General features: G+C 38.0%; 4 protein-coding genes and 1 long non-coding RNA gene across 16 annotated transcripts in view; 3 read left to right on the top strand and 2 right to left on the bottom strand.

Moving 5' to 3' along the window:
* Positions 1 to 6,880: 6,880 nt before the first annotated feature.
* SPR (Sex peptide receptor) lies at positions 6,881 to 203,627 on the bottom strand. Of its 3 annotated transcripts, XM_069507218.1 has the most exons (7): positions 203,361 to 203,627; positions 167,471 to 167,509; positions 39,263 to 39,607; positions 37,385 to 37,622; positions 30,344 to 30,444; positions 10,968 to 11,106; positions 6,881 to 9,870 (listed from the first exon to the last, which is right to left on the bottom strand). In XM_069507218.1, the coding sequence occupies exons 3-7, from the start codon at positions 39,490 to 39,492 to the stop codon at positions 9,325 to 9,327; spliced, it is 1,254 nt and encodes a 417-aa protein (XP_069363319.1). In that variant the 5' UTR covers positions 39,493 to 39,607; positions 167,471 to 167,509; positions 203,361 to 203,627; the 3' UTR covers positions 6,881 to 9,324. The 3 variants fall into 3 exon arrangements, with proteins under 3 accessions (XP_069363319.1, XP_034837504.1, XP_069363320.1); XM_034981613.2 differs by lacking the exon at positions 167,471 to 167,509; XM_069507219.1 differs by lacking the exons at positions 167,471 to 167,509; positions 203,361 to 203,627 and adding an exon at positions 167,192 to 167,270.
* On the top strand, positions 100,129 to 101,238 carry LOC117993993 (uncharacterized). Its single transcript, XM_034981870.1, has one exon. The coding sequence runs from the start codon at positions 100,129 to 100,131 to the stop codon at positions 101,236 to 101,238; it is 1,110 nt and encodes a 369-aa protein (XP_034837761.1).
* Positions 171,577 to 173,016, top strand: LOC138404100 (uncharacterized). Of its 2 annotated transcripts, XR_011238204.1 has the most exons (5): positions 171,577 to 171,728; positions 171,860 to 172,064; positions 172,189 to 172,309; positions 172,562 to 172,640; positions 172,728 to 173,016. It is a non-coding gene; the product is annotated as an uncharacterized lncRNA (long non-coding RNA). The 2 variants fall into 2 exon arrangements; XR_011238203.1 differs by lacking the exon at positions 171,577 to 171,728 and having other exon boundaries at positions 171,739 to 172,064.
* Positions 203,628 to 216,135: 12,508 nt separating the features above from the next.
* Positions 216,136 to 220,062, bottom strand: LOC117993762 (60S ribosome subunit biogenesis protein NIP7 homolog). Its single transcript, XM_069507315.1, has 5 exons — positions 219,909 to 220,062; positions 218,742 to 218,924; positions 218,195 to 218,304; positions 217,448 to 217,755; positions 216,136 to 217,323 (listed from the first exon to the last, which is right to left on the bottom strand). Exons 1-4 carry the CDS (start codon positions 219,962 to 219,964, stop codon positions 217,562 to 217,564), a joined length of 543 nt encoding a protein of 180 aa, XP_069363416.1. The 5' UTR covers positions 219,965 to 220,062; the 3' UTR covers positions 216,136 to 217,323; positions 217,448 to 217,561.
* A 770-nt stretch (positions 220,063 to 220,832) lies between these two features.
* CalpA (calpain A) overlaps positions 220,833 to 248,523 on the top strand; it is a 38,972-nt gene continuing 11,281 nt past the window's right edge. For 2 of the 9 annotated variants that reach the window (XM_034981585.2, XM_034981580.2), the window contains exons 1-11: positions 220,833 to 220,853; positions 225,518 to 225,888; positions 240,081 to 240,257; positions 241,085 to 241,203; positions 243,485 to 243,553; positions 244,055 to 244,189; positions 245,232 to 245,400; positions 245,884 to 246,065; positions 246,683 to 246,796; positions 247,730 to 247,836; positions 248,415 to 248,518. In XM_034981585.2, the coding sequence (XP_034837476.1) occupies positions 225,601 to 225,888; positions 240,081 to 240,257; positions 241,085 to 241,203; positions 243,485 to 243,553; positions 244,055 to 244,189; positions 245,232 to 245,400; positions 245,884 to 246,065; positions 246,683 to 246,796; positions 247,730 to 247,836; positions 248,415 to 248,518 (1,464 nt within the window). In that variant the 5' untranslated portion in view covers positions 220,833 to 220,853; positions 225,518 to 225,600. Of the gene's footprint in view, positions 220,854 to 225,517; positions 225,889 to 228,887; positions 229,140 to 230,839; positions 230,862 to 231,545; positions 231,826 to 240,080; positions 240,258 to 241,084; positions 241,204 to 243,484; positions 243,554 to 244,054; positions 244,190 to 245,231; positions 245,401 to 245,883; positions 246,066 to 246,682; positions 246,797 to 247,729; positions 247,837 to 248,414; positions 248,519 to 248,523 lie in introns of those variants that run through there. The other 7 variants (XM_034981586.2, XM_034981582.2, XM_034981581.2 and 4 more) reach the window with 6 other exon arrangements.

Genomic DNA, 248,523 nt, shown 5'->3' with positions numbered 1-248,523 from the left:
TAAAACATAAACAATAATACAATTTAAAATTAATGGAATTGAACATTAGTAACTTTACATGTTTTTGAATAATCGGTAGGTAATGAATAGAAGAAAATATTCCCCCCCTCCGTTTCATTACCTTTTATTCAAAACACCTATAAAGTTACTACTTATTATTAAAAAGAACGTCTATTAAAATATATACTACACTATAAAAATAATTCTATTAAATATATAGTACTTCTATATTCTATTTAAATACTTCTATTAAAATTATATATACTATTTGGGCTATAGGTACTTTCAATATACAAGATAAACATGATTATGTAATTAAATGATGTCATATTCAGAGTACAATGATTATTTACAAAATATAGCAGTAAACGTAGGTATGTACTTACATTTTAATTTTGCACAGGAAAAACTTCTGAACTGCTTGACTTGAGGAGTTCTGCACGATGAGACTGGTAGCGAGGGAATAAGATGATCCTCATGTGTTATGAAAACTTAAATAGTTCTGGAGACATGTAAATGTGTGAATAAAAAAAAGCATCACAAGCATTTTCCCTAAGGTGAAAAATGCTAATCAAATTTAACACTTAAGGTGAAAGAAATAACGAAGTTAGAGTTAAGATATGAATAATTTTTAAATTTAGACTATGATTTGCCTCTGGTTTTCTTTTCTGCCGCATTGGTAAAGTTTGTATGGTAAAATGTTCAACTAACAAAAATAAATACCAATTTATTAACATAACAATATTTCCATGTATCTTATGTTTTTCAGCCGGGTTTGGTTGTCATAATTAAAAGTTTCTTCCTTCAAATTAGTTTGAAAAATATTCAATAAACGGATATACACTTACATTAAAGTTACTCATAAAGGAATTCCTCTAACCCATTGGCGAAATCTTCGCGTCAGCGTAAAATTCAGTAAAGCCATACAACATCTCGCCTCTGGTTCTTCTTTCAAACATACCACTTAAGGTTTGTATGATCAGATATTCAATGAACAGACATATGCAATAATTATTATCCATAACAATTCTATTTGATATTATATTATTGTTTGCAGCCGGGTTTCCTCGTCATATTTTTAGTATGGTTAGCTTTGTTTAACAATAACACAATCATCATCATCATCATCATCATCATCATCATCAGTATGATGGGTTGATTTTCAAAAAATCCTTTCTTAACGGATGGCTACGTCATAATAGCTATCTGCATGCCAAATTTCAGCCCGATCCGACTAGTAGTTTGAGCTGTGCATTGATAGATCAGTCAGTCAGTCAGTCAGTCAGTCAGTCAGTCAGTCAGTCAGTCAGCCAGTCAGTCACCTTTTCTTTTTATATATTAAGAGGCTAAAATGTCAGCTGAATCATAATAACGAATCGCCTGTCAGCACATTATTCAAATCAGCTCCATAGTTTAGGCGCTACGCTGGAACATACATTAATACAAATACATACAAACATACATACACTGCTGAAAGCATAACCCTTCCTTTGCCTTAATCGGTTAAAAATATTCAATGGGCGGACAAATTATTTTATATAGTTAGTAAAACGGATACGTACAAGAACAATGGGGTGTCGAAATCATCGCGTTGGGTGGCATTGCATTGTGTTAATAAAAGCAAGCTTTCACAGCAATATATCTCGAATAAAAAATGTTATTCAAATTTAACACTTAAAATTAAAGAAATAAGTTCAATTATAGAATATTAATACGATTGACTACTGCACCTACCTACACCGTCGGCTCACTACCGAGCACGGGTCTCCTTTCAGAGTGATAAGGTTTTGACCTCTACTAAAGAAGTCTACCACGCTGGTCAAACCTAACTTTCATAATATCGTCATCATGATCAACCCACCGTCGGCTCACTACCGAGCACGGGTCTCCTTTCAGAGTGATAAGGTTTTGACCTCTACTAAAGAAGTCTACCACGCTGGTCAAACCTAACTTTCATAATATCGTCATCATGATCAACCCACCGTCGGCTCACTACCGAGCACGGGTCTCCTTTCAGAGTGATAAGGTTTTGACCTCTACTAAAGAAGTCTACCACGCTGGTCAAACATAACTTCTCATAATATCATCATCATCATCATCATCATCATCATCATGGTCAACCCACCCGCGTCGGCTCACTAGCGAGCACTGGTCTCCTTTCAGAGTGATAAGGTTTTGACTTCTACTAAAGAAGTCTACCACGCTGGTCAAACCTAACTTTTCATAATATCATCATCATGATCAACCCACCGTCGGCTCACTACCGAGCACGGGTGTCCTTTCGGAGTGATAAGGTTTTGACCTCTATTAAAGAAGTCTACCACGCTGGTCAAACCTAACTTCTCATAATATCATCATCATCATCGTGATCAACCCACCGTCGACTCACTACCGAGCACGGGTGTCCTTTCAGAGAGATAAGGTTTTGACCTCTATTAAAGAAGTCTACCACGCTGGTCAAACCTAACTTCTCATAATATCATCATCGTGATCAACCCACCGTCGACTCACTACCGAGCACGGGTGTCCTTTCAGAGAGATAAGGTTTTGACCTCTATTAAAGAAGTCTACCACGCTGGTCAAACCTAACTTCTCATAATATCATCATCGTGATCAACCCACCGTCGACTCACTACCGAGCACGGGTGTCCTTTCAGAGAGATAAGGTTTTGACCTCTACTAAAGAAGTCTACCACGCTGGTTAAACCTAACTTCTCATAATATCATCATCATCATCATCATCATCATCATCATCACTGTCGGCTCACTACCGAGTACGGGTGTCCTTTCAGAGAGACAAGGTTTTGACCTCTACTAAAGAAGTCTACCACGCTGGTTAAACCTAACTTCTCATAATATCATCATCATCATCATCATCATCATCACTGTCGGCTCACTACCGAGTACGGGTGTCCTTTCAGAGTGATAAGGTTTTGACCTCCATTAAAGAAGTCTACCACGCTGGTCAAACCTAACTACTCATAATATCATCATCATCATCATCATCATCATCATCATCATCATCATGATCAACCCATCGTTGGGTCACTACAGAGCACGGGTCTCTTTCGGAGTGAGATGGTTTGGCCTCTACTAAAGAAGTCCACCACGCTGGTCAAGCGCGGATTGATAATATTATTATAATTGTTGTAATTATTTATCAATATTTTTAAGATAGGTATGTATTTGTAAATCAAGTCAAGCTTTGCAGCCGGGTTTCGTTAATAAAATATTCATTAATTAAATCAGTTCGTAAAACGTTCAATAAACGGACATGTAGATACATGCCCATTACTCATGAACATTACTAGGAATGAAATTTCGAAATATCAAACAATGATCGTTTAGGATGTCACATGAGTAGGTACCTGAAGCTCTCTACGGTGATACATGTTTTTCCAATAATTCGATTTTTTAAATCTTATTTAAACATTTACTACTTCTTCAATATTCGCTTTCATCACAACGGACGTGTCACGATGTCCTCAGTAAGTAAAATAATAAATTTTAACATTAAGTATAAGTTTTTTAATTTTCTTTCTATTTTTATCTATGAAACCTAATAAATACTAACAAACTGAAATCCTCTAAGAAGTTTAGAAGACTATGTTTTATAATACTCCTACTATTTAGATAATAGATTTCGATTGTAATGGATTTTAAACTCAAGTACTTTTCTAGGATAATGAGGGCCTCTTCAACTTCGTGGAAAGAGTGCAGTCTGAGCCATCAAGCAGGAAAAGAAGAAATAACGATGATCACCTCTATACATATATCAAAGTCCCTGTGCGAGGAACTAAAATTGTGAAAATAGAGATATTTGATGTAAACAATAAAGACATCTGTACTGACCTAGAAGTTTCAGTGCAACACGTAGTCACATGTGGACTTTTTGACGATCTTTATATTAAAATCAAAGAAATAATAGCACAAATTCAACAAAATATAGGTAAAAATATCTCATAAAAACAAATTTACAATATTAAATTTAAATTTAAATTTGGATTACTTGTGTTTTATTCTACCTATTTAAATAAGTGAATTGTAATAAATAAATAACTAAACTCCATCTTTTAGTGTTTTATTATTCTAATAGATAATGGAATTACTTGAAATTTAAACAGATAAGTGATATATCATTTCAAACTTTATATTTTAATAAATGAACTCAAATTTATATTATTTTGTTTTAGTCTTACGTTTCACCTACCTACCTATCCTTTCAAATTCATCCATCCTAATTAAGCGGGTTAACAAATAGATACATTTTGATCAATGTGAATAGGTAAATTTCGTCTATTCAATTTCATTTATATTATACTTATTCATTTACATCTATTTGAATAGATAAATTGGATCTATTCCTAATTGATTTTAAAATACGGTTTGTTCAATGTGAATAGGTAAATTTCATCTATTCAATTTCATATATTTATACCTATCCACTTACATCTATTTGAATAGATGAATTGGATCTATTCCAATGGATGAGAAGCGTCGTATTCTATTAAAACTTATGTTTAAGAAATACATTTTGCTCTATTTGAATAGATAAAATTTCATCTATTCAATTTCACCTATTCATTTACGTCGATTCAAATAGATGATGTTTATCTATTCTAATAGATTGTGGCATCTATTCTAATAGATTGTGGCATCTATTCTAATAGATTGGGGCATATGGATCTCCTATGATCCAGATGCCCCAATAATACCTACTACTATTATAGTACGCGACAAGTCAAGATAGCAATCTGTACCCGTAGTATAAGATTTTACGTCACACCAAACGTTGCTAGAATTCGAGAATCGAAACACTTCTGCGTTATAGTAAACTGGATCTTAAATGCCTTGTTTTAAAGCTCAAGCTTGTCTACACATCTACAGCCAACGCTCCAAGCGGAAACGTTGCGAAATTAAAATCAGTGGCATTGAATTTTTGACTTCAATTCAAGGCTCTTTAGGTCCATTTTACTTTGATGTTATTGTGTTTCGATTCTCGAATTCTAGCAACGTTTGGTGTGACGTAAAATCTACGGGTACAGGGTACACTCGCACAGCCGCCGCGCTAACCCTGGGCGGGCGAGCGCAAGTGTCATACGGGTATACGGGGCGTGCGGCGCCCCGCTTCATAGTTCATACCCTGCTTGTCAACTCGACCTGTCGCGTACTTATATGTAGGTATATGTATATTTAAAGTATTCAAAACATCTCATTAGCGCCTTTCCCTTCGAAGGTTCTTACACTGTTTTATGTAAACCCAAATTCTTTTCAGCTCTTTTAGAGCGTAGCTACCGGTAATAATTCAAGTCCAAACTGTTCTTGGCATACGGTTGATGAGGGTACTGGCTTTCAGGCAGATTTTCGTGAATTTTAGAAATATCTACCTATATGGTTATTTTTTACTAGATTGATGTCCGCTGTTTTATCCGTGTGGATATAGTTTTTATTAAAAAAAAAATGTTCATTTTTTTTATTTTTTTTATTCAGATACAAGTTAGCCCTTGACTGCAATCTCACCTGGTAGTAAGTGATGATGCAATCTAAGATGGAAGCGGGCTAACATATGGAAGGGGTATGGCAGTTTTTATTAAACCCGTACCCCTTTGGTTGGCACGGCTTTGCCGGTAGGGTGGTAACTAGCCACGGCCGAAACCTCTACCAGACCGGACCAGAAATTAAGAAATTATAAAATTCGGAACCCCTGTCAGGAATCGAACCCGGGACCTCCCACTAACAAGACCACAGTGCTTACCGCTGCGTCAGGGAGGTTCATAAACAAATATTGCTATTTTCGACTTTCAAAGTAAGATTGCTATACCAAGTGGGGTATCACAATACGAAAGGGCTTTACCTGTACATTCCTAAACAGATTTTTATTTATTTTTAGGCATAATAGTTTTTGATTTATCGTGCAAAATGTCGATAAAATAGTATTGTAGTACGGTTCCCTCGGTGCGCGGGAACCGTACGTGCGCTTGCACTTGGCCGGTTTTTCGTCTAGGGTGGCTGTTATAGAGTTGAGAAACATAATAAGCCGACGATAAATGGAAATAGGTAAATAATAATAAAACTAAAAAGTACTATTTTACATTTTTTATTATAGTAATAAAGTATTTATTAACTATACCATAGGTTTTAATTCACCATGGTTTTACAAAATATAAAATTTTCGTGTTTATTTCATATTATTTCGACTATCTTCCTGTCTAGATATATATATTATGCAAAAGATTCTTTCTGGAAATGATGAAACGTAAATTCACAGATTAGAGAAGTAAAGGCGTATATTAAAGACGTGACGCGCGATTTTATTTAAGTTTAAAAAAATCGGGGAACCTTAAGCTTTTTTTTATACAGATACAAGTTAGCCCTTGACTGCAATCTCACCTGGTGGTAAGTGACGATGCAGTCTAAGATGGAAGCGGGCTAACTTGGAAGGGGTATGGCAGTATTTAATAAACCCATGCCCCTTTGGTTTCTACACGGCATCGTACTGGAACGCTAAATCGCTTGGCGGCACGACTTTGTCGGTAGGGTAGTAGGTAACTAGCCACGGCCGAAGCCTCCCACCAGATCAGACCAGAAATCTAGAAATTATATAATTCCAAATCCCTGCCAGGAGTCGAACCCGGGACCTCCCACTAATAAGACCACAGCGCTTACAGCTGCGCCAGGGAGGCCTTCAAACTTAAGCTTTTTAAGTATTATAAAGTATTTTTTAATAGTATATAATATTTTTTTATATTTTGACCAAAAAAAATACTTTAAAATCTCAATACTGTAAATTTTTAATGATACTTTTTGCAGTGTTCGTACACAAATACGCTTTTTTATTTCCTATACGACAGAAATAAAACTAAATTTTTCCATTTAATAATAATTTATTTAGTTTACCTAAAATTATGCCATAAGTTATACAATATTTAGATCTTCATAAAAGTTTTGTTGTACAAGTTTATTTACAACGACTAGGTCTTAAAGTTTAATTTACAAATAGGTATCTAAGTTACAAAAAAATCATGCCATAGACTAAAAAATATTATTTACACAGAGAGATACTTTTCCTAAATGGGGGCTCACCATTTAAGGGCTGTGTAGTTAGCTCATCAATATATATATATAAGTACAACATTAAAATACACAGACAACAAATATGTATATCTATTATTTAAATACTAAAAAGTTATCAAATCTTTTCCCTTTGATATAAGGTAACTGCACAGTCGCGAAAAAGTATCTTTTCTTACAATAAATCATACAACAGTTCATAAAAACTACCTACAGATATCTTATAATATAGTGTATTATACACATGTAACAAAGAAAGCAAAAAAACATATAGTCCGTACCAAATTCTTTAAAAAAAAAAAAAAAAAAGCCTCCTCACGCGCTATTCTACTCGTAACTCTATGGGTCAACTGTCATGTCTACAGAAATAAGGACTAAAATCGTACAGTTTTTCACATGAAGTTCGACACATAAAGTTAAAATGACGCGTGAGAAGTTAAATTTTATGCGTTATATAAGTACAGAAAATATAAAATGATGATGATGATGATGATGATGTCTATGTTTGATAATAGACAAACAATAAAGTAGGTACTAAACACTTCACGTTCTATATACAACATGGGTCGAGTCGAGCGCATTTTTGACACTATACTTCATCCCACCCCACCCTACGCCACGCTACGCCACCCCACCAGACGCCACGCCACGAAGGTAAATACGGTATTTGACTATGTCAAAAATAAATTATTTCTCAGTGATTATTAAGTCAATAGAGCGTCTACCAAAATACGTAAATTCCACATCCTTTGTTAGTTTTATGTGTGACATACATTTTAAATTATCGATTAAACTAAAAAAAGCACGTCAAATAATTATAACGTCACATACCGGCATTTCCATGGCATTTCCATGGCATTTCATAGAATTGTGACGTTTGATAAAAAGGTTACTAATTTGATTAGTTGTCAAATACCGGATTATAAACACCCGACGCGATCGAAATAGGCAAACTAGATATCGTAATAGGCTCGCGATTCCAACACTATGCCTCAAAAGGTCGGAAATTCGGAAAGTTGTTTGTGAAAATGAGTGTAAGAGTTACACAAGTTTAAAATTCTGGTAAAAGTATGCGCATAAAAATCCATACAATCGTCATTGTATCTACACTAATATTATAAAGAGGAAAACTTTGTTTGTTTGTTTGTACAGAATAGGCTCAAAAACTACTGGACCGATTTTAAAAATTCTTTCACCATTCGAAAGCTACATTATCCACGAGTAACATAGGCTATATTTTATTTTGGAAAAAAATAGGGTTCCGTAAGATATTTGGGTTTTTCGGACACAAGGTGTAAAAAATCAACCAGAAAAGTTACTTATTTTGCGTACGCTGCCTAAACTATAAAAGATAGAACCATAAAATGTTCTAATTAATTGTAGATCTTATAAATATCTACAAAAAAGTCCGCGACACACTATACCCATCTATGTCGAGTGAGGCACAGCAACCATTTTTTTATTTAAAAATCTTGATTTTTTTTTGGACTACATTTAAACGCGTTTATTTTACTCATGCTATTAATCCTTATCAAAATAAATGATTTCATCACTAAGAACAGTTTATGGAGATAATATTTGGTCTTTGAATGATTAAAATTGGACGTTTGGTTTTGAAGTTATGGCGAAATTAAAATATTACGATTTCTGCTGCACGGCCCGTTGTATTATATAAAGAGGTAATGTCGTTAAGTTTGTTTGTAGGGGGTAATCTTTAGAACTACTGAACCGATTTTAAAAATTCTTTCACCAGTAGAAAGCTACATTATTCCTGAGTGACATAGGCTATACGGGATCTTTAAAAACCTAAATCTACGCGGGCGAAGCCGCGGGGATCAGCTAGTAAAAGATAAAAAAGCGTGAATTTGACATGAGCAATGCGCGGGGACTGCCATCACTTATAAAACGTTAAAAATTTACATTAAAAAAATATATAGCTGCCGAGATTCTTGCTGGTTGTATTCGGTAGGAAATGGCATTCAGTTGTAGATTCTTTTGACGATTCAAAAGCACTTGTATAAGTTTATTTGAATTAAAAAAAATATTTCGATGTTCGATATTTTAAATACTATTTCTAGACAGTAAAACTGTAGATTGTTTGTGGATTTATTTTTATTTCTATTTCGATATTTTGGATATTTGTAGACTGTAGAATCGTAGATTGTTTTTGGATATATAATACGATTTTACATGTTACATTTACGTGGCGTGAATGGGGTGGCGGGTAACAGTGTGTTTCCACAATTAAAAAATTTAAAGTACAGTTTCGTTAGTACAGGTTCTAGGGCCATTGACGAGGGAGTACCTACTCGACCCCCCATTCCGACTTGTCACGGCACCTCTTATGAAAAGCTCCTTAAAAGTCTCCCTAAATTGTCTCGACATCCCACAGTATATAGCGAAATTTATAGGATACGACACGATTATGAAAAAATTGGTTATTAAAATAAGTATATTAGCGATGTGGTAGTCTAAAATTTCTACTAGGGTACTAGAAATTATGTGTAGTATCGTTACGACTGCTACGGGGATTTCTACCATTAGAAATACGGTTACAACCACAATAAGCATCAAGGTTGTGCAGTTCGAATCTCTAAGGCGTTTGCATTCAGATTTTCGGTTTTCCTTGAATAACTTCTGTCGGTTTATTTGAGCGGTTCTCATTGCTCGGAAGAGCAGGACGTTTAGGACTACTAAAGAGGTACACGGGATTAAATGGACGAATAGGACGCGGAATGCGAAATAGGTTATAAAGTAGGCGTCCAGAGTTACTGCATGCACCCAAGACGCCATTTCGACCTGTAAAAAAAGAAAAGATTTTTTAAAGGAGATGAGACCCAGTGCTGAACAAAGTTCAAATATGCCTTATTTTGAAGGTTTAAACATTTATTACTTATGTCCAAAAATCATATTTTTGTAGGAGCTGGGGTTTTGTTTTTATTCCACGAAATCACACGACAAAACATAGCCACAATACCAAATGCAGGGGAATGAGAAGTGACCTTGGAAGTGATAAGTTGTTTTTTTTTTTGTTTTTTTTTACGGCCCTGGATATCAGCCCTTTAAGGCCTGTGACAAGTTGAAGCTATAAGTTACCACAGACAATGAGTTTTGAAACATTTTAAAACGTTCCGTTTTTCCCATAAAAAAAGCATTGGTCTTCGTTTTTCATTAAAAAAAATGTTTTTTATGATTGTCCCATATATTACAGAAACAAAAACCATTCAATTATGCATAGAATTTATCATTTTATGACCTACATATTTTGTATAACTGTTACGAACGATTTCAGGCACCCAATTTCGCACATCTCCTTTAAGTCAATAATTTATTACTTACCTAACTATTTTTCTCTCTACATACTACATCCGATCCGAGTCCGAGAAATGTAATCCGAACAAGTTTACGACTATAAAATGAAATTGAGATCTAATGAGCAACTGCTTTATACAAATGGTACTACTACAATTTATAGTAGTAGTAATATTTCGATATGGAATGCTCAAACTCAAATCGATAATAATTAGATATCTAATATCCGTGTCTTTGCCGTGTCGTTACCTTGTTGTTGCCGTGTCGTCGCCTTTTTGTTGCCGTGTTGTCGCCTAGTCATTTCCGTGTCGTTGCCGGGTGGTCGCCTTGTCATTGCCATGTCATTGCCGTGTGGTCGCCTAGTCGTTACCGTATCGTCGCTTGTCGTTGCCGTGTCGTTGTCTTGTCGTTGCCTTATCGTTGTCGTATCGTTGCCTTGTCGTTGTCATGTCGTCGCCTTGTCGTTGTTGTGTCGTCACCGTGTCGTTGCCTAGTCGTTTTTCACTCAGTTTCATCATGTGACGACATAAGTTTCACTATAAATTATTCTGGAGAAGATATAAGATTCTAAAGAAGATATTTACCCTGCAGACTTCCTCAAAGTGTCCACGCCACACGGTGACATGAGGCACGTACTTGAGGTCGAAGAACCTGGGCAGCTGGTGCAGGAACGCCGCTATGCCGATGTAGATCAGACATTTCTTCACTCTTGGCATTGTGCACCTGTGGACAAGGTTGAAAATGTGTATAACCAGTTTTCTTAATTCGCCCGACTGCGGCGAAGTACAGACAACGAAGTGATCCTATAAGGGTTCCGTTTTTCCTTTTGAGGTGCGGAACCCTAAAAAATCAAAATGGCGAAAAAAAAATTTTTGCTGAGCTGGCTCTCTCTCTATTTCTTTATGCCATTATACAAGTCATGTCTAAAATGAAAGCGGGCTAACTTAAAACTGCCACCACAGTTTTATTAAACCCATAAGTATCCCTAATCGAATTCTACACGGCATCGTACCGAAACACTTAAATTTATCTTTGCTACTATTTGAATTAGAAAAGTAGTTTCATGATTTCCCTAACGCCCTGCGAAAGAAAGTTATATTCACTTTAAAACCCGTTACCCCAAAGTATAAATGAAACTTTTTTAAGCATGTGCCAAGTTTTAGGGGAAAGTTTTTATGGTACTTACGCCTTTTTACTCTCCGGGGATATAATAATATATGAGCCTTTCATTTCACGATGTCCCAAGATTGTGTTTTTTGCGTCTAGTGTTACTTACTTTCCTGTTAAACATTTACTTTTGCCCTTATGGAATAGGAATAGATAGGTTTTTTTGTATAAGTACCCTAATCGGATTCTACACGGCATCGTATCGCACGACTTTGTACTAAGTATTTGAATTAGAAATTTAGTTACATGATTTCCCTAACGCCCTGCGAAAGAAAGTTATATTCATTTTCAAACCCGTTACCCCAAAGTTAAATGTAATTTCAGTATGAATGAAACTTTTTCAAGTATGTGCCAAGTTTTAGGGGAAAGTTTTTATGGTACTTACGCTTTTTTACTCCCCGGGGATATAATATTATATGATCCTTTCATTTTACGATGTCCCAAGATTGTGTTTTTTGCGTCTAGACTCTAGCGTTACTTTCCTGTGCCCTTTTGTAATAGGAATAGAAAGGTTTTTTGTTCAAACAAACTTTTACTACTTAGTAGGTAGTAGGTAGTAGGACGTAGGTAGTAGGTAGTAGGTAGTAGGTAGTAGGTAGTAGGTAGTAGGTAGTAGGTAGTAGGTAGTAGGTAGTAGGTAGTAGGTAGTAGGTAGTAGGTAGTAGGTAGTAGGTAGTAGGTAGTAGGTAGTAGGTAGTAGGTACTTTTGAATCGTCAAAAGCAACTATACACCACTGGTTCAGAAAACCCTTCCTGCTAAGAAGAACCAGTAAGAAACTCGGCGGTTGCTCGTGTCAAAGATTCAATTTTTTGACCAACTAAGTGTAAAATTGTAGCCAGGTTCCTCGATGAAATAATAGACATACATAATCCATAACGTATTTTATTATTTATTTTATTTATTTTCCACACAAAAAGAAAAAACGCTTACAAAATTGGTTTCTTCATGCTCGTAAGCGCTTGGCGGCTTGTCTGAGCACTGCACATTCCTCTGTAGTTAATACTTAGTCTAATATTCTAGGTAGGTATGTGTAACTATTATGAACAAATGTAGGTAGGTAGTTTTGAAATAAAATATGTCCGCGTATACAAGCATTTCGAGCATCCATCCATCCATCCATTTCTCTCGAGCACTATTAGTTATTTGTCGTGACTTTATTTCGTTTAATTCTTTAGCTATCATTGATTATTCACTTTATTAGATAGTTCGTTTTACGGCCATGGACCGATATTTTAAATGCGTCAACACTCACAGAGCAAGAATGGTGGTCAATACCGCCAAGAAGTTCTTATTTATAGACGTTATGATTTTAGTATCACGACATGTAAAAATATTTCTACTGAATTTATTCAAATCAAGACTTATATATTTTTTACATTTAAATTTGAGTCAAATGACGACTTTATATTTTCTTTATTTTAGTCAAATCAGCCTCAAATATTAATTTATGAAATAATAAGCTAACATAGATAGTTCATGCCAAAATGAATCTTTTCAAATTTATACCCATTGTTATATCTGCAATTATGTATTTTGACGATACTCCGAAAACCCAAATCTGTTCAGGCATTAATAATTTATGGTGGAATAAATAAACTCACATGCATACATGAACCCCGATAACATGACACTCCTTTTTTTGGGTAGTCGAGTAAAAAAACTACACAGATTAAATGAAACATCACTTTGATCGTCCCATTACCGTTTAAAATTGAATCTTTTTAACGACTGACACTTAAACTTAAGACAACAAGATACTTTTAGCGACAGTTAAAGTTTAGAGCTCGTAAAGTGTCCCCTAAAAGTGTCATTAAAGGTATAAGGCACTTGTCCCACCGCCAACGAAGCTATCGACTATTTTATTGCTCAAGAAAGTTTTAACATACATCGAAAGTTTCAAGTTTCAATGTATGATTCCGTGTCAATAAAAGAAATAGCTAGCTGATGCCCGCGACTTCGTCCGCGTGGAATTAGGTTTTTAAAAATCCCGTAGAACTCTTTGATTTTCCGGGATAAAAAGTCACCTATGTCACTCTCCAGGTATTCATCTATACCCATGCAAAAAACCACTTCAATTTGTTGCACCGTTGCGACGTGATTGAAGGACAAACCAGCAAACAAACACACTTTTGCATTTATAATAAGGGTACTGATAACACTGGAATCCATGGTCAAGACAACAAAAGTGGGAAATTCAGTGTTAGTTGCTGACTTTACTCACTGTAGCTTTAGTTATAAGTATATGTACTTAATTAGCTATCACCATTGTAACCTTTACATCATTAACTTACAAATAGAACAATTGATAATCAAAAAGTGTTCAATGGGACCCTTTTTGAATAAGTAAATGCTTTTAGTGTGAGTTTTGAGATTGAACTGTCGGTGAGAACTCTCTTCAACTAATCGCTCTTCCATTTTATCGCAGCGACATAGCTATTAAAGAAAAAAAAAATCGCTCAGCAACGCTCTCTTGGCGGCAGTTTGCGAAGGGATTACTTAATGTATGTCTCAGCCGCCCGAGTGAGTAAACTCGCTCATAGCCCAGTGACAAAACTATCACAAATACACACTCATTTAACTCATGAATGTGCCAGCCAACTCTTTTCTAGTTTTTAGCTCAACTAGTTTCTCGCTAATCCTCGGGGGTGGGACAAGTGCCTAAAAGTTAATTACCACATTTGGTCGGATCAAATATTTCATTTTGGAGTTAGAACTTTCGTATACTTATTTGTTTCAGAATACTGCGACACGGATTTTTGAAATGAAGCTTCTAGCGGTTTTGATAGGGAGCTGATTTGGAAAAATTTAAACGAACGAGGCCATGAATGAAGAAACCCTTGTCATTTTGGGAGGAGACCTGTGATCAGTACAGAACCAGCGGCGATGAGTTGAGGTGATGATGTAGATGAATAGTAAATAATATTATCTAATAATCAGTACCTCAGTACCCTTATTATAAATGCGAAAGTGTGTTTGTTTGTTGGTTTGTTGGTTAGTTGGTTTGTTGGTTTGTTGGTTTATTGGTTTATTGGTTTGTCCTTCAATCACGTCGCAACAAAGCAACGGATCGACGTATTATTATATTGCATGGGGTATAGTTTAAGACCTGGAGAGTGACATAAGCTAGGTACTTTTTATCCCGGAAAATCAAAGAGGTCCCACGAGATTTTTAAAAACCTAAATCCACGCGTACGAAGTCGCGGGCATTAGCTAGTCTGTATATATAAACGGAAAAGCTGACTGACTGACTGACTGATCTATCAACGCACCGCTCAAACTACTGGACGAATCGGGCTGAAATTTGGCATGCAGATAGCTATTGGGATATTCTCTGGTACACAATCTCTAAACCTAACTAAAATCACACGTCTAAATCTATTGCTATCCCTTTCATAATGTTGCTTGCAGAGAAGGATAGCACTAGATTTAGACATGTCAATTTCGTTTATTTTAGAGATTGTGTACAAGAGAATTGGCCCCAATTATGACATAAACATCCGCTAAGAAAGGATTTTTGAAAATTCAATCTCTAAATCGCGAGCATAAGCTAGTTTGTGAAACAAACAAAAAACATTCTATTTATCCTAGCAAAATGTAAAAGTCTTTCTTTAAAATATTAAATTCACACTTGAGCTTCTTGAAAAACGTTTGCAAGCTGAAACGGAGTTTAGCGCGCACTCTACAATATTTTCCTTTTCCAACGAAAGCCGGGACAAAAGACGGGCATTGTGGTATTTAGTTAATACACAGTCCCATTGTGGTTGAAACACATAAACAAGACCCAAAGGTCCCATTTTAAGTAGGTATTATGTATATGGCCGCCTCATACCCCGATTGCAATCTCAATCTGTCGCGTACTAAACCTAGGTAGGTACTACGTGCCTACTTACCTACCTAGTAAAATATTAAGTTCACGTAAAAGAGGAAAACTGTTTTGTCTGGTGGGAGACTCCGACCGTGGCTAGTTACCATGTTACCACCCTACGGAAAAGCCGTACCGTCAAGCGATTTAGCGTTTCAGTACGTTACCGTATAAACACCAGTAACGTGACGGGTTAGCTTAGGTTTAATAAAAAACCATACCCCTTCCAAGTTAGCCCGCTTCCATCTTAAACTGCATCATACGTAGGTAGGCTACTTACCATCAGGTGAGATCGCAGTGAGGGTTAACTTGTAATCGATAAAAAACCTTTTTCCATGCGTTTCAAATCAGAAGGCGATAGGCAAAGTAAGTAGGTACCTACCAACCAACTTCGTCTGATCTAAGCTAGCAACATTTACAATATAAAACCTACCTACCTAAACAAAAATTATAAGGCTCAGTGTAGCTATTATGAACCGCAAATACCTATTGTAATGCTGAGTTTGGTATAGATTTACTTAATAGATTTTTCGTGCATATTAGCAAAAAAAAATATTATACATTGTATAATATTTTTATACAATGTAAAAAAATATTAAACATTGTATAATATTTTTTTTTTGCTAAAATAATTTCTAGTAGGTATATAGTGTGTATAGTTTAAACGCGGTCTAAGTAGTTAGTATAGGGGCGGTCTTTTTGACGACGCGCGACGTATAATTTTAAGTTGGTAAGGTTTATTTAAGTTTGTATGTTTTAATTTAATATTTTTTAAGTACTTTTGATAATGGAGGTACCATTATCACAGCTTTGAAATATAGGTATACGTATTAACACTCTTCGTCCCTTTTTGTACCGTTCGTGTTAAAGTAAAATATTTTAAAGACCGAACAAAATCCATGTTCCAAGTCCAAAGTGTTTAAAGCACTTAGGTGTATTCTAGTATGAATTCAGTATTTCAAGCAGCATTTCACTTTGTCTGATGGTAAAAGAGGGTTTACATCCAATTCAAAATAGGACCAGATAAATGCAAAAACACTTACGAAGTCTCCCTCGCAAGCGCTTTCCACACAAACGTAGTTTGGATCTCATTTGAATTTTCATGCATAATCTCTATATATAAAAATGAATCGCTGAATGTGTTGCTGATCGCAAATCTCGAGATCAACTGAACCGATTTCGCTATTTTTTTTTTCTAATATTCCTCGAAGTACGAGGATGGTTCTTACGGAGAGAAAAATTAAAAAAATAAATTGAATCGGCTGTTAGGCCACAGGTTAGGCGGAACGAAGTTCGCCAGGGCAGCTAGTCTAAATCTAAATATATAAAAGGAAAAGGTAACTGATTGACTGACTGACTGACTGATCTATCAACGCACAGCGCAAACTACTGGACGGATCGAGCTGATATTTAACATGCATATGGCTATTATGACGTAGGCATCCGCTAAGAAAAGGCCTTTGAAAATTGAACCCCTAAGGTTGTCATCATCATCATCATCATCATCAGCCTGTGGACGTCCACTGTTGGACATAGGCCTTCCCTAAAGAGCGCCACCACACCCGGTATTCAGCCTTCCTCATCCAGCCACTTAAATAGCTAATAAGGGAGTCTATCTAAGGGGGTGAAATAGGTGAAATAAATTTGTCTCTATAGTTGTTTGTATAGGATGCCAGCTATTGATTCATAAAGGTGTTATGCGTGGCCGCTATTTAAAAAAAAAGGCGAACATGTATGTAGGCCAGGCACCATACTAAAATATACAAACCCCTTTGTAGATTACGTTCTAATCTGTCTCTATGGTTTTCCAGACCTCTGGGTCGAGTTTCTTGCTGGTTCTTCTCGGTAGGAACGGCATTCCGAACCAGTGGTAAATTAAACTAGTTAACGATGCAAAAGAACTTGTAATAAGTCTACTTGAATAAATAAATTCTATTCTATTCTATTCTGTACAAATGAAACGTCAAACGGGTTCAAAGGGGTTTTTTTGAACTTGTGGAACTTTTTTAATCTCAGAAAAGTGTGGTGCTCTCTGGACGCATTTGGTGGTTGTTGTACCTCTATATACAAACAAATGCCCTTTGTAAACTTCATTCAAAGACACATAAAACAGACCCAAAACTTTCTCACTTACACCCAGGTAATGCGACCAAAATGTACAGTAACACACTGTCAAATAGTTCGCGTATATTATATTCGGGTGCATTTTTATTACTGTCCTGTCCTAAACGATTTTTACTTTCAAACACTATTTAGGTTTTCTAAATATGTAAAAGGAAAAGGTGACTGACTGACTGACTGTCTGACTGATCGCATCAACGCACAGCTCAGCCTATTGGACGGATAGTGCTCAAATTTGGCATGCAATTAGCTAATAATATGGCATCCGCTATGAAGGGATTTTTGAAAATTCAATCCCTAAGGGGGTGAAATAGAGGTTTGAAATTTGTGTAGTCCGTAGTCTTAATTGGTGGGAGGTCCCGGGTCCGAATCCCGGCAATCCCGAGTTTGGAATTTTATAATTTCTAAATTTCTGGTCTGGTCTGGTAGGAGGCTGTGTGGAAACCAATGGGATACCTATGAGTTTAATATAAACTGCCATACTCCTTCCAGGTTAGCTTCCATCTTAGATTGCATCATCACATATCACCAGCTGGGATTGCAGTCAAGTGTATCTGAAATCTGAATCAGTACCTACCCTTTACCTACCCTTAATATAAATGCGAAAGTGTGTTTGTTTGTTGGTTTGTTGGTTTGTCCTTCAATCACGCCGCAACAGATTGACGTGATTTTTAGGGTTCCGTAGGTACCTCAAAAGGAAAAACGGAACCCTTATAGGATCACTTTGTTGTCTGTCTGTCTGTCTGTCTGTCTGTCTGTCTGTCTGTCTGTCCGTCTGTCTGTCAAGAAACCTACAGGGTACTTCCCGTTGACCTAGAATCATGAAATTTGGCAGGTAGGTAGGTCTTATACCAGGCATTAGGGGAAAAATCTGAAAACCGTGAATTTGTGGTTATATTACACAAAAAAAATTAAATTGTGGTCATAAACTAATAATTAGTATTTTCAATTTTCGAAGTAAGATAACTATATCAAATGGGGTATCATATGAAAGGTCTTCATTTGTGCATTCTAAAACAGATTTTTATTTATTTTTATGCATCATAGTTTTTGAATTATCGTGCAAAATATCGAAATAATACGACTGTTGTACGGAACCCTCGTTGTGCGAGCCTGACTCGCATTTGGCTGGTTATTTGCATGGGTAATGGGTATAGATAAAGACCTGGAGAGTGACATAGGCTTCTTTTTATCCCGGACAATCAAAGAGTTCCCACGGGATTTTAAAAAAACCTAATTTCACGCGGACGAAGTCGCGGGCATCAGCTAGTAAAAAATAAAAAAACATCGTAAAGTACTAGACCTGCCAAATGGGTCATGTATATTATTCGACCACATTTTTATTACGGTCCTAAACGATTTCTACTTTCAAACACGCAACTATTTGGGTTCTTTTTATTGCCTAGACCTGGTATCAGGTTTGTGTGATAAACTTGTACCTAATGAGTATCGAGTAACAACTTCATTAGGCCTAAAATATCATTAAAATACCTAGTAAACTATCGTGAGGGATATTCATGATTATCTGTACCCGTAGTACAAGATTTTACGTCTCACCAAACCAAACCAAATTCGAGAGTCGAAATACTTCCGCGTTACAGTAAACTGGATCTTAAATGCCTTGTTTTAAAGCTCAAGTTTGTCTACACTTCTACAGCCAGCGCTCCAAGCGGAAACATTGCGAAATTAAAATCAGTGGCATTGAATATTTGACTTCAATTCAAGGCTATTTAGGTCCATTTTACTGTAACGCGGAAGTATTTCGACTCTCGAATTTGGTTTCGTTTGGTGAGACGTAAAATCTTGTACTACGGGTACTGTATATCTGTAATAGCTGCCCCGGCGAACTTCGTACCGCCCAACAGTCGATTCAAGTAAGAACCATCCTCGTACTTCAAGGAATATTATAAAAAAAGAATTAGCAAAATCGGTTCCGCTGTTCTCGAGATTTGCGATCAGCAACACATTTAGCGATTCATTTTTATATATAGAGAGATGTATATATTAAAGGCAGGGTTACGCAGGAATATTACACAAAAACGAGGATTCTAAATAAGACAAACTTTATTTTCGACTTCACTTGAACACGGTTTGACATGGAAGGGCATAGACAAAAACATACTCTTTTATCATAGGGATGTGACATAGACCACAGATAAAATTTACATTCCAATACTCCCACTTAAATTTTATAAGGTAGACATCCCTATGCTTGCCTAAAGATACAATACAATAACAAGATTGACAACCCTATGAAAAGATACAAAGTTGACAACCCTATGTTCAAAAATATACTTAATAACTTGACAACCCTATGCTTAAACAAACCTAACAATTAATTATGAATTACTCGAAACAACTTAACACTTGGTCTCTGTTTTTGGCAAATTTATTTACTGGTAATGCTTTAGTAAGAAAATCTGCTATTTGATTCACTGTACTTACATAATTAACAGATATAATACCAGCTTCAACTTTTTCTCTTATAAACATAAATTTTACATCTATATGTTTCGATCTCTTGTGGTACACAGGGTTGTGTATTAATTTTATCGTACTCTGATTATCAATACAAAGAGATATTAATTTTTGTGGCACTCTTATATCAATAAAAAGTTGTCTAAGCCACAACAATTCCTTTGCAGCTTCAGCTGCTGCCATAAACTCGGACTCAGTAGTGGACAAAGCCACTGTGGTTTGTTTTCTACTAGCCCATGTTACAGGGCCACCATTCATCATGAAAATATATCCCGAATTTGACTTCCTTGAGTCCAGGTCTGAGGCAAAGTCGGCATCAGAAAATCCAACTATTTGGCTTATACAATTATATTCTATACACAGATTCTTAGTACTAATTAAATATCTAATAATTCTTTTTATAGCATTTACATGACTTTGATTGGGGTTATTTACATATCTACTAACAATATTCACTGCAAATGCTATATCAGGTCTAGACACTGATGCCAAAAACAACAAAGCTCCTACTGCCTCTCTATATGGAAAATTAATCTCACAATCACTTAAATTTTTAGTCAAAACCACATTATTATCAGCAGGCGTGCTACATGGACTTGCATTTGACATATTAAATCTTTTTATTAACTGTTCAGTATATTGTTTTTGATGTATTATGATTGCATCACTAGACTTTATAATTTCCATCCCAACAAATGAGTTTAAACTTAATACTTTATCTTAAAACTCAACATAAGATCTTTTATAATTACTGACAAAATTTCTTTACTTTTTGAAAATAATAAGGCATCATCTACATACAGCAAAAGTATAACTTGAAAATTATCAAAACAGCCAACAAATATACAATTATCAGACTGACATGCTTTAAAACCATATGTAAACAAAAATGACGTAAACTTTTTATTCCAGCATCGAGATGCCTGTTTCAGGCCATATAAAGATTTATTTAACTTACATATCATGCCTGGGTCAGCTTGGACTCCTTCAGGTAGTTCCATATAAATGTCCTCTACAAGCTCGCCATATAAGAAAGCAGTTTTAACATCAAACTGCTGTATCTCAAACTTCTCTTTAGCTGAAACACTTAACAAAATCCTAATGGAATCATACCTTACAGTAGGTGAAAAGGTTTCCTCATAATCAATCCCCTTTATCTGTGTAAATCCCCGGGCACAAAGCCGGGCCTTGTACCGGTCAATCTCACCGTTACTCTTTCTCTTGATAGAAAATACCCATTTACATGAAATTGTTTTGTTATTCTTTCTCTCAACTATTTCCCAGGTCTTATTCTCTGAATGTGACTGCAATTCCTCTGATATGGCTTCCTTCCACTTTTGACTATCTTTTCTTTGAATAGCTTCTTTAAAAGTTGCTGGTATATTAAACTCTGTGATATTTACTTCATGCTCATTTCTACGGCGAGGCCTCAATGTTATATTTCTGATCTCATCTTCTTCGCTATCTACAATTTGAGATGGTTGATATGACTCATCATCACTCTTAGAGCTTTTGGGGCTCTCATAGCTAGTATCATAGTCTAGGTCTGTCCGTCTTCCTGAGGATGCACTCGTACCAGACTCACAAGCACTCTCATTTTCTTCCAAATTTATATTAATTTTAGTGATATTCTTCCTTATTGAAGGCACATTATTCTCATTAAAGACCACATTCCTAGAAATTGTTATCTTATTTGTCTGAGGATCATACATCTTGTAGTTCTGGTTGTCATAGCCCACTAACAACATACACTTACTCTTCTTATCTAGCTTCTTTCGTTTCTCGTCGGGTATGTGTACATAACCTTCTGAGCCAAACACCCGTACATGTTTTAAACATGGTTTGTTCCCTGTCCATAATTCATATGGAGTTACATCTTTCGTTTGACTGGACGAGCTTCTATTCAATAAGTAAACAGCACAATTCACTGCTTCTGCCCACAACTTTAAAGGAGTATCACGAGCATACAACATAGACCTCGCACTCTCCATAATGGTTCGTATTTCTCTCTCTGCTCGTCCGTTCTGTTCTGGTGTATACGGGGCTGTGCACTCATGAATGATACCCTCTGCGTCAAGATAAGCTCTAAACTCCTGGTTTACATACTCGCGACCATTGTCTGTGTGTAATATTTTAACACTTCGTTGAAAGTTATTCTTAACGATTTCATTATACTTTTTAAAGCAGCTTAGGACATCACTTTTATGCTTAATTATATATACATGTCTATAGCTAGTTGCACCATCCTTAAACAATACAAAGTACCTTGCTCCTGACACTGAAGCTCGCTCTATGGGTCCACACACATCACTGTACACTATGTCACCGGGTTCACTTTGACCTCTGTTTGATTTTTGAAAAGGCAAGCGACTTTGTTTACCATATTGACATGCTTCACAGACAAAGTTTTTGTCTTCTTCGGTTAATTTAACCGGTAGAGCACCATTTTTACACATATTTTGCACTTCTTTAATATTTAAATGTCCTAAGCGTTCATGCCATACTTTTAAACTTGTCTGCGCTAAGTTACAGTTTTCTTGCACTATTCCTTTAATATTTAGTTCATATAGATTGTTGTCTTTTAATGTGGCAGACATCACAACAGTGTCATCCTTTAATATCATAGCCCGACAGTCCCTCTTAACAATAACATAGCCTTTCCTAGTAGCTGCTCCCTCGGAGAATAGGTTTCTACGTAACTCAGGTACATACAATACATCAGTCAGAACACTTTGCTCCCACTGTCCGTTGACACACCTATTTATCAACACTTTGCCCTGGCCACGTACCTCTAACTCCTTCTTGTCTCCCAACTTTACTCTTCTATCGTTGCCACAGCTGTTCTCATCATATTCTTGTAACTCACAGAAGAGGTCTCGTCTGTACGACATATGTACAGAGGCTCCGCTGTCAAGAATCCAGATGTCTGCATCTATGTTCGACTGTAAACATTCAGCATTAAATGCTAGCATACTTTGCTCTTGGGATGTTTTTTTTATAGACTTCTTAGGGGCCGTACAAAATCGGGCAAAATGTCCCCGCCTTCTACAATTGTAGCAAATAACTTTGGTTTTTGAATTACTAGCAGGATTTGATGATTCTTTCTGTGTCTTTGTTTTGTTAGAATACCTTCTGTCAGCTACTAAGGCTGTATCGAGTTCATCTTCTTTTGTTAAACTAGCTTCCTCATCTAGTAACCGTGCTGTTAGGTTATGTATAGTTTGTAGCTTGGGATCTAGAGATAACCACGCCTGACGAAGTGATCGGTATTTCGCAGGCAAATTACTTAATATTTTTGTCATAACAGCATTTTCACTTATGTTTTCTCCCCCTTCTCTTAACTGCTTTGCTAAATTTTCCACTTTTGAAATATGCTGCGCCATAGTGTCACCTGGTGACATTTTGTACTGGTAAAAACGTTCATGACACATCATTTTATTTATTTCACTTTTTTGTTCGAAAATAGCTTCCAACTTCTGCATAATCTCTAACGCAGTTTCGCAGTTTTCTATTAGAGTTATCTGATTCAACTCCATCGAGGAGGTTATAATGTACATCGCCATGCCATCATTTTTAAGCCACTGGCTCTGACTTTCGGCAGAAGCCCCTGCCCCTGCGGGCATTTTCTTGGTTATGTCAATTCCTTTTGCCTTCAATGCGCACTTTATTTGGAATTTCCATTGGCGGAAATTTTCGCCGTTGAACTTTTCAACTGTCATCGTCTTATCGTTCATCGTGATTACGATATATTATAAAATTGACCAAATAAACTTGAATTGACAAGCGCCGGCCGCCTGCGTGCCACCGTGCCACGTGCTAGTTGCGACTTTGTTGCGACACACACAACGTTAAAACACTTCACAACTGTACTGTTCTTCGTTTTTAATCGCGATCCTGGGCCCCATAACCTATTAAAGGCAGGGTTACGCAGGAATATTACACAAAAACGAGGATTCTAAATAAGACAAACTTTATTTTCGACTTCACTTGAACACGGTTTGACATGGAAGGGCATAGACAAAAACATACTCTTTTATCATAGGGATGTGACATAGACCACAGATAAAATTTACATTCCAATAGTATATAAAATTCAAAGTCCTGACTGACTGACTGTCTTATACATATTATATCAACGCACAGCCTAAACCGCTGGTTCTAGGAGCCTCCGATTAGAAGCCGGACGTCCTAACCACTAGGCTATCACGGCTGTATATTTTATGTACATCGTACAAAGATTTGCCAAACAGCCCCAAAACTTTGACACTTACCCTCAGGTTTATATTACGACCAAAATGTATCACTCGTAAAATGTAGCAGGAAAAGGGATGTGAATATTTTATTTAACAGCATTTTTATTGTGGCCCTTAAGAGAACTTTTCCTGACGTGCTCCCCATACAAACGTAGTTTGGTTAATTCAAATTCAAAATACATTTATTTCGGGATTCACCCATAATGTACATTAATCATGTCAATTTAAAATTACATACTTGAATTAAGTACATGTAATTAAAATATATGTAGTCGAATAGTACTCTACGACTTTAGTACTGCAACTTTGGCCGGAGATAAAGAAATGTAGAAACGTTCTAGAAACTCCCCGACGACTCCGTTGACGACCACCCTGGCGCAGTGGTAAGCGCTGTGGTCTTATTAGTGGGAGGTCCCGGGTTCGATTCCTGGCTTGGATTTGGAATTTTATAATTTCTAAATTTCTGGTCTGGTCTGGTGGGAGGCCTCGGCCGTGGCCAGTTACCACCCTACTGGCAAAGCCGTGCCGCCAAGCGTTAATAAAAAAGGGTTTAATAAAAACCCAGGTTAGCCCGCTCCCACCTTAGACTGCATCGTCACTTACCATCAGGAGAGATTGCAGTCAAGGGCTAACTTGTATCTGAATAAAAAAAAAACAAAACTAATATCTGTGCTTATACATAGGTTGGCAGATTTTTGTAAAAATACCAAGTTTTACAGTTACAAGAGCTCAAAGAATTTTTTAACGCTGGGAAATGCGTTTACGAATTCCCCCCTCCTGGAAGCCAGCCAGCTAACCAGCCAGCCAACCAACTGGAGGGAAGGTATGTGGGGCTCACCGGCCGAGAAGCAACCGGAATACCCACTAAAACCCTTCACCGGGGACCCACTCAAGTCCGCCACCACATGCCCGAGGCGCACCAACTATGTGATATTTGTTTCTAGAGCATGTCAACAAAATTTCATAGAGTTTGTTTGGTTTATATTCAAACGAGATGATGCCCGCGATTTCGTCTGCGTGGAATTAGGTTTTTTAAAAATCCCGTGGGAACTCTTTTGTTTTCCGGGATAAATAGCCTATGTCACTCTGCAGGTCTTTATCTATACCCATGCAAAAAATCACGTCAATCCGTTGCACCTTTGTGACGTGATTGAAGGACAAACCAACAAACCATTAAACCAACAAACAAATACACTTTCGCATTTATGATAAGGGTACTGATGACGTCCGCCTTCTGATCGGAGGTCGGGGTTCGATCCCGGGCACGCACCTCTAACTTTTCGGAGTTATGTGTTATATGTTAAGGAAAACATCGTGAGGAAACCTGGATGCCTGAGAGTTCTCCATACTTAATGTTCTCAAAGGTGTGTGAAGTCTACCAATCCGCACATGGCCAGCGTGGTAGACTATGGCCAAAACCCTTCTCACTATGAGAGGAGACCCGTGCTCTGTAGTGAGCCGGTGATGGGTTGATCATGATGATGATATTCAAATGCTATCAGAATCAGACTACCTACGTTTGTATGGAAAGCTCTGGTGGCTGGGGTGCACGCTAGGGCAACTTCTCTTAATATTTTATTACGGCCCTTAATAATTTCAACGTTAACACGCGACTAGTATTTATGTCTTATTACCGACGCTTTGCATGCTAATCTCAGTGTATATTTATTATAATGGCGCAAGCAATTTGTGTGAACGGAAAAGAGTTAATGGATATAAAAAAAGGAACACGCGAATTGAACTCTGAAAAAGAAAAAAAACTAAATGTAAAATCAATAGCTACCGAAATGAAAACCTTAGTTTGTACTCATTTGAAAACGAATCTGCCAGATTTTAGAAAATATCTCCTTAGTTTTTTTTTAATAACTACCAGCGCCAGCCAGCGAGGCGCTTGGCTGCAATCAAACCAGCAGGGTGATTCGCTAACTCAGTTTCTAACACTGAATGATAGGCACGGCGCTCATTTTTTAATCCGTTGAAGGTTTTCTACGGAAAAATATTTTAATATCACCCAGTGAAGCAGCAATGTAGAACTAAACAACCTCGGTGGCTATCATTTAGTGTTAGACACTGAGTTAGAGAATCACCTAGCTGGTGGCAAGTGATGATGTAGCCTACGATGGAGCGCGCTTGCCTAGAAGATGCCTATTCACTCTTGACTTGAAGGTACGTGGGCATCAGATAGTCTAAATAGGTATATAAAAGGATTGACTGACTGACTGATCTATCAACGCACAGCTCAAACTACTGGACGGATCAGGCTGAAATTTGGCATGATAGCTCTGGGCTGGTTTCCGCACTTAAACGTTTCCGTCTGTTGTGCGTTGGCATGATAGCTATTATGACGTAGGCATCCGTTAGGAAAGGATTTTTGAAAATTCGACCCCTAAGGGAACGAAGTTGCGAGCATAATAAGCTAGTCTCTACATAGTATAAAATAAAGTCGCTTCCCGCTGTCTGTATGTATGAACGCGTAGATCTTTTAAACTACGCAACAGATTTTAATGCAGTTTTCACCAATAGATAGAGTGATTCAAGAGGAAGGTTTATAGCTATAGTTTATTTCTCAAAAAATTAGAGATCCCTAGAGAAATTGAAATAATGTGAATTAGGTCGGAAAAAATTCTTCTCATTTTTTTCCGAGGCAATGACACCTCAATGACACCACATTAGTATCTACATTGCACCCATGCGAAGCCGGGGCGGGTTGCTAGTATTTTATAAAGGACACTTCTATGGCTTGCAAAAACATAATTGTTGTTATTGGGTTAACTTTTTTCTTACTTATTTATGGCAGTACCTATAATTTTTTTTTTGGGCAATAAATAAAGAGTTAGGGGAGAATGAAAAGCTTATTTTGTCGTAATGGAGGCAGGATTATAATCGGAACATGGGTGCGTAATAAAACGTGAATTACGGCGTGACTGTTCGTGTTCCAAATAGGCATAGCTACCTAAAATATTGCTGTTTAGCTGTTATTTAACAGAGGACCTCCCTGACGCAGTGGTAAGCGCTGTGGCATTGTTTACAACAGTTGTGGCATGTGTCAAAATAATGTTAGTACATTTGACGCTACAGTCCTATGCTACAGTCCGTTCACTATAACTTTTCCCCTGCCGTCATGTTGGCACCATTGCTTTGTTTGCTTTATTTCTTAGAGCTTAGGGTTTATTATTGTCATGAGCCTCAATAGCTCAACCGGTATAGGAGTGGACTGAAAACCGAAAGGTCGACGGTTCAAACCCCGCCCGTTGCACTATTGTCGTACCTACTCCTAGCACAAGCCTGACGCTTAGTTGGAGAGGAAAGGGGAATATTAGTCATTTAACATGTCTAATATTCTTTAAAAAAAAAAAAAAAATTGTGTGATTTGCAATGGTAACGTCAGGGGAAAAGTTATAGCGAACGGACTGTAGGTAGCCCTACGGCCTACGGTATACCTATATTTTTTTTCACATCACCATAGCTTAATATTTTTGACATAATATTATCGTCGATTCATGATCAAACCGAGAGTTCCCTTAATTCTAGTTCACTCTTGCTGTGCACTGTGGTCTTATAAGTGAGAGGTATCGGGCTCGATTCCTGGCAGGGCTAATTTAGGAATTTATATTTTCTAAAGTATCTACGGTCTGGTTTGGTGGGATGCTTCGGTCGTGCTAGTTACGAGTTACGACCCTACTAGCAAAGCCGTGCCAAGCGATTCAGCGTTCCGGTACGATACCATGTAGGAACGATCGATGGGCATTTTCCATATTTCATTTATAATGGTGTTCCGAACATTTCTACAAATTTTCAGCTTCATGCGAATTATTGTAACCTTGAATATTTAATTTAACTAGGCTATTGGCTATACTAGGCTATATATATTGATATATATTGTTTTAAAAGATGTGCGTGTTTTAAAAGGATCGTTGTCTACACTATATTATTATCTAAATATATAAAAGGAAAAGGTGACTGACTGACTGACTGATCTATCAACGCACAGCGCAGACTGCTGGACCGATCGGACTGAAATTTAGCATGCAGATAGCTATTATGACGTAAGCATCTGCTAATAAAGGATTTCTGAAAATTCAACCCCTAAGCAGTGGCGTGCAGGTCATAGAGGCATAAATGCACTGCTTACCCCAGTTGTATATATTTTTCATTATGACCTGCCAGTAAACAGGTTCCTACCTAACTAATGCCTACCCTGGCTACAAATCCTGTGTACGCCACTGCCCCTAAGGGGGTGAAATAGGGGTTTCAAGTTTGTGTAGTCCGCGCGTACGAAGTCGCGAGCAGACGCTGGTATATTATATGCACGTTGTATAGACTGCAATGTAAGTTTTTTGTTCTGGGCTCTTCTCAGACCCGTCTGGACAGCGTTTGGAACTCTCGTAAGTTCGCGTAAAAGTTATCACCACTATCCATCTTACAAATGCAACAACGGACTCTCAAAAACTGTAATTTATTACCTATTTTGAATAAACCATTTGATTTGATTTGATTAGACACATGTACCTATCTATATTTATCTACAGACTAGGTAAGCCTACCCGGGCGAAGCCTAAACCATAATATTGTTTTCAACGTTACATAAAGGCATCCCGGCATCTAATGGTTATTATATTAATTGTATGCTCTCAATCAATATTACCTACACCAGATATGTCAGGAATGTGTACGCTAATTCCATATTATATTGCACGATCTAGCTAGGATAGCCAGTTCTTGATCTTGTACCATTTCGCCGTCCCCGGCGAATAAAATGATAACCGCTATTACCATAGTTTTAGTGTTATGCGATTTTTGAGGTCTACGGCGCCAAATACATCTACCTAATTTTTTTGGTAATTTTTCTGCCGTTATTTAAAAAGTTATTCAAAAATACAACATTATTCCTATTTTTTTCTAGTACATTGTGTTAATTGCAAGACAGTGTTAGTAAAATTTTTCTATACTTATCACATGGCAAACGCTTTTACAATTATATTCTCGTTCAACGAGTTGACAAAATAATTTCTAAAAGCAGTTATCATTTTGTTCTCGTAAAGAAAATGACGACTAATATTTCTTTAGTAAAATCGTTTCATTAGTACTGAGCAGCAAAATATATTGCCATACTTTTCCGTCATACAGACTGGATTAACGATAGATAGTGATAGCGGGATAATTTTTAATATTGTATATGCTTATGTCAACAAGCACGCAAATTTATTCAAGATCAAATCCATGTATGTGTGTAGCTAGATGATTGAAAAATAAACATTTTATTTATTTATTTTATTGATATTGTTTGTATATATTGCAATATTGTACACGGGGCTAGGACATTTAGTATCTAAGTACTAATAAATAAAATAAAAATAAAAAAGCCTTTTATTTCTTCACTTATTTTGCAATAGTTATGGGATTATTAAATAAAACTTGAAATACTAGACATTAAAATAAAATAATAATTTAAATTTAGTACGATTACTTATTTTTATGAAGAACCCTTTTCAGGTCAAAGCCTCCTCCAGAGAAACCCACTTTACCCTGTCTTTGGCTTTGAGCATCCAGTTTGGTAATGGTAATTGGTATCTAAGTACTAATAAAAATTTACTAAAATAATGAAACTAAAACTAAAACCTTAAAAAATATCTCTACATAGTATAAAATAAAGTCGCTTCCCGCGTCTGTATGTATGTATGAACGCGTAGATCTTTTGAACTACGCAACGGATTTTAATGCGGTTTTCACCAATAGATAGAGTAATTCAAGAGGAAGGTTTATAGCTATGGTTTAGTTCTCAAAAAATTAGTGATCCCTAGAGAAATTTAAATACTGTGAATTAAGTTGGAAAAAAATCCTCTCATTTGAGAGTTTCCGAGGCAATGACACCACATTAGTAACTACATTGCACCCATGCGAAAACGGGGCGGGTCGCTAGTTATATTATAACTCACACAGATGTCACTCTCCGTTGCACCGTTGCGACGTGATTGAAGGACAAACCAACAAATCAACATACCAACAAACAAACACACTTTCGCATTTATAATAATGGTACTGATATCTATAGATAAAGAATTATTTATTTATACTCACCATGTCCTAGCGACCGGCGCGTGGCACACGTAGATATACCTCTGCACGGCCAACGCCAACGTCAACCAGATGCTGGCCGTGTGGAACATCGCGGGAATCACCTGTCAAACAAATACTTCATTTAACAAGATAAAGTTTAAAACTAAAACCTGACTACGATCCAAGCGCGGAGCCACCGTTGTGAGCATGATGGGCATGCCCACAACCATAGGCGCCGTCCTATTATCATCGCTCGTGCGATGATGCACCTTATAGACAGTGGCGTAACAATAGTGCTCGTTTTATCAACGTGCGAATACCTAGATTTGATTTCGGGGGTTGCCAAACAGGCAAAAATTGTAAAAAATTGTATTGTAAAAAACTTCACGCTCGTTTCGCTCGCACTTTATCAATTTCTGAGTTTTTTATTCCGAGACGTAATAGCCGAGAAGTTTCGATAAGTTAGCCCTTAACTGCGATTTATTAAACCCATAAATAAAGTCTGGGGAGCGCCAAAATGGAATCTCTCACCGCAGGTAAAATTGACTCGGGCCGGCTCTGATTATTATTATTTACTTGTTTAACTATTAAAGTTGACCCTGTGAGTTGACCCCGAGACCCCCCAAAACTTGGGGGCCTTGGGCTAAATAAAAAACCGACACGCACATGGCCAATTTTCGGGTGGCTGTGCCCACAACCTTTTTTGAGAGCTGGATCCGCGTCTGCTACGATCCTCTTAATAAACGCTGAAATATAGTAAAATTGGGTTTCTCTTGTTTGTTACATTTTTGATAGTATACTATATTCGTATTTATGATTCCGCCACGAAAACATATGTAATAAGTTCACTTATAATATCATTTCTTTAATTTTAAGTCCTTTTAGCGACATTTACGCGGTGTCCTGCGTGACGAATACTACGCGACGCGACGCTGCGAACGCGACCAACGCGATCAACTCAACGGCATACCGTGCTTGCGGAATTGTGGAATGGTAATAATTTATTATATAAACTTAAAACTAAAGCTATGAGGGTCCCAAACGCGCCCTGGTCGGAGAAGAAACCCATAACAACATCAACAACAAATATCATTATTATTAAGGCTAGAGATTCCAGAATTTAATGATTCTTCATTTGAAATACCTATAATCAAATTGGAAATCAAAATACCTAATAACTTTAATTAAGTAGGCATTCAGAAGCTCTTTTGATCCATCAAAGTCTGTGTATAGCTAATTAAGGGCGGACTCGCCTTCACTCTCTCCCATACAAACGTTGTTGGCCCCTCATTTGAATATTAACCAATCAAAATTGAAATATTATAGACTAGCTGTCAGCTGACCTGCCCCGGCTTCGCTCAGGCGGAATTTAGAAAATCGAGGTGGGGGTTGAATTTCCAAAAATCCTGAAACACGTATATTTCTTTATTTGTGCCCGAAAACCCAAATACCAATTTTCATGCAAATAACTTGAAAAATAACAGACTTTTGTACAAACATTCATTGGTTTTCAAAAACTTTTCAAAAATCCGTCCAAGTCCGTCATTTTTCAAGTTATTTGCATGAAAATTAGTATTTGGGTTTTCGGTCACAAATGAAGAAATACGTGTTTCAGCATTTTGGAAATTCAAACCCCCCTTCCCCTCGATTTTCTAAATTCCACCCGAACGAATCCGGGGTGGGTCAAATAGTCTATAATATTTCATTAAGTTTGATTGGTTAGTATTCAAATCAGAGCCAAACTACGATTGTATGGAGCGAGTGACGGACAGACCCCTCATAATACCAGTTCGGAATATCTATCCTTTTAAGACACCGACAAGACACTCAATATTACCTCTTTTGTATGATATCCCTAATACGAAGGATTTCTGAAACAAATCGCTAATGAGAAATGAGACTGCTTCATTGTACTCCTTAATAGATTTTTGCTAGCCTTAATTAGATATGTCTATACAGGGTGTAACTAGATCGCTAGCAAAAATGAAGACAGGTGATAGTACTAATGATTACTGATATGATACCACAAAAAATGCGAAAAAAATATAAAAAATCCTATAATTTTGTACAAGTTTATGATATATTGCAAATAAAACATCTGACTGACGCTAGAGGTCATTGGTGACCCCGACGAGATCTGAACACGTAGCCGCATTATTGGTCACCACCAACAAACGTACGTTGCGTAAGTAGGCCACTCGGAGTCAATGCCGCGTCGTAGGTGAGGCATTGCCCTAGTTTTGCACGCTATACATGGCGTATTTGAAACACACTAAATCACTAAAACTACAAAATGAGGCAAATGGTTATTGGTATTGGATGGTGTTTAGGTAGTATAGCAAGTTAGTTAGTTAGTTTTTGCTAGCATTCTGGTTACAGTCTGTATATCCTTACTTAATATTTTAAATGCGAACGTGTGTCTGTATGTTCTACTTGACAATATGCAATAACATCTCATTTAGAAAAACGTTTCTACAAATAAAGAATCTTGAATATTGAATCTTATTACCTTTTCACGGCCCCTATCTGTTAACGTCCCCCCGCCTCATACCCCGATTGCCATCTCAACCTGTCGCGGACTATAGCTATGGAAATAATTATATTGTAAAACTATTTTTCCGACCGCAATTTTATAAACGTTTTACTTTTTGCTCCAGCTTTTAACTCTTGACTCATCATAAGTGTCACATGCGGTCCTACATGAAATAAATTCATTTCAAACGTCGCCTCGGCTGTCGAGTGTGAAGTACCTAGACTTCATTATGTCGAGGTGGCTCGCCGAGAGTGTAGCCACTCCATCGTCTCATGTGTTAGTCTGTAATTTCCCGCGGAAACTTGGTTTCTAGCGTGCCGGAAATAGTTCTAAGGAAATGGTAAAATTTTTACTAAGAACTTCGACTAGTTTCAGAGTTAATGTACCTCTGGCTATAATGTTGGTAAAACTGAATAATATGTTTGCATATTGGTATGTTTTGAAGTCCCGTCACCATAAGCAAATAAGCGGGATAGCCTAGTGGTTAAGACGTCAGCCTCCTATTCGGGGGGCCCGGGGTTCGATCCCGGGCACCCACCTTTAACTTTTGCGGCAAATAACTTTTAAGCAATTAAATATCACTTGCTTTTACGTGCATGCCTGAAAGTTCTCTAAAGCGAGTCGTCGCCGGCAGTGTGAACAGTCAGAGAGCAACTTTTGATATATTATGCTCTTTCGTTTACACGGAATTTATTGTGCGTTTCTTGAGAGAGAAAATCGCCGATAGTTAGTCGTTTTCTCGCCGGCGCGGCGCGGCGGTCGGACCACTGCCTAAGGGGTTAAATTTTCAAAAAACGCCAATTTTCTAAATTCCACCCGAGCGAAGCCGGGACGGGTCAGCTAGTTAATATTATATTTTGTTTAATATATTTTGCTATGAATTCTGATTACGTAACCATTGTGCCAAGAGGACCAAATAGAAACTTAATATTACATTCAAGTACTTCTACGGAAAAGCTGTATTGATAACAAGATTATTTGATTTTGAACTGTATTCCGTTCAAATAAGACAAAATTTGTTATACAGCGAAAATAATCACTCAGAAATATTTGCAACATTTTACCATTTAAAACTAGCTTTCTGATTCGAAATCTTTCTAGGTACTATATTTTGAATTGATTTTGAACTTTATTCTTATCATGAGAAGATACTAAAATCTGTAACAGTTACTAAGTTAAGAAGAGACTGAATATAAGTAGGTAGTAAGTCTGGAAAAATATCGTTTTATCATTTTATAAGGACTTTTCTGTTTCTGAAATCTACTAAAATCTCATGTCCCTGATTTAACGAGGAAACCAATTTTCGCCTTTCAAAAGTGTCAATGAAAAATATTGCATCTCATATTTCAAAGCGAAAAATATCATACATTTTAAATTTTAAAATTTAGCTAAGAAATTTACCTATAGGTAAGAGGCATGTCATACAGAAAAAAGACTATGTATTATCTAAATACATAAAAGGAAAAGGTGACTGACTGACTGCGCACAGCTCAAACTACTGGACAGACCGGGCTTGGCATTCGCTAAGAAATGTTTTCTTTTTTAAATTCAACCCCTAAGGGCGTAAAATAGAGGTTTAAAATTTGTGTAGTCCACGCGGACGAAGTCGCAGGTACAAGCTAATACATGTATAAGGAGTTTGGATGTATCCAGTGAGGCAAAAATATGACATGGGTTACACAGTTATGTCAGTGAGGGAAAATACTGGCATTGTTATAGTTTCCGATCTAGTTACTTATTCGACGTTTTGTATTGAGGAAAACAATGTTGCCGTTACATAATACAGACAAACCTGTTTTTTCTAAATATATAAAAGGAAAAGGTGACTGACTGAATGACTGACTGGCTGATCTATTAACGCACAGTTCAAACTACTGGACGGATCGGGCTGTTTGGCATGCAGATTATTATGACGTAGGCATCCGCTAAGGAAGGATTTTTGAAAATTCAACCCCTAAGGGGGTGAAATAGGGGTTTGACATTTGTGTAGTCCACGCAGACGAAGTTGCGAGCATAAGCCAGTTTTTTAGAATAGAATAGAATAATGGGAACACCGCCTCTTATAAATCTCAATGAAAATTGTATTTTATCCTGTGGTGTTTGTAGTTTTTAGGGTTCCGTAACTCAAATGGACAAAAAGGAACCCTTATAGAATCACTTTGTTGTCTGTCTGTCCCTCGTGTCTATCGAAAAAACCTATAGGTTACTTCTTGTCGACCTTTTTTTTTTGAAGGCGGAAATCTTCGTAAGATACCCATGAAATGAAGATAATCATCCAATTTTCGAAATTTATCAATTAACTTGGCTAATATTCTTTAAAAAAAATTAAAACAAAAAAAAAATTGGTAAGTAGGTAAGTCTTATAAAGCTCAAATAAAGAAATAAATCCGAAAACGGTGAATTTGTCGTTACATCACAAAAAAAAAATTAAAATGTGTTTTGCAAAAATAAAAAAATCTGATCGTGAGTAGGTATACTTATTTAATATTTTCTTTTTTAAAAGATTATTTAATCGACTTAATAAAATGGGTTCTTACTTTTTCATTTGTACACAGATTTTTCCGAGATTTCTCGACGGCTTTACGTAATTCTTTATATTTTATTCAGAAAAGGATGCCTCCCGAAACGGTCCCACAAAAATTTCATTAAGTTCAGTTGAGTGGTCTTTTGACCACCAAGCCTTCTTTGAAGGCTTATTTTATTTCCCTAAAAAATATCTCTAATAATATTATAGGTACGTAATAAATTCGGCCGCATTTTACCATTTTTCAGATCTAAACCTATCTTGTCCGATATACATTTTTAGGATTCCACAGTAAAACAAGTAAATTCGATTGGGAGGACGTTATTTAGATAGAATAGATAAGCCCACGCGTCCGAAACCGGGACCAGTTAACTTCTAAATACATATTATATAAAAGGAAAAGGTGACAGACTGACTGATTTATCAACGCACAGCTCAAACTACTGGACGGATCGGGCTAAAATTTGGCATGCAGATAGCTATTATGACGTAGGCATCCGCTAAGAAAGGATTTTTGAAAATTCAACTCCTAAGGGGGTGAAATAGGGTTTTGAAATTTTGTAGTCCACGCGAACGAAGTCGCGAGCATAAGCTAGTATTATAATGAACTCGGCCGCATTTTACCTTAACTAAACCTATCTTGTCCGACCTATATTAAGATATACATTTTTAGGATTCCACAGTAAAACAAGGAAATTCGATCGGGAGGCATAAATAGAATAGCTGAGCCCACCCGTGCGAAACCGGGACCAGTCAACTAGTTTATAGAATATAACCCGGTAAAGTGCGAGTCGGACTTGCACATGAAGGGTTCCGTAGGTACCATCGTACAAGATAAAATATATACTTTTTAAATTTCCATGGCGCCGTTCGCCGAAAATTCACTATCTAGGTTTTTTATTACGTACCTACTAGCTTATGCTCGCAACTTTATCCGCGTGGACTACACAAATTTCAAACCCCTGTTTCACCCCCTTAGGGGTTAAATTTTCAAAAATCCTTTCATAGCGGATGCCTACGTCATAATAGCTATCTGCATGCCAAATTTCAGCCCGATCCGTCCAGTAGTTTGAGCTGTGCGTTGAGAGATCAGCCAGTCAGTCACCTTTTCCTTTTATTATCTTTTACTAGTTAACTTTTTAAATAAGTTGTATTAAAAATACTTTTGTAATTTTAGCGATATTTTATTCCTCCTTGAATAATAAATTCAAGAAGTCAAGACGCGACGGTTGTTATTTGTTTGTATTTCACAAAGGAGTTTTATCCGAGCTCTTACCCGGGTATATCAGATATCATTAGACAGTCTGTTTCGTAACCATTTCCGAGCAAATAAAATAATGTTGTATAGAAGCAGGCGTTACTTTGCGGAAGTCCATGATATACAATGAACCAAAAGCTGAATTTGCTATAATCCGCTGAAACAGGTCGAATCTGTATGGTGCAACATGCAGCATGCGAAATACACGCCCGCCCTCCCACTGCTAAACATGCAGGAAGAAGCAGCCACCAGGCAAGTAATACGCACCACCACCACGCAGCACCACACAAATCCCAAACGCACTCGACGCACGTTTCGCCCCGACACCGGAGCATCCTCAGGAGATGTAGACCTTACAATGCACAATTGCAAAGTACACTTTGCAATTGCACTTTTAAGCTTTTGGTTCATTGCAAATAAAATAAGATAAGTAATTGAATTGTAGAGTTCAGCGCTATAAATACTTTATCATCATGATCAACCCATTGCCGACTCATTACTGAGCACGGGTCTCCACCGAGAATGAGAAAGGTTCGGCCATAGTCCACCACGCTGGCCATGGACATAGTGACACGGGGAGTATCATGATGATTATGTTAACATTGAGTCTGACTGTGTCAGATTTAGTGTGACAGAGCCATGTAGGGTCTAATTGGTTCTAGTTGGGTTTCTTTGGTTTAGGTTAGGTCCAATTTGCGCACGTTGGTTCTGATTAAGTTGGGTTAGGATGCAATAGCAAAAGCTTACCTCATTCATATAGTGCCACGCCTCGCACGCTCTCACTGGACTCAGGGGCTTGTAATGATTCCCGAAGGTGTACATGTAGAAGAGCCAGGGTGCGGGGAACAGCATAGTGAACATATCACATAGTGCCATGGCCATTAACACCACGTTGGTGGGTGTCCTCATATGGCGCCGGGACAACACTACCACGATCAACGTGTTCGCGACCGTTGTTGTTGCGAGCAGGAACGGGGCGATGTATCTGTGGAGCAAATGTTACGTTAAAAATGTGGGGTAACTGTGGTACTTTTGTTTGGAGTATACAGTAATATTTTCAGTGTGGCACTGTATTCAGTTAGTTGATTGCCTCAGCTTGCCAGGTCTAACTGAACTTTTGACAGTTCTATTTCTGTTAAATAGATTGATGCGTGACCTATGTCAATCTCAAAAGGTAAAGTGCTCTCGCAAAATTCCCGCGAGAAAAAGCCTTTGTCTATCTATTCTTGTAAAGTAAGCCTGATCGGGATAATATAGACTGAGTGATTGTGATTACTTTTTGTTATGATTTTCGGACATAGGCTTATCTTAATATGCGCGCCACTACACCATCATCCAGCCAACCATCTTCTATTTAAGTTATGAACACCTAGAATATTTTACCAATTAGAAGAAAGTAGTGTTGGCTGGTAGATAAGCTGTGATAGCCTAGTGGTTAGGACATCCGCCTTCTAATCGGAGGTCGGGGGTTCGATCCCAGGCACGCACCTCTAACATTTCGGAGTTATGTGCGTTTTAATTAATTCAATTTCACTTGCTTTAACAGTGAAAGAAAACATCGTGAGGAAACCTGCATGCCTGAGAGTTCTCCATAATGTTCTCAAAGGTGTGTGAAGTCTACCAATCCGCACAGGGCCAGCGGGGTAGACTATGGCCAAAAAGCCTTCTTACTCTGAGAGGAGACCCGCGCTCTGTAGTGAGCCGGTGATGGGTTGATCATGATGATGATGATGAGTGTTAGACATTGTCTCTTAATGCATGGACTTCCTCACGCCACGGTCTTGCGTCGCCTGAACCCATAATTAACAAGGCTAATATACTTTTTTTTTTAAAGTTTGACAGCTTTCATCATCGTCGTCAACCGATAGACGTCCACTGTTGGACATTGGTGTCTAGTAGGGACTTCCACACGCCATGGTCTTGCGTCGCCTGAATCCAGCGGCTCTCTGCAACTCATTGGATATCGTCTGCCTACCTATTAGCTAATGGGCAGATTACACCTACCGAGTACAGTGGCGAGTCAGTGTCCTCGGCCGAGTACTCGGTTGGTATAAACACTTAACGAGAGCAATTTCGCCGCAATTTCTCAGCCACAGCACTGTCTCGGCCGAGTGACATTTTACTGTCTCGCTTCACTACTCGGTAGGTGTAATCTGCCCATTACTTAAAGCTATCTACAGTACAGTTACCGTCGCAGGCTGCTGCTTTCACGAAATTGGGCTAGGAAAATGAACCTTGTAGTAGTAGATACAAGGGTTACTTACGCATACATAGGTTCCGCATAATTGATTGGGAACTCGCACGTGACGTTCAAGTACACATGCGAGTGATTGAGCGAGCAATAGTCGTCCGACGTGAAGTTCGAATAGCCGAGCTTTCTGTTATTATTATCATCGCCAGCCGATATATGTCCACTGTTGAAGATAGGTATCTCGTAGAGACTTCCGCATACCACGATCTTACGTCGCCTAAATCCAGCGGCTAACTGCAACTCGTTTGATATCACCTGTCTACCTAATGATGTAGTTATAGGTATAGTTTAATTTATCTAGAGTTACCGTTGCGCCGCTACCATTACGAAATCATGCTAAAAAGAATCAAGTAGTAATTACAAGGGTTACTTACCCATACATAGGTTCCGCATAATTGATTGGGAACTCGCACGTGACGTTCAAGTAAACATGCGAGTGATTGGACGAGCAGTAATCGTCCGACGTGAAATTAGAATAGCCGAGCTCTGGTATTTCGTCAGCAAAGCTGTAGTTTCTATCTGTCACTTCTGGAAACTTCTCTATGGGTAAATATCTTGATTTGTTGGTCAGGGAGTTGTCTAGCCAGTCGTCTTGAAACTCCATTTTGTTTTTCGTTGGTTATCTCCCGATTAATGTTGACATGTTGGTACCTATTATTTTGTATAAGGTATTTTTTTGTTGATGTGCAAGTTTTTCGTTGATGTTAGATTTCCATTATCTGTGGACAAGAGAAAACAGAGTTTAATATCTTCGTCTATACATTATATAAAAACCGGAGATTATGTGCGTTTCAATCAATTAAATATCACTTGTTTTAACGGTGAAGGAAACATCATGAGAAAACCTGCATGCTTGAAAGGTCTCCATAATGTTCCCAAAGATGTATGAAGTCTACCAATCCACACTTGGCCAGCATGGCGGACTATGACCTAAACTCTTCTAATTATGAGAGGAGATAATAATATGTGCTCAGTAGTGGGCTGGCTGGTGGCGATAATATATGTAGTTTCAGATAAATAGGTACTACTTTGGGTTTTCGTCATGCTTTTTTGAAATGTGTACAAAAAAAAAACCAAGCCGTAAAAGCCTTTGCGTGAGCCTCATTTTTTATGACGGGATAAAGTGTATGAATATGTAAAAATTCGCAGCATTCCATGAGATAAGGTAAACTTAGTGAATTTCGCCTTCTTTTTGCCATTTTCCTTCAATATTTTAACAATTCCTTTCCTTTTTCTTTTTACATTATTTTTCCCACAACTTTTCGCACATCATAGATGTAATACGCGTACATAATATTTTTCTTTACGTCATGCTTTTAGGGTATATTAAAAAGGACGTGTTATTTAGTTGGAAAATATGCATCACTAGCTGATGCCCGCGACTTCGTACGAGTGGATTTAGGTTTTAAAAATCCCATGGGAACTTTTTGATTTTCCGGGATAAAATATAGCCCATGTCACTCTCCAGGTCTTAAAAAAATCTATACCAGTCCGTTGCTCCGTTGCGACGTGATTGAAGGACAAACCAACAAATCAATAAACCAATAAACAAACACATTTTCGCATTTATAATAGATATTCTAGAACTATAATGATCCGAATTTGACGAAATTAATTGCTCCTGAGCGCCTAACTGTGTCACTGGGAGGTCGTAATTTTATTCATCATCATCATCATTATCAATCGGAAGACGTCCACTACTGGACATAGGTCTCTTGTAGGGTCTTCCAAACGTCACGGTCTTACGCCGCTGACGTACGTTGGGGGGTCTTCCATTCCAACGCTACGCTTTCCGGTGCGAGGTCGCCATTCCAGCATCTTTGGACCCCAATGTCTACTTATTGGTTTCTCGAACTACGAGTATGTGCCCTGCCCATTGCCACTTCAAATTCGCCACCCGCTGAGCTATGTCGGTTACTCTAGTTCTCCTACGGATCTCCTCATTTCTGATTTGATCACGTAGAGAAACTCCAAGTTCTCTCCATCGCCCGCTGAGTGACTCTGAGCTTTCTGAGGCTTCAAATTACAATACACGCAACATAATATATTAACTGAACGATCACAGTGAAATTCTTCATGATCATTCTATAGTTCGTACAAAATGACGTTTTACCGAAAAGGCAAGGACCGTAAACTGTTATCATCATCATCATGATCAACCCATCACCGGCTCACTATACAGATCGCGGGTCTCCTCTCAGAGTGAGAAGGGTTTTGGCCATAGTCTACCACGCTGGCCATGTGCGGATTGGTAGACTTCACACACCTTTGAGAACATTATGGAAAACTCTCAGGCATGCAGGTTTCCTTACGATGTTTTCCTTCACCGTTAAAGCAAATGATATTTAATTAATTAAAACGCACATAACTCCGAAAAGTTAGAGGTGCGTGCCCGGGATCGAACCCCCGACCTCCGATTAGAAGGCGGACGTCCTAACCACTAGGCTATCACAGCTTATATCACAGCTTATATATTAAACTGTTATACAGTAATTTAATTTCGACAAATATTAGTGTGTCACAAAGCTTGATTCCAAGGTTGGTATTAATGTAAGGTTAGTTTTACGCATTATATCCTCAACAATTTAGTATTCAGAGTCACATAATTAAATTACAACGGAAAATTTAATTGACACTTCCTGTTCTGCAGTTAAGTACCTACCTAGGCTATTATTCAAAGGACAAAGTTGCAGTGCCGTTGGGGTAATTTAATTTGTTGACAGTACCCGTCGTAGTACAAGATTTTACGTCTCACCAAACCAAACCAAATTCGAGAGTCGAAATACTTCCGCGTTACAGTAAACTGGATCTTAATTGCCTTGTTTTAAAGCTTAAGTTTGTCTACACTTCTACAGCCAGCGCTCCAAGTGGAAACATTGCGAAATTAAAATCAGTGGCATTGAATATTTGACTTCAATTCAAAACGCGGAAGTATTTCGACTCTCGAATTTGGTTTGGTTTGGTGAGACGTAAAATCTTGTACTACGGGTACAGTTCAATTTAGGAGTCACGTAGCTTTTCATTTTCAGGGTTCCGTACCCGAAGGGTGCCGACGGGACCCTGTTACTAAGCTTCCGCTATCCGTCCGTCCGTGTGTCTGTCAGCGGGCTGTCTCTCGTGAACGTGAGACTGACTTGCACTTAAGGTAGGTTGATAGATCCAGCCGCGAAAATTCAAATTTTAGTTAGTGTTTCGAAAATAGTAGACTAATCATACATCGAAGGCTTATGGTAATGAGTTTTGCGGGCATATCATTTATGCATCTACATGTTTTTCCATAAAAACTTTAGTCAAAAATACTCATTTAAATCATATTTGTGCAAATCTGGGAAACTTCAGAAAATTATCTTTCAGGAACAAATATCAAGTAAATGAATATTTTTGACCAAAGTTTTTATGTTGTATGTTAAAGTATTTTTGGTCAAAATATAACCCGTACTAAAAACAATTGCAATCGATTCTGTTACTGATTCTGAACAAACTACTTTCAGGTTTTGCGTACACTAAAACTAACGTAGTATAACTAAATTACCGATCAAAGGCACAACATTTCCACGAGGACTAATTATATCCTAACGTCCTTTACACAGAGCTTCCGTTTCAGGGTAATTTGATTCTGGGACAGTTCTCTAAGGGGTGACGTCAGAAGGTAATTGTAAAGGGTACCTATATTTAGCCCAGTATCTTTATTTATTACTAGCTGATCCCAGCGGCTTCGCCCGCGTAGATTTTTAAAGATCCCGTATAGCCTATGTCGCTCAGGAATAATGTAGCTTTCTACTGGTGAAAGAATTTTTAAAATCGGTTCATTAGTTCCAAAGATTACCCCCTACAAACAAACTTAACGACATTGCCTCTTTATATAATAGTATAGAGTATAGATATAGATATAAATATAGACTAGCTCATCCCCGACTTCATCCGCGTGGATCGCCGATTAATTTTGACGGCATATCTTCTTGTTCCTTACTTTATCCCACGCTACTTAGGGTCGGCACAACGCGTCTTCCACTACGCACTTATGTCATCCGTCAACGCCCTTACCAACCTAACCTTGAACCTAGATTGAAACTTAATTCCACGCGGACGAAGTCGCGGGAATCAGCTAGTTCAATAAACTAAGCGATGTAAAGTTGATTAGGTACCTACCAGCTGTGGACTTCATTTCAGAGTCAAGATAACATTATGTAACTAGGTAAATTAATATTGAGCTTTCGGTCCGTTTATTTGGGGACAATCCTGATTCAATTCAGTTGCGGCTTTGCTGAGTTTACCTTATCAGTTTGGAATTCTTGTTATGAAATACCTAACTGCAACTATAGAAATGGAATACTGAAGCGAACATTTATCTCCCTATTGATTTGCATTTAATGATAACTAGCTGATGCCCGCGGCTTCGTACGCGTGGAATTAGGTTTTTTAAAAATTCCGCGGGAACTCTTTGATTTTCCGGGATAAAAAGTAGCCTATGTCACTCTCCAGGTCTTTATCTATTATATACTCATGCAAAAAATCACGTCAATCCGTTGCACCGTTGCGACGTGATTGAAGGACAGACCAACAAACCAACAAACCAATAAACCAACAAACAAACACATACTTTCGCATTTAAAATAAGGGTACTGTTCAATAAACTAAGCGAGGTAAAAAGTTGATTACCAGTAGACTTCATTTCAGAGTCAAGATTATGCAACTAGGTAAATTAATATAGAGCCTTCGGTCCGTTCATTTGGAGACAATCCCGATTCAACTCAGTTGCGGCTTGGCTGCCTTATCAGTTAGGAATTCTTGTTATGAAATACCTTCCTACTGCAACTAGCAATGGAATCCTCAAGCGAACATTTATCTCTCTCTTGCTTTTACATTATGATTTACATTTTATTTTATTTTATTGAGATACAAGTTAACCCTTGACTGCTATCTCGCCGAGTGGTAAGTGATGATTAAGTCTAAGATGGAAGCGGCCTAACGGAAGGGGTATGGGCGGTAAGGCAGTTTTTAATAAACCTATGCCCAATGGCGTGCACAGAGTTCGAAGCCAGGGTAAGCATTAGTAAGATAGGCCTTAGATACACCTTATATAGACCTACTGAATGGCAGGTCATAAAGAAAAATGGGCACTGGTAATTTCTACTAGGGTAAGCAGAACTTCCATGCCTCTATGAATCTCACGCCACTGCCTATGCCCCTTTGGTTTCTACACGACATCGTACCGGGACGCTAAATCGCTTGGCGGCACGGCTTTGCGGGTAGGGTGGTAACTAGCTACGGCCAAGGCTTCCCATCAGACCAAAATACCCTTCTCATTCTGAGACCCGTGCTCGAAAAATTCGAAAAAAATGAATGAATTTGTGGTTACATAATAAAAAATATTAAAATGTGTTCACGAATAAATAATTAGTATTTTGAACTTTCAAAGTTTTTATTTGTTTTTATGCATAATAGTTTTTGATTTATCGAGCAAAATGTCGAAAAAAATAAGACTGTATTGTACCTACGGAACCCGCGGTGCGGGACTCTGACTCGCACTTGGCCGGTTTTTTTTAATAAATATAGCGAGCAAACGAGCGAGTCACATGTTAGGTAAGTGATTCGCGCCTTGGGGAACTGGGGTCTCCTGTTAGCTATATGAAAATTTTCACCGTGAAGAAAAGATAGAAGAGAATTCACGATCGAAATAACAAATCAAAGTTTTATTTCTTGAAATAAAACTTTCTCGAAATAAAACTTTCTGTCCCATACCTTCTAGGAAAAGTACGAGAAAATCATTCTTTAAAGTATGGTTTATACGAAGCCAGTTCGCTGCCGCCAGTCCTACTGGCTCAAAAATTAGACGATCGCTCTATTCTCGCCAGCGCTGACTTGGCTTGAAAAACTGTTTATACAAGGCCAATACCAAGCTAGTGCTGAATGCCAGTGAGACTAGCAACCAGCGATTGGCTTCGTATCATCATCATGATCAACCCATCGCCGGCTCATTACAGAGCACGGGTCTCCTACAGAGTGAGAAGGGTTTTGGCCATAGTCTACCACGCTGGCCATGTGCGGATTGGTAGACTTCACACACGTTTGAGAACATTATGGAGAACTCTCAGGCATGCAGGTTTCCTCACGATGTTTTTCACCGTTAAAGCGAGTGATATTTAATTTCTTAAAACGCACATAACTCCGAAAAGTTAAAGGTGCATGCCCGGGATCGAACCGCCGACCTCCGACGAGAAGGCGGACGCCCTTACCACTAGGCTACCACAGCTTATAGCTTATTGGCTTCATATAAACAATGCTTAATAAAACAACTTTGGTTTTCGGAAAACGTTCAAAGAAGTTTTCTTTTGTTTTTGACATCTTTGTACCCATTTTGTACCTTTGAAGTTTTGATAGAGACGACTGAAAACGAGTTTCGGAGAGATTAACTTTAACTAATTTCAAAGCCGACATAGCTCGAAGGCTTGTAAAGCTGAAGTGGCAATGGAGGTAAGTACATAGTTCGAAAAACTGATAAAAGTTGAGGTCCCAAGGTGCTAGATTGGCGACCGCTTAAATTTTACGTCATCACGACGTCATGAAGTCTTACTGATTTTAAACTGACGGCACCTGTCCGTCACTGACGTCAGTCTGCTACCTGGGAAGCGAAGCACTGGCACACTCCCCACAGGTGGGCAGACGACTCAAAAGAATTCAGCGGGAACCGCTGGATTCAGGCGAAGCAAGACCGTGGAAAACTGTGGTGGCGTGTAGAAAACCTTAATCCCCACACGAAAACTATGTCCAGCAGTGGACGTCTATCGGTTAACAATGATGTTTTTTTTATTACTAGATGATGCCTGCGACTTCGTCCGCGTGGATTTAGATTTTTGAAAATCCCATGAATACTCTTTGATTTTCCGGAATAAAAAGTAGCCTATATCCTTCCCCGGTATGCAAGCTATCTCTGTACCAAGCTTGATCAAAATCGGTTGAACGGATGGGCCGTGAAAGGCAAGCAGACAGACAGACAGACAGACAGACATGCGCAGCTCGTGAGTTGTTACAGAGTTATCTTACATCCCGGGGAAGGACATAGCCTACTTTTTATGCCGGAAAATCAAAGAGAGACCACGGAATTTTTTAAAAACCTGAATCTACGCGGATGAAGTCGCGGGCATCAGCTAGCACTTAATAAGAATGTATACCAGACTTTGTATTACACCAATAAATTGTGTCATCAAAAGATTTCTTCCAAATAATAACCCTCCTTTGGGTTTCACCGCACCGCGTAAAAAGTAAGTAAATAAAAACTGGCCAAGTGTGAGTCAGGCTCGCGCAACGAGGGTTCCGTGATACAGTCGTATTTTTTCAACATTTTGCACGATAATTCTTTTATATGATACTCCACTTGATATAGTTATCTTACTTCGAAAATGGAAAATACTAATTATTAGTTTATGACCACAATTTAATTTTTTTTGCGTGATGTAACCACAAATTCACGGTTTTCAGATTTTTTCCCAAATGTCCGCTATAAGATCCTACCATAATACATAACATAAATTTCATGATGGTCAACGGGAAGTACCCTGTAGGTTTCTTGACAGACCGACAGACAGACAGACAGACAACAAAGTGATCCTGTAAGGGTTCCGTTTTTCCTTTTGAGGTACAGAACCCTAAAAATCAATCAGTTTTGTGTAGTAGGTACGTATTTTAATATAGTAGAACAGCAACAGTTATAAATTAAACTCCTTTGTTTGTCAGCAAAACAAGTAATAAATTGCAAACTGTAGTTCTAACAAGGTTCTAAGTCTAACTTAGTCCATAAATTCAACTTGAAATAGACAAAATATAATAAATGTTTTTGTACGTCGTTGTTTCGGTACAAATAATTTTTTGGAAGTGAACAATTACATCTTAAAATATTAGGTAGGTAAATACCCTATTACAAAAAATACCCAGTTATAAAATATTATATAACACCCGGCTGAGTTTGTTGTGGGCTCTTCTCAGACCTGGGCGCGTTTGGAACCCTCGTAGCTTTAGTTTTAAGTTCGCGTAAAAATTATCACCACTATAACTTCTTACAAATGCAACAACCGACCATCACAAAGTGTAATTTATTAGATTACCTATTTTTTATCTGGAGATACGGAATACTAAAGGCAGATATTTAGGAACATTATTCATCTTAATAATAATATCTACTTATAATTAAAGATGGGCGTTATTGGCTATTTCTGGCCACGGTTATTAAACCGCTATTTAGTTACAATAGCGCTATTGATAACAGTTGCCTAGTATCGGTATCAAAGCTGTGTTTCAACTAATTTAATATGCGCACCATTTTTGTTTGTAGTAAGTAGTAACTTAGTTAGCTGCCGTATCGAATCCGTCTGTAGGTATGGCTAAAGTTTCAAGTCGTGTAAGTGCATTAGAATAATATTGACGATTTCCCTTCATGCTTTTCTAGGCTTAGGACTAGCACAATTTTCAAAAACGTTTAATCAAAGTTTTGTACAACACTAATTATATCACTTAAGTACCTAAAACTATTAAAACTTTATTTTTTTTCTTAACACCTTTTTACAATTTTATACACCTACTAAGTTATTTACAAATTATAGTCAATCGTCAATATCACCCACACTACAGGCAAAAGCTACCTAAATAAAACAAAGCAATATCTCAAGACAAAACTTTAGTATTTACTGAATACAAACACCGCTCAAACTATCTAATTAGGTATTAAAACTTTCATCAAAAGTCAAAACAAACAAACGCGCCGTAACACCACCTGATCTGCGCGCGCATATTTCACTAAAATAAAACCAATTTTACTTTCATGAAAATCGTGAAGTAATCACAACCTTAAGTTCATATCAGCAAAGTTTAATTATCATGATCATTGAGGTCAAACTATATTGGACGCTTGCACGGATAGTTTGCCACAGTCAAGTTAACCAACAACATTTCACAAAGATTGATAAACGAAAAACGACCTTATTTTTATTAGTCTAAGGCTTAACTGTAATAAGCTTGATAGATCAAACCTTAATGGACAAGTACTTGAACAGTTAACCAAACAAATTAGCGCCTTAGTGTAATAGACATAAGGTCGTTTTTGGTTTATCAATTTTCGTGAAATGTTCTTAGTTAAGTTACTAAGCCGGTAGCCATTAGCCAATAGCCATTAGCCAATAACCGCTCCTTCTCAGCTTTCAGTGAAAGAAAGAAAGAGAAGGCATAATTATTGCGTTTCTAGTTACCAAAAAACCAAACAATGCATTGTCAGTTGCCAGTTGGCAGCGTTGCGTTGTCAGGTGGTTCGTCATAGATGATATCTGTTAACCGTTGCTAGCTACGACAATAACGCTATGGTACGCTAAAGGCATGGCAGCGGTTTTCAGTTAAGTTAAGCTATAGCGGACACATGTCTACTTATAATCTGTTTTACTTAAAATAATATACCAGCGAAAGGGAATTTGAGTTGAAATAACATTATTCTCGAGGGCCTCCTTTCTGTCTGTCGAGATAATGTTCGTCGTTTTAATAATTTGTGACTTTATGCCTTTCTAAGTGCAGAATAAAATCTTTGACACGCTTTCTAATTTTCGCCCTTTGATTTATAATGCCGGTGTCAAAATGTATACCCTTCTGGTAGCAACTGAGATATCATTATCATCATGATTAACCCATCATCGGCCCACTACTGAGAACGGGTCTCCTCTCAGAGTGAGAAGGGATTTAGGCCATACTCTGCCACGCTGGCCCAGTGCGGATTGGCAGACTTCACCTACCTTTAAGAACATTATTGAGAATTCTCAGGCAATTGAGACATACACAATATAAAGTTCAGTAATCCTACTAATATTATAAACTAGCTGCCCCGGCGACCTTCGTACCGCCTAATAGTCGATTCTTTTTCAGGATTTTTTTTTAATTTTTCTCTCCGTAAAAACCATCCATGCCCGTACTTCAAGGAATATTATGAAAAAAGAATTATCAAAATCGGTTCAGCTGCTCTCGAAATTTGCGATCAGCAGAACATTCAGCGATTCATTTTTATATTATATAGAGATGTGAAAGTGTGAATGTTTGGATTTTTGGATGTTTGGATGTTTGTTACTCAATCACGCAAAAACGGCTGGACGGATGTGGATGAAATTTGGAATGGAGATAGATTATACCCTGGATTAACACATAGGCTACTTTTTATCCCGGAAAATCAAAGGGTTCCCTTGTAAATCCAGGCGGACGAAGTCGCGGGCATCAGCTAGTACCAAGATAAAATTCAAAAGTAAAATTTGTATTTTTTGCTATGTTTTTTAGATTATTTTAGATTTTATTTTATTAATTTAGATTTTAGAGTAGATTCTGGAGGACGCCGCAATGTGATCGGTGTGGATTTAGGTTTTTCATAAATCCCGTGAGATGGAAAGATATTTCACTATAAGAATTCTCAGAGTCATATTAAGTCCCGCAAATGGTTAATGGCCGTGGCCGCCATTTTAGTGACCTCAGCACTAGACTGAAGTTTCGAGTTGATAGTATATTTTTATTTCGGCTGAAATCAAATGACATCATTTCGATGTTAATGAGACATGGTTCCAGCGCAATAGCAATTGCGGGACTCATAGTTTTCATAGTCGTACCAGTATGAAGTTATTAACTATGAAACAATCAATATAAAAATATGAAATAAAGAAACCGCAGAAACAAACTCGGGAATTTCCAAAGAAAAGCGGCGATATATATCAACAAAGTTTCCCTCTTCAACTCTACGCTAAACACGTAGCACAGGTTTCCCATATTTTCCTGAAATCCTGGGACAATTTGGCGAAGGAAAAGTTTTCACTACCCATATTATAAATGCGAAAGTGTGTTTATTTGTTAGTTTATTGGTATGTTGGTTTGTCCTTCAATCACGTCGCAAAGGAGCCACGGATTGACCTGATTTTTTGCATGGGTATAGTTAAAGACCTGGAGAGTGACATAGAGTAATTTTAGCCCGGAAAACCAAAGAGTTCCCACGGGATTTTAAAAACCTTAATCCAGACGGACGAAGTCGCGGGCATTAGCTAGTAGGTGAAATAAAACAAAACTGATGGACAATTTTGTGAATGTAATTATTTAATATTATAAATGCGAAAGTGTGTCTGCCTGTCTGTCTGTCTGTCTGTCTGCTTGCTTTTCACGGCTCAACCGTTCAACCGATTTTAACGAAATTTGATACAGAGGTAGCTTGCAACCCGGGGAAGGACATAGGCTTTTTATCCCGGAAAATTTGAAAGTTTCCACAGGATTTTTAAAACCTCGCGTACGAAGTCGCGGCATCAGCTAGTTGTGTTATGAGTAGCGGTAAGTGTATTATCATCATCATCTAAATATAGAAAAGGCAAAGGTGACTGACTGACTGACTGACTGATTGACTGACTGACTGATCTATCAACGCACAGCTCAAACTACTGGACGGATCGGGCTGAAATTTGGCATGCAGATACCTATTACGACGTAGGCATCCGCTAAGAAAGCAGTCCGCGTAGAAGGAATGTTGACGACATGTCTCTACATAGTGTAAAATAAAGTCGCTTCCCGCTGTCTGTATGTATGACATGTATGTATGAACGCGTAGATATTTTTAACTACGCAACGGATTTTAATGCGGTTTTCACCAACAGATAGAGTGATTCAAGAGAAAGGTTTATAACTATAGTTTATTTCTCAAAAAATTAGAGATCCCTAGAGAAATTGAAATAATGTGAATTAGGTCGGAAAAAAATCCTCTCATTTGAGAGTTTCCGAGGCAATTGACACCTCAATGACACCACATTAGTATCTACATTGCACCCATGCGAAGCCGGGGCGGGTCGCTAGTTTTGGATAAAGGTGTCATGTCCCAAAGTATCGGGACGAATGGTAACCCTAACATAGCATCAACTTATTCATCTCTGCACGTACGAACGTAAAACTTTAATATTACGATGAAAAGGCTGTCTAAAACTTTGATGGTTTTGATCATAGAGCAGAAACAAAGAGGAGATGTTGTATTAAGATTTCCCTATGAAATATCGAGTGACATTTTGCGGGGTGAGGGGTTGTGGAACGCCGCCCACTTCTCAATTTTCCATCTGCGGGTTAGTAGCAAAACTACTCGCTTAGCGACCTAACATCGATATATTGATGTCACTACATAGTTCAGCTATCTCACACTAGATGTCAATAATCTAGAACTATTTTAATAATTACGTATAAAATTACTTACAAATGAAATGTGATACCATTCATAGCATCAGAACGTCTATCTGAATAACTTTGACACGATAAAACACAACACTTCATCCTTTTGTTCTTAAAAACGCGAAAACACACCGATAATACGAGTCTCAATATATGTGAACCTGACGAACGCAGACAGCATACTAACTAAGGCCCCGCCCACAGTGATGACGTCAGGACCTAGTTGAAAATCACAGTGCACAGTTGCTTAGGCCAACTCCTCTTTGTTTCTGCTCTATGATTTTGATTCATACCCATACTTTCATATCGTCTGATGATTGTATGTTTGTTTCCATTGCTCGTTTTGAGAGTGCTGCTTCTCTCCATGGTCGCTCCAAGTTCAGCGTGAGCGCATGCTGTTCCAATCAACATTTATTTTTATTTTTTTTTTACCAAGATAATAGTTATTTATGCAACTGTTGTATAAATAGGGGCATTAAAACACGAAAGTCGGTTTTTTTTTTTTTTTTTTTTTTTTTATTTGAAAGTAATCAACAGCGTAAATACATAATTATTATTTAAATTTAAATCTAGGTATAACAGAAGGCCAAAAGAGATTACTTAAAATTATAATTAAACTATTTTAACAGAATAGAGTTAGAATAAATGTAGGTATATACAATAATAAATTTATCACACGAGGCGAAGCCGAGTGCGATAATAGTATGTCTTGAGTGTTTTAATACCTAATTATCAACAGTTGCATACAAGACTTTATCTACACCCATAATATTATGAATCCTCTATAAAAGATTCTGAAACAGTTAGCTTATTGCCAACATTAAAACACCCAATATCTTAATAACTATTAAAGCATCCAAACGAGTGTTATTGTTGTACTGAATTTCATTATAACACTCCTGTGAAAAAGAGACCGTGCTATACTGCTGGCATAACGAGACAGATTTTTGAAAGTTTTTACATTTATTGTTGCGTTGATATTCCCTTGTGAGTCAGGACAAATCTTTTTTTCTATCCCAGATAAGGATCGATTCTCTAAATCTTCCAAGCAAACATTTTGTCTATCTATTTCTTAAAAGAAAACCTACAAATCTATCCGCTCTTTCTAAAGTCTAAAGTAAAGGATATAAATTGCTAGTTTTATCTAACCAATCTGTTGTCATGATAAATTCCATAAATCTAACCAAGCTTCTATGCCCGATCTGTTAGGCCCTTCATACATTACGATACACGCAAGAGACAGAGTAGAATACATGTTCGCTACTCGAGTTTCGTACATTATGCTACTAAAAACAAAGAGTTCTTCTTGAACTGTAGTGTCAAACTGCTGATCCGCCGCCATTTTGCCGAGATTCGTAGGAGACACGACGGGCGGGCGACGACAAGGTGGGTATCGCGAGACTAGTAGCAGACGCGTAGGATACCGGTAGCAAAGTGTGCGAATCACCATACAAATGTATGTGAGATAATCCTCAGCGACTCATCTTAGAGACTCGCGTAGGATACTATAGTCGTCTGTAAGTATCGTAATGTAAGAAGGGCCTTACAATAATTTATCTGCGGCACTAAATCATCTAAAAGTGTTTATAATGTTGTTTGATCGCTGTTAGTGTCTTATGACGTAAACCGTATTTATTATAGCTCTCTATCTTTTAAATATATTAAAAAAAACCGGCCAAGTGCGAGTCAGGCTCGCGCAACGAGGGTTCCGTACTCCAGTCGTATTTTTTCGAAATTTTGCAGTATAACTCCAAAACTATGATGCATAAAAATAAATAAAAATCTGTTTTAGAATGCACAGGTAAAGCCATTTCATATGATACCCCATTTGATATAGTTATCTTACTTCGAAAATTGAAAATACTAATTATTAGTTCATGATCACAATTTAATTTTTTTGTCTGATGTAACCCCAAATTCAGGGTTTTCAGATTTTTTCCTTGTGTCCTTAACTCCTTACTCGTCTGGAACCAATAATGTCCCATATTAACCAACCAATTTTATCAAAATCTAATTACAAAATATTTCCCAAGCAACTTTGAACTTTATTTCAAGAGATACTAAATTGAAAATGAATGTCTCCAGTTTGTTAATAAGCAAGCAATTAAATCTGTGCGTGTTCGAGCCTAATTGCTGTAGATTTCATTTGGGCTTAATTTCGAGACGGGCGGCGGTTTTGTTTATATTCAGCTTTTAATTGGATTTCATTTGATTGTAGCACACGACTTCCATCTTTTGAATTAATCCTTTTTATTTACTTACGTTCTTTTTAGGGTTCCGTAGTAAACAAGGAACCCTTATAGTTTCGCCATGTTCGTCCGTCTGTCTGTCCGTCCGTCCGTCCGTCCGTCTTCGGTTAATCTCAGAGACTATTAGTGCTACAACTGCTAGAAATCTGTAATTTGGCATGGGTAGGTATAAACATTGTGATAGATATTTTTTTTAGGGTAGCTCCCCTACATGTAATGGGTATGGAAACATCATTTTTCGATTTCTAGATCCGTTTCTAAAATATGATGTTTTAAAGTGCTAGTTTTTATTAGAGTCAAGTGCTAAATTTTAGTGCACGCTACAAATTTAAACAGTAGGCTCGCGAGTGTGCGCTAAAATCACGGGTTTTACCATCTAAAAATTAAATTTAAAACTGTTTAACTGCGTCCTGTCCTTTTCATATTACATTAGTAAGAAGAGGATGCGAATACTCTAAAATTACTTAAGTTGTGCTCAGAATCAGTACCGTATGGTTAATAGTCACAGTAACGGACATAAAGCGGACGCCATTACTGAAACTCTCACGCTGTGAAGCAGTGTATTATCTGGCATTAGCCTGTATGAGCGACATATTGCGAATTATTAAGCCAGAGCAAAGTGGTTACACAATATCTAGTTGGTTAGCCAGACAGCAATTATGAATTAAAATAGCTATCCATTTGCTCGTCTAAACATAATACCTATTATAAACTCTGTATACGGAAAGTTTTCGTATTAATTTTTAAAAGTACCTATAGTTATTTTTAGGGTTCCGTAACTCAAAAGGAAAAACGGAACCCTTATAGTATCACTTTGTTGTCTGTCTGTCTGTCTGTCAAGAAACCTTCAGGGTACTTCCCGTTGACCTAGAATCATGAAATTTGGCAGGTAGGTAGATCTTATGGCTGACATTTGGGGAAAAATCTGAAAACCGTGAATTTGTGGTTACATCACATAAAAAAAAATTAAATTGTGGCCATAAACTAAAAATTGGTATTTTCAATTTTCGAAGTAAGATAACTATATCAAATGGGGTATAGTATAATAATTAGTATTTTCAATTTTCTAAGTAAGATAACTATATCAAGTGGTTTATCGTAATGAAAGGGCTTCACCTGTGCATTCTAAAACAGATTTTTATTTCTTTTTATGCATCATAGTTTTTTAATTATCGTGTAAAATGTCGAAAAAATACAACTGTATTACGGAACCCTCGTTGCGCGAGCCTGACTCGCACTTGGCCGGTTTTTCAAAATAATTATCATAGTACCTAGTCTAGTATGTTTGGTGAATATAATGATTTGGTTATATTTAATTCTTCATAATATAAAAAAAAATTATATATTTCACGTCAACACTAATTGAAAGTCAAAAGAGTATTTGTGTGGTTTTTAGAAATTTATGTGCACAAAAAAACAAACTCACTTCCTTACTTACATGCCTAAAACAAATATTTAGAAATTTCTCTGAAGTGTAGGTAAAACACTTTCATTAAAATAATTAAATGGATTTATACCTATACTGTTCGAAAGATGAAATACTCGTAATTTAGAAATCTCTTCCATAACGCCAAAGGGGTTACACAAATAATAATGTCTATGAATATTGTAATTCCAAAGTCAATTAAAAGTCGAGCTCGACGAATACTTGAAATCCAATTAATACCCCGAAATTAACTTCCAAGTTAAAGGTTTATTATAAAGTAGGAATAAAACCTGTATTCATGATGCTTATTGCTTTTAAAATACAGAATTACTTAACTTTGATTGTATTTCTTGTTATTAACCGTCGAAATTTAAATAAATGAAGCAGTAGATTTGGTATAAAAGCCACTGAAAACATAAAACTGGGTTTTCGCTACAAAAAGTAATTTGTTAAAAATATATGTACAGTCAAGGGAATGAAGGGGCCTCAGTACGCTTATTATAAATGTGAAAATGTGTTTGTTTGTTGGTTTGTTGGTTTATTGGTTTGTTGGTTTGTCATTCAATCACGTCGCAACGGAGCAACGGATCGACATGATTTTTTGCATGGGTATGATAAAAATCATGTCGATCCGTTGCTCCCTTGCGACGTGATTGAAGGACAAACCAACAAACAAACACACTTTCGCATTTATTTTATTTTATTCAGATACAAGTTAGCCCTTAACTGCAATCTCACCTGATGGTAAGTGATGATGCAGTCTAAGATGATAGCGGGCTAACCTGGAAGGGATATGGCAGTTTTTATTAAACCCGTACCCCTTTGGTTTCTACACGGCATCGTACCGGCACGCTAAATCGCTTGACGGCACGGCTTTGCCGGTAGGGTGGTAACTAGCCACGGCCGAAGCCTCCCACCAGACCAGACCAGAAATCTAGAAATTATAAAATTCCAAACCCCTGCCAGGAATCGAACCCGGGACCTCCCACTAGTAAGACCACAGCGCTCACGACTGCGCCGTCGTCAATTTTATAATATGGTTAGGTAGGTCTACTGATGATGTTCATGTGATTGATGGAAAGGAACACAACCTTCAGGAATAGATTTACGGCGCAGAGCTAAAGAGACCATTATAATAACGAAGTGGTCGCCATTTAGGTTTCAATATAATGTTTATTTAGTCTAGCTCTCAAGTCTCAAGTCTCAAGGCTTCAATGAAACTGTCTAACTCAGTATCTCTATGGACGGAGTTGTGATGAATGGCAGAAGTTATCCAATATTGTACTTAGCAAATACTTAATGAATACTTGAATCGGTGATTTATGAAACCCCACATGTTGGTCGCTGACTAAGTATGGACCTCATCAGAAAGTTTAGTCACACAGCGGTCGATGTAGAGTTAAGTGTGGAGTTTCTCTACGAGATCAAATTAGAAACGAAGATATCTGTAGGAGAACCAGAGTAACCGATATAGCTCAACAGGGTGCAAAGCTGAAGTGGCAATGGGTAGTAGGGCACATATTATGATACTAAGGTATCATCATCATCATCATGATCAACCCATCACCGGCTCACTACAGAGCACGGGTCTCCTCTCAGAGTGAGAAGGGTTTTGGCCATAGTCTACCACGCTGGCCATGTGCGGATTGGTAGACTTCACACACCTTTGAGAACATTATGGAGAACTCTCAGGCATGCAGGTTTCCTCACGATGTTTTCCTTCACCGTTAAAGCAAATGATATTTAGTTAATTAAAACGCACATAACTCCGAAAAGTTAGAGGTTCGTGCCCGGGATCGAACCCCCGACCTCCGATTAGAAGGCGGACGTCCTAACCACTAGGCCATCACAGCTTACTTCCACTACCATTCACACTAAGGATGAGATCTATAGAGCGCACTCTGACTTAGCTTAGACTTAAGACAGAGTTAAAATGAGACAGAGCTATATCTCTTACATAAATCTGTCTCGTTTTAACTCAAACTTAAGTCTGAGCAAAGTCAAAGTGCGCTCTATAAATTTCAGCCTAAGACGTATACGTAAAATTAAATTTTTCGCCCTAGTAGGTTTTCCATCTCCTTTATTTGACTAGTACTTGCTTATTACTCTGAATGCACATGCGTCATTTAGTTCTTCACAAATGAATAATATGTTTAAACGAAGTTTCCAGTGCTATGGTAGTTTTTTCAAATGATACACCAACGATACACTGTATAAATATTAAAAATATTACATCATAATAGATTGTTTAGTCCGAGTACAGTTATCATTACAGGAATACACAGCATTCTAGTTTGTCTGGTTAAAAATTGAATGGTACTATATTAATGTCAAAGAGATAATTATGGCAATAAGTGAGAGCTATAATAATAATATAAGTATACAGAATTATACATGCACATTTTTTTTTCTTAAAACTAATAAAGTGTCGTGAATATGAACCGATCAAACTTATTGAAATTATTTATTATATTATTATTATATTATACTAGCTTATGCTCGCGACTTCGTCCGCGTGGACTACACAAATTTCAAACCCCTATTTCACCCCCTTAAGGGTTGAATTTTCAAAAATCCTTTCTTAGCGGATGCCTACGTCATAATAGCTATCTGCATGCCAAAATTCAGCCCGATCCGTCTAGTAGTTTAAGCTGTGCGTTGATAGATCAGTCAGTCAGTCATTCAGTCAGTCAGTCAGTCAGTCAGTCAGTCACCTTTTCCTTTTATATATTTAGATTGAATAAATAAATATATTATTATATTATAATTATGACAGACACGTTCTAAATACTCATAATATCTGTGGTTTGCCAGATTTGCGTAATAAGTGTGTCCGGGTAGTTTCAAAGTTACAATAATGAAAGCCTAACTACGTTAGTTTGGAGTGCGCTGCGAAAAAATTCGTCTTAATTCAACCGCCAAGTCTAGTACACTTTTCAAGACATACGGTCATAAATGGAGCCAATACGACCACGAGAGCACGGAGCGGTATAATTCACAATTTATATGCTCAGTCGAGGTCGTAAAATCGTCTAGACCAGCAATTAATCGAACGCGAGGGACGAATGTTTGTTTCGTTAATTATTACCGTAAGCAGAAAGTGTTTTATACCCATTTCTCGCTCTTTATTTTTCGAATCGTATCGTTACTTCTCATCCATCGATATAAATGACAAGATATAGTCAAGCGAACAAAATTTTTCACGGTTTAGAAACCAAATAAATCAGCGCCACCTCTTAGACTAGCCATACACGGAGAGCTTGAAGCAGTCAGGATGGACTGCTTCAAGCTGCGACTGCGTGTTGAACTACAGACTTCTACGTACGTACATACACGAACCGCTCAAGCAGTTGCAACTGCTTCGAGCGGTTGGGCGGTCAAGCAGTCGCCAGGCAAACACTGACTGCTCGAGCTGTCGACCGCTCTCGCGCAGTTATCTCCGCCCGCGCTCTTCATTCTACGTCGCGCACGCTTCCCGCCCGCATTAAAATTGCTTGGCAGCTTGAAGCTGCCATCGAGCAGTTAAGCTAACTGCTCGATGGCAGCTTCAAGCTGTTGACTCTGACTGCAAGAGCGGTCCGTCTATGGCGGGTCTTAGATACCTACTTAATGAACGACCCGTTTGAAATCCAGACGTCACTCAGGTTGCATTGATGCTATAGCACCAATGAGTCGGTGCCATTTTGTTTGTTGAATAACCCTGTCCATACGAAGTAATCGGTACCTACCCTTATTATAAATGCGAAAGTTTGTTTGTTTGTTGTTTGCAACGGTGCAACGGATTGACGTGATTTTTTGCATGGGTATAGTTAAAGACCTGAAGAGTGACATAGGCTACATTTTATCCCGGAAAATCAAAAATTTCCCACGGGATTTTAAACACCTAAATCCACGCAACCGACCGACGATATAAAGAGGCTGGCGGGAAGTGGCTGGATGAGGAAGGCTGAGGACCGGGTGTGGTGGCGCTCTTTAGGGAAGGCCTATGTCCAACAGTGGACGTCCACAGGCTGATGATGATGATGATGATGTTGAAATCCACGCAAACGAAGTCGCGGACAGCAGCTAGTGGTTTCATAAAGTAATGTAATAACGTAATGTACACGTACTAGAAAGAAAATAAATGATGTCTACAACTGGTTGGAAGAGATAGGGTGGGAATGAATGGTCGAGAGAAATCGCCGACTTTGATTGGTTATACTAATACATATCAGTCGACTTACTCTACTGGAAGTCTGGAGTTAAGGATGGCTACAGACGTACAGTCATCATCATCATCATCATCAACCAATAGACGTCCACTGCTGGACATAGGTCTCTTGTAGGGACTTCCACACGCCACGGTCTTGCGCCGCCTGGATCCAGCGGCTCCCTGCGACTCGTCTGATGTCGTCCGTCCACCTAGTGGGGGTCTTCCAACGCTGCGTCTTCCGGTGCGAGGTCGCCATTCCAGCACCTTGGGACCCCAACGTCTATCGGTTGTACGAACTATGTGCCCTGCCCATTGCCACTTCAGCTTCGCAACCCGTTGAGCTATGTCGGTTACTCTAGTTCTCCGACGGATCTCCTCATTTCTGATTTGATCACGTAACGAAACTCCAAGCATAGCTCTCTCCATCGCCCGCTGAGTGACTCTGAGCTTTCTTATGAGGCCCATAGGCGACCATGTCTCGGATCCATATGTCATCACACACGCACTGTTCGAAGACTTTGGTCTTCAAGCACTGAGGAATTTTTGTCGTCTGTGGTCTTCTTGACCAAAATCCCTCAGACGTACAGTACGCGGCAGAAAATAATGTACATTGACCTTTAGAAAGAGATATCGGATTTGTAGAGCATTATCTTTGTCTTTGAGACTGGCAGAACGTCATATAGCTGACAGAGTGAGTGACATAATATGAATGACAGAGATAATGCTCTACAAAGCCGAAATGTCATTCTAAAGGCCGATGTACATTATTTGCTGCCGCGTACTGTAGCTCTTTTAAACACGGCATAATAATAACTAGATGATGCCCGCGACTTCGTCCGCGTGGATTTAGGTTTTTAAATTCCCGTGGGAACTCTGATTTTCGGGGATAAAAAGTATGTCTATGTCCTTCCTCTGGATGCAAGCTATCTCTGTACTAAATTTCGTCAAAATCGGTTGAAGGGTTGAGCCGTAAAAAGCTAGCAGACAGACAGACACACTTTCGCATTTATAATATTAGTATGGATAAGGCATGAGTACTATATGAGTACACTTTTTTCTATTCACTACTAGATGAAGCACGCGATTTCAGCCGCGTGGAATAAGTTTATGAAAAATCCCTTGGGATTTTTCATTTTCCGGAATACAACATACTCTATCTGTTAATCCAGGGTATAGTCTATCTCCATTCCAAATTTCAGCAAAATTAGTCCAGTAGTTTTTTGCGTGAAATAGTAACAAGCATAGGCACACATAAATAACTAAGATAACAACGACAAATGTAAATATAGTCTTAAATTAACATTGTTAGTATAATTATTTAGTATTGTAGAATTATTGTTAGTAGCTGATAGTTTATGATTCCGTGGCGTCACCCGGTTCAGGGTACCAGCTGAAAATCAGCGCTGTATGTTCTTGTGCAACAAGGCATACAGCATAATGCTGAGCTGGGATCCTTTTTCGGGTTGTGCCATACATGACAGTTTGTTCCGGGGCTTTTTCTGCTTAAAGCGCGATTGGCTTATGCTCAGGTGGAAGAAGCGCCGGAATAACCAAATAATAATCTTCTTCTTCTTATGTTATCTTATCTTATTCTTATATTCTTATCTTATAAATATATAATATATATAAATATATAAAAGGAAAAGGTGACTGACTGACTGACTGACTGACTGACTGACTGATCTATCAACGCACAGCTCAAACTACTGGACGGATAGGGCTGAAATTTGGCATGCAGATAGCTATTATGACATAGGCATCCGCTAAGAAAGGATTTTTGAAAATTCAACCCCTAAGGGGTTGAATTTTTAAAAATCATAATAGGGGTTTGAAATTTGTGTAGTCCACGTGGACGAAGTCGCGAGGATAAGCTAGTCTAAATATATAAAACGAAAAGGTGACTGACTGACTGACTGACCTATCAACGCACAGCTCAAACTACTGGACGGATCGGGCTGAAATTTGGCATGCAGATAGCTATTATGACGTAGACATCCGCTAAGATTTAAAGGTTTTTTTTTGATAATTCAACCCCTGAACAGGTAAAATAGGGGTTCGAAATTTGTGTAGTCCACGCGGACGAAGGCGCGGGCATAAGCTAGTTAGTTATAAGAAGTGATGTTTGGCACAGTTTTGGTAAATAAACGTCTTTTCTTTCTTTCTTTCTTTCCTTTCTTTCTTTTCTTTCTTTCATTCCGTATGAAGCCGCCCTTATTCAGGTGAGCAAGGTAAAGTTAACACTTGATTTATCGCCGGAGCTAATATTGGCCATCGAGAAAAGTGGCCACGGCCCTGATTTAATGGAACCAATATAGCTTTTATTATATAAAATCTAACTACCCGCAACCCATCCAAGGGTCCTCTCTTTCTTTATTATATTATTGATCAGTACCTACCCTTATTATAAATGCGAAAGTGTGTTTGTTTGTAGGTTTGTTGGTTTATTGGTTTGTTGGTGTGTCCTTCAATCGCGTCGCAACAGTGCAACGGATTGACGTGATTTTTTAAACCTATAGATAAAAACCTGGAGAGTGACATAGGCTACTTTTTATCCCGGAAAATCAAAGAGTTCCCACGGGATTTTTAAATAACCTAATTCCACGCGGACGAATTCGCGGGCATCAGCTAGTCTATTTATACATAGCAGATTTGCTAGTGAGTTTGTCTCTTTAACACTATCTCTACCATATATATGTACATTGTACACTGTATAGATATAAAAGATTTGTCCTGACCGACGTACTGATTGATCTATCAACGCACAACATTAAATAAGGCAAATAACTGATTGTTGTGATTGGCTGAATGTATGGTATTCTTGTTGCAACAATGCATTGTAGCCAATAGTGTGCGAGTGTCGGTCGAACAGTGATAGCGATCGTCACGCTGCCGCTGTAATCGAGCCCCTGGCCAGTGGTTTACGTAACTAACTGTAGTTTACCTAACTAGCTGGCGAGCAGTAACTGAATTAACCATAAACTAACTAACCGATGCAACCACAGACTGCGGTTGGGCTCATCTGAATGTCTGTTTGTCATCTGAAGTTCTAGCCGCATGCCTTGCTTGAGCAATTTATTTGTGGTTAGTTAACGAACCGAAAAGAGAATAAACTCAGTCAGAAAATCTCGTGAAAACTAAAACATTAAAATGTTTTTTTTTTAAATAGAGATAGCGAGCAAACGAGCAGGCGGCTCACCTGATGTTAAGTGATTACCACCGCCTATGAACATTTGCAGCACCAGAGGAAACGCCGATGCGTTGCCGGCCTTTTAGGAATTTGTTGGTCTGCCCCTTGAATAACCCCGTGCGAGATTCCAAAAAATACCGGTAGGTATGTGACGTAACAATCGTTTGACGTCCTTTTTTTTACTTTAATCAATAATTTAAAATGGTTATCACAAGGTTGAAGGCTATCACACATAAAATTAATAAAGGACGTGGATCTTACGTATTTTGGAAGACCCTTTATTTAATAATCACTGAGAAATTATATATCTTATGTAATTATGTATATACCCTACTCCATCTCTCTCACAAATACATAATAATACAGGGTGTAACCAGAACGCTGGCAAAAACGAAGACAGTTGATAGTACTGTACTGATGGGTACTGATTATGATAGCATAAAAAACCGCTAAAAAATAAATAAAAAATCCTAATATTTTGTAAAAGTTTACGATAAAACATCTGACTGACGCCAGATGTCAACGAAAGTTACGTTAGTAGGTCACTCGGAGTCAATGCCGCGTCCTAGGTGGGGTATTGACCCGAGTTTTGCACGCTATACATTGCGGGTTCGAAAAATACTAAATCATTAAAACTACAAAATGAGGTAAATGCTTATATTGGTATTGGATTCTGTTTAGGTGGAATAACAATAACGCTAAGTTTTTGCTAGCGTTCTAGTTACAGCCTGCATAGTGCATTTTTGAAATTGGACTCGCTCAACAAGAACTAAGTGGACCTTAGATAAATAGCTCTCATAACATGCAACGTAAAAAATCTTGTCTAGACAAGGTAGCCAAAGGGATTTTGTTTATTAATATAAATAAAGAGAAATTTTCTCCAAAATTCCCCAAAGGTAAAAAGCAGATTAACGAAAAATGCTTCTAGTCTAAGGGTCCTCTGAGCAAACTTAACTACAAGAAAACTTTCATCTTACTTCTTACTTAATCTTAAGAGACTAACAGCCGTACCCAGAGTCGCTTAATCGTTACTTAAGTTTAGTTAAAGCGAGACAGAGCTATATCTATCACATAACTGTCTCGTTTTAACTCAATCTTAAGGAACAATTAGCGACTCTGAGTGCGGCTGTAAGAGTGCTCTCCATGGTCGAGCGTCAGAGCATGCTATTGCACGAAGTCGCTGGCATCATCTAGTCTAGTTTTGAATAAATTATTTGACTTTTGACTTTTTGAATCTGTTGGTTAGCTCCTACACTATAATATTCCCATTCTAATCAAACTTTGACGACAGCAGGTTTCCAAGCAACTATTTTCACAAAGAAAATACGTAGAATTTACATAACGATTGAATAAAAGTGGCACCGCATTTTAGATTTTACGAGTTAACTAGACTCCAGGTTTCAAATTTTAGTGCCTCTAGGGCGCCATTTTGTTTTATGACGTAATAAATCAAAATGGCCGAACGTTAAATTTTATACGGTTGAATGAAGACTGCATCACGACCGAGACGAAGTAAGAGTGTTTGCTTACTAGTAGGTACACGTATAGAGGCGTGCAGCTCATAGAGGCATACAAGCGCTGCTTACCCTGGAAATAGTTACCATAGTTAAAATATTTCAATGATCGTTATTATTTAGCCAATAAATAGGTAGGTAACCTTACTAATGCCTACCCTGGCTCTCAGAGGCGTCCCTAGCCCTTGTGGCGCCCGTGTGCAACCAGTACCCTGGCGCCCTCTAGTCTAATAGGAGCAGGGTCAAAATGGAATACTAACAGTTATATTTTCAAACGGAAATTCGGATGCAAATGGTGCAATTTTAAATGATGATTTTAAATGATGACGGCGTCGGCCATAACACGAGCGCAGGGTCTTTGAGAGCGCCGGCATCGACGCATCTTTTGAGGTGCCTTAGACCCGGCGCGCCGTGTGCGCCGCACACCATGCACCATAGGTAAAGACGCCTCTGCTGGCTCTAAACCGTGTGCACGTCACTTGATGTACCTATAGGTACATCAAGGATTTTTACTCTTATATCCATACTAATCCATACTAATATTATAAATGCGAAAATGTGCCTGTCTGTCTGCTAGCCTTTCACGGCCCATCCGTTCAACCGATTTTGACGAAATTTGGTACAGATATAGCTTGCATCCCGGGGAAGGACACATAGGCTAGGTACTTTTTATCCAGGAAAATCAAAAAGTTCCCAAGGGATTTTTGAAACCTAAATCCACGCGAACGAAATCGCGGGCACCATCTAGTAATACTATAAATGCGAAAGTGTGTCTGTCTGTCTGCTAGCTTTTCACGGCCCAACCGTTCAACCGATTTTGATGAAATTTGGTACAGAGTTAGCTTATATCCCGGGGAAGGACATAGGCTACTTTTTATCCCGGAAAATTAAAGAGTTCCTACGGGATTTTAAAAAACCTAAATCCACGCGTACGAAGTCGCGGGCATCAGCTAGTATTATATAAGTAGGTAAAGGTATATTTTATCGGATTTTTTACAGCTTCTTAGTAAGAAAAATATTTTACGATTTTCTGGTTTTGATTGTATAGTTCGGGACAGGTCGACATGGCAATCGGGGTGGGGACGCCTCGCACACCCGCACTACCCCCGCGCTTATCCGATGCGGGCGAGCGCGGATGTGCGGGGCATCCCTCCGCCTCATACCCCGATTTCCACCTGCACCTGTCGGGAACTATACTTTTAAAAATAAATAAAAACCCATTTTAGAATATATGCTTTTATAAATGACTAGCGACCCGCACCAGCTTCGCATGGGTGCAATGTAGATACTAATGTGGATTCATTGAGGTGTCATTGCGTCGTAAACTCTCAAATGAGAGGATTTTTTTCTGACTTAATTCACATTATTTCAATTTCTCTAGGGATCTCTATTTTTTTGAGAATTAAACTAAAGCTATAAACCTTGCTCTTGAATCCCTCTATCTGTTGTTGAAAACCGCATTAAAATCCGTTGCGTAGTTTAAAAGATCTACGCGTTCATACATACATACAGACGCGGGAAGCGACTTTATTTTATACTATGTAGAGAAGATACCCTACTTGGTATAGCAATCTTACTTTGAAAGTTGAAAATACTAATTATTAATTGTTGATGAACACAATACATTGATTTTTTTGTGTGTGATGTAACTACAAATCCACAGTTTTTGGATTTTTCCCTTGATGTTTGTTATAAAGATCAACCTACCTGCCCATAGTTTTAGGTCAACGGGAAGTGCCCTGTAGGTTTCTTGACTGACATTACAGACAGACAGACCGACAACAAAGTGATCCTATAAGGGTTCCTTTTTCCTTTTAAGGTACGGAACCCTAAAAAAGGTTTCACTTAGGCCATAGTCCACCACGCTGGCCAAGTGCGGATTGGCAGACTACACACACTTTTGAGAACAATATTATGGAGAACTCTCTGGTGTTCAGGCTCCCACGATTTTTCTTTCACCGTTAAAGCACATGATATTTACCTGTTTATAGCACCCATAACTTCGAGCAGTTAGAGGTGCGTGCCTGGAATCGAATTACAATCGAATTCCCTCAGAATGGGAAGCAGACATCTTAACCACTAGGCTATCACCACTCTAAGCCTCGTTCAAATCAGTAAATGTAAAAAAAATTATCAAATCCTCCGAAACAGTTTAACACAAATCGGATAAAGAAATCATTCCAAGAGTTTACATTTCTCCGAACGAAATTATGTCTCCATTTCCTAGAGATAATATCTCGATCTACTCTCGCGACACATTTCAATCGCTACAAAGAACCTTAATTTACTTAATGCATCGTGCGGAGATGCTGGGGTATGGAGGAACTTGTTTTCAGCTTTTACGGGCTAAGGCTAAAAGCCGAATTGCGGTTTCATCTTGTTTTAACCGGCTACAACCAGGTGCGACTAGTAGGAATTGGTTAAACTTAGGTGTTACTAGATTATGCTCGCGACTTCGTCCCCGTGGACTACACAATTTTCAAACCCCTATTTCATCCCCTTAGGGGTTGAATTTTCAAAAATCCTCTCTTAGCGGATGCCTACGCCATAATAGCTACCTGCACGCCAGATTTTAGCCCGATCCGTCCAGTAGTTTGAGCTGTACTTTGATAGATTAGTCAGTCAGTCAGTCAGTCACCTTTTCCTTTTATATATTAAGATTCACGGCTAACGCTGCTTTTCTACCAGAGATGCTACGCTATGTTTCTATGAATGTGTGCCATATCGACCAATTATTTTCATTGCTTCACATAGCTTAGCATTGGTGGAAATGGTTTCAAAGAAGCCAAGAAACCTCGAAAAAATACATAAAAAACGGGCCGAATTGAGAACAAAGTCAATTAAGTTAATTAAGTAGTTATTGAGTTTTGGAAGTCGGTTAAAAAGCTTTGACTTCTCAATATTTACAGCGAGATGCAACATAGAAAGTCAAGATCGTTAAGCCACTTAACTCCACTATCTAGTCTTTCGATAAAGAGCTAGGCAAGTAGTGACGCTAAGTTGATTAAGTTTGAAACGATCTAGGTATTTATAGAGAGAGAGCCAGTGCGTGCCAGACCTTCGTTATTTTATAAAAGCTGAAAGTGTTCCCAACACATGGAGGAACGATCAGCGAAGAGATAACAGATAATAAAGGTGCAGAAAATCTTACGTCAAAGGATAATGTCTAATTTTTTTATATTTTCTTTGGAATAGTAAGTATAAGAAAACACGTCATGTCATGCATTGCCACACACAGTGTTGTGTTAACCCCCTGCCAGGCGCCCTTAAAGTTTATAAAGGCTTACGGCAAGGGGTTGCTTCCTTTCCGTTTTGTTGTGTTGTTTCGTTTGCGTTGCTGTTTATTCTAGTGTTGAGGACAATACGTAGATAAACTTTCAGCTTTTATAAAATAACGGAGGTCTGGCAAGCGCTGGCTCTTAGTACATTACCTACTATAGATTTATACTTGACGAGACTTCGGAGCTATAAGAAATCCTTTCGAATTCTCTTGCAGACGAGGGTTATTGAAAACTTTGTAATATCTGCGGGTTAAAATATAAGTTTTTAGGGATAATTTTAGAACAGCTTGGAATATCTCTACATGATTAAATCATAATTGAAGAAAAACCAGAGTGATTAACATGGGTCAACGGGTTGGGAAGCTGCAGTGCAGTGTTATCTCGCACCGGAATGATGATTGATGAATGATGGTAGAAAAAACGAGCCGAATTGAGAACCACCTCCTTTTATGAAGTCGGTTAACAAGGAAGCCCTAAAGTTAAAATGTAGCACCGTTGTAGAGATCTGTTACCGCTACATAGGGACATATTATTAAAATATTGAAAGAAAAAAGATTTTTCAGGTTACGCCTAACTTGTAGGTAAAATAGTTTCATTATATCGCCTGGTAATATAAAATAGCAATATTTACTGTACACTGATTTTATTAAGAGTCATTGTTTAAGTTACAGGCGCTATTATTGGAAACTCAGAAAAGGAAACACTAAAAGTGCCATTATATTTGTTTTGTGCCATTAATTCAATTAGCTTTCCAAGTCAGTTTTATATAGAGGTGAGTTGGGGTGTTTCTTGAAAACTTTCCCAATAACCCTTTGTCTGTATTACTAGCATAAACAATTTCTTATCAAAGAATGCCCCAAGTTGGATACCATCGGGGTAGCTTCAAACTTAATCAACCTTATTTTAGGGCCATGGCTTTACTTGAACAGCGGTCACTTCTGTAGATATTTCATGTTATCTTAGGCCCGGACTCCAACAGAGCGGAGAGGTGAGGAGGTGTCTAAAGCGGAAACGAGAAGAGATGTTTTTCAGCAAGGGTGTACCCACCGAAGCTGTGCGGAGATGCGTACTGGCTAGACTGGAGCAGAGATGTGTGCTGGCTAGAGCGGAGATGTCTGCTGGCTGGAGTGAAACTGAGCTGCATGCGGTGAGCGTTGGATGTCGAGTTCTAGTGACGCCGCTGCACGCAGCTCACATAACTTCTCGTCTCCACTACGCGCCGTTGCCAGCTTGCAAGGGACAGCTCACATCTCTGCTTTGTACCGCCGCCCAGCTCAGGCACAACTCACATCTCCGCATCGATCGTGCCATACTATGATACATCTCTCCTCAGTGGTATCCACTGAAGCAGAGCGGAGACGAGATGCGGGAATAACGAAATTCTATTGGTTGTTTAAATCACATCTCCTCTCCTCTCGTCTCGTCTCCCAAGCGTCTATGCCCATGCAAAAAATCCCGTCAATCCGTTGCACCGTTTCGACGTGATTGAAGAACAAACAAACAAACCAACAAACACACACTTTTGCATTTATAATAAGGGTACCGATTGAACAGCACAAGCTGTTGCTTATGCGACAAGACTGTGACGCACCAAGCACCAAAAAGAAAATCGCTTGTCGCATAATCAAAAGCTATGGCCCCGGGTTTAGAACTTCGTTTATTATGTAATAAGTTTTTGATATAAACGAAATCTTACAAAACATTTAGGATCTTCACGGCTTCAGTATTTTTCGATCAGCGAAAGGTTATTTCAGGCAACGCTGCTTCCTTAAGCTTCTTAGTAAAAACCTCTTAATACATAAGAAGTGATGTCTATAGTGAGGATTAACCTTCAAAGGGATTACCTACCTTCAAAGCGTGAGAGTAAGTTATATAGACGTCTACTATTTTGGTATTGTGAGTTCAATATTCAAAAATTAATTAGTTACAATGTTGACCACTTTGAGGTTAAGATATATACTTTATTTTAATAATTTAAAGGGATTTCACTGATGTATACCTAAAAAGTTATAAAATTCTAAATAGATTCGTTCGGGTGGTGGTACGAGAAGACCAGTTAAATTTCTAAATATCACTTCAAATCAGCATAAGAAATAGCTATCATTTACAAGGGACCTATATATCATCAACGTCTATTGGTTGATTTTTATTTATTTTTTGTCGTAAAGTACCTACTGACACCAGTACTTTACTACCATTACAATCTAGCCTATGAGAGAGGCTAATAAGCAATATTATATTAACCTATGTCTTTAAATCCTTTCTTAGCGAATGTCTACATCATAATAGTTATCTGCATGCCAAACAGCCCGATCCGTCCAGTAGCTTGAACTGTGCGTTGATAGACCAGTCAGTCAGTCAGTTAGCTTTTCCTTTTATATAATACCCAGATTGTGAATTATTATAAAATATCCTCCTAAGCCTAATATAAGCTGTGATAGCCTAGTGGTTAGGACGTCCGCCTTCTAATCGGAGGTCGGGGGTTCGATCCCGGGTACGCATTTCTAACTTTTCGGAGTTATATGTGCGTTTTAATTAATTAAATATCACTTGCTTCAACGGTGAAGAAAAACATCGTCAGGAAACCTGCATGCCCGAGAGTTCTCCATAATGTTCTCGAAGGTGTGTGAAGTCTACCAATCCGCACATGGCCAGCGTGGTAGACTACGGCTAAACCCCTTCTCACGCTGAGAGGAGACCCGTGCTCTGTGGTGAGCCGGCAATGGTTTGATCACGATGATGATGATCCTTCTAATATTCGAAGAAGCAAATTCAAATAATAACAGGTCAAAACACCGGCAATTATTCGCAAGAAATGCGAAAATAAAAGTATCCGATGTCAGCGAACTCGGTGTCAATGGAACGAGAGGGGAAGACAAATGACTGGACAGCTTCCAGCCCTCAATTGTAGGCACTTGAGTGACGAAAAGCATTTTTAATTTCTTTAGGAAGAGTCATTAGCCCTATTTTTATTGCCCTCTTTTGTATACTAAACGATTACGTACTTTTATTTTATGTGTATTTCTTGGATATTTTGTAGGTTCTTAAGAATATTTGTTCGGCTATCACTTAACATCAGGTGACCCACCTGCTCGTTTGCTTGCTATCTCTATTTAAGAAAAACACAATATACATAATACGTACATCGATTAGGAAAAAGAGCATAACGTTTTTTTTTTGTGACTTGATATAGCAATGTAGGCCCTACAACAGACCTATGTCCAGCAAGGGACGTCTATCAGTTGTTTTTGATGATGATGATAAAACTCTAATAATATCAAGTCAGTGATACCAATTCTTATTGTACACAAATTCCTAACTTAACTGAATTTACAGTTCTAAATAAAGTGCTATGATTTTCACTATATTATACTCTTTATTGAAAAGTAGAGCAATAAATTAAGACCAGTCAATTTAGTTTAGTTTAAAGATTGTGTGCAACGAAATTGGTACTAATAAAAGCGATACCTACTAGGTACATTAATTTATAAAGAAATTAGGAAAGTATCAGATATCAGACAACTCGGTGTCAATGGAACGAGAGGGGAAGAAAAATGACTGGACAGTTTCCAACCATCGATTGTAGGCACTTGAGTGATGAAAAGCATTTTTAATTTCTTTAGGAAGAGTCATTAGCCCTATTTTTACAGCCCTCTTTTGTATACTATACGATTTTGTACTTTTATTTGTATTTTCGAAATCTTTGGAGGTAGAGTAAATTGAAGTGTTTATTTTGTATTTCGTTGGGACATAAATAGCAAGTGTAGTAGCATTTACATACTTTGCACATAGGTTTCTTGTAGGAATTTCCACACGCCACTTGCGTGTGTCTTGAAAGTTTTTTTCTTAATATGAACTTCTAAGGTGATAACGCCCTTCCAACGTCCGTATTTTCTACCAGATACATATTAAATGAGCACCTACATACTTAATGAATTGGGCTTCTTCTAGGGAAGAGCGATTCAACCACTTAGGGAACATAATATCTCCAAATCCATCATCATTAAGAATGAAATTGTAGTTTTATTTCAAGCATATGTGTTAATTTAGTTTCTTTAACGTGTTTATTCATTTTACAATAGAACATTTACCTACTGTTTACTTTTTAACCATACCTTCAGACACACTGTATGGAATCCTTACTTAAATTGTTATCCCCTTTGTAACTTTGATATCTGTACGGAATTTGCATGCAGTGTTTACTTTTAAATGATTTAACATAGTTGTGCATGATAGAAAAATCTATGTATTTATTATAGTTAGTAAGTTTTATGTTAAAATCGCTAGTAAACCATTCAATAAAAATAAAAATAAATAAATATGTGGAAGGAACTAGGAGCCTACCACATTATTATCCCAAAAAACTAAGTAATATTATAAACTGGAGTGCAGTGGAGTGGAGATTCCTTTTGAGAGTTGATTGTTTTGAAATTGTTTCATACATAAACTAAAAGATGATGCCTGTGACTTCATCTATATGGGGTTTAGTTTTTAAAAAACTTGTGGGAACTCTTAGTTATTCCGGGATAAAAAGTAGCCCATATCCGTCTCCGGAATGCAAGCTAATTCACTACTAAACTGTCAAAAAAGCAGACGACATTCCAGAAGGGCGTTCTAAAATTTTAGTGGTTCGTACCAGAAACGATGAAAAAATCTAAAAAGCAGAGGAGCCATAGTAAAAAGGTAACAGATAGACACACTTTCGCATTTATAATATTATAGTATGCCAATTTTGCCTTTCATACTCTGTTAGTCAATTTTAGGGGCTATTCAAGAGTTGTTGCTCTCGACAAAAGGGTCGGTGTGAAACCATTATTGTTTCGTGTTTGATTTATGTTCCCAATCTGTCAGATATCACTAACAAGGGTGGAAGGTAACACTTGACAGACATAGCTATGAATATTAATTACGATTCACGTCGATGCCCATGCTCAGGCTTCGGCTCAGATATCTAGTAGCTACCTACTTGCATTGAATAGTTAACGACAAACAAACAAAAATAGATCAAGCCCACGTATTTTAATGGACTAAGAGCCAGCGCATGCCATTCGTTATTTTATAAAAGCTGAAAGTTTCTCTGCGTATTGTCCCCAACACTGGGAGAAACGTTTTTTTGGATGTTTCTTTGGATTATTATAGCTTTGGGAGATACCAGGTAATAAAAGTGTAAAAAATCTTACGATCTTATGACGACTAAAATCTTCTTAATCTTAATCTCAAAGTATAAAGTCTAATATTTTATATTTTCTTCAGTATTCTGAATACTATTGTATTAGATCACGTCATGCATTGCCAGACACATAGTGTCATGGCAACCCGCTGCCAGACACCCTTAAAGTATAAAGTATAAAAGTGTAAAGGTATCTGGCAGGGGTTGCCATATAGTATCTGGACACTCAATTTTGATTGAAAATATGAATTTCCAACATATTTTGCCATACGAATGCCACACGCATCAATCAGAACGGTGGAAAGGTGGAAATCGGAGCACGCTTGCCTAGCAAATGGCTACTCACTCTTGCCTTGAAGGTATCTACTTATTATTAAGTTATACGTGTATACTACGTAATAAGACGACATTCCAGAAGGGCGTTCTAAAATCTTAGTGGTTCGTACCAGAAACGATGAAAAAAATAAAAAATACAGTTTAAATACAGTTAGCCCAACGATTAGCAGCATAATTATGTTAGTCTCTCGAAAGATAAACCAAAAGTACAAGATCTATAAAGCTTGTCGTTTCATAAAAAAAAGTTTTATTCCGTATAATGTAAGTATGCTTTTGAAGTCAAATAAATCCCGTTTCAATTTAAATAAAAGTTATAACTTTTCTGCTAGGTATATGCAGTGGCTTAAGTACTCAGTAGGTATCATCAAAAAGGGCATCCTTTTTGAAGACAAATAACGAACAACTAACGAAAGTACCTATACAAATAAGGAAAGAAATTGTGATACGCCTTTTCCCATCGGACCGCCGTCGAAACCTACCTAATGGATAGAACAAAAGATATTTCTCATATTTGATGGAATGAAATACGGCTTCAGACTTATTTATAGACTTTGATTTATTATCATTTTATACACTTCTAAAGTTGCGACGTTTTTTAGGATTCCATTCCACAAAAGAAAAACTGGAACCCTTTTATAGGATCACTTTGTTGTTCATCTGTGAGTCTATTATCGGGATAGGCTCGCGCATGACGACAGACATGGCTTTCTTTTTCTTTTCTTTCTTTATGACTTAAGCAAAACAATGATGAGGCTGAGGTTGAAGTGCACTTCTTAGCCTAGCCTAGAAAATGCGTTTTCACTCTTGTCTTAAAGTTAAATAAGTAATACGTGTCAGAAAATGCGGACGCCAGAAGGGCGTTCCAAACCTTATCGTTTGGTATCAGAAACGTCGAACAAAACGTTTTATAGCGTTAATTTAAAGATATTTATAAAGTTAGAACTTTTAATCTTTGTAAGTTGTAAAATGAACACTGTATGCCCTACCACCATTAAGGCCGGGTATCTGTTACTCATCAATTAAAACTTCGCTTAAAGCTATGGTGTCTAATATATTTCGCTGTAACCTTGTAACATAACTTCATTCATTACTTCAGGTACTTATATCAGGAATTTAATACTGGAGAGGATGTAGTAATTGAACCATTGATGTTGGAAGCCCCCTCTGTTGAACTCACATAATACTGAATAACAATTAAATAATATAATTACAAACATTAATAACTTACGAATTATTGAAAGAAATACTTACCTATTATTTTTTGTTAGTAAAGAAGATGTATTTACTTAATATTATCTTTGGAAGGCCTACTTAGTGAAAAGGTCATCACATTATTATTTCTACATTTCTCGACTGTATTTTTTCGATATAAAAACTGAAAGAAAATAGAAATGTCATAAGTTATTCATAAGCTAAAAGTCGTTTTGTCTTTGTGGCCACATAATAAAACAAAACTTGTTCATAGCTCTTTGTTATCAATCTACCCACGACGCTAGAAATTCTATACATCATAGAAATTCCTTTTTAATACGTCATATTAAATGTAGTTATACATATTTAGAAAACCTATTTGGTAAGATAGATACCATTTCATACAAATTAGTACCAAACTAAAATTAAACTTGAATTAAACAAAAAAGGAACTTAATTTATCACAAAAATTGTGATAATTAAAGTTCCTTATTTTTTGGTCACTCAGTGATATAAATATTAAAATAATGTTTATATTTAATATTTCTATTCCGCACAGACGAAATCACAATAACATGATGCTAACAGCTAAGTGATTGTCACGACCTACTTACTTACTACCTATAAAGATTAGCAGAATTAGATAAAATTATAGGAGTTTTTTTAACATGAATTCCTTAATAAACACTGTATTAAAGCTTAATAGGAATATTCCAAAAAAAAAGCTAGTTTTATATGCGCTTGAGTAGTAAATATGATCTGGTATATCATATTAATATTATAATGGATGGCCGCCGGCCGGGGAACATCATTTTATAGCGCCTGGAATAATAAAATTGCAATGTTTATTATATCGGTTTTTCAATATACTTGCTGTTAATAAAGTTACAGGCGTTTGAAAATATTTTAAGTGCTATTTTTATTTTAACATAATGTAGGGTAAATTTTTAACCATGTTATGTGATGTCATCATCGTGACCTTAACCCATCGCCAGCCTACTACTGACGGTCTCCTCTCAGAATGAGAAGAGTGTAGGTCATAGTCCATCACGCTGGCCAAGTGAAAATTAGCAAACTTCACACATCTTTGTGAACATTTTAGAGAACTCTCGGATCGGAGATTTCCTTACGACGTTTTCCTTCACTGTAAAAGCAAGTAGGTAATATTTAAGCTACTTTTAAATAAATTTTGGATTCTTTGGTGAAAATAGAAAGATTGCATATTATGCCACTACTTTGGAGTGCCTTTCCTACCGAGAAGGGCGAGCAATAAACTCGGCGGTTGCTCTTTTAAAAGATTCGATTTACAATATTATTATGCAAATCAACGCTCTTTTATCATTTACATAAGCTTGTATTGTGTAATACACTTATGCTAATAAGTATTATACGTACATAATATAATTATATAGATATCTATTATTATGTACTTACTATAATATAAAAGGAAAAGCTGACTGACTGACTGACTGATGTATCAACGTACAGCTCACGCTACTGGACGGTTCAGGCTGAAATTCGGCATGCAGGTAGCTATTATGGACGCCCCCTAAGGGGATGAAATAGGTGTTTGAAATTTGTGTAGTCCACGCGAACGAAGTCGCGGGGATAAGCTAGTATAAGATAAATTTTATGAGGTAATACCATTTCAAGTGGAGTGTTAAACGTCGACGAACACAAACAAACTTCTCGTCCGCAAAGTTTGCGGGAAAATCACGAGCCGCATAATTCCGCATTTTCCCGCATGATTCATCATTCTATAGCCAGGCGGAATTATGTTAATGCACATGCGAGCTACATGAATGCTCGATTTTGTATGGAAATATTCAGTATTCACTACATTTATATACCGACTTGCTTACTAGTTGTTACCCGAATGAATTCTGTTTCTCTGTGTGACTAGGATATTTAACTTTTTTAATATATTAGATAGTAAGTACTTACCATTAACTCTGCAAAATACCTACAGTAAAAGAGCGTTTTTTATAAGAAATTGTAAGAGGCACTTCCTGGATCTAGGTGCCTCTTTGGATGCCTAGTCTAGGGCTAGGAAGTGTAACGATATTTATATGTACAAATATGCATTAGTTAACGGCTTTTATTTATATAATAGTTTTTTACCTATATTAAAAAAAAAAAGTAGGTATCTATTATGTTCTTTTCGTGAATATTTCTATCTTCTTTTTATACCTATTCTACTTCCTTTACATTTTAAAACCTCTCGCACTGCCAAGGGTCACTGGTAGAGATCTCTCATAGAGATAAATGCTTCCCTGTTCACGTTTACTTTCTTTTTCTCTTTACTGTAAATGTTTTTGGTACAAATAAAAAATAAAATAAAATATTTTTGCGGTTAAAAGTATAATAAGCTATAAAAATGGCGAGCAAACGAGCAGGTGGGTCACCTGATGTTAAGTGATTACCGCCGCCCGTAAACATTTACATTACCAGAGGAACCACCAATATGCGTTACCGGCCTTTTAGGAATATGTTGTTTAGGAATCTAATGGGAACACTGCTAAAGGGAGTTGATTCCACAGTTTGCATGAGCGTGGAAAAGGATTGTAGTGGAAGGAAGGAAAGATGGAAGGAAGGGCGGTCGAAGTGCACCAGACACCCTGGTAATGAGGGTGAAATTGTTTGCGGTGACGTGCGGTGCGGTTATAAAAAAGAAGGGTGGAATGAGATCAAACAACTCTTCAGAGCACTCCCCATTATAGAGGCGATAGAATACGCAAAGAGAGCTTACGTCTCTGCGGTGTTCAAAGCTTTCCAACGAGCCGATTATTTTGGTCCACAAGTCGAACAGCCCTCCTTTCAGTCCTATCGGCTTTCCGAACTGTGCCCTGTCCCTGTCGCGAGCCTGACTCGCACTTGGCCGGTTTTTTTAATTTTTTTATTAGACTAGATTTTTTCATCAAACGCAGAAAGGTCAGTTATCTCGGGCATGTTCTCAGACATGACCAGTGCTGTCTAATCATGTCGTATGATTGTGGTAGAATGACAGCTACAATGTCACGATCGCAATCACCTCTGATTGGTTGACGCCCGCTCAATATTGGCTACAATGCATCGTTGCAACAAGAATCGCACAAATTCAGCCAATCGCAACGATTGAGATTGTAATTATGATTGATCCAGGTTTTACGAAATCGACCTACATATACATACCATTATGAGGGGCAAAACGAAGGGAAAGAGAAACGTCGGTAGAAGAGGAAAATCGTGAGCTAGTCAATTTTCGGATGTTTCTAACATCCGAGAATGGACCAACGAAGCACAACTTTTCCGTTTGGCGAAAGATCTCCAATAGTGAAGGGCAAAAGAAGAAGATAAAGCTCTTTCCTTTGAAGTTTCAACCCCCAAGGGATTAAAAACACTGAAACATATGAATTTTTAACCAAAGGCTCAAATGCCTATCAACGTTTATAGGATATCATTTGGAAAATTACGGACTTTCATACCCTATCTACACCCCCGGGAAGGAATTTCTCAAAAATCGTTTCTCAGTGATCGCTCATGATTCATAAAAGAAACCTATCAACATTTCAACTGTCTAACATGCGTTGAGAGATCAATCAGGCAGTCAGGACAAGGCTCTGTAGTGAGCCGGCGATGAGTTAATCATGATGATGATGATGATGTACAGTGATAGGTATTTACGTGCCCTATCATAAACAGGTCAAACCGCATTTAAATAATAATATGAGAGAAATTACATATACAATAATAATAAGCTTCGTAGTTGTTACATGAATATTAATCCATCAGAGCTGGTTTGCGTTGAAAATCGGTTCGCATACCTATTATTTTCACAGCTTGTTTTAATAAAGCGAAAGCTTGGCTTAATATACAATGGATTAAGTTTCATACATTTTTATACCCGCTATGTTTTATGCGGGCTCAGTGGGCAATGGAGAGAGCTACTGTATGCTTGGAGTTTCTCTACGTGATCTATTCAGAAATGAGGATATCCGTATAAGAGAACCAGAGTAACCGGCATAGCTCAACGGGCTGCGAATCTGAAGTGGCAATAGGCAGGGCACATAGTTCGGAAAACCAATAGACTTTGGGGTCCTAAGGTGCTAAAATGGCGACCTCGCACCGGGGCCGGAAAGCGAAGTTTTTGAAGACTAGGCGGACAGACGATATCAAACGAATCGCAGGGACCCGCTGGATTTAGGCGGCACAAGACCGTGTGTGGAAGTCCCTACAAGAGACCTATGTCCAGCTGTGGACGTCTATCGGTTGATAATGATGATTATGAATGCTGCGCTTTCCGGTGTGAGTTCGACTGGGTGATCGATTATGTCTATCAGTTTTTCTCTCTCTCAGAACTCTGTGCCCTGCCCATTGCCATTACAGCTTCGCAACCCGTTGAGCTTTGCCAGTCTATCACGGATCTCCTCATTTCTGATATTATAATATACTAGCGACCCGCCCCGGCTTCGCATGGGTGCAATGTAGATACTCCGACATTTTGTTCAAATATCGTCATAATATTAAACTATACCTATAAACCTTCCTCTTGAATCACTCTATCTATTGGTGAAACCCGCATTAAAATCCGTTGCGTAGTTTTAAAGATCTACGCGTTCATACATACATACATACAGACAGCGGGGAGCGACTTTATTTTATACTATGTAGAGATACCCTGTACATTATTTTTTATCTCATGCGAAGCAGCCCCAAAATTTCTAAATAATATTATACTAATTAATGTAAATCACATCCAATACGGACTAATTAATACAAGCCAAGTACGTCTTAAGAAGTAGTCAAGTAGTAAGAATTAATATAATAGGTATTTGAATTTTATCTCCGAATAAATAATATTAAATTATACTTATTTGAATATTATTATCTTGAAATTAATTTTGCTATACGTGTGAGTGATTTGAATAATATTCACGATGAAAATAATTCAATTTAAACTTTCAAAATATGATAATACTAGCTGATCCGCCCGGGTTTCGCTCCGGTAGAATTTAGTATAATATAATCAGCGTGGGGTTGGAATATCCAAGTCCTGAAACACGTATTCCTTCATATGTTACAAATAAATACAATAATTTTGGAAATACCGACAAATAAAAACAAAAATTAATCGTGTATGTAATCGTTAAACCACGTAATAAGCTTTTTGTGTTCCTTCATTTGTTACCGGCAACCCAAATATCAATTTTTATGGAAATAACTTTAAAAGGACAGATTTTCATACAAACTTAAAACCCCCATTTAACCCCCTTGGGAGTAAAAATTTCCAAAATCGTGAAACACATTTTTTATGGTTAACCGAAAGCCAATACTAAATTTTCATAGACGTAACTTTATGTTTATGATGTGCGTGCCCGGGATCGAACCCGACCCGACCTCCCGAATAGGAGGTGAATGTCCTAACCACTAGGCTATCACGGCTTTAAGTAATACCGCACCATAACACCATCTGTAGCTCATTTAAAACCCACAAAACCCAAAGAAATGGCCGTAAAATAAATAATTTATATTATTTTGATCCAACATAACCAAGTTTACACTCGCAGAGAGATATAAAAAGTCGCACATGGCCGGTATGAATTCGCGAATTCTGTAAATACACAACATTTTTCTCGGTAAATTTTATAGCTCGCGTAAAGTCAAATTTCGTTGATCCCTAAAAGTCGAAGAGACCGTTGTAAAAAAATCTCTACTATCGGATACATAAAAAATCTCTTCTCCCACTTGCGAGAAAATTGCTTCATTATGTAAGAAAAAATCGGACAAGTGCGAGTCGGACTCGCACACGAAGGATTCCGTAGGTACCATCGTACAACACTTTTTAATCTTTATAAAATTTCATGGCAGCCATTTTGAAATTATTATTATTTTGTTGTTATAGCAGCAATACTTAATACGCCTTACTCACAACCTTGAATGGGAAGCTGGAAGAAATCTCTCTTTAGAGATAAGCATTTCCAACTAATAAATTAAGTTACATATTGGAAATTTTCCAATGTAACTTAATTTATTACTACTATGTAACTACAATTTCGGTACATGAAAAATAAAAAAGCAATAGCATTTTGACGACCTCCCTGGAGCAGTGGAGAGTGCTGTTGTCTTATAAGTGGGAGGTCCCGGATTCGATTCCGGCAGGGGCAATTTTAGAAATTATATTTTCTAAATTGGCTCTGGTCTGGTGGAAGGCTTCGGCCGTGGATAGTTACCACCCTACCGGCCAAACCATGCCGCCAAGCGATTTAGTGCGATGCCGCGTAGAAAAAACCGATCACGGAGTATGGCTTTAATAAAACTGCCATACCCCTTCCAAGTCAGTCCGATTCTATCTTAGACTGAGATCTATAGAGCGCACTTTGACTTTGCTCAGACTTAAGATTGAGTTAAAACGAGACAGATTTATGTGAGAGATATAGCTCTGCATCGTTTTAACTTTGTATTAAGTAAAAGCAAAGTCAGAGTGCGCTCTATAGATCTCACCCTTAGACTGCACAATCACTTACCACCAAGTGAAATCGCAGACAAGGGCAAACCTGTATCGAAATAAAATTAAAAATAAATTATAGATTTCTTTTGTGACCGATTGGGGACGGACATGAATGTAAAAAAGCCATAGTACCTACAGGAAACATAAAAAATTTAGCACTCTTTTGTTGGGAAATGATGATTCGGTAAAGTAAAACGCGCTAACCCGGAAGAGATATGGCATTTGTATGGCATTCGTATTCCATTTTGATTTTATACGCATGGAATAATTTTAATGTAAAGATTGTTCTAATATTATACACTATACTTAATATATCAGTACCCTTATTATAAATGCGAAAGTGTGTTTGTTTGTTGGTTTATTGGTTTGTTGATTTGTCCTTCAATCACGTCGCAACGGTGCAACAAATTGACGTGATTTTTTGCATGGGTATAGAGAGTGACATAGGCTACTTTTTATCCCGGAAAATCAAAGAGTTTCCACGGGATTTTTAAAAACCTAATTCCACGCGCTAAATCATCAGCTAGTTATAAATAGGTATATTCACACACAAGTAGCTTATGCTCGCGACTTCGTCCGTGTTGACTACACAAATTTCAAACCCCTATTTCATCCCCTTAGGGGTTGAATTTTCAAAAATCCTTTCTTAGCGGATGCCTACGTCATAGTAGCTATCTCCCTGCCAAATTTCAGCCCAATCTGTGCAGTAGTTTGAGCTGTGCGTTGATAGATCAATCAGTCAGTCAGTCACCTTTTCCTTTTATATATTTAGGTTATTTATTTATTTATTTTTATTTTTCATGTACCAAATTGTAGTTACAAACTACAAAGTAATAATAAATTAAGTTACATTGGAAATGCTTATCTCTAAACAGAGATTTCTTTCAGACAGACAGAACAGAGGTTAGTTCTGCTGGGAATCGAACCTGGGACCTCCCACTATAAGACCACAGCACTCGCCACTGCCCCTAAGAGGTCAGGATCATGATGAACTATCTATCGGAAGATTTTTAAAGTCGCCGTCTCTCACACTAATATATTTAACACTGGCATTGAATCTATTTAAAATATTTTCTCAGTACTGTGGCGATTAAACATCGTTAATGGTGAATGATAGATTTATCTCCGGCTAGATGAGAGATGAGTTCATGTTCCCTCAGATAACGAGCCACTGAATCTGCGGAATTTAATGATGATTTCATGCTAACTTTTCTAATAAAACTTAAACGCTTTTATCTTAAGTACCTAGTAGTGTCTACACCTCATGCATCACTACCCATATCAAAATCTATAAAGGAAAAGGTGACTGACACTGACTGACTGACTGATCTATCAACGCACAGCTCAAACTACTGGACGGATCAGGCTGAAATTTGGCATGCAGATAACTATTATGACGTAAGCATTCGTTAAGAAAGGATTTTTGAAAATTCAACCCCTAAGGGGGTGAAAAAGGGGTATAAAATTTGTGTAGCCTATGCGGACGAAGTTGCGAGCGTAACCTAGCTATTATTATAAATGCGAAAGTGTATTTGTGTGTTGGTTTGTCCTTCAATCACGTCATGATGGAGCAAACGGATTGACGTGATTTTTTGCATAGTTAAAGAGTTGAGAAGAGTGACATTAGGCTACTTTTTATCCCGTAAAATCAGAGTTCCCACGGGGTTTTTAAAAACCTAATTCTTTTATGCTAAGCAACTGCCTAAGCTTGGCGATCGGGGGTGTCCGGCTATTAGGCGTCTATAGGTGTTGGTCTGTGATGTGCCATCATAGCATACACAATCCTAAACAAAATCAATCTTTCGATCAGTCCTTTAGATAGATAAGCAAAGTAGTTTGTTTTATCTACAAGTCAGTCAGCAGTAATACGGTTTTATCTAAATAGTCGGTAAACTGTTGCTTTTTATAGGTTTAGACTTTATTGGACTAGGAGCCAGCGCGCGCCAGACCTTCGTTATTTTATAAAAACTGAAAGTTTCTCTGCGTACCTATTGTCCCCAACACTGGGAGGAATGTTTGTTTGGATGTCTGTTTGGATCATGGTGGCTTTGGGAGATACAGGTAATAAAGTTGTGAAAAATCTTACGTCAAAGTATAAAGTCGTTTATTAAAAAAATTTACTTTATACTTTGACGAAATATTTTTACGCCTTATTACCTGTTACCTCCCAAAGCCAATATGATCCAAACTTCATAGTCGCTGATCGTTCCTCCCTGTGCTGGGGACAATACGCAGAGAAATTTTCAGCTTTTACAAAATAACGAAGCTGACACGCGCTGTCTCTTAGTCCATTGCGTTTTATAGGTTTAGACTTTATAGAAGACGTAAAAGTCAGTAGAATCGTGTTCCATGATGTCACTGAATGCGGCGTCACTATTCCGAATAGTTACGTTCGAGTTCGAGACGTTAGCTAATAATGAAACCACCCTGGACGTTGACTAGGGTAACCACGCTTTACGGTTGTTCTGGGACTATAATTTTTTAATTTATATTTCTATTAGCTGATACCCGCGACTTCGTCCGCGTGGATCAATCTCCTTCAAAATCCCGTGGGAACGCTTTGAATTTCCGAGATAAAAATTTGTCAATGTTACTTTCCGTCCTTTCAGGTATGCGAAACACCAAGTCAATTGGTTGCTTAGTTAGTGCGTGAAGTAAGGACAAACAAACAATCAAACACAAATCCCGTGGGAACTCTTTGATTTTCCGAGATAAAAATTTGTCAATGTTACTTTCCGTCCTTTCAGGTATGCGAAAACCCATGTCAATTGGTTGCTTAGTTAGTGCGTGAAGTAATCTAAAATAAATGTATAAAAGGAAAAGGTGTCTGACTGACTTATCTATCAACGCACAGCTCACACTATCATTCATCCAAGCTACTGCCCCCCAATTGTGTAAGAATAACCATTTCATGGCTATCGCAATCGTCAAGAAATTCTGCTATTTGATTGGTTGATTCGCTGTTTACATTTTTTCACAGCCAATGAAAGGGCAGAATTCTTGACGATTGCGATAGCCATGAAATGGTTATTCTTACACAATTGGGGGGCTGGACGTATCGGGCTGGAGTTTGGCATGCAGGTAGCTATTAATATGACATTGATATCCGCTAAGAAAGGATTTTTGGAAATTAAACTCCTAAAGAGGTAAAATAGGGGTTTGAACTTTATATAATCCACGCGGACTAAGTCGTGGGATTAAGATAGATTAGTTATTGAAGATGTGAGGGGCAGTGTAAATGCAGAGATAGTCTAGTGGTAAAGACGTTAGCCTCGGGAGGTCGAGGTACAGGTCGGGGGTTTGATCTCGGGCACTCTAGGCTGAGATCTATAGAGCGAACTTTGACTTTGCTCAGACTTCAGATTGAGTTAAAACGCGACAGATTTATGTGAGAGGTATACTTCTGTCTCGTTTTAACTCTGTCTTAAGTCTAAGCAAAGTCCGAGTGCGCTCTATAGATTTCAAAGCAAGTGATTCTAATTGCTTATAAGGACGAACTAGGTACTTCGAAAAATTAAAAGCTCAAAATTGAACCCAGGACCTTCCGGATGGAAAGCCGAAGTCATAACCACTAGTGCTAGGCTATTAGTGTAGTTATTTAGGTAGGAAAGTAAGTTGCGGTTAGTTATCACCTTACTCGCAAAACCTGGGAATGCTTGGCGCGAAGCCAGGTGTTCCCGTCGGATACCTACTGTGCTAATTATCACTCTGATTTATGTAACTGCTACATTTCTTCTAGGTTTCAAGTTTCCAGGCTTAAACTGCAATCTCCACCAGATTGTCGCGCTTGATTTACTTTGTCTGATTTCCCGTGGGATATATGAGATTTTCATGTTCATACAACCTTCCAAGCTTTATTTTTGAAAAAAAAAATAGTATATCTTTACACGCGGTTTAAAAAAAACATAAACGTTTTATTTCAACTGTGAAAAGTTCTTGATTGGTTTGTCCAATCAAATCGATATGGATCAACATAAGTTTTTATAGGTACTTAGTCAAAAACACGGAGAGTGACATAGGCTGCTTTTATCCGGGAAATTCAAAAAGCTCCAACGGGTTTTTACAAACCTAAATCTAGCTCATTCTCGCCGCGTCGCGAGCAGAGGCTCATTGAAAAGGACCCCAGATAGGTTCCAAACTAGTTGGGCTTACTTCGACTAATCCAAAAATGAAGAAAATGATTTGTGTTCCTAAAGATAGGTATTTTATAGTCGCCCTACCCAAAAGTGATTGGGTAACTTTATGGGTATCCATCAGATGGAGGATGGGGGGCAATTGGTCTCATGTTGCGTGATATAATAAAACGCTTTTGTGTGAACAATAAAAGTTTCGTGCGTGTACGACAATCGACGATTTGACACTTTGACAGTAGGCTGTTCAAAGTTAAGTACGGAAAAACTTTGAGTCAGGAAAAGGCAGTATTGAGGAAGACTTTGATATATTTTATTCAGAGGACAATCTTACCTACTTATATTATAATAGACAGGTCCAAAAGTGCCTTAAATATTCAAAGGTTTTTATTTAGGGAGTGGACTAAAATTCAATATATTGAATAACTCATAATGACTCTGCGATTGCAACCTGTTATTTCATAAACTTGATTTTTGAGAAAAGAAGACTTTGCAATGGCTGTAACATAGATTAATTATTGGTCTCGCTCCGGGCTGTAAGTTAAAAAGAGTAATTTATTACTTATTTTGAATAAATCATTTGACTTTGACTTTGTTATTTTTTATCGAGTTTAGGAGGATCCGAGGGCTCCGTACTGGGGTATTTTTTCGACATTTTGCACGATAAATCAAAAATGAATAAAAATCTGTTTTACAATGTACAGGTAAAAAAAGCTCTTTCCTTGGTGTAGTTATCTAACTTTGAAAATTGAAAATACTAATTATTTGTTCATGAACACATTTCACTATTTTGATTTGATTCTAGGTCAAGGGGAAGTAAGTAGTTAAGTATCCTATAGGTTTTCTTGACAGACACGACAGACGGAGAAAAAATAAATGGTAGAGTAAGAAGAAGAAAGCTACACCTACGTCTTGAATAAGTAGTAGAGTTGCGGGTGTAAGGTAGTCATCATCATGATCAACCCATCGCCGGCTCACTGCAGAGCACGGGTCTCCTCTCAGAGTGAGAAGAGTTTGGCCATAGTCTACCACGCTGGCCATGTGCGGTTTGGTAGACTTCACACACCTTTGAGAACATTATGGAGAACTCTCGGGCATGCAGGTTTCCTCACGATGTTTTCCTTCACCGTTAAAGCAAGTGATATTTAATTACTTAAAATGCACATAACTCCGAAAAGTTAGAAGAGGTTCGTGCCCGGGATCGAACCCCTGACCTCCGATTAGAAGGCGGACGTACTAACCACTAGGCTATCACAGCGTACGGTAGTGTTTCTATCCAATTACTAGTTTATTCCCTAAGGCGACAGCTACTTAAGTAGATACTATTTCTAGAATATTTTTGTTGAAACATTTTAAGGCATTATATTCATTATTCTCTAAGGAAACCTTGCTGTTATAATAAATATTTTATTAATATCTGCTATTAGGTGCAATCTTAAAATATTTTCTGAAAGAAATCTTTAGCGTATTTTACGCTTTTAATTTTTTCTCTACGCTACCTTTTTTCTGGTTTTGTTCCTATGTTGCATAGACTAGATTCTGGCACACAGGTAACAGTATGTTCTTCTTCGTTAGTTCTTGGCAGAGTGGTCGTGGTTATCACGAAGTGACGTCTTTGGGGGTACATGTTATGAAAAAATCGGTCCAGCGCGAGTCGGACTCGCACAGGAAGGGAAGCCATGAAAATTTAAAAAAAGAAAGTGTTATTTCTTGTACGATGGATACGTATAGAACCCTTCGTGTGCGAGTCCAACTCGCACTTGACTGATTTTTTACAGTTAAATTATTCGAAATATTAAATTATATTATCTACTTTTATCGTATAGTAAGTAAATTACATTTCAAAAAGATACGACATTTCGTTTGTCCAACGTTTTACCCGCCGGGGGTAAATCGTATTTCTGTCATGTTTTAAATAATGTTACAACTCCCATCTCTTGTTATCGCTCCATTGTTTAAACGTTAAACTTTGGTACGGGTTAAAATATATTATTAAAAATAGCTTATGCTCGCGACTTTGTCCGCGTGGACTACACCAAACCTCTATTTCACCCCCATAGGGGTTGAATTTTCAGAAATCCTTTCTTAGCGAATGCCTACGTCATAATAGCTATCTGCATGCAAAATTTCAGCCCGATCCGTCCAGTGGTTTGAGCTGTGCGTTGATAGATCAGTCAGTCAGCCAGTCAATCAGTCACCTTTTCCTTTTATGTATTTAGATATCATGAATTTTCCTGACTAGATATTAACGTCATAAACTTTGGTCTTTAAATGACCTAGTTCACTTGTTTTCACAAATATATTTTACATTTTTTTAATTCTATTACGAGTTAGCCCTTGACTGCAAACTCATCTGGTGGTAGGTATCTATCAATCCAGAGCATATTTCTTACAATCCTTACATTTAATGAAATCTTAGCGATTACGCACTGATCCGATCCGAATCCGTGAAAATACGGAGGAAATTTTCCCGCTGCAAAAGGCCTCACTTACCTACATGCCAATTTTCATATCTCTAACTATCTTCAAAACATAGGATTTTCATATAACCCTTCCACCCCCATTTTACTCCCTTAGGGGGGGAATTTAGTTAGATCCTTTCTTATCTGATACCTACCCCCTAGAAATAGCCTACATTTCAAATTTCAAGTAAAAATAACAATTGTTAAAACTTTTCTATAAAAACATTGCCCCCCCTATTTTACCACCATTAAGGGGGAAATTTCCCAAATTAAATTATACAGATTTTTATTATTTAAAACTAATAACCTTAATGTCGATTTTCACGTCTCTAACTCCAAAAACATAGGACTTTCATACAACCTTCGACCCCCCCTTTCGCACCCTTAGGGGGGAATTTTTCAAAACCGTTTCTCAGCTGACACCTACGTCCAAGTAAGAACCTACCTTCCAAATTTCAAGTTTGTAGGCTTTATAGTTTCTGAGATTTCGTGATTAGTCAGTCAGTGAGTGAGTGGTATTTCTCTTTTATATATTTAGAAGATAAAATACGCTACCATGCAAATAGTTCTATAAGGGCGTAACCGCCCTAATAGGAATTCGACTATATTACGTATTTGAGATAATCTTTTATTAGCCATAGCATAGCAATTACGACATGGGGTTGTTCAAGGGGCGGACCAACAAATTCCTGAAAGGCCGGCAACGCATTGGTGGTTCCTCTGGTACTGCAAATGTTCATGAGCGGCGGTAATCACTTAACACCAGGTGACCCGCCTGCACGATTGCTCGCCATTTTTTTTAATGTCTTCATAAAAAAAAGCTAGAGAGTGAAAAAGCCCAGAATCTTGGCACCCTAGCAAAAAAAAACTTGCACGAGAAAAAGTTTATCTATGGAATGTTTTTCATTAACGATCCCACATTTCGTAGATAGAAGGGGCGCGGTCAATGTACTAAACATGAAAGAAGCGAGTGCCAGGCCTGTGCTTTATGGAACTAAATGAAACCTCTAGAGAGCCCGGTTTTTCAAGCAAAAAATTTATATTTTACTCCACAAAATACTGGTACGGAAAAGATGTCATACAAAAGTCGATTGCTTTTTTTTTACCGCAAACTGACTAGACTAACCTACATCTATACATCGTCGAAATTCCAGGGGCTTGTACAAAGTGATTTACTTCCTCGTTTCTAATAAACACTGCTAGAATATGGAATGCCCTTTCGTCTTCCGTTTTCGCCGCCATTTACAATATTGGGACATCTCTACATACCTAGTATAAAATAAAGTCGCTTCCCGCGTCTGTATGTATGTATGTATGTATGAACGCGTAGATCTTTTAAACTACGCAACGGATTTTAATGCGGTGTTCACCAATAGATAGAGTGATTCAAGAGGAAGGTTTATAGCTATAGTTTAATTCTCAAAAAATTAGAGATCCCTAGAGAAATTGAAATAATGTGAATTAGGTCGGAAAAAAATCCTCTCATTTGAGAGTTTCCGAGGCAATGACACCTCAATGACCCACATTAGTATCTACCCACCCATGCGAAGCCGGGGCGGGTCGCTAGTTCAAAAAAAGAGTGAATAGGTAGCTACCTTCTCGCAAGCGCGTTTTACATTAGGCTGCACCATCATATCACCTGATTGCAGCCAAGCGCATGCCCACAAGCAAGAGTTAAAAAAAACCAGCCAAGTGCGAGTCAGACTCGCGCACCGAGGGTTTCGTACTCGGATATTTTTTTCGGCATTTTGCACGACAAATTCAAAACTATTATGCATAAAAATAAATAAATATCTGCTTTAGAATGTACAGGTAAAGCCCTTTCATATGATGCCCCACTTGAGACACTTGGAAAATTCAAAATACTAATTATTTGTACATGAACACATTTTAACTGTTTTTTGTGATGTAACTCTGAGTTCTTAACCACTAGGCTATCACTTCATACCAAGGGGTAAATTACACATTATTAATTAGGATAAAACAAAGCCTAGCACTCTTACCTAAAGATAAGTACCCCCTAAGTGGGTAACGCTGTCGCCATTATTCAAGTGGGACGTAATTTGTGAAGGCGCCCATTGTGTTTTATTTGATACACTGCTACACTAAAACTACATTTGTGTATGTATGTGATCAACTCATCGCCGGCTCACTACAGAGCACGGGTCTCCTCTCAGAGTGAGAAGGGTTTTGGCCATATCCTACCACGCTGGCCAAGTGCGGATTGGCAGACTTCACACACCTTCCCTGTCTGTCTGCTAGCTTTTCATGGCAATTTGATACAGAGGTAACTTAAATCCCGGCGAAGGACGTAGGCTACTTTTTATCTCAGAAAAATAAAGAGTTCTCATGGGATTTTTAAAAACCTAAATTCACGCGGACGAAGTCTAGTATAATAAATGTTGGCCAATTGCATTTCGTAGCAGGGCCTACGAGCAGAGACCCACCGTCTACTGCTACGTAGTGCTACGACGTACGTAGCAATAGTTACCAGCGTAACATTAGCTGTAATTTTTCTAGAAACATAGGTCCTTTGAGTTCCTCCTCCTCCTCCTCCTCCACCTCCTCTTCTTTCTTTTTCTTTGAGGTTTGAGGAGGATCATGCAAACTATGGAACCAACTCCCTGGAATTACTCAAGGGGCCGGACCAACAAATTCCTGAAAGGCAGCAACGCATTTGCAGTTCCTCTGGTGCTGCAAATGTTCATAGGCGGCGATAATCACTTAACATCAGGTGACCCGCCTGCTCGTTTGCTCGCTATTTTTTATTTATTTTTAAATTCTCGTCGTTATAAGTTCTACTAGCTTTATGCTCGTGACTTCGTCCGTGTGGGCTATACAAATTACAAACCCCTATTTTACCGCCTTAGGGATTGAATTTTCAAAAATCATTTCTTAGGGGATGTATGTCTACATCATAATAACCATCTGCATGCCAAACTTCAGCCCGATCCGCCCAGTGGGTTGAGGTGTGCGTTAATAGATTAGTCAGTCAGTCAGTCAGTCAGTCAGTCAGTCAGTCAGCTTTTCCTTTTATGGAAGTAATGACCTATGATGGATGACACAAGTGTAACTATAAACATTCGTTTTAAGCTCAATGGGTAAACACAAAGCTTTAAATGGCTCATGGATTTAGCAAGTAATAATTTACTTACTATACAACTAGTAGGTGTTTTATTAATGCTATGAAATGGCCATGTCTATTGAAAATATGAGATTTTCATTAAGGTCACTTATATTTTCAATCTGAAGAAATAATAAAAAGTTGAAGTTACAAAGCCATTATAATTCGAATGTTATGATTTTGTTATACGGATATATAATGTTCTCAATATTATTACAATTTATGTTTACATAGGTTTACCCATTACATTGTGGAGAAATTGGATTTAGAATTGATATGGCTGTGGCCCTAGCACAATCAGAGTGACAAAACTCTCAAATATTTGCAAACTGTCGGTGACAGTCGATTGTGTAAGGGACTGTTGTGTTATTGTTAACTTGTTATGCCCACAATTTTGCAAATAAAACATTTATTTATTTATTTATTTATTAAGACTTTTGGAACGCTTTGTCCATAAAAACACCAACACCAACCAATACATTATAAGATCGAAAAAGTGACTTTTTTAAGCTTTGCTATTAGTTTGAGACTAGTTGACCCGCCTTGGCTTCGCTCGAGTGAAATTTTTGAAAATCAGTGAGTGGAATTCCCAAAAATCCTGAAACGCGCACTTTTTCATATTTCAGAGCCTACTATCTTATTATCCTGAGAACACACCTATCATCATCCGATTAGTGAAAAAGGATCACGACCCCCAGTAATGAGGAATATACGATGCAAAGAGTAAATGGAAAAACCGGGAAAAACCGTTGTCGCGTCAATTGGGTCTTGGGCTGTAGTAATAAAATGAAGTGATTTTTTTGTACTCTGGTAGGTATAAAAAAAAATCCCTCCAGTTTATGGGACTAGAATTCATTATTGAAGAGAATAAATTTAAAAAAATTATGATTTTTATTTATTTTTAACATGAACGTCACGCTGTACGAAAAGTGAATAATGACGTTACAATCCGTAAACGACAATTTTTTTCAATTTTTACCATAAAATTAGAGTGATCTCTGCGGGAAAATATTTTTTATGTTGAAAAATTAAAAAAATATTTTTTGTTTACGCCATGTGACGTCATTAATCGCTTTCTGAACAGCGTGACATTAAAAATTAATTATTTTAAAAATCAATAAAAATCATGGTTTTTTTTTAATTACTAGCTTTAATAATGAATTCTTAAACTACCGCTATACAAAAAATCACGTTATTTTATTACTACAGTTCAAGACCCCATTGTGCTTGGGCTTCTGGAATTTGGTGTGTTTGGCTTTCATAATATCGTCCACGTGGAGGGGGTTGAGTTTACACGATCTTGTGCCATAATTGAGACATTTGCTTGTGGTATAATGTAAGAGAATCAGCGAGAAAGTAATGAAATTACATTTTGACCAAGGTCTATTAGTTTCATCATGATCAACCCATCGCCGGCTCACTACAGAGCTAGGGTCTCCTCTCAGAGTGAGAAGGGTTTTGGCCATAGTCTACCACGCTGGCCATGTGCGGATTGGTAGACTTCACATACCTTTGAGAACATTATGGAGAACTCACATGCAGGTTTCCTCACGATGTTTTCCTTCACCGTTAAAGCAAGTGGTATTTAATTAATTAAAACGCACATAACTCCGAAAATTTAGAGGTGCGTGCCCGGGATCGAACCCCCGACTTCCGATTAGAAGGCGGACGTCCTAACTACTAGGCTATCACAGCTTAAGGTCTATTAGTTTACTATTCTTCATTTGCACTTTGTACGTTCATCTGTCAGTTTAATCCAATTCTTTATTTATTTATTTAAACATATTACAGGAAAATGTGACTGACTGACTGACTGATCTATCAACGCACAGCTCAAACTACCGGACGGATCGGGCTTAAATTTGGCATGCAGATAGCTATTATGACGTAGGCACTAGGCACCTGCTAAGAAAGGATTTTTGAAAATTCAACCCCAAAGGGGGTGAAATAGTGGTTTGAAATTTCTGTAGTTCATGCGGATGAAGTCGCGAGCATAAGCTAGTCTAAATATATTAAAGGAAAAGGTGACTGACTGACTGACTGATCTATCAACGCACAGCTCAAACTACTGGACGGATCGGGCTCAAATTTGGCATGCAGATAGCTATTATGACGTAGGCACTAGGCACCTGCTAAGAAAGGATTTTTGAAAATTCAACCCAAAAGGGGTGAAATAGTGGTTTGAAATTTCTGTAGTTCACGCGGATGAAGTCGCGAGCATAAGGTAGTCTAAATATATTAAAGGAAAAGGTGACTGACTGACTGACTGATCTATCAACGCACAGCTCAAACTACTGGACTGATCGGGCTGAAATTTGGCATGCAGATAGCTATTATGACGTAGGCACCTGCTAAGAAAGGATTTTTGAAAATTCAAACCCTAAGGGGATGAAATAGGGGTTTGAAATTTGTGTGGCCCATGCGAATGAAGTCCCGGGCATAAGCTACTCGGCTATATCCCGATCTGTCCAGCAGTTTGAGGTGTGCGTTGATAGATTAGTCCTTTTCCATTCCATCCATAAAAATGAATCACTAAATGTGTTGCTCATCGCAAATCTCGAGAACAGCTGAACCGATTTCGGTAATTCTTTTTTTATAACATTCCTTGAAGTACGAGGATGGTTCTTACGGAGAGAAAAATTTAAAAAATTTGAATCGATTGTTAGCCGGTACGACGTTCGCCGGGGCAGCTAGTATTTAGATAAAAGATAATATTTATTACACAAATAACTCACCACAGCTTATGAATTAAAAAGGATTTAAATCACGTGTCATATCGAATCGAGAGAGCAAATATTAGTCTTTAATTTACTCTGGTCTACTCGATGTAGTTATATGTATTCATAATCAAACAAGTCCTTTTTCTTTTGCCTTCTTATAAAACGAAACTTTTATAAGAAGTGTTGGTTTGTAGGTTTGTTGGTTTACTGGTTTGTCCTTTAATCACGTCGCAATTAACGGATCTATAGTAGGTAGATCTTCTTCTGGTAGGAAAGGCATTCCGAACCAGTGATAGATAAATCCGACGATTCAAAAGTGCTTGTAAAAGTTTAGTTGAATAAAAAAATACTTTTATTTTCATTTCAATTTTCAAAGCATTCTCATTGTGAGAGAAGGCCCGTGCTCTGGCCGACAATGGGTTGATCATGATGATGATGATTTAGATGTATATACATATTGTAACATTTTGCTTTTAAAAAGAGTAGGTACCTAATTGCTGAGTTTCTTGCCGGCTTTTCTCAGTAGAATCTGCTTTCCAAATCGGTAGTACAGTCCGGACTTATCACGAGTGGCCCAAGTTGTCTTTAATGAAACAAACACATTTCTTCTCATTTTATTTAATACCGTCCGATCTAAAATCGATATTTCATCAAAGAACTCCTAATAAGAGCACTGTTTTATTCTTGCTTTTCTTGTTTATTGAAATCTTGTTATAAGTAGCTAAAGTAGCGGCCATTGTTGTGTTCTTGTTTTCAATCAACTCTTGTAATACTAGATCTCGGCTTTTATTGCAATCGTTATATCCAGACTTCATTGAAATTGCCTTTTGAAAGGAATCGCGATTAAAAGATTAATTTTCATTTTTAATCGTTTTTAAAGCATTCGGCACAAAGTCTTTGGGTAGAATTCAAATGTCTGAGATCAGTGGTTTAATATGGGCACCTTCAAGTCAAAAGTGAATAGGCATCTTCTAGGCAAGCGCGCTCCATCTTAGCCTGCATCATCACTTGCCAGCAGGTCTGATTGCAGCCAAGCGCTAATCTATACATTAAATTTTTTTTACAAGATATTTCACCGCGATTGATATCCTCATCTGGTGACAGCCTGGGCTGGCTCATTTTTTTGCGCAACGGACCAGACCCAGAGGAAATTTAGAAATCATAAAATTCTAAAATTCCCCACTGATTATGACCATACTGTTCCGCTCACCACTGCGCCAGGGAGGTCTTAAATAATTCTTGGAGCAAGAATATTCCTTGAACAAGCAGACATATCCACTTCAGCTTTGTATAATGCACCCAAAACCACTCAAAGGGAGCGTTGCGAAAATTCTGTTTCGTTAAACTGAAACCGCTATGTCTGGTGGAAATTATTAATGGGGCTTTAAGTGTAGTTTGCAGAACTTTGTTGTCGTTTTCTCGTAAAACTGTATTGGAAAAGTTGCGGTATAACGAGGCAACGTTTAAAGGTTCAGTCAAGTGCGAAAGGTGTATTAAAATGGCTTGCATGGTTTTTTTGACTGAGCGGAAATCTTCCTGAGATATCCGATCTCTTTTGGGAGAGATCGGATTGTGTGGGATTTCTACCCATTAAAACCTCTTCGTTTGCCATCCTTATACGCGTTTAAGATATTAAATACTAGCGACCAGCCCCGGCTTCGCATGGGTGCATAGATACTAATGTGGTGTCAGTGAGATATCAATTTCCCTAGGGATCTCTAATATGTTGTGACTTAAACTATACCTATAAAGCTTCCTCTTGAATCACTCTATCTATTGGTAAAAACCGCATTAAAATCCGTTGCGTAGTTTAAAAGATCTACGCGTTCAAACATACATACAGACAGCGGGAAGCGACTTTATTTTATACTATGTAAAGATAATTTGCTTTAGTGAAGAAAAACGTCACAAAAAAACCTGTATACATGAGAGTTCTCCATTGATGAGTTCTCCATAATGTTTTTAAAGGTGTGTGAATTTTTCAAATCCGCCAGTCAACCTTGCCAATCTTAGCCAATCTCGGCCAGCGTGGTGGACTACGGTCTAACCCTTTTATTCTGAAAGACAACCCGTTCTCAGTGGTGGGCCATTAATTATGACGATGATGGTTCTGTATAAAGTAAGGCTGAGTAGAGAAGAGAGAAGCTAAATCCCGTGGGAACTCTTTAATTTTCAGGGTTAAAAAGTAGCCTATGTCACTCTCTAGGTCTTTAACTATATTATCCATGCAAAAAATCGTATTATGCGTACTTTAGTAGGGGTTAGAAGTTGGTGTGTCTTTGTCCTTAGATAAAGCAACTAACCCATCGCGATTTGAAAACCCTTTGTAAGTACGCCTAACAATAAGGTACAGAGTTTATTCAAACGAGCTCCGTTTATAGACAGAGAGCTGGCGGTAATTTCGGTATAATACGACAACCACCCTGGTGCAGTAGCCCAGAAATACCAAAAAGTGCCGGCCAGAAAAAGCAAAGTTTCGATAGGTCGTACTATTCAAACATATTTTATTATTACAGCCAAGCTGCAAGACCGCTACCCGAATAGATATTGATTTTTCATAATTCTAAATGTTTCGGTCGAAAAGTATAACGTTTTAGATTGTTCTCTTTAGATTTTATCGATTAGAATCTCAGAGTGAGAAGGGTTTGGCCATAGTCTACCACGCTGGCCAAGTGCGGATTGGCAGACTTCACACACCTTTGAAAACATTATGGAGAAATTCTCAGGCATGCAAATTTCTTCACAACGTTTTCCTTTGCCGCTAAAGCGAGTGATATTCAATTAATTAAAACGCACATAACTCCAAAAATTTAGAGTTGCGTGCCCGGGATCGAACCTCCAACCCCCGATTAGGAGGCGGACGTCCTTTTTGCACACACACAGCACACAATTGATAGAAAGAGATTTTTTTTTTCATTTATTTATTATAATACATAATATATTAACACTTAAGATAACAATTTATATATCGCCAAACTGTACCTCAGTTTGTTGACGAGTTTGCGCTCATAACGGATTAACTATTATTTGTAAATTAACTTCACTGTATTCAGTTGGCGATAAAACCACCAGCTCTCGAGTTATTAAGTCTATTCATTGCTGGGATGAAAGGGGCGGGTCGGTGACTCTAGAAATAATGAGGGGCATGTTCCTTGTATGAGCTAGGCATGCTTCATAAAGTAAAAATGGAAATCTTTGAGAGAGAGCTTTGAGTAGATAAAGTTCAAAATTAAAACCAGACTACTCCTCTTCTATAAACACTGAAATATGGAAAATTGTTTTTCCGTCGCTCGATATATTTTAATACTAGCTGATGCCCGCGACTTCATACGTGTGGATTTAGGTTTTTGAAAATCCCGTGGGTACTCTTTGGTTTTCCGGGATAAAAATTGGTTTATTGTCACTCTCCTTAAATTATTCTCCTTAATAATGAATTCTAGCCCCATAAGCTCCGGCTATACAAAACATCACATCATTTTATTAATACAGTCCAAGATCGTATTCCACCCTAACAAAGCTGGCCGGCCGTGCAAAGTGAACTATAGATAGCCAAGCCCTTCTCATTCTAAGAGATAGCTTGATCATGATGCAAGCCGAGGCGCAAAAGCTGCACGTTGTCTCACTGTCTGACGCTGTGTTTGACGACCTCCCTGGCGCAGTGGTGAGCGCTGTGGTCTTATTAGTGGGAGGTCCCGGGTTCGATTCCTGGCAGGGGTTTGGAATTTTATAATTTCAAAATTTCTGGTCTGGTCTGGTGGGAGGCTTCGGCCGTGGCTAGTTACCACCCTACCGGCAAAGCCGTGCCGCCAAGCGATTTAGCGTTTCGGTACGATGCCGTGTAGAAACCAAAGGGGTATGGGTTTAATAAAAACTGCCATACCCCTTCCTGGTTAGCCCGCTATCATCTTAGACTGCATCATCACTTACCATCAGGTGAGATTTTTTTTTTTTAATAGATATAGCGAGCAAACGAGCAGGCGGGTCACCTGATGTTGATGATTGCAGTCAAGGGCTAACTTGTATCTGAATAAAAAAAACTGTCTCTCAGTTTCTACTTTTATAAATCAGAGATAGATTCTGTAGACTATGCACATTCATATCAGAATACTAAATCAATTTTCAATTTTGCTCAGGCGCAAAAAACACCGTAAAGACTAAAGTCAATACGGGGGTTAGTACAAGATTTTACGTCTCACCAACGTTGATAGTATTTGAAAAAACTTTAGCGTTAAAGTTGGAAAGCGCAGCGTTGGAAGACCCCACCTAACTAGAGGACAGACGACAGCAAGCTAGTCGCAGGGAGCCGTTGAATTCAGGAAACGCAAGACCGAGGTGTGTGGAAGCCCCTTCAAGAGACCTATGTCTAGCAGTGGCCGTCTATCGGTTGATGAAGATGATGATGTTAAAGTAAAATAGATGTTACCTAAATGTCTTGTAAGTTGTAACTCAATTTCGTTATTACGTCTACTTATAAACAGCTAGGCAGAAAGCTTGCTAAATTAACGTCGTGGCACACAATTTTCTACTTCAAATCAAGAACTTTTACGTCCATTCTACTGTAACTTTACTGTATTCGACTTTCGAATTCTATAACACGTTGTTGGTGAGATATAAATTCTCATACTATACCTACAGGTTGATCCAATATTTTTCCGATAGAAAAATCTAAAAGTCATCCAATGACTTTGCTTGGATCCCATTTGAAAACCTGTTGGATTCAGCGGCTCGGCGTAACGCTGATAGACGGCCATGAAATATACAATGGCCTTCCGATATTGGAATTAATTTTTTGTGTATAACTTTTAGCACAAAATTGAATACCATGAGCTTATCTTCTGTACATACAAAATTCAAAGTCCTGACTGACTGACTGACTTATATATCAACGCATAGCCTAAACCACTGGTCCTACACACATGAAATTTGGAGGGTGTGTTCTTTGTAATCAGTCAGATGTGTGTCAGTCAGATGTTTTATTTGCAATATATCGTAAACTTTTACAAAAGAATATGAATATGAATATGAATATGAATATGAATATGAATATGAATATGAATATGAATATGAATATGAATATGAATATGAATATGAATATGAATATGAATGAAAAATTATAAGATTTTTTTATATTTTTTTTGTGGTATCATCATATCAGTAATCATCAGTATCACCTGTCTTCGTTTTTGCCAGCCTTGTCATTTGTCTGGTTACACCCTGTAGCTTTTCCGCAGTTGCATTTTATAACGAGGTCTGCTACTCTATGGCTACTCTATATACTAGTGTGCTCTATAGTCCAACTTTCAATGCACTTTGATTGAGTCGCCAGTCGAAAAACGTTAGAAAATTCAATACAGGTTGATCCAATACTTTTTCCGATAGAAAAATGTAAAAGTCATCTATCTGCCAATGACTTTGCTTGGATCGTATTTGAAAAGCCGTTTGATTCACTGACTTGAGCTTAATGATGATGGACGGGCGTGAAATACAATTTGCCTTTCGATATTCAATTGATTTTTTTTGTACCGAGATATGATTTTTATTCAATAGATAAAGGAATATAGGAGAGGAGCGTGTGGCCTAGTTGTCACAGCAATCGATTGCGATTGTTAAGCAACGTTGACCCGAGTTGGTAACTGGATGGGTGGCCGACTTTGGGGTTTCAAATTTAGTCTTTCTGTTTACTCCATTGTCAACCGATAGACGTCCACTGCTGGAAATAGGTTTCTTGTAGGGACTTCCACAGTACACGTCACGGACTTGCGCCGCCTGAATTCAGCGGCTCCCTGCGACTCGTTTGATGTTATCTGTTTACTCTTCTAACGCTGTGCTTTCCGGTGCGTGTTCGCCATTCTACATACTTACTTCAGCTTCGCAACCCGTTGAGCTATGTCGGATACTCTGGTTCTCCAACGAACCTCCTCATTTCTGATTTGATCACGTTCACGTCCAATTCGGTTAATCTTCATTATTCCATTATACTCAGCACCTAGATCAAATTGGAGATGGGTCATCGTGACCTTCGTCCGAAATCGGGATAATCTCGGCCAAGCCGGCGCGCTCAGAATACAAAACAACATCAAGCTTTTATTACTAGGTAAGTACGTTTGACTTTATAGCCGAATTCCTCATTACTGAGGGCCGTGACCCCTGCTCATTAATCCTATAATGGTAGCAGTATCAGTTATCTTGAATATCACGTCGTTTGAATCGAAGCTTGACTATGAAATTCCGGTGTAAGAGAACGAAATTTCAACTATTAGGTTAATTATTATATACTGAGTTTGTTGTGGGCCTTTTTCAGACCTGGGCGCGTTTGGAACCCTCGTAGCATTAGTTTTAAGTTTGCGTTATAATTATCACCACTATATCTTACAAATCCAACATATGACTATCAAAAAGAGTAATTTATTATCTATTTTGAATAAATCATTTGACTTTGACTATTTACAGTTATGTTAGTGACTAGAATATGCTTGCGACTTCATCCGCGAGGACTACACAAATGTCAAACAACTATTTCACCCCATTAGCGGTTGAATTTCCTAAAATCCTTTCTTAGCGGATGCCTACGTCATAATAGATATCTGCATGCGTTATTTCAGCCCAATCCGTCCAGTAGTTAGAGCTGTGCGATGATAGATCAGTTACTCAGTCAGTCACTTTTTCTTTTTATATATATATTTAGATTAAGATTATAACCGGGACCGACGAAGATTTATCATGATTTACCTCTCCGAGGCAACGGAGTAAACGAAAAGGCAAAGGTTCTCGGACTCGGATCTTATGCAGTGCGTAAAGAGCCTAACAAATCACGTGAAAATAATACCGTACATAAGAGAGACAACATAAAACATAAATGCTAGGGGAGAAAATGAGTTTACTGGTCTCTATGTATCGTAAATGATACAACACCTCTTGAGGAAATATTTTTATACGATACTTAGAAATACGAAGTAATGCTACGAACACCTACACTCTACAGGGTTGGCAACGACATGGACGTCAGTGAATATTTTTTTTTATATATGGCCGTTTGTAAGCTCGAGCACAGTGCACAGTAGACGCAGGGGAAGGCGAGCATTGATATATGATATTGACTGGTGATATTGAGCATGGGGAACGTGGGGAGGGAATAGCTCTCCCCGTGAGACCGGGCCTCTAAGAGAACCTGTGGATGATGGACGGCAGCGGTGGGATGGAACTTCGTGAGATTTTTAGTCGACACAAACACTGTACTCCCTCAAAGTATTCCGAACCAGGTTGGCTTTGTGTCATGGTCAACCCATCACCGGCTCACTACAGAGCACGGGTCTCCTCTCAGAGTGAGAAGGGTTTTGGCCATAGTCTACCACGCTGGCCATGTGCGGATTGGTAGACTTCACACACCTTTGAGAACATTATGGAGAACTCTTAGGCATGCAGGTTTCCTCACGATGTTTTCCTTCACCGTTAAAGCAAGTGATATTTAATTAATCAATTTATCAGTCGCCTCCTAGTTGTCGCGGTGGTTAGGAGCGTTCTCTGTGCGAGTAATGTGGTGTGTGGTCCAATCTCATACGCGATGGCGAGTAATCTTATCGTAAATGAATTTCTCACGTTCGTTCAGAACAAAGTCGACTGTCTTGATGAGTTATCTATAGTACAAATATGTATTTCAAGTTTTTCTGACGAAGAGATCGAAAGCGGCAAAAATGTTCTATTTGAAAACACGGGAGGAGTCTCTAGAAACATCCAAAGAAAGGGAGAGGACAAGAAAAAGAAGAATGTTAAAGATGTCATTAAGAGACTAAAAGAAACCGACCCGACGCTGCAACCAATATTTGTTGCAAAGGATTTGAACCGTCTACCTCCTGTTACTTTCGAACATGTTGACGTGACTCGCCTATTGAAAGACCTAACTACCATGAAATGCGAGCTTCAAGATATTCGTAATGAAACTGTCTCGAAAAAAGAATTTACTCAATTCCAAACGAAAATCAGCTCCGATATTTCTCAACTTCTGACTTGTTTTAAAAAACCCGACCAAATGACGCCTCCGAAGTCTCGGGATCCGAGTGTGATACCTAAGAAAATAATTTCAACACCGACTGACAAACAGGCACTGTCGCCTGTACTTGTACCACACTACAACCGTGCGAGCTCCGTCGAGAATGTGTTCACTCCGACCTATCGTGATATTGTGCATCGACCGCGGCGGCAGGCGAGTACAAACACTACGCAAGCTCGCCGTTCGGGTCATGATCGCGTGGCAACGAAATCTCCGACGGCCGCTCGTGAAACAAATATTTCTGCCACCGTCACCGATGACGATTTTAAGTTAGTGGTTCGTAAGAAAACTAAACTTAAAAATATGCGTGGTACATTGCAGAACTCGGCCCGAATTTTGGTGAGCGAATCCAAAAGTGCCATTTACTTGTCTCGGGCTAAAAAGAGTACCACCGAAGACGACATTAAAAATCATATTAAAGACATGAATCAAGAGTGCTTCAGCGTCGAGTTATTAAAACAAAATCGTGACGTTGATTTTAATTCTTATAAAATAGTGGTGTCTAGCAGCCAGCTGAGCACCTTCTTGAACAGTAATTTTTGGCCTCAGGGCTTAGTATTTCGTCGCTTCAGAGACCGTAATGCGCAAAGCGTTGCCGCCACTAACAACAAACTCAATGGATAGTACGCCCGAAAATAATTACAATTACGTAACTATTGCGTCCTTCAACTGTAAGTCCGTAAAGCGGTCTGCGCAGCATGTACGCCACTTATGTCAAAACGTTGACATAATAGCCCTCCAAGAAACGTGGCTGCTGCCACATGACATTAATTTCATAAATGAAATTGATAAAGATTTTAGCTGTTACTCGAAATCTTCGGTAGACACCTCTGCCGGCGTGTTGCGTGGCAGGCCGTACGGAGGGCTAGCGTTAATGTGGCGCAGATCGCTCTTTCCAGATGTCACTATAGTGGATTGTAACAGTGACCGATTAATTGCGGTTAAAATTAAGACCCATAATTGTGATATGTTAGTATTTAGTATTTATATGCCCTGTGATAGTGATAAAGTAGATGATTTAATTGAGTTTACGAGCTGTCTCGCGCAACTTAATGCCATTGTTAGTGACAGTAATATAGAAGTTGTGTTTGCTTTGGGCGACTTTAATGCGCACCCTTGCGCCCGCTTCGGACGGGAACTTTTTGAATTCTGTTCGGCCGAGTCTTGGGTGTGTGCGGATGTGGATCTATTGGGTTTGAACTCCAATACTTACACTTTTATGTGTGAGTCGAGTGGCTCAAGAAGATGGCTTGACCACTGTTTAGGCACGGAGGCGGCGTTTAAAATGATAAAAGGTATAAATGTTGTCAATGACGTACACTGGTCAGACCACTTTCCGCTACTGATAGATATTAATATTGACGTCATTGTAAAAAAAATAGAATGTAACATAGGCAATACCCGTAACAATAGCAAAATTCTCTGGAATAATAGAAATCTTGACCAGATTAATCAATACGGAGAATATTGTTTTAGAAAATTAAAACTAGTTAGTACTTATACTAGTCATTTCGATAGCTGTGATAAAAATAACTGTGATATTTTAGAGTGTAAGCTTACTATTGACAATATGTATAATGAAGTGGTAAGTATTTTACAGGCTGGAGCCGAGTTAAGTTGTTCTCGTAGCGGTGCAGGAAATAAGGGTAGACAGATCGCTGGCTGGAACTATCATGTAAAATTAAGCCACGAACAAGCTAGACTATATTTTAGTTGGTGGGTTGACGTTGGTAAACCGGATCATGGATATATATATGAAAATATGTTAAAATTTAGAAAAATATTTAAAAACAAATTAAAATGGTGCCAAAGAAACCAAGAAATGATAAAGATGGATAAAATAGCTGAAAATAGAGATAAGAAGAATTTTCCAAAATTTTGGAAGGCCACCAAAAACCTCCAACATAAGGATGTCCTACCCGTATCTGTGAATAATGAACAGGACCCGAATAGAATCGCGGACATGTTTGCTAACCATTTTAAAGTGCAACCTATGGAAGTGGGTAGTGAACAAAATGTTGAGACCATTGTGTCCGATACATCCTTGCAGCAGAACTCGTCTGTTGATCTGAATAATATTTTCACTCCAGATAACATTGCGCAAACTGTAAGATGTATAAAGCGTGGCAAGTCTCCGGGACACGATGGCCTCAGCATTGAGCACATACTCTATGCCAGTGATGAAGTTTATCGGGTCTTGTCCATTATATTCAAGTTATGCTTAAAGCACAGTTATTTACCACAGGGCCTTATGAAAACGGTAGTAGCCCCCATCGTAAAAAATAGAACCGGCGATCTGTCTAACCTTACCAACTATAGACCCATATCGTTAGGTACTGTGGTCGGAAAAATCTTGGAAAGGCTCTTACAACCCGAACTGACCAGGAATTTTAATATTGACGATGCTCAGTTTGGTTTTCGTGCCGGACTCTCCACAGATTCGGCTATTTTAAGTCTCAAATATACTGTAAACTATTATGTTAATAGAGATACTTCAGTATATGCATGTTTTCTAGATCTAAGCCGGGCATTTGACCTCGTTAATTACAAAATACTATGGCGTAAACTTGATAGACACGTACCAAAAGAATTAATGAATCTGTGGAGATTTTGGTACGAGAACCAAACTAACTACGTAAAATGGGGCGATGCACTCTCTAGTGAATACAGACTAGAGTGTGGCGTTCGTCAAGGAGGGCTAACGTCTCCGGACCTATTTAACCTTTATATGAATGACCTTATCGGGAGGCTGAGAAGTACCAAAGTCGGTTGCCATATTGGTAACATCTGTGTTAACAATTTGAGCTACGCTGATGACATGGTGCTCCTCAGCCCCTCAATAAATGGACTTAGGAAACTGCTCAATATTTGTGAGCAGTTTGCTACAGAACATGCTCTCAAATATAATGTAGCAAAAACTGAAATGCTCGTCTTCAAAGCGGGCAAGGGTCCGGAGACCGTTCCGCCGGTATATCTGAATGGGTCGTCGGTTCGGGTTGTCAAGAGCTTTAAATATTTGGGCCATATTTTATCAGAAGACATAAAAGATGACAGAGATATGGAGAGGGAGCGCAGGGCTCTTTCGGTACGGGCTAACATGATAGCGCGCAGATTCGCTCGTTGCTCCGATGATGTGAAGGTGACGTTATTTAAAGCTTTTTGTCAATGTTTCTACACATGTCAGCTGTGGACAAAGTTTACCAAGCGCAGCTATAATGCACTTAGGGTACAATATAACAACGCCTTCCGCATCCTAATGAAGCACCCGCGTTTCTGCAGTGCTAAAGCTATGTTTGCTGCTGCAAGAGTCCCTGACTTCTTCGCCATACTCCGAGCAAGGACGGCATCCTTCTGGAAAAGACTGACACACAGTACAAACGCTATCTTGTGTGCTGTTGTAGAGGACCTTAGTAATCCTTTTACAAAGCATTGGTCCAACCTGCATCGGTGCGACAATAACACCTTTACTTAGATTTATTTTTTTTTAATTGTTAGCGCCATTTTTTTACATTTATATTATATTCTAATCAATTCTAATATTAATTTAATCCGCTTCATACTGTGTATATTGTTATGGGTTGTATTTTCATTGCCTGAAATAAAAATTATTTATTATTTTATTATTTATTATTATTAATTAAAACCACGAAAACGCATATAACTCCGAAAAGTTAGAGGTGCGTGTCCGGCGTGCGTGATCGAACCCCCGACCTCCGATTAGAAGGCGGACGTCCTAACCACTAGGCTATCACAGCTTATCTAATTTCTATTAAGGATCTAATAGGTAATGGAAATAATAATACTATCTTCGTTTCCGTCAAGAGTCCTTATGGTTGCCGAAAAACGTAAGTAATTTGCTACCTGGAATTTAGTTGTTTTCGTATAATACTGATAATAAATTAAAAACCGGCCACGTGCGAGTCAGGCTCGCGCAATGAGGGTTCCGTACTACAGTCGTATTTTTTCGACATTTTGCAGAATAATTCAAAAACTATGATACATAAAAATAAATAAAAATCTGTTTTAGAATGTACAGGTGAAGACCTTTCATATGATACCCCACTTGATATAGTTATCTTACTTAGAAAATTGAAAATGCCAATTATTAGTTCATGACCACAATTTTTTTTTGTGTGATGTAACCACACATTCACGGTTTTCATATTGTTCCCCGAATGTCAGCTATAAGATCTACCTACCTGTCAAATTTCATGATTCTAGGTCAACGGGAAGTACCCTGTAGGTTTCTTGACAGACCGACAGACAGACAGACAACAAAGGGTTCCGTTTTTCCTTTTGAGGTACGGAACTCTAAAAACCCATCACGTTCATGTTCACCCCTACTTCCAGATAACAAAGCTGATCGTGTGAAGTAAAGCAGACGCCCCGAGCAAACTAGACATAAATTCAATTTAATCGTAACGAAGGTCGACAAAAACGTGCGAGAAAAAATAATAAATATTCCAGTCAGCGTCAGTAATAGCGCCATCTGCATTTTTATCTTAGAAATATGGGCTTTTTTGAATATTATTTTTACTCTAAGATCACGAGTGCGTGGAATTTTTAAAAATCTGTTTTTGGGTCGGCTGTTTTTCCCACGATTTTTTTTGTCCATTTCTTTGTCATAATTTGAAAAAAAAATACTTATTTACTAGCTAATGCCCGCGACTTCGTCCGCGTGGATTTAGGTTTCTAAAATCCCGTGGGAACTCTTTAATTTTCCGGGGTAAAAAGTAGCCTATGTCCTTTCCCAGGATGTAAGCCAACTCTGTACCAAATTTCATCAAAATTGGTTGAATTTTCGGGCCATGCTAGCAGACACACTTTCGCATAATCAGTACCCTTATAAATGCGAAAGTGTGTTTGTTTGTTGGTTTCTTGGTTTGTCCTTCAATCACGTCGCAACGGTGCAACGGATTGACGTGATTTTTGCATGGGTATAGATAAAGACCTGGAGAGTGACATAGGCTACTTTTTATCCCGTAAAATATGCGTAAAATCAAAGAGTTCTCACAGGATTTTTATAAACCTAATTCCACGCGAACGAAGTCGCGGGCATAAGCTAGTATTATTATTATTTTTATTCAGATACAAGTTAGCCCTTAACTGCAATCTCACCTGGTAGTAAGTGATGATGCAGTCTAAGATGGTAGCGGGCTAACATGGAAGGGGTATGTATCGGTAAAGAGTATGAATTATAAGTTGTTTGTTTCCCTGTAAATTTTTCTTTTGTGCAATAACACTGTTTTATTCGCCAGCTTCTCAATTGATTTAAGTGAAAGCTCAACCCTAGCTTCACATAATAAGCCTGATCATCCAAACCAGGCAGCCTCCCACGGGAAGTAAGGAACCGACACACAAATTCAATTAAATATGTTTGCCACACCCAAGTGACGCGCGACGTACATGTCTTTTACAATAAATATTGAATTATGCTGACGTTTAGGCAATTTGGGAAAATAAATTGGATAAAATTCTGCTCCCCGACGCTTTTTAATGCCGAAGTATTAAATCTTCTTACTGGCAGATTTTCATCATGATCAACCCATGACCGGCTCACTACAGAACACGGGTCTCTTCTCAGAGTGAGAAGGGTTTGGCCATAGTCTACCGTGCTGGCCTAATGCTTAGGACGTCCGCCTTCTAATCGAAGGTCGGGGGTTATGTGCGTTTTAATTAATTAAATATCACTTGCTTTGACGGTGAAGAAAAACATCGTGAGGAATCCTGCATGCCTGAGAGTTTTCCATAATGTTCTCAAAGGTGTGTGAAGTCTACCAATCCGCACATGGCCAGCGTGGTAGACTATGGCCAAAACCCTTCTCACTCTGAGAGGAGACTCGTGCTCTGTAGTAAGCCGGTGATGGGTTTATCATGATGATGATGATTATTTTATTTTATTATTATTTATTTAATTATTATTTAATTAGAACGGCCATAAAGCCCAATTACACTAATTATACTACGAGTACTAACTAACATAAATATACATACAAAAAATTGTTAAAATTATAAATTTTAAAAAGCAATATTATAAATTTTCACAAAAGTGCAATGATAGGATTTAGCAATAGCGACTTAGCAAAACTAACTAGGTACAATACAATAACCTTACGGTGCTCTACATTTAGCTACTATCATTTATCACTAGTACTCCTATATCAGGGGACCCATTAGAAACTCCTCTCTAAGACATAATGTGACATTATTCTCAGGTTGTTCTCAAGTAAAACACATAAAAAGGCCATTCACCTATACTTAGACAACAGTATAGAAAGAGACCACAGTATAGAAAGAGGCCACAATATAGAAATAGACCACAGTATAAAAAGAGACCACAGTAGTTCGCGCCTTTGATCTCGTGGTAAATGACGACCACTACAACTATTCAACACTAGCCCGCCCGCCCGCGGCTTCACCCGCGTGGTTTAAGGTTTTTAAAAATCCCGTGGCAATTTTTGATTTTCCAGGACTCCTTATACGTATGATACTCCTTGGTTAATCCTCTACTTGTCTGTGAAAGTCTCGTCAAAATAGGTTTAGCCTTTCCGAAGATTAGCTCGTTCAAACAGACAGACAGACGAATTTTAAAAACGTGTGATTCAGTTATGGTACAGCTCAAATAACCATAAGAGCTCAATATGAGGTAGTTATTTCGAAATTACAGACGGACAGCTCAATTTTATTTATTAGTATAGTTAAGGCCCTAAGTAGGCGTCGTTCCTTTGTCCCAAATTTACCACACGATTGCTTCTAGGCGGCTTCGTCGAACCTCTGTATATGATATCATATCCTTACTCTATGACTTAGACATAGCACGCAGATGACGTACAATAGATTTATGTTAATCTCTAAAAATAAGTTAGTGTTTCTCCAAAAAAATTTAAAAATTAACGCAGGTAGTTTAGAGAATTATTCTGCGGAAAAAAAAACGACCCAACAGTTTAACCAGTTTTGATGATATTTGGTACAGAGTCAACTTACATTCCGGAGAAGGACTTAGGCTACTTTTCATCCCGGAAAATCAAAGAGTTCCCACGGGATTTTTAAAGGTCCATCCGTTTAACAAATTTAAATGAAGTTTAGGTACAGAGAACAAGTCAAGAAGCTGTTCAGGCGTAAAGTACCGCTTGACTTTGTTGAAGATGCCTTAGTATCCGCAACAAAGTCAAGCGGTCTGCACTCAGTTACCTACACTATGTTCAATCTAGGTCTACACGTGTGTAGAAGCGTAACATAGTGTAGATTTACCTTAGAATTAATAGTTCCCTGATCCCACTCTACACTCTAGTGTAATAGTGAGAACAAGAGCTAACTAGTTTGCGACTTCGGCGATGCAAACTTGGGTATGTAGTATCGGAAGCCTTAGGGATATCTAATCAGTGATATTGCTTGCATATTATGTACACACAAGATACAATTAATGGTATGACCTAGTTCAGTTCTTCGGAAAGTAATTTAGTGGAATATCCATCCATACTAATATTGTAAATGCGAAAGTGTGTCTGTCTGTCTGCTATAGCTTTTCACAGCTCAAGCGTTTAACCGATTTTAACGAAATTTGGTACACAGATAGCTTACATCCCGGGGAAGGACATAGACTTTTCATCCCGGAAAGTTGAAGAGTTTCCACAGGATTTTCAAAACCCTAAATCAACGCGGACGAAGTCGCGGGCATCATCTAGTTCTAAATATATAAGAGAAAAAGGTGACTGACTGACTGACTGATCTATCAGCGTACAGCTCATAAACTACTGGACGAATCGGGCTAAAATTTGGCATGCAGATAGCTACTATGACGTAGGCATCCGCTAAGAAAGGATTTTTGAAAATTACAACCCTTAAGGGGGTGAAATAGCGGTTTGAAATTTGTGTAGTCCACGCGGACGAAATCGCGACCATAAACTAGTAATTGTATAATATAACTCCAAAGTCAATTTCAGACATGCGTTTACAGAAGTTTTTTTTTTTAATAATTAGGAGTTGGAGCCAGTCAGAGGGGATTGCGATCATCAAACTTTTGTGTTAAACCTGCCTGAATTGAGCCGTTATCATCTTTGATTTTTGAAGCTGACTAGAAGGTTCTGTTCTGTGCGAATGTTCTAAGTAAGCACTAACCGCTACTAGAAGCTTTAAGGAGTAGGGCTGGCTGGCTGGACTCTAAGTTGTTTACCTGAAAAAAAATTTTTTTTTATTTATTTATTTTTTATTCAGATACAAGTTAGCCCTTAACTGCAATCTCACCTGATGGTAAGTGACGATGCAGTCTAAGGTGGCAGCGGGCTAGCCTGGAAGGAGTATGGCAGTTTTTATTAAACCCATACACCTTTGGTTTCTACACGGCATCGTACCGGAACGCTAAATCGCTTGGCGGCACGGCTTTGCCAGTAGGGTGGTAACTAGCCACGGCCAAGGCCTCCCACCAGACCAGACCAGAAATTTAGAAATTATAAAAATCCAAATCCCTGCCAGGAATCGAACCCGGGACCTCCCTCTAATAAGACCACAGCGCTTACCACTGCGCCAGGGAGGTTGTCAATATATTTACTTTAATACTTATTAGTTAGGTATTAGTTATCACTTATCACTTAAAAATAAAAAATAAAAAATAAAAAATACTGATACTAATTGAGGATAATATTATGAAATATAATTTTTTTTTTTTTTAATACAATAAAACTTAAAGCTAGCCTTATCTAATTACTATATAAATCATGACCGCGTGGAATGGTGCCAAGAATACTGGCTGCATTTCACTGATACTTGGCTTCGTTTAAAAATCCTACTACATAATATTTGGTGTGCTTGCAGTCAAGCGGAAGCACATAGCGTAATAATGATGTACCAAACACTTTTTTTTTTTTTAAATATTATAATACGTTACGTTATAATATAATATCATTGGTTTTAATTCTATAGTCTCGCGGAAGTCGGTTTTCCGCTGTGACGTCACTTCCATTGAAAGGCCATCAATCAAAAGTTAGTAATCCCTGCACAAGCAAGACTTTTAAATATCCATTTATCACTTTTTCAATCTCGCTTGTGCTAAACTAATTGCTGAATAGGTACAGTAATAAATTACTTAGATATGAGTACCTACAGTAGGTACATGGCTAAAAGTACCTAATGAACCTTTACCTTTAGAAGGAGATAGCAGATTTATGGAGCGTTGTCTCTGTCGTTGAGACCGACAAAACGTCATATAGATATGCGATGAGTAATACAGTAGAGCGATTGTCTAAAACCTGCATCAATCATTATTACAATCTCAATTGTTCTGATTGGCTGAATTTGTGCGATTCTTGTTGCAACAATGCATTGTGGCCAATAGTGAGCGAGCATTAACCAATCAGAGATGATTGCGATCGTGACATTGTAGCTGTCAAACAACCGCGGTAGGGCCACAGGCAACGCTCTACAAAGCCGAAATGTCATTCTAAAGGCCGATGTACATTACTTTCTACCGTACTGTACGTTTGGATGATGCTGAAATAATGTATTGAGGATTTATTTAATAACCAATCCTTGGTCATAAACACATACACACCTTTGAGAACATTATGGAGAACCCTCAGGCATGCAGGTTTCCTCACCTCTTACAAAAATATTATGGTAATTATTATTATTATCTAACCAAAGAGAATTTTCGACGCAAATCCAAATAATTACGGAAACTCAAACGTAACCGACTCAAAGGTTTCATTTATCTACGTGCTTTTGGCTTAATAAGAATAATTTCACCCATTTAATTTTATTCGCTCTTTATTTTTCCGAATCTACTTTAATTTTCACTACAGATAAATATTAATATTCCTGAAAAGTTTCTTTTTAAAATTCTGTTTGTTAAATGATATATATAGCCTCTATAACCTTTTTTTGTATTTAATTTTTCTGAATCTACTTTAATTTTCACTACAGATAAATAGTAATGTTCCAAAAAATTTCTTTTTTTAAATTCTGTTTGTTATCTGAATTTTATAGCATCTATAACCATTTTTTGTTCTTTATTTTTCTGAATCTACTTTGATTTTCACTACAGATCATCAAATTCTTTGCTACAGATAAATATTAAAGTTAAAAAAGTTTCTTTTCTTAAATTCTGTTTGTTATCTGCAACCTATACCTACCTCTATACAAATTTTTGTATTAATAAAAAATGAGTCTAGACAGATAAAAAGTCTTTTTTTGTGCTTGCTCACTGATTTGTTAATGAATCTCCGAGAAAAAGAGCAAAAAGTTGCAGTTTTAAGAACACGATTTGAATAGGTGTATTCATGGAATATTATCCATACTAATATTATAAATGCGAAAGTGTGTCTGTCTGTCTGTCTGCTACCTTTTCACGGCCCATCCGTTCAACCGATTTTGACGAAATAGCTACAGAGATAGCTAGCATCCCGGGGAAGGACATAGGCTACTTTTAATCCCGGAAAATTGAAGAGCTCCCACGGGATTTTCAAACATCTAAATACACGCGTACGAAGTCGCGGGCATCATCTAGTTGTAGATAATTGTGTAGAACTGTTGGTATGACACTACTAGTATTTGTGATCTTTTTTCTGTATGTTTCTGTTTGTACTTTGTACTATGGTCCCAAATGAAAGAACATTTTTAGGCTTCCGTACCTCAAAAGGAAAAACGGAACCCTTATAGGATCACTTTGTTGTCTGTCTGTCTGTCTGTCAAGAAACCTACAGGGTACTTCCCGTTGACCTAGAATCATGAAATTTGGCAGGTAGGTAGATCTTATAGCTGACATTTAGGGGAAAAATCTGAAAACTGCGAATTTAGGGTTAGATCACACAAAAAAAAATGTGGTCATGAGCTAATAATTAGTATTTTCAACTTTCGAAGTGAGTGACTATATCAAGTGGGGTATCTATGAAAGGTCTTATATATGAAAGGTCTTCACCTGTACATTCTAAAACAGATTTTTATTTATTTTTATGCATCATAGTTTTTGAATTATCGTGCAAAATGTCGAAAAAATACGACTGTAGTACGGAACCCTCATTGGGCGAGCCTGACTCTTGCACTTGGCCGGTTTTTTTTTGCTGATTCAACTTGTATCTGATACAAAACGAATTTATGGACATTTCCTAATACTTGTACATACCTCGGACGAAGTCGCGGGCAAGAGCTGGTTTTATTATAATTTCAGTGCATGATTTTAGCAAAGATTTAAGTCTAACTCAGCAAATGGAATATTTGGCCATTCTCCAAATAATTAAGAAAGCTAGTCCCGTTTTCTCTAATCTACATACTTTGGCTAATACCTACCAACAATTGCAGTTGTTTTATTTTATTTGCCCTTATTTGGTAGACTAATATTTCAAGTAAGAAGCTTTTAATGCAACCATCTTTATTTTAATTTACGAAATTACAAAGGAGATCGCCCGTGAACGGGCCCTCTTTTGTGGCGTCGTGTCAAAACTTAAATATTTTTTTTTTAAATGTGTTATTTTTTTACGATTATGTTTTATAACGACTTTTTTCACTCTATTATTGAAAATATCCACAATTACAGTTAGAATCGTAAACATGCATTTATTTTGAAGAAGTATTAATTAAATATAACCTCAATATCAGCAATATAAAAAATAAGATTTCTTTATAACCAGGGTGAATAAATAAAAATCGTTTGCAGAATATAAAGAGTTAATTATTTGTCTACAAAATAAAATTAAAACCATGGTGACATAACAATTATATTAGGTGGGGCCCAAAGCTCCTAAGAAAATGGGCAATCTCTTTTATTTAGAGACCATGTTACATTAAACTCCTTTTAGAGCCTCAATAGCTCAACCGGTAAAGAGTGGACTGAAAACCGAAAAGTCGACGGTTCAAACCCCGCCCGTTGCACTATTGTCGTACCTACTCCTAGCACAAACCTGACGCTTAGTTGGAGAGGAAAGGGGAATATTAGTCATTTAACATGGCTATAATATTCTTTAAAAAAAAAAAAAATTAACGGAAACATGGCATACCACAGACAAATACTAGTCTAAGTCTAAAGAAAGTCTACGTCTATCGGTTGATAATAATGATGATGTTCTAGGCAAGCGCGCTCCATCTTAGGCTGCATCATGAATAAAAAAAACATTCTATTCTATTCTATTCTATTCTATCATCACTTGCCAGCAGGTCTGATTGCAGCCAAGCACTAGTCTATAAAAGAAAAAAAACCGGCCAAGTGCGAGTCAGTTCGCGCAACGAGGGTTCCGTATTTTTTCGTCATTTTGCACGATAATTCAAAAACCATGATGCATAAAAATAAATAAAAATCTGTTTTAAAATGCACAAGTGAAGCCCTTTCATATGATACCTCAATTGATATAGTTATCTTACTTCGAAAATTGAAAATACTAATTTTTAGTTCATGACGACAATTAAATTTTTTTGTGGGATTTTACCACAAACTCACGGTTTTCAGATTTATTCCCTAATGTCTGCTATAAGACCTACCCACCTGCCAAATTTCATGATTCTAGGTCAATGGGAAATACCCTGTAGGTTTCTTGACAGACCGACAGACAGACAACAAAGTGATTCTAAAAGGGTTCCGTTTTTTCTCTAGAAGTACGAAATCCTAAAAACGTTTGGAGACGCTACGGATAAACGCATCGATTTATAAATCGATGGATAAACGCTATAATAAGTATATCAACGAACTAAGTCACGAGCAAAATCTATTAACATTGTTGTATGTCAAAACTTTTAAAGAACAACGTGCAAAGATTTAACTAATCACTTGTTTTACGGACGGACGGACGGGCGGATGAATATTTATTAACAATTTCCCAATTTCAGCACGCCCGGCCACGACGTGGCGCTAAAATTTTTTTTAATTACATCTATAAGTAACTTTTCCAGCCCTGTGGCTAACTTGGAAGGTTAAGTAGTCTGCCCACAGAGCTGAATGTTTTTACAAAACTACCCAAAAGGGCTGGTGTCTGGTGGAAGGCTTCGGCCGTGGCTAGTTACCACACAACCGGCAAAGCGCTTAAGCGTTACGGTACGATGCCGTATACAAACCATAGGAACATGGGTTTAATAAAAACTGCCATACCCCTTCCAGGTTAGCCCGCTTCCTTTAGACTCCATCATCACTTACCACCAGGTGAGATTGCAGTCAAAGGCTAACTTGTATCTGAATAAAAAAAATAAAAAAAGACATTTAGGATTTATCTATATACTAATATTTTAAAGAGGTAAAGATTATAAGTTTGTTTGTAGGGGGTCAATCTCTGGAACTACTGAATCGATTTTGAAAATTCTTTCGCCAGTAGAAAGAAGCTACATTATTTCTGAGTGACATATCTATATTTTATATCAATAAAATTAGAGGTCCCTACAAAAATTGTAATAAGCTACCTAAGTGGAATAAAGAAACTCAATTATATACATACTAGATGATGCCCGCGACTTCGTCCGCTTGGATTTAGGTTTTAAAAATCCTGTGGGAACTCTTCAATTTTCCGGGATAAAAATGTAGCCTATGTCCTTCCCCGGGATGCAAGCTATCTCTGTACCAAATTTCGTCAAAATCGGTTGAACGGTTGGGCCGTGAAAGGCTAGCAGACAGACAGACACACTTTCGCATTTATAATATTAGTATGGATAGTATGCATATAGTAAATAGTAAAATAGTAAATATAGTAAATAGTAATAGTTATAGTAAAATAGTAAATAGTAATAGTATGGATGGATATGGATTATATGAACCCTGAAAAAATTACACTCTTTTTTTTGGGCAGTCGTGTAAAAAGTCGCGTCGAGCTAGCAATCGTATCGGATCCAATGTGTATACCACAATTTTCATTAAGGCTAGGGAAAATTTGATTTCAGGCCACAGCCGGCCTTACCGAGGGGTATGATAATAAAATTTTCCTCAATTACATTGGTTCCTTGATTTCAACGGCTTTGATGTTATACGGTAGGATCTGGGAGCCCACTGCATTATTATTATCCCAAAAAAAAACCCTACTATTATATGGTTAATGGAAACGGTCACAACCTTCAGCAATGAGGAATAAGATGCGGTCGAGATAAAGATCGACTAATCTCGGATAGAAGCAGGCATTACTTTGCAGAAGTCAAGCAAAAGGAAAAACGGAACCCTTATAGGATCACTTTGTTGTCTGTCTGTCAAGAAACCTACAGGGTACATCCCGTTGACCTAGAATCATGAAATTTGGCAGGTAGATAGATCTTATAGCTGACATTTGGGGGAAAATCTGAAAACCGTGAAATTAGGGTTAGATCACACAAAAAAAAAATTGTGGTCATGAACTAATAATTAGTATTTTCAACTTTCGGAGTGAGATAACTATACCAAGTGGGGAATCATATGAAAGGTCTTCACCTGTACATTCTAAAACAGATTTTTATTTATTTTTATGCATCATAGTTTTTGAATTATCGCGCAAAATGTCGAAAGAATACGACTGTAGTACGGAACCCTCATTGCGCGAGCCTGACTCGCACTTGGCCGGTTTTTTTGTATAGTGGCAGTTTATGGGGCAAGAATACAATATTAAAAAGAATAATTTAAAAAAAAACATGATTTATTTTTATTTTTAATATAATTAATTTATTAACGTCACGCTCTACAGAAAGCGATTAATGACGTCACAATGCATAAACGACAAATATTTTTTGCTTTTTCTGCTTCTTTAGTAGTGACAGGGCGGGCGGAATAGGTACAATTGCATGTTAGCCCGCTTCCATCTAGACTGCATCATTTACCACCAAGTGAGATATTTTAGAGTGCAATCTCACTTGGTCTAAAAAAAAGAACCTAAATTTATGCAAATTGCAAACGCAGCCTGGGTTATTAAAGAAGGTCTAGTATATTATATGTATTATATCTACTAGAGTAGGACGGAAATAACCGAAACTCGGAATTAGCCTCGGCCGATGGGTGCGCAGCTTTATATAGACCTATAAAAAACAGACAGCGCAGTTATTTACCCAGCCGGGCCTGCCTATATTAACAAAGTCAAATCCACAAAATTGGCCATTCTACCACTTCCCTTTTCTTTAATAAAGGAGGTTTTTTACATTGACATGCTAAATAAGATATCTACGAACAAAATTAAAATACATAATTGAAAAAAGCATTTAAAGAATTAAGAATTACACAAATAAATAGGTAGAAGTTTATTTCAACTACGACGACCTCCATGACGCAGTGGTGATCGCTGTGGTCCCGGGTTCGATTCCTGGCAAAAGCAATTTGGGATGTCAATCCACTAAAACTATAAATGTGAAAGTGTGTCTGTCTGTCTGTCTGCTAGCTTTTCACGGCCCAACAGTTGAACCGATTTTGATGAAATTTTTTATCCCGGAAAATCAAAGAGTTGTCATGGGGTTTTTGAAAAATCTAAATCCACGCGGACGAAGTCGCGGGCATCCTCTAGTATTTTCATATTCTCAATAGTCTGATAGGACGGAAAGCCGACACGATCGGAAAGATATCAGGCGCAGGATCGACGGTCTTACGTGCTGTCTGAGGTACGGTGGTAGGACATCGACAACTTCATAGCTCTGTACCAAGAATTTCTTGACAGAAAACCCCAATACTTAACTATTTTAGCTCGACCCGGGAACTGAGCCAAGACCTCGTCAGCCGCAGTCAACTGCTAACCACTGAACCAACGAGGCATTTAAGGTGAAATGGCATTGAAGTTGTACACGGGTGCTCTCTCAGACGCGTTGCAGGCGACTGACTGGGTACGAGAGCGGTAGTCGGGGCCGCCCGAGCGCAAATTTGTTGCACGCTTTTTATAAATATTTATATTTAAAATTCTATGTGCTCTGTTACCATAAAACAAAACCGTAATCCCTTAATGTATTAAACGTTGAACGCAAATACGAAATTTCATTGAAATTGGTATTATATCAATCGAATAAAACTGGGCTTTCTCCTAATGGTCGTGTAAAAAATGCGTATTTTGGGGAAACTTCGCGATATTTTTTTATCAAGCCAAACTGATATCCTGACTGATATCGGCAGCAATGTAGCGGAACATTGCTGCCTAGCTCGGAACGTAATGTCATATAAGCTCATAGAGACTGTATGGGGACCAGTAGTGCTGCGACAGGACTGTGACAGCTGGTGACAGCACTGTTGCGGCAGCGCTGCTGCGTGCAGAGTGGTTCGGAATCATACCTTTACATGGGTATGGCATATTACACCGTTCGTCGAATCTACATAAATTTACTTCTTAGGTAAATACCGGTGCGAAGTGATATTTACATACAGTTAATAATTTCCTGTCCGTCCTGAGTCAATACTGCGGATTACATAATATTGGAAGTTCCAGGATCAATACGCAAAGTTTCCAAATTAAATACGGACAACGACCTCTGTTTACTACACATTAGACGGGTAATCTATAATATAAAAATGAATCACTAAATGTGTTGCTCATCGCAAATCTCGAGAACAGCTGAACCGATTTCGCTAATTCTTTTTTTATAATATTCCTTGAAGTACGAGGATGGTTCTTACGGCGATAAAAATTTAAAAAATTTGAATCGACTGTTAGGCGGACCGAAGTTCGCCAGGGCAGCTAGTCTATAATATAAAATATAATATAATAATAAATAATAATAAATAATAATAAAAATGAATCACTAATGTGTTGCTCATCGCAAATCTCGAGAACAGCTGAACCGATTTCGCTAATTCTTTTTTTATAATATTCCTTGAAGTACGAGGATGGTTCTTACGGAGAGAAAAATTTAATTCAACCTCCCCCTCAATTTTCTAAACTCCACCCGAGCGAAGCCGGGGCGTGTCAGCTAGTTCTGAATAAAAAATTACAGGATTTTTACCTACAATTTATGGCGTACGGGACCCCTGGGCTTGCGCATAGATCTATCAACGCACAGCTCAAACTACTAGATGGATTAGGCTGAAAATTTGGCATACAGATAGCTATATGACGTAGACATCCGCTAAGAAAGGATTTTTGGAAACTCAACCCCTTACGAGGGTAAAATAGGGGTTTGATATTTGTGTAGTCCACGCGGACTAATAATAATAATTCTAAACGTAAGAGTCGAAATTCGGTATTTGACAACTAGTCAAATCAGTAACTTTTTTTCAAACGTCAAAACGCGCGCTTGGTATGCGAGCTACTATGAAATATTGAAATGTGACGTCACAATCATTTGAAGTGCTTTTTTTAGTTTAATCGATAATTTAAAATGTTTATTACACTTAAAACTAACAAACGGCGTGGATTTTACATATTTTGGAAGACCCTCTATTCAATAATCACTGAGAAATAATTTCTTTTTGACACAGGCAAATACCCAATTCCCCATGCTTTCCTTATAGGACGATGCTCTCCTATCTTAATAATGATCTGTCCCTATATTCTAGAAATAGTTGAGCCAAACCTAATCAAGTCGACACTTTCGTGAGGAAATCAAGTTTGCGCGACTTACCCGCAACTTAGTTAATTAGAATGTCGTGCCGGTAATAATTGGGTCGCGATAATTATTCACCTTGTTCTTTTCTTTGTAACCGGCTGCCATATACAGGTATGATTTATTAAAAAAACGGATCAAGTGCGAGTCGGACTCGCACAGGAAGGGCTCCGTATCATCAACAAGAAATAATACTTTTTGATCTAATTCTGTATATATAAAAGGAAAAGCTGACTGGCTGATATATCAACGCCCAGCTCAAACTACTGGACGGATCGGGATGAAATTTGGCATGCAGATAGCTCTTATAATGTGGGCATCCGCTAAGAAAGTATTTTTGAAAATTCAATCCCGAAAGGGGTTAACCACAGGGGTTTGAAATACTACACGTGGATGAAGTCGCGGGCATAAGCTAGTTTTTATAACTTGCATTGCAGCCATTTTGAAATTTTTATCATTTTTGGTTATAGTGGGAATAGAAGTACACACAGAAATACACACACACAATTTATAGGTACAAAATTTTGTCAAAATCGTTTAACTGGATGGGCTTTTAAAAATCCCGCGGGGGCTCTTTAATTTTCCGGGGCAAAAAGTAACCTACATCCGTCGTCGGTATGCAAGCTATGATTATACTTACGCATATAATATTATTTTAGACTATCAGTACCCTTATTATAAATGCGAAAGTGTATCTGTTTGTTGCTTTGTAGGTTTATTGGTTTATTGGTTTGTTGGTTTATTGGTTTGTTGGTTTGTCCTTCAATCACGTCGCAACGGCGCGCAACGGATTGACGTGATTTTTTGCATGGGTATAGATAAATACCTAGAGTGACATAGGCTACTTTTTATCCCGGAAAATCAAAGAGTTCCCACGGGATTTTTAAAAAACTAATTCCACGCGGACGAAGTCGCGGGCATCAGCTAGTTAGCTACTAAAAATAAAAGACTATTAGCTTGTAAAAAGAAACAGGTAATCTCTTTCACAAGTCACTCTATTATTTGGCCACAATATGCCTCAAGTAACTCAGCGATAACAAAATTAATAAATTGCCGTACTTACTTAGTTTCGTCGCAAATTGTTACCCCAGAGAATGCCTGAGCTATCTTTTACTTTGTTTGGTGAAAGTTTTGCAATAATGACGATCTTAGGACCTATTAATTGGTCGTTAACAACAAAGTTAAAAATTAACCATTTTCCCTTCCATGTTTAAAACATTTTAGCAAACTGAAGTGGCAATGGGCAGGTCATGTCTGTCGCAGAACCGACGGCCGATAGGGCAGACGTGTTCTGGAGTGGAGACTGGAGATCGCGCGGTAAGCGGGACGACCTCCAGCTCGCTGGACCGATGACCTGAAGGAGGTGGTGGGGAGCGGATGGATGAGGAAGGCGAAGGACCGTGTTTGGTGGCGCGCTCTTGGAAAGGCCTATGTCCAGCAGTGGACGCAAACAGGCTGATGGATTGGATTTAAAACATTCAACATCTTAGAGAGCCGTTAGAGTTAAGCCACACGATGCCTTGAGTTGACGGTGCGGCGCCTGAACGGCACGACAGACAGACAGACAATGAAGTGATTTTATAAGGGTTCCTTTATTCTTTTTGAGGTACGGAACCCTAAAAATGAAGAAATACCTACGTGTTTCAGGATTTTTGGAAAGCCAACACTCTTACCGATTTTCAAAAATTCCACTTGAGCTAAACTGGGGCGGGTGCACTAGTCTAAATATATAAAAGGAAAAGGTGACTGACTGACTGACTGATCTATCAACGCACAGTTCAAACTACTGGACGGATCGGGCTGAATTATGACGTGGACATCCGCTAAGAAAGGATTTTTGAAAATTCAAGTGAAATAGCATCAGGGATTTGAAATTTGTGTAGTCCACGCGGACGAGCATAAGCTAATCTATACATACTCGTAAATTGATGATCTCATATGAAGGATTCCTCACTGGATTTTCCTTCGCCTTTAAACGTGTGATACATTGTAATTAATATCAATTTCAATACAAACTTGCTAGCTGGTTCAATTAATAGAGCAGAACATTGTACCAAGCAGACAGACATGTGATAGCTGTCTATTAATGGAATCTACCTTAATTGGTAGGAGAGAGATCAGATATCGTACCTAACAGGCAATTTATGTAGGTATTCTCAAAGGTTATTTATAAATTAAGGATGTATCCAAACTAAGTATGAGGCATCGTTTTTAGGGTTCCATAGCCGAATGGCAAAAGCGGAACCCTTATAGATTCGTCCTGTCTGTCTGTCTGTCTGGATGTATGTCACAGCCACTTTATTCCGAAACTATAAGAGCTATACTGTTAAAACTTGGTAAGTAGATGTATTCTGTGAACCGTATTAAGATTTTTACACAAAAATAGAAAAAAAAAAACAATAAATTTTGGGGTTCCCCATACTTAGAACTGAAACTCAAAAAAATTTTTTTATCTAACCCATACGTATGGGGTATTTATGGATAGGCCTTAAAAAATGATATTGAGGTTTCTACGATGTTTTTTTTTCTAAACTGAATAATTTGCGCCAGAGACACTTCCAAAGTGGTAAAATGGGTGTGTGTGTGTGTGCCCCCCCCCCCCCCCTGTAACTTCTAAAATAAGAGAATGATAAAACTAAAAAAAATATATGATGTACATTACCATGCACCGAACTTCCACCGAAAATTGGTGTGACCGAGATCTAGTAAGTAGTTTTTGATTTTTCGTGCAAAATGTCGATCAAATACTATTGTACTACGGAACCCTCAGTGCGCGAGTCTGATTCGCAGTTGGCCGGTTTTTTTCTTCAGTTCAACCGTTAAACTACAGGTCGATTTCGTAAAACCTACATCAATCATTATTACAATCTCAATTGTTGTGATTGGCTGAATTTGTGCGATTATTGTTGTAACAATGAATTGTAGCCGATAGTAAGCGAGCAACCAATCAGACGTGATTGCGATCGTCACATTGTAGCTGTCATTCTACCGCAATCGAGCAGCGGATGTTGATAGCTGTATGTATACGCCTAGCGAGGAAAACATCATACTTTTTATCCCGGAAAATCAGAGTTCGTAGTAACGAATCTACGCGGACTAAGTGAAAGGGTATATAAGTAAAGTCATCGTCATCATCATCGTCATTTCATCACCGTCTCACTACTGAGATGAGTCTCCTCTCAGAATGAAAAGGGTTCGGCCATAGTCGGCTAATTTATCAAAACGCATACCTACAGGTCAGTGGCGTGCAGCTCATAGAAGCATAAACGCACTGCTTACCCTCATTATAATAAATCAATGCTTAATTTTCAGTATAACCTGCCGTTAAATAAGTTCATACCTAAATGCATACCCTGGCTTAAACTCCTGTGCACGCCACTGCTACAGGTAGGTAAAGGTCTGAAAACTCGTGATTGTGGTGCGTGCCTGGGATCCCCTCGGAAACCCCCGAATAGGAGGCAGATGTCTATATGCATTAGCTAGTATACAGGGTGTAACCAGAACGCTAGCAACAACTTAGCGTTATTATTATACCTACTACCTAAACACAATCAAATACCAATAACCATTTGCTTCATTTTGCAGTTTTAGTGATTTAGTATTTTTCAAACCCGCAATGTAAGTATAGCGTGCAAAACTCGGGTCAATGCCCCGCCTACGACGCGTAGGCGGGTCTAAAACCCATCTATTCCTTGTGAGTTGCCCGAGCCTTATCCATGTTTGTGAATAAACCTGGGGCCCTACTACCACTGCTTAAAGTAGGTAATAATGTTTCAACATTGTTTTGAAATTTTCATACAAGTTCTGTATGAAAATGTAAAAACAATATTGAAACATTACTACTTTATGCGACGGTAGTAGGGCTTTTGGTCAATTTGTTGCACGGGTGTGTAATAGACACGCTCGTTTACAACAATCAAGCCAGGCGCCATATATCAGCCAGTTTATTCGAGCGAGGTTATACAACTAATGAAATGTTCCCTACAAATTGAGGCAATACACGCAATTTAGGAGGTGACTGAGTGGGGCTAAAGCTATACCATAGTCAGTTATACAGGATGTAACCAGAACGCTGGCAAAAACGAAGACAGGCGATAGTACTGATGATTACTGATATGATACCACCTTGGAATAACAACCCGAGATACCACAAAAAAAAACTAAAAAAATTATTAAAAAATCCTATAATTTTGTAAGTTTACGATATATTGCAAATAATACATCTGACTGACGCTAGACATCAACTAACGTTGCGTAAGTAGGCCACTCGTAGGCGGGGTATTGACCCGAGTTTTGCACGTTATACATTGCGGCTTTGAAAAATAGTAAATCACTAAAACTACAAAATGAGACAAATGGCTATTGCTATTGCTATACAACTTCATATTAAGTTAACTTGGCGCAAAAATCGCAAATGTTATGTTCACTTGTCATCAATATACATATCAGTGTATGTTCTAATTATAGTATGTCATGTGGTTTATGTAGAATATGTATATTGCAAGTGTTCCTTATTATTAAATAAAAAATAAAAATTGGATTGTGTTTAGGTAGTATAACAATGACGCTAAGTTTTTGCTAGCATTCTGGTTAGATCCTGTATAACAGCTAGTCTGGCGAGCTTTTCAAGGAGATTTCTTATTAGAATAGAATAGAATAGAATGTTTTTTTATTCATGTAAACTTTTTAAAAGTGCTTATGAATAGTCAGGTTTAATTTACCACTGGTTCGGAATGCCGTTCCTACCGAGAAGAACCAGCAAGAAACTCGGCGGTTGCTCTTTTTAATTTTTCAATTTACAATGTTATTATACCGTACTATACAAGCCATTGCAGCCCCGTGCATTGCTGGAGCGAGTCAAATCCAAGCTTTTTTATCGTTTACATAGTCTGCGACTGTATAATATGCTTTTTTTAGGAGCATACTTTTAACACATTTTTTAAACTTGTGTAAAGGCAAGTCTAAAATTGCTTGTGGAATTTTATTATAACTATAAAAACTGTAAAAATTATATATTATAATATTATTTAAACACTAAACTGCAGGGTGTGTTGCAACCTGCAATGTCTACGCCTTAATATCGCCACACCCTTGTTGTACGATTGCCCACAGTCCTCTATAATATAATTCTCTATTTCATGTCAACCATGTTTGCTAACCTCCCTGGCGCAGTGGTGAGCGCTATGGTCTTATAAGTATCTCTTTCTATTAGGCCAGTAAATAGAGCATTTAACCTCGGTTTTAAGTTTTTTTTAGGTTAAGAGTCAGCATTCAGGTGGAGCTTCGATCGCAATCTTGAGGGAAAGTTTTTGGCTGATATCTCGGAAACTATCTGCTTTAGGGCAAAAGTTATTCAGACTATTATTGTAGAAAATAAAATTTTTCATCTTTTGTTCTGTAAACTTTTTTGTAAAACTTACCGTTTACGATTTATGGCCGATTGAATGAACCGGTCTTTCTATTTCGGCCGATAACTTTTAAAATATTGGAAAAACTGGTTCATTAAATCGGCCGTTTTATGTAAAACGGTAAGTTTTACATAAACTAATTGAAAAATCCTATTACAATGTAAAGGATTATTTAAATGATAAGCAAGCTTGGGAATGAGTTGCTTAACGACTTTGTGATAGTTCTAATAAGTTTCAATAATTTTGTAAAGTGGTGATAATAAAAAGAATACCCGGCTGAGTTTGTTGTGGGCTCTTCTCAGACCTGGGCGCGTTTGGAACCCTCGTAGCTTTAGTTTTAAGTTTGCTTTATAATTATCACCACTATCTTATCTTACAAATCTAACACTATACCAGACAATCAATAAGAGTAATTTATTACCTATTTTGAATAAATCATTTGACTTTTGACTTTTGACTTTTAAAAGTTTACGGAAAACATAAAATGCGAAATTTTATTTTCTACAATAATAGTTTACGTAACTTTTGCCCTAAAGTGGAAAGTTTTCCAGATATCAGCCAAAAACTTTCCTTCAAGATTACGATCGCAGCTCCACCTGGATCTGTGAGCATTTTGTGATTTTATGGTCAGTAAGTGACCCTTAACCTAAAAATAAAATAAAATTAGATCGGAAATTTAGTACGAGGATGACCAAAAAAACTGTTTATTTACTGGCCTATATTTAAAATTTATTACCTTAATAGGAAGATACAAAAAACAAAAATACCAAACTTATTCTAGAACATAAAAATTACAAATCGAAAATATCATCTATACCACCGCAACGAGGCAGGGTGCCCAGAACGCTGGCAGCGTTACCTCGTTGAATGGCCAGACTAATATGCTGACCGAGGTAACTGCCAGCCTTCCGGTCCCCCGTGGATTCCGCGAGCGGATCAGTTATGAATATTTAAAATGCTATTAAATATTCATAACTGATGTTGTATAGAAGCAGGCGTTACTTTGCGGAAGTCCATGATATACAATGAACCAAAAGTTTAATTTGCTATAATCCGCTGAAACAACTTTGCAATTATTGTGCATTGTAAGGTCTACATCTCCTGATGCTCCGGTGTCGGGGCGAAACGTGCGTCGAATGTGTTTTGGGATTTGTGTGGTGCTGCGTGGTGGTGGTGCGTATTGCTTGCCGAGTGGCTGCTTTTTCCTGCATGGTTAGCAGTGGGAGGGCGGGTGGTGCATTTCGCATGCTGCATGTTGCATCATACAGATTCGACCTGTTTCAGCGGATTATAGCAAATTAAGCTTATGATTCATTGTATTAATTACTGAGTCAGATAAATTATTTTTAAGTGATTAAAAACTAAAAGTATCGTCCACTCTACTAAACTCACATTGCAACATGAACTTTATTTATAATCCTTTTAGGTTCATAAAACACTGTCATAGCAAGATCCATCCATCACGGTGATAGATCCCCTTTCCTGTTTGTTTCTTGTCCAATAAACGTTATCGCCACAATATGTCTCTGGCGAGAACTGCCCGTAGGTGATCTTAATAGAAAACTTGCTAATCTTGTTTATTACAATTTATTTCACTACCTATATTATAAATGCGAAAGTCTGTCTGTCTGTCTGTCTGCTAGCTAGTCGATAAGTATGTACTTTAAACAGGTTTTGACAAAGTAAACCAATTACTTATGTTTCGAACTAATTTCTCACACCGGCGCCGCGGCGTGGAAAGTTAAAAGGGCTTAACGGGAAAGTTCTCGTTTTCCAGACCATTACCTCGTTGCTAACTACGTTTGCCGGTACACTTGCCAACTCCTTACACTTACCATACCTACATTACAGATGGTATACACATCTAGTAGTACAAAATATAATTAAAAACTGTAGATAGGTAAGTAATTTATAGAAGGAAAAGGTGACTGACTGACTGACTGATTGATCTATCAACGCACAGCTCAAACTACTACTACGTTTTATCCCTGAAAATCAAAGAGTTCCCACGGGATTTTTAAAAACCCTGATTCTACGCGGACGAAGTCGCATCAGCTAGTGTTAAATACGGCATCATGTCTCGGTATTAAATACGGAAGTTACCATTTCTATTCCCTTCTTTTGAGTCTGTGGCTAAATAGTAGTTTGTATGAAAACAAACAAGGAACAGCTTTTGCACGAGTCGTTTCATACTAGTTGGCAAAGTTTTGGATAATTAACCCAAAAGTTAGGTGTTTTCTGAACCATCTCACGTTTCCGCTTCGGTGGCTCTGTTTTGCATAACTTTAGGGAAAATGTTTAAAATCTATTACGTGTTCGGCAATTTTACTAAGCACTAGCTTTATCTGCTGAGCAAGTGCTATTTAATTGCTAAAAAAAACAGGCCAAGTGAGAGTCAGACTCGCGCACTCAGGGTTCTGTACTACAATCGTATTTTATCTACATTTTGCACGGTAAATCAAAAACTATTATGCCTAAAATAAATAAAAATCTGTTATAGAATATACAAGTAAAGCCCTTTCATATGATACCCCACTTGGTATAGTATCTTACATTGAAAGTTGAAAATAGCAATATTTGTTCATGAACACATTTTAATTTTTTTCTTGTGATGTAACCACAAATTTACGGTTTTTAGATTTTTCCCGTCATGTCTGCTATAAGACCTTCCTTGCTGCCAAATTTCATGATTCTAGGTCAACGGGATGTACCCTATAGGTTTCTTGACAGACAGACAGACAACAAAGTGATCCTATAAGGGTTCCGTTTTTCCTTTTGAGGTACGGAACCCTAAAAATGCACAACGAAAACTGAGAGGTGCGTGCCCGGGATCGAAATTTTTTGACAAAGTGGGGGTGGGCTTAATTCAGAAGTGAACAACGCATCCGCGGATGTAAACTTCTAATAATCCGTATCCGCGGATGTCAAAATATTGGCATCCGCAACAGCTCTGGTTGTGATAAGTATAGTACGCGACAGGTCGAGATGGCAATCGGGGTATGAGGTGGGGGACGCCCCGCACACCCGCACGTCACCCGCGCTATCTAGCACCGAGTTAGGCCCGGTATCCACCTAAGCGGAGAGGAGAGGAGATGCGTTCAATCGATGAATCAGATTCAAAATAGATGACGTGAAAAAATTATCACGTCATTTTTAGGGTTCCGTACCTCAAAAGAAAAAACGGAACCCTTATAGGATCACTTTGTTGTCTGTCTGTCTGTCTGTCCGTCTGTCTGTCAAGAAACCTACAGGGTACTTCCCGTTGACCTAAAATCATGAAATTTGGCAGGTAGGTAGATCTTATAGCTTAGGGTTAGATCACACAATAAAAAAAAATTGTGGTCATGAACTAATAATTAGTATTTTCAACTTTCGAAGTGAGTGACTATATCAAGTGGGGTATCATATGAAAGGTCTTCACCTGTACATTCTAAAACAGATTTTTATTTATTTTTATGCATCATAGTTTTTGAATTATCGTGCAAAATGTCGAAAAAATACGACTGTAGTACGGAACCCTCATTGTTCGAGCCTGACTCACACTTGGCCGGTTTTTATTTAAAAATCAGATTGGTTTACTGTACACATCTCCTCTCCGCTCCGCTTTGGTGGATACCGGGCCTTAGCGCGGGAGCTGTGCGGGTGTGCGGGGCGCCATTGCCATCTCGACCTGTCGCGTACTATAGGTACTATAGCTATACTTTAGTAATGGGCATCGACATTTAGAAGGAGATTGCAGATTTGTAGAGCGTTGTCCCTGTCATTGAGACCGACAAAACGATAGGTATGAGTGACAGAGACAACGCTGTACAAAGCCGAAATATGTCATTCTAAAGGCCGATGCACATTATTAATAATTTACTTTGTTAAGCTAACGACAGAGGAATTTGCAGTGCTCAGACAAGCTGCAAAGCGCTTTTTTTTTAATTTATAGACTAGCGTTTGTCTGCAATCAGACCTGGTGGCAAGTGATGATGCAGCCTAAGATGGAGCGCGCTTGCCTAGAAGATACCTATTCACTCTTGTCTTAAAGATACCCATATTATAATTCGGTGGGAAAACTGACGCTTACGAGCACGAAGGAATCAACGTTGTAATCTTTTGTTTTTGTGTAAATAAATTATAAATTATAAAATTATTATAAACTATAAATAATTTTCCTGTGATAAGTATTTATTTTTATTTTATTTTTATTATTCATGTACCAAAAATTGTAGTTACAAAGTAATAATAAATTAAGTTACATCGGAAATGCTTATCTCTAAACAGAGATTTCTTCCAGCTTCCCATTCAAGGTTGTGACTAAGGTGTATAAAGAAGTGGAATAGGTCTACGGTACTAGAATCTAATAAACTACATAAATATCTTATAATAAATACCCAAATCAACTTATATACAATAATAATACTTATCATAAATATATACATAATATATGAAAAATATAAATACATTAGGTACATTACAATACATAAGTATTTTCCTGTGTTTATCGAGTGGTCACATAACAAACAACTATGGGTACCTAAGTACGAGTTGTCTCTATCGTTCTTCAATAAATAATAATTGATTGAGTTTGTGAAGGTTCATAATATTTCTGGGAGACAAGGAAACGATTGCAAAAGTTTGGATGAATGCGACTGAAAGTGACACACAGTTGTTATCGCATTCTTCCCAAAAAGTTATTATCTATTATTCTTATTCTCTCGTTGATCAAACTTTCTGTATAAAACACAGAATAAACGGAAAGTAACAAAAACCTTGATGAATTGCTCAAGTGCCTGTGTTTTTCTGTTTTCTGTAACTTTATTAACATTGGTCAGACTTCGGCCGTGTCTAGTTACCACCCTACCGGCAAAGCCGTGCCGCCAAGCGATTTAGCATACCGGTACGATGCCGTGTAGAAACCAAAGGGGCCACATCATCACTTCCCATCAGGTGTGATCGTGGTCAAGCGTGCGCCTATTGTGGAGACTGCGTCCATTTCTGAACGCAGCCGTCACGCAGCCAACTGACAGTTGACGTAACGCTTGGCGCTTTATAGCTTCACCAATTCACATATTACATATTGTAACAATTCCGTTCAGATCCTTATAATGTTTTAATGTAACTTATATTATATCTCACAGTCCGTCGCAATCCTATGTGTCCTACTTGAATTATAATCAAGTGAAAAACAATCAGCAGTGTTTGATATGGGCCCTTCACTCACCTGGGGTCCACCGCCAAACTATAATGAATAAAAAAAAAGTAAGTTTCCATTGACTGACGGTCACCCTTTGACCTCGTGTAGTTCGTATTGATTTGTGTAACCCACATCGATATGACAACTGGATAGACCGCGCTTCGTTTCAATCACTTGAAACCACTTGTCACAGGTCTCTACATACGTAAATACCTACTCAAATCAAATCAAATCATTTATTTGCTGACTAGCTTATGCTCGCGTTTTCGTCCGCATGGACTACTAAAATTTCAAACCCCGATTTCACCCTCTTAGGGGTTGAATTTTCAAAAATCCTTTCTTAGCGGATGCTTATGTCATAATAACTATCTGCATGCCAAATTTCAGCCCGATCCGTCCAGTAGTTTGAGCTGTGCGTTGATAGATCAGTCAGTCAGTCACCTTTTCCTTTTATATATTTAAGATTGCAGGTTGATCTATCAAAGCACAGCTCAATCTACTGGATGGATCGGGCTGAAAGGCATGCAGATAGGTATTTTGACGTACGTATCCGTTAAGAAGGGATTTTTGAAAAGTCAACCCCTAAGGGGGTGAAATAGGGGTTTGAAATTCGTGTAGTCCACGCGGACGATATCGCGAGCGTAAGCTAGTATTACATAGAACATGAAATAGAACACCAAGCATATAACGAAATAGAAACTCTACCTAATTTTGCCAGTGAAATTAAAGTGTATTCACCCCTCTTTAAAATAGAAGTCTCTAATCTCATCCAATCACAAAACTACAAATTATACCGAATCGTGGCACAAAATAAATCCTTTCACATTTGCATAAATCGACAGAAGATTACATATGTAAGGGATTACAACTGTGAGATTTAACCACATTTGTTGGTCGGGCAGGATTTAGCACACTGAATTTATTTTGTGCTAGATTATTCCGATTTTAAGGGAGTGGTCCGACTGCCGACGATGAACGAGAAACGAGTAGAACTCGAAACTTAAACGAGTTGGCGATCAGCGGGAAGCGAGTGTGTAGTTTCGATAGTTTTGTCGCCGGGCTATATGCGAGTGTCAAGTGCGACGAGCGATTACTCGCGCCATTCGCCCGCGGTCGCTCAGTCCTGTGCACACCTGCGCGCGCGTTACACGTGTTCAAGCGAGCGAGCATCGCTGAGTGAGTTTATTTTTGAAAGCTCGTCGCTCAGCGACAGAACTAGTAAAGCGAGTCGTCGCCGGCAGTGTGAACAGTCAGAGAGCAACTTTTGATATATGCATCTCTTTCATTTACACGGAATGTACATTTGTTGTGCGTTTCTTGAGAGAGAAAATCGCCGATAGTTAGTCGTTTTCTCGCCGGCGGTCGGACCACTGCCTAAAGCACCCATTTTAGGGTTCCTCATGTCCGATTTTTTAAATCTGCAATAGAGGATGCTTGCGACTTCGTTCGCGTGGATTTATATGTCTTAAAAATCCCGTGGGAACTCTTTGATTTTCCGGGATATAAAGTCCTATGCCTTTGTCCTTCTCCGGGATGCAAGCTATCGCTATACCAAATTTTGTCAAAATTGTTTGAACGTATGGGCCGTGAAAGGCTAGCAGACAGACGTGCTAGATTATTCCGATTTTAAAGCACCCATTTCAGAGTTCCGCATATCCGATTTTTTATATTAATACTAGAGGATGCCTGCGACTTCGTCCGCGTGGATTTATTTGATTTTCCGGGATAAAAGTAGCCTATCGCTATACTAAATTTTATGAAAATCGGTTGAACGGTTGGGCCGTGAAAGGCTAGCAGACAGACAGACACACTTTTGCATTTATAATATTACCAGCTGATGCCCGCGACTTCGTCCGCGTGAAGTTAGGTTTTAAAAATCCCGTGGGAACTCGTTGATTTTCCGGGATAAAAAGTAGCCTATGTCACTCTCCAGGTCTATTATCTATACCCATGCAAAAAATCACGTCAATCCGTTGCACCGTTGCGACGTGATTGAAGGACAAACCAACAAACAAACACACTTTCGCATTAATAATAAGGGTACTGATAATTAATAAGGGTAATTAAAGTATGGATATATAAACATGATTTCTGTAACACAATAAACATGTTTTCATGTAATTTTTAGCTTAAAAATATGCCCAAATTATGCAAGAATACATATTATTGAACATCACAAAAATTCTTCATTCAATATTTTCACTGTAATTCTCACTGAAGCTGTACAGTGTAAATAAACAGTAAACAACTTGTACGTATGCGTATTGCGTGCTCGATAATGATAACTGTAAACATTGTTTTAAAGTTAGGGTGACCATTCTTTGCAACCTATAGAATAAGTATATGCTGGCCGAGCTGTATTTTAATTATAAATGGAATGCACATTAAACAAAACGGAAATGCGCCACCTAGTGGCAAGAACACAACATTGTATTTTCCCGACGCGCTTTTACAGAAATCAAGAGCCCGTCTGCTCAAATAAAAAGACCACCTTTTTATTTGAGCAGACGGGCTCAAGACTCACTTCTTAGTTAGCATTATCTAGTCTCATAAGAGACGTTGTTGTTATGGCTCATTATTATTGACGGTAGGTATGGTTGAGGGTAGTCTGTGATATCTCTCGTAGTGTGGGAGAACAATGTTAGTGCGCCCACGAAGGCTCGGTTAATCCAATATGTTGTAGTCCTGACTTATCCGTTTTAATAAAATGATGATAACATCATTATCTTCATTTTTGCTTTCAGTCTTTCCTACATATATTATACTTTTATATAACTACTAGCTTATGCCAGCGCCTCCTTCAGTCACCTTTTCCTTATATATAGGTACCTATTTAGATATAGGCATTAGGCATAGGCTTGACTAAAATCACACCAAATAGTAAGTGATGATGCAGTCTATGGTGGAGCGCGCCTGCCTAAAAGATGCCTGTTCTTATGAAAATCCCAATATCGTAGCTAGCGGGGAAAATGGAAGCCGGAAGAGCATTCCGTATTAGGAACAAAGAAGCAAATGACATAGTACGATTTCATGGAATTTCATCTTTGCAGGGGTGCAGACCTTTACGATGCCCCGCGGTCCAAAATTAGGGACATCTACTCATGTGGTAGAACGGCGATATGTTCCCTGTAGAAATATAATATACGACACTGTGTATAGGATATGTCCATTGACGCAATAATTATATTCTGGTATAGTAAGGGTGTCCTTATTTTTAATGAGTGTATAATTTTATTGTCTTGAATGTTCAGATAATATTAGCTGTAAATTATTTCGCACCGAATAGAGGGAATATAGATAGGAATAACGCGAATATACAGACTTTACACACCTTTGAGAACATCTTCTAAATATATAAAAGAGAAATACCACTCACTCACTCACTCACTCACTCACTCACTCACTCACGAAATCTCAGGAACTATAAAGCCTACAAACTTGAAATTTGAAACGTAGGTTCTTTCTAGGTGGTAGGTATCAGCTAAGAAAGGATCTAACTAAATTGTCCCAGATATGACAATCGTATGGTTTTGAAGTTAGAGATATGAAAGTTGGCATTTAGGTATTCTGGGTTCCGTGCCTTAAGGTGAGACTGAGTGAGGCCTTCTGCAGCGGGAAAATTTCAGATCTCATGAGAAACCAGAAATTTTACGCGGACGAAGTCGCGGGCAACTGCTAGTTAAGTATAACTCGCATGCATATTTTCATTTACCGTTAAAGCAAGTTATATTTATTTGCTAGACACTATTCTCACTTATAAGTCAAAGTTAGTCACCCTACTCGAAATATCACGAAATATGTGAAATCCAGCAGCTCTCCCTGTAAGGCCCGCTTGTCAAAAGGTCACGAGGTATGTCGGGTAAGTACCTACTCGTCTTCTACAGTGAGTGAGCGAATGTGGTTGTAAATAAGTCAACATTGCTGTATGCATACTCACTTACCCTTACCAATCTATACTATACTAAAAGTGTGTCTGTCTGTCTTTCTATTAGCTATTCACGAACCATCCATTCAATAGATTTTGACGTGATTTAGTACAGAGATAGCTTGCACCCCAAAGAAAGACATAGGCTACTTTTAGTCCCGGAAAATCAAGAGATCCTACGGGGTTTTTAAAACCTGAATCCACGCGAACGCAGTCGCGAGCAACATTTAGTAACCACATAAAATGAAAAATATTTTTTATAAGTTTTATCCACAATAAGGCACTACTCTCACTTAATAAGGCAGAGATAGTCACCCTACTCGAAATATCACGAAATATGTGAAATCCAGCAGTTTTCCAATGAGGCCTGCTTGTCAAAAGGTCACGAGGTATGTCGGGCAAGTACCTACTCGTCTCTTACAGTCAGTGAGTGGTGTTTGTTAAAGCGAATGTGGTTTGTAATAGGCTACTTGACAATTTTTTTAAGTTGGTCTTAAATGGTTAATATTTGTCCTATTATATCAAAAAAATTAACACTATATTTTTTTGCGCCCTAAAAACCGTAAAACTTTAATTTAAAAAAATATTTTTCTTAGACAGGTGAAAACACTGTCGGCCATGTTTGGCCGATAGATTATCTGTGCTCTGACGTCATGCATTTGTAAACAACAGTGTAACCACAGGGTTATACTGTTGTTTACAAATGCATGACGTCAGAGCACAGATAATCTATCGGCCAAACATGGCCGACAGTGTTTTCACCTGTCTAAGAAAAATATTTTTTTAAATTAAAGTTTTACGGTTTTTAGGGCGCAAAAAAATATAGTGTTAATTTTTTTGATATAATAGGACAAATATTAACCATTTAAGACCAACTTAAAAAAATTGTCAAGTAGCCTATTAAGTCAACATTGCTATATGCATACCCGCTTACCCTTGTAAATAATATGTAAAGCCAACAGAAATGTTTGGGTGTCTATTTTGTATTCAATAGTTTATACCGTAGGTACAGAGATAACTAATTCCTTTCACCAAAGCACAGAATATTATATAACTAGCGACCCGCCCCGGCTTCGCATGGTAACGTTGATACTAAATGTGGTGTCTGTACCCGTAGTACAAGATTTTACGTCTCACCAAACCAAACCAAATTCGAGAGTCGAAATACTTCCGCGTTACAGTAAACTGGATCTTAAATGCCTTGTTTTAAAGCTCAAGTTTGTCTACACTTCTACAGCCAGCGCTCCAAGCGGAAACATTGCGAAATTAAAATCAGTGGCATTGAATAGTTGACTTCAATTCAAGGCTGTTTAGGTCCATTTTACTGTAACGCAGAAATATTTCGACTCTCGAATTTGGTTTGGTTTGGGAGACGTAAAATCTTGTACTACGGGTACAGATATCTACTCGTGTGGTGTCAGTGAGGAGATTATTATAGGCGCCGCGGCACCGTACGCCCGCCGCCTCAGCGCGTTAGTTTTAATCTTACGATATTTCATATTACTTTATTTTTTTGATATCTCGTAAGATATTATTCTAAATTAAATGATGTCAAGGGCAATTTTGGTCTAAATTGAATATTACAGATGATCAACTATTTTATTTTGATAAGAATTAATAGCATGTCAGTAAAAGCACCCTCGAAAGTAAGGCTTTGTTTCAGATCACAAAATTGAAAATCATAAAATCGATTATGGTGAGCCAACCTTCAAAAATACATGTAAGTATGCTATCGCGAACTTTTTTGTAGAACTTTTTAAGAGAAACAATTTCACCATACATTGTTTTCGTGTAATTTTGACCATTTATGTAGCGCACGCCTCGGAAACTGTCAAATGAGAGGATTTTTTCCGACCCAATTCACATTATTGAAATTTCCCAAGGGATCCCTAATTTTTTGAGAATTAAACTATACCTACGGGAATATGTAATAGTATAGAATACTAGTAGTTATAGAATACTAGCTGGCTAGCTGATGCCCACGACTTCGTCCGCGTGGAATTAGGATTTTAAAATTTAAAAAAAAAAAAAAAATTTAGAACTCCCGGTTTTCCGTGATAAAAGTAGCCAATGTGACTCTCCAGGTATTTATGTATACCCGTGCAAAAACATACAAACACACTTTCGCATTTATAATAAGGGTACTGATTAGTATAGAACAGAATTATAAGAAGAGAGTGGAAGAAGAAGACATGTTGTGCCGACCCCACGTAGCGTGGGATAAGATAAGGAAGCAGAAGAAGAAGAAGAATTATTAGTAAAGCTTTTGTGTAATTTTAATAATGCTCATTACAAGTGAATGCTCAAGTCTATCAGCACCTTTAGAAATTCTCAGAAGGTAGGTACTAGTGCCTGAAGTTAGGAAAGACTGCTAAAATCATAACCCTTCCTTTTGGCTGTGCCGTAGTCGGGTAGAAAAATATAAGTCGGTTCATAATCCGTACGTGGGAATTGCCGAAGGCGGTAAAGGAATGCTAAGTAGGGATCTGCAAGTCAGATCAGATTTGGTCTTCATTTTATGAATGCCTCCAGGCAGTGGCGCATTAGCAACGTAGCAAAAGTAGCACATGCTACGGGCCCCCCACATTTGGGGGCCCCGCGCGTCAACGTTTTCTGACCGTATAAAAGTATGTATTTAGATCGATGCGTGAAAAAAATAAGTATTTTTTCAAATCAATGTACGTCTTTCATAACATTAAAACTTGTTAAAAATTAGTTGAGGAACACAATGAGCCAAAAACGTTTTAATCTTTTTTAACCCTCATTTTAATGAATATTATTGAATACTAAACTAAATCCATAAAAGTCTGTTTGTAACAGTTTTGTTTTATTTAATATTAGATGATGCCCGCGACTTCATCCGCGTGGATTCCGGTTTTAAAAATCCCGTGGGAACTCTTTGATTTTCCGGAATAAAAAGTAGCCTATGTCCTTCCCCGGGATGCAAGCTATCTCTGTACCAAACTTCGTCAAAATCGGTTGAACGGATGGGCCGTGAAAGGCTACCAGACAGACAGACATACTTTCGCATTTATAATATTATAAGTACGGACTATAAACTTGATAACCTAAAGCGATCCAAGGCCCCCTTGCTAGAATTTGCTACAGGCCCCGCGCTGGCTTAATCCGGCACTGCCTTCAGGCAGTCTCTTCGATAGGAATTACAATTTGTGGCGACGTTTGTGTTTTTCTATCATATCTTCTGAGTTTGATTTAGTATTTTTGCGTTTAGATACGAATTTTATGTCTATGTAAAAATATTATTTCTTTTTTGCCTTGCGTTGCAGAAAATTCGAAATGAGCACCGTTAAAGCAAAGCGTTGTATGTTGACTTTTGACGTCGCCCGTCGGTAGTGGCGTGCAGGTCATAAATGCACTGCTTGCCCCAGTTGTAATAGCTCAATGCAAATTTTACATTATGACCTGCCAGTAAACAGGTTCCTACCTAACTAATGCCTACCCTGGCTTCAAACCCTGTGCACGCCACTGCCCGTCGGTCTATTATTCGGGGGTTTCTAACGGTGAATTTACTAATATTATAAATGCGAAAGTGTGTCTGTCTGTCTGCTAGCTTTTCACGCCCTACTAGACATGTGTCCGCTATAGCTTAACTTAACTGAAAACCGTTGCCGTGTCTGTAGCGTAGCGTAGCGTTATTGTCGTAGCTAACAACGGTTATCAGCTATCATCTATGACGAATCACCTGACAACACAACGCTGCCAACTGGCAACTGACAATGCATTGTTTGGTTTTTTGGTAACTAGAAACGCAATAATTATGCCTTCTCTTTCTTTCTTTCACTGAAAGCTGAGAAGGAGCGGTTATTGGCTACCGGCTTAGTAACTAAGAACTTGATAAACCAAAGCCGACCTTATCTCTATTAAGCTAAAGCTTAACTGTACAAGTACTTGTCCATTTACACTTTGATCTATCAATTTTAATACAGTTAGCCTTAGAGTAATAGAGATAAGGTCCTCTTTGGTTTATCAATCTTCGTGAAATGTTTTTGGTTAACTGGATTGTGGCAAACTATTCGTGCAGGCGTCCACTATATTTTGACCTATGTCAATGATCATTATAATTAAACTTTGCTGCTATGAACTTAAGGTTGTGATTACTTCACGATATTCATGAAAGTAAAATTGGTTTTATTTTAGTGAATATGCGCGCGCTAGCTATACAGACGGTATTGATACGGCAGCTAGCTTAGTTACTACTACGGAAACCGCTGCGCGTTGCGCATATTAAATTAGTTGAAACACAACTATGATACCGATATTCGGCAACGGTTATCAATATTGGTATTGAAACTAAATAACTGTTGATTAACCGTTGCCAGAAATAGCCAATGACGCCCATCTTTACGCCCTACCCGTTCAACCATTTTTGACGAAAGGTACAATTAAGATAGCTTGCTTGCTTTGCTTGAAATAAGTCAGTCGATCCTTACGGTGCATCCACACCGCAGTTAACATTTGTTGAGCAACGTTTCTAAATGTTACTCAGCAACATCAGGCATCAGCAGGATCAATCCTTAATCTGAGTATAAGTTTATAAGTTAGAATATAAGTTTACATACATAAGTACAATTTAATACGTAGATTATAGTTATTTTTAAGGAGCGCCAGCTCGCCAACAAACTGGCTCACCAGTTTGGCGAGAAAATAATAATGTAAATATTTGGTGTACCTACGCTTGTTATAAATAAAAAAAAAAAAAAAAAAAAAAAGGCAACAAAAAGTTAGTAACAAATGGCTACAAAAGTTACAGATGGTTACCTAATGTTACCGTGTTGCACAATGTTGCTCAACAAAAGATAACTGCGGTGTGGATGCACCGAGGTGTTTTTTTTTTATTCAGATACAAGTTAGCCCTTGACTGCAATCTCACCTGGTAGTAAGTGATGATGCAGTCTAAGATGGTAGCGGGCTAACATGGAAGGGGTATGGCAGTTTTTATTAAACCCGTAGGTACCCCTTTGGTTTCTACACGGCATCGTACCGGAACGCTAAATCGCTTGGCGGTACGGCTTTGCCAGTAGGGTGGTAACTAGCCACGGCCGAAGCCTCCCACCAAACCAGACCAGAAATTAAGATATTATAAAATTCCGAACCCCTGCCAGGAATCGAACCCGGGACCTCCCACTAATAAGACCACAGTGCTTACTGCTGCGCCAGGGAGGTTACATGTCAAAAAGTCACAACCAATTATTGATCACTAGAAGTTAGAACCTTTAGAACAATATAATTGGCATTAGAATAAGAATCCTGTAAAATAAAGAATACTTCCAGAACTTTACGATGACCTATAAAGGTCGGCATCATAAAAGTATATTAAAACCTGTGGCTTCAGAGTTCAGAGATGTTATATACACTAGAGGTAGAGTAGAGAAATAGGGGTGCCAGGCAGGTAACCTCCCAGTGTGCCTGGGTGCTGCTGGTCTCTTTTGGATGCCTTCGGGCGTCCGAGTAACATGGCTAATGACCTGGCAGGGGGAGGTTTCTCCGCGTGTCCCTCTGACTAGCAGAGGGCACAGTGGCAGAAGCGGAGGATGGGACGCGGGCGACGTGCGCGGGATCGCGTTGTTGCCCGTTGGCCGGCGAGTCCCACATACCTTCCCTCCAGTTGGTTGGCTGGCTTGTTAGCTGGCTGGCTTCCTGGAGGGGGGATGCGTAAACGCATTTCCCAGCGTAAAAAAAAAAAAAAAAGAGTAGAGAAATAAAACATTCATCATCATCATCATCAACCGATAGACGTCCACTGCTAGACATAGGTCTCTTGTAAGGACTTCCACATGCCACGGTCTTCCAACGTCTGAAATCTGAATCCAGCAGCTCCCTGTGACTCATCTGATATCATCCGCACCGAGCTAGCGCCGAAGCTGTGCGGGTGTGCGGGGGCGTATCCTCCCCGTTTGCCATCTCGACCTGTCGCCTACTAATGTATGTCCCGTTTGGGTGTGAAGTTTTAAGCGTGAAACAAACTATAGGACACGTCCGTCAACCGCGACTGATAGGTGTGCTGCACAGTCATTTTGCGACCTTGCGAGATATGTATCGGACGTCCGAATGACGACGGACGAAACCTTGAGCACTCAGATTTCGTCCGCAAATTACGTCCGACAATTTGCACAGTACAGTTTTCTACGTGTGTATTGTCCAGTACGTCAGCCGCACGGTTTACGCCGCCTTTAATGTCGTCCCCTACACTATCTCAGGGACTTTGGTCTTTATTGACTATTAGCTGATGCCCGCTACTTTGTCCGCGTGGAATTAGAGTTTTAAAAATCCCGTAGGAAATCTTTGATTTTCCGGGATTAAAAGTAGCCTGTTACTCTGCAGGTCTTTATCTATACCCATGCAAAAAAACCGGCCAAGTGCGAGTCAGGCTCGCGCAATGAGGCTTCCGTACTACAGTCGTATTTTTTCGACATTTTGCACGATAATTCAAAAACTATGATGCATAAAAATAAATAAAAATCTGTTTAAGAATGTACAGGTGAAGACCTTTCATATTATGATATCCCATTTGATATAGTCACTCACTTCGAAAGTTGAAAATACTAATTATTAGTTCATGACCACAATTAATTTTTTTTTGTGTGATCTAACTCTAAATTCACGGTTTTCAGATTTTTCCCCAAATGTCAGCTATAAGATCTAGGTACCTACCTGCCAAATTTCATGATTCTAGGTCAACGGGAAGTACCCTGTAGGTTTCTTGACAGACAGACAGACAGACAGACAGACAATAAAGTGATCCTATAAAGGTTCCGTTTTTCCTTTTGAGGTACGGAACCCTAAAAATCACGTCAATCACCGTTGCGACGTGATTGTGACAAACCAACAAACAAACACACTTTCGCATTAATAATAGGGGTAGTGATACTGATGGAATGAGGTCTGCATCTCTATGGTGTATCACTCAATGGACAATGCATAAAGTTCAGAAACTAGATATAGAGAGCTAGTCGGTAATAAAGCGAAGAGTTTCAAGTTTCTATGAGTTCTGCACTCACTTGCAGGTTTTTATTAAAGTTTGTATTTACGGCCGCTTCACATTATTCCCATAGCATATTTTTATTTTCCACTAGCTGATGCCCGCTACTTCGTTCGCGTGGAATTAGATTTTTAAAAATCCCGTGGAAAATCTTTAATTTTCCGGGATAAAATGTAGCCTATGACACTCTGCAGGTCTTTATCTATACCCATACAAAAAATCACTTCAATCTATTGCTGCTTTGACTGCTTTGAGATTTCTTGTCCTTACGATGGTGCGGAACCCTTCGTCTGCGACTCCGACTCGCACCTGACCGGTTTTTTAAAGTTAGTCAAAAATATAAAGAAATAAAATAGACACAAACGAATTTCCTTGTTCGCTCAAATTAAGGGAAGAATTCGTTCTAGGTATATAATTTGCGTAAATAACTTTTTTCCTTTCGTCCTTTTTTGTCGTAATTTGTTCTTTGCAGGAGTAAACTCATTATTTCTGTTAGATACGAAAGATTTCTCCGTTCTTTCTTGCCTTGTTACACAGCCGAAACGGCATTCAGTCAAGTCAAGTGATTTATAACATCAGCTGAAAAGGTTTTACGTATAACGCAGACTTCTGATAAAATTTGCACCCCGACGAAAATCGGCAAAAAGAACTTAAAAACTTCACTTGCACATATCTCCAACACTACTTTATTTTTCCGCGACTTGGTTCGCTTAGACTTCACAAATGTAGGGGATAGGCCCCCTTAAGGGATGAATTTTCAAAAGTCCGTTCTTAGCGGACGTCTACGTCATAATAGCATACATACATGCCAAACAGTCCGATGAAGTGTAAACACGGTATAAAATCGGGCACCGCTTTTCAGCATCAATGAACGGCCGTTGTCAAATAAAAAATCAGTCTTAGGCATAAAGCGGTCGTCTGCGTTACATACGCCTGAATCTACTGATTTATGGTTTACACATCTACCTACTAAAAGGTTTTAAGAATAGAATAGAATGGAATGTATTTTAATTCAAGTAAACTTTTACAAGTGCTTTTGAATTGTCAGATAGTTTAATTTACCATAATATATTAAGTGATACCAGTAAGAGAATATTTAGTTACCTACTCATAATAGTTTTATTTCCATAGGTTTTTTAAAAATCCCGTGCGAATGCGTTTAATTTTCCGAGATGAAAGTAGTATATGTATGACATCTCAAGTTATAGTATATAGGCCCTACTGGCCGCTACAGCGGCACCGGGGGGGTTTGCGAGCGCGAAGCTCCGCCTGGGGGTGAGCCCTAGGGCTCGAAGAAAGAATTTGAGAGGTCGGGGGGCAACGTCCTCCTAAGGGCGCCTCCTGTGAGGCTCGGACCACGGCTTGGGATGACGTTGGGATGGGTGGAGTTGTTGGACTACTGGTTAGTCCGTACGCCCCCGAGGCCGTGGCGTGAGTCCACGTCCGGGTGACGTTAGAAATCGGGGACCTCGTCTTCGCCGGCGAAGTCCACGCGGGTATACGCTAGTTTGATATACGCTGCCTACAAGGCCGAATCACCTTTTGATATTTCCCGAATGTCATATTCAGGTGGACAGGTAGAAAAATATTTTTCGAGTACAAAATATTAGGAAAACAAAGTTCGATACTTTTGACAGCCCTATTCCGGACGATAGACGTACAAAGATATAGTAAATGATATTGTAGAAACCACGTTCACGAACATTCGCTGACTTTCGACAAAACTTTCCTCAACCTATATTTTTGTACATAGTGTAGGCTTTGTACACAGCGTGTTTGAAAATACCACTATAGATTCCTCCTACAGGCCCGGTATCCACCTAAGCGGAGAGGAGAGAAGATGCGTTCAATCGACCAATCAGATTCAAAATAGATAACGGGAAAAAATTATCACGTCAGTTTTTAAAAATCGGATTGGTTTACTGTACACAGCTCCTCTCCGCTCCGCTTAGGTGGATACCGGGTCTATACTAGATAAAATGCTGCTACTCTGCTTCTTGACAAACAATAAAACGGTGCTTCGAGTTCACAGAAGTTTCTTACGAGTTCATTTCCGGGATCAGCTGTTTGCAGGGTTGTCACATTGGAGTTTTATACAAACTCTTTAAGTCCTCATATTTCTCACGGATATCTCGCTACGAGACTTATTATTTTTTTGTACATCTACCAATCGGTACATAACATTATTAAATAATCAAGTATAAATAATTAATACTTAATCAATCAGTCGGTAGGTACGGTTTTACCGCATTTGAATAATAAATACATTTGATTTCCGATGGCCAAAACTGATATTTCAATAAAATATTCACTAAGCTCACTAAAATATATTATTACAATCTTCAATTAGCTTGTCATAAAATGGCCATATAGATACAAATTATTCTAAAATTATCATTTCTTGATATAATATAATACACTATAAACCTGCCCTCTTTTCATAAGAAAAGTTTCAAACTAAAAGCAATAAAATTTTAATGCGTTTCATCGCTTGCTAGTGCGGAGTGCCTCTTCGAAGTTTACAGCTCATACTTTAAAGTTTGAACCTATAACAGCATTAAAATGGCGGCCTTATCAAAGGAAAATATTTATCTACATTCTAGATATATAAAAGGAAAAGGTGACTGACTGACTGATCTATCAACGCACAGCTCAAACTACTGGATGTATCTAGCTGAAATTTGGCATGAAGATAGCTATTATGACGTAGGCATCCGCTAAGAAAGGATTTTTGAAAATTCAACCCCTAAGGGGGTGAAATAGGGGTTTGAAATTTATGTAGTCCACGCGGACGAAGTCGCGGGCATAAGCTAGTATGCCAATAAAATAATTGAAATATTTATTAAGTACTGAAGTGAAATTTCTTTAGACGCGTTGGGCTATTTTAAGATGAGTAAAATATCAAGGTCGCGTCACCGACATGCGACATGCTGATTTTAGTAGCTTTTTTTGTTCCTTAATGCAACCTATTAAGGTTCGATTTTTAATGGAAATGTTGGCCCAAGTAACTGAATGGGTGACCAACGTTGGAGATCCTGATTTGGCCTTGTCGTTCCCTACGTGGCTCGGAGAGTACGTTAAGCCGTCGGTCCTGGTTATTATCACTAACATCTAAAAATAACTGTAAAACCTAAGAGTCGAAATATCGAAAGATCTGGAAACCTACTGCATTAGTATCCCAAGAAAACTGCTACCAGAATATAATTAACTTAGCTTATGTTCGCGACTTCGTCCGCGTGGACTACATAAATTTCAAACCCCCATTTAACCCACTTAGGGGTGGAATTTCGAAATATCCTTTCTTAGTGGATACCCGATAAGATAAGAATAAGAATTCGTAAAAGAGAACATTTTCTCTTTTACGAATCTCGAACGGTTTAAGAGGGACTTTTCTTTTAGGAAAGAGATTTTTTAATTAAGGCCTAATTCTAACAGAGTTCTAACAATCTAAATATTATATAAAAGGAAAAGGTGACCGACTGACTGACTGACTGATCTGTCAACGCACTGTTCAAACTACTGGACGGATCGGGCAGAAATTTGGCATGCAGATAGATAGCTATTATGACTTTAAGTGCGGAAACCAGCCCAGAGCGGAGAAGAAGCAGAAGCTATTATGACGTAGACATCCGCTAAGAAAGGATTTTTGAAAATTTAACCCCTAAGGCGGTAAAACAGGGATTTGAAATTCGTGAAGTCCACGCGGACGAAGTCGCGGGCAAAAGCTATCTGACTGATCTATCAACGCACAGCACTAACTACTGGACGGATCGAGCTGAAACTGGCATGCAGATAGCCTATTATGACGTAGACATCCACTCAGAAAGGATTTATGAAAATTCAACCCCTAAGGGCGTTTGTGCACTCATCCGTGATTTTACGGATCCGTAAAAAATACGAATCGAATGTAAGTATTTGTATGACGGCCACTTCGAAGAATCACGGATACGAAGTACGAACCGAATACGGATGAGTGCACAAACGCCCTAAGGCGGTAAAAAAGGGATTTGAAATCTGTGTAGTCCACGCAGACCAAGTCGCGGACAAAAGCTAGTATAAGATATGTTTACACTTTACATCATGATCTTTTTATCTCTATAACAGCAGGCTTACAACACAAATAGGTACACACAAACACAGATACAAAGACAGATATACCCTATAACATAGGTTATCTAGTAAGTGATTGACATTTTACCAATACTCAGGCTTGGTGCCCTCGTTTCTATTACGTGCGGCTGTCACATGGAACTCCCTTCCGGCATGCGTATTTCCGGTTTGTTATGGAATTTTTCTCAACGAAACATTTGGACTTTACTTTTTCTTTATATTTATTAGTAACTAGCTGCCCCAGCAAACTTCGTACCGCCTAACAGTCGATTCTTTTTTAGGATTTTTTTTAAATTTTTCTCTCCGTAAGAACCATCCTCGTACTTCAACGAATATTATGAAAAAAGAATTAGCGAAATCGGTTAGGCTGTTCTTGAGATTTGCGATCAGCAACACATTTAGCGATTCATTTTTATATAAAGAGATTATAATCCATACTTCATACTAATACTATAAATGCGAAAGTGTGTCTGTCTGTCTGTCTTCTAGCTTCTCACAGCTTAACAGTTTAACCGATTTTGATGAAATTTAGTACAGAGTTAGCTTACATCCTGGGGAAGGACATAGGCTACTTTTTGCCCAGGAAAATCAAAAGTTCCCACGGGATTTAAAAAAAAAAATCCATGCGGGCAACGCCGCGGGGATCAACTAGTATGAAATAAATTCATTTCATTTAATTTTTTGATGAAGATGCCATTTTTTTTGACATGACTAATATTCCCCTTTCCTCTTCAACTAAGCGTAAGGATTGTGCTAGGAGTAGGTACGACAATAGTGCAACGGGCGGGGTTTGAACCGTCGACCTTTCGGTTTTCAGTCCACTCCTTTACCGGTTGAGCTATTGAGGCTTCAAATGGCTATTGAGGATTTTATATGGCACCCCTCTTCCAGCGTACCTACTTGTATGTTATATCCATTTCAGTGACTTCAGCCAACGAAGTCGATTCCTATGCAGCTTTCGTTAACGCAAACCTCATTCAGTACCCGTAGTACAAGATTTTACGTCTCACCAAACCAAACCAAATTCGAGAGTCGAAATACTTCCGCGTTACAGTAAACTGGATCTTAAATGCCTTGTTTTAAAGCTCAAGTTTGTCTACACTTCTACAGCCAGCGCTCCAAGCGGAAACATTGCGAAATTAAAATCAGTGGCATTGAATATTTGACTTCAATTCAAGGCTGTTTAGGTCCATTTTACTGTAACGCAGAAATATTTCGACTCTCGAATTTGGTTTCGTTTGGTGAGACGTAAAATCTTGTACTACGGGTACAGTGTGCTAATGTAATTATGCCGCCATGTTTCTTATTACTATGGTAATTTTAGTACCGGTATAAATCCACAGTCTTTATTCACTCATTATCATCTAATTTATACATTAATTAGGTGGTGGGGCGTAAAATATAGATATCTGATTGGTAATCGTTGTTATTTTATTCAGAAACTAGCTGATGCCCGTGACTTCAATTTTTAAAAATCCCGTAGGTACTCTTTGATTTTCCGGGATAAAAAGTAGCCTGTATCACTCTCCAGGTTTTTATCTATACCCGTGCAAAAAATCACGTCAATCCGTTGCACCGTTGCAACGTGATTGAAGGACAGACCAACAAACAAACACACTTTCGCTTATAATAAAGGTACTGATGAGAGATCCGGTAGAAGGATTCCTCAAAGCTTGAAGACCAAAGTATTCGAACCGTGCGTGTTGCCAGTGATGACATAACATGGATCCGAGACATGGTCGCTAACTATGGGCCTCATAAGAAAACTCAGAGTCACTCAGCGGGCGATGGAGAGAGCTATGTGCGGAGTTTCTCTACGTGATCAAATCAGAAATGAGGTGATCCGTAGGAGAACCAGAGTAGCCGAGATAGCTCAACGGGTTGCGAAGCTGAAGTGGCAATGGGCAGGGCACATAGTTCAAAAAACTGATAGATGTCTTAACCAATAGGCTATCACTACATGTAAACTTGATATTATTACTATGAAGTGTCTCATTCAGTAGTACATTTATATCGCTGGAAATGCCTCAATGTCGCAGTGTTAATCTGGCGTAAATCGGCCTTATAAGGCTCTACAATTCTTTGCACGTATGGCATTGGGAAGATCAAAAGTCCCGGGGGAATATAATAATGTAAGATTAAAGAGATGTGTGTGTGTGTATTTTTGCGAAGAAGAATTATTGATTACAAGCTTGCGTGAATGTTGTCTCAATTCAAGATATATTATGTGTGATCTCTTTGACACAGCTAAATATATCATTAGTTTTCAAAAAAATATCCTTGTTTCGATTTTCGGTAGGGTTTGTTTACACATAACTAGCTTATGCTCGCGTCTTCGTCCGCGTGGACTACACAAATTTCAAACCCTTATTTCAAAATAAGGGTTTGAAATTTGTGTAGTCCACGCATACATAGTAAAATTGTACATAGTAAAATTTTTAAAAATCCTTTCTTAGAGGATGCCTACGTCATAATAGCTATCTGCATGCCAACTTTCAGCCCGATCCGTCCAGTAGTTTCAGCTGTGCGTTGATAGATCCGTCAGTCAGCAATTAAAAACACTTCAGTTGCGAACTAGGGTCCAGTTGCATGACAGGCGGTTTAAGTTAGGTTACGGTAACCGTTATCATTTGACCTCCAATAAAAAACCGAGATTTTTTAAGAAGCTTTTAAAAATATTACTCAAAAGTCGTTCAAGCCCTGCAAAAGTTAAGTCCGTTTGGTGCCGCAATTAAAAAGGTCACCCTGTAAGTATTATCTACTTGTGTAGAATTCTAATGAACTGAATAAAAACGACAATCGCGCGACGCGGGCTCGCTAAAGTTATTTCTAAAATACATTTTTTTGGTTGCCTATTTTTTATTAAGTACTAGCTGACCCGGCGAACTTCGTACCGCCTAACAGTCCATTCTTTATTTTTTTATTTTTTTAATACTTACAATTATTCAAATTTTTCTCTCCGTAAGAACATGGTATTATTACAGACTAATCCCATAAAAATGAAAATAAACCTTAAAATATAAAATTTGTCAAATAGGTATATAATCTGAGTGGTATTTAATTTAAAACACCTTTTGAACTAGTTTCCAGTTGCATGACTGGCGGTTAAAGTTAGCTAACGGTTAACGTTATAATTTGACCTCCAATAAAAAATCTAGTGTATTGCACGAGTTATAAAAAAGCTTTTAAAAATATAACTCAAAATCGTCAAGCCCTGCAAAAGTTAAGTTCGTTTGGTGCCGCAATGAAAAAGGTCACCCTGTGTTCCCTGTGTAGACTGTAGAATGTGTAATGAACTAAACAAATTTAACGAGCAGCGCGACGCGGACGCGGTAATTATATCAAAAATACATTTTTTGGTTGCCTATTTTTGAATATTTCTTTGAAACGTGGTTATTTTAGGGTTTTTTATACGTAGGATTTGTAATGATTAAGGTATTAGAAACACACTACATTATTTCCGCGAATTCGTCCGCGTGGACTACACTTTCAAACCCTTATTTTACCCACTTAGGGGTTGAATTTTGAAAAATTCTTTCTTAGCGGACGGGTACGTCATAATAGCTATATGCATGCCAAATTTCAGCCCGATCCGTCCAGTAGTTTGAGCTGTGCGTTGATAGATCAGTCAGTCACCTTTTCGTTTTATATGTAGGTAATATTTAAATTAAATTTAGATAGTAGGTAGTGATTGTTATAGCGTTGTAACAATTTCCACTCGCCAGTTTTGTATAGAACACCTCTAAAATTGTTGTACCTACAATATTCACAAATTTCATAACACACAGTATGGAGAAATCTCATATCCATCATTCGCCATAGTAAATCCCTTGATATTGCACGGAAATCCATATTTACGATCACGCGGAATGATATTCTATTGCAATCGGAATCGATGGCTCTGCGGGGTTCTACGTAAACTAAATAACGTTTACTATTTTGGCTTATATTTTGGTTACTAGCTCATGCTCGCGACTTCGTCCGCGTACGAAGCGTATGAGATAAAGCCTTCTCTAAAAGGAGACCCAGGCATAGTATTATTAAATAAAAAAACCCGCCAAGTGCGAGTCAGGCTCGCGCAATGAGGGTTCCGTACTACAGTCGTATTTTTTCGACATTTTGCACGATAATTCAAAAACTATGATGCATAAAAATAAATAAAAATCTGTTTTAGAATGTGCAGATGAAGACCTTTCATATGATACCCCACTTGATATAGTCACTCACTTCGAAAGTTGAAAATACTAATTATTATTTCATGACCACAATTTAATTTTTTTTGTGTGATCCAACCCTAAATTCACGGTTTTCAGATTTTTCCGCAAATGTCAGCTATAGGATCTACTTACCTGCCAAATTTCATGATTCTAGGTCAACGGGAAGTACCCTGTAGGTTTCTTGACAGACAGACGGACAGACAGACAGACAACAAAGTGATCCTATAAGGGTTCCGTTTTTCCTTTTGAGGTACGGAACCCTAATAAAAGAGCCAAAAAATGTAAACTTTACACATTAAACCCGATTACACATTAAACACTAATAAAACATTCGGTTCGCCTCAAAAACAATTGTTTTTTATATTACTAATAAAAACTTCAAAAAACGTTCCCTGTTCCGTTGTTCAAAGTTAATCCAATAGAAAAATGCATCCGTCGTAAAATACGTAGGTAAAGTACGCAACAGGTCGAGATGGCAATCGGGATATAAGGCGGGGAGACGCCCCGCACATCCACACGTCACCCGCGCTCGCCCGCATTAGGTGAGCGCGGGAGCTGTGTGGGTCTGCGGGGCGCCCCCACCCCGATTGCCATCTCGACCTGTAGCGTACTATAAACGGTTAGAACAAAGAGTTTGGAGATCAATCGCAATAGTCGTAAATGTTAACCCAACACTAATCCCGATCAAGATCGCCTTTAATTCCGTTTGATTATTACGGCCCCATATTAACATCTCAATCAAGCTGGCATACGTTATCGTCCTATGCGTAACGATTAAAGAACGAATAAGGTTATAGATGACTAAAGCGGTAAGAAGCCTCGTAGTTTTAAGTTTACGTAATCAGTACCCTTATTATAAATACTAAGAGGCAGAGCCTCAATAGCTCAACCGGTATAGGAGTGGACTGAAAACCGAAAGGTCGACGGTTCAAATCCCGCCCGTTGCACTATTGTCGTACCTACTCCTAGCACAAGCCTGACGCTTAATTGGAGAGGAAAGGGGAACATTAGTCATTTAATATGGCTAATATTCTTTAAAAAAAAAAAAAAAAAATGCCACCCACCACTGCACTGCAAATGCACTGCAAATGTAAACCATTACCCTCTAACAAATAAACCTGAATAGCGGTGGAATAGTTATACTCTGCTTTGTCTTTTTCTGTCATTAGTAATTTGACATTTGAAGGAAAAAGACAAAACAGAATATAACTATTCCACCGCTATTCCAGGTTTATTTGTTAGAGGGTTAGATTATAACATGGAGTTATTCAAGGGGCGGACCAACAAATTCCTAAAAGGCCGACAACGCATCGGCGGTTCCTCTGGTGCTGTAAATGTTCATGGGCGGCGGTAATCACTTAACATCAGGTGACCCGCCTGCTCGTTTGCTCGCTATATCTATTTTACAAAAAAATTCGAAAGTGTGTTTGTTTGTTAGTTTATTGGTTTGTCCTTCAATCACGTCGCAACGGAGCAACGGATTATCGTGATTTTTGGCATGGGTATAGTTAAAGATCTGGAGAGTGACATAGGCTACTTTTATCCCGGAACATTAAAGAGTTCCCAGGGGATTTTTAAAAAACCTAATTCCGCGCAGACGAAGTCGCGGGCATCAGCTAGTTAATTATATAAAAATGTCCGGTTAGACATCTTTGTTTAAAGGGAAACTTAAAAAGCTCTTCGGAAGGGTCTGAGGTGCATGTGGTCTAGTTGTGACAACGCATAAAAAAATATGTAATTGTTAAGCAACGTTGACTCAAGTCGGTAATTGCATGGATGACCGATTTTGGCGGTCTAAATTTAGCATTATAACATCTGATAATAACTGTAAAAATGTGTACCTTTGCGAGGTATTGAGAAATCAAACGGTCGGTCCAATGTCGATCGCCCATCCATTTACAGACTTGGGTCAACTTTACTTAACTAGCGCACTTAGCTAATATGCGCCGCAAATTAGGCCCTACGTTCTTTAATCGATGTAAATCTACATAAATCCTTTTTTATTCTATTTTCAAAAAAAAAACACAAAATCTTTGCTAACCCTCAGAACCCTGCTAAGAGAAGCCTAGAAGTCTAGGCTTTTCTTACAAATGCACGCGAAATTTATGCTTCAAAGAAAATCAGTTCCATAGCCCATTCTAAGCTGCACATAATTTTCCTTTTGAGTAGAATTTATGCATAAAAGAAAGCTTGCCAGCCGTGCAACGGCACAAAATTTATATTACGTTCAAATAGAAAAGAAAACGATTTCCTACCTACGTCCAAACCACAGAATACAGAAAAGACACAGAAATGGTAGTCTAGTATTGGCTTGTCGCCGCGCGCTATGACTATAGTAAAACAACAACAACAACAACAAATTAAATTAAATAATTAAACAATAAAAAAAATTCAATTCAATTCAGTAGAAGTTTAGTATTTTTATTAATATAAATAATATATAATATATAATACTAGAATAAGTTTGGTATTTTTGTTTATTGTATTTTCATTTGCATATAATAATTGAATATATAATTTTAATAATTCAGTAGAACGGATGACGGATAGAAATCGAATGACGGAAGTGCAGTGCGTAATCGCCGTCAGACTCACTGAAAGAAAAAGCGGATAGCCTAGTGGTTAAGACGTCAGGCTCTTATTCAGGGGGCCCAGGGTTTGATTCCGGGCACGCACCTCTAACTTTTCGAAGCTATGTGCATTTTAAGCAATTAAATATCACTTGCTGTAACAGTGAAGGAAAACATCGTGAGGAAACCTGCATGAGAGTTCTACATGTTCTCAAAGGTGTGTGAAGTCTGCCAATCCGCACATGGCCAGCGTGGTAGACTAAGGCCAAACCCTTCTCATTCTGAGAGGAGACACGAATTTTCTCTCAGGATGAGAAGGTAATCAACCTATCGCCAGCACTCCAGCTCACTACTAAATACTTAGTAGTGAGCCGGCGATGGGTTGGTGATGATGATGATGATGAAATAACATGAAGGTGAAAATTAAAATCCGACTTCATTAATATTTACATCTGAATAAAGTTTAAACAAGTAAAGTAAGCCTTGAAGCCTTGAAGCAGTGATAGCCTAGTGGTTAGGACGTCCGCCTTCTAATCGGAGGTCGGGGGTTCAATCCCGGGCACGCACCTCTAACTTTTCGGAGTTATGTGCGTTTTAATTAATTAAATATCACTTGCTTTAACGGTGAAGGAAAACATCGTGAGGAAACCTGCATGCCTGATAGTTCTCCATAATGTTCTCAAAGGTGTGTGAAGTCTACCAATCCGCACATGGCCAGCGTGGTAGACTATGGCCAAAACCCTGCTCACTCTGAGAGGAGACCCGTGCTCTGTAGTGAGCTGATGGTGGGTTGATCATGATGATGATGAAAGTTTAAACAAAGCTTTCATCTTCACATTTCACAAAAATGACAACAAAGTGGTTTAAAAAAAGACAAAAGCCCTGCTCTAGTTTTTAACTGCAATCGGCACATTTTGAGAAGTAAAAAAAATAAAAAAGCGAAACTGGGCAAATGCAAGATGTTTTTGCAATATTACGTAATCCATACTAATATTATAAATGCGAAAGTGTATCTGTCTGTCTGTCTGTCTGTCTGTCTGTCTGTCTGTCTGCTAGCTTTTCACGGCTCAACCGTTCAACCGATTTTGACAAAATTTGGTACAGAGATAGCTTGCATCCCGGGGAAGGACATAGGCATACTTTTTATCCCGGAAAATTGAAGAGTTCCCACAGGATTTTTAAAAACCTAAATCCACGCGGACGAAGTCGCGGGCATCATCTAGTGAAAAATAATTTTATATTTTTTTGGGTTTCGTTATAGATAGCGGGGAAAAAAGATGCCGGATGGAAGGGCATTCTAGCAGTATATTCTATATATTCTAGCAGTGCGTACATTTAGTTCCCATTACGCTCACATGACGCTCACTGCTGCTATCAGCGCCAAAATGGCGGAAATCCATTTGCTTCAAAAACAGGTCAACATTCGCAGATCCAGCACATTACTTGTATTAGTAGTGGTTAGTACCTAACACTCTAGAATACGTGTTGGACTCCATATTTTCTTTTTGGGTATCGAATACTAAAAACGTAACAAAAAGTGTTTATCGTCCCAGATTTTCATTTCCAACCGGGGCATGAACATATTTCCAAATAAAAAAGAATAAAAAAATGTTTGAGATTAGGTACCTACTGCTGGAAAACTATATCTACTTGCACAAAATTTATAGGCCAAACTTCCGTTTCAATTGGAAAAAGTTACTTATACGAAAAAAGTTTGAAAGCCCTGCCCTACTTACTTGCAATATAGTAGAAAGAAAGTTCTTACGTGCACGAATAATTCGCCCATCGAGCCCAAAAGCTTTTTTTTTTTTTTAAAAAAAAAGAAGATTAGCCAAGTTAATTTCTGACTAATATTCCCCTTTCCCCACCAATTAAGCGTAAAGCTTGTGCTAGGAGTAGGTACGACAATAGTGCAAAGGTGGGATTTGAACCGGTGACCTTTGGGTTTTCAGTCCGCTCCTTTAACCGTTGAGCTATCGAGGCTCTCTCTCTCTTCTCATCTCTTTGAGATGTATTTTTGTCAAAGATTCCTCAGTGCTTGAAGACCAACGTCTTTGCACAGTGCGCGTTACCAGTGATGACATAATATGCATCGGGACATGGGTCGCTAAGTATGGCCCTCATAAGAAAGCTCAGTCACTCAGCGAGCGATGGAAAGAGCCATGGCTGGAGTTTCTCTACGTGATCTAATCAGAAATAAGATCCGCAGATGAACCAGAGTAACTAACATAGCTAAATCAGTTGCGAAACTGAAGTAGCAATGAACAAGTGTTAAGGTGACGCAGGACGCTCGACCAAACCTTTTTGCTTTTCACTTGACATTGTATGAGAAAGGTGAGAGGCACGATGATTTTCACCGAAATCAAGGGTTTAGGAAAAGTATTTTTGAGAAAAAACTACTGAGTTTATGTTTGCAAAGTATAGTTATTTCAACTAATGAATAAATAAACTATGTCTAATGTTAAATTTCTTTAGAATTTTCATACTCCTAATCTTACTTATTTACGCCCAAAGTTTTCATAAATTTAGTGTTAAAATATGAATCTCTTGAGGCTCGTAATTTTAAAATCAATATTATTTTCAATGTTTCATATATCAATAAACCTAGATAATGACGAGATAAATCGATATAATACTTAGTTTTGAGCGTACAATATCAAATAATGTAGTAATTACCCTCCTACGTTTGTATGAAGAAAGCTCCGTCCTGAGCCCTCTTAAGACTTCCCTTTAGTTAAGCGTATAACACATCTGCTTCATTTTAACGAACACGCATATCATACTTAGCCACAGATATCTCAGGCCAACAGATAAGCATATAGGTAATATATAACTAGATAGTGACCGCAACTTCATCCCCATGAATATAGGAGTTTTAATCCCGCGGCATTGATTTACAAACAACCTATCAATGTCCCGCGGAAACTTTTTGATTTTCCGGGATGAAAAGTGACTTATCTAATAATACTCGGCCAGTAATCGCTATATTTCAGGCCTGGAATGTAATGTACTATTATTTCTTTAAAAGTTTGGCCGTAATCCGTTCTGTTAACCCCGTTGGCAACCTTTGGGTACGGATCCCCAAAGAACTTTTTTCTTAATTGGTAGAAAGTTTTTTCTTAATAAAGACTGTCTGTAGCTATTATTTAAGAGGAATTTCCCCACATTAGAATGCAAAACGGTACACAGGGGAAGCTGATAAAGTAGCATACACTTTATCAACTTCCCGACTTTAATATCTCTTAGCTAAGTAGGAAAAATGAAATAATATTCAAACTTTGTTTATTGCGCAGAAATTATTTACTACTAGATTTTGCCTCTGACCTTGTTCGTGGGCAACTTTTTAATCAATATAATAACATGTACAACTATGTTGTACTTACTATAACCTGTTAATTTAAGTTTAATATGACATTCTTACTGATAATCGAAACTATTCTATATTTACATACTTGTACCTACCTAATATTACTAAATTATTAACAAAGAAGAAACTAATTGACATTATAACAAACTTAATTAATTAGTGCGATCAATAAATAAAAATAATTTCGATTCAAAATGAATGCCCTATGTAATTACCCGATAAAATCTATTATAAAAATAATGTAACACGTATGTATTGTTAATGTACCTAACTTTGCAATGCCTAACGGGGCTTCATGTAACCATGAAAGCAAATGAATAAATAAATAAATCATAAAAACAACTAGCTTTAGCTTAGGACTTCATCCGCGTGGACTACATACCTTTCAAACCCCTATTTTACCCTCTTAGGGGTTGAATTCTCAAACATCGTTTCTTGGCGGCTGTCTACGTCATAATAGCTATCTGCATACAAAATTTCAGCCCAATCAGCTTTTCTTTTTGTATATTATAGACTAGCTTATACTCGCGACTTCATCCGCGTGGACTAAAGAAATTTCAAACCCCTATTTTACCCTTTATGGGTTGAATTTGCAAACATCTTTTCTTAGAGGATGCCTACGTCATAATAGCTATCTGCATGCCAAATTTCAGCCCGATCCGGCTAGTAGTATGAGCTGTGCGTTGATAGATGAGTCAGTCAGTCAGTCAGTCGCCTTTTCCTTTTATATATTTAGATATACTACCTTTATTATACTGTAGTAGACTAAATGATGCTTGCGACTTCGTCCACGTGGATTTAGATTTTAAAAAATCCCGTGGGAACTTTTGATTTTCCGAGATAAAAAGTGACCTATGTCACTCTCCAGGTTTTTACCTATAACTATGGAAAAAATCACGACGATCCGTTGCTCCGTTGCGACGTGATTGAAGGATAAACCAACAAACCAATAAACCAACAAGCAAACACATTGTCGCGTTTATAATATGGGGAGTGAATAGTGATTAACCACTTAAAATTCACACTTCAATAACTTTGGAAAAAGAGTACTCTAACGAGAATAAACCAAACTTTCGTAAGGCAACTTTGGTATTGCAATTTACAAACCGTCCATTTTAAAAGTTCTCTCTTCTTTCAAACTCTTTTCTACGTAGCTTATCTTGCACTAAAGACAAACAAAAGTTACGAAAGATATTCACAGTTCTAAATTCAAACTTCACTAGAACCAAAATAGAACTCTCTTGGGATATTTTAAAGTTAGAGTTACTGTTTAGTGTTCTTTGATATGAATTTCTCTACGGAATAGAATACAGAAAGAGGCATTCGTCGAGAATTGAGGTTAGCTGCTGACAAATTCTTCTGTAAAGCTTCTTTAGATTTTTAGGGTTCCGAACCTGAAAAGGAAAAACGGAACCCTTATAGGATCACTTTGTTGTCTGTCTGTTTGTCAAGAAACCTATAGGGTACTTCCCGTTGACCTAGAATCATGAAATTTGATAGGTAGGTGGGTCTTATAGCTGGTATTAGGGGAAAAATCTGAAAACCGTGAATTTGTGGTTACATTACACAAAAAAAATTAAATTGTGGTTATAAACTAATAATTAGTATTTTCAATTTTCGAAGTTAGATAACTATATCAAGTGGGGTATCATATGAAAGGGCTTCACCTGTGCATTCTAAAACTGATTTTTTTTTATTTTTATGTATCATAGTTTTTGAATTATCGTGCAAAATGTCGAAAAATACGACTGTAGTACGGAACCCTCGTTGCGCGAGCCTGACTCGCACTTGGCCGGTTTTTTCCTTTTATCATTTAGATTTTAGATTAATGCTTGATACCACAGAATCCGTACTAACCATACTAAGTAATATTATAAATGCAAAAGTGTGTCTGTCTGTTTGCTAGACTTTTGCGGCCCATCCGTTTAACCGATTTTGACGAAATAAGGTGAATTGAATGTTATAGGTACAGAGTGTTTGAATTTCGTCCGACTGACCTACATTTCCATCTATAGGTACGGCTTAAAAGCTGTCCGAACTGTCTAATAGAGGTGGTATATAATTCAGGCTTGCTTTAAGTGATCGGGGAATTGGGCTTAGGATGGGGTCGAAGTGTGGTTAGGTGTCGGACCCACAGCCGACAGTCTCGAGTTTAGACTTTAGTGTAAACTAGCTTATGCTCGCGACTTCGTTCGCGTGGACTACACAAATTTCAAACCCCTATTTCACCCCCTTAGGGTTTGAATTTTCAAAAATCCTTTCTTAACGGATGCCTACGTCATAACAGCTATCTGCATGCTAAATTTCAGCCCGATCCGTCCAGTTTGAGCTGTGCGTTGATAGATCAGTCAGTCAGTCAGTCAGTCAGTCACATTTTCCTTTTATATATTTAGATTGATTAATGCGTAACACCACAGAATTCTAAATAAGGTAATTGAAATGGTACCTGTCTTCTTTACGATAGATAGATAGATAGAAATACTTTATTGCACACAAAAAAATATAACATAACATGACAAAAACAAATAAACTAAAGCTAAAAAATAATTGTATGCAAAGGCGGCCTTATTGCTCACAGCAATCTCTACCAGCAACCTTTGGTGAAAGGAGAAACTAGGTGTGTAGGTGTAGAGTACAGTACGCGACCAAAAGTGATGAACATCGATCTTTAGGACATAGCAGATTTGCAGAGCACTGTCTCAGTCATTGAGACCGACAAAACGTCATATGGGTATGAGTGACAGAGACAACGCTCTGCAAACGTAAAATGTCATTCTAAAGGCCGATGTTCATCACTTTCAGCCGCGTAATATCGTGAATTGATGTTCCACTACACATCAGTAGTTTGTTTAAGACTTTAGATTGCTCAGGTGAGATTGCAGTTACTTAGTTGGAAAAACTAACATTGCAACTTAAATAAAAGAGTGAAACTAGGTTGCATTTTAAATACGGTATTAACTTACTTTTTCAAGACCTTTCGTGTCCTAACTTTTACGTAACTTTTCCGAACAGAGAGATTTATTGAAACTGTCGAAACGCTATTGGAAACTTTTTTATACTTATCAATTGTTAGGGTTCCGTACCCGGCCGCGCGAGACTACTATATTCTTAGGCACAGATGATTTCTCTAATCTGTTTTCTTAGGTAAAGGTCTGTACGCAGTTGAGCTGCGCTGCGCGTCGCTGCAGTCCGACTGCAGAAAGCGTCGCTTCAGGCCGCTCACGGTACCTACCGCACTGCAACTGCAGTACGCGGCAGCTCGCGTCACTTGCGCGTCACTTCTATGCCCGTTCGCGTACGAGCAACCACGTCGCAAGATGAGCGACAGAGGGAAAGGGTGGAAGCCGACATCCTAGGGGTTGGGAATTTTGAGGATATACTTCTAAGAGCCCGTCATATTGTGCCAAAAATTAAAACTATGTTATTTATTTTGAGGTCTATCACGTCTGTACATTAAATACTTAACTCGATGCGCGTGTATCTTATCCGAGCGCCGTACGCATTCTGAAGCGACGCGACGCGACGCGCTGCTGGGTATATCGCACTAGCGTCGCTGCACAGAGGGTTACTGCGCTGCGCTTCACAATATTCTCCCAGCCGCGACGCGCGGCAACGCGCGGTGAAGCGCTGTGCAGCGCCGCTCTAGTGCGATATACGCCATACAAAATGATAGAAATAATATTTTGACGCTCTGTGCCGCGCCCTGCAGTGACGCGCAGCGCAGCTTAGGTTCGTACAAACCTAAAGTATCTTCATCTCAGGTTTAGCGATTATTATCAGAAATCGACTGTAGTTGAGTTATTCAAAGGACCGTTAAATACGGATATCTACTCATGTGATCAAGTCGCTCACCCATTCAGCTACCGACATTAGACAACGTTGCTTTCCCACACTTTTTGTAAATTATGGCCATTGGAGGTTTGTCCTATCTTTAACAAAGACAGCGTTTAAATATCTCAGTATCCAGCACTTAGCGTTTGTTTTTAGTTCAGACTAGGTTCCCTATTTTGTCGAGATTTTGCTTTTTTTTGTTATTCCCATTTTCCCCTTTGTTCCGGAGCCTAGAGCTAACAACTGCTAATTGCTAAGCTATTAAAGGCTTCGTGTTTTTAGGCTCTCGACTTAATGGAAGGGGCCTTGTGATCCAGTTTGGATCTAAATAATTTGTTTGTGTTAAAACATTCGAATAGCTCAATAGCGATGATACCAACTAATTAAATTGACCTAACCAAACTGGTGCTCCTTCCAACTTATAATAAAGAGTGCTCTGAAGAGTTGTTTGATCTCATTCCACCCTCCTTTTTCTACAACCGCACCGCACGCCACCGCAAACAATTCCACCCTCACCACCTAGGTGTCTGGTGCACTACGACCACTTGTTGTGTCAGATCCTTTTTTCCACGCACATGCAAACCTTCGGGGTTTTCCCATTAGATTACAACATGGGGTTATTAAGTCCACACTTCAATTGTTTGGGATTGCCAATCTACTGCGTACTAGGTAGGTGTACAGAGCATAAAGATCATTGCACAAAGACAATAGAAACAAGGTCATGTAGTTACAACTATTGCTCTTCAAGCCGTAAAGCCTAATCTCTCAGGACTGGGGCGGGACGGTGCTTATTTACTTAGGCCTCGTAAAAGCCAGATCGTGGCAATAAACTACATCCATACATGGTGCAATATACTACGGGAAGTGGATATCAAGCGGGGCTTCATTAGACCTTTAATAGTAGTAGGTAACCTTGGCGTAGGTACTCCCCAACGATCCCCATACAAACGTAGTGTGATTTTCATTTGAATATTAACCAATTAAACTCAATTCCATCATACCTAATATAGTTTCCATTACTGGCCTTAACTGCAATCCCACCTAGTGGTTAGTGACAATGTCTAAACCGTATCGCCAACCAATTGAGCCTTCCGGTACGACGCCGTGTAGAAGCCGATAAGGTGGGTACAGCCTAGATCGCTCTTTTAATCTATTCTAGAGTTATCTAGGCTGTACTCCGACTGAAATCCGAAAGATCACCGTCCGTTGCACTATTGTTATACTTACTGCTAGCACAAGCTTTGCGCTTAATTGGAGGAGAAAGTGGATTATTAGTCAGCATACTTGGCTAATATTCTTTTTTTTTTAAAGAAAAAACCGGCCAAGTGCGAGTCAGGCTCGCGCAATGGGAGTTCCGTACTACAGTCGTATTTTTTCGACATTTTGCACGATAATTCAAAAACTATGATGCATAAAAATAAATAAAAATCTGTTTTAGAATGTACAGGTGAAGACCTTTCATATGATATCCCACTTGAACGTTGAACTCTCACTCACTTCGAAAGTTGAAAATACTAATTATTAGTTCATGACCACAATTTAATTTTTTTTGTGTGATCTAACCCTAAATTCACGGTTTTCAGATTTTTCCCCAAATGTCAGCTATAAGATCTACCTACCTGCCAAATTTCATGATTCTAGGTCAACGGGAAGTACCCTGTAGGTTTCTTGACAGACAGACGGACAGACAGACAGACAGACAGACAACAAAGTGATCCTATAAGGGTTCCATTTTTCCTTTTGAGGTACGGAACCCTAAAAAAACACGGCCGTAGTAGCCCCCCACTAGACAAATTTTTCCATTCTCCGGGATGTACTTAAGTTAACTGTGCCTTTTGTCAAAGTCGGTTGAACGGATAGGCCGTGAAAACGTTGCAGACTGACAGACACTTTCGCATTTATAATAATAAAATGTAATGAAATATTAATCCCATGACAACATGTACCTACCTGTTTCAAATATACATTATGAATTCTTTTATAAAAAAATATAAAAAATCTTTTTCGTTCGTTTCTGTTTCTGTCATAAACATTTTCCCTAATAAAAAGTTAATTAATTAGAAATCTACTGAAGTAATTTACGTGAAAAACACCTCTGATAAAATTGGAAAACTGGCTTTAAAATTTAGTTAGCGTTAATTAAATAGCTAACTTGACGGGTGTTTTCAATAACAATATAATTTTTTTCTCTATCTCTACATATATGTATATAAAAATGAATCGCTAAATGTGTTGCTGATCGCAAATCTCGAGAGCAGCTGAACCGATTTCGCTAATTCTTTTTTTTATAATATTCCTTGAAGTACGTAGTTGATGGTTCTTACGGAGAGAAAAATTTAAAAAAATTGCCTGAAAAAGTATCGACTGTTAGGCGGTACGAAGTTCGCCGGGGCAGCTACCTAGTCTATAATATAAAAATGAATCACTAAATGTGTTGCTCATCGCAAATCTCGAGAACCGCTGAACCGATTTCGCTAATTCTTTACTAACTAAAAACTAAGGAGGCTTCGTGTTTCTTCTTTTGCTGTTGTGCAAATCCTTGGGTCCCTACTCCCTGTATCACGTCAACCGTCTCCGATCCATTGTGATAAACACCAATCACTATTCACTAAGCCTTATTCAATACCCCTATTTCACTACCCCTATTATAAATGCGAAAGTGTGTCTGTTTGTTGGTTCATTGGTTTTTCCTTCAATCACGTTGCAACGGAGCAACGGATCGACGTAATTTTGTTGCAAGGGTATAGTTTTATCCTGGAAAATCAAAGAGTTCGCACGGGATTTTTAAGGAACTAAATCCATGCGAATGAAGTCGCGGGCATCATCTAGTTAAAAATATTTATGCCAGCGACAAATTTTGCATAAAACTGAAACAGCTTCTCTTATGAAGCAGTAAAAATAATAAAACCATTATTTGCCCGGAAATATCGTAAAAACGCTGTTTTGTAGGATAAAGAGCGCTTCGGTGCGCTTCGACGATAATTTTAATAACCAAGCAAAATATCCCATCCGATGCGATATGAAACCGCTATGTCGAACATAATATCTTTTAGGGTTGCTACGCTACACATCAAAAGGTGACTGACTGATCTATCAACGCACAGCTCAATACTACTGGACGGATCGGGCTGAAATCGGGAGGTCGGCAGTTCAATCCCGAACACACACAACTTTTCGGAGTTATGTGCGTTTAAAAAAAAACAGCTAATAAAAATAATTATTATTTTGTCTACCTACTTTATTTTGTTTACACAGTGGCAACCCTATCGAAACAACCACGGCTTCTTATTATTCGGGTCTGATCCAATAAATAGAACGGTCGTCGATCGAATTGCAAAAAAATGCCTTCCGTGACAAAAGCACTTGATTATACATCTTCTATTTTACCTGGCCCAAGACACGGGTCTGCCCGCGAAATTCAAATTTAATTTGGTTTTTCGCAATTTGTAAACTAATGCGACAACGTAGACTTATGGCATTCAAATTTCGCCCCTAGCAATATCATCTTAACAGGTTTATATAAAAATCTTTACTTAAAAGTGTCCAGTTTACGAAATTAGTCAAAATAATGAGTTAGACATGAGTTACTGTCACAAATTAGTCGTTGTTTTGACTGCCATATGCCATTGAATTCGAATGCCATAAGTCTACGTTGTCGCATTAGTTTACAAATTGCGAAAAACCAAATTAAATTTGAATTTCACGGGCAGACCGTGTCTTCCACCTTAATAACAGTGGTAGCGTAGCGGCAGACGTCGACTTCCTATTCAGGGTATCCGGGGTACGACCCTGGGCACGCACCTCTAACTTTACGGAGCTATGTGCGTTTTCTAAGCAATTAATATTTAATTAACACTCGCTTCAAGCGGCGCTATTGATCCTTATCATAATTCCTAGTTACAATAAATTAACGTAGTAAACGATTATAAGCTAAAATATTATTATATATATATAATATATATAAAATATCCGTTGCGCAAAAAATGAGCCAGCTCTTCTGTCACCAGATGAGGATATTAATCGCGGTGAAATGTCTCGTAATATTTTTATTTTTGCACTAAGACTATCCCCTTAGGGTCTCCACGGTAAACGGAACAAAAATGCAACTTACTGTAATATTTTCATTAAAAAAGCCAACATTGAAAATTTATTTTTCCGTGAAAAATCACCTGTGATATCTTTGTGAAGAAAAACCTAAAGTCACCGAATGAAAATGATTTTAAAGTAACCTTGAAAAACGACGGCGTAGCGTGCTTGTTTGTAGATAGAGTTTAATCTAGATTTGAAAATGAAAACCTATCAATTTCTGTTCTTATCTTATCAAATATTCATAGTAACCATATTCGAATCGTTTATCTAAAAAAACTCGATGATAACTATTCCACAGCACAGCGTTCGTCGTTTTGGACAGGATCATAAATTTACCCGAACCCCAATAAGTCATTTTTCACGCCACTATCGCGTTCGACCAATTTTTCCGGCCTTAGCTGTGGTCTCTATAAAAAATCTATTCGCTGAGTTGTTATATTACTAGAACAGCAATGTTGTACAAGTATATTGTACTGCAAATTGTGGTGCTGCAAACGCTGTACTTGCCATATTATTGGAGACTACCTAGGTACTTTTTATTTAAAAGAAATATCAAATTCAAATATAGGTATAGTACGCGACAGGTCGAGATGGCAATCGGGGTGGGGACGCACTGCATACCCGCACAGCCCCCGCGATAGCCCAATGCAGTATAGCGCGGGTGACGTGCAGGTCCGACTCATACCCTAATTGCCATCTCGACCTGTCGCGTACTATAGGTATAGTAATATACAATAATACAAGTTAATAATATTAGTATGGATATAAAAATATAGTATTCATAAGTAAACTATACTGGCGTTTAAACTATGGTGATTGATTTCCATTATAAATGTAGAAAAAACCGGCTTTACTCACGTATTTAGTCGACGTTAGCCCGACTAATTTCCCTGTGAAAAAGGACCCCGGATGGGTGCGAAACTAGTCGGGCTAACGTCGACGTTAGTATAACCTGTTTCTTCTACATTAATAAATAATTATAATCTATACTAATAATATATTGATTGTGTATCTCTGTTTGTCTATCTGCTAGATTTTCACAGCCTATCCTTGTATGACTGTCATCATGGAGTAACATGTAGGCTACTTTTTATCGTTGTTTTATTCCACGGGATGTTTAAAAACTTAAATCCACAATGGACCACGTTACGGCGTTACGGACATCATATTCTACTTGGTTCATAGATCCTGTAGACAGACATAGGACACTTTTTACCCCTGAAAATCAAATAGTTCCCACGCGATCTTCAAGAAACTAAATCCATACGGACGAATCATCTAGTGTATGAATTGTTTACATCACGTGCTTATAATTTCGTTGCTTTTTGACCGGTGAATTGCTACTCCATTGCTCGTAACTCAATGTATTTTCGTATAAACACAGAAAAATTTAATTTATTTATATTTTTGTTTGGAATGGAAAATGTTTATTTTCTTATTCTGTTTGTTTTCTACAAACTATGTTGGTTTAGCTCACTTACATTTCTGTAACCCACGCGGTTTAAATTTGCAGCTAAATAATTAAAGTTTTTGTATTTTTTTTCTTGACTAAGCTACGGAAGTGTACAATGTTACCTATGTGGTGGTCGTGGTTTTATCTATACATATAGTAAATATGTGTACATATTATATTAAGTATAATCACAGAATATGTAATAGTACTAAGTATAATGTATGTGTATTTTTTTGTCCATACAATCCATATAATTTAATAATTTAATTAATTTTAATAATTTATTTATTCTTCAAATTTACATAGGAACATAAACGCTAGGGAAACGGTAATAGCTGTGTTAGTTAAAAAACTGTGTTACAGCTATTAGCGCCCACCTCAGGATTTAGATATTTATTACAGTAATATAGAAATAGAGTAGATTAGTAATAATTAAATAATCAGAATTTTGAAATAATTTAAAGCGCTTTTTTAATTGTAACGCATTTGTAACTCGAGACAACGCTCTACAAAGCCGAAATGTCATTCTAAAGGCCGATGTACATTACTTTCTGCCGCGTACCTACTGTACTCTCTCGCACTCCTTTTTTGGGCAATCGTGCAAAAAGAAAGGAGCATGAGGTAGATATATCCCGTCTATCATTTTGAGGTGCGGAATTCTAAAAGTGAAAAACAACATAAAATCTCATTTTAACGAGCGCCGTAATTAATTTCTCAAGTTAGAAGCGAAGTTATATGAAGGAAGACATTTTTAATTTGGATTGTATTATAAAGGTAGGTACGTCTCGTTAGGAAATTATTCTCGATTCTTGATATAACAATGTTCAAATCTTCGTGCAATTAAATTAAGATTAATATTAAATACTAGATGATGCCCGCGACTTCGTCCGCGTGGATTTAGTTTTCTTTAAATCCTGTGGGAACTCTAATTTTCCGGGATAAAAAGCAGCCTCGGGATGCAAGCTATCTCTGTACCAAATTTCGGCAAAATCGGTTGAACGGTTGAGCCGTGAAAAGCTAGCAGACAGACAGACAAACTTTCGCATTTATAATATTATTATAGACTAGTATGGATTATATTAAGCGTGTTTCTAAAATCTGTGATAGCTGTGATAGGACGTCCGCCTGCTAATCGGAGGTCGGGGGTTCAATTCCGGGCACGCACCTCTAACATTTCGGAATTATGTGCATTTTTAAGTGATTAAATCACTATGCTTTAACAGTGAAGGAAAACATCGTGACGAAACCTGCGTGCCTGAGAGCTCTCCATAATGTTCTCAAAGGTGTGTGAAGTCTGCCAATCTGCAATTGGCCAGCGTGGTAAACTATGGCCAAAACCTTTCTGACTCTGAGAGGAGATGGGTCAGAACTCGGTTTTTATAAAAAAGTCGAACATTTTTCGAAAAATCCATGTATTTATGCGCGTCTATGTGTTGAGTCGATTAGGTTGCTCGCGAGTGTAGTTTTTGGAAAGCAACAACCTATAGGAAGACTAGCTTATGCTCGCGACTTCGTCCGCGTGGACTACACAAATTTCAAACCCCTATTTCACCCTTAGGAGTTAAATTTTCAAAAATCCTTTCTTAGCGGACGCCAACGTCATAATGGCTATCTGCATGCCAAATTTCAGCTCGATCCGTTCAGTAGCTTGAGCTGTGCGTTGATAGATCAGTCAGTCAGTCAGTCAGTCACCTTTTTTTTTATATATTTAGATAAACTATCTGATCTAATCACTAGGAAACTCCTCATCTAAAGCAGAATTTAAGTGCAAGGTGCTTTTAAGCTTCGGATCGTGCCTTCACGCTAATCCTGACAACTTAGCACAGTTGACCCTTTGAAGCGAACTTTAATAGTTTACATCAGGTTTCAGTATTCGATAGAGTTATTTGAAACCATTAAATTCTGGATAAGGATATAACGATCAAATTTTTAGATTATATAAAGGTAATAATTGTAAGGGTATATTCAGAGTCCAGTACTCATCCATCGTGATATTTTTAAACGTTACAATTTTCAAATCTATCTTCTATCTACTTACATAATATAATTACCTACTCTAATAATTTTCATAAAAATACTCACTAATATTATAAAGTCTGTCACTCACTCAGTTAGTCACTAATATTATAAACTAGCTGATGCCCGCGACTTCGTCCGCGTGGATTTACGTTTTTCAAAATCCCGCGGGATCTCTTTGATTTTCCGGGATAAAAAGTAGCCTATGTGTTAATCCAGGGTATAATCTATCTCCATTCCAAATTTTAGCCAAATCCGTCTAGTAGTTTTTAAAGTAAAAAAAAAAAAAAACATACAAACTTTCGCCTTTATAATATTATAGTCGGGATGGCAGTTTGCATTAAACTCATGCCCCTTTGGTTTCTACACGGCATCGTACCGGAACGCTAAATCGCGTTGTTACTGTTTGTTAGACACTGAGTTAGCGAATCACATAGCAGTTCTTACTTCTTACATTGTTACCAATTGTTACATCTGTGATTTGACAAACACATAAATCGTTTAGTTTACTACCCATCAAGCAGCGGAGGCGGATAACGTGGACAAAGTTGCTGGAATCTTTGTTTATGATACGATTACACCTAACGAGTACAGTGGCGAGTCAGTGTCCTCGGCCGAGTACTCGGTTGGTATAAACACTAATGGTACGATTACACCTACCGAGTTGTGAAGCGAGACAGTAAAATGTCACTCGGCCGAGACAGTGCTGTGGCTGAGAAATTGTGGCGAAATCGCACTCGTTAAGTGTTTATACCAACCGAGTACTCGGCCGAGGACACTGACTCGCCACTGTACTCGTTAGGTGTACCATTACGAGTGCTCGGCGCAATTTCGAAATACGTATAAACGGCCACCACAGCACTGTCTCGGCCGAGTGATATTTTACTGTCTCGCTTCACTACTCGGTAGGTGTAATCAGCCCATAAGAGTTAGAATAATATACAGGGTGTAATTAGAATGCTGAATGAATGTAATGTTAAATTAGAATGAAGTGGCAATGGGCAGGGCACATAGTTCGTACAACTGATAGACGTTGGGGTCCCAAGGTGCTGGAATAGCGAACTCGCACTGGAAGACGCAACGTTGGAAGACCCCCCATTTGGTGGACGGACGACATCAGACGAGTCGCAGGGAGCCGCTGGATCCAGGCAGCGCAAGACCGTGGCGTGTGGAAGTCCCTACAAGAGACTTATGTCCAGCAGTGGACGTCTATTGGTTGATGATGATGATGATGACGATGATGAATTAGAATGCTAGCGAAAACTTAGCATTATTATTATACTGCCTAAGCACAATCCAATACCAATAACTTATGCCTGTAGTTTTAGCGATTTCATATTTTTCAAACCCGCAATGGCACCTATCTACGCAGCGTTTGTTGACCTTTAGCGTTAGTCAGATGTTTTATTCATGATACATTGCAAACTTTTAAAAGATTCAAGATTTTTCAATTAATTTTTACATTACCTATCAGTAATTATCAATTCACCAGTCTTCGTTTTTGCTAGCGTTCTTACAACATGCTGTATATTTCAGTGGCAAAAATAGCCTCCCAAATGACAAAGAATACATAAATAATGTGAAAGATAAACAGTGAAATGGGAGAGAATAACTACAAAACATTCCCCCAGTTTACGACCGTTAAAAGTAAAACTGTTATTTGCTACCGCTATAAAGCGGACGAATAACCGGACAAACGTGTAATCCTTAATTCTATACATCGTGTGGAAGAAGCGAGAATCTGAATGGTGGATCGCTACATTCGAGATAATTAAGTAATCTTCCTCATTCCTCTCCTCTTTTTGCTCGTACCTATCTACATTTTGCTAATCGTCTATAGCGAATATTGAAGTGAAAACTTCTTTTTGCGATGGTTAAAAACTTCAAGATCACGTCATCGACATGCTAATGTTATTATAGTAGATATATCTGTACATAAAAGTATAATAAATATTATATATACCTACCTAATAGATAATTAAGTAATCTTCCTCATTCCTCTCCTCTTTTTGCTCGTTTGCTTCAAGATCACGTCATCGACATGCTAATGTTATTATAGTAGATATATCTGTACATAAAAGTATAATAAATATTATATATACCTACCTAATAGATAATTAAGTAAATTTCCTCATTCCTCTCCTCTTTTTGCTTGTACCTACCTACATTTTGCTGATCGTCTATAGCGAATATTAGCGCCTTTATGCTATGCTATATACACAGTACTTATATCCAAACTGACAAACCTTTTCCAGATGTGTTTCTTGAGACGTAGTTTTTAAAATCTGAAGCAAAAAAAAAATGAAGAATTAACACAAAGTTTAACACGACTTACCATTAAAAAAAATTACTGAAAAAATTTAAAGAGCGAACAGGAAAAAAATGGAGGAGGCCTACACTCATAGAGAGTTACATAACATTAAATCAAATAATACATATAAATAATAACAAACTATGGACAGAAAATAAAAGTGTGTGTAAATGACTTTAAGAACCATTATACAAACCGTGGCTACGAACGAAACGGCAGGCCAGCGTCGGCCGTCATGCGTCACATACCCGTATGCTTACAATATTTTGACGTCCTTGATAAGTACCAACTGAACTTGGCTCATACACATTTATGTTTTGGTGGGATACATACTATTACCAAAAACAACATAAGCATTCAATTAATACTACCAACAAACCCTTAAGTTTAAGCCTCTAATTATTCGGCGTTGAAATTGTAGGATAAGAAATAAGAATGGATGTTCTAATAATTTTGAATTTAAACTTTATCAGTCAAGTTTTAAAGTCCAATTTCAAAGAGAGCTTAGTTGTGTAGATTGGAGAATTGAAGATAAATGAACAGCCTTTGTTGAAAGTAAGTATAAGCTGGATTGTAGGCCTATGGGGATTACTGAAACTGGGACAGCTCATATTATTCTTAAGAAAAACGAGTTGGTAAGTCTTGATAGTAGGAGAGCCCAAGATGCTTAATAGGGATTTACTCGAGCGTCGTGGGGACCTATTGGGTTGTGAAAGGTGCTAAAAAGAAAAAAAGGTTATTTGATGTAACCCCTTTCACTGGTGGGGAGAGCGCGTACAGGTTTTCAAAAATGTAAAAAAAAAATTTACAAAGAAATACTCCAGCGCTTTCGATATCAATAGTATATAATGTGCCCCACGTGTTTTTTATCGCTAAAATATTTATCTGCCGATTTTCATGGTGGGGGTGGTCGTACGAAGGTGTAAAAGGGAGCGCTCCATCTTGTCTGCATTATCACTTCCCACCAGGTCTAATTGCAGCCAAGCGCGAGTTTATAAATTTAAAAAAAGAAAAGAAAAAAGATAATAGACCCATAAAATATTTATCGAGCGCATCAGATATTGAGAAGGGATGTTAAGTAAATCTCAAGTAGCTCCTATTCAAAAAACTGACGATTTGGACGCAACCAAAAGTCATGGCCGATTTTTAAAACTTTGTCACTCTCCCATTTCCTTAGGTCACGCTCAAATTGTCAGATCGATGAAATGCTCACTTTTCTGCATCTAATTAACTTACCTTGTCTTAATCTGACGCGCTCGAGTAAATCCCAAAATCCCTCTTGGGCTCCCCTACCATGAGTGAATGGAAAAGTTTTCTAATAATAATATTTCGCCTTGCAGACATATCTCCTGAGGAAGGTGTGATCAAAAGGAACGTGCGTAGACGAGTTTTACATCTTAACATTTCAAAATTGGTATGAAACTTTTGAAATGTGGGTATACAGAACAATGTTGAGAATCTCTTGGGTACAGCGTGTCAAAATGCAACTGTACTACAAAAGCAAGCTGTGATAGCCTAGTGGTTAGGACGTCCGCCTTCTAATCGGAGGTCGGGGGTTCGATCCCGGGCACGCACCTCTAACTTTTAGGAGTTATGTGCGTTTTAAGTAATTAAATATCACTTGCCTTTAACGGTGAAGGGAAACATCGTGAGGAAAATACATTCTCAAAGGTGTGTGAAGTCTACCAATCCGCACATGGCCAGCGTGGTAAACTATGGCCAAAACCCTTCTCACTCTGCGAGGAGACCCGCGCTCTGTAGTGAGCCGGCGATGGGTTGATCATGATGATGATGATGACTACAAAAGCTAAGCAAAGAACTTGTAATTCTGAAGACCATAAAAGTGCGTAAGTTGGAGTATTTTAGCCACGTTATGAGAAATAGCAAATACGACCTCCTTCAGCTCATTATTCAGGGGAAGACCACCAGGCCGTAAAAGGACATCGTGGCTAAAGAATTTACGCCAATGGTATGGGAGCGTAGATTTCGAGCAGCAGTGTCCAAGGTGCAGATAGCCCTAATGATTGCCAACCTCCGATAGGCGACGGCATTTCAAAAAGAAGAAGTTTTAAGTAAATATGGATCAACTCTACTGCTAGTATATTGAAAAATCTTTATGTAAATATATTCAATCCTTTCTCGCAAAATGATTGAACCGTCTCGAATAGTTTCAAGTCAAGCGACAGATGCTCATGAATAGAAAGATAACTTACAGACGCTGCGGTACATTCAGACCAATTCAATCGCAAACGTAAACTGAATCATCTTGACTGCACTTGAATCTTGACTGCATTTGAAAATGGAACAAAATTTTATGAATTACTAAACGCTGCCCTCGACGCTTAAGTTTTCGTTTTTTTTTTTAATCTTTTGGGAACTTTTTTATTTTCCGTAATCCAAAGTACAAGTCCCGAAAATTGCTATTGCGCTGGAACCATTTCTCATTAACATCGAAATGACGTCATTTTAACGTTATTTGACGTATATTTAAGTAACAATATACCGTCAGCTCAAAACTTCAGTCTAGTGCTGACGTCACTAAAATGGCGATCACGCGCATTAGCAATTTGCGGGACTTAGAGACTATTTCCTTTCCCGGTGTACAAGCTATCTTTGTACAAAATTTTGCTAAAACCGTTTCACGGATGGACTGTAAAAAGCTAGCAGACAGACAGACACACTTTCGCATTTATAATGTAAAGTAGGTACCTATAGACTCTTTATGTAAATGTATTCAATCCTTTCTCGCAAAATGATTGAATTCCAAGTCAAGCGACATCAGACCAATTTAATCGCAAACGCAAACTAAATCGCCTTGACTGCACTTGAATCTTGAAATGTTTTTGACTGCATTTGAAAATGAAACAAAATTTTATGAATTACTAGACGATGCCCTCAACGCCACCCGCTTAAGTTTTCGGATTTTTTTAAAATCTTTTGGTAACTTTTTTATTTTCTAAAATCCAAAGTAGCCTATGTTCTTCCCTTGTATACAAGCTAAATTTCTACCAAAATTCGTTAAAACCGTTTCACGGATGGACTGTAAAAAGCTAGCAGATAGACAGACACCCTTTCGCATTTTTAATGTAAAGTACCTGTACCTATTCTTTTATGTAAATGTATTCAATCCTTTCTCGCAAAATGATTGAATTCCAACTCAAGCAACAGATGCTCATGAATAGAAAGATAACTTATAAAGAGCTGCGTTACATTTAGACCAATTTAATCGCAAACGCAAAGTGAATCATCTTGACTGCACTTAAATCTTGAAATACTCTTGGCTGCACCTGAAAACTGAATATAATCAACTAGCTGATGTCCGCGACTTCGTTTGCGTGGATTTAGGTTTTTAAAAATCCTGTGGGAACTCTTAAATTTTCCGGGATAAAAGCCTGACGCCTATGTCCTTCCCCGGGATGCAAGCTATCTCTGTACCAAATTTCGTCAAAATCGGTTGAACGGTTGAGCCGTGAAAATCATCAGCGGGCATCAGCTAGTGCACTTTAGTTAAAAAACCGCCCAAGTGCGAGTCAGATTTGCGCACCGAGGGTTCCGTACAACAGTCGTAATTTTTGCACGATAAATCAAAAATTATTATGCATAAAAATAAATAAAAACTGTTTTAGAATGTACAGGTCTTCCTTTTGCCTTTTCATATTATACCCTACTTGGTACCTATAGTTATCTTACTTTGAAAGTTGAAAATACTAATTATTTGTTCATTAACACATTTTGACAGACAACAAAGTGATCCTATAAGGGTTCATTTTTCAGTTTGAGGTACGGAAGCCTAAAAAAGAAATAAAAAAAGACTTCTTTTTAACTTGGAAAATCTAAAAGTTCTCACGGGATTTTAAAAACATAAATTAACGCGGATGAAGTCATGGGCACCATATCCTCCACCAACCACATAAATCAAGAATCGTTGAACCGGAATTTCAAACGTTTCAAACAGTAATTTCCCCGTATTTTCGACTTTGACAAACGGTTCGTCACAGATGAGACTCGTCAGTCGTCACTCGACGATTGTCAACAGCTATCCATCCAGGGGGTGGCAACTTTGTATGGGGCCGTTGCAGACTTTTTTATGGAATCATTTAGAATGAAACAAAGAAATTCTTTGTCTCATTCTAGACTTCAAAGTCAGAGACAAAGTTTCAAACTATAAACAACTGGCAACTATCTACTCTATGGTACGTTTGTTTTTAGGTTGTTGGTTTAAATATGAAAGTTTTCTTTCCCAACAGTTGTGATAAATTTGTATTTTTTTAGTTGTATTTCATGTGGTTTAGTGTTTTTGCTTCTATTTTTCTCTCCCTGTTAGCTTGAAGAAACTCGCAGCAGTGTGATTGAGACTAGAGAAAAATAAGAACAGTGACTTATTGTTTGGTGACTCTTTTCGTTTGTAAGATTAAATTTATCATGTCTGATAAATATAGAAAGCGTGTTAAGTGCTGTGCATCGGCTTTCGACCCAACACTTACTATCCACTCTTTACCAAGAGCCGGAAAGGCATCTAATTATGCAAGGTAAATATTGTCGTGTCCCTTAAGTACCAGCTGTTCTTTTTATCTACAAACCGGCTAAAGAAGTCAGAAACGCTGGTGTTTTTGATATTTTGGTTTATTATATAGTATTATTATAATGTTTCAGACTTCGAATTTGGGCAGAATATTGTTTTGCCAATGTAACTGAGTAGGTGTTGAAAAGCTTGCACACCAGCAGTGTGCCTGGCTCACCAGCAGAAACATTGCAACAACATTCAATTTCAGTGGTATGTACCTAGTAACTATTCATTTCTATTGCAATTTGTAAAAAAATCTCAGAAAAACATCAATTTTGTTCATTTTGCCTCATTTTAGAACCTGTCCTAATGTGCCTATCTTGTCTCTGCCAGCAGACACATCACAACAACATTTAATTCAGTTGGTACATAATATAAATTTCTATTGCAATATGTACCTACTTAACACATTCTCAGTAGATAAACCAATATATTGATTTTGTGTATTTTGCCTTATTCCAGGAACAGTCAGTGTGGCTTCCACAACCCACTAGGTACCAAATGTGCCTATCTTATCTCGGCCACCAGATACATCACAGTGGTATGTAATATAATGTTTCTATTGCAATTTTTTATAAATCATCAGTTAAAAAAATATAATAATTTTGTGTATTTTGCCTTATTTCAGGACCTGTCTGTGCTTCCACAAACCACTACTAAATATGCCTATATGCCTATATTGGTTCTGTTCATTATTCTATTTATGATATATTGAATAAGTAGTTCTTGCTATGTAACATTCCCTAGTTTGAAAAACATTTCAGTATTAGATCTTTAATAATAATTAATCTGTTTAAAAGATAATAATTCTATTAAGATTTATTACTGTAATCCAACTTTGGTTTAACTATAACCTGTTTTTGTAATTTCTTCATTATGTATGCTGTGGATTATGACGTATTTGTAATAAAACACTTTAAAAGTACATTTTTTTTACTTCATCTAATAGCTTAGAAAAAAAATGAGTAAAAACATAACTTAAATCTTTGTATGCTTTTCACAGTATAATATAAAAATTTATTTCTAAAAATTATAGCATTTTAAAAAGTTTTTACTTGTTTTATTCCAGTTTTGTTATGACCGCTTTTCAATCGCCATAAATAATAATCTTTAACTGTGGAATAAACTCCTCGGTTAAAGATTATTTGGCGATTGAAATGCGGGCCTAATATAGAAAAAAAAAAAAACAATACGGGGTTCGTAATTTCGCGCCAAAAGTTTAATTCTATGGAATCACTAATAGATGGCGTGACGGTGCACAGTCTGCACTTTATTTGTATGTAGTTGGGCTTCTTCTCCTGGAGTAAATGTGTTCTGTGTATCCATCGCTCCAAGAGTAAGGGCTAGAGATGGACCATTTCACAGGTAGCATGTGAAAAATCACGTGAAATAAATATAACACTTGATGTCTTATTAAAAGTAGCATGTGAAAAATCACGTGAAATAAAATATATAACACGTCTTGATGTCATACTATAAAGTACCATGTTAAAATGACGTCAAATAAATGTAAAAAGAAATTTTTCTTTTTACATTTATTACCTTATTACATTTTTATACCGTTTTAGAATGTACAGGTGAAGACCTTTCATATTATGATAGCCCACTTGATATAGTTATCTTACACTGAAAGTTGAAAATAGCAATATTTGTTCATGAACACATTTTAATTTTTTTCTTGTGATGTAACTTCAAATCCACGGTTTTTAGATTTTTCCCCTCATGTCTGCTATAAGACCTACCTATCTGCCAAATTTCATGATTCAAGGTCAACGGGAAGTACCCTGTAGGTTTCTTGACAGACCGACAGACAGACAACAAAGTGATCCTATAAGGGTTCCGTTTTTTCTTTTGAGGTACGGAACCGTAAAAAATAGCAAAAAATTTATACTTGCTGGTGGAATAACTTGTGACGTACTTTACCGATGTCCTTCTCAGTTGAAACACATAGTACTATCCTGATTGCAAGTGATTTCCGCTGTACCTCCCCTGGCACAAATCTTATTCACAGTTCAATTTCATTCCCCTGCATTCGTGCTTGCAAATGTAGGTAGTTGTTCTGTATCAGATTCTACCTACATTCAATTTAGCCGTGAATGTAAATGCAGGAAGCTCGCTTCCTATGTGCTTACACTGGAGGTGTTATACGACACAGAATCTTCATCATCATGATCAACCCATCGCCGGCTCACTACAGAGCATTAGGATATATTCAATCTTTTTTTAGTATCCGTACCTCAAAAGGAAAAACGGAACCCTTATAGGATCACTTTGTTGTCTGTCTGTCTGTCTGTCTGTCTGTCCGTCTGTCTGTCAAGAAACTTACAGGGTACTTCCCGTTGACCTAGAATCATGAAATTTGGCAGGTAGGTAGATCTTATAGCTGACATTTGAAGAAAAATCTGAAAACCGTGAATTTAGGGTTAGATCACACAAAAAAAATTAAATTGTGGTCATGAACTAATGATTAGTATTTTCAACTTTCGAAGTGAGTGACTATATCAAGTGGGGTATCATATGAAAGGTCTTCACCTGTACATTCTTAAACAGATTTTTATTTATTTTTATGCATCATAGTTTTTGAATTCTCGTGCAAAATGTCGAAAAAATACGACTGTAGTATGGAACCCTCATTGCGCGAGCCTGACTCGCACTTGACCGGTTTTTTTTTAAATAAAAATGGTGAGCAAAAGTGCAGTGGATCACCTGGTATTAGGTGATTACTGCCGCCCAAGAGCAATTGCAGTACCAGAGGAACCACCAATGCGTTGCCGGCATCGATGTATGGCCACAAACAACCTTTTTTCAGAGCTGGATCTGTACAGATACAGATCTTACCTATGTAGAATCTGGCTATTCGGGACGATTTACAATACATTTTTTAACATTTTGACTGACGTTAGAAATACCATTAGCTAAAATAAACCAACTAACATTAGAATTTTAATAAGAACTGTCAAGTATCCATCTTCATCAGATATAATAGGTATAAAGAACTATAAAAGCTGTATAATTCCAACAAATCCGTCAGACAAGGGTCCAAGTCCCAAGAGTGGCAGTAATTGTACTTAACTTCGGATTTAAGACGCTTTAAAATTTAAAACAATCGTATTAGAAATTAGAATACCCGTTTATCTTAAGCTGGGTACCTACAGAGTAAACGAGAGCAAACGTAAGGTAAAATATTTTATTTTTTATTTTTACCTATATCCCGGATAATCAAAGAGTTACCACGGGATTTTCAGAAAACCTAAATCCACGCAAACGAAGTCGTGGGCAGCTAGTAATATTATAACACTACTAGCTGATACCCGCGACTTTGTCTCTCATAGATTTTCCGGGATAAAAAGTAGTCTATGTCACTCTCCAGGTCTTTATCTATACCGATGCAAAAAATCACATCAATCCGTTGCACCGTTGCGACGTGAATTGAAGGACAAACCAACAAACAAATACACTTTGCTGCACACTGGCTAAGGTTTGGAATACTCTTCCGCGATATGTGTTTCCTACAAATTACAACCCGGGTATCTTTAAAACAAGAGTGAATAGGCATCTTCTAGGTAAACGCGTCCCATCTTAGGCCACATCATCACTTCCCATCAGGTGTGATTGTGGTCAAGCGTATACCTATCAATCAATCAATACTTATAATAAAACTGTAACAGGTCAAATTCTGTACATTGAAGATATTTTGAATTTTTTTTTTCGAGGGCACTCTATAATCGATACTGAACCCAAAACTGTAATTTTTTTCATTTTTGTCTGTCTGTCTGTCTGTCTGTATCACGGCCGCGCATCACGCTGAAACTACTGAATGGATTCCAATCATCAATACTTATAATAAAACTGTAACAGGTCAAATTCTGTACATTGAAGATATTTCAATACTTATAATAAAACTGTAACAGGTCAAATTCTGTACATTGAAGATATTTTGAAATTTTTTTTTCGAGGGCACTCTATAATCGATACTGAACCCAAAACTGTAATTTTTTTCATTTTTGTCTGTCTGTCTGTCTGTCTGTCTGTCTGTCTGTCTGTATCACGGCCGCGCATCACGCTGAAACTACTGAATGGATTCCAATGAAACTTGGTACGATTTGAGGTCATACTATGAGGAAGAATATAGGATACTTTTTATCCCGAAATTCAGCATGGTTCCCGTAGGAGAGGGGACGAAAGTTAAAATGTATACTGAGTTGTAATTCATTAACGCGTAGTCCGATTTCATTCATTCTTTTTTTGTTAGAAAGGGGATATTTTAAAGACTTATAATAAAACTGTAACAGGTCAAATTCTGTACATTGAAGATATTTTGAAATTTTTTTTTCGAGGGCACTCTATAATCGATACTGAACCCAAAACTGTAATTTTTTTCATTTTTGTCTGTCTGTCTGTCTGTCTGTCTGTCTGTCTGTCTGTATCACGGCCGCGCATCACGCTGAAACTACTGAATGGATTCCAATGAAACTTGGTACGATTTGAGGTCATACTATGAGGAAGAATATAGGATACTTTTTATCCCGAAATTCAGCATGGTTCCCGTAGGAGAGGGGACGAAAGTTAAAATGTATACTGAGTTGTAATTCATTAACGCGTAGTCCGATTTCATTCATTCTTTTTTTGTTAGAAAGGGGATATTTTAAAGATTGTTCCGTAAATATTTCAAGGTCATCGGTTTTTAACCGACTGTCAAAAAGGAGGTGGTTCTTTTTTCTACATCGATTTTTTCGAGGTTTCTGGCCCGATTTGCAAAATTTTTTTTAAATCAACAAAAAAAGTTTACGTCGTGGTCACATAAAAAATTCTGGATTCAACTCCTTAATCCTGATGCTGCAGGGTTACTGCCCGCCTGGGTTATCAAGATTCAGGAAGTGTTCATAGTGAATTCATATTGTAGGTACCAAGCAACGACTTTATTCTCAGACTTCAAGTCTCAACTCCTCAACCCTGATGATGTAGGGTACAGCACTCCTAAACTATAATGTTTCAGGAACGGCGGATGATGCAAAATTATTTTAGGTACCAAGCATAGGCTACATCACTGAACTTCGGATCCTAACTCCTCAATCCTGATGCTGCAAAGTACTGAAGTCCTAAATCGTGGGGATTTTAGAATTTCTGATAGTGAATTGATATTTTAAAAAAAATTATAAAATTTGAATCGACTGTTAGGCGAAACGAAGTTCGCAGGGTCAGCTAGTAATGAATAAAAATAAAAAACAAAAAAACTTTCGCATTTATAATAAGGGTACTGATAGATCTCAGCCTGCGAGAGCCTGCCTGCGGGACTCGGAAGGAAAATTAAACTCATTAGCGAACGTTGATTAACTTGAAGTTAAAGTTACGTACGCCCTTTCACTTTGTTTGCTTCGCGGCAACGTTCCGCTAAGCAGCTTCGCAAGTTTCAAATTATGCAACTCGCTTTAATTAAAACTGGCAACTTTGTCTACTTTGCGAGTCCTTTCAAACAATTAACTATTAAGTCAAGTAATTGGCACTCTTAAACAACCCCTGATATCACTATATCACTACCCATATTATAAATCTTAAACTATGTACTGGACGGCTCGGGCTGAAATCCGCTAAGAAAGGATTTTTGAAAATTCAACTCCTAGGGGTGAAATCATGAAATAGGCTAGTGTGAGTATATGTTAGTGATGACTTATGAGTTATGCGATATCTGTCAACATAAAGACTTTTTGAAACTATTTGGCATACCGTTGAAATTGGTATAGGTACCTACTAAAAATTACCGCGTGCCGCCACTGTGCCAAAGTAAATAAAGCTTAGTTTTCTTTCTAGTTTTGGGTCATCGAAGTAATATATAAGTCAACTAGCTTTTGCCCGCGACTTCGTCCGCGTGGACTACACAAATTTCAAACCCCTATTTCACCCCTTTAGGGGTTGAATTTTCAAAAATACTTTCTAATAGCTATATGCATGCCAAATTTCAGCCCGATCCGTCCAGTAGTTTGAGCTGTGCGTTGATAGATCAGTCATTCAGTCACCTTTTCCTTTTATTTATTTAGATGTTTGGGTATTATTAAGAAAAACGCCGCGCCGCGGTTCTGCCGGTGTGCCTTGCGCCTAAAGCGAAAGCTCGTGGGCGGCCCACTAGCACTTTAATTGGTTTTGAAATGAATTCTCGTATTATTTATAGTATTTTATAACATAGAAAGCTATTCGGCCTTTTATCTCTAAGCGCGTTGATATACAAACGCCTGAAGCGTCCAGTTATATAGAATTCGTACAAATATTTATGTAATTTGATTTGTGTTTTGACGGTTAACATCTGGTTAAATTGATTCCGAGCAAAGTTGAATAGGAAAGTTTTCTTATCAACATAAACTTTTCTCTCTCGGCGTGGTGAGCCTAGGGTTGCCAACCGTACTCTAAAATCGTAGATTGAGTAAAAAAGCTAGATAAAGTACTGTGTAACCGCGTGTGAGATAGCGATAGCACGACGTAACGATGATTAACACGGCAATTACAATTGTTTAGTAGTCAATATTTGTATTTAACCGATCAACAATATTTGTATGAAACGTTTTTATGTGAAAACAAGTAAATAACTAATGAGAAATACAATGACGCCACGAATTCTCAAAGTTTGTTTTGCAAACTAAAGTTGTATTCCTTGAAAAAAATCGGTTACACGATAAGGGACAAAAAATAGGTAGCTGCGTCTCTGTTTATCACATTAGTAACTTTATCTGTGCTTTCTTTTTAGTGTGAATGAGAAAGCAAACGTTCCTTCGTCTAGCTTTTTTACTCAGTCTACGTCTAAAATAGAGTTTTGTACTATTTATATATATCACTCTATAATTTATAACACTAACTAGCTGATGCCCGCGACTTCGTTCGCGTGGAATTAGGTTTTTAAAAATCCCGTGGGAACTCTGATTTTCCGGGATAAGGAGTAGCCTATGTCACTCTCCCGGTCTTTATTTATACCCATGCAAAAAATCACGTCAATCCGTTGAAGACTTAGAGAGACATAGGCTACTTTTCAATTCGATCCGTTTTTTTTATGTATGTGCACCGTTTTTTCGAGTTCGAGATTTGCAATTTTTTTATCAAAGGGTTCCCATGGGATTTTTGAAAGTCTAAATCCACGCGTACGAAGTCACGAGCATCGGCTAGTACGTATATATGCGTATATATTCACCACGACTAAACGACATTCAAATTGTTTAATGTTTACCAAATTTCCGTAGAAACGTGATATTTAGCAGATCATTGTATAAACAACAGATTTGCTTTGAGATTACTAAATTGTTGTGCCAACAGGTCGGATTACGGTTTTGATTCAGTGAATTTCCGATAATGAGTTAGTTTCTATTCGCACTGCATTCGATACGAATCCGAGAAAATTCAGACATTCTAGAAATAATTTAATTGAATTATAATTCAATATTCGCATCGATATATATTCGGTTTTGAGACAACGTTATACGGCAAATACCAAAATTTCATACGCGTGGATTTAGGTTTTTGAAAATCCCGTGGGAACACTTTGATTTCCTGGGATAAAAAGTGGCCTATGTCGGAGTGACATAGGCTAGCTAGAATGACCTACTTACGCAACGTCCGTTGACTTCTAGCGTCAGTTAGCTGTTTTATTCGCAATATATCGTGAACTGTTTCAAAATATAGGATATTTTTGTTAGATTATTCCGTGTTTTTTTTTTGTGTTATCATATCAGTAATTAACACTAGTATCGCCTACCTTTGTTTTTGCTAACGTTCTGGTTACACCCTGTATTTAGCAATGTAACTAACGACATGGGGAAACAGTCACTATCAAAAAGTCAAATATAGTTCGGAGACAGAATCATAAATATGTAAAGTTCAATCTTCAGCGGAATTGCATTTCTGAATAGGAACTCGTACTCGCATGCTCGTGCCACAGAATTCAATTACGGTAATAGAAATAGTATTCGCCTGGCTGAGTTTATTGTAGACTTATTTTAGTAATTTTGACATTGGTTGGTTCTAGTGTACTAACCATAATATATTGAGTTACTGAGGAGCTGCTTTACGAAGCGATACAAAAATACCATAATGCACATAACCTGTACTATCTAAATATATAAAAGAGAAATACCACTCACTCATTGACTGACTGACTAATCACGAAATCTCAGAAACTATAAAGCCTACAAACTTGAAATTTGGAAGGTAGGTCTAGGACGTAGGTGTCAGCTAAGAAACGGTTTTGAAAAATTCCCCCCTAAGGGTGCGAAAGGGGGGGTCGAAGGTTGTATGAAAGTCCTATGTTTTTGGAGTTAGAGACGTGAAAATCGACATTTAGGTTATTAGCTTTAAATAATAAAAATCTGTATAATTCAATTTGGGAAATTCCCCCCTTAAGGGTGTTAAAATAGGGGGGCAATGTTTTTATAGAACAGTTTTAACAATTGTTATTTTTACTTGAAATTTGAAATGTAGGCTATTTCTAGGGGGTAGATATCAGATAAGAAAGGATCTAACTAAATTCCCCCCTAAGGGAGTAAAATGGGGGTGGAAGGATTATATGAAAATCCTACGTTTTTGAAGTTAGAGATATGAAAATTGGCATTTAGTGAGTAGGTAAGTGAGGCCGTTTGCAGCGGGAAAATTTCAGATCTCATGTGAAACCAGTACGCGGACGAAGTCGCGGGCATCTGCTAGTTTATTTATTATGTATTGTGACATAGCTGCCCGGGATCGAATCTCTGACCGAATAGAAGACAGATGTCTATCACCGTTTATTTCTTTACGTATTCTTATTACTAGCTGATGATTTAGGTTTTTAAAAATCCCGTGGGAACTCTATGATTTTCCAAGAAAAAACTAGTCTATGCCACACTGCAGGTCTTTATCTATACCCATGCAAAAAATCGTGTCAATCCGTTGCTCAGTTGTGATGTGATTGAAGGACAAACCAACAAACAATCACAGTGGTAGTGATTATTTTAAAACATTAAAATATTGGAACTGGATAATTAGACGTTGTGATAGTAATCGCGCTCTGATTAATTAATTTGTTTTGCAATTAGTTTTTTTAGATTAAAACTCTCGGATAACTTGCGTGTTCCTAAGCGTAGGTTTTGTAGGACATTCTAATGATCCGTTAAAATATTTAAATAATACCTGCTTTTCTGAGTGACGCTTATCCTAATCCTACTATCCTACTAATATTATAAATGTGAAAGTGTGGATGTTTGGATGTTTGTTACTCAATCACGCAAAAACGGCTGAACGGATTTAGATGAAATTTGGAATGTAAATAGATTATACCCTAAATGAACACATAGGCTACTTTTTATCCCGGAAAATCAAAGAGTTCCCGCGGGATTTTGAAAAATGTAAATCCACGCGGACGAAATCGCGGGCTAGTAATACTATAACATTTCTATACCTATTCGGTATTCGGTACCTAGTTCCCGCTGAACCACACTATCTACTTATATGATTTATTGCTTGTATTGAGAATTCATATTGTATGAGAAAATTTTACTGCTGCGGACGAAATCTAGCGGAAAACATACGTGGAATGCAATTCTAGGGACAAATGTACTCATCATCATCACCATCATCAACCAATAGACGTCCACTGCTGGACATAGGTCTCTTGTAGGGACTTCCACACACCGCTGATACCAGCGGCTCGTCTCAACTCGTCTGATGTCGTCCGTCCACCTAGTGGGGGGTTCCAACGCTGCGTCTTCCGGTGCGAGGTCAAGGTGCGAGGCAAATGTACTCGTAGAAAAAAATTACGCACGGAAATCGCGCGTTTAGTTACTAAGCCTGAGATATAGAGCGCACTTTGACTTTTCTCAGACACGAGACAGATTTATGTAAGAGATATAGGTAACTCTCTCTTAAGTCTAAGCAAAGTCAGAGTGCGCTCTATAGATCTCACCCTAAGACTCTGCTGTCCGTTCGTCCGTCTGTCGGTCAGTGGGCTGTGTCTCATGAACCGTAATAGGTAGAGAGCTGAAATTTTCACAGAAGATGTATTTCTATTGCCGCTATAACAACAAAATAAAAATTCCAAAACGACCGCCATGACAATTAAAAAAATTAAGAAGTGTTCCTGACCTAGAATCATGAAATTCGGCAGGTAGGTAGGTCTTATTAGTGGCGTGCAGATCATAGAGGCATAAAAGCACTGCTTACCCTAGTTGAAATGGCTTAGTGCTCATTTTTTATGATGACCTGTCATTAAATAGGTAGTTAGCTACCTAATGCTTACCCTAGGTTCAAACCCTGTGCACGCCACTGGTCTTATAGCACACTTAAGGGGAAAAATCCGAAAACTGTGAATTTGTGATTACATCCTGAAAAAAAAATTAAAATGTGTTCATGAACAAATATTAGTATTTTCAACTTTAATTAATAGACCAAGTGGGTTATTTTATGAAAGGGCTTTACCTGTACCACCCTGTACATTCTAAAACAGATTTTTATTTATTTTTATGCATAATAGTTTTTGATTTATCGTAAAAAATTTCGAATAAAATACGACTGTAGCACGGAACGAGTCTGACTCGCATTTGGCCGGTTTTTCTTTCTCAACATTTCCATACGATAGGTTCGGTACATAATATAAGACATAGCCATACGAAATCGGGGTATAACTAAGTATTTCACTATACCTAAGTAAATAGGGAAAGTACATATAGTGTCACGGCTAATTAACCAAAGTGTTCCGTGACTAGGGTACCATAACTCGTAAGTAGATTTATTAGCACAGTGTGTAACCGATCGCGCCCCTAATTACATTTGTACACTGAATAATTGAGTGAAGTTCGTCAGAGTCAAATAATGACTTAATGTGAAAGTACCCACACGATGATCAGCAACCATAGTCATCTATCCTTGGAAAGAAGTTAGTAGGTACAAGTCCCGCAAATTGCTATTGCGCTGGAACAATGTCTCATTAACATCGAAATGACGTCATTTTGAAGTCATTTGACGTATATTTCAGTAAAATACTAATTTAGCGTTTACGGTTCCAGCGATGAAGATCAGCAAGAACTGTCGGTAGACGATCGGCAGCTGTCTCCCCCCCCACCCCAGCCACCCTCACAACGGGCTCTACGGGCAGCGGCACGCGCGGCCCGCAGTCAAAACCGCGGCGCGTGCGCGAACGGACTCCCTTGAAAAAGGACCCCGGATGGGTTCGAAACTAGTCGGGCTAACGTCGACTAAACACGTGAGTACAGCCGGGACAGATATTATTTAGAATAAAAATACTAAGTTTAGTGCTGACGTCACTAAAATGGCGGCCACGAGCATTAGTAATTTGTGGGATTGATATTAAGAGTTTAGAGAGTTATATTGGGGCCAACCAATCACAAACGAAACTATTCGAACTAAACGTTGTAATTGATTGGTGCCTCAAAATGGTTAACTCCCACTGAGGTTTTTGTCCCTGTCATTTGTATGGGATTACGTAACAGAGAGAGCGCTATACTAACTTCTTTCCGTGGATAGTGAAAATGCGAAACAACGCGAAAGTATATCTGTCTATGTTTAAAAAAGCTTGAAAAATCCACGCTGATGAAATCACGGGCATCATCAACTTATTTGATACAGAGATGCGAGTAGCTTGCATCCCGGAGAAGAAGAAAAGAGGAAAGAAAATGAAGAAGAAGAGATTTTGTACCTAAATTGTGCCACACATAACATGTTATACCTAAGAATTGGTTATCCCGGCGCTTTCTCCACTTGACCATTGAAGCCAAAATATCTCAAGCAGAAGCAGCGCCAGAATAAACTGCATAATATAGACTACTTTTTATCCCGGAAAATCGAAGAGTTCCCACGGAATTTCAAAACTGAAACTTGCGCGGACTAATTTGCGGGCATCGTCTAAGAAAATTCCTTTTCTTATAAAGTAATTAACGTTTCAAATAAAGTAATTACTAGAATGCCACACTTGAGACCGCTTCGTGCGAAAACCAATATGGCCGCCTGGGGGAGGGGGTGAAGCGGTTTAGTTGCGAGAAAATTAAACGTCATTGTAACGGGAAAAGTTTTAATGGCCTGCGATTTTTTAATTAAAAACAACAGTATTTTTAATCTAGTGGGTCAAGGTGGCACAATCATAAATACAAAATATATTTAACTAGCTGACCCGGGAACTTCGTACCGCCTAACACGTCACTCAATTGTTTTGCTTTCCCGGAACCCCTCTACTAACACTTAAACTTTATGGTATGGTATTAAAGTTCAAATTGACTTTAAAGTATTATTACGAATATTTTGTATGGGAATATAGAAAAGTGTTGTTTTTAGACTTTTTAAGGCAATTTTATAAATTTTTCTCTCCGTAAGAACCATCCTCGTACTTCAAGGAAAATTATAAACAAAGAATTAGCAAAATCGGTTCAGCTGTTCTCGAGATTTGCGATCAGCAACACATTTAGCGATTATCATCCATACTAATATTATAAATGTAAAAGTGTGTCTGTCTGTCTGTCTGTCCGTTTGTCTGTCTGTCTGCTAGCTTTTCATGGCCCTTCCGTTCTACCGATATTAATGAAATTTGGTACAGAGATAGCTTGCATCCCGGGGAAGGACATAGGCTACGTTTTATCCCGGAAAATTAAAGAGTTCCCACGGGATTTTTGAAAACCGAAACTCACGCGGACTAAGTCGCGGGCATCAGCTAGTTTTTATATATAGAGACGATAGAAAAAGATAGAGCGGTGATAAAGCCTAGTAAATTACCGCCGCCGGTTTATTAAAGCGCATGGGGTGTTTTTTTTAATTTATAGACTAGCGCTTGGCTGCAATCAGACTTGGTGTCAAGTGATGATGCAGCGCGCTTGCCTAGAAGATGCATATTCACTCTCGACTTGAAGGTACCCATATTATAATTGGAGGGGAAAATTGATGCTGGAAGGGTGTTCCAAATCTTAGCGATTCAGATTAGTAATGAGGAGGCAAAACGCTTCGTACGTATCCGTAGAATTTCGACTACGATCGGATGCAGATCTTGGCGATGCCTTGCGGTACGATAGTAGAAGGGTGAAGGAGGAACCAGGTTGAAAAGTTCTTCGGCAACTCTCCGATTTTGTAGAATACCGATAGACAGGCAACTTTGCGCCGATGTTCCAGACTTTGAAGTTTAGGATTGATCAGCGCTTCATCACCAATGAGTTTCTAGCGCGAATCTTCTGACTCTCAGAATGAGAACGGTTTTGGCCATAGTCTTCCATGCTGGCTAAGTGTAGATTGGCAGACCTCACACACACTTTTGAAAACATTATGGAGTACTCTCAGGCATGCAGGATTCCTTATACGATGTTTTCCTTTACTCTTAAAGCAAATGATATTTGTTTAAAACATACATAACTCCGAAAAGTTAGGGGTCCGGTCTGGCCGGGACCGAATTCCTGACCTCCCGAGTCCCGAATAGGGGGCGGACGTTTTAACAATCAATCTGTCTTTTCAAAACAGACCACACCTATAATTTTTTGACAAATAACAACGCTGCTTAGTATTAGGCTTAGTTATCCTACCTTACCTTATCTAGAGATTACCTACAGATAAAATTTATTATTAATTTTAGCCGTTAAACGTCTGTGCGGGGTGATCCTTCTACCTACGTGATAGGTATAGTTCCCGGCCGTTAAAATAGTCGCGGCTGATCTACGATGCAAGTGCGAGCTCGTGCAGGTATTGTTCCTCGAGCTCGTGTACTGTGTGCGAATGTAGCACTCACACTAATGCAGATGGCGAACGCAGGGTGCGGCGCGGCATGCGGGCTGGTGTATTCTGCCCCCACTGACGTCGCGTCGCACCACTGAGGGCTAAAAATACTATTAACTTCAAGAAAAGCTATTTCATTGGCGCGGATTATACTATTAAGTATTATTAAGAATTTTGTGGTTATGCGCAGTGTAGTGTACAGAATAATCGTAGCGTAAAACAGAATAATATGACTATTTATGGACATCATTTAGTTGAAAGCGATCGCTCAATTCTCATTATTCCGTGGCTCAAAATATAATTTAGCAATTTTCCCCCAAGGGCTGTCGTCGGCATATTAATAAGTGATTTGAATATCGTTTAGAGGTATTAAAACTATGGTGGCGTAAATACTTGGAGAAAATCTATAGGTACTTTGCGCCCCTCCATTTCAAGTTTTTGTTTATCTAAAGGAAAGGAAAACTACTATGCCCGGTTTCTGAGTTACTTTTAACGACGGTTTATCTATTCAATAGCGCTATTGGTCCGATAACTCGAGACAGTGCGATTCCGAACAACGCAATGCAAGATAAATTCCGTTAAAAACTTAACTGGCCAATGTGCGCCGTTTATCGGTTCCATAATATTATTTGACGTTTAATCTGTCAGTAGGTAGTTCATGGTTTACTTATTTTTAGATTAAAAAGTATTTTAATAGTAAAATCTTCGTTACTATTCAAAAGCGAAAATTGAGTTATTAGAAATCACATCATGCATTGCCAGACATGTCGTGACAACCCAGATACACTTAAAATTTTATAATATGGATATTATCAAACTACTTACCTTCAATAAATAAATTAATAATTTTATATAATTTTCAAAAATTTAAATCAGTTTTCATATATAACCAAACAGTCTGCATTAAGATTTGAGCAACACAATTAATTTAGAAAAGCGGCTGTCAAAGTTTTTGATGGCTCCATTTAACAATACATCGTTTTTCCAAGACAATAATAATTTTCATGGAAGTTTCGAGAAAAATCAACTTCGCTTTTAGGACTGACGAGTATTTATAAATACTCCTAATAATTCTCAATTCTAATTTTATTGTGTAAGTAGGTACCTACTAGTGTTTATAAATGTGTTGCTGATCGCAAATCTCGAGAACAGCTGAACCGATTTCGTTAATTCTTTTTTTATAATATTCCTTGAAGTACGAGGATGGTTCTTACGGACAGAAAAATTTAAAAAATTTGAATCGACTGTTAGGCGGTACGAAGTTCGCCGGGGCAGCTAGTTGACTTATATATTACTTCGTTTTGACAGGGTTATTGAACATACAAAATGGCACCGACTCATTGGTGCTTATGCAACCTCAGTGACGTCTGGGTTTCAAACGGGTCGTTCATTAGTAGGTATCTAAGAGGTGGCCCTGATTTATTTGGTCTCTAAACCGTGAAAAATTTTGTTCGCTTGACCATATCTTGTCATTTATATCGATGCATATTAAGTTCATTTGATCATCAATTTCATTTACGAGTATCGACTATTGCTGTATTAAAATATTGAAATATTCAGTTTATACAATTGCCACAGACTAAATTTAAAGCAGTCAATAAAGTGTAATGCGCAGGAAGAGCTGTCCAAATAAAATAAACACGCACTGCACGCGGTAAATATGCGGTCATTTGATTTCCATGATATGTCCGTTCCGCGGGAACATTTTCGTTAAGCTCATTTCACACTACGGGTTATATAAATATATAAAACGAAAAGGTGATTGACTGACTGACTGACTGACTGATTGACTGACTGATCTATCAACGCTCAGCTTAAACTACTGGACGGATCGGGCTAAAATTTGGCATGAAGATAGTTATTATGACGTAGACATTCGCTAAGAAAGGATTTTTAAAAATTTAACCCCTAAGGGGGTAAAATAGGGTTTCAAAATTTTTGTAGTCCACACGGACGAAGTCGCGGGCATAAGCTAGTAAATTATAATATAAATAGTTCGGTCAAAATAGACATTCAAGGTTACAATAATTCGCATAAGGCTAAAATTTTGTACGAATGTTGGGAACATCAATATAAATCGATGGGGACTCTTCACAATTCATTTATAGGTAGGTATACTAGATGATGCCCGGGGATGCGTCGAACAAAAACGAAAAAAAACGTGAAATAAACAATGTGGTGGCCCGACTGCGTGATCGTCAAATTTTCTTTTCAAACAATAAAATGGAAGGACATGTACTTCGTTCAAAGTTAATCAAGTGGCTAATCAATCTAGTCAGTATGATAGATAGTAACTAAATCCCCTCTTTCGTAAAATAATAGGTCGGTGCTCGGTAGTGTACCGGTCATGTCACAGTACAATAACAGTGAGCGAATGCATTCAGGTACCTTGGCGGTACTTCCCTTTGTGAATTCTAACGAATTCCTTTTCAAAATAGCTGGGTTCCTGGGGTAAACAGTGGTTGGCTTTTTTCGTCCCGTCCCATTATAGGTACTCGCGATGTTATTTAATGAATTTTGCCAATTAGATCTCGCGCAAGCGTAAGACTAAGGCTGATCGAACAAGTATGAAATTAGGGTTTTCCGAAACGGGATGAGGGAGATAATTATGCCGCCCAAGTGCTAGACTAGAAATTCTAGTCGCTAGCCCATTCTAACCATCGTCCCGTAGCATTGAGATTATCCCTACGCTGTCAAAACAGCCTTGATATCAAGTTATGGGGGCTGCACAGAGTTGGTCCTTTTATCACGCTGAGAAGCGGTTATATCCTCGACTGACAACTAGTGCCAGGAGCTAACTATGTGGGCTTAGAGCCCGCCCCATGTACCATGGATTTTGATATATATAAATTGTTATGGTATGGTTTTTGACTTGGCCAAGTCAGGTCGAACCAACTCATTCGTGCTGGGGAGGGCGTGTTTGGTATGCCCAGACGATGCCGCTAGCGGTTGCCCATCAGGAACAGCCAAGCTATGATAGTCGAACCCAAAGGTAAGACGATATGTATATATATATGTTGTCACTATACCAAATGCCATTCGCCCCGTTATGTACTTAGACTCAGATGAAAAGTATGTTTACTTAGCACTTTCAACTCATTGAAGTCCCCAACAGCAGCTAGATCCTCCTCTCGTTTCAATGTCGTTGTATCGTACTAAAGCTAGCAATTTAAATTATGTGCTAGTACAGTATTTGCAAACGGTAGCTTACTAAGGTGGTAGCATTCTATCTTGTCTAGATTAAGATATCTACAGAGACCTATTCCTGTATTAACTAGCTATGGAAGGTATTGGAAATAGCTCTTTGTCCTCGAGTTAGTATGAGGTTAAGTTCATCAATAATTCTAAGAAAGAATGAACCTTGCGTGGCAAAGAGGTAGTTAGTTCCTCTCGTCTATTGTTTCACACTGTCTATTGTCTCTATAATGCTAGGTAGGGTAACTCATTTCACGAAAGCGTCAAGCGGTAAGGGCTCATATCACATAGATAGGTAGTAATAATATTATTACATTGAGCTATAATTTAATCTCTTGTTTGACTCAGACCATAGATCGATGTAGCCCCTTATCTCTTGACCTCTTTTGAAAAACAGACTAATATTATAATAAATGAAAGAGGTTGGTTAATTCAAAATCTATTTATTGTACTTTACTTTGTTAAATGTATTAGTCAAATCTCTGATGGAGCAAAACTCTACTCTGACCACTGGAAGAAAAGTCCTTTATGTTTCTTTTCCCAGTGGTCGGGCACTCTATTCAAAAGCCATGCTATATTTTCAAGGGAAAATAGAATGCCCTGACCAAAAAACCCTTGGGCTGATGTTATATACACATTTTATATTTAAGTTACAATTATGTACAATAATCTTAGAAGTACAGTCTATAAGCTACAGTCCTACGAACCTTTTACATATGGACACACGAAATACAGACAACATGTGTTATTACAGCGAACATAATAATCATATCCGAGGACATCGTAAAAGCAACCTATCTTGGCTTTCACAAATTTAACATTTCTATGTTAAGTATTTTCGGATCGCGGCTAGGTCTGTAACCACTAACCCATTGGGTGCACTTGACCCATGCTTCCTTGAACATTATACAAGCCAGCAGTATTAAGAAGATTAGAAATAAGCTCAGACAAATTTGATCTAAGCCATTCCAGACTTGTAGAGGTAATTTATTATCCATGTCGATAGTGTACTCGCTTCTATTACTTTGAAAGTCACGTTCTATATTTAATTCCGGCGAGTAATTATATGTTGTAATTTTAAGATATCCTCAGATATTACATAATAAGACAGTTTAAGTTGTACATTACCCATAGACTGGAAAGTGTAGACCGTCTTGCTTAACACTGGCTTTAATTAATTTTCACTTATTGACTTTATACAGATATTAAGGATAAAAGGTACCCGGACAAACTCGTTAAACAAAGAGATTTTAAGGAAGGAAGGCCGCTCGGAAACGTAGAGCTTCGTCGTGGCACTCGCGCGTCACACTTCTGTCCCCTTTGCGAGGTTGATTCCAACTGCCCTGTCCGACTCCTGCGCTTCCCCTTGCCTGTCGTCTCCCCCGCTTCCGAGTTTGTCCCCTCTCGCTTCCTCCAAACTATCGCCTTCTCTGTCAACAAAAATCACTCGGCAGAAAAAATTCTCTAGTTGCAATGGTAAAATCTGAACCACATCTGTTTCGCATTTTCGTACCCTCGAGCGTAAAAACTGTATTCAGAACTATCGCTTTATGGCGCCTTGCCTATTATTTATTGCTATGAGAACGACTCACTTTGGTCGTTTCTTATTTTTTGTTTGTCCGCGTATAGAGTACTAAAAATGTTTTTTGTTCATTAGGATTTCTAGAAGGCGGCGAAAAAAAAAAGTTATTGCCGACAGCATTATACGAATGCCTTTCTAGGAACTCAGTAAAATAATAAAATAATGTTTCTATTTTGGCGATGCCGTGAAGGTGCCTACAACACACTCCCCCGAAATAAGTTTATTTTTCCTTTTGTACTATATTCCTTGTATTTTGCAAGGAGTCAAAAAAAAAGAAACTCTATTTCACTAACTATATTTAATTACCTATTTTTTTTTTTTTTTTTTTTCAAAAGTCAATTCTATGTACTGTTCGCCCCGGCAGACGTGACAGGTATTCTTTCGTGCGCACAAGTCTCAAAAAAACCTCACTCCTTTCTTTCCTATAGTTGTGCTTTTATTTTAAGTGTCTCTATAGTATCGGAAAAGGTGGATGGCGTTATAGTTTCCCTTTATCTCATTGGTATGATAGCCGGATTAATTTGCTGAAGGCGTCTTGCATTACGAATATGTATTTGAACCCGAAACGTCCTGATGGCAGAGGGCCATAAATATCGCAAAAGACTCTATCTCCTACCTCATTGGCTATTACGGTTTTAATCGGACCCGTGTGTGTTTCTAACGCATGTTTAGACTTCTGACATGTCTCACATGACCTTACGACTTTTCCTATAGCGCGCGACATATTTGTAAAGTAGTATCGCCGTTTCATCAAAGCATAAACTTTATAACGTCCAAAATGACCTATTTCCTCATGGACGCTAGTAATTAACTTCTTCTGTAAGTCCTCGGGGACATATAACCTTAAGGTGTTTCCTTTCATATCGGTTTTATATAAGACTCCTTCCTTAAGTATATAGTACTTGGATTCAGATGTGCCGACTACATTCATACGTTCGACTATTTTGCTACCGAGCTTATCGTGTCTCTGAAGGCTACCTATTTCTTTCCATTGATCTCGTATTACTCGTTCTAACGATGCCCTAAACAAATTCATTTCAGGACCCGATGCTTTGTTTGTTAAGACATCGGTGGTGCCTGCTATGTGTCGCGATAACACATCCGCCACCGCGTTTAGCTTCCCTTTCACGTGCTCCACAGTGTAATCAAAACGTCCTATGTAATGCACCCAGCGTATCATCCGTGCGCTCAATAACTTACACGTTTGTAGAAATACTAAGCTCTTATGGTCTGTTCTTATCACTAATTTCGCGCCTCTCAAGTATGTTTCGAATTTAGACAAGCTAAATATGATAGCCCATAACTCTAATTCCGTCACTGTCCATTTACTCTCCGCTAACGTAAGTGCCTTGCTACAGAAACCTAACACTCTCTCTTCTCCCTCATTATCTAGTTGGAAAACATATCCCGAGACACCTAGGTTACTACTATCAGTTTGTAAATAATAGGTATCCTTCGGATTTGGATGCGTTAAAAGTATCGTATCTATAAATAGACCCTTGACCTTCTCAAAACAATCATTTATTTCTTTCGTCCACGTCCATTTCGTACCGAGTTTCAAAAGATTACAAAGCGGCCTAACTACTTCGCTATACTTGGAAATGAACCTTCTATAATAGTTAATTACACCCAAAAAACCCCTTAATTGTTTTATGGTTCGAGGTATGGGAAATTTTAATATGGCATCTACCCGTTCAGGGTCCATACACACTCCGTCCGTGTTCACTATATGGCCTAACAGCTTCACCTCGTCACATAAGAACCGACATTTATTTAGTCTACCTGTTAACCCTGCTGCTTCTATTCTATCTAGTACCCGATCTAGGTGCTCTAGATGTAAATTGATGTCGCCTTTCGTGAATATTACAATGTCATCTAGGTAATTCACACAGAATTCACGCACGCCTTCCAATATGATATCCATGGCTCTAGAAAAGCCCGCTACAGATGTTTTCAAACCTTGAGGTAACACTTGATAAGTGTAGGTACGTCCCAAAAATAAAAATCCGGTATATTTCCTCGAATCTTTATGTAACGGTATTTGAAAGTAAGCATTGTTTAGATCGATTAATCTAATGTAATTCACCCCGTGAAAAGATTGTAAAATCTCAGAAGTAAGAGGCGGGGTCTCTGCGTCTCCTATCATTTTCTTATTCAACTCGCGAGCGTCTAACAAGAGTCTTATTGACCCGTCGCGCTTCCTAGTAAAGGTGAGTGGGCTGCAATACGGTGTGACATCCTGCTTTGTCACTCCCAAACTTTCTAACTCGTCTAATTCCGTCTTAACCTGTTCCCTATAGGCCAAAGGCACTGGATAACTATGCCTTGTAAAGGGTTCCTCATCTGTTAGTTTGATAATGTGTTCGTATCTGCCTGTTAGTCCTAACTTCTCTACAAATATTTTACAGTGTTTGTCCAACACAGGCAATAAGAGTATCCTATGTTCATTACTTATGTTCGATTTTTCCAATTGGGATTCTATAATTTTCTCACTACTTATGTCCCTACTCGATACTCTCTGATCTATTGTTCCGGAATCTTGATCTAGAATCAAGTTAATTGTGGCTGCATTCTACTCTCCCCCTAACCTTTCAATCTCGCAATCAGAATTTAGCCTAACACAAGACCTAACTTCTAAATGTTCTATGGTCATCGTCCGTTCACTCCCACAGTTAATTATCCCTTTTACTCTTTCTAACCAATCATAACCTAGTATTAACGATCTAGGCAACCGTCGCATTATTAAAATGGGTGGCTCGACTAAAGTGTTTCCCAATTGGAATTCTATCAAAACCAACCGGTTGGTACTCTCGCTTCTAGAACCAAAAGCTCCCTGAATCTGTAAGGATGGAATAGCGATTTCAGGTAGCGTTCCTCTCTCTCTAACAATCGAATCGTACAATTCTCTAGTCATTCCACTAATCTGACTTCCTGTATCTATGAGGGCCCTTACAAGGTTGCCGTATAACTTAACACATACCTCGGGTAATTTAGGCAAGGAATAATCGATACCTACATCGGTAGACTCACTATCGAGGTCGTGGAACATTGTATACAGTTTCACACTATTCCTTACGTCATGCTCACACTTGGCTCCTCTCTCATAACATTCCAATACATTGTTAAACTGATTTTCCAATAAGATTGCTATGCCTCTGTTTTCCTGTTGGGAATCGAACCCGTCGGAAATCGCACTAACTCTCAAGCGTCGTTGAATGCCATTCAACTTGCCCCCCAGACTATGCCCTGGTTTCCAGCCGTTGTTAATTAGAATATTGTAAGCTACGTTAGCCGCATCGCGCCTCGTGGTCCGTTCACCCCTTTCGTCACAAAACGTCAAAACATTGGACCGCGTGTGTGTGGGGAAATCTAGTTTTTTGCTAGTGTGTTTTCCTCCACTGGTTTCGGTCCGATACCGCTACCGCTTTCCTTCACAAACGCAACAGCCGGTCTGTTGTTTACATTCTCGTTTTTGTTGAATGTAGGTTTACCGTAATACGATCTGTTACCTGCATACCCCCGACGGTATCCACGTCCTCTACCTGCATTAGAGTTACCTACTCGCCTGCTAGTTGATATCGTTGCAACGACGGGTTGTGCCGGGATCGACCTACCGTATTGTCTATCTCTATACGTTCTACCTGACGCGACCCGCGCAATACCTTTCGATTTCTCGCTAATGTTTTGTTCCAGACTTCGTAAGAAATTTATACCATCCATTATGGTCACCTCGCCCTGTCGTGTAAACCACAAGCGTTGCATGTCTATCGGAAAATGTCTCATGATGGAGTTAACTAAATCTCTTTCACTGAATGCGATTGTTAGTGATTGCATTGACTCAGCATAATTTGCGAAATGTTCCGACATAGACATCCCAGACTCACTAGTATAAGTCGCATTAATCAGTTTATACCTAACTGACTCCTGGATTTGTTCCGTCCAGTAAACGCGTCTAAAATCCGTTTCAAAATCGGTGAAAGTTACCCAATTTTTTGAGTAAAGATCCATGACCTTTCGTGCATGACCCGTAATGCACCCTAACGCGATGTCTACCCCCCGATCAGACCCATTTACTGCCTTAATATATCTATTCAACTTCTTCAAAAAAGTTATAGGATTGGTCAACGGTTTACCATCAAAGTTAGGTTTATTTATAGATGGTTGTACCACATAGACGTTTCTTGTCTCAGTGGATGACGCGTTAGGCGCGTTCGAACCTGAGCTGGTAGATTCTTGCCTATCTAGACTACAATTATCCGATACATTGTTAGCCTCGCTCGATAGAACACTCGTATTATCTACTGATGCTAGGGTTTGCAATTTTTTTTTCAAATTCGCCTAATTTTTTCAAAATCAACTCTAAAGTCGAGTTGGTTACGGTCTCATTTAGCGTATTCGTTCCTATCTCGCCGAGCTCCGATGTTTGGCTAGTGGACGGTCCGGTTTCTACGAATGTCCCTACCTGGACTTGGGTTTGCGAGACCTCTGGTTTTTTTTCTAGTATTACGTTTTACCTTGCTTGGCGGCATAACTATTTGTTATTATATTCTCTTTAAAATTGCTCTACTGTTGCCCGGCGGTTCCGTTACGCCGACAAAGTTCGTTTTGTCCGTTTACGCACGCCTACTTTGTTAGTAGTTAGGTAAGTTGAGTACAGTGTTTACGCTTGGAGTTGGCGAAGTTACAGATGTAATAATAATCTTAAGTATAGATAAAGCTTAGTCTAGGGTTAAGCAAGGAAACAGGTTCCTGGGTACCGCCGCTCCTTAATGATCCTGTAATAGATACATCTTATATAAGATATGCAGCTTCTTTATGCTCCCCCTATATCCTAGGATAGCTTGTAAATGTTATAATACATTATAATTAAAATGACAAGTACACCAGCTTGTTGGAAATTCCTGTAAATTGTACATTTCTAAGCATAATCATTATATATGTAATAACATGCAATCTTTATTTTGTCTCTCCATATGTTGTTTGCAAATGGTCCCTACTGTTTCTACGTTGTGTATATGATATATATATATATTTTTTTCTTTTTATTTATATCCAGTCGTATCGTTATTTCGAGTACGTATCTGGATCCTGGTCTTGCGGTACCATTTTCTGTGGTGGCCCGACTGCGTGATCGTCAAATTTTCTTTTCAAACAATAAAATGGAAGGACATGTACTTCGTTCAAAGTTAATCAAGTGGCTAATCAATCTAGTCAGTATGATAGATAGTAACTAAATCCCCTCTTTCGTAAAATAATAGGTCGGTGCTCGGTAGTGTACCGGTCATGTCACAGTACAATAACAGTGAGCGAATGCATTCAGGTACCTTGGCGGTACTTCCCTTTGTGAATTCTAACGAATTCCTTTTCAAAATAGCTGGGTTCCTGGGGTAAACAGTGGTTGGCTTTTTTCGTCCCGTCCCATTATAGGTACTCGCGATGTTATTTAATGAATTTTGCCAATTAGATCTCGCGCAAGCGTAAGACTAAGGCTGATCGAACAAGTATGAAATTAGGGTTTTCCGAAACGGGATGAGGGAGATAATTATGCCGCCCAAGTGCTAGACTAGAAATTCTAGTCGCTAGCCCATTCTAACCATCGTCCCGTAGCATTGAGATTATCCCTACGCTGTCAAAACAGCCTTGATATCAAGTTATGGGGGCTGCACAGAGTTGGTCCTTTTATCACGCTGAGAAGCGGTTATATCCTCGACTGACAACTAGTGCCAGGAGCTAACTATGTGGGCTTAGAGCCCGCCCCATGTACCATGGATTTTGATATATATAAATTGTTATGGTATGGTTTTTGACTTGGCCAAGTCAGGTCGAACCAACTCATTCGTGCTGGGGAGGGCGTGTTTGGTATGCCCAGACGATGCCGCTAGCGGTTGCCCATCAGGAACAGCCAAGCTATGATAGTCGAACCCAAAGGTAAGACGATATGTATATATATATGTTGTCACTATACCAAATGCCATTCGCCCCGTTATGTACTTAGACTCAGATGAAAAGTATGTTTACTTAGCACTTTCAACTCATTGAAGTCCCCAACAGCAGCTAGATCCTCCTCTCGTTTCAATGTCGTTGTATCGTACTAAAGCTAGCAATTTAAATTATGTGCTAGTACAGTATTTGCAAACGGTAGCTTACTAAGGTGGTAGCATTCTATCTTGTCTAGATTAAGATATCTACAGAGACCTATTCCTGTATTAACTAGCTATGGAAGGTATTGGAAATAGCTCTTTGTCCTCGAGTTAGTATGAGGTTAAGTTCATCAATAATTCTAAGAAAGAATGAACCTTGCGTGGCAAAGAGGTAGTTAGTTCCTCTCGTCTATTGTTTCACACTGTCTATTGTCTCTATAATGCTAGGTAGGGTAACTCATTTCACGAAAGCGTCAAGCGGTAAGGGCTCATATCACATAGATAGGTAGTAATAATATTATTACATTGAGCTATAATTTAATCTCTTGTTTGACTCAGACCATAGATCGATGTAGCCCCTTATCTCTTGACCTCTTTTGAAAAACAGACTAATATTATAATAAATGAAAGAGGTTGGTTAATTCAAAATCTATTTATTGTACTTTACTTTGTTAAATGTATTAGTCAAATCTCTGATGGAGCAAAACTCTACTCTGACCACTGGAAGAAAAGTCCTTTATGTTTCTTTTCCCAGTGGTCGGGCACTCTATTCAAAAGCCATGCTATATTTTCAAGGGAAAAATAGAATGCCCTGACCAAAAAACCCTTGGGCTGATGTTATATACACATTTTATATTTAAGTTACAATTATGTACAATAATCTTAGAAGTACAGTCTATAAGCTACAGTCCTACGAACCTTTTACATATGGAGACACGAAATACAGACAACATGTGTTATTACAGCGAACATAATAATCATATCCGAGGACATCGTAAAAGCAACCTATCTTGGCTTTCACAAATTTAACATTTCTATGTTAAGTATTTTCGGATCGCGGCTAGGTCTGTAACCACTAACCCATTGGGTGCACTTGACCCATGCTTCCTTGAACATTATACAAGCCAGCAGTATTAAGAAGATTAGAAATAAGCTCAGACAAATTTGATCTAAGCCATTCCAGACTTGTAGAGGTAATTTATTATCCATGTCGATAGTGTACTCGCTTCTATTACTTTGAAAGTCACGTTCTATATTTAATTCCGGCGAGTAATTATATGTTGTAATTTTAAGATATCCTCAGATATTACATAATAAGACAGTTTAAGTTGTACATTACCCATAGACTGGAAAGTGTAGACCGTCTTGCTTAACACTGGCTTTAATTAATTTTCACTTATTGACTTTATACAGATATTAAGGATAAAAGGTACCCGGACAAACTCGTTAAACAAAGAGATTTTAAGGAAGGAAGGCCGCTCGGAAACGTAGAGCTTCGTCGTGGCACTCGCGCGTCACACTTCTGTCCCCTTTGCGAGGTTGATTCCAACTGCCCTGTCCGACTCCTGCGCTTCCCCTTGCCTGTCGTCTCCCCCGCTTCCGAGTTTGTCCCCTCTCGCTTCCTCCAAACTATCGCCTTCTCTGTCAACAAAAATCACTCGGCAGAAAAAATTCTCTAGTTGCAATGGTAAAATCTGAACCACATCTGTTTCGCATTTTCGTACCCTCGAGCGTAAAAACTGTATTCAGAACTATCGCTTTATGGCGCCTTGCCTATTATTTATTGCTATGAGAACGACTCACTTTGGTCGTTTCTTATTTTTTGTTTGTCCGCGTATAGAGTACTAAAAATGTTTTTTGTTCATTAGGATTTCTAGAAGGCGGCGAAAAAAAAAGTTATTGCCGACAGCATTATACGAATGCCTTTCTAGGAACTCAGTAAAATAATAAAATAATGTTTCTATTTTGGCGATGCCGTGAAGGTGCCTACAACAACAACCATAAAAAGTTCTATAATTTTGTAAAAGTTTACGATATATTGCATATACTGACTTACTGTCTGACTTACGCTAGAGGCCAACGAATGTTGCGTAAGTAGGCCACTCGAAGTCAATGCCGCGTCGTAGGCGAGGCATTGACCCGAGTTTTGCACGCTATACATTGCGGATTTGAAAAATACTAAAACTACAAAATGAGGCAAATAGTTATTGGTATTGGATTGTGTTTAGGTAGTATAACAATGATGCTAAGTTTTTGCTAGCGTTCTGGCTACACTCTGTCGATAACTCAAGGAAATTTTCTGGGTTCTGGCACAAGCGACTAAAATATCCTTAGGTCTCTGAAGCCGCACAAACAATAAGAGCTACCGAAAGGGAACGTAAAGCGGCAGTCCGTTAAGACGCCATTGAATCCGGATAAGATCCCTAAAATCCGATTGTGCGGATACTGTTACACTTAGCGTTTATTTGGAGAGCAGGCGACAAGAAAGGAAAGGAGAGAGAAAGAAGGATTTACTGAAGAACTCTATTATACCAATGTGGTGAAAATACGACGAAAGAAGTAAACTTACTAGGTCCAAGCTAAATAATCTATATATATATAAAAAGAAAAGGTGACTGACTGACTGACTGATCTATCAACGCACAGCTCAAACTACTTGACGGATCGCGCTGAAATTCGGCATGCAGATAGCTATTATGACGTAGACGTCCGCTAAGTCCGCTAAGAAAGGATTATTCAAAATTCAACCCCTAAAGGGGTAAAATAGGAGTTTGAAGTTTGTATGAAAGTCTGTCAGTTTTGAAGTTAGAATCGCGAAATTTGTAGTTAATATTTTTGAAATTAGCAGTATGACATATGTTAAAATCTCATTGTTAAAGATCAACCCTAAGGGTGTAAAATAGGGGTTTGAAATTTGTGTAGTCCACGCGTACGAAGTCGCGGGCATAAGCTAGTATAATATAAAACTCTTAGCATCAAACACAAAAAAAAATACAATGAAATTATGAATAAGATAATGAATAAAGAAAATAAAACTAAACAGTAGATAGAAAATAAAACTAAACAGTAACAAAAAAATGTGATTTCACAATCTATTGACGTGCTTTTCGATAATTTAAAATGGTTATTACCTTGGATTTTACACTTATAAGTTAAAACTCATGGATATGGATTTTACGTATTTTGGAAGACCCTCTATTTAATAATCACTTAGAAATAATTTATTTTTGACATAGGCAAATACCCAATTGTATATACACCAGTCACCATCCCATGGTGTAGAGTAGAATGTTGTATTATTCTATTATGTCATAAATGTTGTATTTACTTTACGTACCTACTCAAAGGAAACTGAGGCACGGAGGCACACGAGTAGATATTATAGACCAGAGGGGAAGCTTCACACTAGCTCACGCACACCACGACGTGCCACGGACGCTCCGTGCGCCCAGTTTGGCGGCAAACGGAGCGTCCGTGACACGTCGTGGTGTGCGTGAGCTGCGCTAGGGTGAGTGAACCTACAGCCAGCCGCTAGTATGAAGCTTCCCCTCTGGTCTATATATCTACTCGTGTGACGGAGGAAGCGTAAAGGCAACAGGTATGAGTTAATACTCGTACATAATAACACGTTGAGTAATCTGTTTGTTTGCTCTGGTTTATGCAGGTGGCTTAATACCGTAAAATGGAGCGCTGAGTGCCAAAATAAAAACAAGCCCGTCCGCGCATAATCTTACAGCGTTAGTTTTATGCAGGAATATCTATGGTGGAATTGAGCTCTTTTGATCGTATCGTTAAGACAGCCATGCCTAAATAGCCTACCGGCGCGGCGCTCTTTTGGCAAGAGAGTCCGTGGATTCTAATAAAGTTTTTTGAAAATAATCACCTTGACGACCTCCCTGGCGCAGTGGTGAGCGCTGTGGTCTTAATAGTGGGAGGTCCCGGGTTCGATTCCTGGCAGGGGTTTGGAATTTTATAATTTCTAAATTTCTGGTCTGGTCTGGTGGGAGGCTTCGGCCGTGGCTAGTTACCACCCTACCGGCAAAGCCGTGCCGCCAAGCGATTTAGCGTTCCGGTACGATGCCGTGTAGAAACCAAAGGGGTATGGGTTTAATAAAAACTGCCATATCCCTTCCAGGTTAGCCCGCTATCATCTTAGACTGCATCATCACATACCACCAGGTGAGATTGCAGTCAAGGGCTAACTTGTATCTAAATAAAAAAAAAACAACAATTGACAAGAGTATTTATTTATTTTATTTTATTTATTTATTTTATATCTAATTAGAACGGCAGTGCCACTTACACTAACTAGATGATTAATAATAAATTTAAATACAAATAAAGGTACAAGAAAAAAGACATAAAATACAAAACGATAAAAGATCAAAGAATTTTGAATATGTACGCTGAGAACATGTATGTTGTTATACTCATTCGGGAATCGAACTCTATACCTATGCAAAATTAAAACTCTATATTCCATTTCATCCACATTACAAGTACATACTACAGCACAAAGATGGTTGAAATGTAATTAAATAAAGTTAATTGATAATTATGCGCATGGGGAATTAATTAAATTAACCTTTTACCTCATTATGAATTTTAATTTTCCGTGGAAATTCCGTAAATACGGATGTTTTTATCAGACTGTGTGTTGTTATTAAATTAGCAATGAAGATTGTTCCATACTTGATGCATATATTTTAATTACAATGTAAATATATAAAAGGAAAAGTGACTGACTGACTGACTGACTGGCTGACTGACTGACTGATCTATCAACGCATAGCTCAAATTACTGGACGGATCGGGCTGAAATTTGGCATGCAATCGCAGATAGGGGTTTGAAATTTGTGTAGTCCATGCGGACGAAGGGACGGGCATCGGCTAATAAACTAAATTAAGAAAGTAAGAATTTTTACCCGACTACGGCAACAGTCTGTATGTTTGTATCTATGTGTGTTCCACCATAGCGCCTAAACAACTGGGCTGATTTTGATGAATGAGGTTGTTATGGTCCGGGTGGCTACATTTTATACGAACAAAATTGATCTGACAGATGTTACATTCAAAAAAGTGGGGGGTCTCCAAAAAAAAATTTTTTGCCCTTGTATTGAGTGGGTGTCAAATAATAGAGGAAAAATCTCAGTATTTTTATCATAAATATAAATATATAGTTCTAGCTGATGCCTGCGACTTCGTCCGTGTGGAATTAGGGTTTTTCAAAAATCCCGTGGGAACTATTTGATTTTCCGGGATAAAAATGTAGCCTATGTCACTCTCCAGGTCTTTATCTATACCCATACAAAAAAACACGTCAATCCGTTGCACCGTTGCGACGTGATTGAAGAACAAACCAACAAACAAATACACTTTCGCATTTATAATAAGGGTACTGATACTATTAAAATATACCAAGCGAAATATACCAGAAACCCAATTTTACTATAATATTTCAGGGTTTTTTAAGACGATCGTAGTCGGGTTTTAGTTATCATACTTTACAAATATTTTTCCTCATATTTATAAAGACGATTAAAAACAATTTAATTACCAACAGAGATTAATTAGTTTACTAGTTCCGAGAACGATGATTAAACTAATCTTCTAACTATGTTGTGTGTTATGTCTTAGATTATACACTAAATGTGTTTACTTATGATAGTAGGTGCTAAGTTGCTAACGGATGCCCACGACTTCATCGGCATGGATGTATTAGATTTGCCAAAATCCCGTGGGAACTAGGGGTCAAAAGTCTATATCACTTTCCAGGTCTTTATCTATACCCATGCAAAATATCACGTCAATCCGTTGCACCGTTGCGACATGATTGTAGGACAAACCAACAAACCAATAAACCAACAAACAAACACACTTTCGCATTTATAATAAGGGTAAATATGTACAGAATTTGTCCAGTTACAGTTTTATTACAAGTATATTATAGAAATAGATTTTTATACACATGACATAATTACATTTTCCGTAAGATGCACTGTGAAACTTATGTGCAATCAACAGTCTATTAAATCACCTAATTATAATAGATATTAATATCCAATTAGGCTAATTAGTTTGGAACAGCTCATTAGTTTGGAAGATACAGGGAAATATCTATACATATGTATGTGATACACTGTTAACATTAAAACACATGGCCTGATGATCGAACCATCGCCGGCTCACTATAACAGAGGACTGGTGTCCTCTCAGAATGGGAAGGGTCAATAATGATCATGTAGACAACTCAAAACATATTTTGCATGTCAATTGACGAAACATATTGGAATCATCATGATCAACCTATCGCCCGGCTCACTACAGAGCACGGATCTCCTCTCAAAGTGAGAAAGTGAGAAGGGTTTTGGCCATAGTCTACCACGCTGGCTAAGTGCGGATTGGCAGACTTCACACACCTTTGAGAACACTATGGAGAACTCTCAGGCATGATTTCCTCACGTTTTCCTTCACCGTTAAAGCAAGTAATATTTAATTTCTTAAAAAACACATACCTACTTAACTCCATAAAGTTAGAGGTGCGTGCCCAGAATCGACTCCCCAGCCTCCAGAATAGGAGGCGGAAATTCTAACCACTAAGCTATCACCACTTTTAGGTCTAGAATTTTGAGATTATGCATCTTGGATCTCTTTATAACCTATAGTAGATCCCTACTAAGAAAAGATTTTCAGAAGTGTGTGAAAAGATTTTCGGGAGTTTAAAATCCACGCGGACGAAGTCGCGGGAAAAAGCTAGTTCACTTATAAAAGTAATAAACGCACTACGGAGATAACTTTCAGCAAGTACATACGTTTTATCGCGCAATCAACCCAAAATGACTCCACTTACCTGATAAAACGCCAGAATCGCTTAAAATCCGCCCAAAACCCGCCCATAAACGTCAAAAACACACCACTATAGCTACAACAAAACAAACACTCGACAATATGAAAGAAAATCGAAAGCAAAATATGAGAAAAAATCCACGAAAATCACTGCGAAACAAACAATAATTTCTGTCAACACAAAACAATTTAATTTTAAATTTTTTGTTAATATATTTTTCTATCACGCACGTGTGGAAATTCGGTTAAGGGAAACACGTCCGTCGTCGATGGTTTCCGAAAACGTACTGAAAACACGAGTTTACTGAAACGCCCTGCGCCTTCATGCCTGTAAAATGGTTCAGCTACACTATCGGAATTCAGCATATGATACATGATATCGCAATTTGAGTGGCCGGCAGCAATAGTAGATATCATTGCGCACATTCTTTTGAAAATCCCGCGGAAACTCATTGTTTTTCCGAAAATAATATCTATACTTTAGTTTTCCTTAGATTACTTAAAAGATAAACCAATGGCAGAAACCTTCTTGGAAATAGGTGTAAGGGACGCTATTTGCCCGGCGCTTTACTCCTTCTGGGGTTAGGTTTAGCACTCGTATTATGATTTCACTGTCAATTCGCGTAACAAGGTCGTATGGGCGCGTACCGCGTAGACTATGACGCCTCTTAAGCATTTCAGCGAGAAGCTACTTGTTTACCTTTAAAGTAAACTAAGGAAAACAACCGGCCAAGTGCGAGTCAGGCTCGCGCACTGAGGGTTCCGTACTAGTCTTATTTTATCGACATTTTTCACGATAAATCAAAAACTATTATGCCTAAAAATAAATAAAAATCTGTTTTAGAATGTACAAGTAAAGCCCTTTCATATGATACCCCACTTGGTATAGTAATCTTACTTTGAAAGTTGAAAATAGCAATATTTTTTCATGACCACAATTTAATTTTCTTTGTGTGATGTAACCACAAATTCACGGTTTTCAGATTTTTCCCCAAATGTCAGCTATAAGTAACCTACCTGCCAAATTTCATGAATCTAGGTCAACGGGACGCCCTGTAGGTTTCTTGACAGACAGACAGACAGACAACAAAGTGATCCTATAAGGGTTCCGTTTTTCCTTTTAAGGTACGGAACCCTAAAAATATAAATAAGTTCACCACATGGAGAACTATTCGCTGACACAGAATACCGCGACTGCCAGCTGGCTAATTTGACAAACATAATTAAAATTCGTCCAACAGAAAGCATTCACCAATTATCCTGAATAGTGTGACCAGTACGCTTAGTGCGAGATTTTATGTCTCACCGACGTTGATAGTAGTCGAGTGTCGAAAACCTTCCGCATTATAGTAAACTGGATCTTAACTACCTTGTTTTAAAGCTCAAGTTTGTCTACACATCTACAGCCAGCGCTCCAAGCGGAAACGTTGCGAAATTAAAATCAGTCGCACTGAATTTTTGACTTCAATTCAAGGCTCTTTAGGTCCATTTTACTTTGACGGTATTGTCTTTCGACTCTTGAATTCTAGCAACGTTTGGTGAGATGTAAAATTGTATACTAAGCGTACAGATGATTTGCCGCATGCCGAACTATCGTAAATTTGTCCGAACTCATCAGTTGCCGAATCCCGATAGTGGAGCCGTACCATAACATCTTACTGGAAAAAATTCCAGCGTTGACGAAACTATTTTCAACCTTATGTCTTACATGTTTAGGGTGATGATTGTGTGTGGATTTTTTAGTTAGAGATACGATAGTTTGGAGATTAATCATTAGATAGTTTGTTTGATCTGATCTGATCTTGTTAGTTGTTAAGATTATGATGAAATATGTGAGCCTCTCACACCCAGTAGAGTTCTCTGTAGTTAATTAAAGATATCGTTTGCGTAAAAAATCTGCCTGGCTGTTCAGCGTATGGATGTAGCCAGTATTTCAGGTAAGTGCTTTTATTTTAAAGGTAGTACTTATAGTCCAATCGGAGGTCGGGGGTTCGATCCCGGGCACACACCTCTAACTTTTCGGAGTTATGTGCGTTTAAAACATCGTGAGGAAACCTGCATGCCTGAGAGTTCTCCATAATGTTCTCAAAGGTGTTTGAAGTCTGCCAATCCGCACTTGGCCAGCGTGGTAGACTATGGCCAAAACCCTTCTCATTCTGAGAGGAGACTCGTGCTCTGTAGTGAGCCGGCGATGGGTTGATCATGATGATGATGACATTACCTATAGTAGGTGGACGGACGACATCAGACGAGTTGCAGGGAGCCGCTGGATTCAGGCGGCGCGGCGCAAGACCGTTGCGTGTGGTAGTCCCTATAAGAGACCTATGTCCCTATAAGAGACGTCTATCGGTTGATGATGGTGATGATGATGATTATTATGATGATATTATAGTATAAAACGCTTTCTCTTTCTCCTTCGACCACATCCCAGCCCATGCCTGCACCGCCCGGGCGCTAGATAATGATTCCTTTGTATGGCGCCACTGTTGCAGAATGACCCATACAAATTCCTATTTTGACATGATACAGCCCAATATCCTGGGAAGGACTTTAATCTATACTAATCCATACCAATATTATAAATGCGACAGTCTGTCTGTTTATCTGTCTGTTAGCTTTTCACATTCAAACAGTTTAACCCATTTTGATGAAATTTTGCACTGAGTTAGCTTTCATCCTGGAGACGGACATAGGCAACTTTTTACCCTGGGAAATCAAAGACAAAGAAATTCCCACGGGATTTTTAAGAACCAGAATCCACGCGGACGAAATCATCTATTACTAAATATATTGTAGTATAAAACGCTTTCTCTTTCTACTTCCACCACATCCCAGCCCATGCCTGCACCGCCCGGGCGCTAGATAATGCCGCCTTTGTATGTCGCCACTGTTGCAGAATGTCCCATACAAATTCCTATTTTACATAATACAGCCCAATAGCCTGGGAAGGCCTTTGATACTAGGCTTCTAGGATTATACCTACCCACAACACAGGCCCAACAATTTCAACACTATCAGATACATTATACCATCTATTCGTGAGTAATTAAAAAAATTGGCAAATCGGTCCAGAAACCTGGAAAAAATCGATGTACATACATTTATTTTTTAAAGTCGAAAAAAAAAACGGGCCGAGTTGAGAACCACCTCTTTTCAGGGTTCCGTAGTAAACAAGGAACCCTTATAGTTTCGCCATGTCCGTCCGTCCTCGGTTAATCTCAGAAACTATTAGTGCTAAAAATCTGTAATTTGGCATGGGTATAAATATTAATCACGCCGACAAAGTGGTGCAATAAAATTTTGATAAATATTTTTTTAGGGTAGCGCCCCTACGTGTAAAGTGGGGATGATTTTTTTTTCTCGTCTACCCCATAGTGTGGGGTATCGTTGAATAGGTCTTTTAAAAATACTGTGGGAGTGGGAACATCATTTTTCGATTTCTAGATCCGTTTGTAAAATATGATGTTTTAAAGTCCTAATTTTTATTAGAGTCAAGTGTTTCCAGCGTACCTTTATATCTGTGATGCAAAGGTACTAATAAACTAGCAATAACGTACAATAAACTAGCTTATGCTCGCGACTTCGTCCGCATGGACTACACAAATTTCAAACCCCTATTTCACCCCCTTGTGGGTTGAATTTTCAAAAATCCTTTCTTAGCGGATACCTACGTCATAATAGCTATCTGCATGCCAAATTTCAGCCTGATCCGCTCAGTAGTTTGAGCTGTGCGTTGATAGATCAGTCAGTCAGTCAGCTTTTCCTTTTATATTAGACTATTATGGTATCTTCAAAAAGACAATGTTCAAAGGTACATTTCATTATTATGTCATTAATATTAGAACCCTTTGTTTCTCTGGTATAATAGAAAAGGTATATTTCTAGTTCAAAAGCTTTCAGACCAAAATCTCGCCAGAAAGACAAACACAAAGCTATTTAATATCATTTTGTGAAGTGGGTTTCTAATACAATGAAAAGGTAAATATAATAAAATAGGTAACATCAAAGAACTTACACAAAATGATATAATATTTAGTAAAATCATTCGGTTTATTTGAAAAGACGAATTCTTTTTACGTAATTGTGAGAATAATTTCATAAAACAAAAAAATGTAACATCAGTACCCTTATTATAAATGCGAAAGTGTGTTTGTTTGTTAGGTGGACATGGTTCCAGCGCAATAGCAATTTGCGGGACGTACAATAGGTGTAATTAGGGCCCAACACGAAAACATAAAATACCTAAATTAAAATTGTGGCATTTTGCATTAATAATTCAACATCATCATGATCAACCCATCGCCGGCTCACTACAAAGGACGGGTTTCCTCTCAGAGTGAGAAAGGTTTTGGTCATAGTCTACCACGCTGGCCAGGTGCCAATTAGCAGACCACACACCTATGGGAACATTATGGAGAACTCTCAGGCATGCAGGTTTCCTCACGATGTTTTCCTTCACCGTTAATGCAAGTGATATTTAATTACTTAAAACGGACATAACTCCGAAAAGTTAGAGGTGCGTGCCCGGGATCGAACCCCCGACCTCCGATTAGGAGGCGGACGTCCTAACCACTAGGCTATCACCGCTTCAATGAAAGATTACTTACGCATCGTGAGGAAACCTGCCTGTCCGAGAGTTCTACATAATGTTCTCAAAGGTGTGTGAGGTCTGCCAATCCACACTTGGCCTGCGTGGCGGACTATGGCCCTTCTCATTCTGAAAGGAGACCCGTGCTCAGTAGTGAGCGGACAATGGGTTGATCATAATGGTGATTAATTCAAGTACTTACTTTTTTTTTATTCTGCTACAAGCTAGCCCTTGACTGCAAGCTCACCTGGTGGTAAGTGATGATGCAATCTAAGTTGGAAGCGGGCTAACCTGGAAAAAGTATGGCAATTTTTATTAAACCCATACCCCTTTGGTTTCTACACGGAATTGTACCGGAACGCTAAATCGCTTGGCGGCACTGCATTGCCGGTAGGGTGGTAACTAGCCACAGCCAAAGCTTCCCACCAGACCAGACTAGAAATTTAGAAATTATAAAATTCCAAACCCATGCTGGGATCAAACCCGGGACCGCCCACTAATAAGACCACAGCGTTTACCACTGCGCCAGGGAGGTCATCAAATACTCAGACAGACAATAAGAACGTTAGCAAAGGAAACTATTAGGTACGTAGAAATGAAAAACTCGTCTTCTATAGTTTCACAAGAAACAAAGGCCAAGCACTTAAATGGACTTGCCATTTCCGGTAACACAATTCATTTAGTTCAAAAGGACTAAAGTGAAAGTCTGAAAAACTGTGCACCTAGAAACCTTTAATAGGCTAAATTCATCACTATCAACTCATTACTGGCCCACTACTGAGCACAAGTCTCATCACAGAATGAGAAGGGGTTAGGGTTTAGGCTGGCTAAGTGTGGATTGGCAGACTTCACACACCTTTGAGAACATTATGGAGAACTCTCAGGCATGCAGGTTTCCTCACGATGTTTTCCTTCGCCGTTAAAGCATGTGATATTTAATTGCATAAAATGCACATATTTCTGAAACGTTAGAGGTCCGGCCCATGATTAAAGAGTTCCCACGGGATTTTTAAAAATCTAAATCCACGCGGAAGAAGGAAATTATTTAGTAAGTAATTAGAATACTTCTGAAATCGTACTTAAGTACTTCGAAATGCAAAAAAATGCTTATAATTGAATTGAACTGAATTGGAATATGCTTTACTAGCTGATGCCTGCGACTTCATTCGCGTGGATTCAGGTTTTAAAAATCCCTTGAGAACTCTTTGATTTTCCGGGATACAAAGTAACCTATGTCACTTTCCAGGTATTTAACTATACCCATGCCAAAATCACGCTGAGCCTTTGCTGCAGTTCGACGTGATTGAAGGACAAACCAACAAACCAACAAATCAACAGACAAACACACTTTCGCATTTATAATATAAGGGTACTGATATTTGTACGTACTTATCCGAAATTCAAGATACACTGAAACATTTTTTTTACCAAGATTCTCTATTGCCAAAGAAGTATATAATATTTTAGATTCAAAACAGCAAAAACCCAGAAGAAAATTCCATTTAATAGCATAGTCGAGGCATTTTATGACACCCATTAGAATAGAATAGAATAGAATAGAATGTTTTTTTATTCATGTAAACTTTTTAAAAGTGCTTATGAATAGTCAGGTTTAATTTACACATTGTTACCGTGAAACCAGTAAATAATAGCCCCTAGTATCTACATTATTTTATACATAAAACACATATAAGATAAGTACTTTGTCGCCCTGAAATTTTGGCAACGAATTTAGAAATATCAGTCACGTAGTTTGAAAACTGAATATTATAAGATTGGCGCTACATGCCGCAGGCTGCTACGCCGTAGCGCTGAAGCTACGGTTTTCTAGGGCTGCCACATATCGGTCGAAAACTGAAACAGCTGACCTGAAAACCCAGTCAAGTGCGAGTCGGAGTCGCACACGAAGGATTCCGTACCATCGTAGAAGAAATAACACTTTTAGAGTTCCGTACCCGACGGGTGCCAACGGGACCTCGAGGCTTAATAATAGTGTCACATTGGGCACTATTCGGGTACAGAATCCTAAAATGAGCGCCACAGCGGTGGATGACATCCATCATCACTACCGTAGCTTCACAGATATTCCTGTAGTTTTTTTTATTTTATAATGTTTATAATGTACTAAGAGCCAGCGTTTGCCAGACCTTCGTTATTTTATAAAAGCTTAAAGACTAACTGACTGAGTGACTGATCTATCAACGCACAGTTGAAACTGATGGACGGATCATGCTGAAAATTGGCATGCAGATAGCTATTACGACGTAGACGTCCGCTAAGAAAGGATTTTTGAAAATTCAACCCCTAACGGGGTAAAACAGCGGCTTGAAATTTGTGTAGTCACCGCGGACGAAGTCGCCAGCATAAGCTAGTATTATGTATAACTTTCAGTCTATATCTAGTTAGATAATTATAACAATGTTAAGCAAGGATTACATTGCGTGCAACTGCACGCAATGTAATCCTTGCTTAACAATATTGTTATAATTTCCGCTGAACTCGAGCCGATCCATCTATACAAATAAATAACCTAATTTATTTATACCCCTGTCTGATATTCTTTATACTCCTTTGAGTATTTGCCAAATCTACAAACGCGTAAGCATTTGGTCTACAAAGAACATACAAAGAATGTATTTGTTGATAATCAATACCCATATTAAAAATGTGAAAGTATGTTTGTTTGTTGGTTTACTGGTTTGTTGGTTTGTCCTTCAATCACGTCGCAACGGAGCAACGGATTGACATAATTTTTTGCATGAACATAGTTTGAGGCCTGGAAAGTGACGTAGGCTACTTTTCATCCCGGGAAATTAAGGAGTTCCCACGGGATTTTTATAAACTTAAATCCACGCGTACGAAGTCCTAATATTGTAGAATGTAGACTGTGGAGGAACATCCATATATGTACTAATATTATTAATGCGAAAGTGTGTCTGTCTGGCTGTTTTTCACAGCCCATCCTTTTAACCGATTTTAAGGAAAGCTTGCATCCCAGGGACGGTCATAGGCTACTTTTTGTACCGAAACAAAAACGTCACTTCGTGATGACCACAACTGTTTTGCCAAGAGTGTTACGATGAAGAAGAAGAAGGAAAACACGTTAAAAGCCTTGCGTTTTTAGGTATAAGTAGGACGGCAATCATGCTGAAATCTAAATAAACACTCGGAAGTTAGACATGAGATCAAAACTTGAAATACTGAGTTATCAGGACAAAGCTAAGCTTTAAACCGTCTACGTCTTCCCAAAGTTCGTCGGAAACCAGGAATGATCTAATTTAAGTTGAGAATTGGCCATTGTGAGGCAAATATCGCTGCCTTGAGCCATAATTACCTGCTTGCAACGGAAATACCGGATTTCATAACCAAGGGCGGATTGTTTTTTATGAAGTTTAAGTAAGGTACCCATTAAAGGCGTCGGAAAACTTGAAATATTAAGTTATCAGGGCAAAGTTAAGCTTTAAACCGTCTCCACAAAGTTCGTCGGATACCTGGAACGATCCAATTTAAGTTAAGAATGGGCCATTGTGAGGCAAATATCGCTGCCTTGGGCTTGAAGCATATAATTGTCTGCTGGCATCTCGTACCCTGAAATACCGGATTTCATTTAAATTGTCATAAAAGTTTTGCCCGCACCTCATGCTGATTTTTTAATTATTCAAATATACTTTTCATGAAATACTAGTTTCAGCGAGGTTTCTTGAAAATCCGTACATTATGCTACGCGTGTGTTGCGAGTGTGTTGCGCGTATGTAGCGCACTGCTGACTGACTCACTGATCTATCAACGCACAAATCTAACTACTGAAAAGATCGGGCTGAAATTTGGTATGGCGATAGCTATTGTGACGTAGACATCCGCTAAGAAAGATTTTTTGAACATACAACCCCTGAGGGGTTTAAAATTTGCGTAGTCCACGTCTACGAAGTTGTGGGAATAAGCTAGTAAGATAATAATATAGTCCAAGCAGTATGGAGAGAGCCTCCATCCCCGCCTATGAGTTTGAGTTTTCTAATGAGACTCATAGACGTAATATCTTAATTAATTTACCAGCAGGTTCGTGTTTTTGTAACGGAGCTTAATTAACCACATAATTATGCTTTCAATAAGAAACGATGCCTTATGGGTGGCAACATATTTTGCGCGGTGAAAACACAGTTAATATAATTTAATTGAAACGTATATGAAAAGAAAATACTAGGTATCTAATTACGTTATTTGAGATCAAACCTAATTTATCTGAAGAAATATTTGTCTGGTAGGTAGCATTAATCTTAATACAAATTTTGGAATGTCACTTGAATTTCCTTGTTACTTTAAAATCATATAGCAGGTACACCTAGCCGTGTAGAATGTAACGTATCTGATACTGTATCAACCTGCAAGTAGGTACGACTCCACGGTCACCGCGTCCACTATCCAGCTACGAGCTCCCCAATATTGGAGGCAGTACGCAGAGAAACTATCAGCTCTTATAAAATAACGATCTCTGGCACGCGCTGGCTCCTAGTCCATTGGAGATCGTACCCGCGCCCGGGATCAAAGTCAAAGTCAAATGATTTATTCAAAATAGGTAATAAATTACTCGTATTGATGGTCTGGTATGGTGTTAGATTTGTAAGATATAGTGGTGATAATTATTACGCAAACTTAAAACTAAAGCTACGAGGGTTCCAAAATCCAAACATCAAAGGGAGGGATCAAAAGTTTTACCTTTTGAATAGGAGGCGGCCGTCTTAATCACTAGCTATCATGGCTCTTATTGACATGCATTTGACTAGTTTTAAACTGGAAATCTTACACTTACGTTCTTACCTACTCTCATCTTCCATTGTTGTTGCATATGTATAAGCAAAAGTTTTAATGAAACTCAGTGTCGATAGCAGATTGCGTGGCCGGCTGTAATAGTGTGGGCGGTTCCGTAAAGCCAATACCAACGATATTATATGGACGCTCTTAGCCGGCGATGGATGCAGAGAGCTATGCTGGGAGCTTTTCTACGTGATCAAGTCAGAAATGAGGAGGAGAACCAGAGTAGGTGACGTAGGTCAACGGGTTGCGAAGCTGAAGTGGCAATGGACAGGGCACATAGTTTGGACATCCGATAGACGTTGGGGTCCCAAGGTGCTAGAATGGCGACCTCGCACCGGAAAGCGCTGGCAGATCCGACTTAGGTCAACTTTGCTTACAACACAAAGTCATAGTCAAATAATTTATTCAAAATATCATTTTGACGGTCGGTTTTTGGATTTGTAAGATTATAATAGTGGTGATAATTTTTACGCGAACTTAAAACTAAAGCTACGAGGGTTCCAAACGCGCCCAGGTCTGGGTTTTACATTAAGACGTCGTATTGTAATTTTAGATCACACCGCCTATATACTCTCCGAATCTATCAATACTTCTCCGAAATTTCCTAGTTCCACGTCATTCGAGAAACTCCTTCTAAAGTTGTAGGTAAACTACAATAATCCATGAAATGAGCTAGCTTCCCAGTTTGCCTCTCAATCGACGTGAGTTTACTATGCACTTTGAGTACAACTTCTCTAAATCTCGAGGTAAATATTATCTCATTCATGCCTCGGGAATCGGGATGCAGAGTTTATTCTTCACAAAATGTTTGTGAAAATAACACAGACTGTTAATTATATTCAATGAACAGTTACTTACCTAACCGTAGTCAGGCGCTACGATTTTTATTTTTTTAATACTTATTAATTCTCGACGAAGCGAAGCGCGAAATTCTATTGCATTTTGCAACGAGGCCGGCAGAGACGAGATATGAATTTAACGAACTACAATTTTAATACTAACTAGTTTCGTTTACCTAATAAACAAGAGAATTTATTTTTTTCATACTTAAAAGGAACATCCGTAGAGTGCTCCACATGAATGTATTTTGGTTCTCATATTCCTTTCAGTTTCATCATCATCATCATCAACCGATAGACGACCACAGCTGGACATAGGTCTTTTGTACGGACTTCCACACGCCTCGGTCTTACGGCGCTTGAATCCACCGGCCTGATGTAGTCTGCCCACCTAGGGGTCTTCCAACACTGCGCTTTCCGGTGCGATGTCGCCATTCCAGCACAACCGATACCGATAGAAAAACCGATAGAAGTTGGGCTCCCAATGACCCCAACTTCTATCGATTTTTCGAGCTATGTGCCCTGCCCCTTGCCACTTCAGCTTTGCAACCCGCTGAGCTATGTTGGTTACTCTGGTTCCTCTACGGATCTCCTCCTTACTGATTTGATCACGTAGAGAAACGCCAAGCGTAACTCTCTCCATCGCCCGCTGAATGACTCTGAGCTTTCGTATGTGCTTACCACTGAGTTTGATTGGCTATTATTCAAATGAGAATAACTACGTTTGTATGTGGAGTGCTGAGGAGCACGCTAGGGAAACTTCTCTATACAACTGATGTCCACAGCTTCATTCGCGTGAATTTAGATTTTTTTAATCCCATGCGACCGTAGCGCGAAGCCGGCCGAATGTGATTTTCATGAATCTTCTTATTTGTATTTGATAATATATATTGTTTTGATGAAAATACTGCAATTTTGTCATTAATATCATGCAGCGTTTCGCATAAAATAGGCAGGCATTCAATTAAATGCAGCGTAGCGTTTTTATGTGACCACCACAAAGGGTAGGTATTGCACGGGGCGGGATAAATGTGCCTTTATTGAAACCAAAGATATTAAACTATATTGAAATCCATTCTAGCCTGCCGCCCATATGTTATATGTATTGGAACATTGGAACCTACTTTACCCATATAGAATATCGACGTATACTTACCTAAAACTAATATCTATTTCGCAACCTATACAGGATGTAACCAGAACGCTAGCAAAAAACTTAGCGTTATTTGTTATACTACCTAAACACAATCTAATACCAATAACCATTTGCCTCATTTTGAAGTTTTAGTGGTTTAGTATTTTTCAAACTCGCAATGTTATAGCGTGCAAAACTCGGGTCAATGCCCCGCCTACGACGCGGCATTGACTCCTAGTGGCCTACTTAAGCAACGTTAGTTGACCTCTAGCGTCAATCAGATGTTTTATTTGCAATATATCTTAACTTTTACAAAATGTAGGTTTTTTTAATATATTTTTGCGTTCTTTTTTGTGCTATCAAATAAATAATCATCAGTAGTAGATACAGTACTATCCTGCTTTCGTTTTTGCTAGCGTTCTGGCTACATCCTGTATATTCCTATTCGTAGAATTACCTTTACCTACAGTATAGTCTGCGCCAATGAAATAGTCGAGGGAGCGGAACACACCAGCCCGCGCGTCGCACCGTACCCCATGTTCGCCATCTGCGTTAGTGTGAGTGCTAAATCCGTACACAGTACACGAAAGCGTGGAACCTGCGCGAGCTCGCACTTTCATCGTAAGTCAGACGCGATTATTTAACTGCCGGGAACTATGCATAGATATTTGTTGAGAGCCTCATTAGCTAAACGAGCATAATTTTGCATGCCATGATAGGGTACATATTGAATTGTATGTGTAGATGTATTGACGAGTGTCGGTGAGACCCGGCGAGTGGAGTCAAGGCGCAGCGAGTATCGTCGAGGCGCAGCGAGTGGAGTTGAGGTGCGGCGAGTGGAGTTGAGGCGCTGCGAGTGGAGTTAAGGCGCAGCGAGTATCGTCGAGGCGCAGCGAGTGGAGACGAGGCGCGGCGAGTGGAGTTGAGGCGCTGCGATTGGAGTTAAGGCGCAGCGAGTGGAGTCGAGGTGCGACGAGTCGCAGCACGACAACACAGTCGCACTGCACTTCACGACACAGTCACGTTTCCGATTTTGTAATGAATGTCACGTGAAAAAGTGGTTAATTATATTGTACACAGCCCATAACCTAAATTGACAGGCCTCGTGCTATCCTTTTCCGCAGGTAGTATTATCAAAGGGATGGCAATACCTGGCATTTTAATTCAGTTCAGGAGATTTATTTAAAAAAAAAAAGAATATTAGCCATGTTAAATGACTAATATTCCCCTTTCCTCTCCAACTAAGCGTCAAGCTTGTGCTAGGAGTAGGTACGACAATAGTGCAACGGGCGGGATTTGAACCGCCGACCTTTTCGGTTTTCAGTCCACTCCTTTACCCGTTGAGCTATTGAGACTTTTTAATCAATTAGTCACACTGGTGGCTTTATAAAATCAAACAACAATGTTGTAGTCTTAGAAGTATATTAGAAACCAACGTATCCTCCTTATAGCTAAGTATATCCTACACAGTGCGCGGCAGAAAGTAATATAAATCGGTCTTTAGAATGACATTTCGGCTTTGTAGAGCGTTGTCTCTGTCACTCATAACTATATGACGTTTTGTCGGTCTCAACGACTGAGACAACGCTCTACAAATCCGGTATCTACGTATTAGTTAGTATTTGTGATCTTTTTTGTCTTCATGCTTTGTTTTTTGTTTTGTTTTTTCTGTATGTTTGTCTGGTGTTGTTGTGTTTTGTACTGTGCGCTATGGTCCCAAATAAAAGATTATTTATTATTTATTATTACTATCTCCTTCTAAAGGTCGATGTACATTACTTTCTGCCGCATAACTGTACATAATATGTTCTATTTCACGAAGACCGTTTGGCTATGCCTGTGTGAGTGCACACGTACACACTATCATAGGCTTAAATCTATAGAACGCGCTTTGACTTTGCTCAGACTTAATATTGATGTTAAAACGAGACCGACTAATGTGAGAGATATAGCTCTGTCTCGTTTTAACTCCATCTTAAGTCTAAGCAAAGTCAGAGTACGCTCTATAGATCTCACCCATAGTGTGGGTTGCGCCCAGTTTTGACCGTTTTAGGGCGGTTTCAGACTAGCGTATTTTTTTGCGCGTATACGGTCGTTTCAGCATACGCGCTTATACGCGCGCTACATACGCGCTTCAAAAAACCGGACTCGCGTATACGGGCATATTTCGGCGTGTTCGCTCGAACCGGTGGCCCGGTGGGTGGTGGTCTCTCGGGCCTCGCGCTTATACGAGCTTACTTAGCACACACACACAGACACACATACACTCACACATACATAATATGTTGTGAATCACCTACTAGGTAGGTATTTTTACTAGTTAATTGACTTTTATATTTTCATATTATTATATTATTGTAAAGCTTGTTTAAATTATCAAACGTACTGTTATAAATTTATGATTAATATCTATTTAAGTAATCTGTAAAAAATTGTAATCCTAATTGGCCTTATTTTCAGTCTGTTATAATGTAAAATTATATTGTATATATCGCTGTTGATTGCAAAAAACGAATAAAATAAAACTAAAAATAGAAGCGCTCGTACGAGTTGAGCGTGTGCCAAAAGGCGCGCCTACACGCGCCTACATGCGCTTCCAAAAATAGAATAGAATAGAATAGAATAGAATGTTTTTTTATTCATGTAAACTTTTTAAAAGTGCTTATGAATAGTCAGGTAGTTTTAATTTACCATTTTACTTTACCATTTTATTTTACCATTTTAAAACGAGCTTATACGCGCGTATAAGACGCTAGTCTGAAACCGCTCTTAAGGCTTATCGGTACACTCACTACTACAACCAAGGCCGAGCGGTCATCGTGAAATAACATCTATACCAATGTATCCTCGGATCGGATGTATTCCCCTATATCCGCCTGATGGAACGCGATAGTCGCTAGCGGGTCCGCGTTCCTACACTCGGTAGTGGATCGCGCGACTACGCCGAAGCCTATGGGTATGTCTGACATGGTGTTTATTACTACGCCTTGGTGTTTTGGTGTGTTCTCTGTTATCCTGCCTAGGCCTGGAATGGATGAGGATTGAAATTTAATACATACTCCATACTAATACTACACATGTCTGTCTAGCTGTCATGTATGTCTGGCTGTCTAGCTTTTCACACTTAACAATTTAACCCATTTTGATGAAATTTGGTATGGCAAAAAGTATTGTATATCGACCTTTAGAAGGAGATAGCGGTTTCGAATAGAGTTGTCTCTGGCTTTGAGATCCACAAAACGTCACATAAGTATGAGTGACAGAGACAACGCTCTACAAAGCGGAAATCTCATTCTAAAGGTTGATGTACAATATTTCTTGCCAGTATAGAGTTAGCTTACATACTGGGGGGAAAAGATAACTTTTAATCCGGAAACCAAAGAGTTCCCATGGGATTTTTAAAACCCCTAAATCCACGCAGATGAGGTCGCGAGCATTCGCTAGTGAAATAATAAGATCCTTACCACTCTTAATAACATGGTGTCCATACAAAAACTGCTGCTCAGCAGATGGCTTCACCCATATCTTGTATGGTGCATATGGTGCTATGTATGTTAGTGCTGTTATGTGTAACCTGGAATACGTACAATATCATGTTTAATCACAACCCCTATTATATCACTACCCCTATTATAAATGTGTAAGTGTGTTTTCTTCTTCTTTTCTTCTCTATGGCTCTTTGTACTGTAGTTTTGTAGAAAGTGTTTGTTTGTTGGTTTGTCCTTCAATCAATTTCAAAAAGAGTTATTAATTACCTATTTTGAATAAATCATTTGACTTTTGACTTTTTTTTGAATCACGTCGAAACGGAGCAACGGAACGACGTGACTTTTAATAATCTCTGGAAGTACTGAACCGATTTTGAAATTTCTTTCAGCAGTAGAAAGCTACATTATTCCTGAGTAACATAGGCTATTTATTATTTTCAAATTATTTTCATTTATAATATGGTTAATGATATGATTGTCGTCACGTGCAAGCCTATCCTGCAGTAAAAAAAACTTTATGTACCTAAATTTGTTAGTCTTAGTGAACTTCCCGAAACATGTCCCTGCAGATACTAGATGGTCAGGTTTAACCGTCTGCGCTAGCTGCAGCAACCTCTCAGATATGTAGTAAACTCTGTCCTTTTTCTCTCTGAAGCAGTATGTGCCATCCGGCCTGTCTATTAACAGTTTGACGTTGACTCCAATACTGCAATAGTAATAGAGAAACATGTATATTAAACTATAACCTTAATCTAAATGTATGAAAGGAAAAGGCGACTCACTAACTGATCTATCAATGCACAGCTCAAACTACTGGATGAATCGGGCTGAAATTTGGCATACAGATAACTAATAACGTATATACTATAACTAGTAACGTAGACATCCACTAAGAAAGGATTTTTGAAAATACAACCTCTAAGGAGGTAAAATAGGGGTTTGAAGTTTGAGTAGTCCATGCGGATGTAGTCACGGGAATAAGCTAGTTTGCTACAATCTGCTAAAACACAAATCTGTATGGTACAATACAGCCTGTGATATGCACTGCCCCCTTCTTCTGCTAAACGTGCAGGAAAAGCAAGCCACCAAACAAGCAAGACACTACCACCAACGCAGAATACTACACAAATCCTCCAAAACACACTCAATGTATGTTTCACACTTGCTTGTTTGGTGACTTGCTTTTTTTGCATGTTTAACAGTGGGAAGGTGGGCATATTGCACATGTCACATTGTTACATACAGATTTGTCTATTTTAGTGGATTATAGCAAATTAATCACGAACTTTTGTAAAGTAACGTTCTCAGAGAGGTTAAGAGTGATGAAAAAATCGACAAAACATTAAAAAAACCTTAAACAAGACTCAGAAAAGAAAGATGGATTGTCAAAGAAGAGCTACAAGAAATTGAAAAGTATTTAAGTACATTATTACAGGTGTAAGTGAAGTTAACAGACATCGAGCATTGCCTGCTATGAGTGGAGAGAGAAATTCTTGGCAGAAATAAAGAAATAAGGAAAAAGAAATTCTGGTAATTTCGAGAAGCAACTTTGCTTTCATCTCTGCTTTGGCCTCGAGTTTACGTTATCTACTCTCTAAACACAGAGAAATCAGGAATTTAAAAGGTAAAATCGTGTTTCACAAGTTCTCACATTAAGTTTAGCTGTGGGATAAAAATTAAGTTTACTTACTATTTTGTTAACTTTTCAAATAGTTTCCTTGTTCTATCTTCTGATAATACCTTCATTTTAACTTATTTTTAACATTTAAAATTAAATAAACACGTGGGGACTGTGCTGGGGATTTACGATTCAAAATATTTGAAAAAGACGTAAGTGATTGAGATTGACAGTAACTTTTTTTTTAAAATTAAGTTGACAATTTGACATCTTCGTTGTTTAACACTATCCATACATACATAGAGTATCATCTAGTCCATACTCCAATTAGAGTACGACCGTTTAGAGCCAATAAATATTTTGGAACAAAAATGATTTTTAAAGCCTTAAAATTATTGACAGTGCTGTCAAAGATAAAAAATTATTTGGTTGATTTAGATGAGTTTTTGGCACTAGTTTATTTGTTTCAAAAATACCAAATAACAGCCACATTACCAACAAGACAATTCTCAAAAGTGCTCGTGAAGTGAATTACAAAGTTTTAATAATATGCTTTTTGATAAAAAGGAAAAAGCGCGGCAAATTTAAAAAAATATCAGTATGACAGCTCTGAAGTTAGTATGACAAACCTGGAATAACCTAATTTGATAGAACTGAAATAAGTAATTCTAAAGTATCAAATTGACTCCAGAGTCCAGAAGAACGAAAGTGGACTCTTTTAATTTACACTCTTTTCGGTCAATCATAGATGAGATGGCTAACGGATAACATTATAATAGCGGGACTTTTCATATAGGTTTGTGTAATAATGTTTTGTGGAATTACTAGAAAAATTAACACTTTTAAATCTTCGCACTAAATAAGCTTCTAACATTTTTGAACGTAGCTTTAGGAGACATTCACCAAGACGAGATGAATGAGGAAAATGGAAATCGCTGCAAATCATTCTTTGTTCATTCCCCATATAAATTCATTCAATTTCATCTCGCGCTTTGGTGACGTACCTACCTTACTGTGGTAAGTTTACTTGTCGCATATTTATTTTGAAATACCTATAACTCCCACACTCCTTAGTTTTAAAAGAAAATTTACGGTTGAAATAGTTTTCACCGTATTCATCGTGGAGTTTTCTCACCAATATTAGATTTTAGTACTGTAAGTTATTTTTTCCATCTGTTTTTTTATTTGACGACTCTGTGGTCACGTGATAACAACAAAAATAGTTCGATACTTTACTTTAGAACTTCTTTAAAAAAAATTGTAATAAGATAATGGGTAATAATTGGAGAGGTATCTGCAATGCTATGTAAAGTTTGTGCATTTTATATTTTCAAACCTATCAAATTTAAAGTGCGACACGGTATTTTTATTATTATAATATGTAGTTAAGTAGGTACCTACTTTTTTTATTTTATTTTTTTCACATCGGTTCCCAAACTTTGCCGCAAGTCAACGCCCGTATAATATTATTAAGCTCGTTGACCTCTGACCTCTTTCACCTCAACCTTTGTCTGGGCTGGTTTTTAATTTTAATGGCTAAGGACACGGTTTTCTAAAAGAATTTTGTAAATTTATAATTTTTACAGCTGTAAGTTACAATAACTACCCATATTATGAATGCAAAACTGCGTTTGTTTGTTGGTTTGTCCTACAATCACGGAGTAACGGATCGACGTGATTTTTCTGCATGGATTTAGGTAAAGACCTGAGTGACATAATCTACTTTTATCCCGATAAATCAAAGAGCTCTGACGGGATTTTTAAAAACCTAAATCCACGCGGTTGAAGTCGTGGGCATCATGCAGATAGTTATTATGACGTAGACATCCGCTTAAAAGGGATTTTTGAAAATTCAACCCCAAAGGGGGTAAAATAAAAGTTTGAAATTTGTTTAGTCCACGCAGACGAAGTCGCGGAAACTAGTCCAATATAAGCTGGGAACCTGCCAAATAAAAATTTCAAAGCCTAGAACCTCGAGCTAGAAAAATAAAAATTGGCAAAGCTGCTTTTCTTGTAGAGGAGAACTGTAAGACGCGATCTTTTATGATCTTTCAATGCTTTGACAAGTGATCTCTTGTAATCCTCATCCTTTTGTACCTACTTACTACTTAATTAATGAATCGCTTGTAAGATATATCCTTTGTCTCTAATTCTACAGCCTGTTGCATTTATTTATAACTTTGCTTACCATTCTCATTTATTACTATTTGCTACTGACGTTTTACTGTTTTTTTTTAATTATTAATAGTTATGGTACCTACTACTCTCAATTAAACTGTTTAATTTTTACGAGACTTGACGGACCAAAGCTATTAACAACTCGTGGGTAGGTACGAGATATTTTGGTATTTATTTTAAGAGTCATAAAGCGCGATTTGGATTGCAAAGCATAAACGTGCACATAACTAGGTTCTTTGTAATATTCTGTATTTCGCGCGTTCACTTCAACGCGTTTTACTACATGAGCTAAGATACCTACTACATATGTAATTCTATATCCATGACTAAGATGGATTGGTTTGACGTCACAACACAACTCACAACTGACAGACTAATTCACTAGGAATTACTATTCGCTTTTCGCAATTCGTGTTGCACTAGCATCTATAAGATTGTGTCTTGTGATTCAGCCATACTGATGCTCACGTTGAATGAAAAGCTCACGAAAGGCTAGTACCTACGGAAGTTGTGATGATAATATTGCAATTTGCGAGATAATTGGCTTGAATCGGGATTCATGACCAAAGGAAAGAAAATGACAGAGTAGCAGTTCATTTTCTCTGAAGTTTTGAAAATTGTAGTAAAACTTATACCTAATTGTAAATAACTGATCTTATCGTCATAGTAGAGTGAACGCTGAGTCATATCCTTCAACGAAATTTTCCTGATATGTATGTACCTATACCTATCTACATACATTGTTCTACTTTCAACTAGGTGTCATGGTTATGTGGGGAAATGCTCCATTACTCAATTAAGGAAGTATTCGTCCGTGTATATACTTTCGTATTACAAGATGAAACATTTATCACCGGTAAAACAATTATTAACTTTACACTGGAGCAGCTGCCAATGTTTATTTATAGCAGCCTCTCAATATTTTCCTTAAAATTTTTGTAAGTAGTTTATTTTGGGTTTCCAGCACTTGATGACTGTGTGATGTATCTAATTTTTTTCGTTCATTTGCCTTTTATATGAAATCCTTGCAAAATTGGGTAAGTAATTTTTTTACGAGACAAATTATTTCTTGGTGAATTATTGGTTCTATTAAATTGAAGTTATTCTTGAATCAGGCAAATGCATTAAATTCCGCCATTTTTTATGTTTAATAAATACTTGAAAAAAAAAAATTTAGTTGTTTTAAATAGTTTTTTTAGCTTTTTCTGTTTCTTCTTTTACACCATTCGTTTTGTAACGCCAGTGTTGATCATCCCTAAGAGTTCCTTGTTATAAGGGTTCCTTGTTTGTTACGGAACCCTAAAACCCTACCAATGTACTTGCAGTTTAACAGTGTGAACTAGGTCAGTCTGTGTCATACCACTCCCTAAACAGCCATTAACTAGATCGAAGACCTTGCCTTAATTACAGAAAACACTTACGTCAACAAGGGGCACTGCCTAAGTTAACAAATTTGCTTTGTACATGCAAAAATTCGGATGTTTTAATTTTTTTAAATGTTGACAAGGTGAGCAGGAGGGTCAATTCATTTCATTAAATGCCAATAAAATCAGCAGCACTAAAAGAGCTGCCATTCGTTGCCGGCTTTACGGAATTATTTTTCAGCCTACAGCCCGCCAGGCTTCTGAATATCTATTGTAGTTTTTTTTTCTTGTAGAAATAGAATGGATTCTATAAAATACCAGAAGCTCTGGCAGGCGATCGTGAAATAGTTTAACTGTACAAATGCCTTCAAATAGTTATTAAAAATCCATTCAAACTTACTTTTCTGCCATATGTCATAAAAAGTTCCAGACCTTGTTCCAGACAGTGTCCACATTAGACTTCCTTCATCAGGTACACTTAGTGTGACATAAACTACTCATATTTTGAAAAATTCCCAGATTGATCCCAGAAGCGCTTAAATTAGTTATATACCCATTTAAAATAAAAACTTTTAAAAAGACAGGATCCGGAAAAACCTTTTTGCAATTTATTTTTGTAATAGTTTGTGCCTAGTTAATCATGTTTTCAGTGATTATTTGTAATTATACCTATTTAAAACATTCTCGGAAACAACACGCAATTGCGTAAAATATGTAGTACCTAATGGATAAATTTCTTTGTTTAAACTTTGAATATCGTTGTCCTACCTAAATGGTAATAGGTGGCACTTTGAGGTCGTACGTTGCGCCCATGGGAGTGGTCCCAAATTTAATCTATTTATTGTAATCGACGACACTCCTTGTTTATTTATTTATAAACAGTTTTGCGCACGCCCTACCTACCTGTACTGTACCTGAATAATATAATTTTCCCAAAATGTTTACAGTTTTGTTCAGTTTCTAGATTTCTGGTTGGTATTACACAGGATGCATTAAGCAAGGAATCGCAGCATAAAATCACTGAAAGTTTATAACGAGGCACAAAGTTTGGCTGCGGTTCAATTCATTCTATTGAATAAGGATCGAATCGGAACATCAGACATGTTAACAATAACGTATAACCTTAACTTTCAAACATACAAATTATATAAGTTGGTATATTACTAAGATACAGATAATCAGTCTTTATTATTTACCAACTTGCAGTTGCCCGTGACTTCGTCCGTGTCCCGTGGGAACTGTCTTTTCACGTGGATTTTCCAAAAACTTTCTTTCATGCAAACCTTGTACTAACTATTATAATACCTATGTAGATGAGCTGCAGTGACATTCGATCAGCATTCAACATATTGTAGGTATAATCAGAAAATTACATTTCCTAAATACGATCAAAAAGAGGTTGATAATGCTTGAAATCTTAACAAACTGTATTATTACGCCATTCAGTGCTAACTTACGTTTTCTAACAGTGATTAACATTGATTAAACGTGAAATGCATACAATACATTTGGCCTTCAATCGGCCATTTATATACCTATTGAAGTGCTATTGAAACTATATGTTACAATTGGGAGATAAGATTGTTTGTTATGAACCACTATTATAAGTGCACTGTAAGGATTCAGAATTCAATTTCCTCATACTTGCAGGCGTTTACCTATCTCTTTCATGAAGCACGACTTTTGATGTTTTATGTACTAGAGTAGAAGCCAATGAGTGATCGAATTACAGAATTAACTGTTGCAAATCAGCCTAGTGTCAGTGTTACACTTACTCTTACTACACGATTACAACTAAGTAGATGTAAGAGTATATCTTATCTAATTAAACCTACCTAGCTTATCGCTTTATAGAATTCGGTTCGATAAATAATATTTATTTTGTTTTGTCCAATTTAGTTGGTAGGCGTTCTTCGGCAAAATTCAGCTCTTTTTACTGCATCTATTTATCAACTGTTTTTAGATTGCTTTATCCATTTCGATGAAGCTAACAAGCCAAAATTTAAAAATCTCTATGATCCTAACTACCTATTATGACTGATTCAGACTTTTACAGACAAAGTTTTAGTTCCACAATAATAACGTTGAAAGCATTCTACGTCATTAGTGACTCAATAACGAATCTAATCTTTGTTTCAGTTCATATAAACAAACACGCTGCACGCCGCGGTTATTTTGAGTGGAGTGAGTGAACTGTGTGATAGTGTGTTCGAGTCGAAAACATGTCTTTTTATTATCCGAAAAACTTTCGGGCGAACGGCTGGGGGTGGCATAGATCCGCGAATGCAGCGTCTGCAGTGAGGGGGTTCTTGTCCAAAGAAAGAGGAGGCGAAGGTAGCTCAGAACCTCTGATTGGTAACGGCAGTTTGTATCCTAGCCTGCCTTCGGAAGATGATTCTTTCTTTTCCGGGGTGAAATTGTACCCGGCGCTACCTGCTGAAGAGTATGAAAGTGGAGCTGTTGAAGAAGTAGTCGAAGAGGCTTGCGCTGCTGTGAATGTTAATTTAGAGGTTTGTTGTTTTTATGATATTATGATAAACTTTTAATTAGCTTATCAGACTAGTTTTGATAGCGCATGCTACTTGAACAACGTGGATCGGTCAGTAACTGGATGGGTGGACTTGTAGGCGTTTCGTTTCGTTCGTGGCTCGTAGAGCATGTTAAGCCGTTGGTTCCGTTTATCATCACCAATTAGTACCTACAAATAGCTGCAAAAAAATTGAAATCTCGTTCTCTTAGTCGAGTCAAAGAAATCAAGGATTTTAATTCCAAAGTATGTAAGATACAATTAAGTATTTTTCACTTAAGATCATGGTTGAATGCGATTCAAATTCACACGACCATTTACCGTATTTAATAAACCTTCAAGGCCCAAGCACACATAACGCATGACGGAAAAGTGTGCAACCTCCCCCCTCTTAGTTTTAAAACAAGGAACTGTAGAGAAAGCTTTCTTGCATTGAAAATGAAACAGCCCCTGGCTGTGTAAGAAAAACGTATTTATTGTAATCATAATCGGTAGCAACTCGGCATCTTGATGCGTTGAATTCGCTGTTCATATTTTTCACAGCTAGGGGTAGAATTTGCTACCGATTACGATGTAAACGTTTTTCTTACACAATTGGGGGGGCAGAGCTCAGCCAGGCTTGTCTATCTTCTATATGTCTATCTACAATCTTAGTCTATGATTTTCGCCATACAGCAACTTCCGATTGGACTACTTGTTTTGCCATCACTATTATAGTGTGTAGGAAGTAGGTACGCATCTGCCTTGAAATTGCAATCGCATCGTTGTTAGTGCGCCCAAGTCTTTAATGCACCGTATAAACAATGAATTCATGATACCATCTTTATATTACTTATTACATTTTGGTGACTAATCAGGGCTTTTGACTTAATCCGCGTGGTTCCACATCAGATACTGATTCATGATATGACGTAGGTATACATACACAGCTTCAGATTTTGGAGCTACGGAAGCTAGTAGGCAAAACTGGTTTAGATTGTCAGCTACCATAAAAATGAGGAAATTCGCACATGTTTACGAATGGATAAACCTTTTTTTTTTTACTATATTGGATTTTTATGTTCTTGAACTAATTTAGAATTTGAAGATTGCGACATAATTGATAACATCTCTGAAGTCTGGAGCATCTACGGCGATGTGTTAGGTTTGTATTTGATTGAGGTCTTCAACTTACTTATAGGTTTTCATAATTCATACCTAGGTATGTTCTGAAAAACTTAACGTTGTTAGCTATGTAACGTAATAACTCTACAAGTCAGCCCTCATTCGAATAATGCTCAGAAAACTAGATGTATCCTTGTCCTAATATTTTCTGCATGACCCTAAGTCTTAGTGTAGGAGCTTGATATCTATCCTAGAATAATGAGCGATACTGTATCCATAACAAAAAGCTAGAGGAATTTATAAAATTTGATTCTAATAAGCTGAAAGGAAATACATACGTCTGTGGTTGATGTAAATATATCTCCCATGCCATGTGTTCCCTTGGGTCGACATTTTTAGCCTATGACGTAGCTTTCCCTTTATACCTACCTCTAGTTAAGCGTTTCCAACGAATATTTACTTTGTGAACTAGTAGTCGTTACAATCGATTTCGTCCACACGGCATTCCTGAATCTGCCGGATTTGCTAAATATTATTTCTAAGCATTTTTGCCCTTCACTTTGTTCCGCTATAAAATTATATTACTTAAGCTAAGCCAACTTTATAACTCCATAACTCTAGACACTCACACCTTGTAGAGTCTAAGTAAGTACATAGGTACAATTTTTTGAAAAACTAGCACTACAAACCTCAAACCCCTTTAGGGGTTGAATTTTCAAAAATACTTTCTTATGCCGAATTTCAGCCCAATCCGTCTAGTAGTTTGAGCTGTGCGTTGATAGATCAGTCAGTCAGTCAGCCAGCTGTTCCTTTTATATATAGAGATAAAAGATAATAGCGAAAACCACGAATCTCTGTAGTAAATCTAAATTTTGTTTCGTTATGTTAATGCTAATCAGGATGCGGTTCAGCGAGGACAGCAAGGACAGGTAAGAAACTGGCTTTTCCTCTGAAAAATGTCTTATAGATTTAGAAAATACAGGAATTTCTCTCTTAGTACAATCTGTAATCCCAATGACATTATAATCCAGATTTTCTTTAAAAGAACCAACTCTTGTAAGTATAAAAACAAAGGCCACTTGAAATCTTTTAATAACTTCGTGCCCTGCACAATTATTTACCTCGACCGTGTGATATTCAACGAGTTTTTGAGGCCACCAACAAAAACCACCGTGACCCGTGTCGGCCGTATGGCGCTAGCCTTATATGGTATCTTAAATTTACACAATAATTACACATGATTCGGTGATCTTGTTTTGAGATCAATTATGCGCCTTTTGAAGACAACTTTCTAAGAAGGCTCAAGCCCCAAAATTTGTGGAGCAAGCAAAGTACGTTTTTAACCAACACAAAAGCCTAGATCAAGCATATTAACATAAAGCGTTGTACCTTACCTAGCATCACAGGCATTTCGGAAGTATCATATGGTAAATACATAGGTATTTCTAGATTTTGTAGGGACTTGCCACTAGGACTTTCTCATTTGCTTTATGTTATATGTAGGTATACGTTTTACGAGACTTTAAAGTTGAACGTCTGCATCATGAAAACTGAAAAAGTTTGGGAAACGCTGACCTAGATTTTAATTAAGGTGTTGCCGCCTTTTAATATCAATTATTATTTATAATCATTTTAAAAAATGCAATTAAGTATTAAATTATTTTGGATTATGTATACATTAATTTTTTTACCTTTATGATCATTAGTAAAAAATTCCAAATAAAAATAATCTTAACGGAAGCGGAACATTTCAAAACATACCTAGTTGAGTTATAAAAATCAAAATCAATGAACGAATGAAATCTTACGTCATTCCTGAATCGTGGGTTGGCAAGAATCTCGGTCTATAATCCTACCGCGTTCAGTGAGCCATGATATCTCACTCCATCTTGTAGCTAGCCCCTTGTAGTGAACTTGGAAGTTCCTTGTTTTCTAATTAGCCGTATTATAAGTTGTCAATTTTCTGGAGAGATTTTTGGGTACGGTTGTGTTGTTGATTTGTCTCTCATTTTTTAGTAAAAATACGCGTTATTTTTATCAAAAATGTGGTAAACATTGTGGCGATATATATTTTGTGCTCTGTGATATAAGTAAAAGTGAAAAAATGAGATTTATCCGAAATATTTACAGGTATTTTGAACACGTATTTTAGACGGTGTGACCTCATATATTTTGATCTGTTGAGATTTTATTGCGGTAATAATTGGTTAGAACACCGTAGAGAACCTTGAACTATTCTGCGTGTCGTGTAGATAACCTTTCATATGAGTAACTTTATCTAATGTAGTATGAACTAGTTTATCTAATGACCTACAAAATGTACTTACTTACCTACTCTATAAATTTCTTGACTCCACCCATGCATGATCCGTACCGTACCGGTAACTAGTTAAATTTAGAACACAACATAGTTTTATAAGAAGTAGATGGTACAGAAATCAGCATCTTACTAATCAAATGAGATTTTTTTTCTCATTAGTTCCTATTTACCTCTTTCGGAGCAGACTATGCTCATCCAACTATGGGACACCTCATGCTGTAGTTCACCCTAAGTGATACAAATCTTTTTGGCCTCATCCAGAATAGTACACTGCTAAGTTTGATGCTAAAACACTTACTTACTTATACTTCACTAAACTGTCATTTAAAAATTCCACTAAATATATTACATATATAAATACTAGCTTATGCCCGCGAATTCGTCCGCGTGGACTACACAAAATTTCGAACCCCTATTTTACCCCCTTAGAGGTTGAATTTTTAAAACTCCTTTCTCAGCAGATGTCGTAATAGCTATCTGCATGCCTCATTTCAGCCCTATCCCTCAAGTAGTTTGAGCTGTGCATTGAAAGATCAGTCAGTCACATATTCGTTTTATATATTTAGATTCCAAACTCAGACAGATCTTTTTTAACTGGTCTTACAACTGGAATGTATACTCGACTAAATTGTCATTAGAAAATTCCACCAAAGATATTCAAAGCTCCAGTTATTTTTTAATTGGTCTTACAGGCACTGGGATCTAGCCTTTTTGATCCTCACATCCTCCAGATTCTGTATCAATAATACTCAATAGAGTAGTACTTTGAACTTCTTAGTACGTATAGTAAATTGTATTACAATTAGTCTAATTCTGTTGTATATAATCTCTAAATTAAACTAAGACAAGTCATTTAATGTATTGTTATTCATTTTGTAATGCTATTTGCGAATATTTTAAAAAGGCTGTGATAGCCTAGTGCTTAGGATGTCCACCTCCTGCCCGGGGATTCGATTCCGGGCACGCACCTCTAACTTTTCAGAGTAATATTTGTTTTAAGTAATTAAATAGCACTTGCTTTAACGGTGAACGAGAACATCGTGAGGAAACCTGCATGCCTGAGAGTTCTCCATAGTGTTCTCAAAGGTGTGTGAAGTCTGCCGATCCGCATTTGGCCAGCGTTGTAGACTATGCCCAAAAAGTCTTCACATTCTGAGAGGAGACCCGTGCTGTGTAGTGAGCCGGTGATGGGGTGATCATGATGAATATTGTGTGTATGTGCACAATGTATATACAATAAGATAATGTACACACCTATTAACACATACCTAATAGGCAAATATGTAAAAAATGCTGTGGATCAATTAGCGTAGGTACCAACTACTAGCCTCTATGATGTCATTTATGCAATAGTGTAGTTATCTGCTTCCCACAGCATGAGTGTAGCATGTTTATTGTTCAGTGGTGTAGTGTAACTTGTGAAAAATAGTATTAACTTGAACTTAGTGATTTTAGAATAAAAAAAACCGTAAAGTGTGACTTGGACTCGCATATTTAGGGTTTCGTACAGTACAGGAAATAACACTTTTTTTGTAATGTGACAATATCACAGATTTTTACCTTTATTTGTGCTATAAGACATTGAGCATGATTTCTATGTCTAACAGAAGTACCTACCCACATTGCTTTTAGTAGAAAATGCCTCATGATTATGTTTTCTTTACATTCATTCTGTTCATATATGTAAAAGCTGACTCATTATAGTAAAAATTAAATTATAAAATAAAAATAAAAAAGTGTAGCTTTGAGATAATCTGTAAATTCAGCTGTACATATCAGTTTAAGTTTATATGTGAAAAACCCTACCAGAAACCGATAGACGTTCATTTCTGGACATCTATCGGTTGATGATGATGATGAGGCTTTATATAAAACTGCATTTGTTTAGCACTAACACAAGTTCTTATAGGAAGAGGAAAATAAAATGTGATTAGTGACTACATACAATTAACTAGCAAGTGCAATTATTATATTTTAATAAATGAATCATGTTAAACATTACTCAGTCATTATATAAACTTTTACAAGTTACTACCTGTTTTATATGATCATTGATATTCCCTATTAGAATATCCTTGATTTTATACCAAAACATCATTAATTCTTTATAGTCAACTCAAGTGATTATAGTATAGTAGTTAATAAACCAAATAATATCTTTTTATTTATATTTTTTAATATCACACAGCACAAAAAAATTGCCACAATAAAAATAAATTTTATCCCCCTTTCTCCAGTCAACCCCAAAAATGTCATAGCAGAGTGAGATAGAATAAAAGTGTAGTGTACTAGTGTGAGTGAGACATGGCGAGGCAAAATGGCGGCGCGGATTTTGGCGCCATTTTGCAAGGCGCCGGCCGGCAGTTTATTAACCAGGGGGGCCAAGTGTTGCTCAACTATGGCGCCCAGGCGATCGGGAATATTATAAACGAAGTATTCCAGAAGAAAGAAGTTGAGCATAAGCGGTTTCTGCCGAGCATTAAGAACTATAAAGTGGTGAGTATGCTTAGATTAGTGTACCTAGTGTACTAGTATTGAGTGAGACATGGCGATGCAAAATGGCGGCGTGGATTTTGGCGCCCCTCTATTCACAAAGAAGAGACACACACACACAATTATTAAAAGACTCCTACTCGTCTTCACTCAGCTCTGTCGGTATGCGGCGGCCCTAACTCTCTATAGCTAGACCTAAAGTCAAAGATCCAATAGACAGCAACATCATCATTATATTAAAAGTCCCTAATTTTATGTCTTTTCCATGTCTTTCGATTTTTTAGTTGGATTATCAGGTTGGTACATATTAACTTGCTTCCTTCAATTTTAATGAGTTTAAGGCTTTTTAATTTAAACTTGTCTCCATTTACAATTTTTATAATAGTGTTTTATCTACACTTCAATTAAATATTACTTGCTTCAATGGGGAAGGATAACATAAGGAGGAAACCTGCATGCCTGAGAGTTCTCCATAATATTCTCAAAGGTGTGTGAAGTCTGCCAATCCACACTGTGCCAGATGGCCTAAACTCTTCTCATTATGAGAGGAGACCGGTGCTTCTGTTCTGTAGTAGGCCTGCAATAGGTTGACCATGATGATGATGATGATTTAAAATACAATCCATGGGTCCTAATTACACTTATTTCAATTAAGTATGAACGAATCACTGAATGATTAATCAGACTAATATTGTTCTTAACTAATTTATGAATTCCGCATATTATGATCTCAACTTAAACGCCAAACGGTATTCGATGAGTAAATTCGAGTAACCTTAAATAACCACATCCCACACGGTTTATTGGCTAAAACATTAAGTAGTTAAACTTCTTTTGAACGTGAGGTAATTTAAATTTTATTATTTGCAAGAACAAAATAGATTTTTAACAAAGTATGTAGTCTACTTCTGTCGTACCTTATGGTCTGGAAACTCATAGGTAACTGTCCTACCTATTACGAAACTAAAAATATCTTCACTGTGGCTAATTCCGTTGTACCCAATCTCTAAACTAAACTAAAATGAAACATCTAAATCTATTGATATCCCTTTAAGGGATAGCAATAGATTTAGACCTGTTAATTTAGTATAGTTTAGAGATTGTGTACAAGAGAATCGGGCCCACTATTTTCCCGCTCAACGCACAATATTGCTTTCTTTAATTTTACTAAGAAACACTATGTATTGTAATTTGTAATCAATAATCATGCCAGACCAACCTTAAGTACATCTGAATCAATTTTAAATCTAAACTTAATATAATCTTAATACGAATTCATGAAGAGTTCTTGCATCTGAGGAACTAAAAATTATAGCACCAGAGAACCAAGTATTTTTTATCACGCTGCCGCAGCGTCACGTACCTGCAATTATATGCTAATTGTAAACATTACGTATTATCATCTATTGGTTATGGTAAAATATGCGTGCAATCTACAGTACTACTCCTAGATGACTCACAAGCAGCCTCAATAGCTCAACTGGTAATGGAGTGAACTGAAAACCGAAAGGTCGACGGTTCAAACCCCGCCCGTTGCACTATTGTCGTACCTACTCCTAGCACAAGCTTGACGCTTAGTTGGAGAGGAAAGGGGAATATTAGTCGTTTAACATGGCTAATATTATTTAAAAAAAAATCGACCGAAATACTTAGATCAAATGATGATGAATACACTAAAGGGAATTGACGTTGGTTAGAACTCCCAGGCTGGTGTTTCTTGATGCGGTTGAACAATTTCTCTTAGGATTCCTTATACATACATGATTTTTGTAAGACAAGTAACTAGTAGAAGTATAAGTGACTAAAGTTTTCGATTTTGATTATAAATGTTAATATTCATTTCAATCTAAATATTTGCACACTGTGTCGGTGACAGTAGATTGTGTAAGGGACTGTTGTGTTATTGTTAACTTGTTATGCCCACAATTTTACAAATAAAACATTTATTTATATTTATTTATACTTAGTACTACTTAGTGGTAAAATATTCGATTAAACTGCTGCATTGGGTATGATTCAAAATTTGGCCTCTATGTAGTTGCCGAAGGCTGAGGCAATTCATTGGGAGGGAATTGTGATAGATCAAAAGGTACGAAATGTTAGTACATAAAAATGTTTTTTACTAAACTTAGTTCTCACCACGTTTCCGCATAATACCTTACTACTTTGATACCGTTTGGTAGAATTTTTCTTAAAATTCTTTAGTCCACCACATTCCTGAAGTGTCCATCCAAGTCGTGGCGCAGGACTGCAATAACTACAATAAATAAATAGAAGTTTATTTCAAGCAACAACGACTCATATAAACATGACTAAACATATTCCTCGAACTTCCTAGTTCCGTTTTGTTAGTTAACTTGGGTTTCAATTTCATTGATGGAGACTATTAAGATGAGGACATAATCCTCCAAGCGACCTTGGCTCAACAGTTCCAGTATGTAATTGGCCAATTGGGGACTGAAAGATTACTCACGTTTTATATTGTGCTTAGTAACAATGTACGTATGTTGCATATGATACGTCATCATCTACAGACTGTTGTAGGCCAATGCTGGACGAAGACCCATTACGGTCGACTAGTCGCCGCTCCTCTCAGTGAGAAGCCCTGTGAAAAAAAACCGGCTTAGTGCGAGTCAGGCTCGCGCAACGAGGGTTCCGTAATACAGTCGTATTTTTTCGACATTTTGCACGATAATTCAAAAACTACGATGCATAAAAATAAATAAAAATCTGTTTTAGAATGTACAGGTAAAGACCTTTCATATGATACCCCACTTGATAAAGTTATCTTACTTCGAAAATTGAAAATAATAATTATTAGATTGTTAGACCTCAATTTATTTATTTTTGTGTGATGCAACCACAAATTCACGGTTTTCAGATTTTTCCCCAAATGTCAGCTATAAAGATCTTCCTACCTGGCAAATTTCATGATTCTAGGTCAACGGGAAGTACTCTGTAGGTTTCTTGACAGACCGACAGACCGACAGACAGACAACAAAGTGATCCTATAAGGGTTCAACCTCAAGGGTTTTGAGGTACGGAACCCTAAAAACAAAATTCAATCTAAATGATTGATCTCCCAAAATAATGTTAACGTTAGCATCGTAATTATGTTTAGTTGGGTATGCCAACTGGGCGATCGTACGAATTAAATAAGATAACAACCAGATGGTCTATAAAATACTAACCCTGACTTTATTATTAACGCACAAGACTGCAAATACTATTTTATACATGGCATAATCTTGTACCTATATCAAATATTTGAAAAGAGCAACCGCCGAGTTTCTTGCTGGTTCTTCTCGGTAGGAAAGGCATTCCGAACCAGTGGTAGATGCATCCGACTATTCGTAAGTACTTGTAAAAGTTTATTCGAATAAAAAAGATTTTTTTTATTTTTATTTTTATTATAAAGTACTTGTTGATTAAGCTGTGATAGCCTAGTGGTTAGGACGTCCGCCTTCTAATCGGAGGTCGGAGGTTCGATCCCGGGCACTTTCCAACTTTCGGAGTTATGTGCGTTTAGTAATTAAATATCACTTGCTTTAACGGTGAAGGAAAACATCGTGAGGAAACCTGCATGCCTGAGAGTTCTCCATAATGTTCTCAAATGTGTGTGAAGTCTACCAATCCGCACATGGCCAGCGTGGTAGACTATGGCCAAAACCCTTCTCACTCTGAAATGAGACGCGTGCTCTGTAGTGAGCCGGCGATGGGTTGATCATGATGATGATGATGATGAAGACTGTATTTATTTTAATTCAGAAGCACTTCCCTGTAGGGAGTCTAGACGTGTCGCCTATTCGAGTACCTAAACTATCAAGGGGACCACTGTCTAGACTAGACGGTTAACGACCTTTTACCCTTCTTTTATACCCTATGTTATTGCTGAATCGATTTAGTTTTTCACTATCCACCAAAAACTTAATTCAACTTAAATGTGCTTAACAGAATGAATGAACTTAGAACTTGTTCAGTGGAACTTTTTTAGCCATGTCAAATGACTAATATTCCCCTTTCTCTCCAACTAAGCGTCAGGCTTGTGCTAGGATTAGGTACGACAATAGTGCAACGGGCGGGGTTTGAACCGTCGACCTTTCGGTTTTTAGTCCACTCCTTTACCAGTTGAGCTATTGAGGCTCACTAACTAAAACAATATATGTATTTACCTACTGGTAAAGCTCATTTCACACTACGGGATATAAATTATATTATAGTCCGGTCAAAATAGACATTCAAGTTTACAATAATTCGCATAATGCTAAAAATTGGTACGAATGTTGGGAACATCAATATAAATCAATGGGGACTTGTCACAATTCATTTATATTTATTGTTGTTCCCTAAATTCGTATAGGTACCAATTTTTAGCCCTATTATAACCTTGAAGGTCTATTTTTATCCCGAAGTGTGAAATGAGCTTAAAACGTCGAATAAAATTTTTTGACTATATTTTTCGACATTCAAGAAAAATCTTATCTCTGAGCTATAAATGCATAAAACAAGTTCAAGGCGTGGACAGTTTTTACGCAAAAAATTCAAACGCGTGGGCGATGCAGTAAAGTTGATACCTATACAAGTTTTAAATCCCGATGTAAGTAGTTTATCCATAAATAGCAACGTTTTTTCATAGCAGCTCTTCGCTTTTAGGGTTCCGTACCTCAAAAGGAAAAACGGAACCCTTATCACTTAGAATCACTTTGTGTCTGTCTGTCGGTCTGTCAAGAAACCTACAGGCGGGTGCTCGTCTACCATTGCCATTGTAGTAGTACCAGTACTGTTAACGACTCTGTTGGCACTAATTATTTTTACGGGGCCATCGATGTATGTATTACTTAAAGTGATGGCACAAATGTGTAATTTTAAACCACACCTAGCAATCGCATGGCGCTCCGCTGAGCATTACCTTGGGGACATTATACTTATCCCTTCATTTTGATGTTATGCTCCTTCTATGTCGAAGCCAAAGAATATAGGAAAATTAAAATATATTAAAAGAAAGAAAAGACGTTTATTTACATAACTGTGCCACACATCACATCTTAAAACTAAGAGCTAGTTACTAGAGCTAGAGTTAGTTTAGTAGTATTGCTGTCATCATTATCATAACCATCCCATTGCTGGCTCAATACTGAGCACGGATCTCCTCTCGGAGAGAAGGGTTCCCTCCAAGTCCAACACGCTGGCCACCTTTGATGACATTATGGAAAACTCTCAGGCATGTAGGTTCCCTTAAGATGTTTATAATATTGTGCATTTCGATATAGTCCTTATTATGTAACAATTTGATTAAAACATTATATACATTTTGTGGATAAAATTTAGTATATAATACTAGCTTCGTCCGCGCGAGTTTTCGTTCAAAATACCCGGGAACTCTTTAATGTTCCGTGATAAAAAGTAGCCTATATGTTAATCCAAGGTATAGTCTATCTCCATTCCAAATTTTACCCAAATTCGTCCAGTAGTTTTTGCGTGAAATACTAACAAACATACACACATACATAGTCAAACTTTCGCCTTTATAATATTAGTGTGAAGTGTGATATACTTAATAACAAAATAAATAATTTATTTATAGTGCTAACTGCTATGCATAGTAAGCTATGCACCTTCAGCTTTCCTAGCTTTTTGTGTATCACAAGCTTTATAAGCACAATTCGCGAGGGAAATAGAAGTGAAGTTTTTATCTACATAAAAGCACTATGCGTTAACATTTAATTTATTAGAGTCCGTTATCAACATTTTGTCCTGCCAGTCAACAGTATCCTGTTATTGTGGTTGGACACACGAAATGGTCCTGAAAATTTGAGAAAAAAGTGTCAAACAAAATACATTTTAATAAAACGTCTTATAGATTCTAAAAAAAAATTTTTTTTTGCCTAAATATTTATTAAAAATCGTTTGAAAAAGAGCTTAAAGTGACGATAAGAGAACATTAAGATGAATGAACCTTTATTAATGAAGCTAATAATTTAAAAATGTGATAATATCATATTTTATGCTGAAAATAGACCTTATTTTTAACCGACTTCAAAAAAAGGAGGAGGTTCTCAATTCGTCGGAATCTTTTTTACTATTTGTTTTCTTAAAACTACTCTCTTGAAACTTGAATGTATCTAGAAAAAATTAATTGAATTATTATCAATGGTTAACAAATAAACTATTAATAAACAGAAATCTAAAAAAAAAAACATTAAATTAAAACTAAAATAAATTAATGTATCTAGTATCTAAGTTATAATAAATTGAAGATAAATTAAAAAAAAATCGTAAAATTGCTGTCCAGCGCGGAAATGCAGCGAGTATTCTTCGCACCATTCCACGCGGACATGATTTGTATAGTAATTAGATGAGGCTAGCTTTAACTTTTATCGTATATTTTTCTAACACCTTCGACAATGCAATCTGCATTTAACATTAAACTAAAACAAGTATGATAACTGATAACAAAATAACATTATTCATTTAAAAACAATAACGTCCGCTTTTAATAAATCCGGATAAAATTGCTTACAAATACTTTAATGACCACTCTAAATATAGTGTTTTGTAGGAAAATCGATGTAGGACTATCAAGGACGTGAAAACTATGTTTTAGTTCAATATGTGACACTGAATGGTCATCTCTTTTAAACTGCTGCAACTATTGGCCTTTAAACTGATAATTACAGCCCTTGTACCCAAAACTGATAATAAGAGGTACTAAACCCTTGGACCATTAATTCTAGGTTATACTAATCACCTAATTTAAATTAAATGTAAAGTAAAACAAAGAATCAGTTCGTCGAATACATTCAACGCGTGTGCTCAACATGTTAGAAATACAGGAAAGTGAGTTCGTAAAACTGTTCAAAGAAGACTCCAAGCGTATAACCACTAGTTTCTCAAGTCCTGTTACCATAGTTAACGCTGTTGAGAACTGGAAAAGAAAATCCGTTTCCATCCTATCCCCGAAATCTGGTCGAATATTGAGACAAGATAAAAGCAAAGCGGATATTAAAGAAAATGGAAGTCCAGGCTTCTTTGCAAGACTGCTCACGGACTTTCGTAAAGCGAAAGTTTCTGATTTCGAATATCAGCAGTCAAATGTTAGAAGACATAGTTCTTATAAACCGTTTTGGGCTACGAAAGTTGTTCAACCATTAGAAACATCTAATGTAGAAAATGAAGCGACTAAGAAAGCTGTAGCTGTGGTCGAAAACAGCCAAGTTATTAATAAAAAAGCTAATAGAGTGATTTTCGGAAGAGCGAATACTCCTAAAATTATACTAACTAATGTTGAAGTAAAAGCATCTCCAATTAAAAGGTTGTCAACGGTTGAAGAAAGTGAATTGTATAGATTGAAGTTACCCAAGTTTTATAATGGGAGTGACATGCTTATGCCCTCTGGAGAGAGGCTATTTTGGGTTTGTGTTTGTTAATGGATCTATTGCTGGATGTTGTAGAACTTATAGTTGGGATATATATTTAAACAACTCGCGGGTAGTAGTGGCGGTCTGTCTAATGTCTATTAATATCTACTTTCTTCCTTCTAGGCCGGTTTCCGCACTTAAACGTTTCCGTGGTGATTTCGTGGTGGTTTCTGTAATGCTTGTATTGAATATATTATAAGTATTACTTACCAGTATATCACGTAATAATCTAAATATATAAAAGGAAAAGGTGACTGACTGACTGACTGACTGATTTATCAACGCATAGCTTAATTTACTGGACGGATCGGGCTGAAATTTGGCATGCAGATAACTATTATGACGTCGGCATGCGCTAAGAAAGGATTTTTGAAAATTCAACCCCTAAGCCACTTTCGTCCACGCGGACGAAGTCGCGAGCATAAGCTAGTTTCACATAATATGATTAAATCGTCTATCGCTTATCTACCTATTGGGGGTCTTTCAACCTTTTCCGGTGCGAGGTTGCCAGTCCAGCACTTTGGGAACGCAGCATCGATCGAATTTTCGAACTATGTGCCATTCCCATTGCCACCTAAAGAGCTTCCGACATGGGGCAAGCGGCTTGACGTCAAGCATGTAGCTTGATCAAGCTGCTTGATGCGCCCGTCAAGCGGCTTGATTAAGCAAACGGCACTTTTCTCATACATAGAACACTGTCGGAACTTCGCGTCAAGCAAAAATATAAAATCGTATCAAGCACGCGTCAAGCACGTACCTAAATGTCTTAGCAAAGTCACAGTGCGCTCTATAGATCTCAGCCTAAGACCTAGTTAAAAATAAAAATTCCATTCCTTTCAGCTAGGCGAAACCCGTCCATCATCATTCGGCCCAGCTTCGTACCAGGACTTCAAAGAGATCAGGTCCCGTTGCGTGGCCGATGGGAGGCTGTTCGAGGATCCCGAGTTTCCGGCGGTAGAGCGCAGCTTGTTCTACAAGGAGCGGCTGGACAGAAACCTGCAATGGCTTCGACCTTCGGTATAGAAACCACATTTATTTATTTACTAGCTTATGCCCACGACTACCTTCGCGTGGACTATACAAATTTCAAATCCCTATTTTACCCCTTAGGGGTTGAATTTTCAAAAAATCTTTCTTAGCGGATGTCTACGTAATAATAGCTATCTGCGTGCCAAATTTCAGTCCGATCCTTCCAGCTGCTCGATTGCGGTAGAATGACAGCTACAAAGTCACGATCGCAATCACCTCTGATTGTTGCAACAAGAATCGCATGAATTCAGCCAATCACAACAATTGAGATTGTAATAATGATTGATGCAAGTTTTACGAAATCGACCTACAGTTGTTTGAGCTGTGCGTTGATAGATCAGTCAGTCAGTCATCTTTTCATTTTTGTTTAAACTAGCTCGTGACTTCGTCCGCGTGGACTACAGAAATTTCAAACACCTATTTTACCCTCTTAGAGGTTGAATTTTCAAAAATCCTTTCTTAGCGGATGTCTACGTCATAATAGCTATCTGCGTGCCAAACTTCAGTCCAATCCCTCCAGTAGTTTGAGCTGTACATTGATAGATCAGTCAGTCACCTTTTCATTTTTGTTTAAACTAGCTTATGCTCGCGACTTCGTCCGCGTGGACTATACAAATTTCAAACCCCTATTTCATCCTCTTAGGTGTTGAATTTTCAAAAATCCTTTCTTAGCGGATGCATGCCAAATTTCAGCCCGATCCGTACAGTAGTTTGAGCTGTGCGTTCCTTTCAGTCAGTCACCTTTTCCTTTTATAATATTTAAGATTGTTTTTCGTTTTATAATGTTTTTTTCAGTAGGATCAATATTGTTACAGGAAATATGCGACGACCCGCAACTGTTCGTGGAGGGGTACAGTCGCTTCGACGTGCAACAGGGCGAGCTTGGCGACTGTTGGCTGTTGGCCGCCGTGGCCAACCTCACGCTGCACAGAACGTGAGCTATTTGTTTTATAATTGGGCTAAGATTTGCACAAATATATGACGTCATTATCAGTACCCTTATTATAAATGCGAAAGTGTGTTTGTTTGTTGGTTTATTGGTCTGCTGGTTTGTCCTTCAATCACGTCGCAACGGAGCAACGGATTGACGTGATTTTTGCATTTTTGTGATTATAGTTTAAGACCTGGAGAGTGTCATAGGCTACTTTTTATCCCGGAAAATGAAAGAGTTCCCACGGGATTTTTAAAAACCTAAATCCACGCGTACGAAGTCGCGGGCATCTGCTAGTAGGAAATATGTAAGACAACCCATAATAAAAGCGCCCTGCCCAATGCAACTTCAGCTTCGCAACCCGTTGAGCTATGTCGGTTACTCTAGTTCTCCTACGGATCTCCTTCTATCTGATTTGATCACGTAGAGAAACTCCAAGCTCTCTCCATTGCTCGCTGAGTGACTGAGGTTTTTCTTATGAGGCCCATAGTAAAACTAAGCGCAGCAGACACTATAGTCTGCGATAGGTCGAGATGGCAATCAGGGTATGAGACTGTGCGGGTGCGCACGGCGTTCCCTCCCCGATTGCCATCTCGACCTGTCGCGTACTATAGATTGATAACGGCGATGCGAGACTGTGGCTTGTGGAAGCCCCTACAAGAGACCTATGTCTAGCTAAGGACATCTATCGGTTGACAGTGATGATGATGATAAACTATATTTCGTACCAGTAATTAATAATGATAAAAAAGGTACAAAAACGTGCATTGTAAAATTACTCATGATGATGATGATGATGATGATGATCAACCCATCGCCGGCTCACTACAGAGCACGGGTCTCCTCTCAGAGTAAGAAGGGTTTGGCCATAGTTTACCACGCTGGTCAAGTGCGGATTGGTAGACTAAAATTACTCATAGATAACAGATACGAGTATATGTGTAAACCTAAAATACTTATTAAATAGTATCACTCCTTTATTTACTCAGTCATACATCACTACAGTCAGTACCCATGTTATAAATGTGAAAGTGTGTTTGTTTGTTAGTTTTTCCTTCAATCACACGCGGTAGCGGAGCAACTGGATAACCCGCTTTTTTACATGGATATAGTTGAAAAACTAAAGAAAGGCTACTTTTTATCCCGGAAAATCAAAGAGTTCCCACGAGATTTTCAAAACCTAAATCCACGCGTACGTAGTGTGTTTGTTTGTTGGTTTGTCCTTCAATCACGCCGCAGCAACGGTTTTACCCGATTTTTTTACATATTTGTAGTTGAAACACTGGAGAGTGACGTAGGTTACTTTTTATTCCGAAAATCAGAGTTCCCACGGGATTTTTGAAAATCTAAATCCACGCTTACGAAGTCGTGAGCATCAGCTAGTTACATTATAAATGCGAAAGTGTGTTTGTTTGTTGGTTTGTCCTTCAATCACGCCGCAGCAACGGTTTTACCCGATTTTTTTACATATTTGTAGTTGAAACACTGGAGAGTGACGTAGGCTACTTTTTATTCCGAAAAATCAAAGAGCTCCCACGGGATTTTTAAAAACCTAAAGTCGCGGGCATCAACTAGTCAGCGATGCAAGTGATTGAAGGTCATTATTTGTAGGGCAGTTGATTACGCTGCAACATGTGCCTTATCAATGCAAAATAAACACTTGCATGTATGTATTATTATACTTGTTAAATGATAACAGTGTTGTAATAATGCCATGTGACTGATACGGAATTTATTTCCTAGTGACCCGCCCCGCCTTCGCATGGATGCAATGTAGTACAGTATAAGTCCCGCAAATTGCTATTGCGCTGGAACCATGTCTCATTAACATCGATGTGATGTCATTTGTCGTATATTTAAGTAAAAATATACCATCAGCTCGAAACTTCAGTCTAGTGTTGACGTCACTAGACGATTCGCGCAGCTAAAGCTAATTATTGACACCGGCACCAAAAAGTGTTGTTATGGAACTACATTTACTCTTGTATACATAATATTATATTCTAAATTATTTTTTAATTTTTAGTGTTTGTGTATTGAAGTCGGTTTTTATTTTTTTTGTAATTTTTTTAATAATTATTATACCAATAATTCCAAAGTTACCCGTAACTACTTTACCGACTCAGTTGGTGATTCATTTTGCCCCCCCCCCCCCCCCCCCCCTTAAGTCTCATAAACATCTGGTAGTATATACACAACTTTTTATCTTGAAAAATCAAAATGTGCCTATGAGATTTTTAAAATCTACATAGATATAAAACTTATTTAATGTTTTTTTTTTCAGGCTATTCTTCCAAGTTGTGCCAGATGACCAAAGCTTTGACGAAGACTACGCTGGCGTTTTTCATTTTCGGTAAATATAGAATTGCATCATCATCATGATCAACCCATGGCCAGCTCACTACTTAGAAGTTCAATTGGGTATTTGACTCCAATTTTTTTATTACTTTATTATAAACTAGAATAGAAATAATGACGTAAACTGAAAAAACTAATTAAATCGATCAAATAACAAAAAAGTTATAAGCATTTAAATATTTCTGATTAGACAGAGATAGCGGTACAGCAGTTTGACGTCACACCTACTAATGCCATAGTAGCTTCGTGCGGTTTCATACAAATGTTCGTTTTGCGAGAAAGGGATAGAAGACCCTCCCACTCCAAAATTAAAATGCCTGTAACTTTGTAAATCTTTGTTGGATTTTAATATTTTCTTCAGTGTACGTCATTATTTTTATCCTAGTTTATAATAAAGTAATAATATTTATCAAATTCAAAAGTAGGCAAATACCCAATTATTATTATTTTTCGAAAAATATACATATATTTCAATATCAATCTTGGTCTATTCCAGTTTCTGGCAGTACGGTCGCTGGGTGGACGTGGTAATAGACGATCGTCTGCCCACCTACCGAGGAAAACTTGTCTTCCTACATTCATCCGAAAGAAATGAGTTCTGGAGCGCACTGCTTGAGAAGGCTTATGCTAAGTAAGTGTTATTTAAAACTGCTCCATGAAAAATAGAGTAGCTAAAGTCCGGCCCGATTGAATTGATCTAAAACATAAACAAACACACCTTTTCGCTAACACTTTTCTCAATGATAAAACAGTTAAAAACACGCACTAACGGCTTGTGGTCCACGAACAATATCTTAAGTAAAACATACACTTAAAATTCATTCAATTTATCCATGATTTAAGCAAAATTTTTAATAAAAACTAAATGGAAACAAAAATTCAGATCCACAGAGAAAACTGAAATGCTAGTTTTGACGTTTCGCATTCTTTAATTTATTTAGTGTTGTGCAGCGGCGACATTGCAACCACAGACTAAAAATGAATGAATTTGAGTTACCGTACACATACCCGTACACACATAGATATATAATGTTATTTTATATTGCGTTTACGTAACAATATTTATGGACTATATAGGTTTTGCAAGCACATAAAATAAAACAATTCTTTATATCAGAGTTAATTCGTTCAATCGTTCATTCCCAATATAGTTCAGCAATAGCGCATCACTAGAGGTCATGTCAAAATAAAGTCACGTGATCAGTACCGCCATATTTGTTATCTTTTTGGATCAATCCTATTGGAATGCTGTATAGGTTACGTATGTTTTTTTTGCCGTACGTAGTAATGGGGGGCCGTCAAAGTTGTCAGTTTAACACGGGGATTCATAGTCAAGATAGGGGCTTCTTTAGAGGACGATTCAGACATTGTCATACACATAGTCATACGCGAGGTCCGACTCACAATTGCCCGGTTTTTTTACAGCCTGTGTTTTTATTGGTAACTAGCTTATGCCGCGACTTCGTCCGCGTGGACTACAAAATTTCAAACCCCTATTTCACCCCCTTAGGAGTTGAATTTTCAAAAATCCTTTCTTAGCGGATGCCTACGTCATAATAGCTATCTGCATGCCAAATTTCAGCCCGATCCGTCCAGTAGTTTGAGCTGTGCGTTGATAGATCAGTCAGTCAGTCACCTTTTCCTTTTATATATATAGATATTGTTCGTTTCAGATTGCACGGTTCATACGAAGCCCTCAAGGGCGGTTCAACCTGCGAGGCCATGGAAGACTTCACTGGAGGTGTCACAGAGATGTACGAGATGAACGAGCTGCCTCCCAACTTCTATACTATTCTACTGAAGGCATATGAAAGGAACTCTCTTATGGGCTGCAGTATTGAGGTAAAAGCCTGACATACGGACATATATAATTACATTGAGGTATCACATAAATTAACAAATTGCTTCCCAGCTTGTATACCCTACTAATATTATAAATGTGAAAGTGTGGATGTTTGGATGTTTGTTACTCAATCACGCAAAAACGTCTGAACGGATTTGGATGAAATTTGGAATGGAGATAGATCATACCCTAGATTAACACATAGGCTAATTTTTATCCCGGAAAATCAAAGAGTTCCCGCGGGATTTTAAAAAATGTAAATCCACGCGGACGAAGTCGCGGGCATCAGCTAGTAATGCATAAAATTTAAGAAAGTACTCGCCATTTTTTGCTCAATATGACGTCCACTGCTGGACATAGGTCTCTTGGAGGGTCTTGCCGCCATCCAGCGGCTCCCTGTGACTCGCCTGCTGTCCGTCTACCTAGTGGGGGTCTTCCAACGTAAATAGCATCATTAAGTAAAATATAATTATTATTTACAGCCAGACCCAAACATCCTGGAAGCTGAGACCCCAGTGGGTCTAATCCGGGGCCATGCGTACTCTGTTACCCGGGTTAAATACGTGGACATTGAGACCCCGGGACGTGCGGGGAAAATCCCACTTCTGCGTCTGAGGAACCCCTGGGGCAACGAGGCCGAGTGGAATGGGCCTTGGAGTGACAAGTAAGTAATATTATCATCATCATCATTAATCCATCGCTGGCTCACTACTGAGCACTGAGACTCTCACAATGAGCAGAGTACTTACTGTTTAGTAATTACTAGTGGTTCGCCACGAACTGAGATCTCGCGACATCCCATAATTCCCATAAGATAGTTGTCACAACGGGAAGTACCCTGTAGGTTTCAAAAGGGAAAACGGAACTCTTATAGGATCACTTTGTTGTCTGTCTGTCTGTCTGTCAAGAAACCTACAGGGTACTTCCCGTTGACCTAGAATCATGAAATTTGGCGGGTAGGTAGGTCTTATTGCTGACATTTGGGCAAAAAATCTGAAAACCGTGAATTTAGGGTTAGATCACACAAAAAAATTAAATTGTGGTCATGAAAAAATATTGCTATTTTCAACTTTCAAAGTAAGATAACTATATCAAGTGGGGTATCATCTGAAAGGGCTTTACTTGTACATTCTAAAACAGATTTTTATTTATTTTTAGGCATAATAGTTTTTGATTTATCGTGAAAAATGTCGAAAAAATACGACTAGCACGGAACCCTCATTGCGCGAGCCTGACTCGCACTTCGCTGTTTTTTTTTTAAGTTCCTGTTTTTGTTGACAGATCACCAGAATGGCGTTTCATACCGGAATCGGAGAAGGAAGAATTGGGTCTTACTTTTGATGATGATGGAGAGTTCTGGATGGCTTTCAAGGACTTTTGCAGTAATTTCGACAGGTGTGTTTATATTCTACCAGCTTACTTAGCTAGTTGAAATAGCTATTAGCTAGCACGCTTAGCTTCATTTTCAGATGAAAATGTTACATTTGTACTTTTTTTTTATCTGTGACACCAACAACAAATAAATGCATTTTCTTTCTTTCTTTCTTACGCTCGCTACTTCGTACACAAATCTACGCGACGTATGCTTCGTGACTACACAAATTTCAAACACCTTAAGAGTTGAATTTTCAAAAATCCTTTCTTAGCAGATGTCATGCCAAATTTCAGCCTGATCCATCCAATAGTTGTAGAGCTGTGCGTTGATAGATCAGTCAGTCATTCAGTCAACTCTTCCTTTTATATGATACTAGCTTATGCTCGCGACTTCGTCACTTCACTACACAAATTTCAAACCCCTATTTCACCCCCTTAGGGGTTGAATTTTCAAAAATCTTTTCTTAGCGGATGCTTACGTCATAATAGCTACCTGCATGCCCAATCCGACCAGTAGTTTGAGCTGTGCGTTGATAAATCAGTCAGTCAGTCAGTCACTCACCTTTTCCTTTTATATATTTAGATATTACCTAACCCGCGACTTTTTCCGCTCTTTCTCGGAACTATAGATTTATTCACTCCAGTGAATAAATCTATAGTTGTCACATTTTTTGTTTTTTTTAATATTAGCCAAGTTAATTGCTGACTAATATTCCCCTTTCCCCTCCAATTAAGCGTAAAGCTTGTACTACGACAATAGTGCAACAGGTGGGATTTGAACTGGCGACCTTTCGGTTTTTAGTCCACTCCTTTAACAGTTGAGCTATCGAGGCTTACATAGGCTAGACATTACTTTATTGGCATCTCTTTCTCGGAACACTGCAGTGAATAAATTTATCCTTGTCACATTTTATGCTTGGTTCTGGATTGTTAAAATGTATGTAAATTTTTCAGGGTGGAGATCTGCAACTTGAACCCGGACTCGCTGGACCCAGAGGAGTGCCCTGAAGGATGCACCAAGAAGTGGGAGATGTCCGTCTTTGAGGGGGAGTGGGTTCGAAGTAATTATATCTTCTTATCCATACTAATCCATACTATATACACAGTTCACGATAGTTAGAGAACTTGTAACGTAACGTCGAGGCTTTGACGTCACTGGCAGGTGTCAAATGTTTCTACATTTGACGCTAGGTTTTGACGAACTCCCTACTGGCGCAGTGGTAAGCGCTGTGCTCTTATTAGTGGGAGGTGCCGGGTTGGATTCCTGGCAGGGATTTGGAATTTTATAATTTCTACATTTCTGGTCTGGTCTGGTGGGAGGCTTCAGCCGTGACTAGTTACCACCCCTACCGGCAAAGCCGTGCTGCCAAGCGATTTAGCGTTTCGGTACGATGCTGTGTAGAAACCAAAGGTTTATGGGTTTAATAGAAACTGCCATACTCCTTCCAGGTTAACCGGCTTCCATCTTAGACTGCGTCAACACTTACCACCAGGGGAGATTGCGGCAAGGGCTAACTTGTATCTGAATAAATAAATAAAAAACATCACAGAAAAGTTGAAAAGTCCGATTTTTTGTTTGGTACGGAACCCTTCGTGTACGAGTGCGACTCGCACTTGACCAGTTTTTTGTTATTTTCAGGAGTGACTGCGGGCGGGTGCAGGAACTATCTGGAATCGTTCTGGAAGAATCCACAGTATACTGTCACTTTGAAGGACACCGATGAAGGCGACGACAAGTGTACTGTAAG

The sequence above is a fragment of the Maniola hyperantus genome, chromosome 25 (assembly GCF_902806685.2).
Source record: "Maniola hyperantus chromosome 25, iAphHyp1.2, whole genome shotgun sequence".
NCBI classification, from domain to species: Eukaryota; Metazoa; Arthropoda; class Insecta; order Lepidoptera; family Nymphalidae; genus Maniola; species Maniola hyperantus.
This window is presented reverse-complemented; position numbering and strand designations above follow the sequence as displayed.

What these genes read in the sequence shown, in the direction of transcription:
- SPR (XM_069507218.1), bottom strand. Translation starts at nt 39,492, where the DNA reads ATGGAGTTTCAAGACGACTGGCTAGACAACTCCCTGACCAACAAATCA. An exon ending in TATGCGGAACCTATGTATGG is followed by an intron (nt 37,623 to 39,262) that starts GTAAGTAACCCT and finishes TTTGCTCCACAG; the next exon opens with ATACATCGCCCCGTTCCTGC. An exon ending in CGTGGCACTATATGAATGAG is followed by an intron (nt 30,445 to 37,384) that starts GTAAGCTTTTGC and finishes TTTGTTTGACAG; the next exon opens with GTGATTCCCGCGATGTTCCA.
- LOC117993993 (XM_034981870.1), top strand. Translation starts at nt 100,129, where the DNA reads ATGGCGAGTAATCTTATCGTAAATGAATTTCTCACGTTCGTTCAGAAC.
- LOC117993762 (XM_069507315.1), bottom strand. Translation starts at nt 219,964, where the DNA reads ATGAAGGTATTATCAGAAGATAGAACAAGGAAACTATTTGAAAAGTTA. An exon ending in ACTAAGACTAACAAATTTAG is followed by an intron (nt 218,305 to 218,741) that starts GTACATAAAGTT and finishes TACGTATTCCAG; the next exon opens with GTTACACATAACAGCACTAA. An exon ending in ACACCATGTTATTAAGAGTG is followed by an intron (nt 217,756 to 218,194) that starts GTAAGGATCTTA and finishes CATCCATTCCAG; the next exon opens with GCCTAGGCAGGATAACAGAG.